The following is a 230,403-nucleotide window of genomic DNA, read 5'->3' as shown; positions in this document are numbered from 1 at the left end:
TAAATAACTAAAAATCAAATAAAAACTGAAATTTTGTAAGAAAATTAAAGAAAAATAATAAAAAATTGACCAAAAACTGAATATTTGTGAGAAAATTTAATATTTTTAATTGAAAAATATTACTTTTCATTTAAAAAAATAAAAATTTAAGATTATTATAGCTTAAAACGTTAAATCAAATATGAAAATCTGAAATTTTGTAAGAAAATTAATGATATTAAACGTAAATAACTAAAAATCAAATGAAAACTGAAATTTTGTAGGAAATTAAAGGTAAATAATAAAAAATTGACTAATAATTGAATATTTGTGAGAAAATTTAAATTTTTAATTTAAAAATATCACACTACATTTAAAATATAACAATAAAAAATAATATAAATAAATATAATATATAATAAAAATTTATAATTTATTTATTAAGAATAAATAACTAAAAATCGAAATTTTATGGAAAAATTTGTTAGTTTTAATTTAAAAATTTGACATTTTATAAAAAAAAATAAAAATTTAAGGATTAAAACGTTAAACATTAAATATGAATATTTGAAATTTTAATAGAATGAATAATTTAAAATCAGATAACTAAAAATGAACTAAAAACTGACATTTTGTGAAAAAAATATATTTTTAATTTAAAAATTTAATACTTTATTTAAAAAATAAAAAGTTTTTATAAGAAAATTAATGATAAATAACTAAAAATTAAATTTTGTAAAAAAAACTAAAAAATAGAAGTTTCTATAGCTTAAAACATTAAAAATAAAATAGGTGAATCTGAAACATTGTAAGAAAATTAATAATATTAAAAATAATTAACTAAAAACTGACATTTTTTACAACATTTAAAATTTTGAATTTGTTGCGTTAAAAATCAAATATGAAAATCTGAAATTTTTGTAAGATGATTAATAATATATATAATAAATAATTAAAATTGGACTAAATACTGACTATTTTAAGAAAATTTGATATTTTTTATTTAAAAATTTAATTGTTTATTTAAAAAAGTGAAAATATTAACGTTGTTATTGTTTAAAACTTAACCACAAGAATGATTTTTGAAGGAATAATAAAAATATCGTATTTTTGTTGTAAAAACAGACTAAAAAACTGAAATTAAAAAGAAACTAACAATTTTATTGTTGAAACACTAAATTAAATAAAAAAATTAATATCTTTGGGGTGAATAAACTGAAAAATGAATTGAAATGAAAATAAATTTTGATATTTTTAAATTAAAATGATTGAAATATAAAAAATTGTCTAATTGGTGGCAATTTTAAAGCGAAAATCATTATAAATCAACAAGTCAGTCATTAAAATTTAATATTTTTTCAGAAATATAGTAACTGAGGATTTCAAAAATGTAACACTTCCAACATTTCATTGTTGAAATGGAATATCTAGAAGTTAATGTAATATTCCTGAAAGAAACTCCTTCAAAAGAGTTTTAAGATATAATTTTTCCAGGTTTTTATATAGATTTTAAAACTGTTTAATGATCAGAAAGGTCAAATTTCATACCTGTTCAAGTTTTGGTTTCGTTTAAACAAGTAAAAATTTATTAATTATACACAAACACTCTTTTCAAACATTATTGTTTGAGGCTCAGGCTGCAGCAGTCAAATGAATGTTTATTTAATTCAGTTTCATGCAAATAAATAAGACAACGATACATATTATACAATAATTAAAAGCTTATACCACAACATAATAAACAAACAATTGTATATTTGAAAGTAATAAAAAACTAAAGTTATTAAATGAGATTTGTGTCACTTACCAATACCGCAATGTAATTTAGTAATAGTCAATAATGGTCCTTTTCGTTGTTGTCGTTTTACGTTAAAAGAATGATTTATAATCTGAATTTACACTTACAATTTCAATACACAATTCACTGTGATTTAATGTTTTAAATTTACAACCTTCAACTTATTGTTAGGACAAATGAACTACCGATTGTTCATTGCAACTATTTCAAAATTAAATTGTCCAATAAAGCTGTCAGATTTTCGACTGTCCCTTTAAATACATAAAATATTCGTAATACAAATCGCAACTGAATCCGTTTATTAAAATGCCCTAACTAACCGACGACCGCAATCACAAAATAACAAATTCGAAACACGAACTGGTTCCGACTCGACGCAAGCGCACTCCACCGCCGTCCACTGTGTGCACATTTCATTGAAAATGGCCGCGCTGAAAACCGAAATCAAACCGGACGAGGAGAACGACGACGAAATTAAGGTCGACGCGAACGGCGACCCGGCCGAGAACGGCGACGCCACCAAGAAAAAGAAAAAAAAGAAGAAGAAAAAGTCCGGTAAACACGCAACGAGCCCGACGTGCGAGGTAAACAAATTCATGTGTGTGTGTTATCCCGCAGGTGAGGAGACGCAGGAGCCCGCACCGGCGGAGAACGGCGACGCCGCCGCCGCCGACGAGAACAAAGATGCCGAGAAGAAGAAAAAGAAGCGGAACAGGAAGAAGGGCGGCAAGCCGGCCCAGACCGATCCGCCGTCCATACCCATCGTCGAGCTGTTCCCCGATCAGGTGTTCCCCGAGGGCGAGATCATGGAGTACCCGGGCAAGGACGACCGCACCGCCAAGGACAGGTTCACTTCAGAGGAGAAGCGTGCCTTGGACAGAATGCACAACGATATCTACAATGAAGTCAGGCTGGCTGCCGAGGCACACAGACAGGTAATACATCACATGTAGGCAGTGTCACACACTCGGGGTGGCTCTCCGATTAAATACCAACAGGCTAAAGTGCCTCAAATTGAGTTTCATAATTCCTACGTCTTCCGACTAACTCAGAGGCTCCACAACAAACTTAGCATAACTACCTTTTGTGTTGGATTTGTTTCCTCAATTAACTAAACCTTTTTCCTTAAGCATTTTAAGTAGTTCGACTTGAGTCTGAACTAAATTCTTACTACAAGTTGTTGTAAAACAACAAAAACTAATGCAGATTAATTAGTGGGGCCTCACAATTATCTATTAATAATCGAATTTCAATGTTAAATCACTTGTCACATTGAAACATTTAAAAATAAACCAAAACAAGGTTATAATTTTATAAATGAGAGGCGCTCTCCAGTGTGGCCAATCGGCAAACCACTTTTCTGCACACCGATCACTTTCGTTACACACGTTCGGCTCCGCTTCGGTCACCGAATCGGGAACAAGGCTGCCGATCCTCAAATTCATACCACCCCTGACGTTTCAGACGAGGAAACACATTCAGAAATGGGTGAAACCCGGCATGACCATGATCGAGATTTGCGAGGAGCTGGAGAACACGGCCCGCAAGTTGATCGCCGAGAACGGCCTGAAAGCGGGTCTGGCCTTTCCCACTGGTTGTTCGAGGAACCACTGCGCCGCCCACTACACCCCCAACGCGGGGGACAAGACTGTTCTGGAGTACGACGACGTGGTTAAAATCGACTTTGGTACTCACATTAATGGAAGAATAATCGACTGCGCTTTCACACTTACTTTTAACGATAAATATGACAAGTTGGTGGAGGCTGTTAGGGATGCCACCAACACGGGGATCAGGGCTGCTGGTTTGTTGTCTCTTGTTTGTATCCGAGTTGTTTTTTACTGAGTTGTGGTTGTAGGCATTGACGTGCAATTATGCGAAATAGGGGCGGCCATACAAGAAGTCATGGAGTCTTACGAAATTGAACTGGATGGCAAGACTTACCCCATTAAGTCCATTAGGAATCTTAACGGACACTCCATCGCCCCCTACAGTACGTACCACTAAAAGTAAAACTTTAAAAACCTAATTGTTATTGTTGTTAGGAATTCACGCAGGTAAAACTGTGCCAATTGTTAAGGGTGGCGAGGCCACAGTTATGGAGGAGAACGAGTTCTACGCCATAGAAACGTTCGGCTCGACTGGAAGAGGTGTCGTCCACGACGACATGGAGTGCTCACACTACATGAAGAACTTCGACGTCCCCTACGTGCCTCTCAGGTACCACTTCGAAATTAAATAAGTCTTTAAGCGGGCACTTTTAACAATTAATTTTTAGACTGCAGTCCTCGAAGACGTTGTTGAACGTCATCAACAAGAATTTCGGTACTTTGGCGTTCTGTAAACGGTGGTTGGACAGGGCGGGTGCGACCAAGTACCAGATGGCCCTGAAGGATCTGTGCGATAAAGGTGTTGTGGATGATTACCCGCCGCTGTGCGACATCAAGGGTTGCTACACTGCCCAGTTCGAACACACGATCATGTTGCGTCCGACTTGCAAGGAGGTCGTCTCCAGGGGCGACGACTATTAAACGATTTTATTTCAGTTAACCAGTTTCAGTTGTTTTACAATAATGGATTAATAAAAAATATATAATTAAATTTACTATTGTTTTAATGTTTTTTAATAAAACTTTCAAAAATGTGTGATTTATTTTACTTCAGAAGTTTTTCAAATTATTTATTTACTTTAATAAATGTTTTACTTAAGAAAATTATATTTATTTTAAATTTTTGACGAATATTTAGTGTTATTTTTAAAAAAATTTCATTAATTTTTGGTGTTTTCAATCTAAAAATTCACGAAAATGTAAAATTATGTAAGAAAATTGAATATTTTAAATTCTTCAATTTTTAGTTAAATATTTCATTTTATTTCAAGGATTAATGGACCTTAATAATTGATATTTTCAATTTAAAAATTCATGAAAAGTGAAATTTTATAAGAAAATTGGATATTTTAAATGTCTTATAAATTTTATTATAAATTATTCGTTTTTTTTTTAAGAAACTTCATTAATATTTCATATTTTCAATCTCAGAAATTGTGAAAATCACAAATTCTATAAAAAAAATTGGGTGTTTAAATGTTTTTTTTTTAATTTTTATACAAATATTAGTCCTAAAAAATGATATTAAAATTTTGAAAATTAATTAATAAAACAGTAAAACTAAATCAAAATTTAAATATTGGTTTAGCTGCACATTTTTACATAAAATCTTTTTATAATTTTGAGATAATTTTAATTTTTTGACAAATATTTAGTCTTATTTTTAATAAATGTTCATTAATTTTTGATATTTTCAATCTAAAAATTCATGAAAATGTGAAATTCTGTAAGGAAATTGGATATTTTAAATGTCTTCACTTTTCTTATAAATATATTTTTTTTATTTTAAGAAATATTTAATATTTTCGATCTCCAAAATTATGGAAATCACAAATTCTATAAGAAAATTTGATTTTTAAATGTTTTATTTTTAAATTTTAGACAAACATTAGTCCTAAAAATGGTATTAATATTTAAAAATTAATTAATAAAACAGAAAATCTAAATCAAAATTTACATATTAGTTTATCTTGATATTTTTACATAAAATTTTTTTATTATTTTAAGATTTAAACTCAATAAATTCAATAATTAAATTAAATTTACTTTACCAAATATTTTACTTATAAAAATTTTAATATTTTTACAAATATTTAGTCTAATTCTAATAATAGATGATTAATTTTTGATATTTTCAATCCAAAAATTCATGAAAATGTAAAATTCTTTTATAAATATTTCGTATTATTGTAAGAAATATTTAATATTTTCAATCTTAAAAATTATGAAAATCACAAATTCTATAAGAAAATTGGATTTTTAAATGTTTTTTTAAATTTTAGACAAATATTGATCCTAAAAAATGGTATTAAAATTTTGAAAATTATTTAATAAAACAGAAAATCTAAATCAAAATTTAAATATTAGTTTATCTAGAGATTTTTACATAAAATCATTTTATTATTTTAAGATTAGACTCAACAAATTCAGCAATTAAATTAAATTTACTTTAATAAATATTTTACTTGAGATAATTTTAATTTTTTGACAAATATTTAGTCTTATTTTTAATAAATGTTCATTACTTTTAAATATTTTCAATTCAAAAATTAATGAAAATGTGAAATTCTGTAAGAAAATTGGATATTTTAAATGTCTTTACTTTTTTTTATAAATATTTCGTTTTAATTTAAGAAATATTTGAAATTTTCAATCCCAAAAATTATAAAAATCACAAATTCTATAAGAAAATTGAAATTTTAAATGTTTTTTCAATTTTTAGACAAATATTAAACCTAAAAAATGTTATTAAAATTTTGAAAATTTAAATAATAATATTAATAAAATCTAATATTTGAAAATTTATAGCTTTAAAAGAATAAATCCACTGTAACTTAAATGTTTAATGTTGACTTTAATATTATTGTTTCTGTTTATTTGATTTATTATTTCAAGTTAATAAATAAAACATGACATCATATCTTATTTATGTCATAAAATTCTTAGAACGTATACTTTGTTTATAGATATAGGGGAAGTCCCTGAGTTAATCTTATTAAATTATCTGATTTAAAATTAAAATTTGTTGCAATTATTATATTATATAGACATATTGACAATTTCAATGTAACCACCACAACAAAATATTTTATACGTGAAATTTAAAGAAATCATCAGTGATTATAATTGATTATTCATTTATTGATGGGCAACAATGTAAATTATTCATATGTTTTTATTTGTCATAACAACATCCTTTAACGTCATAGTCAAAATTTAGCTAGTAACATGTCAAAATCAAACAAAAACGAAATTTATTTAACATAATACAAATCAAAATTTGAATGTTTCCACGTTATCTACAGAAAAATCCCAAATGCAACGCCAATAACCCCGATATGACAACGCGGCAATCTAATTATAAAAATGTACCGGCAGGGTGGGGAAGTTTGACAGTTATGAAAATAACCAAACTTGCTTGTCACTTGAGAATAAGTCAACAGAAAATATGAGTAAAGAGTTTAAATTAAGTGCCACTTTATATGGGCATTCGCTGGACGTCCGTTCGGTGAAGGTGACCCCCAACAACGACATCATAAGCGGCTCGAGGGACAAAACGGCCAAATTCTGGACGCCGAACAGGTAACACATCGAATTGGACGTGGAAAAACCTACCCCCTGGTCGTTGTTTCAGTTTGAACCGTTCGTATAACGAGTCGATGACCTACAGGGAACAGAAAAATTTCGTCGGTGCGGTTCTGTACTTGGAGCCGGTCGCTAATTATCCCGACGGTCTTGTCGTAACCGGCGGCTACGACAACACCATATTAATTTACAAGCCGACGGAACCTTTCGCAACGTACACGCTCAAAGAACACATGGGAACGGGTACAAACCCCTCGAAATAAATAACTAACTGATTGTGCTGAATTTGTTCCGTTGCAGTCAGTTCATTGTCGAAGGGCATCGAGGAGGGCTCGTTCCTGAGCAGCTCGTGGGACACCACAGCCAAACTGTGGAGCCTGTTGAACGTCAGTAAGTCGTGCGTCACGTTTTGCGGACACAACGCCGCAGTGTGGTCGGCCATCCAGCTGTCTGATGGACGGGTCGTTACAGCTTCAGCCGACAAGTTTATCGGCATTTGGACGGCGTCCGGGCAAAAAATCAACTTCCTGGCCGGCCACACGGATTGCGTTAGGGGGCTGCTGGACTTTCCCGAGTTTAATTACTTCTTGAGCGTGTCCAATGATGCCTCGATCAAAGTGTGGAATTACAGCGGTGAAAACACCAACACCTATTACGGACACACCAATTACATATACAGGTGAGTTGGTGCTTTGGCTTAGTTGGGGGAATTACCGTTTTATGTACCAATTGCAGCATAGCCAGACGTAAGGCTGGCTCCCCCGACAGTTTCGTAACGTCAGACGAGGACAGGACGGTGCGTGTGTGGGAGAACGGCGTCAACGTTCAGACGTTCACCTTGCCGGCCATTTCGGTGTGGAGCGTTGACTGTTTGTCGAACGGCGACATTGTGACCGGCTCCAGTGACGGCGTCGTCAGAGTTTTTACGCAGGACGAAAGCCGGATAGCCGAGGACGAAATAATCACCCGCTTCGACGAGGAGGTGAAGGCGTTGTCGTTGCAGAGTACGCAGGAAATCGGCGGCGTTAAGGTCTCCGATCTGCCGGGCAAGGAGGCACTCTACGAGCCCGGCAAGCATGCGGGGCAGCTGAAGATGGTGCGGGAGAACGGCGGTGTTATGGCCTACTCGTGGGTGGAGGACGGGGACAAGAGCCATTGGGAGAAGGTCGGCGACGTGGTCGGGGGAACTGACAAAGACGCCAGTGGAAAAACTGTCTACGAAGGAAAGGTACTTACTTTGGTAACTTTATTGTGTGACATTCATAAAGTAGAAATTTCATTCAATCATTACAAACTGGATGTTTGAATTTGTATCTCAATCTATTGATATCATTGAAAGAATTAAATTTCTTTGCCAGTGTGACCAACACATTTATTTTTAGGTTAGGTTACTTTGCTATGTGTAACTTATAAATGTTTGTAAACAAAGTTTATGTATAAGTTGGTAATACCAATTAAAAATTGGGCAATAAATTGATCAATTTGCATATAACAAATACCAATAAGTTGAAGCTCTCATTGGATAATACATTGGTGTGTGAAAAACATCTGTTTGGGGTACAAAAACTACACATATATTAACTAATACATACATTCTGGTTTGTAGCCATATGATTTCGTGTTTTCTGTGGACGTGGAGGATGGAAAACCGCCCCTGAAACTGCCCTACAACAAGGGCGAGGACGTCTATCAAGTGGCCAACCAATTTTTAACCAAAAACATGTTGCCAGCCTCATACCTTGAACAGGTTTATGAACCCACAAATAAACTAACAACAACAAAGCACTAACGTTTAATTTTAGGTGGTCGACTTCATCCTGAAAAACTCCAAAGACTCGTACGTACCACCACCGAGCAACTACGTTGATCCTTACACTGGGAGCAGCAGGTACACACCCCAAGTTGATGGTAATTCGGGCACGCAGGCGGGGGTCAACGTGGACCCGTTTACAGGTACTCGAAAGGGTGGCCTCAAACACTTTGGCTAACGGTTTGCTTTCAGGTGGGAGCAGTTATTCGACATCTCAAGGTACACCGTCCACCCACTCTAGTTTTCAATCAGGTGGTTCAAATTTAGATCCCTTTACGGGTGGTTCTAGCTACACGACGGTGACGCAGAAGAACGTGCAGATGGTGGAGAGCAAATTTTTCCCCCTGACGGTGTATCGCACCTTCGACATGGGTAATCCGCAGATTGTGTTGAACAAACTGAAGGAGTTTAATGAGGAGGCGAAAGGGCACAGCACGTTCATGGACGAGAGGCAGCTGGAAAGGCTTGTGGATATGTGTGATGGACCCTCAACTGACCCCAATTCGGTGGACATGTTGTTTAAGCTTCTTGAATGGCCCGATGGTGATTACTTAAACCTTTCTATGTAAATCATTAATGTTTCCCTTGTAGATTTTTGGTTCCCGGTGCTTGACGTCGTAAGACTGGCAGTTAGGCATAAAAAGAACAATGAACTGATTGTGTCTGCCAACCGGACATCTTTAATGGACAAGCTCAAATATTGCATAAGTGGTAACTGCCGAGTCACAAATAATATTATTGTAGCACTCAGAGTTTTAAGTAATTTATTGTCCCATGATCACGGTGAGATGCTTGTGTTTCAAAATCACATGGATATTTTAGAAAATGTAACCTCATTAAGTCAACAAAATAAAAACGGACAAGTACTGCTATTTATACATTCTTTGTTGTGACAAAACTCATTTTTTTAACTTCCAGATTGCGCTATCAACTTTATTACTTAACCTGGTAGTGCTGGCAGTCAAGAAGAATGATTATATAGGTTTATCTGTGTTATCCGAAGTAATACCAGACGTATCAACTAAGCTAAACGATCCTGAGTCGCAGTTCAGGATATACGTGGCACTGGGAACATTACTGCAATCGGAGTACGGCTCAAATAAAGAAATAAAAACCAAAGTAAACAATTCGGAGAAGTTCATAGCCAACCTGAAAACCCACTCGGAAACTCCCGGCACGAATGAATTGGAAAGTAAACGGATGAAATGTGCAAAACAAATAAAGGATATTCTGTAACTTTCCTACTTTTTAAAATAATTATGTTCTACGATTAAATTTTCTATCAATTGGACTTAAAATATATTGTTGTTGTAAGATTTCCAAAACGGTTGTATTATTGTCCTGCTGCAAGTAAAACTAGCTATGTATTTTTAAATTATATTTACAGTAAATAACTACAATAAATTTAAACAGTATTATGCACTTGCTTCGGCTTGTGCTTTAACTCTCAGGCGACGTTCCCGTTCATATTCCTTCATCCTGATGACAAAACTGAAACAACCCTTCAGTAACAACAACAGCAACTACAACTAACAAACTTACTCATCGTATTTGCAGTTCAGGTAAGCGTGCTTTTCATGTTCACAGTTCACAGCCCACGGCCAGTTGTCCTTTCGACAGGCTTGGAACTTTATCAATAAATGGGCACAATAGTCCCTAGCTTCCAGTGGTATTTTGGCGGAACGCATCTGCTCTTCGGTGGCGATCATGACTGAAATTCAAACGGTTAATTTGTTGTTATTTTGATTACATAAACTCACCTCTTTCCTTGCGCCCATTTGGGAATCCCAAGTTGGGGTCGAAGGTGGGTTCTTCCAATGGGCTGGGGGTCACCTCGGGGTGGAAGTGCAAGTTGAACCCGGTTTGGGGGATGTTTCCTACGCTATTGCCCATTTTTGTGTTATTATGTAAAACTAACCTTAAAACGGGCTGTCACTTGATTGTGTGAATTCGTGCACAGATAACAGTCAAATGTCAAATTGGCGGTGAAACTTTTGATCATTGTTGACCTTGACAATAAATAACAAAGACTTTTTAAAATAAACGTAAACTAAAATACTGAAGGCTAAACAAATAGTACAAAATTTAAAATTAAATACTTTTAATAAAAGGATTTAATTAAAAATTTGTGATTGACAGTGTTGCCAAGCCGCCAAACCAAAAAAGTTCGTTGATTATTTGTGGTTATGTTGTGCTTTTGAAAGTTGTGCTTGTGATTTTGTCCGAAAAATGACCGATTTCTCCTTAAGTTACCGCGAAGTTATACCGGACCAGAATGTTTTGGACTCGTGGAAGGAAATTACATTAACCACTGGTCGGTACATTGTTAATTAATCGAGTAATTTAGACTTAAAATCGGAAATTTTAGGCGGCACCCAAAGTACACTACAAGATATCAAAGTAGCCGAGAAGGCAAACGGCTATTGTTACGAAGATTCGACCAAAACACACACCAGAAACAGATTTATTTATTGGTACGATAAAGTTCACTATTTATATTACGATTCACTAATAATAGTTTTTCAGGCGAATAAACAACGATGTTTTGGAACTAGTTGAGCACAGTTTGGATATAAATCTAACAGGAAACAGAATTCGTTATAAAATCGTCGACACCCCCATTCTAGACGGCGTTTCCATTCATGAAAGCATTGATAACGTCATAGTTTTAGTCCCAACTGTTTGTAGCGTTCACCGATTAGTATTTCCTCACCCTGACAGATTTTACCGACAAGTAATAATATATAATATAAGTGAATCATTATTATAAGTATTTTTTTAGAATGATGTATCCACCCCATCAATATTTTCCAAGGCGTCAGCCCTTGAAGCCAAAAACCCCAACACATTCTATGTCTTCAACAACCCTCACAGTGCAAGTATGTCCAGATAACTAATTAAATTCCTACCCTACTTCACAGTGTTTCAGAAGACCAATTACCCAACTTGGCTTGTTCGTATCTGTCAGTGGACACAGAGGAAGCCTATTTCGTGCTTGCTTATCCATCAACTGAGATGCTGCTCATTAAACAAACTAAAGAGGGACAATGTACAACTATTGAAATGAAGGGCGAGTCGTTGATGCCCAGATTTTTATCCGGATTGGCGGAGAAATTCAGACAGAGGAACAATGAAGCTGAAAGCATCATTAGTTTATTGATTTTGCAGCTCGAAAACGAGTTGTACACTGTCACCTTGTGCAGGGAGGGTCACTTGAAGTTCTGGTCTTGTTCCAAAGGGCAGTGCCTTGCTGTCATCGACATACTTTCAGAGATGGGTGATGGCAACATAGGTTTAGTGCAAAGAGGTATTAAAATAACATGCTAATAATGTGCTTGTCTTAATTATAACTTGGATGGCTTTTGTAGCTGCCTTAAGAAAAGCTGTGAACAGTTACCACACAGCTGAAAACACCTTGGCAGTGTTCCTAAGCTTCTCCATAGGATGCCAGTTCCACATTCTAAAGCCGGCAATAACTGGCCAACAAATCAGGATAATTAGACTGAACACCCTTCATTCACCAGAGGTACGACCCACAACAAAATAATCATTGACTAATTATCGACTTTTTAGAATGACTTGATTGATTTTGCACTGCAACCCAACCGTCTGTGGTCGGCGTTTAGATGTTCGGACGGTGAGAGTGCTGTTTACTCAGCTGCTTTGTTCTCGAACAGCTATGAGACCTCCAATTGGACACCAGTGGTTTTGGAACCTTTGTTGGATGCGGATTCCGTCACTGTTAACGATGAAATGGACCCCCGACAGATTTATCTGCAGCACATCTTTCATCCGGGACGGTTTCCTCTTCACATCATCAACAAGGCTTTATGTGTGAGTCTTCGAATAATTCCAAACCTAACCTAACCTATATTTTATAAAATTCGTACTTGAATACGTAAATCTTAATTTATTTTCCTAAATTTCAGCCTCTAAATTCGTACCTCCTTAATTTTGTACTTACATTCTATTCATAAACTTGTTTAATCTTAAATTTTTATGATTGTAACCTAACTTAACCCTAAAATTTAGTATCAGATGTAATAATTAAGATATTGAAATGTTTTATTTAGATTTATCGAAGGTCTGCATCTATGGCAGACACAACATTATCCGCCTCAGTATTAAAGCAAAGCATCTGCATGGCAGTGGAGGCTGAAGCCAAGACTGTGATGAACGAGCAGGTGGTGAATGATCAAGAGTACATCGAATGTCTTCAGTGGTGTTGGCAGAAGTTTTACTCGTGCTGCGTCCAGTATCACGTGGCCGGAATGAAGCCGTTGGGTCTGCTTTTACTGCCCGCAGTGTCGGGGGCTGTTTTCCTGAAGAAGTCCTCGTTTTCATTCCTGAGGCCTTTGGAGCCTTTGGAGCACATGACTTTGTGCTCCGACAACATGTACCGGGACCAGTTTGTTGAATACCCCCTTTTGGGAGACGGTACTAATTAATAAAATACATAAATACGTTGGTTTGTTACTGTTTTGTGTTTGTAGATTTGGATGGGGTGGGTGACGTGATGAATTTGTTTGAAGTGATTGTGTACGTAGACAAAGAGATGAGCGAGATCTTCTCCGCCACGTTCGAGCGTGAACTGTCCACGCTGCAGTCCCCGGACGTCGTCATGTCGGACCTGGTGCAGCAAATCCACACGGAAATGGACAGCGAGGTAAACCATTAAATCATAACCCAGACACTTAAGTAACGGTGCTGTTTCAGTTCACCAGTCAGGTGGCCGGAATGCTGGGCCAATGCACCGACCTGTACAAGGCGGTGCACAAAATCCTCGAGCTGCTGCGCTACGAAAACCTGAACCTGGCCGAGTCGCACGTGGAGACCAACCCGTCGGTCGACCACCACTTCAGCTCGCACCTGGGCGTGTCGTTCGTCTCGAGCTGCATACGCCAGCAGGCGGTGACCCGCTTCACCATCTGCCGCAACCTGCTGTTGATCTGTAACGTGCTGCTGGACCGCCGCGAACTGGACTGGAGCGTGCTGGAGGCGCTGCGTTCGGTGTGCATGCCGGAGATCGTCGTGTTCACGCAGGCCAGCTACGTGATGACGTGGCTGAGCGGCCTGCAGGGCCACCATCACTTGCACCACGACGCCAGCCTCCAAAGACTGGCGCCCATCAAGCTCACCTCGGTGGACAGCCTGAGGACCAAGACGCTGCAGTCGGTGTCGCTGTTGGAGATGTTCATTTCGTCGTCGGGCGGGCAGGAGGCCAGGAAAACGTTCGGCAGGATTAAGTACTGCGACGAGGACTTGGCCCACTGGCACCTGTCGTTGTTGCCTTACCTGCACCACCTGAGGCACATAATCTGGCCCGTGGGAGGGAGCACGGTTCTGGCCGAGTGGCTGCTCAGCAGTGGGCAGCACCTGTGGCTGCAGCAGTACGTCAGGTTGCTCAGCAATTGGTGCGAGTGGAACAGCTGCACCCGCAACTTTCTGTTGGCTGCCTCGCTGTTGACCAGCGGCGAAAACTACAAGGCCCTAGACCTGTTCCTGACGGCAGTTAAGGGCATATTCCTGGACAAGTTCCTCGAGGAACGGTTCCTTAAGGACTTCATCAGCGAGGAAAGTCACACCAAGGCGTACTTGAACTATTATCTGAAAGTAATACAACTGTTTGAGCTCCACAAAGCCAAAGACTGCGCCATTAATGTGGCGAATGCGGCCCTCAGTGTTGTCGACAGGGACGACCCTTTAATGGTGAGTTTGTTTTACCGAAAAAATTGGGACTTAATTATAATTTCAGGCCACTTTGTACTCAATCAAATTCAAACATCATCTCTCGTTGAAACACTACGAAATGGCTTTCGACGCCTTGTATTCAAACCCTGATTTGGAGAGAAGAAAGGACAACCTAAGGGACTTGGTTAAATCCTTGTTGGATGAGAAGAAGCTGGATGTTTTGATGAACTTCACCTACGGCAGCATGGAGGAGTACTTCACCAACATACTTCTAACAAGGGCCAGAGCGGCTGATGCAGTCAACAATATTTATTACGACTTCTTGTACTCGTACCAAATTAAACGGGGACCTTTGTGCCATAGATTAGGTAAAACAAGATTTTATACAAATTTATATTTGATTGATTATTGTTGTTCAATTTAGCTGCGTCTGTGATGTACGAACAGGCCTTCAGGTTGAGCCAAATTAACACTCCAGAGGCTTTAGAAAAGCAGGTGAAGTGCTACCTGGCAGCTAAAAACGTCCTCCACTTGTGCGACCAAAAGTACTCCTGGATAGTCCGTCCAACTGACCCGGAGGAGGGCGACGAAGAAATCGTGATCGAACCTAGGGCGGGAACTGGCACTGTGGAAGACCTGCAAGTGGTCACCTTACAGAGACAAGTCGAAGTACTCAACATAGACGCAATTAAAAAGGAATTACTATTTGCCAGTGCCAAACTGAAGCTGTCCAGGTTTAACGACGCCTCTTCAACAAACATTACAAGTAAAAAGAAGTAAATGAGTTTAAGTTGTTGGGTTTAATTTGTCAGTTTTAGCCCCCAATGAGTTGGTGTTGCTTTTAAACAAAGCGGGACTGTTTAAAATCGCCCTAAAGATTTGCACGGTGTTCAATTTGTCTTACGAACCGGTGTTCGAAACCCTGGCCAAGCACTGCGTCTTAATCACGGAGCAGGAGCACCCCAACGCCTGGGAGTGGCTGATGGAAAACGACCTTCAAGGTACTTTAGTGTGTAGTGTTGTATTTAGTGACTAATTAATGGGGTTTACATTGCAGACTTGCCAGTAAACCGAGACTCAATCGCCGACGTTGTCTGGCAATTTCTACGAGACTGCCTGGAGACCTACGAAGAGCCACACATGACTGTGCTCCATTACGTGGTCACAAGGAAAATAATCGACATGAAAATGTTCATTCCCTTCTGGCTAATGGCCTCCTACAAGGTAAGAACTGATTTAACTCAACATAATATAAAAATAATAAGCGTTTTTACAGGAACGAAACGCCGGAGAACTGCTTAAGTTGCTCCACAGAACCGGTAGACTTGAGGAAGCAGCGGAACTGACCAAAGATTACCTATCAGCTGCCATGGGCTACGGAAAGGAGCTGTACGGCTTCCAAACCCCCCTGACGCACACCTCTAAGCCGTTCTGCCTCGCCGTGTACGCCATAAAGAACCTGATCGACGAGTTGGCCATTCAAAACTCGCAAATGAACATGGACCCACCTTTCGAAAAAGTCCGTACACTAATTATTTTTACGTGTTTTTACTTCATGTTTTATAATTTCAGGAATATGATTTGTTGTCGGAACTGTTCAATAAATACCTCCAGACTTCAGAAAGGATATCAAACCAAATGGTAACTTAAAGATATAAGTTATTTAAGGGTTTTAATTGGTTGTTTTAGGAACGTGAGACTTTCAGTAAAAGGGTGCAGGCTCCTTCCAGGATTTCCAGTGAAATATATAAGTTTTAAATTGTTCGAATGAATTGTTTGTATTATTTTTTTTAATAAATTTAAATGTACGTCGTTGTTTTATTTCTATACACACATTTATTAGCTTAAATGACTAATATTTTCTTGGTTATTAATTAAATCACGTATTATTAAATATAAATTTTGTGTTGCAACGTGTATTTTTACTTTTGTCACAAACTCCAGACAATAATTAACATGAAAAGTCAAGGTTTAAATATTGCTGACTTAGTTAAAAGCTTAGGAGGCTCCAGAAAATGGTTTACGGTGTTAATAAACATGAAACAACACACAATTTGTGCCATTTTATGTGTGAGAGAATAATAGTACCATTTAGCAACAATAATTTGTCACTTACATGAATTTTTATGTATGATTATGTCCAGAAACATACGACAAAGTTGTTCAAAATTGCTTAAGATAATTTCTCGAACTAAACTCAGCTTAAAACTAATGAGAAAACTTGAAGTCTTGATTAGAACCATCAAATTTAGATCAATTATGGTCAGTAATTAAAGAGTATATAAAATACTTTGGTTGTATTTAATTGGAGGTGTGTATTTTGTATATCAAATGTGGCTGTATATAAGCCGAGGCATTTTTATTTATAAACAATACCATAATTTTATATTGATAGATAAAACTTCCAAAGTAAATAAATGAGATATTTTGTAACAGTTTACAATCATTAATAGAGATTTGTTTGAATTAAATACCTTAACAATTAGGAAATAAATTTAATTTTGTGTGTTAGGTTAGGAAATTACTTTCTAATAACAATTATTAATTGTAACATATAATTTAAACGATAATTGTTTCAAGTTTCATTTATAATAATGTATACTTTTAAATACTCACTTGATAACAAATAAATTGACGTTAATTGAGCTTATTTTGAACATGTATTTGATCAAATTTATTGATTAACTCAAATTAGATATATTATTTTGTATTTGGTAGATTAGTATCTGCATAGTCATAACGTAGTAACACATTTATACTGTTTTTGTACATAACAAATATTAAAGCAACAGTTGTTTGAATTGTCCTACTTTTCAAAAAGTAGGTAAACAATAACATGTTTATTTAACACGTAAAATTCTTGTTTTATTGTAATATTTTGCAAGACTGGAAGCAAATTAACGTATTTATTTCCACCCATTTTTATTATTGTGTTGGTTCTGACTTGTCAGAGAAAATAAATCTTGAATCTCAAGTCAACATAATCCTCAATTATCAGTTGTGATTTATAATACAAATTGGTATAGTATTATATTATTTATATCTTTACTCTTCGAAACTACGTAAATTAAATATTACGTATTATTTACTTAAGGATTTTGATAAGCATTATTTATCGTTATTACGAAACAATTCGGCCACAAATTGAAATTCAACAATTAATACAATTTCCAAGTTTAAGGCGACATTTTGAACGCGTCAGCGTAACAAGTTAATCGTTTTGTAACGGCCAAACTGTTCGAATTATCAACGATATTTAAATAAACAACGCGATAAATAATATAAAATTTGATAAATTACGGTTACAAATTCCAGAAATTTCGCGCACTGCCGCCAACAACATTTTTTGAATGTTACACCCTAGATTCAAATAATAAAACTAGTTTACCGGCGACTTGTTCTTAACAATTTAGCATAAATATGACGGCTATTTAATAAAATTTGTTGTTGTTTAAATGTTGTTTTAAATAGTTCCGTGCGGATTAAGATAAGCAACAAAAATGGTGGTGGTAACTTAGGTTTTTAGAGTTGGCAGGCGTGGGCGCTTCATTCCTTTTCCGCCAGAGTGTGTGACGCATCGGCTGACATTTTTCCCGTGTTGAATCGTCTTCAAATGAAAAGGAAAGAAACGCCATCGTAAACCGGCGCCTAATTAATCGTGAACAACCAGAAGAGGACGGCTAACAAAAAGTAAATATCCACACTATCGTACAGTCAATCAGTTTACCGTACTATTTGGCTTTTGTATCAGACACGTTTCTTAACCTCGAAGCGGCCGGTGGTCTTGGAGGGAAACATTGCAAAATGGCTTCCAAGCGAAGCCGTCCCCAAAGGTATTTGTGAATATACTATAAAGTTTTTGTGTTTAACAGGTCCGACGTAGTGCACGTTGCCGTTGGCCCCCTAATTGCAAGGTAAGCACGCAAAGACCCGATTAAACCGATAAATGCCAGAGACGTCGTTTGGATCCTCCAGGTGGTGGTGAACAATTGCGGCCGCGAACAAAAGCAAGCGAAAACAAGCAAAACAAAGCAAACAAAAAAAAAAAACAGATTTACAGACGGACCTAGGCTTTGGACAAGTGACGCACCGTCGAGCCGGTGAACACAATGGTAGGATCTAGAGTTTATGTAGGTGGTTTGCCGTATGGTACCAACGAGCGCGACCTGGAACGGTTTTTCCGTGGCTACGGCAGAATGCGCGACGTCCTCATCAAGAACGGCTACGGGTTTGTTGAATTTGATGATTATCGCGATGCTGACGATGCTGTATATGAATTAAATGGTAAAAAACTTTTAGGGGAGCGTGTGACTGTGGAAAGGGCCAGAGGCACGCCAAGGGGTCGAGACCAGTGGTCCACCAGCCGCAATGACCACCGCTCCCACGAACGCTACGGCCCGCCCACACGCACGAACTATCGTTTGATTGTCGAGAACCTGTCCTCGCGGATCAGTTGGCAGGATCTGAAAGATTACATGCGCCAGGCCGGCGAGGTGACGTACGCGGACGCCCATAAGCAGCACCGCAACGAGGGCGTCGTCGAGTTCGCCTCGTACACTGACATGAAAAACGCCATCGAAAAGCTAGACGATACGGAACTGAACGGCCGCCGCATCCGACTAATCGAGGACGAGACGACGAAACGGCGACGCTCCGGCTCGTACAGCAGCAGGAGCCGTTCGCGCAGCAGGTCGGCGCGCCGTTCGCGCTCGCGCAGCCGAAGCCGTTCTCGATCCAGGAGCAAGTCGAAGTCGCGTTCGCGTAGCAAGAGCGCCGGCGACAAGGGCAAACGGTCCAAGTCCAGGTCCAGGTCCAGGTCGGTCAAGAAGGACGACAGGTCGCGCTCCAACTCGAGGAAGAAGTCGAACGAGCGGTCCAGATCTAGGTCGCGTTCCTCCGTCAACAAGCGGTCCAAGTCGAGGGAGGCGTCCAAGGAGAAGTCGCGCTCGCGCTCACGCTCCCTCAGCAAAGGCAACAAGTCCAGGAGTCGATCGCGTTCGGCCGATAACTAATACAATTATTACCATGTTAATTATTTAGTAAGTTACATTTACGATTTATTTTAATGTATGTATATTAGTAACGTTTCCACAACATCAAGATTATTATTCAAGTAGTATTTTCGTAAAAAAAACCAACAAAAAATCCAAATTGTAAAACAAATTTTACACCAGACAGACAACCAAGTATAGTTTTTAAGAATTTACAATGAGTTTATTATCAGCCATTGCTTCAAAAAAGGACGAACTAAAGCCGACAAAGACCGTAGTTACCACAGTAGACGGTCGAAAGTTCGTGCAGACCAAAAACGATTGCACCGAAATCGCGGGCTCGTACGGCTTTGTCGTGGACACCGAGCCCGACAAGACGCCGGCGAAGGTTCTCGACTTCCTCTATGTGGGCTCGCAAGACTGCTGTCAGCTGGACGTGCTGATCGAGCATCGGATACGTTACGTGCTGAGCGTCGGCGTCGATGCGCCGGTTAAGCACCCGGAGCAAGTGCTAAAATATAAATGGGTGCAGTGCCTAGACCTGCCCGAGACCGACATCCGGAGTGTTTTGGGCGTTTGCAACGATTTCATACGGGAGGGAATCGAGAAGCGTTTCAATGTCCTTGTTCACTGCAATGCTGGTGTTAGTCGTTCTACATCTATTGTCATTGGATACTTAATGTTAATGCATAATTATAGTTATATCGAAGCCTACAATGCTGTAAAGGTTGTTAGAAATTGTGTGAAACCAAACATTGGTTTTGAGTTACAATTGAAGGAGTTGTCGAAATTTTAATTTGTTCATTTACTTCTGTTTATATCCCTTTCATGTATTCATTTTTTATAAATCTAACAATAATGTATTAGGTGATATGTTTGTATTCATTTGCATAACATATTAAATTTTATAAATAAACTGGTCTTTTTTTTCTATTGCTGTTGTTTATTTTATTGACTCTGATAAAGCACCTGGTTTTCGAGGATTTCGCACGTAATTCTCTGATAACGGTAGTATTTTCTATTGAAAACAAATTACTTGTTAGAATAAATAAAAATCCACAAATAAATTAATAATTATTTAGTACATATTTTTAATTTATGCAAAAAATCATTAATTTCATTTATAAACGTTCTTAATACATTTAGTCACTTTTCAAAATGTTGAACTAAAGTAAAGTAAACATATAAAATGAAGTTTAAGTATCATTATGTTTGGCTGTTTAGGAAAGATTCAAAATTTTTTCATATATTCTGTCCTTCCTATCTAATTTTTAAGTTTATACGTAAATATGTATAAAAAAATATTCTTGTATTTTAAGTAATAATAGGAAAATATAACTTTCTTGAATGACCTTGTGGTACTACGATTTATACATATATTATAAATTAATATAAATAAAAGAAATATTTGAATTTCACAAATATAAACTATTTTCTTCCTGAAATTGAATATAATTCTTCATAATTTACTTAATTTTTTAGTATATACCTTTTAAGTTAGGTTAGATTAGGTTTTGTTTTATACAACAAAGGTTAGGTTAGATTTCAATTTATACAAGAAATAATTATAATTTCATTTGTAAACACTCATTATCGAAATATTGAATTTAAATAAATTTAAATAATAAAACTTATTAATCATTATGTTTAACTAGTTAGAAAACCCAACAACCCAACAACAATCACAGTATAATTTATTTGAATGACCTTGAGATACTACGAATTATACTTATAAGTTAATAAAAATAAAAAAATTAATTGTATTACAAATAATGAACTGTTTTCTTATTGAAATGAAACATAATTTTTCACAATTTATTTAATTTTTAGTATATTCCTTCTAAGTTAGGTTAGGTTAGGTTAGGTTAGGTTTTATTTTATACAATTTATTTTCGTTTGAGGTTAGGTTAGGTTCGGTTTCATTTTCTTCTTCTTCGTCCCCCGCACTGTGGGCGAAAATGGCCTTTATCCTGATTGGATATTTGACCAACTTATTATTGGATAGGTTTTATTTTATATAACAATTAATTAAAATTTTACTTGTAAACACTAATCTTAAACCGTTTTTCACTTATTTTCGAAATATTGGAGTAAAATAAATTGAGGTAAATAATAAAATTTGAAAATCATTATGTTTGTCCAGCTGAAAAACCTTGAAAAATGTTTATTTTAAAAAATTTTTGTGGTTTAAGGTAAGTAATAACAACAATCACTGTATAACTTATTTGAATGACCTTGAGATACTACAAATTATACTTATTATATTATAAATTAATAAAAATAAAAAATTTATTTGTGTTAAAAAAATAATGACTTAATAAACAATTTTCTTGTTAAAATGAAACATAATTTTTCATAATTTATATAATTTTTTAGCATACTCCTTTTAAATTAGGTTAGGTTAGGTTTCAATTTATACAAGAAATAATTATAATTTCATTTGTTGAAATATTGAATTAAAATATATTTAAGTAAATAATAAAATTTATGAATCATTATGTTTGACTAATTAGAAAAGACTTGAAAAATGTTTGTTATTTTAAAAAATTGTTGTGTTTTAAGGTAAGTAATAATAGGCAACAACAATCACTGTATAACTCATCTGAATGACCTTCAGATATTACGACTCAAAGATATAATGTTATAAATTAATAAAAATAGAAATAAAATATTTGAATTCCAAAAATAATGACTTGATAATGAAAAATATAATATTTCATAATTTAAAATTGTTTAATATATTCCTTTTAACTTAGGTTAGGTTAGGTTTTAATTTATATACAAAATATTTATTATATCATTTTTATGCTATTTTTTTGAAATATTGAATTAAAATAGATATAAATAAATAATAAAATTTGTGAATAACTGTATTACTTAAAAATATTGATTTGAGTGTCATCATATCACATTTTCTGTCTAATATTTAAAAAGATTAATTTTTCACAAGTTATTTGTAAAATGTTTTTTTTTATTTTAAGTTAGGTTAGGTTAGGTTTTAATTTATATACAAAGTATTTAAGTATTTTCACAAGTTATTTGTAAAATGTTATTTTATCAAATTTATTTAAAAATTGATGCTGTCTGTCTCGAAGTCGAAAATATTAGTTAGGTTAGGTTAGGTTTTAATTTATATACATAGTATTTATTATTTCATTTGTAAACTTTGGCCACATATAGATATAAATAAGTAATAAAATTTGTGAATAGCTTTACAATTTTCTGTTTTTTTTTTCTATAATATATTTTTATTTCATTATTTTAATACATTTTTTGTTGCGTACAAATTTTAACAATAAAGAAAATTACCTAAAATCTAAAAGTACTGAATTGGTAAACTATTTTGTTGAAATCCAAAATATTATTTTACACAATTTATTTAATTATTTGGTATGCTTCATTGAGGTTAAGTTAGGTTTTAATTTAGGTACAAAATATTTATGAATAAATTAGATGCTTTTGTTTGAACGAAGTTAAGACTATTTGACTAATATATTTTAATAAATAAAACTTAATTTTCAGTAATTCTATTATTGAACTAGTATGTTTTTATATATTTTTTATATATTTTAATATGACAAACTTAGATGATGACTGATTAAGTAATTTAAAAAAATATTTTACATGCAATAATTAACTTCAACTCTCTAATTTATCTGTTACAATAAACTGAGTGTTGACTATATTTTATGTTCATAACTTTTTCAAGCAATTATTGTGTCTGTCACGAATTTGAATAACAAATTAGAAACTTTAGTAAGTAGAAAACAACAACCAGACCACTGTTTTTGTTTAAATGTTCTAAATATGAAAATTGTTAAGAAGCTGAATCATTTTTTCAATTTATTCATGGGTTTTTGTTTGACATTGAATTTACACTGTCTACAGTTTTAGTAACACGACTGAATTGTTTAATTTTAAATAACATTTTCCATTTATAAGATTACAATTTAAAATTAATATATCAATTACACCATCACATTTGATGCACATGATTTTTATAAGCATTTCATCGAACACATCTCACGCATTCTTTCATATTTCGATTGTCTCTCGTGACTCAACATTCTTGAACGTCCGTCACAGCTGAAATAACGACATATCAAAGATATCAGTAGGCATTGTTAATATATAAAAAAATCCCCACGCTCGTCAACGTTATTTGTAAATAATTACTCGATGAAAATGATGTTAGAAAGTCATTAAAGCTTGCTTGTTATAAATTATGTTAACATTGTATGTTAAGAATGGTTTACTGCTTGATTCCTCATAATGCGAAAACCCAATAAACAATTTACGATGATTACATGTTTGCAGATCTATTAACCAACCAAAAGATAATGACGATTACCTTTGTGCATCTTCAAATGTATTATAAACTTGAGGAATGTTAATGTTAGTTTGTTTATTGGGATCTTGTTGTTTTCAGTTTGGATGGATCAATCGAACCATAATGGAGATAAGACTATCTGAAATGGACAAATAAAATATAATTGAAGTGATTGATCTTTGGTGTTGCGCAATTGATGCACCAACTGAAACGTTCGGAAGCTGATTTCGTGCTTTTAATGTTTTTATTTATTATGGTTAATAAATATAATTAACATTTTGTGCTTTACTTCAAAATGAATTACTTTTATTAAATGTACATACTAAAATTTCAATATTTATTATAAAGAAACTTTTTATTGTTACTATGATTTAAGTTTTAACGAATATATTAATGAATAACTATAAATTAATAAAATTTATTCGATATAATTTTAATATAATTTTTATTTACTTATTTCTTATTTGTTGGTTAATTAAGTATAATATATTGTTGAAGTTATTCAAGAAATTGATATGAAAACACGTTAATGAATAAATTAATGAATAACTTAACATTAATAACAATTTTTAGCAAATTTTATATTAATAATTCTTGAATAAAAATTTTTAAATACATTATCAGTATAACATATTGTTTAGTAAATATCAAAAAATGTTGAAATTATTCATGAATTCAGAGGAAAATATGGCGAATGTATAAATTAATGAACGTTAATGATTTCTAAAATAATAGTTTTTGTATAATTGAAGTTTAAAATATATTTAAGTATATAAAAATTTGCTGAAATTATTCAAGGGAATATTGAAATGAAAAAATGTTGATGAATAAATTAATGAATAAGAATTTTTAGATTTTAGACTTTAATATTACCATTTCTTAGTTTAATTCTGTTTTTTTAATCAAATTTTATTCATTGCCTTATTAATTAATATATTGTTTAGTAAATATCAAAAAATGTTGAAATTATTCAAGAGAGAATTGAAAGAAACATATGTTGAATGTATAAATTAAAGAATAACTCAACGTTAATGACTTCTAAAATAATAGTTTTTGTATAATTAAAGTTTAAACTTTAGGTAAACATATAGATTTGCTGATTCCAGCAATTTTATTCAAGGGAATATTGAAATAAAAATATGTTGATGAATAAATTAATGAATAAGAATTTTTAGCATTTAGACAAAAAATGTTGAAATTATTCAAGAGAGAATTGAGAGAAAAATATGGTGAACGTATAAATTAATGAATAACACAACGTTAATGATTTCTAAAATAATAGTTTTTATATAATTGAAGTTTAAAATATATTTAAGTACATAAAGATTTGATAAAATTATTCAAGGGAATATTGAAATGAAAAAATGTTGATGAATTAATTAATGAATAACTATAAATTAGTAAAATCTTTATTCGTCTTAGGTAAATATTTTTTTAATGTTATTTTATCTACTTATTTCTTATTTCTTAATTAAATAAGTACAATATATAGTTGAAATAAGTGAAGAAATTAATATGAAAACACGTTGATGAATAAATTAATGAATAATAGACTTTAAAATTAGCAGTTCTTGGTTTAATTTTGTTTTATAATCAAATTTTATTAATTATCCTGTTAATTAATATACGTTTAGTAAATATAAACGAGATGTTGAAATTATTCAAGAGATAATTACAGGGAAAATATGTTATTTACGAAAAACTCAATATTCGACACCTAAAATAACAGTTTTTGTATAATTGAAGATTAAAATATATGTAAATATATAAAGATTTGATAAAATTATTCAAGGGAATATTGAAATGAAAAAATGTTGATGAATAAATTAATGAATAACTATAAATTAGTAAAATCTTTTATTCGTCTTAGGTAAATATTTTTTTAATGTTATTGTATCTACTTATTTCTTATTTCTTGGTTAAATAAGTACAATATATAGTTGAAATAAGTGAAGAAATTAATATGAAAACACGTTGATGAATAAATTAATGAATAATAGACTTTAAAATTAGCAGTTTTTGGTTTAATTTTGTTTTATAATCAAATTTTATTAATTATCCTGTTAATTAATATACGTTTAGTAAATATAAACGAAATGTTGAAATTATTCAAGAGATAATTAAAAGGAAAATATGTTATTAACGAATAACTCAATATTCGACACCTAAAATAACAGTTTTTGTATAATTGAAGATTAAAATATATGTAAATATATAAAGATTTGATAAAATTATTCAAGGGAATATTGAAATGAAAAAATGTTGATGAATTAATTAATGAATAACTATAAATTAGTAAAATCTTTATTCGTCTTAGGTAAATATTTTTTTAATGTTATTGTATCTACTTATTTCTTATTTCTTAATTAAATAAGTACAATATATAGTTGAAATAAGTGAAGAAATTAATATGAAAACACGTTGATGAATAAATTAATGAATAATAGACTTTAAAATTAGCAGTTCTTGGTTTAATTTTGTTTTATAATCAAATTTTATTAATTATCCTGTTAATTAATATACGTTTAGTAAATATAAACGAGATGTTGAAATTATTCAAGAGATAATTACAGGGAAAATATGTTATTTACGAAAAACTCAATATTCGACACCTAAAATAACAGTTTTTGTATAATTGAAGATTAAAATATATGTAAATATATAAAGATTTGATAAAATTATTCAAGGGAATATTGAAATGAAAAAATGTTGATGAATAAATTAATGAATAACTATAAATTAGTAAAATCTTTTATTCGTCTTAGGTAAATATTTTTTTAATGTTATTGTATCTACTTATTTCTTATTTCTTAATTAAATAAGTACAATATATAGTTGAAATAAGTGAAGAAATTAATATGAAAACACGTTGATGAATAAATTAATGAATAATAGACTTTAAAATTAGCAGTTCTTGGTTTAATTTTGTTTTATAATCAAATTTTATTAATTATCCTGTTAATTAATATACGTTTAGTAAATATAAACGAGATGTTGAAATTATTCAAGAGATAATTACAGGGAAAATATGTTATTTACGAAAAACTCAATATTCGACACCTAAAATAACAGTTTTTGTATAATTGAAGATTAAAATATATGTAAATATATAAAGATTTGATAAAATTATTCAAGGGAATATTGAAATGAAAAAATGTTGATGAATAAATTAATGAATAACTATAAATTAGTAAAATCTTTTATTCGTCTTAGGTAAATATTTTTTTAATGTTATTGTATCTACTTATTTCTTATTTCTTGGTTAAATAAGTACAATATATAGTTGAAATAAGTGAAGAAATTAATATGAAAACACGTTGATGAATAAATTAATGAATAATAGACTTTAAAATTAGCAGTTTTTGGTTTAATTTTGTTTTATAATCAAATTTTATTAATTATCCTGTTAATTAATATACGTTTAGTAAATATAAACGAGATGTTGAAATTATTCAAGAGATAATTACAGGGAAAATATGTTATTTACGAAAAACTCAATATTCGACACCTAAAATAACAGTTTTTGTATAATTGAAGATTAAAATATATGTAAATATATAAAGATTTGATAAAATTATTCAAGGGAATATTGAAATGAAAAAATGTTGATGAATAAATTAATGAATAACTATAAATTAGTAAAATCTTTATTCGTCTTAGGTAAATATTTTTTTAATGTTATTGTATCTACTTATTTCTTATTTCTTAATTAAATAAGTACAATATATAGTTGAAATAAGTGAAGAAATTAATATGAAAACACGTTGATGAATAAATTAATGAATAATAGACTTTAAAATTAGCAGTTCTTGGTTTAATTTTGTTTTATAATCAAATTTTAGTAATTATCCTGTTAATTAATATACGTTTAGTAAATATAAATGAAATGTTGAAATTATTCAAGAGACAATTAAAAGGAAAATATGTTATTAACGAATAACTCAATATTCGACACCTAAAATAACAGTTTTTGTATAATTGAAGATTAAAATATATGTAAATATATAAAGATTTGATAAAATTATTCAAGGGAATATTGAAATGAAAAAATATTGATGAATAAATTAATGAATAACTATAAATTAGTAAAATCTTTATTCGTCTTAGATAAATGTTTTTGTTATCTACTTATATCTTATTTCTTGGTTAAATAAGTACAATATATAGTTGAAATTAGTAAAGAAATTAATATGAAAACACGTTGATGAATAAATTAATGAATAATACACTTTAATATTAGTAGTTCTTGGTTTAATTTTAGTTTAGTTTAGTTTTTTTTTTTAATCAAATTCTATTCATTGTCTTATTAATAAATATAAAAAAATGTTTAAATTATTTAACAGAGAATTGAAAGTAAAATATGTTGAAAGTATAAATTAATGAATAACTCAACGTTGATGACTTCTTAAATAGTAGTTTTTGTATAATTAAAGTTTAAAATATATGAAAAATATAAAATGAAAAATGTTAATGAATAAATTAATGAATAATTCAATGCTAAACAGTTGATATTTAAGGTTTTATATGTTTTTTGTAATAATCGAAGGATTCGAAAGTATCAGATGATATCAACGATTAACGAAATGTGATTTTTTTATTTTTTTCTTCAGTATGAATAATTCGAGTATGTACCTAGTCAGTTCTCAGTGGGGGCCCGCAAAAGATCCGTCCCATAAATAACGTGAAAGTCCGCACAAAATTAAAGACAAAACGAATTCGCACAAAAACCACGTCCACGACGAACGAAACGGGCACGATAAATCTGTCTGAGCGGCCGTCGTAGATCATAAAGTGCGCCATCCTCGATCCGCAGGGGTCGACGGGGTCCTCGCAGAGGTTCGCGTTAACGGTAACGCCGTGCCGGCGTCCCGGTGCACCGAGCCGCGGCGACGTCGCCGACACTCGGCCCATCGACGACGACGTTCCAGTTGCGGCGCAGCATCTACGGAGCGCGGACCGGAGGAAAATGTGCGCTCGGACCGGCTGACGATATACGACGCTTTTTGGATTCGATTTGGGACGGTTCCGGGTTTTTTTTCGATTTAGTTGTGTTGAGGGTGGTTTAGAGGGACGATGCGGGGGTCGGATTTGTTTTGGTGTTTGGTGGTGAATGTGTGTTTTGTGGCCGGCTTCAACATTGAGACTTTCAATTATGCGATGTTCAGGACTCCGCCGTCCAATTCGGGCTCTATGTTTGGATTTACGGTCGCCCTGCACAAGGAGGACCATCAGCGTCCGTGGTAAATATTTTAATTGTTGCTAAAGTTGCCACATTATGTTACATGATTCGCTTGGGGATATTAAATTTGCATTATTTAAATAAGTAGATAGTCCTTGAACGATTAAATCTTGCAACAATTTTTACCAGCTTCGTTTCATTCTATTTCGAATTTTTATTTTTAGATTTTTTTCGTAAACAAATACAGATTAGTCATTTTCTTAAAACGAAAATCCTTGAATTAAATAAATTAAATGGAATAATGGTGATTTTGGCTTCGATTTATTTTTAAACATGAAAGAATATATTTACAAATACTTTTTATCGTTTGTTGTATTTATTTTTACTAAAACATTTATTATGTAGATCGATAATTTGGTAAGTAAATATATTTACTTAAATATTTGTTAAAATAAGTCAAGTCTGTTTAAGGAATGTTACTAATTCTTAAAATAGACTAAACTTGAATTAATTATAATATTTTAAAATTAACGGGCACTTTTACTTAAAATTTTTACGTTTAGTTTGTTTATTTTCTTTAAGCAGATCAATCAAACATCAAGAAAATATTGAAATATAAAATGTTGAGTCAATAAATTAATGAATAAAATAAAATTAAAATTTAATTATAAAAAAAAAATAAAATTAAATAATGAAATAAATTTTAGTCCAGATAACTTATAAAATAAATAAATTAATTAAAATAAAATATGAAAATAAATAAATAAATAAAAATAATATTAAAAAATAAATAAATAAATAAATAAATAAATAAATAAATAAAATATTAAAAATTAAGAAAAGTAGTTTCATTTTCAGATAAATTATTAAACAGAATATTCAGATTAAAATTAAATGAATAATGAATAAAATAAAATTAAAATTAAATGAATAATATAGAAAAAATATATAAATAAAACAAAATAATAAAATACGAAAAAGCTGAATTAGAGAACATTCAGATATAAAAAAGTTGAATAAATAAATATTCAATAATTTTAACTAATATTAAATATATAATATATACAAAAATAAAATAATGAAATAAAAAATTTGTTTAATTTTCAGATAAGAGAATATTCAGATATAAAAGGTTGAATAAGTAAATGAATGAATAAAAAAAAATAAAATTTAATGAATAATTTGAAAAATAGTAATAATATGAATTAATTAAATTAATGAATAAAATTAAATAAATAAAGTAATAAAATAAAAATAATAAAAAGATAAAACAATAATATTTAAAAAAATAGTTTAATTTTCATATAAATTATTAAAGAGAATATTTAGAATAAATAAATGAATGAATAAAATAAAATTAAAATTATATAGAAAAAATAATAATAAATAAAAGAATACAAAAATATAGTTTAATTTTCAAATATTCAGATATAAAAGGTTGAATAAATAAATGAACGAACAAAAAAATAAATTAAAATTAAATGAATGAAAAATTAAGTGAATAATATATAAATAAATAAAATAATAAAATAAAAAATTATTTTATTTTTTTTCAGATAAATTATTAAAAAGAATATTTAGATATAAGTTGACTAAATAAATAAATGAATAACATAAAAATGAATAATAATATAGAGAAAATTAATAATAATAAATAAAACAAAATAATAAAATAGCTTATTTTTCAGATAAAATATTGAAGAAAATATTCAGATATAACAAGTTGAATAAATAAATAAATAAATAAAACAAAATTAAAATTAAATGTAGAAATAATAGTAATAATAATAATAAAAATAAAAAAAACAGTTTAATTTTTAGATAAATTGTTAAATAAAATAAATAATCGCATATAAAAGTGAATAATTAAATAAATGAATAAAATAAAATTTACTTCAAATAATAAATATATAAAATAAAATAAAAAAATACCTTAATTTTCAAATAAATTATTAAATCACATTTAAAAAGTTGACTTAATAAATTAATGAAAAAAATTAAAATTAAACGAATAACATAAATAAATAAATTAATAAAAGAAAAAAATATTTTTTTTCAGATAAATATATTAAAGAGAATATAATTGAATAAATAAATGAATGAATAAAATAAAATTAACATTAAATGAATAATATAGAAAAAATTAATAATAATGAATAAAATAAATTTTCAGATAAAATATGGAAGAGAATATATATCATATAGAAATAAAAAAATAAGTTAAAGAATAAAAAATTATTAAATAAAATAAATAATCAAATATATATATATATATATATATATATATATATATAATAATTCAAATAAATTGTTCAACAGAATATCAGATATAAAAAGCTGAATAAATAGATAAATGAATAAAATAAAATTAAAATTAAATGAATAGGATAAAAAAATAAATAATTGGTTATAATATGAATAAATAAATAAATTAATGAATGAAATAAAAATATTATAAAATAAAATAATAAAAGAATATAATAAATAAATATATTTTAGTTGATTTTTACGTCAAAATTTTATTTATAATGTTTTTATTTTACGAGTATTTTTTTAATCAGTGTATTTTTGTTATTTTGTTCATTTCCTTTAAACAATTTAACAGTCGTATATTTTTAATAAAAATATTAAAATAAATAAAAACATGAATTAATGAAAAATTTTTGACGAAAAAATAAATTATTTGTACTTTTATCTACTTATTCTTTGTATTTTTGAGTTATTTTAAATAAATTGTTAAGTGCTGAAATTATTGAAGACATTAAAGTTAAATAAAAAATCAATAAATGAATGAATAACTCCATACTATTTTAACTATTTTAACTCAATTCATTTTTCTTATTATGTTTATTTGAAATAATTTATAATATTTAAGTAATATTGCTAAAATTATTCAAGAGAATATTAAAATAAAAAAAAATTTGAATGAATAAATTAATGAATAACTCAATTCCAATATATAATATGAATGAATAATGTTTTTTAATATTTTAAATTTTTTTATTCTAATTAATTTATATTATATTGATTATATCTTTGTTTCTGATCATTTTCTTAAATCATTTATAATTCCTATTTTGTTAAGAAATTATTCAATATTGAATTGAAAAAAAAAACGTTTATTAAATAAATTCTTTTACATTGGTACTTCTTTTTTCTAATGTTTTTAATAAATTTTATTTGTATGACTTTATTAATTATCAAAAATAAATTGAATTATTAAACAGTTAATTAAATAAATACATATAAAATTCATGAAATTATTTGGGAGAAAATTTAAATAAAAAAGTAAGTACTTTTATATTAATAGTTCGTGGAAGAATAAGGTTTTTAATAAAATTTTATGTGATTTTATAAATTGTTTTTTTAAATAAACTGTTCATGAACATGACAACCTTGAATTAATAAAATTTATTGCGTATTTATTAATTTATACAACATATTAAGGTCAGTTTTTTTATAATAAAATATTCTTTTTGACTTGTGTCCTTGAATTATTCGAATAAGTTTATCTTGTGCCCGTTTGTTTTATCACACATTGTCTGTCGGTGCATTTAAGTGTGGTTGTATGTACATTAGTAATTGTCACTTTAACATATTGTTTCTGCAGGCACACTTGCCACAATTTACATGCAGATTGTTCCTTCTCAAGGATAATTTAATTAACACTTAACGTTGCATATTTCTTCTGCTGTCACAATAAATCAAAATCAAACACAATTAGTGTGGCTGTGTCAGTCCAAAAATACAACAATAATTGTGTGACATAAGCACATACTCTATAGTTCGGTACGTGTTTCGTGCCCAGTACTGAAAATATTGTTGTGGTGCAAATTTTTATAATTACGAAAATAACTGCACAATTGCAAGGTGTGTATTATAATCGATATCTGCGTAAATTCCGCTTAGATCTGCAGTTTCCATCGATATATTCTTGACCTACATAGACAATATACTATTTTAGGAACTTCCTTATAATGGCGTCAATAAATCCAATAAAGTCTTGTCTCGAGATACGCTCATTACTTTGCTAATGCCTTCGACATTTCAAGATTATCTAACCTATGGTGTCGACGTAATGAATTTCATATGCCCAATATCTTTTGTTTTTAAGGTGCAATTTCGTTCCTGCCCCGATTTCTATTTCGGTAACAGCCAATAAATAATTTATGTTATTGTCCGAATTTTGTGGGAGTTATTTTTAATTTGACTGACGTAATCGATTCATTTTAATTTCCTTATAAATAGACATAAGTTCATTTTACAATTGGTCCATTCCATTTTGAAACGACCTATTTCATTTAAATTATGATTTTATATTTTCATGTCCTTCCATTGTATTAATCATGTTCCACTTCAATTATATTACTTATATTATGAGGAATAAATTTCTTGTTTATTAAATATAAAAATTTAATAAATTTTATAAATATATAAAATTAGAAAGAAGTTTATTTATTTATATTAAGAATTTACTTTCTATTTATAAATATATCTTACATTTATTAATTATGACGTTTATTATTTAAATTATGAGGTCATTTCATCCTACTTCTATTATGACGAACATATTTTTTGTCCGTTAAATATATAAAAATAAATAAAATTTATTTAAATACGTAAATTAAACATATATTACTTATAAATGCTTAAAAAATTAAAAAATGACGTCGTTTCGTCCTACTTCTATTATGACGAATATATTTCTTGTGTGTTAAATATATAAAATATATATGTATATTTCTATGAAAACATCAAAAATCAGAAAATAATTTATTTTACATAGAATCAAACAATTGACACCTTAATAAATATCTTCGTCATAATATTAATAGAAAAAAAACGTCACAATTAACGTAAGACGTACTATATTTATAAATAAAAAGTACATTTTTAATAAAATGTTACTTACTTTTTCTCTAATTCCACATTGATAACTTAATAAATATCTTCGTCATAATATTAATAGAAAAAAGACGTCACAATTAACGTAAGACGTACTATATTTATAAATAAAAAGTACATTTTTAATAAAATGTTACTTACTTTTTCTCTTATTCCACATTGATAACTTAATAAATATCTTCGTCATAATATTAGAAGGAAGAAAACGTCACAATTAATCTAATGTGTATTTATAAATATAAAAAGTATATTCTTAATAAAAAGTTATTTACTTTTTCTCTAATTCCACACTGACTTAATAAATATCTTCGTCATAATATTAATAGGAAAAAGACGTCACAATTAACGTAAGATGTACTATATTTATAAATAAAAAGTACATTTTTAATAAAATATTACTTACTTTTTCTCTAATTCCACATTGACAACTTAATAAATATCTTCGTCATAATATTAATAGAAAAAAGACGTCACAGTTAACTATATTTTTAAATAAAAAGTACATTCGTAATAAAATGTTACTACTTTTTATATAAGTCCACATTGATAACTTAAGAAATATCTTCGTCATAATATTAGAAGGAAGAAAACGTCACAATTAATCTAATGTGCATTTATAAATATAAAAAGTATATTCTTAATAAAAAGTTATTTACTTTTTCTCTAATTCCACACTGACAACTTAATAAATATCTTCGTCATAATATTAATAGGAAAAAGACGTCACAATTAACGTAAGACGTACTATATTTATAAATAAAAAGTACATTTTTAATAAAATGTTACTTACTTTTTCTCTAATTCCACATTGATAACTTAATAAATATCTTCGTCATAATATTAATAGGAAAAAGACGTCACAATTAACGTAAGACGTACTATATTTATAAATAAAAAGTACATTTTTAATAAAATGTTACTTACTTTTTCTCTTATTCCACATTGATAACTTAATAAATATCTTCGTCATAATATTAATAGGAAAAAGCCGTCACAATTAACGTAAGACGTACTATATTTATAAATAAAAAGTACATTTTTAATAAAATGTTACTTACTTTTTCTCTAATTCCACATTGATAACTTAATAAATATCTTCGTCATAATATTAATAGGAAATATACGTCACAATTAACGTAAGACGTACTATATTTATAAATAAAAAGTACATTTTTAATAAAATGTTACTTACTTTTTCTCTAATTCCACATTGATAACTTAATAAATATCTTCGTCATAATATTAATAGGAAAAATACGTCACAATTAACGTAAGACGTACTATATTTATAAATAAAAAGTACATTTTTAATAAAATGTTACTTACTTTTTCTCTTATTCCATATTGATAACTTAATAAATATCTTCGTCATAATATTAATAGGAAAAAGACGTCACAATTAACGTAAGACGTACTATATTTATAAATAAAAAGTACATTTTTAATAAAATGTTACTTACTTTTTCTCTAATTCCACATTGATAACTTAATAAATATCTTCGTCATAATATTAATAGGAAAAATACGTCACAATTAACGTAAGACGTACTATATTTATAAATAAAAAGTACATTTTTAATAAAATGTTACTTACTTTTTCTCTTATTCCACATTGATAACTTAATAAATATCTTCGTCATAATATTAATAGAAAAAAGACGTCACAATTAACGTAAGACGTACTATATTTATAAATAAAAAGTACATTTTTAATAAAATGTTACTTACTTTTTCTCTTATTCCACATTGATAACTTAATAAATATCTTCGTCATAATATTAATAGGAAAAAGACGTCACAATTAACGTAAGACGTACTATATTTATAAATAAAAAGTACATTTTTAATAAAATGTTATTTACTTTTTCTCTTATTCCACATTGATAACTTAATAAATATCTTCGTCATAATATTAATAGAAAAAAGACGTCACAATTAACGTAAGACGTACTATATTTATAAATAAAAAGTACATTTTTAATAAAATGTTACTTACTTTTTCTCTTATTCCACATTGATAACTTAATAAATATCTTCGTCATAATATTAATAGGAAAAATACGTCACAATTAACGTAAGACGTACTATATTTATAAATAAAAAGTACATTTTTAATAAAATATTACTTACTTTTTCTCTAATTCCACATTGATAACTTAATAAATATCTTCGTCATAATATTAATAGGAAAAATACGTCACAATTAACGTAAGACGTACTATATTTATAAATAAAAAGTACATTTTTAATAAAATGTTACTTACTTTTTCTCTTATTCCACATTGATAATAAATATCTTCGTCATAATATTAGAAGGAAGAAAACGTCACAATTAATCTAATGTGTATTTATAAATATAAAAAGTATATTCTTAATAAAAAGTTATTTACTTTTTCTCTAATTCCACACTGACAACTTAATAAATATCTTCGTCATAATATTAATAGGAAAAATACGTCACAATTAACGTAAGACGTACTATATTTATAAATAAAAAGTACATTTTTAATAAAATGTTACTTACTTTTTCTCTAATTCCACATTGATAACTTAATAAATATCTTCGTCATAATATTAATAGGAAAAATACGTCACAATTAACGTAAGACGTACTATATTTATAAATAAAAAGTACATTTTTAATAAAATGTTACTTACTTTTTCTCTTATTCCACACTGACAACTTAATAAATATCTTCGTCATAATATTAATAGGAAAAAGACGTCACAATTAATGTAAGACGTACTATATTTATAAATAAAAAGTACATTTTTAATAAAATGTTACTTACTTTTTCTCTAATTCCACATTGATAACTTAATAAATATCTTCGTCATAATATTAAAAGGAAAAAGACGTCACAATTAACGTAAGACGTACTATATTTATAAATAAAAAGTACATTTTTAATAAAATGTTACTTACTTTTTCTCTAATTCCACATTGATAACTTAATAAATATCTTCGTCATAATATTAATAGGAAAAAGACGTCACAATTAACGTAAGACGTACTATATTTATAAATAAAAAGTACATTTTTAATAAAATATTACTTACTTTTTCTCTAATTCCACATTGACAACTTAATAAATATCTTCGTCATAATATTAATAGAAAAAAGACGTCACAGTTAACTATATTTTTAAATAAAAAGTACATTCGTAATAAAATGTTACTACTTTTTATATAAGTCCACATTGATAACTTAAGAAATATCTTCGTCATAATATTAGAAGGAAGAAAACGTCACAATTAATCTAATGTGCATTTATAAATATAAAAAGTATATTCTTAATAAAAAGTTATTTACTTTTTCTCTAATTCCACACTGACAACTTAATAAATATCTTCGTCATAATATTAATAGGAAAAAGACGTCACAATTAACGTAAGACGTACTATATTTATAAATAAAAAGTATCTTTTTAATAAAATGTTACTTTTTTTCTAATTCCACATTGATAACCTTTGTCATAATATTAATAGAAAATATTGATAATACATTTTAAAAATACTATTACGTTAAATTAATATTTTCTTTTAAAATTGAATGGCACATTTAAATTCTAGACGATCAAAAACGTCAAGTACGCAAAAATCATTAACATTACATTACCAATGTAATGAACCCAAGAAAATTCATGCAAAGTACCGCCATTATAATATTTTTAATGATCCCATAATTGTATACGATTATAGATATAAAACCGATTGTTATGCATCTTAAACGACGGCCGGTACCACGTTGTAAAACGTTTCCAACGAAGGAAACCCGTCTGGTATACAAATCGTTTTCCATCCATCGGAACAATGCGATTCCCGGTAAAACTGACAGTACCGACGGCACCTTATGACGCACACGTGTCCGCAATATTTAATCGTGGCTACATCCCTCCGAGATGCGGTACGTGAGCACATGGCCGAAAATCTATGCGATCGCCGGACCGAGAAATGTGGTACTCCGCACCGGAGTACCACATGTTCCGTCCGACGCACTTTGACGGTTTACATTTTATGACGTATTTACGGGACAATAAAACAGGCCCGATGCACATGTTGACTTTTTATTTGGACAAGTACTGCACCACTCTGTTTTATGTAAATGCACCGTTTTGTATTCGTCGAGTGTGATTTTATTAAGTGTTGTTGTTTAAAGGGCGGTAACCTTATACTAACAAAGTGACAAGGACTTAGTCTTGTTCCTTTTTTTTTTTCTTCGAATCACAATTAATAGCTTCATTAAGTCGGAAATGGAAAACAATGGCTTAAATAGATTTAAATTAAATAATTGTCCGTAATTGCGATTCTCAGGGTCATAATCATAATTCTTCGTGGTCTTCAAGAATCATTACAATTGGCCTATTCCATTTTAAATCGACCCATCCATTTTATTCGATATGCTTTCATGTTCTTGTTAATTGATTCTTGTTTTAATTCCGAATTACAAACACCTTTTTGTTAATTTTTATATTTAATAGTTGTGTTGTGTTCTAATTTCACTAATCTCATTTATACAAATTTGTTTATTTTTAACTTATCTGTACCCACCATTAATTTTATCATTTTTTTTAAAAGTATCATATTGGTTACAGATAACTTCAACAGTGTTTTTAGAAATCTTATTATATACTTAGTTTCAGAACTGTCAACAACCTCTTTATATAAAAGAAACTAAAAATACTTTTTTAATTAACATTTAGTAATTTTTATTGCCCTCAATATTATTGTTTCCTTTTTATAGACGTCATAATGAAAATAGAACTAAAGGATGTCATAATCGTAATATAAATATTTAAATTGTATAATCAAGAGATTCTTATTAAAAAGTTAATGATTGATAACATTTTGTTGCCAAAATGACACATTTAATTTATATATTTAAATAAAATTTACTTTATTTAATTATGAAGTAATATTTTCGTCATAATATAATTAGGACGAAATGTCGTCACAATTAAAAAAAAAAACAATAAAGAGCGTCATAACTAAAAAAAATATTTTTGTAAATTAGTAATTTTTAACAACTTTTTATTCTCATTATTATTCATTTCAATGGTACAAAAAATAGTTTGATTCTATGTTAAATTGAAGTTTTTATAGAAATATATAGTTAATTTACATATTTAAATAAAATTTATTTATTTTTATATATTTAATAAACAAGAAATATGTTCGTCATAATATAAGCAGAACGAAAGGACGTCATAATTTAAATAGAACAATAAAAAACGTCATAATTAATATAAAATATTTTAATAAATATAAAATATGTTTTTATTAAGTCAATTTTTTATATTTTCTTACTGACAACTTTTTATTGCCATTATTATCAGTTTCAGTGATATAAAAAATTGTTTGTTTCTATGTAAAATAAATTATATTCTGATTTTTTAAGTTTTCATAGAAATATACATTTAATTTACATATTTAAATAAAATTTATTCATTTTTATATATTTTAACACACAAGAAATATGTTCGTCATAATAGAAATAGGAAGAAACGACGTCATAATTTAAATAGAACAATAAAAAACGTCATAATTAATATAAAATATTTTAATAAATATAAAATATGTTTTTATTAAGCCAATTTTTTATATTTCCTTACTGACAACTTTTTATTGTCCTTATTATTAGTTTCAGTGATATAAAAAATTGTTTGTTTCTATGTAAAATATATTATATTCTGATTTTTTAAGTTTTCATAGAAAAATACATTTAATTTACATATTTAAACAAAAATTTATTCATTTTTATATATTTTAACACACAAGAAATATGTTCGTCATAATAGAAGTAGGAAGGAACGACGTCATAATTTAAATAGAACAATAAAAAACGTCATAATTAATAAAATATATTTTAATAAATAAAAAATGTGTTTTTACAAAATCATTTTTTTATATTTCCTTACTGATAACTTTTTATTGTCATTATTATTAGTTTCAGTGATATAAAAAATTGTTTGTTTCTATGTAAAATAAATTATATTCTGATTTTTTAGGTTTTCGTAGAAATATACATTTTAATTTACATATTTAAATAAAATTTATTTATTTTTATATATTTAACACACAAGAAATATGTTCGTCATAATAGAAGTAGGACGAAACGACGTCATAAATTAAATAGAACAATAAAAAACGTCATAATTAATATAAAATATTTTAATAAATATAAAATATGTTTTTATTAAGTCAATTTTTTATATTTTCTTACTGACAACTTTTTATTGTCATTATTATTAATTTCAGTGATACAAAAAATTGTTTGATTCTATGTAAAATAAATTATTTTCTGATTTTTGCTTTCATAGAAATATACATTTAATTTACATATTTATATATTTAACACGCAAGAAATAAGTTTGTCATAATATAAGTAGAATGGAACGACGTCATAATCTAAATAAAACAATAAATAACGTCATAATTAATATATAAAAAATATTGTTTAACAAAATTTCTTCATCATAATAAAAGTAAAGCGAAATATTATAACTTAAATATAATAAAGGACGTCATAATTATGATGAAATGTATATAAAAATAAAAAGAACTGTGTTTGAGACTATCATAGGTTCGTCACAGTAATTATTAAATCAATTCTGTTCTAGTTTTATTAATCTCGTTGATAGAACACATTTTATCCGTTTAAAACAGCTTACATCATTAATTTTATACGTTTTCAACACACAAAACATATTCTTACTACTAAAACCGTCTTAGTAAATTACCCACAACATACTTTCTATTTAAATCTTGAGCACATAATCAATTAAGTCGAAACCGATAACAGTAATTGTTCACTGATTAATCAACACCGAAAGTCAACACCAATCGTCGAATTCTTAACCCATTTCCGAAGATTTGCATTTTAATTACGGAGGAGGCAACGCGTATAAATCATCATCGATTTTATTTGAAGTTAAAAATAAATTTTATGCCATCAATTAATTTAATTTGGGGCAATTAATTCGGTTAATTGATTGGAAACTTTATATCCTAGGCCTGGTTTATTTTAAGACTTGACTAGAGGTTAATTTGTTAAAAATAACCACCTTGAGTGAGTGTCATAACTTATATATTTATATTTATATTTTGTTTTTTAAAAAAGTGAATGACTAAGGGAAGCACCGAAAGTTGGAGCCGGGCCAACCAACCTCAACTTTCTTGGTGGCACCATTGTTGCTGTTCATTGTTGCCCAAGTTAAACAGCAACAGTGCTAAATGCCACCGAGGCATTACGTAACAAGCGAAAAGTTGTTTTTAAGGACGGTGACGTACCAGTCCATTAAATATTTGTTTGCGTTACACATCTGTTTTCGTTTTGTTGCTATCTGTAGGTTATTTTTCGGCACATGTTCCCAATTAACTCGATGCACACGTCCGTCGACGCGAAATGTTTGTTTTCGGGTAAAAATTCCGGCGTTACACCCACCCCGGAATCTAGTTCGAGGTGTCACGACTGCGACGAGTGATACAAGAAGGTGTGCGCCGACAGGAAGCTGTAAAATATCGTCGGGAATTTAATTGAAATATAAATTCCAACCCTCGCCCCCCGTTTATTGGTCCTTAACCAATTTTACACCCCCGTCACACACGTGTTTCCTGTGTGGCGGGTCCTGTGATGCGGTTTTATGTTACTGTCCGACAAATTAATTTCTTTGGGTCACCACATGGTTGATTGGCTGCAAATTAAAATGTTATTGTTTATTTCTTTTGTTTTTATACGCAGAATTGAGGTTTGAACTTTAGAGTTGTTGCTGCAAACAGATTGAAAGGAGTTCAACTGGAACGCTGTGTGATTTTAATTGACATTTGAACTTAAAAATTGAATGGGTGATGACCTACTTTACCTAAGATAATGTCAGAATATATAATTTTACTTAAATTATGAATTGTAAATATATAAAGTTTGTTTGGGAAGTAAATTCTTACTTTATCTATAATATTGTCAAATTATTTGGATATATTTTGATAATTCATTTAAATTTAGATGTTGATTATGTGAGTAAAATAAAGAATGATTTAATGATTACTATAATTACTTCTCTACAATCTATAAGTGTGTAAAATTGATTTCTTAAGTTAAACTTCTATTTTGTCTACAATAATGTCAAATTATTTTGATATATTTTGATGATTCACTTAAATTCTAACAAATTTTACTTGTTGGTCATGAAAGTAAAATAAAAAATATGATTTAACGATTAGTACAATTACATCTCTACAATCTACAAGTGTGTAAAGTTGATTTCTAAAGTTAGACATCTATTTTATCTACAATAATGTCAAATTATTTTGATATATTTTGATAATTCACTTAAATTATAACAAATTTTATATGTTGATCATGAAGTAAAATAAAAATTATGATTTAATGATTAGTACAATTACATCTCTATAATCTACAAGTGTGTAAAGTTGATTTTTAAAGTTAGACATTTATTTCATCTACAATAATGTCAAATTATTTTGATATATTTTGATAATTCACTTAAATTATAACAAATTTTATAGGTTGATTATGAAAATAAAATAAAAAATATGATTTAATGATTAGTACAATTCCATCTCTACAATCTACAAGTGTGTAAAGTTGATTTCTAATGTTAGACATCTATTTTATCTATAATAATGTCAACTTATTTTGATATATTTTGATGATTCACTTAAATTCTAACAAATTTTACTTGTTGGTCATGAAAGGAAAATAAAAAATATGATTTAACGATTAGTACAATTACATCTCTACAATCTACAAGTGTGTAAAGTTGATTTCTAAAGTTAGACATCTATTTTTTCTATAATAATGTTAAATTATTGTGATATATTTTGATGATTCACTTAAATTATAACAAATTTTACTTGCTGATCATGAAAGTAAAATAAAAAATATGATTTAACGATTAGTACAATTACATCTCTACATTCTACAAGTGTGTAAAGTTGATTTCTAAAGTTAGACATCTATTTTATCTACAATAATGTGAAATTATTTTGATATATTTTAATGATTCACTAAAATTATAACAAATTTTACTTGTTGGTAATGAAAGTAAAATAAAAAATATGATTTAACGATTAGTACAATTACATCTCTACAATCTACAAGTGTGTAAAGTTGATTTCTAGAGTTAGACACCTATTTTATCTACAATTATGTCAATTTATTTTGATAATTCACTTAAATTATAACAAATTTTATTTGTTGATTTTGAAAGTAAAATAAAAAATATGATTTAATGATTAGTACAATTACATCTCTACAATCTACAAATGTGTAAAGTTGATTTCTAAAGTTAGACATCTATTTCATCTACAATAATATCAAATTATTTTGGTATATTTTAATGATTCACTTAAGTTATAACAATTTTATTTGTTAATCATGAAAGTAGAATAAAAAATATGATTTAACGATTAGTACAATTACATCTCTACAATCTACAAGTGTGTAAAGTTGATTTCTAAAGTTAGACATCTATTTTATCTACAATAATGTCAAATTATTTTGATATGTTTTAATGATTCACTTAAATTATAACAAATTTTACTTGTTGATCATGAAAGTAAAATAAAAAATATGATTTAACGATTAGTACAATTACATCTCTACAATCTACAAGTGTGTAAAGTTGATTTCTAAAGTTAGACATCTATTTTATCTACAATAATGTCAAATTATTTTGATATATTTTAATGATTCACTTAAATTATAACAAATTTTACTTGTTGGTCATGAAAGTAAAATAAAAAATATGATTTAACGATTAGTACAATTACATTTCTACAATCTACAAGTGTGTAAAGTTGATTTATAAAGTTAGACATCTATTTTATCTACAATAATGTCAAATTATTTTGATATATTTTAATGATTCACTTAAATTATAACAAATTTTACTTGTTGGTCATGAAAGTAAAATAAAAAATATGATTTAACGATTAGTACAATTACATCTCTACAATCTACAAGTGTGTAAAGTTGATTTCTAAAGTTAAACACCTATTTTATCTACAATTATGTCAACTTATTTTGATAATTCACTTAAATTATAACAAATTTTATTTGTTGATTATGAAAGTAAAATAAAAAATATGATTTAATGATTAGTACAATTACATCTGTACAATCTACAAGTGTGTAAAGTTGATTTCTAAAGGTAGACATCTATTTTATCTACAATAATGTCAAATTATTGTGATATATTTTGATGATTCACTTAAATTATAACAAATTTTACTTGTTGATCATGAAAGTAAAATAAAAAATATGATTTAACGATTAGTACAACCACATCTCTACAATCTACAAGTGTGTAAAGTTGATTTCTAAAGTTAGACATCTATTTTATCTACAATAATGTCAAATTATTTTGATAATTTACTTAAATTGTAACAAATTTTTTGTGTTGATTATGTTTGTAAAATAAATAATATTTTTTGAGTAATTTACTTAAATCATAACAATAATGTGAAAGGAGAGAAATTTACTTTATCCACAACAATATTACAAATTTATCATTGAGGTTATATAAATTTTGTTAATATTTCTTAAATTATAACACATTTTGTTTATGATAATGAGATTAAAATAAACAAAATTTGATTAACGATTACATTTATTATATTTACATAACTTAGATATCTACTTTACCAATGTTAATGTCAAACTTGCATGACCTTCACAGTTAGTCGTTCAGGTGTGGTTTCCAAACTAAAAGAGACCATTAGCAATAAGAAAACGCGTTGGCCCGATTGTTGAATGAACCAAAAGTCGGGGAATTAGTTAATATGTACGTAAAGTTGGCGCCTCAAAAGTGATTTGTATTCACGTGGGCAGTTCAGTGACATATCAATATGTCAAGTACTACTAAAACAGCGGGTTTTAGAATTGTCGTTTTCTCCACAACAATTATCCAACTGTGTGATCTAGATAACCGTTTGTGATTTTTACAATCACTGTTTTGATGGCGTGGATATAAATCATTGCGTTGCAGCATCATATTACTTGAACCGAGTGATAAAGGCGGTACCATAGTTGGCGTGGACACATAAATAACAACTAAATCCAGCAGGAAACATTTGAATGCCGAAGCTGGATGGGAACTTGTTCGGATTGAGTGAGCAATGACTGTCCGAAAAAATTCTTATTACATTTATACCTTTGCCTATATATGTAGATACAGAAATGCAAAGCGGCTAATCGAACTGCATTAAGGCCTAATGGCCTGCAAGCCCCCTTACGATGACTTTCAACTTCGGCCAAATGTGTTTTGATATCGGCCTTAATAACTTAATAAAACTCGGCACAGCCGTCGACACAGCCATCGACAAGGACCTTTGTCTCCTTTCGGACCAGTACAAACAACTGATGAGATATTGTTACGGGATACTTGTGCACATTGATTTTTATCAATTATGATGATTTATGGGCAGGCTTTTATGGCGTCCACGGTATGTTATTACAACTGTTACTCGCATACATGGTACTGCGTTTGCAGGTGGTACTTTTTCAATTCATCAAACCAATATGGAGTGACTCTCCAAGTCCGTTTTATGGACTAAAAGGACACCTCCACCACGTCCCACATTGTTGCTAGCCTAGTCATGACGCCTTCTCCTTCATTACAACCCGGGGCACCTTCCTGGAGTGTTTCCCTGTGATCGATGGACTTTAATGAACGTCCTCGTTGACGGGGAACAAGTTAATGATGTCGCATGCGCTATTTTTTATAATTAGATACCTGCACCGATGATCCTGTTTCCTGTGGACTCCCTCACCGTCTAAAAATAATGACGGGCGTGTCTTCGGTGCTAAAATGAGCTAAAGGCTTGGCAACGTGCCACGTGCTGCCTTACACTGATTGCTAACGTGATGTAACCCTTTTTTTTTCACCTACGTTTGGCAGATGTGCTCCGGTCTGAAGTCTGTAATGCGATATATGTTGTAAAATGAACGTCTCACTCAAAACAGTCCATTAATTGAGGAAAACTGATCGAGGACAAGCCCATATTAGTCTTGTTTTTTAATTGATCACGAAGGCGATTCGCCACGGTCCACGTGAAACGAAGAAAACTTATGACACGTCTGACAAATTGCGACGCATAAAACGTTTCCTTAATGGCGGTTTAAATTAATCGCCACGAAACCGTTGTTGCAATTCTGATATTAACAGAATGGCTCTATAATTTATCAGGCCAAATGGAACACTCGCTTGCGCACACTGAGAGCATAAACAAGCGGGGAATTTGTTGCAGTTCCTTCGGACAAGCAGACATTTAAGGAATTTCGTATGCTGTTTAGTGTTATTATCATAACAGATTAAATGGAGTGCATCTTTTTAAATTGCTACGGCTTATGTCGGCAAAGTATCGGAATGTTGTGACATACATGCGATGTTTTTGTCATTTTGTTTGACTCTTGAACTTTTGATAGCCATCGACATTACCTACCTTGTCCACTTTATATGTTAAAAGTAGAATAATAATTATTCTGCACAACATTATAGAGATAGTTATCTACTATACCTACTTTAATGTCAAATTGTTCAAACATACTTTTTTAACTAAATTGTAACAAATTTTGTTTGTAAATTAATCAGTATTATTATGTCACATAAGTAAAGTTACTTACTAGTATCAAATTATTTTGGTTACTTAAATTATAACATATTTTATATGTTGATTCAGTGATTAACTTATATATAATTACATAACCCACTTTTCAAGACATTAAAACTAATTTATAAAGTTAAAGTCTACTTTACTTACACTATCAGATGTAAAGATATGTCTTTAAAGTTACATACTTACTTTACCTTCACCAAAATCAAAATGTCTGAATATATTTTGGTACTTTAACTAAATTGTAGCAAATTTAAGTAAATTTTCAAAATATATATTTTCATGATCAACATATAAAATTTGTTATAATTTAAGTGAATCATTAAAATATGTCAAAATAATTTGACATTATTATAGATAAAATAGATGTCTAACTTTAGAAATCAACTTTACACACTTGTAGATTGTAGAGATGTAATTGTACTAATCGTTAAATCATATTTTTTATTTTACTTTCATGATCAACAAGTAAAATTTGTTATAATTTAAGTGAATCATTAAAATATATCAAAATAATTTGACATTATTGTAGATAAAATAGATGTCTAACTTTAGAAATCAACTTCACACACTTGTAGATTGTAGAGATGTAATTGTACTAATCGTTAAATCATATTTTTTATTTTACTTTCATGATCAACAAGTAAAATTAGTTATAAATTAAGTGAATCATTAAAATATATCAAAATAATTTGACATTATTGTAGATAAAATAGATGTCTAACTTTAGAAATCAACTTTACACACTTGTAAATTGTAGAGATGTAATTGTACTAATCGTTAAATCATATTTTTTATTTTACTTTCATGATCAACAAGTAAAATTAGTTATAAATTAAGTGAATCATTAAAATATATCAAAATAATTTGACATTATTGTAGATAAAATAGATGTCTAACTTTAGAAATCAACTTTACACACTTGTAGATTGTAGAGATGTAATTGTACTAATCGTTAAATCATATTTTTTATTCTACTTTCATGATTAACAAATAAAATTGTTATAACTTAAGTGAATCATTAAAATATACCAAAATAATTTGATATTATTGTAGATGAAATAGATGTCTAACTTTAGAAATCAACTTTACACACTTGTAGATTGTAGAGATGTAATTGTACTAATCGTTAAATCATATTTTTTATTTTACTTTCATGATCAACAAGTAAAATTAGTTATAAATTAAGTGAATCATTAAAATATATCAAAATAATTTGACATTATTGTAGATAAAATAGATGTCTAACTTTAGAAATCAACTTTACACACTTGTAAATTGTAGAGATGTAATTGTACTAATCGTTAAATCATATTTTTTATTTTACTTTCATGTTCAACAAGTAAAATTTGTTATAATTTAAGTGAATCATCAAAATGTATCAAAATAATTTGACATTATTGTAGATAAAATAGATGTCTAATTTTAGAAATCAATTTTACACACTTGTAGATTGTAGAGATGTAATTGTACTAATCGTTAAATCATATTTTTTATTTTAATTTCATGATCAACAAGTAAAATTAGTTATAAATTAAGTGAATCATTAAAATATATCAAAATAATTTGACATTATTGTAGATAAAATAGATGTCTAACTTTAGAAATCAACTTTACACACTTGTAGATTGTAGAGATGTAATTGTACTAATCGTTAAATCATATTTTTTATTTTACTTTCATAATCAACAAGTAAAATTTGTTATAATTTAAGTGACTCATCAAAATGTATCAAAATAATTTGACATTATTGTAGATAAAATAGATGTTTAACTTTAGAAATCAACTTATTTTACTTTCATAATCAACAAATAAAATTTGTTATAATTTAAGTGAATTATTAAAATATATCAAAAGAATTTGACATTATTGTAGATAAAATAGATGTCTAATTTTAAAAATCAACTTAAGTGAGGTTAGATGTGCAATATCAAATTATTTTAAGTTATTTTTACAATTTATATAAAATTATAACAAATTTTCTTTGTAAATTACAAGAAAAAATTAATAAAAGTTAACCATTAATTGCATCACGTTATGTTATACACAGAAATAAATTTGAATAACTTTGTTTAATGATGACGCTCCTGAAATTGGATTAGTACATGAACCATAACTACGTAATTAATAGTCACTAACGCTCAGGAAATTACTCTTGTTGCTACCGAGAATAAATGGGCAAGAGGCGTTCCAATTTTCTTAACTGATCGATTTTACATTCCATTATCAAATTGATGCAACAGAAGCTTTAAATCATAACAAACGATCGCACTTATTCATTCACGATGGAAATATTGCACAACAAAGATAAACGTAATGTTTATTCTATTGTTCTATTCTTATACCACCCACATTTTTTATTTTGTAACTATGAAACGAGTAAATAGGAAGTTTGAGTTGAGAATATTCATTTGGTTGGTCACAGTTGTGGTTTTTAAAGTAATCAATTCTTAAATAATTTGTGACTTCACTTAATGTATTAATAAGTCAGTCAGTCAGTCAGTTAAATTTGTACTGATGATCAGAAATTTTCAGAACTATTTGACTCATCCATCTTAATATTTATGTATCAATTAGTTAAATAATAAACATTTACTTGTTGAGTGACCATGAATAATTTTAAAAATGATTCCCCGTTCCGTGTAAACCCAACGTTGATTCGTAGCCAAGATAAATGACCATAAAAAGGTTTGTCCAGTTCGGCAAATTTATTCAAATGGCTTCTTTATTGCTTTAAGCGAATACGGAAATTTGTCAATGCACGAGATACACGCTAAGGAGATGAACAAGGTCATGCTAAAAACAGGTTTATCACTTTAATTGTGTGTGTGTGTGTTCTAACTTTGAACATCTAAAATTGTCTTAATACTTTTTTATATTAGTTGGCAGCAATTTGTGTCTAATTTCCGACAGGGCTGACAACATATTTATTTTTAGGTTAAGTTATTCTGACATATGTAACCTGTGTATGTTGGTAAACAAATACTATGTATAAGTTGGTACTACCAAAAGTCGAAAAGTTGCCCAATTTCTGTATTACACATACAAATAAGTCGAAGGTCTTAAAAATAACGCAATAAATTGGTGTTTAAAAGTACAATATCTATTTACATAATGAGTAATATATATATATATAAATTAGCTGAGCAAATAATCATTGAAATTTTCAAGAACTGTCTTGACTCATCAATTAGTTAATATTTGTCTCGGACAAAATTCGCCTGTGACACAAGCAAACCAATATGAATACCATTCACACATCCACACGTCCAAATATGGACACGGTGACGTAAAATTCAGTGGGTTGATTCTTTCAATTCACTCGATGCATAGGCGTATGACCTGATTTGTAACATGTAAAAAGTACCATACGGTCGTTCTCCATTTCACTAATTGTAAACAATCTTTCACAACTGAGAAGAAAAGGTCTACTTCGAATATTATAATAATGAAAATAGTCGGTGTGGGTGTTGTCAAGCGATTTTGTTAATGGCCAATGTAGGATATTTGTTGGAATGCGATAAGATTGCCTGTCTTAATTTATACTTCCTTTTAAAATTTGCTCGTACCAGCGACACGATTCTGGAATACTTTGTTGATTTTCTGATAAATGGGGTACTAGCTCTTAAGTAATAGTTAACAAAAACTTAAATATTTATGGTACTGAGGGGATATTTTGGGGAATAAATTAAAGTAAACATTATTTTCTGTCAATATAATATTATAAGTGTAGTAGCAGTAAAATATTTGCAGTACTACTTCAGTACTACTTTAAAATAAAAGTAATGAATGAAATTTTGTTACTATACAGGGTGTCACACGTTGGTGGTCCCTTAGAAGTTGTTAGGGTCCAGTAAAACTAAATATATCTGAAATTATTAACATTAGAAAGAAGAAATGGTTACATTAACAGGTTTTTTAATGTTTTATTTGATTAAGCCAAAGCCTACAGGTTGTCACATTTAAAACTAAACGTTATCAAGGCTCCAAGTTCAGCTAAGGTCTTCTGGATTGTCTCAAGTAATTAGTTTAAATGTTCCAACGTTCCAAAGAGTTGTTCATCAAAATATTTAAATTTTATTGAAGAGTTAAAGTATTTTCGACTTATTTGTGACATTTTACTGTAAAAATGGAGGTGATGAATGAAACGTTGTTACTATACAGGGTGTCACACGTTGTTGGTCCCTTAGAAGTTGTTAGGGGACAGTAAAACTAAATATATCTGAAATTATTAACATTAGAAAGAAGAAATGGTTACATTAACAGGTTTTTTAATGTTTTATTTGATTAAACCTAAGCCTAAAGGTTGTCACATTTAAAACTAAACGTTATCAAGGCCCCAAGTTCAGCTAAGGTCTTCTGGATTGTCTCAAGTAATTAGTTTAAATGTTCCAACGTTCCAAAGAGTTGTTCATCAAAATATTTAAATTTTATTGAAGAGTTAAAGTATTTTCGACTTATTTGTGACATTTTACTGTAAAAATGGAGGTGATGAATGAAACGTTGTTACTATACAGGGTGTCACACGTTGTTGGTCCCTTAGAAGTTGTTAGGAGACAGTAAAACTAAATATATCTGAAATTATTAACATTAGAAAGTAGAAAAGTTTACATAAACAAAAAGTTTTTTAATGTTTTATTTGATTATGACACAGCATTTATGTTGTATATAAAAATATTTAAAATTAGTTAAGAAATTAAAGCAATTTCGACAAATTTGTTGAACTTTAAAGTCTAGTTAAGAGACTATAGAACAATGTAATTTAGTTTCAGCCAGTTAATTTGAAATGAAGTAGCCCCTTACAAACAAGGTACACTTCAAAACTGAACGTTCGATAAGTGCTAGTACCACATTAGGTACTTAACCCTCTCGAGCAACGTTCTCAGTCGTCATTTGATTCGGGCTGATTCAACAAGAGGCGATTAAAAATAACCCAGTCAATTCGTGCCAATTAAAATGTTTCTTGTCGTGCATTTAGCACTCGCCGAGTTTACATTAAATGTTAATGCCATCTTTATGTGTTGCAACTGCACTTTGTGCCGTCGTTATTTTTTTCCATGTGACTCAGCACATGTTATGGTTCCGATGAAAGACCTTTTCGTACGGCGATAAAAACTTTTAATGTCACCGGCTTCTGTTGGTTTGTCTGAAATGTCACTTTATTAATGACCCATTCATCAAAACATCCGACTGCAACTAGGCCTTAAATAAGATGTGGCACACCTTGTTTTGTGATTGCTTTTAAATGGTTTTAATCGGCAAATTTGTTGCTACTTCCTCGCAGACAGGAAACTTTCTTCTTAAGTATTTAATTCGACTCATCCCTGTTTTCTTTCATCGGTGAACGTCTGGTTTAAGTGTAAACATTTCTTAGGAGATCGTTTATTGATGGAAACCAGAAATGATTCGTTATCCACGTAATCAATAAGCCAAATTTAATTGTGGTCAGTGTTTTCCTTCATTATCAGTTTAAGAAATAAAAAATTTGTCAACGGTGACTTATCAGACTAAAAGTTTTAGTGCCTTTAAGACCGAAATCACAGACGGTTGCACTTTGACATGAGCCCCATTAATAATAAAATATGACGGTTACGTGTCTGGAAATTTGGGGCACTCTGAAAGATTATTCTTTCACAAAAGGTTATTGGATTAGTATTTAATGATGCCCATACATTGCCATTACTCATTTTTGTTTGGGTAACAAATATTTTGTTACCAAAATTCTGGTTATCACAATAACTGTTTAGATAAAAGTGTTTATTTATTTTTTCCTGTTTTAATATATCATAAATTCACTTCCTCTACTTTCTGCACACTGTTAACTTAATTAACTTACACAATCGTTAATCAGTTTTAATATTAGTAACATAAACTGCAGCTAAAAATTGACTCAACTGTTTTATTTTTAGTCGGATACAATTAATATGTTTGGAAAGTGGACGTTAAATTTTGCAATAAACTTTTTATTGTTCCATGTATTTCGATATTCGTTCATTTTTATTTTTACTCGCACTTGGTTGTAAAACAATTTCGTTCCAAATATTTTAAATAAAGAATATGAACGTCGTTTTATTAATAATTATTTTTAATTCTGGTTTTACTACTTATTTATAATGAAATTTAGACTAAAAAATAAAGAAATTATGTTTCTATTTTTGTTCAAAACTATTAAATTACCTATATAGTGCGATGAAATAAATATAGAAATCTGTATTAAGCTTTAATTAAGCTATTGTACGATAGGTGGCAATGAGAACAGATGTTAAAGGAATGAAATTTAAATAATAAATATTACAAAATTTCAGTTTTCAGTATGTCAAGTACTAAATATTGATTTTTATAATATCTACTTTAAATAATATATGTTTTACTCAATTATTTGTTATTTAATAACAATTCAAATTTGATTTAGCATTAATATTTTAATGTTTTGACATCTGTAATCTATTAAAAGTATTATGAATTCCAATAACTAACATTGTAGTTTATTGAAATTCACAAAAAGTTAATTTAAAACAATATAGTAAGTGTAGAAACCTGTGTTATCCTGATTTATTTATTATTAAATAGGAGGCAGTGGGAAGATACATTAAAAATATTAAATTCGAGTAACATATATTGCAAAAGTTCATTTTTAGCATTTCTGTTATTAATATCTTATAGTGCATCTTTAATTAACTAATAATTTTTTGAATTAATTTGAATAAATCTGTACTTCTCTTTTATTTATTTAATTGCATATTAAAACTTTTTTGGGTACACCTTTTTTCATAAAAGAATATGTTTATTTCAAGTTACATTTCATGTTACTTTTTATTTCTTACAAATGTATATAGTGGGATGAAATAAATATAGAAATCTGTATTACTTTGATTAAGCTATTGTGTCATAGATGGCAATGAGAACGGATGATAAAGGTATAAAATTTAAATAATAAATATTACAACAACTTAGTATGTCAAGTACTAAATATTGATTTTTATAATATCTATTATAACTATTAAATAATATATGTTTTAATCAAATATTTGTTATTTAATAATAATTCAAATTTGATTTAGCACTAATATTTTAATGTTTTGACATCTGTAATGTATTAAAAGTATTATGAATTCCAATAACTAACATTGTAGTTTATTAAAATTGTCAAAAAGTTAATTTAAAACAATATAGTAAGTGTAGAAACCTGTGTTACCCTGATTGATTTATTATCAGATAGGTGGCAGTGGGAAAGGTACATTAAAAATATAAAATTCGAGTAACATTCATTTTCAGCATTTAATATCTTATAGTGCATCTTTAATTAACCAATAATTTTTTGAATTATTCTAATTTGTATTATGAATTTTTAATTTTTAGTTGTTAAAAACGTTTCTGACTGTTTTTAATTAAATTTTGTAATAAACAAAGATAATTATTGCCTCTTACAAATAACTACTAGTTTTATAAAAAAAATATAAAAAATAGTTAAACAAATAATAAGTGTTACCACACATTTATTTATTATAACTTGTCATAAATCTGTACTTCTCTTTTATTTTTTTAATTGCATATTAAAACTGTTTTGGATATATATTTTCCCATAAAAGAATATGTTTATTTTAATTTGCATTTAATGTTGTTTTTTATTTCTTAAGCAACATTATATAAAAATGTATATAGTGGGATGAAATAAATATAGAAATCTGTATTAATTTGATTAAGCTATTGTATCATAGATGGCATTGAGAACGGATGTTAAAGGTATGAAATTTAAATAATAAATATTACAAAATTTCAGTATGTCAAGTACTAAATATTGATTTTTATAAAATTATATATTATTAAATAATATATGTTTTAATCAATTATTTGTCAAATTTTGTTATTACTATTAAAAGTATTATGAACTCCAATAACTAACATTGTTTTATAATTAGTATAATATGCTGGGATGAAATAAATATAGAAATCTGTACTGGTTTGAATGGACTAATGAAGGATAGATGGCTTTTTTATACATATTATTTTATAAAAAGGTTTTTTTAACGCATGTTCATCTTTTTCAGGATCCTAGTAGGAGCACCGGAATACCAATCGGCATATCAGCCCGACGTCATAAACGGCGGGGCCGTTTTCAAGTGCAGAACCGGAGAAAACGATTCATGTGAAGAAATTCCATTCGATACCGAAGGTACCATTGTCTAGAATCTTTTACCGTAATTATCAGTCGACCGTAAAAAATTGTTAATGAGTTTTTGAGGGGTAGTTTCTAATCTCGCCTTTAACCGGATGTTCACAATCGCCTTTGTTACAGGAAATCGATATTTCGGCCAAAACCAGCTGGACAACAAGACGATGCAGTGGTTCGGTGCCACGTTGAGCACTTCTGGCTCAGTTTCTGGGCCCATTGTGGTGAGTTCAACAATTGAACACAATAATATATTTTCGGTGGATTATTTTCGAACGGCTGTGATTCACGACTAGAAAGATATTAATAAGTTTCGGCGTCGGGAGTCGCTTTACATGTGCCGGTGTAAACACCGATATTTTTAGAACGCGTACGACAAAAATTTTAAATAAATCCTACGTCGGGTGTTATTGTTGTGTGCAGATGTCGCCACCGTTGGCCGAAAATGGACATTCAGCAGCGACATCTCCTTCGGCGGTTCGTTGTTATCGGGAAAAATGACGAGGAACAAATCTCTCATAAGGATTCTTGTGGCGTATTGACATGTTGACGGACGATCGGTTTGCGAACCAGACATACCGCATTGCAGACCTGTCGACATGCCCGTATTAGCGGCGGATGACCGCAGTTTTTTTTTTCTGCGGACTTCTGCTACCACATTGTTGCGTTACTTACCGATTCGAATCTCCAGATCTGCACTTACTTAATACTTATCTGAACGAAGGATATTCTTTGACCAAATCAAATACAATAAATTAGCATTATTCGTCCTACAATCAAATTTAATTTCTCTTTTTATAAACAGTTGATTGTGTACAAATTTGGACAAAAATTAAATTTAAATCCCATAAAAATCAATATAAGGGATGAAATAACTATAGAATCCTGTATTACCCTGACTAGACTATTGTCTGATAGATGGCGCTGCGACCGAAGGTTAAGAATATAAAATATTAAACTTTTATGTTTAATTTACGATGCAATGATGGATCAACAACATTTTAATGCTAATAAATAGTTTGAATGGTTACATTTATTATGCGGAATTAATATCCACCAGCATACCTAAATTCCTGCTACATTTCCAGGCTTGTGCACCGAGGTACGTGTGGTTCACCAGAGATTTCAACAGGATCGACCCGGTGGGTACTTGCTACGTGTCCGATGGTCATTTTCGTCATTCTGATGAGTATTCACCCTGCAGAACAGGTAAGCTATACTTTAATTAATTACAATTGTGTTAATTAGGTGATGTTGAAATTTGTTTGCAGTTCATTGGGGGTACCACAGACAAGGTTCATGTCAGGCTGGGTTCAGTGCCGCCATCAATTCGGTGAGTGATTGCCAAATTTGAATAATCCGTATGGGAAGGTACTAAGTCGGTTATCAAGCCGAATACGGCGTATCGTGTCACCCACACAAACATTTTTGACCTATTATTCATCTATCGTTAGTTGTTCATACTTTTGCTTGTTTTGTCGTTGATTTATGGACATTTTTAGGAAACACGATAAAGTGTTGTTAAGAATGATGTCAAACCATTTTGATATTTTTTGATAATTTACTTAAATTATATATGTTGACTTTGTGAGAAAAATAAAAAATATGATTTAAGTATTAGTACAATTACATCTGTACTGTCTACAAGTGTGTAAAATTGATTTCTAAAGTTAGGAATCTATTTTATCTACAATAATGTCAAATTACTTTGATACATTTTAGTAATTTACTTAAATTATAACAAATTTTATATATTTATTATGTGTTATGATAGTCAGAAGTCTAAAAAGAGTACTCCCAGAAATTAAATTTTAAGTTAAGTTATTAATTGAAAAAATTAAGACTTTTTCTATGTAATTCTTAATTTTTTATTAAAAAAAGGTAAAGTATGTGTTTTACAAAAATGAATCCTTAAAATAAGTTTCAGAACTCTTTATTTACTTCCCAAAACTCTATCAAGGCCACATTCAAATTAATTTATAAGTTATTTATTCAGAGAAATAAAGTTTTCCTAATTTAAGTCTTATTTTTATTAATAACAAGACGAGTGTGTGTTTCATATAAGAATACCCAACATAAGTTATGAAATTATTTGTTTCACAGTCAGAACTCTAAATAGGTAACACGCAGAAATTAAATTTTAAGTTATTAATTGAAAAAATTAAGACTTTTTCTATGTAATTCTTAATTTTTTATTAAAAAAAGGTAAAGTATGTGTTTTACAAAAAAGAATCGTCAAAATAAGTTTCAGAACTCTTTATTTACTACCCAAAACTCTACCAAGGCCACATTCAAATTAATTTATAAGTTATTTATTCAGAGAAATAACGTTTTTCTAATTTAAGTCTTATTTTTATTAATAACAAGACGAGGGTGTGTTTCATATAAGAATACCCAACATAAGTTATGAAATTATTTGTTTCACAGTCAGAACTCTAAATAGGGAACTCACAGAAATTAAATTTTAAGTTATTAATTGAAAAAATTAAGACTTTTTCTATGTAATTCTTAATTTTTTATTAAAAAAAGGTAAAGTATGTGTTTTACAAAAATGAATCCTTAAAATAAGTTTCAGAACTCTTTATTTACTTCCCAAAACTCTATCAAGGCCACATTCAAATTAATTTATAAGTTTTTAATTCAGAGAAATAAAGTTTTTCTAATTTAAGTCTTATTTTTATTAATAACAAGACGAGGGTGTGTTTCATATAAGAATACCCAACATAAGTTATGAAGTTATTTGTTTCACAGTCAGAACTCTAAATAGGGAACTCACAGAAATTAAATTTTAAGTTATTAATTGAAAAAATTAAGACTTTTTCTATGTAATTCTTAATTTTTTATTAAAAAAAGGTAAAGTATGTGTTTTACAAAAATGAATCCTTAAAATAAGTTTCAGAACTCTTTATTTACTTCCCAAAACTCTATCAAGGCCACATTCAAATTAATTTATAAGTTATTTATTCAGAGAAATAAAGTTTTCCTAATTTAAGTCTTATTTTTATTAATAACAAGACGAGTGTGTGTTTCATATAAGAATACCCAACATAAGTTATGAAATTATTTGTTTCACAGTCAGAACTCTAAATAGGTAACACGCAGAAATTAAATTTTAAGTTATTAATTGAAAAAATTAAGACTTTTTCTATGTAATTCTTAATTTTTTATTAAAAAAAGGTAAAGTATGTGTTTTACAAAAAAGAATCGTCAAAATAAGTTTCAGAACTCTTTATTTACTACCCAAAACTCTACCAAGGCCACATTCAAATTAATTTATAAGTTATTTATTCAGAGAAATAACGTTTTTCTAATTTAAGTCTTATTTTTATTAATAACAAGACGAGGGTGTGTTTCATATAAGAATACTCAACATAAGTTATGAAACTATTTGTTTGATAGTCAGAACTCTAAATAGGGAACTCACAGAAATTAAATTTTAAGTTATTAATTGAAAAAATTAAGACTTTTTCTATGTAATTTTTAATTTTTTATTAAAAAAAGGTAAAGTATGTGTTTTACAAAAAAGAATCGTCAAAATAAGTTTCAGAACTCTTTATTTACTTCCCAAAACTCTATCAAGGCCACATTCAAATTAATTTATAAGTTATTTATTCAGAGAAATAAAGTTTTTCTAATTTAAGTCTAATTTATATTAATAACAAGACGAGTGTGTGTTTGATAAAAGAATACTTAACATAAGTTATGGAACTATTTGTTTGATAGTCAGAACTCTAAAAAGGAAACTCACAGAACTTAGTTTTTAAATTGTTAATTGAAAATGGTCTTCTCTTTACTCTTTACCATTCAGAGCTTCAGTTCTTCAAAAGTCTCCACAGCAACTCAGCAAGATTGAATACAAATGCAGGGCGGCATTTTTTCCCTAAAAAAGAAAGGAAACCAATCAATCCGGAGCCAACCAAAATCGAAACAAAAACGATAATTTATCGCTTAAGTCGTTGTGTCGCTTAACATGTAGTCGCCGTCCGAAAGAACCATTTCCAGAAGCACTTGAGCCAAACAAATTTGAAAACAATAAAAACAACACGGCAATTAATTTCAACTGTCCCAGGCTCGAAGCCGTCGCGCACATATCCAGTTGCATACAAAAGAGGAGTCGACTTTTTCTCAACGTACCGAAGAAGAACAATAAAGCCGTACATAAAATTCTACGCCACAGTTTTTATGCATGCGCATAACTGGCCCGAGATAAAAATAAAATTATAATACAATTCCTTTGCACGTTTTGCAAATGGCCAAACGTATGATTATCATGGGGATCTGGACTACCAGATACAGACCAGTATTTGCATTGCAGATGAAAGATTGCAATACGTGCCCCGTTTCAAATATTCCGAAAATAGGCACACGAGACCGGCGTTTTATTATTAGACTCTGCTGCAGATGTCGCACGTGATTTTAGTCGACTTTTTCTAATCCATTCTTTGTTCCTTGAGCTAGTTTACACGAAAACCTGAAAATGCTAACCTCACTTTTTGTGTGCAAGCAAATTTGACTGAAAACGAGGCCAAAAATGGCTTATTGACCGATTAATGATTTGATTGTAATCCAATGTCAAGAGTCGACGTTATTTGGGTCAGAGATTTGTTGCTCAACCCATGTTTGGAATCTCGCCTACAAATTAATACAATATTCACCAATTAAAGACGGTTGTAAAAAGCGTTGCCGTTAACTGGGGTTGAACGTGGCCATTAAAACGATTAATTAAGATGAGTTAATCGATGTGAATGGAATTGTTTCTGATCGTGTTTTTGCTTGCCACAATGGAAATGAGTAATACCTACAGATGCTCATCTATCTCTGTTGTGTGTGCTTCCTGAGTGTCCCCCATAAATTAGCAGGAAACTGAAGTCATAATTTATTTACTATAAAACCACAATGGTGATAATATTCTAAAATCACATTTATTTTTATAATTCCATGGTTTCAAACAGATAACGTAGGTGGTTTATGAATAGAACAATAGAATAAACATTCCGTCTATAGGAATGATTTAAAACTGTTGCATCAATTTGATGATCGATCAGTTAATAAAATTGGAACACATCTTGCCCATTTATTCTCAGTAGCAACAAGAGTAATTTCCTGAGCGTTAGCGTCTATTAATTACGTAGTTATGGTTCATGGATTAATCCAATTTAAGAAGCGACATCATTAAGCAAAGTTATACAAATCTATAGTGAATAAAACGGTGTAATTATACTAATCGTTGAATCAGTCCTTGCTTAATTTACTTTCACAATCAATAAAGAAAATTTGTTATAATTTAAATCACTTTTACTAGAAGATACAATAGACAAAATTTGTGATAATTAAAGTAAATTAACAAAATATGTTAAAATAATTTGACATTATTGTAGATAAAGTAGATAACTTTACAAACTTACAAATGAAGAGATATAATTATATTAATCCTTAAATATATTTTTATTTTCACTGATAGAATCAACAAAGAAAATTTTACCTAATTTTAGGAATTCATCAAAATATTTTATAATTTAAGTAAATTATCAAAATATATCAAATTAATTTGACGTCATTGTAGATAAAATAGATGTCTAACTTTACTTAGAAAAAGTCTTTATTTTTTCAATTTATAACTTAAAATTTTATTTCTACGAGTTCTCTTTTTAGAGTTCTGACTATCAAACAAATAGTTCCACAACATATGTTAGATATTCTTTTATGAAACACACACTCGTCTTGTTATTAATAAAAATAAGACTTAAATTTGTAAAACTTTATTTCTCTGAATAAATAACTTATAAATTAATTTGAATGTGGCCTTGGTAGAATTTTGGGTAGTAAATAAAGAGTTCTGAAACTTATTTTGACGATTCTTTTTTGTAAAACACATACTTTACCTTTTATTAATAAAAAATTAAGAATTACATAGAAAAAGTCTTAATTTTTTCAATTAATAACTTAAAATTTAATTTCTGTGATTTCCCTATTTAGAGTTCTGACTATCAAACAAATAATTCCATAACTTATGTTAGGTATTCTTTTATGAAACACACACTCGTCTTGTTATTAATAAAAATAAGACTTAAATTTGTAAAACTTTATTTCTCTGAATAAATAACTTATAAATTAATTTGAATGTGGCCTTGGTAGAATTTTGGGTAGTAAATAAAGAGTTCTGAAACTTATTTTGACGATTCTTTTTTGTAAAACACATACTTTACCTTTTATTAATAAAAAATTAAGAATTACATAGAAAAAGTCTTAATTTTTTCAATTAATAACTTAAAATTTAATTTCTGTGATTTCCCTATTTAGAGTTCTGACTATCAAACAAATAATTCCATAACTTATGTTAGGTATTCTTTTATGAAACACACACTCGTCTTGTTATTAATAAAAATAAGACTTAAATTTGTAAAACTTTATTTCTCTGAATAAATAACTTATAAATTAATTTGAATGTGGCCTTGGTAGAATTTTGGGTAGTAAATAAAGAGTTCTGAAACTTATTTTGACGATTCTTTTTTGTAAAACACATACTTTACCTTTTATTAATAAAAAATTAAGAATTACATAGAAAAAGTCTTAATTTTTTCAATTAATAACTTAAAATTTAATTTCTGTGATTTCCCTATTTAGAGTTCTGACTATCAAACAAATAATTCCATAACTTATGTTAGGTATTCTTTTATGAAACACACACTCGTCTTGTTATTAATAAAAATAAGACTTAAATTTGTAAAACTTTATTTCTCTGAATAAATAACTTATAAATTAATTTGAATGTGGCCTTGGTAGAATTTTGGGTAGTAAATAAAGAGTTCTGAAACATATTTTGACGATTCTTTTTTGTAAAACACATACTTTACCTTTTATTAATAAAAAATTAAGAATTACATAGAAAAAGTCTTAATTTTTTCAATTAATAACTTAAAATTTAATTTCTGTGAGTTCCCTATTTAGAGTTCTGACTATCAAACAAATAGTTCCACAACATATGTTAGATATTCTTTTATGCAACACACACTCGTCTTGTTATTAATAAAAATAAGACTTAAATTAGAAAAACTTTATTTCTCTGAATAAATAACTTATAAATTAATTTGAATGTGGCCTTGGTAGAGTTTTGGATAGTAAATAAAGAGTTCTGAAACTTATTTTAACGATTTTTTTTTTGTAAAACATACTTTACCTTATTTTTAATAAAAAATTAAGAATTACATAGAAAAAGTCTTATTTTTTTCAATTAATAACTTAAAATTTAATTTCTGTGAGTTCCCTATTTAGAGTTCTGATTATCAAACAAATAGTTCCATAACTTATGTTAGGTATTCTTTTATGAAACACTTACTCGTCTTGGCATTAATAAAAATAAGACTTAAATTAGAAAAACTTTATTTTTCTGAATAAATAACTTATAAATTAATTTGAATGTGGCCTTGGTAGAGTTTTGGATAGTAAATAAAGAGTTCTGAAACTTATTTTAACGATTTTTTTTTTTGTAAAACATACTTTACCTTTTTTTTAATAAAAAATTAAGAATTACATATAAAAAGACTTAATTTTTTCAATTAATAACTTGAAATTTAATTTCTGTGAGTTCCCTATTTAGACTTATAAATTAATTTGAATGTGGCCTTGATAGAGTTTTGGGAAGTAAATAAAGAGTTCTGAAACTTATTTTAAGGATTCATTTTTGTAAAACACATACTTTACCTTTTTTTAATAAAAAATTAAGAATTACATAGAAAAAGTCTTAATTTTTTCAATTAATAACTTAAAATTTAATTTCTGTGAGTTCCCTATTTAGAGTTCTGACTGTGAAACAAATAATTTCATAACTTATGTTGGGTATTCTTATATGAAACACACCCTCGTCTTGTTATTAATAAAAATAAGACTTAAATTAGAAAAACTTTATTTCTCTGAATAAATAACTTATAAATTAATTTGAATGTGGCCTTGGTAGAGTTTTGGGTAGTAAATAAAGAGTTCTGAAACTTATTTTGACGATTCTTTTGTGTAAAACACATACTTTACCTTTTTTTAATAAAAAATTAAGAATTACATAGAAAAAGTCTTAATTTTTTCAATTAATAACTTAAAATTTAATTTCTGTGAGTTCCCTATTTAGAGTTCTGACTGTCAAACACATAGTTCCATAACTTATGTTGGGTATTCTTATATGAAACACACCCTCGTCTTGTTATTAATAAAAATAAGACTTAAATTAGAAAAACTTTATTTCTCTGAATAAATAACTTATAAATTAATTTGAATGTGGCCTTGGTAGAGTTTTGGGTAGTAAATAAAGAGTTCTGAAACTTATTTTGACGATTCTTTTTTGTAAAACACATACTTTACCTTTTATTAATAAAAAATTAAGAATTACATAGAAAAAGTCTTAATTTTTTCAATTAATAACTTAAAATTTAATTTCTGTGAGTTCCCTATTTAGAGTTCTGACTATCAAACAAATAATTCCATAACTTATGTTAGGTATTCTTTTATGAAACACACACTCGTCTTGTTATTAATAAAAATAAGACTTAAATTAGTAAAACTTTATTTCTCTGAATAAATAACTTATAAATTAATTTGAATGTGGCCTTGGTAGAGTTTTGGGTAGTAAATAAAGAGTTCTGAAACATATTTTGACGATTCTTTTTTGTAAAACACATACTTTACCTTTTATTAATAAAAAATTAAGAATTACATAGAAAAAGTCTTAATTTTTTCAATTAATAACTTAAAATTTAATTTCTGTGAGTTCCCTATTTAGAGTTCTGACTATCAAACAAATAATTCCATAACTTATGTTAGGTATTCTTTTATGAAACACACACTCGTCTTGTTATTAATAAAAATAAGACTTAAATTAGTAAAACTTTATTTCTCTGAATAAATAACTTATAAATTAATTCGAATGTGGCCTTGGTAGAGTTTTGGGTAGTAAATAAAGAGTTCTGAAACATATTTTGACGATTCTTTTTTGTAAAACACATACTTTACCTTTTATTAATAAAAAATTAAGAATTACATAGAAAAAGTCTTAATTTTTTCAATTAATAACTTAAAATTTAATTTCTGTGAGTTCCCTATTTAGAGTTCTGACAATCAAACAAATAATTCCATAACTTTTGGTAGGTATTCTTTTATGAAACACTTACTCGTCTTGGCATTAATAAAAATAAGACTTAAATTAGAAAAACTTTATTTTTCTGAATAAATAACTTATAAATTAATTTGAATATGGCCTTGGTAGAGTTTTGGATAGTAAATAAAGAGTTCTGAAACTTATTTTAACGATTTTTTTTTGTAAAACATACTTTACCTTTTTTTTAATAAAAAATTAAGAATTACATAGAAAAAGTCTTATTTTTTTCAATTAATAACTTAAAATTTAATTTCTGTGAGTTCCCTATTTAGAGTTCTGATTATCAAACAAATAGTTCCATAACTTATGTTAGGTATTCTTTTATGAAACACTTACTCGTCTTGGCATTAATAAAAATAAGACTTAAATTAGAAAAACTTTATTTTTCTGAATAAATAACTTATAAATTAATTTGGATGTGGCCTTGGTAGAGTTTTGGATAGTAAATAAAGAGTTCTGAAACTTAATTTAACGATTTTTTTTTTGTAAAACATACTTTACCTTTTTTTTAATAAAAAATTAAGAATTACATATAAAAAGACTTAATTTTTTCAATTAATAACTTGAAATTTAATTTCTGTGAGTTCCCTATTTAGACTTATAAATTAATTTGAATGTGGCCTTGATAGAGTTTTGGGAAGTAAATAAAGAGTTCTGAAACTTATTTTAAGGATTCATTTTTGTAAAACACATACTTTACCTTTTTTTAATAAAAAATTAAGAATTACATAGAAAAAGTCTTAATTTTTTCAATTAATAACTTAAAATTTAATTTCTGTGAGTTCCCTATTTAGAGTTCTGACTGTGAAACAAATAATTTCATAACTTATGTTGGGTATTCTTATATGAAACACACCCTCGTCTTGTTATTAATAAAAATAAGACTTAAATTAGAAAAACTTTATTTCTCTGAATAAATAACTTATAAATTAATTTGAATGTGGCCTTGGTAGAGTTTTGGGTAGTAAATAAAGAGTTCTGAAACTTATTTTGACGATTCTTTTGTGTAAAACACATACTTTACCTTTTTTTAATAAAAAATTAAGAATTACATAGAAAAAGTCTTAATTTTTTCAATTAATAACTTAAAATTTAATTTCTGTGAGTTCTCTATTTAGAGTTCTGACTGTCAAATACATAGTTCCATAACTTATGTTAGGTATTCTTTTATGAAACACTTACTCGTCTTGGCATTAATAAAAATAAGACTTAAATTAGAAAAACTTTATTTTTCTGAATAAATAACTTATAAATTAATTTGAATGTGGCCTTGGTAGAGTTTTGGATAGTAAATAAAGAGTTCTGAAACTTATTTTAACGATTTTTTTTTGTAAAACACATACTTTACCTTTTTTTAATAAAAAATTAAGAATTACATAGAAAAAGTCTTAATTATTTCAATTAATAACTTATGAGTATGAGTAGATTTCCCAGTTGTAGTAATTAATGAAATTATCATCACTGTTTTATAAATATTGTAATTGTTATTGTTAATTTAATCTCGTAAACATGTTAATGAACCCAAATCATTGATTCTTTCAGGTCGGAGATCGCCTCTACATCGGTGCACCAGGCAGCTATTATTGGCAAGGTAATTCAATTTATTCACATTCTACATAAAATTCAAATTGTTTTACAGGCTTTTAGTCACATTTAGAGCGCGTTAAAATTATTAGTAAAACGTAGGTTTGTATACAGTTGAATAATTATGTTTCAGGACAAATGTACTCTGTAGATGCTCATGCAAGATTTAACTATACACCTGGAGTATATCAAGAAACGTTTGGGGCGAAAGGTATTGAAAACGTTGGAAACACAAGCCTAAAAAACAACATCTCACAAAACTAAAAAAATAAATCGGATTTTAAGCACACCCGGTGTAGGAAATACATACTAAATTGTTTTGTTTAAGTCATACCGAATTAATATTATTATAATTAACTAATTTTATTATCATTTTATTAATACGTACTAAATATTCGCGTTTAACAATCAAACAAACATTATGGTGTATTGATTTTACATAACTTTACATAAACAACAGCTTATTTGTAGTATATTATTATTATTAAATGGAAACGATTATTTACTTTATTTACAACTAAACATTTAAAAATCACTATTTCTGAAAGTCTTTTTAATGTGTTGGCAATGCCATCTCATTAATAATAGCTAAAACAGGATAATACAGGTTTCTGTAATAGATTCGTCCCACCATTTTGTTTTAAATGGCTTAAAAGTACAGTTTTCACAACTTTTTATGAACACATAATAGTAACAATATTTAATTGGAAACAACGACAACAATTTTGAAACCTTGTTTAAATTGTTGTTAATTTTATGGGCGACGACAACTTTTATTTTTCAGGTTCATTAAATAATGGCCCCGTTATTTAACTGCTGTGTAGTTGTAGATAAAAATGTTTAGGTACACCACGTAAAAAACGAAGACCGAATACACAAACACAAATCATGGACTCTTCCAAATTTACTTCTGCGCACTGCATTTCCTTTTATTTTTATTTTAAAACTAGACAAATTTGTTTAAATAAGCTTACACGTGTGTCGTTTTCTATTTAACACCTGTAAAAAGCCTAACTGATTTTATTTACGGCTTCCACAAGTCCTAAAGGGTACAAAAACTACCTCCTATTATTATTACGCTTTGCTTCGACTTAATACAACACAAAATCACCACGGACACGTATTAAAAACCGTAAATTTTCAGGCTCGGTGTACCAACAGAGTTTGGAAACGAGACCGGCCGCCTTCTCGACCACCGAAGGCACGGCCGAGTACGACGACTCGTACATGGGCTACTCCACCATCGTGGGCGACTTCCAGTCGACCGGTGAGCAGGGCATCGTCGTCGGCATGCCCCGCGGCACCGGCCTGCAGGGCAAGGTGCTGTTCTTCACGTGGAACCTCACCAACTACAAGAACATCTCGAGCACCAAGATCGGCTCGTACTTCGGGTACTCGTTGGCGGCCGCCGACGTCGACGGCGACAAACGTTTGGACTTGATCGTCGGGGCCCCCATGCACACGGAGCCGAACAACGAGGGCAAGTACGACGTGGGGAGGGTTTACGTTTTCTACAACTCGGGCGGGTTCTTCAACACCACCGACATTCTGGACGGCGCCAACTCCAAGGCACGCTTCGGGCACTCGCTGTCCACCCTGGGGGATCTGAACCGGGATGGATATGATGGTACCACAACTTGTTTTATTGTTATTGTTATTTTGTTACGGGTTTAAACTTGCAGATTTCGTCGTGGGTGCTCCGTACGACGGCAAGAACGGCAGGGGTGCCGTTTACATCTATTACGGTTCGAGTGAGGGTGTACGTCTGAAGTACGGGCAGGTGATCTACGCTGAAGACTTGAACGTCGGTTATCCGGTTACCACGTTTGGTTTTTCGGTCACGGGAGGCTTGGACATGGATGGAAACGAGTACCCGGACATGGGTGTGGGTGCTTACTTATCAGACACAGCCTTCTTCTTCAGAGCTAGGCCAGTTGTTAAGGTGGACGCCTTTGTTAAGTTTAACACCGAAGGCAACCAAATCGATTTAAAACAAAAGAACTGCAACTTGTTGAACGGCCAAAGGGGCACCTGCACATCCATTGACTTCTGTGTCATGTACAGTGGCATCGGAATTCCCAGATACATTAGTAAGCAATTTGTTGCTAGCTTGGTGAACTCGATGGTAACCTTATAATTCTTTACAGACTTAGATTTGCAATACATTTTGGACACGAAGAAAATTGGACGTCCCAGAATGTTCTTCGTGGATCACGACACCTCCACCTTCAACGACACCCTCACCTTACAAATCGATAACCCTCAAATTTGCAGGACGAAGAAAGTCTACGTTATGAGCGACATCCGTGATAAACTCACTCCATTGGAGGCTGAAGTCAAATATCACTTGACGGAGGATCGGGCACGTGCTGAAGCCTACGGACGACGTGATCCAAACTCCTTCCTAACACCCACTCTGGACCTGAACGCTCCTCCCTCCAAAAAGGACTCCATAAGCATTCAGAAGAACTGCGGCTCAGACAACGTGTGCATACCTAATCTGGCCATCCGAGCTGACTCGTAAGTTTTCTTGTAAGCTTTGTACCTTCCAAAGACTCAGCGTTTGTTCCAGAAACGTCCAGGAGTATCTGTTGGGCTCCGACACGAATATCATGTTCGACGTCGTCGTTTCAAACCACGGTGAGGACGCCTTCGAAACAACCCTCCAGATCAAATACCCCGAGGGCGTCTACTACAAGAAGCACGAGACCAGAGAGGGCCAACACGTCCTGTGCAGCCCGCTGCAGAACAACACCATCGAATGCCAAATCGGCAATCCGTTGCAAGCTGGGAAAATTGTATTAAAACCATCATTCCATCCAAGTTACACGTTTAACGGTTCGTTAACGATTTCAGGTGGAGTTGACCGTGCTGTTCCAGCCATATTACAAGGAAGGAATGCCGCAAAGCTACGAATTCGATATGTCCGTCAACAGCACCAATCCGGAGAAGGACACCTACAAGGACAACAACCGACACTTTTCAATCAAAATTTGGATCGACTCTAAATTGGATCTGTTGGGGTGATTATTATTCTTTCTCTCAAACAGTTTTTTAATAGACATTAATATATACATCTATTGGTTAGCTTATATTTTCACGAGTTGACACTGCCATCTCTTCTATAGTAGTTCAATTACCGTAATACAGGGTTCTACCTTGATTAATTTCCTACCATTATTTCGTTTTAAATGTGATTTTTATTGAAATATAAGATGTTTTCAAGGAAATATTCCTAATTGTAGATTACTAATGTCAGTTTTAATACAATTAGATTGTAATTCTGCTCAGGAGCAGAGTTTTTATTGAAATTTTGCAAATTAATAGGGTAAAACATTAGCAAACCTAAACCTAATATATACTAAGTTTATTGTTTAGGTTATATTTTCATGAGTTGTCAGTGCCATCTCTTTTATAGTCATTCAATCATGGTAATACAGTGTTCTACCTTGATTTCCTCCCACTATTTTGTTTTAAATTTGGTTTTTATTAAAATATAAGATGTTTTCAAGCAAATATTTCTATTTGTAGATTACTAATGTCAGTTTTAATACAATTATATTGTAATTTTGCTCAGGTCCTGAGTTTGTATTGAAATTTGACAAATTAATAGGGTAAAACATTAGCAAAACTAAACCTAATATATACAAAGTTTATTGATTAGGTTATATTTTTATGAGTTGTCACTACCATCTCTTCTATAGTAGTACAATCACGGTAATACAGAGTTCTACCTTGATTTCCTCCCACCATTTCATTTTAAATTTGATTTTTCTTGAAATATAAGATGTTTTAAAGGAAATATTCCCATTTGTAGATTACTAATGTCAGTTTTAACACAATTAGATTGTAATTCTGCTCAGGTGCGGAATTTTTATTGAAATTTGACAAATTAATAGGGTAAAACAATAGCAAAACTAAACCTAATATATAAAAAGTTTATTATTTAGGTTATATTTTCATGAGTTGTCACTGCCATCTCTTCTGTAGTAGTTCAATCACGGTCATACAGGGTTCTACCTTGATTTCCTCCTATTATTTCATTTTAAATTTGATTTTTATTGAATTTTAAGATGTTTTCAAGGGAATATTCCTATTTGTGGATTACTAATGTCAGTTTTAATACAATTAGATTGTAATTCTGCTCAGGTGCAGAGTTTTAATTGAAATTTGACAAATTAATTGGGTAAAACTAATGCAAAACTAATTATTAATATTTAACGTTGTAGTGTGTCGTATCCCAAAGAAGTCCAGTACAACTCCTCGAGATACACAGCGGAAGAAATACGAAGGGAAAGCGACATCGGCCCTCAAGTCACGCACGTTTACAACTTGATCAACAAGGGACCCGCCACCATTGATGAATCGGAAATATTCATCCTGTGGCCTTACCAAACGTTGGCGGACAAAGACTTCTTGTACCTCCTCGACCAACCGCACACTTTGGGCAACGTAAAATGCGAACCCACCATCGCCAATTACAAAAACTACGAAGTACGTACAGCAATGTTCGTTTGATTTGTTCTAAGTGACTTGTTTTCAGTTGGAGCGTCACTCGAAAACGATCTGGGACCGACTGAAAATCGACGCGAACGCCGGCGGCCATCTGGCCTCCGAACTGGGCGGCACGATTTCGAAGGCGCACTCGTCCGGCGCCGCCCAAACCGACGTCAAAATCGAACAGGGAAGCGGCATCCGCGGAACCCAAGGTAAATTTAAAAACCCACAACCCGAACCTATTTAACCAGTCAATCGATCACAGGGGGAGCCATTTCCACCAGTAAACTGAACAAGGAAATCGGATCGTCCGGCGACGGATCGATTGTGCACAAGAAGCGCCAGAACGAAACGTACACGTACATCTCGACGAAGCCGACCATCAAGCACACCACCGAGGAGATTACCAGCAGGTGGAACTCCAGTTACATCAACGGCGTCCCTTACATAACCTTCACCAACACCACCATCGTGAGGGACTCCAAGGGCAACGTCATCAACAACTTCACCAGGTCGAACACGGTGAGGGACTACAACTTCCAACGCGGCGGCCAGTACCAGCCCAAAATCATTTACACGTCCACCGGCGGCAACCGCAATCAGGGGGCCACTTCGTACTCGATTTCGGGTGGGGCGCAAGGCGGCCAGTCCTCGGCGTCTCACGGTTACTCGCAGGGAAGCAGGGGACAGAGTCGTGGTGGTACTTATGAGGAACACCGGGAGTCTGGTTACTCAATTGGAGGCAGCCAACATCAGGGACAGAGTCAAGGTGGACGAGCCAACGTTAGATATCAAGGAGGGGCGCAAGGAGGATCGTATGAGGCACGACAGGAAAGTAGTTACTCCGGTGGATCTCGTCAGGGACAAGCGCAAACTGGAGGCGGCGACGTAAGATACCAAGGAGGCAGTCAAGGTGAAACTAGTTATACAATAAGGAATAGAAGTCGAACCCAAGAGGGATCCCGTCAAGGAAGCGGAAGTGGTACTGGAGGAAGGTATGAGTCACACCATCAAACTGGTTACACAGAGAGAGGTGGCTACAACCAAGGACAAGGGCAAACTCAGTCTGGAAGCTTTAACGTCAGATATCAAGGACAAGGAGGTCAACCAAGTGGTGTCCAAGATGGTAACTGACTTAAGTAGTACCAATTTACAAGTATTTTATTAAATTTTCTTAATAGGAGGGACTTACGAGTCACATCATGAAACCAGTTATGTAATAAGACAAAATCAGGACGGAAGAACAGGTGGCTCCAGACAAGGACAAACCCAAGCCGGAGGAGGCAACGTTAGATATCATGAACAAGCTGGAGGAGGAGGCGTTCAAGATGGTAAGTTCTTTACATAAGCAACACTTCAAGCTTTAATCCTTGTTTTTAATAGGTCGCACCTACGACTCACGTCACGAATCTAGTTACTCAATAACCGGAGGCAGCCAAACTGGTGGTCAACGTCAACAACACGGGCAAGTCGAAGAAGGTAAAGCCGCAACAAGTTTATGACTTCCTCCCTTACGCACGCAACTACTTTCCAGATTCGTACGAGGAAGACTACGAAGCGAACTACGGTGGCGCCACCTCAGGACAGTACGGCCAGTACGACTCCCGCCAGGGTGGTTACAGTCACGGGCACGCGTCGTACGGCGGCAAAACGTTGCAGGACAACGTAATCCAGCACGGCGGTCACAGGCTAAACCAGTCGTCCGAGTCCCGAAGCGGTACGACCAGCTTCGGCGACTTCGTCGTGTCCGGCGACAATTTCGCCGAGAAGGCGGCCCTGGGCCACGGCTTCACGTTCAACACCGTCAACCTGGACAACGTGCACGGCCAGGCGGGACAGTCGAAGGGCAACAACGACGGGAACTACCGCGAGACTTGGCACAGGGAGGAGACGATCGAACGCACGGGGGAAATACCGCCGGTTTACTTCAACACGGTGGCCAGAGACAACGTGCCCACCGACAAGCCCGACTTGAACAATTTGCACAGAGGTAGAAGGCAAGTGGTCTACGACGACATCTCCAAGGTGATCCAGTGCAACACCACCAAGTGTATCTACATTAAGTGTACGGTGGGCTCGTTGGTCAAGGATCAAGAAGTGGTCATCGCTTTGAGGTCGAGGATCAACATGAGGGTGCTCAGGGAGGTGAACACTCAAACCTTAAAATTCTCTTCGATGGCCGCAGGCAGAATAAGCAAGCTCCCCTACGTGGGCAGACCCACAGAGCAACTGTTGCACACGCATGAAATTTTCACCGAAGTACCAGCCCAAGAGTCGGAAATTAAGCCCTACGTTATTCCACTGTGGGTGGTGGTTTTGGCAGCTGTAGGAGGAACTTTGGCACTACTCCTGATCATATTCTTACTCTACAAGGTACTTTACTTGCTAATTAACGTTACTTAAGTCGCCTAACCCGTGAATTTTGTTTTACAGTGCGGCTTCTTCAAGAGGAACAGGCCCCCCACTGCCCCAGAAAGACAACCCTTGAACAGAAACGGATATCACCACGGAGACGAAGCACTGTGAATGCGACATTAACACGAGCTTTAATACTGCCATTTACTTACGTAGTGATATTGGAGATATTCCAAAAACAAGGGGAAAACAATGGTCGAACGTTGTGCAATGTAAATACGGACACCCGACTGAAAAAACAACGTTTGATAACACTAACTAATACGACGACTAATGTGCTTAATTATTTTCCTAACATGGACCTGAAATTTGTGTACAGACGATTTCGTTCAAAATTATTTATTTATTACAGATGTTTTATTTAATGTGTTAAATGTGTATATTTAGAATTGTAATGAAACGTAATTCTGAGTATATGTGTTTAAATTATGTAATTTGACGTGGATATAAGCGATTTTTATATATTTTTGTTGTGTGAGTAGGTCTAAGTATTGTTTCATTTTATATAAAAAACAAAGAGCCTAAAATATGTTGTTGAAATTTGTTGTTAAAATTTTAGCTAAATTAATTTTACTAAACGTAATACATATTAATAATTTTTAGGAATTCACAGCTTTAATTATTGGCGTATGTGCAAGAACAGTTCTACATTAATATACGAGTAAGATTTAATATGTCAAAGATAATTAAATGAAAAACTAACATATCAGTTTTATATTGTGGTGCCTAATCATTTTTAGACAATTCGTGAAGTCATTGTAATATTTTTTGTAAATAAATACATAGTATTAAATCAAATAAATTAATCTATTTACAAACTTGTTTTATTATCACTAATAAGTAATAATTTCCCAGAATAATTAACAAAGATCAAGGTCTAATAATTTATTTGTTTAATTAAATAATTTTATATTGTTTTAGACAGCTTCAAAGAATGAAATTGTAAATTAGGAAACAAGATGAGATTATTACAGTTTCCTGTTTCCGCACTATAAAAACTTTTAGATAAAATAAAATACAAATCTATATCTAGTAAATAAATTTATTAATCAAACTTTTAATTTAGTCTTTTATATTTTAGTTAGTCATTAAATAATATGTTAATAACCTCAATATTTTATTATAAGCTTTCTTTTTTACAGAATTTTGACAGGTTGAATTCGTGAAGTCATTGTAATATTTTTTGTAAATAAATACATGGTATTTATAATTCCGCCATTCATATGTTGAACACAAATATTTTTACTTGAATTATCACTCTCAAGATGACGATAATTCTTCTTAATCTGATTATGACTATGAATATGAATTCGTGGAGGAACTTTTAACTATTACAAAGATGATTTAAGAGGAATTATTACAGTATGGTTTAAGTCTGTTTATGTAAATCATGTATATCACTTATGTACTTATGTATCATTCTATTTATATATTTATTTAAATAAATAACAATTTCATATTGTCCAAGTTTTATACAGCTTCAAAGAATGAAACTGTAAATTAGGAAACAAGATGAGAATATTGCAGTTTCCTGTTTCCGCAATATAAAAGCTTCTAGATAAAATAAATTAATACAAATCAACATCTAGTAAATAAATTTATTATTACAAATTATTAAATTAGTCTTATATTTTAGATGTTAGTCATTAAATGTTGATTTAGTACTTTAATAAATAATTATAAGCATTCATTTTTGACGGAATTTTGACAGATTGAATTCGTGCAGTCATTGTAATATTATTTGTTAATAAATATATAGTATTAATAATTGCACCATTCAAATTTTGAACACAAATATTTTTACTTAAATTATCACTTTAAAGATGACCATAATTCTTCTTAATCTGATGATGATTATGATTATAAATTCATGGAGGATCTTCTAACTATTACATAGATGATTTAAGAGGAATAATTACTATATGGTTTAAGTCTGTTTATGTAAATCACTTATGTATCATTTGCGAAGTGGATAATTTGTAGGTATGAAATAAAACTCTTTAATTACATAAAATATTTAATATTTTCCAACAGTTTCCAAGAAATAAGAAAAATTAGACAAAAATTGTACTCTAGACGTAAGTAGACAATAGGTTGTTTCAAAAACTTGTTACTGATAAAATAAATAATATCACTCAATGAGATTTAGATTGGATCTTAAGTAACTATTACAGTGGAATATCAGGTGATCGTTTTTAAATCTTCTGCAATGGTGCGAGGGATTAGGAAATCGTAAATTTTTAACTGCAGCACGAAGCCGGATTGGGATCTTTTCCCGATCTCTTGGTGATATTAATCCTGGTGAACTCTTCAGCAATGGTGGGATGTATGCCCACTGTGCTCATCAACGTGTTCACTGTCAAACCGCATCTGAAACAAACCCCCCGTCAGTATTAAGTACAAAACAATGCACGTCAAAACTCACTTCAAAGCTGCGGCGAATCCTTGAATAACCTCACCGGCCTGGGGCCCGATGAAATGCATGCCCAGCACTTGCTGATCGCCATCCAGCTTGGCCACCACCTTCAAGTAACAATGCGATATGTTCCTCTGGGGGATGAAGAACTCGGTGGGTTTGTAGTAGGCGTGGTAGATTTCTATGGCGTCCTGGCCGTACCGGGCGACCGCCGTCTCCTCGCTCAATCCCACTGCCCCGTATTCCAACGGACTGAATACTGTCGTGGCCACGTTGTCGTAGTCCATCAGCGTCGTGCTGTTGCCGAAGAGGCGACGCGACAACAGGCGTCCGGCGTGGATAGCCACGGGGGTCAGCTCCGGTTTTTTCTGTAACGTCACCACGTTAGTTAATTAAGCTACAATCCGGCACATTACATACGTATAAGACGTCTCCGACGGCGTAGATGTGGGGAACGTTGGTCTGCTCGTTGAGGGCGTCGATCTTCTCGCCGTCGCCGGCCACTTTGACGCCGGCGTTTTCGAGTTTCAGCTCGCGCGTCAACGCCCTGCGTCCGATGGCGAACAAAACCGTGTCGTACGTGTCGGTGAACTCCTCGTTGTTCTCGTTGACCCACGACGCCTTCAGCTTGCCGTCCTCCAGCTTCTCGATTTTCGACGGCTTGCACCTTAAAACGTACGCCCAGTTAGAGAAGTTAAGTTTAGGAATTAGTTTAGGTGCTTACTTGAACAAAAACTTGACGCCCCGATCCTGCATGGCGGACGTGACGATGTCGGCCATCTGCTGGTCGAAGCCTCGCAGCACGATCGAACGCACCATGACGGTGGCGTCGAAGCCGAGGCCCTTCAGGAAACCGGCGCACTCGAGGCCGATGTAGCCGGCGCCCACGATCAGCGTCTTGCCGGGCTCGCGGCCCAAGCTGAATATGTCGTCGCTGGTGATGCCGTACTCGGCGCCGGGGATGTCCGGATAGCGGGGACGGCCGCCGACGGCGATCAGGAAATACTTGGCGGTCAGGCGGCGTTCGCCCTGTTTGGTGGTGGTTTGGACGGTGTGCGCGTCCAGGAATGTTCCGTGGCCGTTCACGTATTCCACTTTTCTGTAATCATAAGATTAAAACTTTAGAATAGGATATTAAAGCAAATTGTGGTATTAAAATATCAAAGAAATAATTAAAAAAAATGTACAATGTACAAATAAAATAATAATAAACAACAAAGTAAATATTTGAATATAAACATAACACATCAAGGAAATAGTTAAAAACTACGAACTCATGTAACTTCTCCTTAACTGAGTTCGCCACATAAATTTAAAAATCAGCTTAATATTAAAGCAGGTATTTAAAAGACAAATTTAACCTCAAAGGAAATAGTTAAAAAGTTTTTAATGTAAATTTTAGAAGTAGGAGGAACTTAACATAAAGGAAATAGTTAAAAACGATGAACGAAGGTAACTTCTCTTTAAACGAATTAGCTATAGTAATACATAACATAAATGAAACTTTTTAGTTTGATATTAAAGTAAATATTTGAAGTAACACAAACTTACTCTCAGGGAAATAGTTAAAAACGATGAAGAGATGCTATTTCCCTAAATTGGGTTAACTACCGAAACTTACAAGATAAATAAAACTTTGTAGTCTATTATTAATGTAAATTTTGTAAGTAGAAGGAACTTAACATCAAGGAAGCAGTTAAAAACGATGAACGAAGGTAATTTCTTTTTAAACGAGTTAGTTCTGGTAATACATAACATAAATAAAACTTTTTAGTTTCATATTAAATTAAATATTTGAAGTTACACAAACTTACTCTCAGGGAAATAGTTAAAAACGATGAAGAGATGCTATTTCCCTTAATTGGGTTAACTACCAAAATTTACAAGATAAATAAAACTTTGTAGTCTATTGTTAATGTAAATTTTAGAAGTAGGAGGAACTTAACATCAAGGAAATAGTTAAAAACGATGAACGAAGGTAACTTCTCTTTAAACGAGTTAGTTACAGTAATACATAACATAAATAAAACTTTTTAATTTGATATTAAAGTAAATATTTGAAGTAACACAAACTTACCCTCAGGGAAATAGTTAAAAACGATGAGGAGATGCTATTTCCCTTTATTGGGTTAGCTACCAAAATTTACAAGATAAATTAAACTTTGTAATCCATTATTAATGTAAATTTTATAAGTAGGAGGAACTTAGCATCAAGGAAATAGTTAAAAACGATGAACGAAGGTATATTATCTTTAAACGATTTAGTTATAGTAATACATAACATAAATAAAACATTTTAATTTGATATGAAAGTAAATATTTGAAGTAAGATAAACCTCAGGTAAATAGTTAAAATCGGTGAAGTGATGCCATTTCCCTTAATTGAGTTAACTACCAAAACACATAAGATAACTAAAATTGTGTAGGACGATATTAAGGTAAATTTTAGAAGTAGGGGAAATTTAACATTAAGAAAATAGTTAAAAACGATGAATGAATATAATTTTCTTTAACCTCTGTTAACTCACTTGTCTCTAAGTTCTACCCTGGTGACCCAATTTACAGATTTGATGTGTGCCTGAACAGCATCTCTAAGTGTTTCCCAGTCGTGCTTGATATTTTCCGGTTGGGGGAACTGCCAACCATAACTTTTTGCATCCTAAAAGACAAAACATTGTATTAACATTAACTAAAATAAAGTGATGATAAAATTCATCAAGGTTAATGTGTGGGAACAAAAACAACTTAAGTTTTATTATTAATTATATGCACTAAAATACATGACAGTGCACAATCAATAAATTATTGATGAATGTGGTACAATAAAGTTAGATATGAAAATTTTTTGCTATTATTAAAGTATGATTTATCAGTGAAATATGAATTTCATCCATAATACACATAGTTTAATTAAACGTATAGAACGTTATAATTATGCTGTGATAAGAGTCAATTTATTGCGCCATCAAATAATTCCCCTATTGTAATAATTAACTTAGATTAGCTAAAGCACGTGCATACTTTAGTATACAATAGGAGTTAAATATATATTTTAATGGATTCAATCAATTTACTAATGGTAAAAAACCTATACATTCCGTGATGCACTTCACTAATAAAACAAAATTAATTGCATTACTTCCTTTAACGGAATAAACCCTTAATAAATTGATGAATTCATCAATATTACTGTTCAGGAAGTTTCCACAAAAAATGTTATAAACAAGAAACAACATTAAAATTAATAAAACCAGTTATTTACGTGTATGGACTCGCCGAGCAGGGCGGCCTGGTGCATCAGCTTCTTGGGTATGCAACCGACGTTGACGCAGGTGCCGCCCAGGCCCCACTTCGTGCCAATTGGACTGGGCGTGACGTAATCCAAGACGGCCACCTTGGCGCCCAGATTGGAGGCCTCCTTGGCGGCGGCCAGGCCGCCCGAGCCGCCTCCTATCACCACCAGATCATATTCGGGTGTTGTGCCTGGAAATAAGTCCATGGTTAGACGTGGTGAGGGCGGGATTTGCGACTGAACTGACTTTGCATGGCGTAATGGTGTTGGAATATTGAGTCGAGGTTGAAAATCATCGTGGCGAAGGGGAGGGATGTGTTTGTAACGAGTGGAGACAATTTCTAATGTCTGATATATATTTTAGTGGTTACGTGATGGGACACCATTAAAAGGATGTCATCAAATATTTTTTTCATCATTGAGAGTGTCTCGAGTTAGTAGTTATCGTAATAAAACAAAAACAATTATGTTGTTTCATAATACTAAAGTGAAAACAGGATTCATCAAACACAAACACATACTTTATAATCTAACATGTGGTATAGATAGTGGTTTAAAAATACGTGACTGTTTATTATCACTTAATAATTTAATGAAGGATAGGAATTTACTATTTAAAATAATTACAAATCAAGGTGACGTATTGTATGATTAAAAAAATTATCGAGTGTAAAAATTGCTATATAACACCCGTAATAAATATAAATAAACGTACGTACCTACTTCATCCATTTCAACATTTAAGTTTGGTACAATAATTAAAGTGGCATATTTTTTATATTGAACAAGTGTTGATATTAAAAATAGGGATGATACAAATTTTATTCAGTTTTCGTTAATGTTCCAACAACTGAAATTTGTGACACAAACTTATATTTTATGATTTAGTAATTTCAGATGACAAGATTTGAACGTCAGCACGACATTTTGTCAATCCGTTTTTCTTTGTCAATTTATTTTATTTAAAAATCTATTTTTTTTTGTATTTTTTATTTGTTAATCTTTTCGATAATATATGAACAAAAGAAATTTTTCAAAATTAATTATTTTTTAAACATTGGCAGAGAATTATGGGCAGAGAAATGACACACAAAATTTAAAATTTTGTAAGATATTTCATGAAAGGATTAATTCCAATTTTGTCCAAATAAATATATTTAAATATATATTATCATTTTTTATAAAAGGAATAATTAATAATTTGTGAAAATTTATGTTGACAGAAACTGATGACCACAGAAAATTAAAATTAAACATTTTGTAAGATTTTTCATGAAAGGATCAGTAAGTCAGTTTTGTCCGGTCAGTATAAAAAATGTATTTAAATATTCTATACGTTTTTTTATTATTTTTTCTTAGCAGACAATGGTGACAGAAGTCACAAATTTAAAATTGAACAGTCTGTAAGATATTTCATGAAAAGATTAATTCCAATTTTGTCCAGTCTGTATATAAAAAAAAAATATTTAAATATTATACACGATTTTTACCATTTTTTATAAAAGAAATAATTAGTGATTAAAATTAAACATTGTGCAAGATTTTTCATAAAAGGATTTAAGTCAGATTTTGCCCAGTCAGTATAAAAAATGTATTTAAATATTCTATACATTTTTTATTATTTTTTCTTAACAGAAGTCACAGAATTTAAAATTAAACATTTTGTAAGATTTTGTTAGATTTTATCTGATGAGAATAAAAAATATAATTAAATATTCTATATGTTTTTGTGTTATTCTTTATTAACAGACCAGAGAAACGCCACAAAATTTAAAATTGGACATTTTGTAAGATATTTCATAAAATGATTTAATCCAAATTCTGTTGGGCTAGTATAAAAAATATATTTTGAAATTCTTTTTGCTATTTTTTATAATAGAAATAATTAGCCATTTTTCATTAATTACTTTAAATTTTTTATTGACAGTGGTGACCAGGGGAATGGCTTAAAATTTTAAAATAAAGTATATTAATATATTTAAATATTCTATATTTTTTGTATTACTTTAAATAGACAATTTGGACTGATTTGGTTGGTAATTTAAATATATTTTAATACTCTTAATAGTAAGAATTTAATCTTAGTCAATCACTTTCAGTTGGAAAGGTAAATAAAACCTGAACTATCTGAGTTGAACAATATCAGTGTATCAAATAGAACTGTCAGAGACCAATTGATATTGAAACAAGACTTTTGATGAAGGGCACATCAAAGCAATGGATTTAAGTTCAATAGATTGAGATCATACAGTAAATAATACCTTTGTAGTCCTTCAACTGAAAATTTTATCAGTTTAATCTCAATAATTCAAGTCCAAAGTCCTTCAAAATTGACTAAAAGATAATCATATAGGGATGGGAGATTGGCCAGGGCAAAGTTCAGGTCTAAAATCCAGTTGAAAATTGCAGTCTCGATTAAAACATCAATAAATTATCAATGTTATGTGGATTGTGGAACACAGGTTAAGTTAGGTTAGGTTAGTTTTTCTTGACGTAATTTCAAACGAACTACTATTTAGGTGCAAAATGAATAATTGTAGAACGAATATAGCGCCCTTAGTTCAAATAAAATGTAAAATACTTTGATTGCATTTAATTTTCAAGATTTGAAAATGAGAATTTGATAAAATGAGAGGCAAATATAACCTCCAACAAAGGTTTGTTGACAAGTTTACATTTTTAGGTTAGAAATTTTAACACTAGTCAATAAACAATAAATAAAATGTTGTAGACGATTAACATTATTGAGAACATTTGTGTGGCAAAACAATAATTATTTGCCACGTAAAATTGTGTAAAAAGATCATCATTAATTATAACAAGAATTCTAATAAGTTAATGACGTCAGAATGATTTGCACTATTATAAACGAAAATAGACCGGCAAAACTAAACTGAAAACGCTAAACTGTGAGATATTTAGAAAAAAAAAAACCGTGGAGAATCGTTGAAAAACCGTATTTGACATACTTTTTAACATTTTGAAGGTTAGGACGTTACATCACAAAAACAAACCAATGCCACACAAGCAAAACGCCTAACTTTCACTTACAATTATCGTGCAAAAGGGACAATCCTCTCGCGTGCGTCTTAAGCGTTTGTACCACGAGAAATTTGGTTCTGTTGAACGAACATGTACCACGAAATATGAGGTTCCTACTAAAACAAAACACCGACGCCATATTACTGAGTGCCGTGCGTCCTTGATTGACGCGAGATTAGATACGGGAGCAAAATTGGTGCCGGGACAGCAGAAGAATGAAGTCGATATTGATAACCGGGTGCAACCGCGGCCTGGGACTGGGACTGGTCAGAGCGTTGACCAAAGACCCGGCCGGTCCCCAGACCATAGTGGCAACGTGTCGTGACTTCGACAGGTCCAAGGTGAGTTTGATTTACACTTACCGGTCGGTGCCATTTTAAGCGCAGCTGGTTCACTTAACGACTAATTTAATACTGTTGAAGTCGGTGGGGTTGTTGAAATGTTCTTTATGCGGTCGCGTCAACTGTTGCGCGAAGGAGCCACGACTAGCGGCAAATTCGATTTGATGCTGAGACACGTTCACGTTCACTTATACTCCCTACCACAGCCGTTATTTATAATCATAGTTTCAGATAATGTACGACTTAAATCTACCAACTCATTGTTGATTATCTGTGTGAACTAGCGCAATTTGTTTCTAGCCTGTCGTCAGTTTGTGTTCCAGAACGTTACGATACGGTCTAGAAAAATTGGAACTTCTCTGGTATTTATTATTGCACATTATTAACAAATCAAATGTTTTGTTAAATTATTTTTCAGAATCAGTGGATTGTAGGAGTACAACGGGGTATTAAAACTTGACTTTAGACCAATCTATATAAGCATTTATTAAATCGACAACCCTCACAAAATCTTATAGGATTTATATTCTAACTAACCATTGAATAATTTCATTGTGTTTATTCATTCCATAGTTGCCATCACTGATATTCAACAGTTCGATAGTTAACATCACTAATATTTACCATACAACTGTCAAATAATTCGATAGTTGGCATCACTAATATTTAAGACACTTCTGTCAAATTTTCCGATAGGTGTCATCACTAAAATTTTGATAATCAAGTATTTAAAATTCTTATGAGAGTTACCTTATTAATAATTTGAATAGTTTGCTTTTGTTTTTGTATTAAAACTTGACTTTAGACCAATCTACATAAGCATTTATTAAATTCAACAACCCTCACAAAATCTTATAGGATTTATATTCTAACTAACCATTGAATAATTTCATTGTGTTTATTCATTCCATAGTTGCCATCACTGATATTCAACAGTTCGATAGTTAACATCACTAATATTTAAGACACTTCTGTCAAATTTTTCGATAAGTGTCATCACTAAAATTTTGATAATCAAGTATTTAAAATTCCTATGAGAGTTACCTTATTAATAATTTGAATAGTTTGCTTTTGTTTTTGTATTAAAACTTGACTTTAGACCAATCTACATAAGCATTTATTAAATTCAACAACCCTCACAAAATCTTATAGGATTTATATTCTAACTAACCATTGAATAATTTCATTGTGTTTATTCATTCCATAGTTGCCATCACTGATATTCAACAGTTCGATAGTTAACATCACTAATATTTAAGACACTTCTGTCAAATTTTTCGATAAGTGTCATCACTAAAATTTTGATAATCAAGTATTTAAAATTCCTATGAGAGTTACCTTATTAATAATTTGAATAGCTTGCTTTTGTTTTTGTATTAAAACTTGACTTTAGACCAATCTACATAAGCATTTATTAAATTCAACAACCCTCACAAAATCTTATAGGATTTATATTCTAACTAACCATTGAATAACTTCACTAATATTTACCATCCAACTGTCAAATAATTCGATAGTTGGCATCACTAATATTTAAGACACTTCTGTCAAATTTTTCGATAGGTGTCATCACTAAAATTTTGATAATCAAGTATTTAAAATTCTTATGAGAGTTACCTTATTAATAATTTGAATAGTTTGCTTTTGTTTTTGTATTAAAACTTGACTTTAGACCAATCTACATAAGCATTTATTAAATTCAACAACCCTCACAAAATCTTATAGGATTTATATTCTAACTAACCATTGAATAATTTCATTGTGTTTATTCATTCCATAGTTGCCATCACTGATATTCAACAGTTCGATAGTTAACATCACTAATATTTAAGACACTTCTGTCAAATTTTTCGATAAGTGTCATCACTAAAATTTTGATAATCAAGTATTTAAAATTCTTATGAGAGTTACCTTATTAATAATTTGAATAGTTTGCTTTTGTTTTTGTATTAAAACTTGACTTTAGACCAATCTACATAAGCATTTATCAAATTCAACAACCCTCACAAAATCTTATAGGATTTATATTCTAACTAATCATTGAATAACTTCACTAATATTTACCATGCAACTGTCAAATAATTCGATAGTTGGCATCACTAATATTTAAGACACTTCTGTCAAATTTTTCGATAGGTGTCATCACTAAAATTTTGATAATCAAGTATTTAAAATTCTTATGAGAGTTACCTTATAAATAATTCGAATAGTTTGCTACTGTCGAATAATTTGACAGTTATTACTCGATAGTTAGCGTCACTAATATTTAACAGGCAACAGTCAAGAAAACCATAGTTGTCATCACTAATTTAACATACACCTGCTAAATAATTCGATGCTTTCAATCACCAGTGTTTAATAAGACTTTTAATATGAAAGTCTTTAAAATTCTTATAATAATTACACGTCGAATAATTTAATAATTTTTATTTGATAGTGGCAATTATTGGTATTCATTGTGTAACGATCAAATAATTCGATAGTTGTCGTCACTAATATTCAATAAAAGTTTTAATTATCAAGTCTTATAAAATTCTTATGAGAGTTACCTTACAAATAATTCGAATAGTTTGCTATTGTCGAATAATTCGATAGTTTATACTCGATAGTTACCGTCACTAATATTTAACAGGCAACAGTCAAATAAATCCACAGTTGTCATCACTAATATTTAACATACATTTACCAAATTATTCGATGCTTTCAATCACCAATTCGATAGTTGTTGTCACTAATATTTAATAAAAGTTTTAATTATCAAGAATAGTCTGCTTCGATAGTTTTTATTCGACAGTTACCCTCCTCCTAATATTTAATAAAAATTTTCATATACATATTTTAAAAAATCTTATGGAATAATTAATAGTTTTATTTAATAGTGTCTCTCATTTATATTTTATATACAACTATGAAAAATACGATTGATTTTATCTGATACTTGAATATTTAATATCAAATTTTGGGATATTTTGGATTTCATTAAGAAATTTCAAAAACAATGTACATATAAAATTAAAAAAAAATACGTGTGGAAAATCTTATTGAATAAAATAGTAAACATTCAACCCAATTGACGAAGTCTTGATTAGAAATAACCTTAATACATTTACATACATTTATTTATCGATTGACTGATTATTCTCTTAACGTGTTCACGGACATTAATATTAGAAGGTTGCATGATTCATTACGACCAATCAATAAACATTCTAATTCTTTCACACCTAAATAAAATAATAATCTCTTACCATCGGGAAGTACAAGAATGGGATTTAACGTTTGCTTCTCTGGTTTCTTGTGTGCGTTTTGTTTGTTCTTGGTACCACAGCACAGAAAATCCATGTTAAACTAATTCAGAGGATGACTCACTTATAACAATTGCACAACCTGTTGCGTGACTTTCTAACTTAAGGTATTTGTATAGAAAAATTTTATTAAATGTTGGTTGTCAAATGGAATCTTCGTAATATATCGGTTGATTTTAAGTTTGCATATTTTATCAACGGGCACGTAAATTTTGATAAGTAGATTGTGGAAACAAATAATAATCTCAAGGTCTGGCAACGATTTTGAAAGGTGTTGTAACCTCTAAACTTTGTCAATTGTTTCAGGAATTGTTGGAGCTGTGCAAAAATAATCAAAATCTGCACGTCTTGCAACTTGGTAAATATTCACTACAATCGATTTTTTAACTATAAAAATTTACCCCATCGACCCCATTTAGATGTAAGGAATGCGGACACGTTCGAGAAGTTCGCCGACGACGTTAAGAACGTCGTCCAAGACGGCGGACTCAATGTTTTATTCAACAACGCCGGTTATTCACCGAAGTCGACCCGAATCAATTTCGTCAAGGCTGAACATCTGATGGAGTCCTTCGCCGTGAACACCGTCGGCCCTATAATGCTGACCAAGGTGATAACTCTTAAAAAATTAAAGTAATTTGCCCCTTAAACACTGTTCCAGGCCTTGCTACCCTTACTGAAACAAGCATCGACTGCGAATTGTGATAAACCCGTCGGTAGTGGAAGAGCTGCCGTCATCAACATGTCTTCCGTGTTGGGTTCCATAGCTCTCAACACCGATGGTGGGTTATACCCATACAGGTGTTCGAAGGTGCGCCGGTTTGGCTTTGAGAATTAACTGATAGTTATAGTTGGTTGATTGTTGTAGGCTGCTGTTAATATGGCGACGAAATCCCTAAGCTCAGATCTTAAAAACGACGGCATATTGGTCACGTCTTTACATCCGGGTTGGGTGCAAACCGACATGGGTGGCTCCAACGCCCCCATGACCATTGACGCCAGCGTCACACAAATCGTCCAACTGATCAAAAACCTGAACGAAAAGCACAACGGCTCATTCTATCAGTTCGACGGCAAACAATTAGAATGGTGAAAATAAAGGAACTCAGAAACTTTTAGTTGTTTTATTTAACCCTATCCCACAAACAAGTTCAGTTGTTGCCGTACAACCTGGACATCCTTTCGATGTTCTCCGGACAACCGAACCAAACCTCCCCGATGGGTAAAGGCGAGTTCTCCGCCAGACGTATGTCTCTGGAGTTGAACCTCCAGAACTGTTCGCCGCGGAAGAAGTATGTCTCACCGCGCCACGAAACGGCCGCGTCCAACTGGGAAGGGACGCCGTTCCACCGTTCCATGCCCAAAGGATACCCCTCGTCCATGGTCTTGGTTTCCTCGTCGTAGCGCCAGAACCGGTCCTCTTTGAAGAAATAAGTCTTGTCTGCAAATCAACCACGGTATAAATTGTAAATTTAGTCATTAAATCTTACGGTTTCTGTCCCAGTTGAAGACTGCGTCGATTTTATCCAAGTAGTCGGGCAGGCCGTAGTCACTAATGGGGTGTGGCTTGTCCCCGATGAAGTTCGTACCATCGTACACCCAATACATGTTGTCTATTTATTTAATCGTGATTATTATTAAGGAAGAATTAAATGGTTGTAGTTGCTTACCGGTGAACAAAATGATCATCCCATCAGGCCGCTGATAAGCCGCATCGATCCTCTCAACCGACTTGGGCAGGGTGGGGAACATGGTCCTCAAACTGACCGGGTAGCCGTCCTCCACTCGTCGCATCCCCCTCATTCGCCACACGTACTGAAACGCACAGTTGAACCACTAATTTACAATCGTCGTACAACTTACGTCGCCCTTGAAAATGAACGCTTCGTCCCTCAGAGAGGCCACGGTGTCCAGGTACCCTTCGCAAATGTCCGGAAGCGGTTTCGGCTTGGGGGCGGTTATGGTGGGGTCGTGTTTTAAGTGGTCGTCGATGTCTTCACAGTCACCGTGATAGGTTGGGTAAACTGGGCGATTTGGAGGCGGCTGTTCTGGTCTTGTTGGTCTGTCAGAGGGCTTCTCTGGTCTCGTTGGTGTGTACGTTGGATGGTTTGGTCTGTTAGAAGGCTCTTCTGGCCTTGTTGGTGTGTACGTTGGATGATTTGTATGCCTTGGTCTGTCGGAGGGCTCCTCTGGTCTTGTTGGTGTGTAGGTTGGATGGTTTGGTCTGTTAGAAGGCTTTTCTGGTCTTGTTGGAGTGTACGTTGGTCTGTCAGAGGGCTTCTCTGGTCTCGTTGGTGTGTACGTTGGATGACTTGGATGCGTTGGCCTCTCAGAGGGTTCCTTTGGTCTCGTTGGTCTATAAGGTGGCTCTTCTGGTCTTTTTGGTCTGTACGTTGGATAATTTGGACGTGTTGGAGGTTCAGTAGGTCTTGTCCTCTCGGTTGTAACACGAGTAGTCGTGACCTCACTCCTTCCGGTTGTACGATCTTGATTTGCAAACGGATCCGTGTCATCAATCGGTTTCTTTACTAAAACGAATTTGTCTCACTCCCGACCACTTTATATTATCTCTGTGACTTACTGTAGTGTTCGTACATGGCTAAGACGTCATCGTAGCCCAAGAAGGTAGTCTGATCCTTGTCGAAACCTTGATAATATGGATACATAATTGATCCAGTATCAGGGGAATGCATCAAACCTAAGGAGTGACCCAATTCGTGCAGAGCAACCGTGAAAAAGTCAGTACCTCGTTCATTTCCTAGTCCATTGTTGACATCAGACCATTTTTCGTCGTCGTCGAAATGTATGTCTCCTCCGGTTCCTTCGTTGGGAAAGAAGGCGTGTGCCAAAATTAACCCTTCGCCATCAAACGCGAAGCTACAAGACAAGCTTAACTAATCGTCCACACTTTGATTAAAACAATCTTACGGGTCTCCATGTTGTCCACGTGCAAAGAGGACGTTAATGTCCGCATCTGGTGTGGGACTTCTTGTGAATTTCAGATGGCCGTATTGGCCCCAAATGTCCAGCGCCTTCTGGATGTTGCTCACCACCGAGTGTTCGCTCAAACGCGGCGACCAATTGGAGATGCTGCAATTAATTTGCTTGAAATGGATGCAGGTGTAGAAGTTATTAATAATTACAAATACGATATATGTCTTTTCTCCCATCTGGTCGGGGCCAGGACGAAACGCTTTTGTCTACCCTTGGAGTCCCGCAGAATGTCCGGGTTTCCGCATCTTTTCGCCGTCAACAGCTACAAAATTAACAGTTATTAAATGATGTTATTAGTGTTAATTTAATAAAACCTTCAGGGTTTCGTTGTCGAATCTTCCAGTTTGTGGTAGGTTGCCGAATTTCTGCATCTCCTTTATGGCTTCACTGATCCCGTCTTCGGTGTAAAGAGCTTCTGATTCGTCTTCATCCCCGCTTACTAAATATCCGAATTTTTTCATAAACTTCAACTAGAAATAAAGAAATATTTAATGGCAGTTTTGTTAAAGATTCATTGACATGTTCTAAGTTTAAAATATTTAAAATAATCTTTTAATCGTTATATAATAAATATAACAGAACATTTAATAGAATAGAAGATTTTAAAACTAATTACAGTGTTTAATTAATACAAAAACATTTTATGGTTGGATAGAATGTTTGGAAAAGATTTTGACGTATCAAAGACATTTTATAAGAACATTTTATTCATTAGAATATTTAAAATAATGTTTTAGTCGTTATATAATAAATATAACAGAACATTTAATAGAATACTCGATTTTAAAACTCATTTTAGTGCAATAAATTCTTTTGAAAATATAAAATAATAAAGTTCAATTAATATAAAAATATTTTATGGTTAATTAAATGTTTGGAAAAGATTTTGAAGTATCCAAGACATTTTATAAGAACATTTTATTCATTAAAATACTTAAAATAATGTTTTAGTCGTTAAATAAAAAATATAACAGAACATTTAATAGAATATTTGATTTTAAAACTAATTTCAGTGTAATAAATTATATTAAAAATGTAAAATAATGAAGTTCAATTAATACAAAAACATGTTATTGTTGGCTAGAATGTTTGGAAAAGATTTTGACGTATCAAAGACATTTTATAAGAACATTTCATTCATTAAAATACTTAAAATAATGTTTTAGTCGTTAAATAATAAATATAACAGAACATTTAATAGAATATTGGATTTTAAAACTAATTTCAGTGCAATAAATTATATTAAAAATGTAAAATAATGAAGTTCAATTAATGCAAAAACATGTTATTGTTGGCTAGAATGTTTGGAAAAGATTTTGACGTATCAAAGACGTTTTATAAGAACATTTCATTCATTAAAATATTTAAAATAATGTTTTAGTCGTTAAATAAAAAATATAACAGAACATTTAATAGAATATTTGATTTTAAAACTAATTTCAGTGTAATAAATTATATTAAAAATGTAAAATAATGAAGTTCAATTAATGCAAAAACATGTTAATGATGGCTAGAATGTTTGGAAAAGATTTTGACGTATCAAAGACATTTTATAAGAACATTTCATTCATTAAAATACTTAAAATAATGTTTTAGTCGTTAAATAATAAATATAACAGAACATTTAATAGAATATTTGATTTTAAAACTAATTTCAGTGCAATAAATTATATTAAAAATGTAAAATAATGAAGTCCAATTAATGTAAAAACATGTTATTGTTGGCTAGAATGTTTGGAAAAGATTTTGACGTATCAAAGACATTTTATAAGAACATTTCATTCATTAAAATATTTAAAATAATGTTTTAGTCGTTAAATAAAAAATATAACAGAACATTTAATAGAACATTTGATTTTAAAACTAATTTCAGTGCAATAAATTATATTAAAAATGTAAAATAATGAAGTCCTTTTAATGCAAAAACATGTTATTGTTGGCTAGAATGTTTGGAAAAGATTTTGACGTATTAAAGACAGTTTATAAGAACATTTTATTCATTAAAATATTTAAGATAATGTTTTAGTTGTTAAAAAAACAATTTTTGATGTGTCAAAGACATTTTATAAGAACATTTTATTCATTAAAATATTTAAAATAATATTTTAGTCGTTAAATAATAAATATAACAGAACATTTAATAGAATAATTAGTTTTAAAACTCATTTTAGTGCAATAAATTATTTTGACAATGTAAAATAGTAAAGTTTAATTAATAAAAAAACATTTTATGGTTGGCTAGAATGTTTGGAAAAGATTTTGAAGTATCAAAGACATTTTATAAGAACATTTTATTCATTAAAATAAAGTATTAGTCATTAAATAATAAATATAATAGAACATTTAATAGAATATTTGATTTCAAAGCTAATTTTAGTGCAATAAATTATTTTGAAAATGTAAAGTAATCAAATTCAATCAATACAAAGACATTTTATTGTTGGGAAAAGATTGTGAAGTAAGAAAGACAATTTATAAGAACATTTTATTCATTAAGAAATTTAAAATAATATTTTTAAACTGATTTTAGGGGAATAAATTGTTTAAAAACAGTTTTTTATCAATTGAATAGTTTTGTAATTATGGAAATAATAAATGTAATTCCAATAGGATTTCGTGGGTCAATTAAAATTTCGAAATAAAATGTTTCTGTATTGTTTTGTCTGTAATATATCCCAGACATTCGTTATTTCTGTGGTTTCACGATGAATAAACAAACGATGAAGCATAAGGAAGTATATTTATAAACTGGCGTTGGAGGCAGACCTAATTAATAAACAAACTACGTACACTTTCGAAGGAAGGAACCTCGGGAAATGTCTCCTTTTTCTTCAGCGCCGCACCGGACACAAGAACGATCACCAGGGCGGAAACAACCACCGGGGCCAAAATCAACTTGTCCAACACATTCATCATTCACCATCTACTTGAACCGACAACACTTGACACACTTGCAATCATTAAAATCGAAAATGAATATTTATACATTCATCCGTATTGTTTCAAAATTTTTGCCGATTAAACTTTGTCAGTGGTACTGTTAGTTCGGCACCGTACTGCGGTTTTTACGCAACGGGGAAAATCTGATTGTTTCTGAGTATAATTTGCACCGACTGAAAGATCGTGTTGGCGATGAATCATTCGGCGATTGAACTGATGCGGTGCGTAAAAGTCGTTCCCCGTATTCGGGTTGGAGCTGAAAAATTCGGTAAACAACTGCGGCCACCACATCCTTTAATTCGTTTTTAGGTCGGAAGGAAACGAGATATAACTAACGGTGTGCAACAATTACTTTCATTATTCGATGTCGGGGAGTTCCAGACGTTTGTTGTCTGGTAATTGGTCTTCATTTCATGATAAGCATAATTCAGACGTCAATACGATTTGTTGGCTTGTCCAGATCTTGACAATGGCATCAATTCAAGAAAGATTTTGATCATCACCATTTGGTGATACATTTATGCATCACCAAGAGGCCAATCATCAACTTAATGGAAGACTTAAAGCAACAAAATTGACAGAATATGCTGCAAATGATCAAGACATTCCATTTTGCTTTCGTTAACTCAAGATACTTAACGTCAAGGTCATCCTAAAACCTATTCCAATGGAGAAATTAAGTAATGTCATTAAAGTAAAATCATTCATCCATTAGAAAGAAGCTTTGTTCAATGATTTTCATTGTAAACTTCTTCAAATTAAGTGAAGATAACAAAATTGAAGTTGGAAACATATAAAAGTCAACTCAATAAAGATTTTGATCAATCATTAAGTCCATGAAAAACTAATGGCTACAAAATTGACAGAAGATACTGTTACTGAGGATTTTGATTTCATTGTAAATGAATACAGTGAAGATGAAGAACGTCAAGGTCGTCCTAAAACCTATGCCAATGAAGAAATTAAGTAGTGTCATTAAACTAAAATGATTCAACCATCAGAAAGAAGCTTTAAGCAATGACTTTGATAGAAAAGTTCTACAAATGGTTGAATTAACTGAAGATAACTAAATTGAAGCCGGAAAACATATAAAAGTCAACTCAATAGAGATTTTGATAACTTTATCATCAAGAAGCCAAGTCCATCAAGTCCATGAAAAACTTATGTCTACAAAATTGACAGAAGATTCTGTTGGTGATGAAGTTACTCTATTTTGATTTCACTGTAAATGAATGCACTGAAGATGAAGGACGTCAAGGTCGTCCTAAAACCTATGCCAATGAAGAAACTAAAATGATTCAACCATCAGAAAGAAGCTTTAAGCAATGACTTCGATAGAAAATTTCTTCAAATGGTTGAATTAAGTGAGGATAACAAAACTAAAGTTGGAAAACATATAAATATCAGCTCAAGAAAGATTTTGAAGACTGTATCACCAAGAGACTGACAATCAAGGTCATGAAAAACTTATATATTGTAATAATTCACTAGAGACACTAAGAAAATTCAAAATGTTGGATTAGATATTCTACCTCACCCATTCCATAGACTTTTCTTATATAAGTACTGATTACAAATGTCATTTTCATGGAGAAATAATTTGTGAATAATTTCTATAAAATAAATTATTTAAAAATTATTTTATTTATTATTTTTATTATTTAAATTATATGATACAATGTATTAACTCTAGAAGTATTAATTGCAAATGTCATTTTAATAGAGAAATTATTTGTGGAAGAATTCTGTGAAATAATTATGTAAAAATCTTTTATTACAGTAGTTTATTATTTAAATTACCTAATATAATATTAGATCTTTAATAATTATAAATACAAGTGTTATTCATTAATGATTTCTGTGAATTAAGGTTTTTATCATTGAAATTATCTGATATAACCTTACAAAACTCTAAAAATATTAATTGTAAAACTCATTTTAATAGAGAAATTATTTATCAGTTATTTTTGTTAAATAAATTATTTAAAAATAAATAATTTATGACAGTATTTTATCATTTAAACAGTTATCATTTTAATAGAAAAATGATTTGTGAAAGTATTTTCTGGAACAAATTATTTAAAAATATTTTATTGTATTATTATATTATTTAAATTTGTAGGTACAATGTAACAATTCTAAAAAGGGTGTTAAAATTTGCTAATATATATTATCAATTCAATTTACTAAATTGTTTCCATTTGTTACAGTGGGTTCCCCTCTTTTTGTCGTCCTAATGTATAATTTGAGGTTATGTTCCAAAATAGACTGTTTTATTTCATTAAAATTATCACAAACTCCCAAACAATAATAATTGCAGTTACCATTTCAAAGAAAAATTTGGTAAATGTGTTAAAATTGTTCAGTTAATCCAAAAACTCTTTATCTTTAAAATTAAAATAAGTTTATTTAGGTTGGCAATAAAGTAAAAAATTAGCACTTCTAAGGCTTATTTGTAATTTTAATTTTTTACTAACTTTTCCTCAGAATTGTGACTAGTTCTTTCAATATTTATAGCCATCATTAATTAACGTTAAAAAAAAACCATTTAATGGCTTCTGAATCACGATCCCACAAAACCAATAACCCCAAAACGGATAATGGGGAAATCCACTACGATCAACAAAACGTTAATTTTTTAATCAATTTCCTGTTTTGCTTAGTCTATTTATGAATATATCGACGTTGTCGTTTAGCCAAGGATGGAATATAAAATTATTCAAATCTGGGCACAGATTAAAAATTGAATTGAATAATGCATAAGTCAATAGAAACAATATTATCATTCATTTTTTATTTGGAGCTAATTGTAGATAGTTTAAAGTACAATATTACTTATAAATGATTGTATAATATTTGACGTTTTAAAGTAGTGTCTACAGATAAGATTACAGCACATCTGTTTAGTTTGTACAAATTGACACTTGTATTATCAATAAAATGTTACCAGGCACAGAATTGGGTGTAATTTTATTGTCGTTATTTATTTTAATAACGTTTAACTTAATTAATAAAACACCAAAACCAATTCTGAATGTGTACCAAAGATCAAACGGGGTGTTTTGGTTTAAAACACTATTCATGTTCATTATATTAAAATTAAGAGCCGTAAGTAACACTTTTAATTAAACGATGACGATGATGATTAACTTGAGCATTTTAGTGGAAGTCAAAGGACAACAAAATCCATCAAAAGCTGGATAAACCTCAACCTTTGTCCTACCATGAAAAGGTACAACTAAATAAATGTACTCTTATATTATTAAAACAATTTTCGACAGGCTATTGATGCGGTTTACTTCAACGGAGCAAATGCAAACGGAGATCACTTCGTGGTTGGTACTGCCAGAAGACAAAACCAAATCATCGACGGCTTCATATATTTAAAAATCAAAGTTTCCGGCCTGGGTGTCTTAGAAACACCTAAACTCCCCGACACCACGTTACACCAAGAGGAAGCTAAAGAGGAGTACGAAGCTGAAGGCATCAGATTAACTCCTCTGGAACCGTTACGCAAATGGAGCCTCAGCTACGACGGTACGATGAAAAATGGAACCAGAAACTTCGACGTTAAACTAAAAGCAACCTGGTCGTCGGATTTGCCCGTCTTCAACTTCGACTGTCACATGGATCCGTGGTCGATGGCCAAATCGATGGCGTACGAGAAGTGGAGCAGAGAGTACTTCAAAAACTTACAAGGCAACCACCAGACCCACTACGAGCAACACGGCCAACTGACTGGAACGGTCCAAATCGACGGTCAGGAGTACGAAATTAACATGGACACGGTCAGGGATCACAGCTTCGGCACGAAAAGGGAGTGGAGGAACTTCCACAGATACGGGCTGCATTTCTTTTCGGCGGAGAACGGCGATCGGTTCAGTGTCGGGATGATTTGTTTGCCCGTTTCGTTTTCGAGGTGATTTACAATCGTATCCGATGTTGAGCCGCAGAAACAATGACTGTTTTAGGTTGACCATGGGTTACGTGTACAAAAAGGAAGAGGACAAAATTTATCCGGTCACCGACTGCGACTTGCAGTTGTACCAACACGGCGAAGATGACGAGCCGCCTGTGGATTATGCCTTTTCGTTTCATGCAGGTAACAAGTTGATCTCATAATTATTACTTAAACAAACCCCCAAGAAGAATTAAATGTTGATCAAGTTCCAGAAGTGCTTCTAAAAGTCTTTAAGAAGTACCACATCTATTTTAATTTTATAGTCAATTTTTTAATCAAATACAACAACTTCAGAAAAATGATTAAGAAGTTTCTTATTTTTATAGATGTTTGTTTAAGAAGTTTCAGGACTATGTTAAATTTTGAAAAATTTTGAAAATTGGTGAAGGCGCATCTAAAATATTTTTAATTCTTCAAAAAGATTCATATGTCTTTATTTTATACAGAAAAGTTTTAAGTAATTTCAAATCTATTTAAATTTTAAACAAAAAACGTTTAAGAACTTTCCAATCTGTTTTAATTTTATATAAACTGTTTAAGTAATTTTATTTCTAAAAAATTATGATATTATTTTATAAAAAGATATTTCGTAAATGTTTAAACTTTTAAAATATAAAAACTCTATTTTAGTTGGAGAAGTTTCATAATTTCTTTTATTTTATACAGAAATGTTTAAGGAGTTCCAATTTATAAAAAATTTCATCAATTATTTCTAAATGCGTTTTATACAGAAATATTTAAGAGGTTCCAAAAGTGTTTTAATTTTATAGAAGACTGTTCAAGTCTATTTTAATTTAATACAAAGCTGTTTAAGGAGTTTAAAATCTGTTTTAATTTTACACAAAAATGTTTAAGAAGTTTCTAATCTACTTTAATATTATACAAAACTGTTTAGAGACTTCCAAATTTGTTTAATTTTATACAAACTGTTTAAGGAGTTTTATGAAAGTCTTCATTATATTACATTTTAAAAGATTTTAAATATATCGTCATAATTAATAAGTTTACTAAAATTCAATTTATAAATAAAATTATTTATAAATAAATATAAAAATAAATAAATAAAATAAATAAGAACATTAACATCCGTTTTAAAGAAAACTGTTTAGGAGTTTCAATTCTTTTTTAAGTTTATATAAAACTGTTTAAGGAGTTTTAAATTTATGTTCATTTTATTCAGAAATGTTTTAAATCTGTGTTAATTTTATATGAACATGTGAAGAAGTTTTAAATTCGTTTTAATCTTATATAAAACTGTTTAAAGGTTTTCAAATCTGTTTAATTTTATACAAGAATGTTTAAGAAATTTTAAATCTGTTCTAATTATATACAAAAACTATTTAAGGAGTTTTAAATCTGTGTTAATTTTATATAAAACTATTTAAAGGTTTTCAAATCTGTTTAATTTTATACAAGAATGTTTAAGAAATTTTAAATCTGTTTTAATTATATACAAAAACTATTTAAGGAGTTTTAAATCAGTGTTAATTTTATGTGAACATGTGGAAAAATTTTAAATTTGTGTTAATCTTATATAAAACTGTTTAAAGGTTTTCAAATCTGTTTAATTTTATACAAGAATGTTTAAGAAATTTTAAATCTGTTTTAATTATATACAAAAACTATTTAAGGAGTTTTAAATCAGTGTTAATTTTATGTGAACATGTGGAAAAATTTTAAATTTGTGTTAATCTTATATAAAACTGTTTAAAGGTTTTCAAATCTGTTTAATTTTATACAAGAATCTTTAAGGAATTTCAAATCTGTTTTAATTTTATACAAAAACAGTTTAAGAAGTTTTAAATCTGTGTTAATTTTATGTGAACATGTGAAGAAGTTTTAAATTTGTGTTAATCTTATATAAAACTATTTAAAGGTTTTCAAATCTGTTTAATTTTATACAAGAATGTTTAAATAATTTCAAATCTGTTTTAATTTTATACAAAAACTATTTAAGGAGTTTTAAATTTGTGTTAATTTTATATGAATATGTGAAGAAGTTTTAAATTCGTTTTAGTCTTATATAAAACTGTTTAAAGGTTTTCAAATCCGTTTAATTTTATACAAGAATGTTTAAGGAAATTGAAATCTGTTTTAATTTTATATAAAAACTGTTTAAGGAGTTTTAAATCTATGTTAATTTATGTGAACATGTGAAGAAGTTTTAAATTCGTTTTAATCTTATATAAAACTGTTTAAAAGTTTTCAAATCTGTTTAATTTTATACAAGAATGTTTAAGAAGTTTCAAATCTGTTTTAATTTTATACAAAAACTATTTAAGGAGTTTTAAATCTGTGTTAATTTTATGTGAACATGTGGAGAAGTTTTAAATTTGTGTTAATCTTATATAAAACTGTTTAAAGGTTTTCAAATCTGTTTAATTTTATACAAGAATCTTTAAGGAATTTCAAATCTGTTTTAATTTTATACAAAAACAGTTTAAGAAGTTTTAAATTTGTGTTAATTTTATGTGAACATGTGAAGAAGTTTTAAATTTGTTTTAATCTTATATAAAACTGTTTAAAGGTTTTCAAAACTGTTTAATATTATACAAACTGTTTTGTAAATGTCTTAATTGTATAATATAAGAGTTTTAAATGAATTTCAACTTACAGAAACATTTAAGAAGTTTCAAATCTGTTTTAATTTTATACAAAAACTGTTTAAGGAGTTTTAAATCTGTGTGAATTTTATGTAGACATGTTTAAGAAGTTTAATTTTACATAAACATTTATAAGTCTGTTTTAATTTAATAAAAATTTTATCAATTAATTATCAAGTATTAATATATTTCAGGTGGTACGAGATACACACTACAAGTCAACGTTGTAGATTCCCCATACTTTTTCATAAGCAAAGATTGGGAAAGTAAAGTGGTTGAAAGACTGTGCACGTTTAAAGTGAACGGAATTAAAGGATGGGGAGCTGCTGAATGGCAATACAGAAATATTGAAGGAAGACAAGTCAAATTGTAATTTATATCACTATAAATAAATTATTTAATAAACTATTATGCCTTTCTTTCTGAGCTATGTCACTGAGTACAAGAAATAGGTACAATTTAATACTAGTTACGTAAAATCTTTATTCGTTTACATAAGAATATATGCGTATGACAAAACAGCAAAAATATATTCATTATATAATTTACAATTGCACTATAATAATATTTATTAATTAGTTCAATTTTAATGTGACGAGATTCACAGGCATTCGTCCTTCTGGGGATCGTCTTCCGGATCGTCCTGTTCGGCCAGCAAGGGACTGCCATCCGTTATTGTACCAACGGTGTTTGTGGCCTTGTGAACTGGGAATATCGGAACGTAATTGGCACAGGGGGTGTTCGGAGCCGAACGCGACAGCCATCTCCTCGAAGACACTGAAAATTGTCTTGTAGATTAAATAAATTAATGAAATTAATTAATGCGGTACCGTTTGGTGGGTTCCTGGTTTTGTTAGTCGTCGTCCCACTCAGCGGCATGTAAAGCGTCTTCGCCCTAACCTTGTGGAAGTAGTTCTTGCTAGGCCTCACCTCCTGACCCGGCAACACGAGCGTCTTCTGCTGCGGCAAGCTCTGTATCTTGTTCAGCAGCTCCTTCATCTCCGCCGTGGGGCTGGTGGCCCGAGGCGGCGACTCCGGCGTGTCCAAGTTGGCCAGACTGCTCACGTCGGAGCCGGTCATGCTGGTGGTGACGCTGTAGTGCAACTCCTGCAGCAACGGGTTGGAGTGTATCGGGGTTTTCAAGTAGACCACGTTGCTCGGCAGGCAGACCGACAGGTTGAGGAGGTCGGAGAAGTTGTCCTCCTGACTTTCCGAGTCCGAGCTGCGCTCCTTCAGCAGCTTCTTCCTGTTCTTGTGCGCCGGCGAGCCATCACAGTTCGTTTGATTTTTGCTGCACACTAATCTATCCGTTCTGTTGCATGATTCCTCGTTTGGCACAACGGCTTTGTTGCTATTCGATGAGTTCTCGTCCCGCACTGATGCGACAATCTGCGTTGAAGGCAATTGGTGATTAGGCATGGGGTTTTCGGTTTCAGCAATCGATTGGGCACTGTTCGCTGACGTGGCGCCGCTATCTACCGACACCTCTTGCAGCTGCGAAGCTGAATGCGCCAGCGCTCTAGAGTCTGGCTGCTTTGCGCACTGCTTGTCACTCGCTAATTCGTCTAGACTACCTGTACTCGAATACGGAGGCGGAACTATTGTGTTTGCCTGCAACAAAATGCGTCACTGCTGTTGTTACCGTTGTTCTTAGCTTCGGGTACTTACTTCAATTGCTACGTTGCATATAAAACTGGAGTTTATTGAATCGTTAGTGCTCGTAGCAGATAAGGAACCTAAAAAACCAACACCATGACCATCTAACTAACACCGAAAAAGCAGCCAGACTCACGTTCACCAACAGGTCGTACTATCAGCTTCCGGAAGTACTGAACCATGAGGTAACCGGTGGAACTGTTGCTTTTCACAGCCGGCTCCGACTCGTAGCTGACCACGATGGGATAACGGTCCGGCTTGGAGGCCACCTCCGAGTAGGGGGGCGGCGCCTGATAGAAGCTGTTGCAACGGCTGTACTGCGGCGGCGCGTAGCACGACCCGTTCGAGTCCGGCTCGGAGGCCCGCTCGTCCCTGCTCGTGTCCCGGCAGCACAGGCCGCCCTGGCCGTGCTTGCGCCACAGTGAGCAGGCGCACAGGATGCCCGTCACGGTGACGGTGACCGCCAGCCAGAAGTACCAGTGGAACAGGGGGTTGAACGTGTTTGATTGTATGGAGGTGGGCCGGAACAGGCCGGGACTTGCGAGGTAGCAGCATTCTTGTCCGCAACACTCACGTGGCGGCGGACAAATGTATGGGCCCCCATCGCAACTGTTCTTTATCGTTATTTGCTGTAACGTTAATGCGTGAGCATCGAAACCGGAGTGAATCATGGGATAAGGAGATAATGTCAGGAAAACAATACTTACGGACGTCATAAATTAATGCAGGAGTTTGTTGTGTAGTTGGGAAGACTTGTCTGCATTTCACTGTCTCATTCTCCTTATCTGCAACAATGTTATGTAGCAATAAATATAAATATTTTCTTTGTTGTGTGTATTTTTACTACTATTCATTTAAAAATGTTTAATACATTTCAAAACTGGGGAATTATAAATGTAATATAGTTTAATAACTTTAGAAATTAACCAAATTTATATTTAAAATTGTTTAGGAAGTTCCACTGCTGAAATATTTGTATGTAGAACAATTAAATAAATTTTGTAACTGTTTAAATTCTATAAAATATTGTTTTGTACGTTTCAAAACTGTTTAATTGGTTATAATATACTTTGAGAACTTTTAAAACTATCCAAATTATATAATAAAATTATTTCAGAAGTTCCATTCCTGAAAATATTTGAATACAGAACAATTAAGAAAGTTTGTAACTGTTTAAATTGAATAAAGTATTGTTTAATACGTTTCAAAACTGTTTAATTGAATATAATATGGTTAGAGAACTTCTAAAACTGTCCAAATTGTATATAAATTTATTTCAGAAGTTCCACCACTGAAAATATTTGGATACAGAACAATTAAAAAAGTTTATAACTATTTAAATTGTATAGAAAATTGTTTAAGGCGTTTCAAAACTGAGGAATTTAAATATAATATAGTTTGAGAACTTCTAAATCTGTCTAAAATGTACATAAAATTATTTCAGAAGTTCCATCACTGAAAGTATTTGAATACAGAACAATTAACAAAGTTTGTAACTATTTAAATTGTATAGAAAATTGTTTAAGATGTTTCAAAACTGTGGAACTTGAATATAATATAGTTTAAAAACTTTGGAAATTAACCAATTTTTATTTAAAGTTGTTTAAGAAGTTCCTCTACTGAAAGTAGTTGTATACAGAACAATTAAAGAAGTTTTGTAACTATTTAAATTGTATAAAATATTCTTTAAAACGTTACAAAACTGTTTAATTGAATATAACATAGTTTGAAAACTTCTAAAACTATAAAATCATTTCAGAAGTTCCATCACTGAAAATATTTGAATACAGAACAATTAAGAAAGTTTGTAACTATTTAAATTGTATAGAAAATTGTTTAAGATGTTTCAAAACTGTGGAACTTGAATATAATATAGTTTAAAAACTTTGGAAATTAACCAATTTTTATTTAAAGTTGTTTAAGAAGTTCCTCTACTGAAAGTAGTTGTATACAGAATAATTAAAGAAGTTTTGTAACTGTTTAAATTGTATAAAATATTCTTTAAAACGTTTCAAAACTGTTTAATTGACTATAATATAATTTGGGAACTTCTAAAACTGTCCAAATTGTATATAAAATTATTTCAGAAGTTCCATCACTGAAAATATTTGAATACAGAACAATTAAGAAAGTTTGTAACTATATAAATTGCATAAAACATTGTTTAAGACGTTTAAGTTAGTTTAAAAACTTTGGAAATTGACTAATTTGTGTATAAATTTATTTAAGAAGTTCCACTACTGAAAATATACAGAACAAATAAAGAAGTTTTGTAACTGTTTAACTTGCAAATTGTATAACTTGGGGTTATACAATTATGTTTATCATTATTTTATGCATATAAAATTTAAATAAAAAAGGAATCTATCAAGAACACTCATCCTATTAGTCTGTACACGACAGTGATTTGTTTACTAAGGTTAAATTGAGCATTAATTACCCTTATTTTGAAGCTCACAATAGTGACCTAATTTCCGTGCCAAGAAAAATACACGCGCTCACAATTTGAGCCGCCAATTTCACTCAAAAACAACCCGAAACGCTCCGAACAAAAGGGTTGTTTTTTCAAAAAAATGTTTGTGACGAGGGTCGTCTCTCTGGACGGCCGGTAGTGGGGGAGAAATTTAAGTCGACAAAAAAAAGCACCCGAAGCGTAATCGATCAGAACGAGAGCAAACAAAGCAAACTGGCACAAAGACAAGAAAATACTCCGTTACATAACCACTGTCTCAATTAAATTAATTCACGAAAAATAAATATAATAATTTTCAGTAAATTAACAATATTAATTTAATTAGTTATTCGGAGAAATTAATAATTTATTTAGTTACAGTAAGGGTGCAATAATTTTTAAAGAAGTCGTCAATTCGTGCCCTTTTGATGGACCAGCAGCGTTTCGAAAATATGCTGCAGCACTCAGTCACCCCCCAAAAAAAAAACACCAAAGCTGAAATTAAATTTCTAAAATTTGTGGAAATAGATGCACTCACCCCCGGCGTGATTGTAGAATAATTCAAAATCGCACGCACTTCCCCTATTGATCACCGTGCCACAGATTCGGTTCAGATTGTTGTGTGTCGGGGTGGAGGCGCCATTTTACTGGGGGGTCGCGTTTTGATCACGGCGACGCATTGCAGTGGCGTCGATCCGCCTGAAACTAGGACGCTCGACCGCCGATCGGAGGCTGCACGCAGATTTCTTCTCGACGTTCAAGGACGGGGGTTGTTTACGCGGGGGTTGCACGGTTTGGACGTGTGTCAAGTTTAAAGGACATTATTGAAACAATGATGTGTCAAAGAACTATAATTATATTTATTTTTTGTTTCATTACATTAGAACATATCAATATACCTTCATTAGATCAATCGTAATACGAGTTAGACATCTGGTTCATCATTCAAAACATTTTGGATATATTAAACAAATTAATTTACCAAAATTCAGCTCCCCTTCGCAGCCTTTGATGGACCTTTAGAGTCAAGCAGTGTTGATATGGAATCTGGCATCTCAGGATAATGATGATGAGCAATCTGGCTCATCATGGACGTCCAACTCCTAAATAAAACTAACTCTCATCAACTTATTCCATATTTTAACTGTGTAAACTTTATAGCAAGTCAATGAAATCTAGCAACTGGATTTAATTGTTTTATTTTACATATAGTATATAAATAATGACCATTGTTAAGGTATTTCCAACATGAGTTCAATATTCTCTTTTGTGATGTATTATTACAATCTTTTGTGGTCTTTCAGAGCAAAGTAGAGTCAATATGGAATGTGGTAAATCAGTATGAAATTGACCACTTCCTTAGATCAATAGTAATACGAGTTGATGAGCATCTGACTCATCATGAAGGTCCAACTCATACATAAAATTGATACTCATCAGTATATTCATGTTTTGATTGAGTCATTTACTCTTTTTTCTTCACTTTTATTTTTTTAGTATGCTCAAGCGTTTTAAATTTGATTAATTACTTCATCTTGTGTCTAAATATTTGAGTGGTGTTTTGGAGGTATTGAAAGCTATAAAGGTAAGAGTTCAGTTGGAGTTAAAGCAACAGGTCGAAGGAGCATAAATATAATATTGTATATAGATGAAGTCTTATTACTAAATTATGTGTTTTGTTAATCCTGAGTTTTTATCCTGAGTGAAAATTATGAATCGAGGATTGAGGAGCCTGGAACTAGGCAACACAGTTTACACCAACTGTGACAATTGATAACAAAATCAGTTTTTGTTTATAACAAGTAGTAACACCCACGATTACACGTAGTTAGAGTATGAGTAATTTAAACAGTTTCAAAATTTGTACAGTTAATTTAAAAAACATAAATAAGCCATTGTTATGAAGTTCTAACCTTTAATTTTAAGTTTACCTACTACAGTTGTTTGTATTGCCGTTTAGGCCGTTTTAAAATGTACAGGTACCTCAAAAAAGTGTATTTAGCGGCGGACGTGTACGCAATATGTTTGCAGCACGCCCTGACGACCGAAAAACAAGAAATAATGGGCCTACTAATCGGAGAAGTAAGTACTGAACGGGCACCGCCGGTTTATTTTAATTAAACAAACAATTAGGTGAACGAGGAGGAGCGAATCTCCCACATAGAGGCGTGCGTGATTCTGCACAGGAGCGACAAACAGCCGGACAGGGTGGAAATATCGCCTGAACAACTGTGCACAGCCTCCGAACATGCTGACTATCTGGCTAGAAAGCTGAAGAAACCGATGAGGGTGCTGGGATGGTACCACTCCCATCCGCACATCACCGTGTGTCCCAGCCACGTTGGTAAATTTACTTACTTAATATTTTGTCTGGTTATTTATAATTTGGTCGTTTTAAAGATATAGGCACTCAAGATACGTATCAGCTGATGGACCCTTTGTTTGTTGGCCTTATATTCTCTGTGTATCACAGCGACTCAGGCTCAAAAACAAATCAAATACAACTAATTTGCTTCCAATCTGGTAAGAACTTAAAACAAGAACTTGAACACAAGGAAATCGAACTGGTGATCAATAAGGCTCCACTTCATGATTACAACATGGCAGGTATGTAGTAGCCCTGAAATTTACCCCAGTGGTTACTCTATGCGCTTAATTCTTTTAGGTATAACTAATCTGTCGAAAATTCTAATACAAGAAGAGGTCGACTCTTATGTAGAAGATGATAATCAGGATGAGCTGGCGGCTTTGCATAACGATGCTTTTAAGACGCTGGCGTTGGTTCACATTGTGTCCAAAGTGGCCAGACCTTTGTGTGATGATTTGGAAGAGAGACTGAAGGCTACTAAGATAAGGATTGATGAGCTACTGAAATTGAAGCAGCAACTCGAAGAAACATAAACATTATAATATTGTAGACTGATCCTAATGTAAATAATGTATGTGTTAAGAGTAATATTTCTGTTTGTCACTTGTTTAAATATATTTTTATTGTATAAATTGGTTTTATTTAATTTTGTCCAAAGACCTTTATGTGGCTATTTAGATGAGATAATTAAAGAATGAATGAACTAATGAAGCTGAAGCAACTGCTTAAAGAAACATTTTGTAGACTGATTCTGATGTACATAATGAAGGAATTAAGAGTATTTTTCTATTTGTCATTTGCTTAAATAAGTTATCCTCATATAAACTGTTTTTATGTAAAATTTAAATATTTTATTTTGTCCAAAGTGGCTAGACCTTTGTGTGATGATTTGGAGAAGAGCCTGAAGACTATGAAGATAAAAACTGATGAGTAATTGAAGTTGACGCAGTACTTCAAAGAAACATATATATGATTAAATTATTGTTGACTGATTCTGTTGTAAATAATGTTATGAGTAATTTTCTATGTGTTATTTGCTTAAATAAATTAAGTTGGTTTTATGTAAGATTTAATTATTTTATTTTGTCCAAAGTGGCCAAACCTTTGTGTGATGATTTTGGGGAGAGCTTGAAAACTATGAAGATAAAAACTGATGAGCTATTGAAATTGAAGCAGCAGCTCAAAGACACATATATATTATTAAATTATTTTAGACTGATTCTGTTGAATATTTTTTTGTTTGTCACTTGTTTAAATATATTATTATCATATAAATTGGTTTCATTTAAGATTTAATTATTTCATTTTGTCTGAAGTGGCTGATTTAATGAAGAGATTGAAGGCTACAAAGTTAAGATTTGATGAGCTAGCGAAGATGAAACAGTACCTTCCTAAACTAAGAGTAATTTTGCTGGTTATCACTTGTTTAAATATATTTTTATTATATAAAAGGGTTTAATTTTTGTCCAAAGTAGCAAGACTATAAAGTTAAGAATGAATAAGCTAGTGAAATTCATGCAGCAGTACCACGAAGCATAACTCTTTGAATTTCTTTTATATCAGGTAGTTTGAATAACATAGTTGGTACCAGAAAAGGATTCTGATTTGTCATTCCAGTATTTCTGACTTTCGATTTTAGATTTGTGACAGTACTCAAGAACTCGAACAAGGATTCTTAATGGCAATTATTCACTTTAAACTCTATAATAAATATATTAGACTGAAGAATCGCCGGGGTACCACCTATAGCGTTTCGCCCGGGTACCACCGTCGCACATAGACAACCAGGCGTGCTTCCTCCGCACCAACTCGGGTACCGCGGAGGGCGAGACGGGCGCATTATGTTCGCACAGGTAAAACTAGACATTTGTCACACCCATTCATTAAACAAACGCGACTCCAGCCTTAGTCGGTTTCGGTTTGACGGTCCGTGCGCATGCCCAATTAACGCGAAGTACTACCTGTACCTGGTGTTCCGGTAAAAATGTTAACGTTACACCAGCAAGACCAGAGTCAATGACCAACGGGACATGCTGGCTTTTTACAGTTTCACGCGGTGAAACCATCTGGACAGATGGTGGGTTCGGTACCCGAATCCTGCTGGACCTAATCTCGAGTTTATCATGCTAGAACACTGATAAGATTAGATTGCGACCACTACGATTTGTGTCTGTGATAATACAAGATAAAGGTGATGAGTGCGGTCGACGAGAAACTGAACAAGAAAATGCATGAGCTGTTCATGCAAGTGCTCAAGAACAGGGACCTGTCTCGGGCTGGTGATCTGTTCTCTTTGCCCGATTCGGTCATTGTCAACGATTTGACCACTGTGGTATGTATATTTTACACATTTACATTAATTAAACTGCTGTCTCTTTGATTCTTCCCAAAATTACTCCTCACTTCTTCCTTTGTATGAATCAGATGTACTTATTAAATGGCATGTGGTTTATTTGTGTGGATTTCTCATGATAAATGATTGAGCAAATATTGCTAACTAGAATGAAATGTACTCATTGTGTTTGTAAATAAAAATGCGTTTTGCACAAATCTATTTTTAGACTTTGTAAGCTTTATATAGACAACTACATTGTTTACTATGCAGGAGTTAATCCTGCTGAAGGATTTTATAATTTAGGACACCCTGACATTTTTTCAACTTATTAACTAATTTAAATACTAGTTTAGTAATGTTTCCCTTAATTTCAATACATTATTCCTGCATTAGCTAATACAGTGTTCAACTTTCTCCTCCATAATATAAACAGGGTGAGGTTAATTGATATTTCCATTTAAGTTTTGAAGGCTTATTCAAATTCTTCGACGAACACACACTTCCTTCTAAAATTCGAAAACGTTGTGATCTGCAGAATTAATTAGCAAACGAAGGAATCCAATAAAGAGTGGCTAGTTAGTTGACATTCTTGAGTTTGTGTAGTACTTATTGCGTTGCATCTCAGACCGCACAAAATACCGTTTTGTTAGAGAATGTGCTTAAATAGATTTGATATGCAAATCGAACGTTTAATTTGTGTCTTACAAATTATTCAAATGAGCTTTTATAACGATGATTCAGTTACGTAATAGTTTCATCGTTCATAAATATTCACAAGTGCGGAAATTATTTAAATTTTAATGGAAAAAGTTATTTTTGGGCCCCCCCAAATAGTTTTGTAACCGGATTTCGTTAATTGCTGCAGCAGAAATTCATTTATTTTATATTTATACTGATATTGTAATGCAGCTGAAGGAGATAACATCAATAGCATCACTGCCCGGATACTCGAGCTGCGACAACGACCAGAGCGTGGTGGAAATATGCATCACAAGAGTGATATCCTGCATCCGAGATACGGGAACGGTGGAGCAGCATTGCGACGCGTTGGTCACGTTGTTGGAGTCGTGTCTGCATCACAATTTGCAAGTGTCCGCCCGGGATGAGGATCCGCCCCACGCCAAAATTTCCAGCGACATTATCTCTTGCATTTTTCTGGTGAGTGTCGATTCGTTTTTTTGGTAATGTGATGGGTTAATTTTAGATAAAATTCCTTTGTCCAAAATGTGTTTGTAAAATAGATAAGTTATCTATCTACGAAGCAGATTACATCTCGGTTGTAAAACTAATTAAACCTAAATTACCTAAACGTTAGAAAATATTTTTACAAATTATTCAACAATTAATTTTTTAATTTTTTTTACAATTTTTGTTCAAAGTATATTATTATTTAGTGCGTTTGATTATTGAAGATTTATAAGTGACAATTTGTAGCAAAAACTACTTTTCTTCCAAATTTTTTGTGGAAAATTTTGCTATTGATTTATATATAAAATAAAACATTATTCAATTATTTATAACAATTTTATTTATAAGAAAATGTAACAAAATTGTTTGTTCTTCTTTTATACATTTTTGCTATAATATTTTTCTTTTAATTTATCCCTAAAATTGTCCTTTCTTCTTTTCTGATTCTTTGCTAAAAATTGTTCTATCAAATAGAAGATTTTTTATCATATTTTTAGAAGCCCTATAAATAAAAATTAGGAACAAAAAGTTTTTCTAAATTTTTGCTATTAATTTGTTTTCCTCTAAACTAGAAGATTTTATATATATATATATATATATATATATATATATATATATATATATATATATATATATAATAAATAATAAAATTGTCCTTTCTTCATCACTAAATTTTTGCTAATGATATTTTCCTATTTTATCTTTCAAAATAGAAGAATTATCAACATATTTATAAACAAAAATTAAAAACCTAAAATTTCTTTCTTCTTTTCAAAATTTTTATTACAAAATATTTTTCCAATTTATTTCCAAAATAAAGATTCAAGATTGGTCTTTTATTTTATCTCTAAAATAGTATCAACATATTTATAAGCAAAAATTAGGTACAAAAAAGTTCTTTCTTCTCTTTTAAATTTTTGTTATACATTTTTTTCTAATTTATCTCTAAAATAGAATATTTTTGAACATATTGATTGAAGCCTTATAAATAAAAATAAGTAAAAAATTGTCCTTTCTTCTTTATTTAGTATTTATCTATAAAATAGAAGTATTATGAACATATTTGTGAGATCTTTATAAACAAAAATTAGGATCAAAAAAGTTCTTTCTTCTATTCTAAATTTTTGTTAGACATTTTTTTTTCTAATTTATCTCTAAAATAGAAGATTTTTGAACATATTCTTTGAAGATTAAAAATATCTAAAAAATGTCTTTTCTAAATTTTTACTAAAGATTTGTCTCTAAAATAGAAGAATTATCCACATATTTAAGGAAGCTTTATATACAAAAATTAGGACCAAAATAGTCCTTTTTGCTATTAAATATTTGTTCCAATTTATTTTTAAAATAGAAGATTTTTCAACACATTAAATGAAGGTATATAAACAGAAATAAGTAATAAAATTGTCCTTTCTTCATTTCTAAATTTTTGCTAAACATTGTTCTTTTAATTTTTCTCCAAAATAGAAGATTTTTCGATATAGTTGTGTAAATTTTATAAACAAAATTTAGGAACAAAAAGTTCTTGCATCTTTTCAAATTTTTGTTATAAAATTCCTTTCTAATTTATCTCAAAACTAAAAGATTTTTGAACATATTGATTAAAGCTTTATAAATAAAAAAATAAGTAAAAAAATTGTCCTTTCTTCTTTTATAAGTTTTTTCTAAATATTTATTTCTAAAATAGAAGAATTATCAACATATTTATGAAAGAAAAATTAGGAACAAAAAAGATTTTTCTTCTTTTCAAAGTTTTTGCTATAAAATTTGTCTCCCAATTTATTTTTTAAATTAGAGGGCTTCTAAATTTTTTTCGATTATTCCTTTATTTGATCTCCAAAACAGAAGAAATTTTAAAATATTTATGAAAGTTTTATAAATAAAAAATAAGGACAAGAAAGTCTTTTTTTTTCTATAAAATATTTTTTCTAATTTATCTCTAAAATAGGACTTTTTTTAACATCTCAAAAATAGAAGATTTTTGAACATATTGATTGAAGCTTTATAAATAAAAATAGATAAAAATTGTCATTTCTTCTTTTCTAAATTTTTGCTAGAGATTTATCTCTAAAATAGAAGAATTATCAACATATTTATGGGAGAACTAATAAATTTGTCTTTTATTTTTTAAACTTTTGTTGAATATTGTTCTTCTAATTTACCTCTAAAATTTGTGATTAGAGATTTTTTTTTGTAATATATCTCAAAAATAGAAGACTTCATCATATTTATTGAAGCTTCATAAACAGAAAACAAAATAGTTCTTCTTTCCTAAATTTTTGATAAAGGTTTTTAATTTATCTTTTGACAAAAAACTTGCAACTGATTTATTAAAAATTTGACAATATGAAGATGTCATTTCTTGCCTAAATGTTGAAGTTTCCCCTGTTAATAATATCATAAAATACATTTACAAACTTACCAAGACACGATAACTTATTTTTAAGCAAAATTATATAGCCTTTATTTTTAGAATTATGGCAAGAAGTCGGTTATGGAACGTGCCCTGCCGGTGGCGGTAAAATTCCTGCACAAAGGAAACAAGGAGTTATCCCGGAATATGGCCTCTTATTTATCACTCGCAGCAATGGAACACGCCACCCTTTTAACACCCCACGTACAGCCCATCATGGATTCGATCATTTCCGGTAAAAGATTTACGTTTATCATAATATGCTTTTTTCAATGTCGTTTGGAAGTGTTGAACCAGCCATTACGTAATTTACGATGATTGATAATGTCCGCCGTGATTTATTGTGGCACAAAAAAATGTGATAAATTAATCCAGCTTGTGTAAATGTTAAATTATAATTTAACCTTTTTAGGCAACTATCCTTTATGCCGGGTCCTACCGAACATTTACGAGGTGTCACCGGATCCGTTTCCTGGCCACGTGATGGCTCTGGTATCTCTGTTACCTCAGTGCGACAACCAGGAGAAACTAGCCCTGCTGAACCTCTTCTCCCTCATCGCCAAGGACAATCCATCAGTAAGTGACCCACCCCCCCCCAACACGTAACCGTGTATTAAACAACCGTTTCAGTTGCTGGAGGCCAGCGTGCCGCAGCTGTGCGAGTACCTCAGCAACTCGGTGACCGCGTCGCCGACCCTGCAAATCTTCCTGCACATGGCCGAGAAAAAGCCGGCCCTCCTGGCCGACCACGTGGGCGCCATGAAGGAGGCGGCCGAGAAGCATCCCCACACCGTGTGCCTGGCCGCCCAGGTGATCGGGGCCATCGGGAAGTTGAGTAAGGCAAGTTGGATGATGTGGGGAAGGTTGTGGGGTTGGCGGTAATTGGGAGTTTTTGCAGGACAGGGCGCAAGATGCGTTGAACTTCGTCCTGGAGTACTTGCCTAAGGCTGATAAGGGGTCGCAGAGCACCTTGCTGAGGGAGGCCACCTTGTTGTGCAGCTCCTATCCCGTCCTCTTCACCGATAAGGTTTTGGTTGGGGTTAGGCAGAGGAATCACGCCAGGTATATAAACACAGTGGTCCAATTTTAAGGTAATCAAAGGGGTTTCAGCACAAATCAAATCAACACGACTCAACAGCAGCAAATTGTGTCTGGAGGTGTGACCATAGTGAAAGTTGGAGGGCTACACCAAAACCAACAGCAGGGCTACACCAGAAGGGCTAAACTGGGCGACTCCAGGAGCACGGGGAGGCTGCACACTCCCTCCAACACCAACACACACCGCAGCATGACCAGACTGAACATCACCAGTATGTTGTTGTAAATCATTAGTGGCACTTCTTAACGTTATTGTTTTAAGGTGGGTCCATTGGAGGGTTGCACAAAAGCATGACTAGATTGAGCTCTTCCCAGCAGATCAACACGTTGACTAACCACACTTCTAGCAACGTCATTGTGACCAACACCAACAAGTGGACACCAAGCAATCACGTTTCTAGTGGAGGAGTTACAGTCACCACCATATCACCTCCAAAAATACAACGTCCTTTAAGCCAAGGTCCTTTGACACTCGGCAACTCACATACCCAGGTCAGTCAATATTTAATACATATAAAGTAGTTTGTGAGCAAACTAAAACAGTTTACACAACAAACTTTGCCTGAGACTAAAGCCAACTTTCCCCATTTCAAGTTAGTTTGTCTTGTCGAAGTAGGAAATTAAAAAATAATAATCGTTTCAGTCGCCAGTTTGTCCGTTGCTGCTGACGCCTCTGCACTTAAGGACCAGCAACTCAGTGACGGTTAGCTCCGGTTACACAGGTCCTGTGTCGAGTGGGCAAGTGTCAGTTTTGACAACGGGCCACAGTCACATGAATAATACTCAAACGATTCCTGTGGGGTCGAGCTTACGCAACCAGACGCCTCCACTGACTGACAGTTTAAGTGCCACCAACGCCGGGAGTGGTAAGCTTCAAGTTTTGGCTTAGTGATTCAATTATACATGATTGTTGTCTCAGGTAACGTCAACATAAGTGGCCCAACGACGGTGATAGCAAGACGGGCCAACAACACGACCGTAACACTCATCAACACCAACCAAAACTCCACGGAGAACCAAAGGATGAGCGTGTTTGAGCCGTACCCGATGCGTGACACCATCCAGCACTTCTGCGAGAAACACCTGGACAAAATAAAGTCGTACATGGACATGGTGTCGTTGAGGATGCCGTCCCCTGCTAAGTGTACCATCGAGGAGAAACGTCAGAAGAAGTCGGCCAAGCTGCATTTCGCCTGCCAGAGCAGGGGCCAGCACTGTTTGTATTCGAAGACTTATTTCACGATGAGGACCAGGAACCCCAAGATTTGGATACACCTCATGTTTATATCGTTGCAGGTAAAATTCACAATTAATTTCCACCCTCAACGCTGATTGATTCCGTATATTAATGACTTCGGAATTCCGGAGGGCAATGGTGCCAATTTCGAACTATTCTGTGCCACGATCGGTTTAACTTAATTGGAATTCCTTGAGAGCGGTTTGTGTTTTCTTGGGTGAAGTTTTAATGCTGAATTAGATTCGTCTGTAAAGTCTCGTAAATTATTCGGAAATTGCGGATTAATTCATACCACCCTATTGTTAAAATTTAGAAATATTATGATCTTAATTAATTTAAGTTTGTGTTAATAAAGTAATTTGTTTTTTGAAAGTAACGTATATTGTAAATTATTATAAAATAAAAAAAATTTCAAATTAAAATAATTTAGTAAATTTAAAATTAAAGTAAAGTAAACAAAAACAATAAGAGTGGTTAGTTAAGCAGTTCAAAACAGCCAAAGAAATTAAATAAATAAAAATATTAATATTAATTAACTATAAAAATTTAAACAAATTAAATAATAGAATAAATTAAAAAGGTAATAAAATTAAGATTCAGATCAAGAGTATTAAATAAATATTAGTTATTTCAAGTTTTATAAAGTATAATTAATATTTTTACTTATTTTTTTTTTTTTTTAATTTTATTGGTAGTTTATAATTTATAATGTTAATTTATAAAATTTAATACATTTAAAAGTTTCATTTTAATTAAAATGGAATAATATGAATAATAAATATAAATTTATAATTAATCAATTAGAAACATTAAAAAATTCAGGGAATTAAATAATTTAGAAAATAAAATTACGAATCAATAAATTAATAAAATAAGTAAATTTTTTTCTCAATTTAATTGAATAATTTTAATTTTTAAGTTGAATTATTAAATTATATTATTGTAATTTGATAAATTATTTTATAATTTTATCAAATTCTATAAAATATAATTAATATTTTTCCTTTTTTCAAATTTAATTGGTAGTTTTTAATTTTTAAGGCTAATTTATAAAATTTAAAAGTTTTATTTTAATTAAAAACAAATAAAACTTTATAATTAATCAATTAGTAGAAACATTAAACATTAATTAAATTTTATTATTAAATATTAATATTTTTTATATATATTTCTAAATTTTATAAATTATGATTAATAAACTTAATTTAAGTGGTTTTTAATTTTTGAGGTTAATTTTTAAAATTTAATAAAAAGTTGTGTAAAATTTAATATGATTTTAAATAATTGCAAAAAGATTGAATTTTAATTAGTAAGTTTAATTATTTTAAAATTTAATTGATTAACTTTAATTTTTAGATTAATTTTTTTGAGTTGTTTTTTAAATTTTACAAATTATAATTATTAATCTTATTATTTTTTAATCTTTTTTATTTTATTTAATTGGTGGTTTTTAATTTTTTTTTTTTTAAATTTTATTATTTAAATTATTTTCTTTTTTTATAATTAGTTTACATTTAGTTGATTTATTTATATTATTTATATATATTTATTTAATTTTATTTAAAATTTAATTTTTGAGGATATTGTTAAAATTTTTATTAATTATAATTAAAAATTTTATAGTTTTTTACTTATTGGTCGCTTTTATTTTTTTTTTTTAATTTTATTGTTAATAATATTAAAAATCTAAAAGTCATGAAAAAAACATGGGTGGTCTTAAAAGTTACAATTTAATTGAATAATTTTAATTTTTAAGTTTTATTTAAAAAAATTTATTATTTTAAATATACATTTTAAAATTTTATAAATTATAATTACTTTATTTTTTTTATTTTAATTGGTTTTAATAAAATAATTATTTATTTTAATTAAAAGTTGAGAATAATATTCATAATAATGATTTTAAATAACTACAAAAAATTGATTGATTTTTATATATATTTATGTTTTTTTAATTTATAATATAATTTTTTTGTTTTTAACTTTATGAGTATATTTTTAAAATATTTCAAATTATAATTATTAATTTTATTTAATTTGTGGATTATATATTTTTTTTAATTATATTATTTTAAAATATTATTTTTTACAATTAGTTTGTAAATTTTAAATTTTTAAATATATTTTTTCAAATATAAAATATAATAATAATAGTTTTATTTTATTTTCACTTAATTGGTGATTTTTAATTTTAAAAATTAATAAATTTAAAAGTTTTATTTTTTTTATTAAATTATTATTAAAAAATTATTAAATTTAATTAATAAATTTTGTAAATTTTAATCTTAATTTATTAAATTTAAGTTTTTAAAATTGTTAATTTAAATTTTTTACTTTTAATACTTTTTTTGATAATAATTTTACTATTTTTTCTTTAAATCTAATGTGTTTGTTTTTAATTTTTAACGTTTAATAAAATTTATTTTTATAATTATTAAGATTTATTTTAAGTATAAGTTCATATTAAATAAATTATAAATTTATTATTTAATAAATTATATATATTTTTTAATTTAATTGGTTAATTTTAGTCTTTAATCTTATTTATCAAATTTTATTATTTTAATTTAGAAATATAAATTTTAGTTTACATATAATATTTTTTATGGTAGTTTTGTCAATTTTAAAATTTAATTTAATTTGATATTTGAATTTATTTAATTTTCTATGCTTGTTTTTATTTTTTTTAAGCTTAATTTTTTAAATTTAATTATTATTAAATGGTAATTTTATTTGTTTTATACTTAATTTGTTAATTTTTTTTTCAATAAATTAAAATATTCAGAAAATTCATTAATTAAAAGAAATAAAATATTCCAAAAGAATAAATGAATTAAACAACTTAAAATAAGTAAAGAGTTTAATAAATTTATAGGGCGACAATAAAAAACATAAACATTCAATTAAAACTAAACAGTCAATGGCAAAAACTATAAAATAAATAATATAAAATGATTAACGATCGATGGATTCAGGCGAGACATTCCCACGCGCTAAGTTCCCGGGACGCCCAAGTGGCCAGCCTGAAGCATTGTTGGGACATCCTGAAGTGCGAGAACAAAACGTTCCTGACGGTGGTGACGAGCGCCTTTCCCTGTGCAAAGGACCAGGAGATCCTCATAAACGAGCTCCGCTCATCGGGATACTTTGACGTCTTCCAATTGTGTCCGAGGAATCCGGACGATCCGGTCGAGGGTGGTTTGGCGCTGAAATGGGGATGTTTTCTTTGCGCACATCCCGAACGGGCGGTCGGTTTTCTCAGAGGTAATTTATATTTGTGCAAATAAAGGTTTGGTAAATGTTGTTTTATTGATCTGGGTGTTACAGGTGATGCACAGCCGGTTATAGAGGGACAATTAAAGGAGAAAAAGGGGAAGTGGCGGCTTTTCAGGAGGTGGCGGACAAGATATTTTACATTGTCAGGGGCACATTTGTCGTGTAGAGGCTCGGTAAGAATCATTTTTAACTTGTTATCAATTTAAAATAGATAAAATATTTAAAATAATTTGAATTCAATGAAAATAGATATTATAGAATATTTAAAAACTTATAATAACATAAAAAACTTAAATAGTTAAGAATTTCGTAAATAAAAAACAGTAAGAACATTTTATTTAGTGTTGTAAATGAAAATTTTTAGAATATTATAAATCTAAAAATAATGAAAAAATACAAATGTTTATAAAACTTGTATTTCTAGAACTGAAAACTTTCTAAAATGTTTATTCTATAATAACAAATAATGTTTTGAGAAAATTGGAGAAATTTGAGGAATATATAACATTATAAAAGTATTAAAATTTGTAGTTTCATGATATTTCCTAAATGTATACTTTCTAGAAAGTTCAAAAATTTCAATATTTGTAATTTTATGATATTTCTTAAACGTGTAAATATTTTAAAGGAAAAGGTAACTGAAATTTCTGAAATCAAAAAATATGCATTTTTTAGAAATAGTAATTTTATAAAACATTTAAAAATTCTTCATGTATTAAAAAGTTTATTGAAAAAAAATTTACAAAATTGAATAATATGAAAAAAGAATAATAATTTTTAATTTTCAAATGTTGTGAATGGAAATTCTTAAATTTAATTTCTAAATTTTAAAAATTAATAAAAAAATATACTTTAAATCTTTAGAAAAATTATAAAAATGCAATAATAATTTGTTATAATAAAAATAATATTTAATAATTAAATATTACTAAAAATTATTAGATTAAGAAAGTATTTAAGTTTTAATATTAAAATAAATCTTCAGTATTTTTTTAAAATTAAATTAAAATTTTATTTTTAAATCTACAGTTAAGAAAAAAAAGTAATTTTTAATTTTTAAATGTTTATTAAAAATGGTAATTTTATGAAATTTATCAGATATTATAATAAAATTTTTAAAATTAACAAAAAACATTCTAGAATTTGTATATTTGGAAGTTTTTAATATTTTGTAATTAATAAAAATAATTAGAAAAGTTATATTTACTGTTAATTCAAATTTTTTTTAGAATACAAAAATGAAAAATATACTTTATTAAAAATAAATCTTCGTAAATTTGTTAAAATTAAATTAATTTTGATAATTAATTTTTTAAATTTTATAAAATATTTATTAATAAATTTAAAAAATCGAGAATAATTTTTAAATTTTAAATATCAGAAAAAAATATTATTTTCTAGAAATAATAATTTTTTAAAATGTGTTATAAAAATATTGTCTAAAATCTATAAAATAATTTCTTATGATTCAAAATTTCAAAAATTTTATTCATACAAACTACAAAATGGTAATTTTAGAAAATATTTAAAAATATCATGATTTTTAAAAATGTTTAAATATTTAAATTTTGAAATTATCCGAAAATTATTTGTAAATATCTGAAAATATCTCAAAATATCTGTAAATATCTCAAAATGTCTGAAAATATTTCAAAATATCTGGAAATATTTCAAAGTATCTGAAAATATCTCGAAATTTCAGAAAATAATATTTGAAAGTATCTGAAAATATCTGAAAATATCTGAAAATATCTAAAAATATCTGAAAATTTTTGTAAATATCTGAAAATATATCAAAATATCTCAAAATAACTGAACAGTATTTCAAAATATCTGAAAATATCTCAAAATATCAGAAAATAATATCTTAAAATATCTGAAAATATCTAAAAATATCTGAAAATATCTGACAATATCTTAAAAATATCTGAAAACATCCAAAAAAAAATCTTAAAATATCTGAAAATATCTAAAAATATCTGTAAATATCTGAAAATATCAAAAATTATCTGAAAATCTAAAAATATCTGAAAATATGAAAAATTATCTGAAAATATCTGAAAATCAGAAAATATTTAAAAGTCTGGAAATATATTAAAATCTGAAAATATTTGAAAATCTGAAAATATCCCAAAATGTGAAAATATCTGAAAATATGAATTAGATAGATATTTAGATTAGATATTTTCATTTCCGGATATAACCTAAAAATATCTGTAAATAACCGGAAATCTGAAAATATCTGAAAATCTGAAAATTTGAAAATATGTGAAAAATATCTAAATATAACTGAAAATATTTGAAAATGTGTTACCTGAAAATATCTGAAAATATTTGAAAATGTCTGAAAATATCTGAAAATATCTGGAAATATGTGAAATTATCTGAAAATCTAAAAATATCTGAAAATATCTGAAAAAATATTTAATTTAAAATGTAAAAACTTAATAAACATAAACAATATAAAATATATTAATAATCGAAATAAAAACTTGGTTAGAAATTATAATTTTAGAAATTGTTTAAAATTTGTTCAGCTTTAAAAAATATTAAGGGAATTTATTAAATAATAATTAATAATTATTTAATAATTTTAAATTTAAGAAATTAATAAGCATTTTGTATCTTAGTCTTAAATTAAAAAAAATCTCAATATTTGAAAATATCTTCTTAAGACTAATTTGATATTGTTTAAAAATATTCATAAATTGTGAATATTTTAAGGAATTTAAATGAGTTTTTTTACATATTTCGCCTTTAAATTGTCAGTTTCATATTTAGGTCAAAAAATGACAAAGCACAACAAAATAAATATTTTATATAGAAACAATCATTCACAATACTTTAAAAATATAAAATCGGATCATTCCTGATTGTAATAGATGAATTATGACACTTTTCACGAAACAAACAGTCCCCATATTTCTTTATATATATATATATATAAAAATGAGAAGGTTTCCCGATTTTCCAGAGCGGCGGCGAATCAATCGACGTGAACCAGATCCGTTCGGTGAAGGTGTCGAGGGGCGCGAGGAACATACCGAAGGCGTTCGAAATATTCACCGGCAACCAGACGTTGATCCTGAAGCCGAAGGACGGCAAGAATGCGGAGGAGTGGGTCCAGTGTTTGAACATCGTGGTGGCCCACTCCCATGCCAAGGAGCTGCCGGGCAAAAGCAATTCGTTACCCGCACGGGGTATCAGTTCTAGTCGAACAGTCATTTGAAAGACCGACGGGGGGGCGACGTTCGTTTTTTAATTTATTCGTCACTGGAATCGTGCGGACTTGATGTTGAGGATGAAGTACAAAAAACAACATGTAGAACGTGTCAGGAGGAAGTTTTACACTTGATGAGATGAAGTCAAATTTCATTTTTGTTAAGTTGCTTTAAATCACATATATTTTTGTATATTTTTTATTGTTAATTTGTTTATATTTTATACTCAGTTGTATAGTAAAATAAATATTTTATTCATTTTTAATTGGAAACTTATTTTATTTACCCCACAAAGAATGTACAAATTAAGTTATATGGTTATATAAATAGTTTTAATAAGAAAAATATCTCAGAATAACTGAAAATATCTAAAAAATATCTGATAACATACAAAAAATATTTGAAAATATCTGTAAATATGTGAAAATCTAAAAAGATCTGAAAATATGAAAAATTATCTGAAAATATCTGAAAATCAGAAAATATCTAAATGTCTGGAAATATTTGAAAATATCTGTTTTTTAAGTTGCTTTAAATCACATATATTTTTGTATATTTTTTATTGTTAATTTGTTTATATTTTATACTCAGTTGTATAGTTTTATAAATATTTTATTCATTTTTAATTGGAAGCTTATTTTATTTACCCCACAAAGAATGTACAAATTAAATTATATGAGTTAATTTTAAATTAATTAACCTTTGAAATCAAGAATAAATAGTTTTAATAAGAAAAAATATCTCCAAATAACTGAAAATATCTGAAAATATCTAAAAAATATCTGATAACATCTAAAAAATATTTGAAAATATCTGAAAATATCTAAAAATATCAGAAATTATCTGAAAATCTAAAAAGATCTGAAAAAATGAAAAATTATCTGAAAATATCTGAAAATCAGAAAATATCTAAAAGTCTGTAATTATCTGAAAATATCTGAAAATTTGAAAATGTGTCAAAAATATCTAAATATATCTGAAAATATCTGTTAAGTTGCTTTTTAAATCACATACACACAAAGAATGTACTAATTAAGTTATATAAGTTAATTAAATTAATTAACTATTGAAATCAAGAATAAATAGTTTTAATAATCAGAATCAGAAATTATCTGAAAATCTAAAAAGATCTGAAAATATGAATAATTATCTGAAAATATCTGAAAATCAGAAAATATCTAAAAGTCTGTAATTATCTGAAAATATCTGAAAATTTGAAAATGTGTCAAAAATATCTAAATATATCTGAAAATATCTGTTAAGTTGCTTTTTAAATCACATACACACAAAGAATGTACTAATTAAGTTATATAAGTTAATTAAATTAATTAACTATTGAAATCAAGAATAAATAGTTTTAATAATCAGAATCAGAAATTATCTGAAAATCTAAAAAGATCTGAAAATATGAAAAATTATTTGAAAATATCTGAAAATCAGAAAATATCTAAAAGTCTGTAATTATCTGAAAATATCTGAAAATTTGAAAATGTGTGAAAAATATCTAAATATGTCTGAAAATATCTGTTAAGTTGCTTTTTAAATCACATACACACAAAGAATGTACTAATTAAGTTATATAAGTTAATTAAATTAATTAACTATTGAAATCAAGAACAAATAGTTTTAATAATCAGAATCAGAAATTATCTGAAAATCTAAAAAGATCTGAAAATATGAAAAATTATCTGAAAATATCTGAAAATCAGAAAATATCTAAAAGTCTGTAATTATCTGAAAATATCTAAAAATTTGAAAATGTGTGAAAAATATCTAAATATGTCTGAAAATATCTGTTAAGTTGCTTTTTAAATCACATACACACAAAGAATGTACTAATTAAGTTATATAAGTTAATTAAATTAATTATCTATTGAAATCAAGAACAAATAGTTTTAATAATCAGAATCAGAAATTATCTGAAAATCTAAAAAGATCTGAAAATATGAAAAATTATCTGAAAATATCTGAAAATCAGAAAATATCTAAAAGTCTGTAATTATCTGAAAATATCTAAAAATTTGAAAATGTGTGAAAAATATCTAAATATGTCTGAAAATATCTGTTAAGTTGCTTTTTAAATCACATATACACAAAGAATGTACTAATTAAGTTATATAAGTTAATTAAATTAATTAACTAATGAAATCAAGAATAAATAGTTTTAATAATCAGAATCAGAAATTATCTGAAAATCTAAAAAGATCTGAAAATATGAAAAATTATCTGAAAATATCTGAAAATCAGAAAATATCTAAAAGTCTGTAATTATCTGAAAATATCTAAAAATTTGAAAATGTGTGAAAAATATCTAAATATGTCTGAAAATATCTGTTAAGTTGCTTTTTAAATCACATACACACAAAGAATGTACTAATTAAGTTATATAAGTTAATTAAATTAATTAACTATTGAAATCAAGAATAAATAGTTTTAATAATCAGAATCAGAAATTATCTGAAAATCTAAAAAGATCTGAAAATATGAAAAATTATCTGAAAATATCTGAAAATCAGAAAATATCTAAAAGTCTGTAATTATCTGAAAATATCTGAAAATTTGAGAATGTGTGAAAAATATCTAAATATGTCTGAAAATATCTGTTAAGTTGCTTTTTAAATCACATATACACAAAGAATGTACTAATTAAGTTATATAAGTTAATTAAATTAATTAACTATTGAAATCAAGAACAAATAGTTTTAATAATCAGAATCAGAAATTATCTGAAAATCTAAAAAGATCTGAAAATATGAAAAATTATCTGAAAATATCTGAAAATCAGAAAATATCTAAAAGTCTGTAATTATCTGAAAATATCTGAAAATTTGAAAATGTGTGAAAAATATCTAAATATGTCTGAAAATATCTGTTAAGTTGCTTTTTAAATCACATACACACAAAGAATGTACTAATTAAGTTATATAAGTTAATTAAATTAATTAACTATTGAAATCAAGAACAAATAGTTTTAATAATCAGAATCAGAAATTATCTGAAAATATAAAAAGATCTGAAAATATGAAAAATTATCTGAAAATATCTGAAAATCAGAAAATATCTAAAAGTCTGTAATTATCTGAAAATATCTGAAAATTTGAAAATGTGTGAAAAATATCTAAATATGTCTGAAAATATCTGTTAAGTTGCTTTTTAAATCACATACACACAAAGAATGTACTAATTAAGTTATATAAGTTAATTAAATTAATTATCTATTGAAATCAAGAACAAATAGTTTTAATAATCAGAATCAGAAATTATCTGAAAATCTAAAAAGATCTGAAAATATGAAAAATTATCTGAAAATATCTGAAAATCAGAAAATATCTAAAAGTCTGTAATTATCTGAAAATATCTAAAAATTTGAAAATGTGTGAAAAATATCTAAATATGTCTGAAAATATCTGTTAAGTTGCTTTTTAAATCACATATACACAAAGAATGTACTAATTAAGTTATATAAGTTAATTAAATTAATTAACTAATGAAATCAAGAATAAATAGTTTTAATAATCAGAATCAGAAATTATCTGAAAATCTAAAAAGATCTGAAAATATGAAAAATTATCTGAAAATATCTGAAAATCAGAAAATATCTAAAAGTCTGTAATTATCTGAAAATATCTAAAAATTTGAAAATGTGTGAAAAATATCTAAATATGTCTGAAAATATCTGTTAAGTTGCTTTTTAAATCACATACACACAAAGAATGTACTAATTAAGTTATATAAGTTAATTAAATTAATTAACTATTGAAATCAAGAATAAATAGTTTTAATAATCAGAATCAGAAATTATCTGAAAATCTAAAAAGATCTGAAAATATGAATAATTATCTGAAAATATCTGAAAATTTGAAAATGTGTGAAAAATATCTAAATATGTCTGAAAATATCTGTTAAGTTGCTTTTTAAATCACATATACACAAAGAATGTACTAATTAAGTTATATAAGTTAATTAAATTAATTAACTAATGAAATCAAGAATAAATAGTTTTAATAATCAGAATCAGAAATTATCTGAAAATCTAAAAAGATCTGAAAATATGAATAATTATCTGAAAATATCTGAAAATTTGAAAATGTGTGAAAAATATCTAAATATGTCTGAAAATATCTGTTAAGTTGCTTTTTAAATCACATATACACAAAGAATGTACTAATTAAGTTATATAAGTTAATTAAATTAATTAACTATTGAAATCAAGAATAAATAGTTTTAATAAATGAATTTAAATAAAAAAAAAATTCATCCTAAAAATTTAAATGTAGCCTAAAAAATTACCTAAATTAAAAATATTTCTAATCTAATCTAAATAATAACAAAAATTAAAATTTAAATTAAAAATTTAATTAAATTTAATGACTAAAAATATATATATATATATATATATATATATATATATATATATATATATATATATATATATAATTTACATATTTTCATAATTTTTGATATTATATATTAAAAAAGTTAATAATATTATTATTAAAATAAAAATATTTAATAATTATAAATTAATAATAAATCTTAAATTTTTTACAATTAATAATATTTAAATATTATAAAAGAAATTAACATAATTAAAAAAATTGTGTATTTAACAAAATTTAGTCATTTGACAAAATTAAAATATTGTATAAAAAATAAATTTATATGAGGAATTATCATGAGAATTTTCAAGAAGCTAAAAATTGAGAAATAAAAGGGACAAAATTAGTAAATTGAAAGAAAATTAAAGGAAATAATTATAAGGAAACATGGAAAATTAGGATCATTAAGAAATTTGATAGAAAAATATACGTAAAGAATATCTAAAAGAAATTAGAAAAATTACAAAAATTACAAAATATAAAAGAAAAATAAGAAATTTTCTAAGATTAGTAATGATTACTAATTAATTGTTAATATATAAAAAAATTGAAAGAGAGAAAAAATAAATATAATTAAATAAAAATTATTTATACAGCAAAAAATTAATAAAATTAAAAAAGGTGATTAGTTTACAAAATATGAAATTAATATAAAAAAATTAAAAATGGGTAAGAATATTTTTTAAATTGACTAATATTAATTATTAATAGAAAAAAGTAGAAAATTAAAGACATGAAAGGATAAAAAAATTAATTGTTGAAAATTAATAGAATTGAACAATTAGTAAAATCAATCATCAAAATATTAAGATTGTTAATGTAATAACATAATTTAAAAAATAAAAATTCAAAGTTGAAGACACTATTAAAATTAAGGAGATAAAAGAAATCTAAATGTTAATAAATAATGTGAGAAAATTAAATAAATAAGAGAAATCGAAGAAATAAAGGTAAATAAAATTAATAAAACTAAAGACTAAAGTAAATTAATAGAATTTAAAAAATATAATTAATTAATTGAAAAAAAGGTAATTAAAAAGAAAAATTATGGAATTTGAGTCAATGTGGATAATTAAAGATCTGCATTAAAAATTAAAAAATAAAATTAATTAATTGAAAAAATTAATGAATTAAGAAAAATGAAAAAAAAAAACGTGTTAAAAATTATTGGAATAAGGAAATTTCAAATGATTAATATGAAAAAATTAAATAAATAAGAGAAATCGAAGAAATAAAGGTAAATAAAATTAATAAAACTAAAGACTAAAGAAAATTAATAGAATTTAAAAAATGTAATTAATTAATTGAAAAAAAAAGGTAATTATAGAAAGAGAAATTATGGAATTTGAGTCAATATGGATAATTAAAGATCTACATTAAAAATTAGAAAATAAAATAAATCAAGTGAAAAATTAAGATAATTAAAAAGAAATAAGAAAATTTAGTGATTTAAAATAAAGAAATGAAAACAAAATGTTTTCAATTAATTCATAATATATTAAAAACTATGGGAAAACTAATTAAAATTATTACTAAAACTAATCAAATTAAGAAATTTGGAAGAATAATAATAAAAATGATCTATGCTACGAAAATTATACTAATTAAGATAATTAAAAGAATTGAAATAAAAAATTAGGAAAATTAAGATAGTTACTAATATATTTTAAAATATGAGAATTGAGAAAATTCAAATGTGGAAATTCAGAAGAAATCACAAAGTTAAAAGAGAATTAAGGAAATGAAGAAAAATTAGAAAGTTAATTAATTAAGATTTAATGAATTAATGAAGAGAATTAAAAAAAAAATGTTAAAAAATCATAAATTTTTTATAAAATAAAATTTGTTTATATAGAAAATATGGAAAATTAAAACACTAAGAGTAAGTGTTAAATGTTTAAAATTATTATGAAATCGAGAAAGTTTCTTAAACTTGAAGAACATTAAGGAAACTAAAAAAGTTTAGTTAGTTATGATATGGTTGAGAAATGTAGAAATAATTGAATATTTGAAAGTCTAAATTAAATTAGAAATAAAAATTAAATAGTTTAAAAAATTAAAATAATTATTGATAGGTAAGATAATTTAGATAACTAAAAAAAGGTATTAAAACAAAAAAATTATCAATTAATAATAACATATTAAAAAATATTGGAGTTAAGATAATTTAATACTGAAGAATTGAACAAAAATTGACAGACCAGAAATCTGAAATTTATTAGAGAACTAAAAAAATTAAGAAAGTTAATTTATTAAGAAAGTGATTTAATTAAGGAAGCAACGAAAACAACGAGGACTAAAATAATTAATTAAATAAGAAACAAACAGTAAATCATCGAATCAACCAAAATTAATTAAGAGAATTAAAAGAACTGACACAAATAATTAAAAACATAAAATGAATTTAAAACATCACAGTTACAGAGAGTGAAACAAAATTTAAGATTTGAATAATAATAAAAAATGAATAATTTATGAAAATTAATAGAATCAACCATTTAATGGAAGAACAAGTTTCACTTTGGGCAAAGGAAATAAAAGATATTAAAAAGTTAAACAATGGAAACAGACATTCAATTTAAAACTTAAAAGTATGAGAGGCACATAATTAAGACAATTAATTGAGTAACTATTATAGATTAGATTAGAATAGAGAATTAACTTCTATATATAGAATTAACATGTTGTATCGAGAGTATATTGTATTTAGAAAGTAATTTGACCGCCCACAATAAAACAAAATCGTGATCTCCTCTCATGGTGATTACACAACGCCACATAAAAATACAGAAATACATATTGCCATAAGCTGATTATCCGATGTAATATATTTCAGAAATCCCCGGAGATGTCAGACCGACTTACCCGACTCCGGTAATTGGCTCATGATTGATCGATTCGCACTCCACCAGCTCCGAAACGTGTTACAGATTACACTCAACATATGACACATTACATTAACTTTGTGGTTAAATTAATAATTTTTACGCCGCCCCCGTCAGCCCGCCTCACTTACCTCTCTTGTTTGCCGAAGATAACCGTTAATGGAGTGCAGCACAAACAATTCATTAACCGTTCCTCCGGACCCACACCATCGAACATCGGCAATTAAAAAAGCGAGATCAAAGACTGATCGGGCCGGACACATAATTAGAGTGAGGATGCGCCGCGACGTCCCACCGAGACGCCTCCGTATAATAGGCAGCGACGTCCGGACCGTCGGACAGTTTAAGCGCGTCGCTCTTCCAGTCCGGAAAGTTTGCCGGGTGAAGCGGCGTCCGGTCCGGTGAGCGTCGGTGTGCGTCGAACGTTTCTTTAGTTTCCATTGCGGCTTTAGATTCCGGACTTTGATGTGGCGACTTTAATTAATCAAGTTTGGTTTGTTGGGGTTGTTGTGTTTAATTAAATTTGGTGAGTTATCTTATTGATATTTTTGTTTTAAATTAGTTTTTTATTCAATGGAATTAAATTAATTTGTGTATTTTTGTGATTGTGACAAATATTCATTAAATATTTAATATAAAATCTAAATATTTAAGATTTTTATCAATCAATATTCTAATAACTAATCAATAAATCAAATATTAGACAAAGTTATTTAACATAAAGTAAAAATTTAATGAATACTATATTTTAGTAAGTTTTCAGAAATAAAAAAATTCGACATTTAAGTTTTACAAAAAGTCAAATATTGAAAACTTTAAATTTTAAAAAATTCCAGATTGATTCTAATGTACAAGTTCAAAAATATAAAATTTCTTGAATTCAAAATTAACGAGTTTAACACATCTTAAGGTATTTTTTAAAAGTTTTGAAGAAGTTCAAGAGTCAGCTTTTTAAAAATTCGAAGAACTCAATTTTAATAATTAAGTGTTAGAAAATTGAGTATACAAGAATTTAATAGTTTTAAAATTTAAGAAAATTAAGAGTTTATTAGATTTTAAATAATATAGTTAAACAGAATTTAGTTATTTAAGAGGTTTATACGTATAAAATTTCAAAAATTAAAGAGTTAAGGAGTTCTAGAATAAATTTACTAACTGTAAGTTAAAGAATTAAGATAACTTAAAATCAAGAACTTCAATCTAGAAAGTTCAACAGAGAGATTCAACCATCAAGATCTTAAAAATATAGAAAATAATAAGGAGTTTAACAATTCAAGAGTTTAAATTTTAATTACAATTTAAGAATTAAAAATTCCAAAACTTGGTTCAAGAGGTTCAAATATGTAAAAATTAAAGAATTAAAGAGTTAAGGAGTTCTAAGAATTCTAGAATGAAGTTTAATAACTGCAAATTAAAGAAATAGATAAATTTTAAAAAATAATTTGAAATTTGGGAGGTTCAAGAGGTTGATTCAATAATTTAATAAATTCATAATATTCATAATAATAAAAACTTAACGAATTTAATTGTTAAGGAGTTTAACAATTCAACATTTTAAATTTTAATTACAATTTAAGAATTAAAAATTCCAAAACTTGGTTCAAGAGGTTCAAATATGTAAAAATTAAAGAATTAAAGAGTTAAGGAGTTCTAAGAATTCTAGAATGAAGTTTAATAACTGTAAATTTAAGAAATAGATAATTTTACAAAAGTAATATGAAATTTGGGAGGTTCAAAAGGTTGATTCAACAATTTAATAAATTCATACTATTTATAATAATAAAAACTTAACGAATTTAAGAGTTAAGGAGTTTAACAATTCAAGAGTTTAAATTTTAATTACAATTTAAGAATTAAAAATTCCAAAACTTGGTTCAAGAGGTTCAAATATATAAAAATTAAAAAATTAAAGAGTTAAGGAGTTCTAAGAATTCTAGAATGAAGTTTAATAACTGTAAATTTAAGAAATAGATAATTTTACAAAAGTAATATGAAATTTGGGAGGTTCAAAAGGTTGATTCAACAATTTAATAAATTCATAATATTCATAATAATAAAAACTTAACGAATTTAAGAGTTAAGGAGTTTAACAATTCAAGATTTTAAATTTTAATTACAATTTAAGAATTAAAAATTCCAAAACTTGGTTCAAGAGGTTCAAATATGTATAAATTAAAGAATTAAAGAGTTAAGGAGTTCTAAGAATTCTAGAATGTAGTTTAATAACTGTAAATTAAGAAATAGATAATTTTAGAAAAATAATATGAAATTTGGGAGATTTAAGAGGTTGATTCAACAATTTAATAAATGCATAATATCCATAATATTAAAAACTTAACGAATTTAGGAGTTAAGGAGTTCAACAATTCAAGAGTTTAAATAATAAATGCAATTTAAGAATTAGGAAAATTTATGATAATAATTTATAATTTAGGAGGTTCAAGATGGTGATTCAATGTTTTAAAAAATTAATATTAACGAATAACTTAACGAATTTAAGAATTCAAAAGTTTGAATGATAATTACTATTTATGAAATAAACAGAGTTGTTCAAAAGATTTAAATATGTAAAAATTTAAAAATTAAGGAGTTAATGATGTCTAGAATTCTAGAATGAAGTTAATAAATATAAATTTAAGTAGTAAGAATAAATAGGGTGCTTCAACCATTAAAAAATGAAAGACTAATAATATTAAAAACTTAATTAATTTAAAAGTTAAAAAGTTCACCAATTCATTAGTTCAATTTCAGTGATTAATAATAATAAAATGAGAGTTTAAAAATTAAAAAAACTACATAATAATTCCAAATTTAATAAATAAGAGAAATTAAGATGTTACACATTTAAGAACTCAGCAAGTTCTTAATTTAATAATAATAATAATAATTGAGTAAAATTAATTACTGGGAGTTTTAAAACTCTTTCAGTACTTTTAAAAGTTGTATGTATACACATCATTTTTTTCTTGTTTTTAAAAAAATATGAGGTTAAAGAATTAAGGGTCCATCAGAGTTAAAAAGCTTTGGAATTTCCCCCAATATATTTAGTTGGAATCATACCATTTGCGTATATTACTATTTATTAGAAATGGCAAAACACTAAATTAATTAATTAATTGCGGTTTGTTCAGACCTTGTCGATTCCATTAGCCCGTTTAAAATTTAATTAACTTATTTGTTTGCCATTCAAAGTGCAGCAAAATGTTGAAGTATTTCGAGAACTGTTTTGCTACATTGAGTCGTAAGTAATTTATTATTCACAAAAGGTTGATGTTACTTTTATTTAACATTTTTCCGTACGACAACTCGAACATCTTGTGAGCATGCAAAATGTTATTGCATCTTGAATTTCAATTTTCATCTTACTCACATATTTTAATATTTTAGTGGACGTTTTTAAAATATCATATTCGGCACGGTGGATGTTTTATTCATGTTTTATTTTAAGGGGGTGAGCTTATAATCAAATCTATCGTGGAATTCTATTATCTATTCTATCAATTATCCAGTTTATAATGACGTTACTGTACATAAAAGGGACTGATTACGTCATTTTTAATTAAAAATCAAAGCCTGAGGTGGAAATATTTTATGGTCAGTACGATTAATTTGTTGGGTATTGATTTTAGTCTTTTCGTTTTTGGTTTATGTAACAATAAATAAATTTTGTTGCTCATCTTATCAGATCAGAAATTCCTGCGGACTGATTGATTATCACTTTGTTTCGCAGATTATGTACATTTATGGTTAATGTAATTATTTTTATATCTCGTGTATTTTATTGCCTGTTTGTGGTAGATAAATATTAATGGAGTGGAGGGTAAACAATTCATTAGGTGCACATAAAAAACCCTCCACGTCGAACTTGAACAATAAACTCGAGACCAGACCGGTACATACACGTATTTGTTTTCGTTCTCTCCTGTACACCCCACATTAAATAACGACTTCGTTAATTGACAGCAACAATTTAATTAATTTATTATACTATAATAGTTAATTTTTAGTAAATGGGAGATGGGCAAGAATGTGTTGCGGTCCGCAACGCACTTAATGCCCTCCGTTATCCTTCGGGACGCGTAATTAGGGACTATTAGCGGGAGTGCGCCGCGACGTCGACGTAAAACCGTTTAGTCGTGGCTCTTCGTTAACCATTTTTCTGGTTATTTCTTAAATATAAGCTTTGGGAGGCTTCAACGAATTGTTTTTCAAATTCATTAAAATTGTGTTAGTGGCAAAAGGTTACAAATAACAAAAAGATTATTTATGATTTGTCAAAAATGTTGATACTATGTAAATGTAAATATTCAGCAGGGGAATCCCACAAATCATCACAAATTCATATAATACACAAATATGTCCATTTACACCATATTTTATATGATTATAATTATTAAATTTGGTGTATATTTATAAAAAAAAGTTGTAGATTGATCATATCATTATTTATTTTTAGTTTTCTTAGTTCAGGAACAAATTATTCAGCAGGAGAATCTCACAAATCATCACAAATTCATATAATACAGAAATATGTCCATTTAAACCGCATTTTACATGATTATAATAATTAAATTTTGTGTATCTTTATAAAAAATAGTTGTAGGTTGATTATATCATTAATTTTTTTTAGTTTTCATGATACAGGAATAAATTATTCAGCAGAGAAATCCCACAAATCATCACAAATTCATATAATACAGAAATATGTCCATTTAAACCACATTTTGTCATTATATCATTAATTTTTATTAGTTTTTGTAGTTCAGGAACAAATTACTCAGCAGGGGAATCATCAGAATCAAATCAGAAATACGTTCATTTAAACAACATTTTATTTGATTATAATAATTAAATTGTGTGTATATTTATAACAAATAGTTGTAGGTTGATTATATCATTATTTTTTTTTTTGTTTTCGTAGTGCAGGATCAAATTATTTATCAGGGGAATTCCACAAATCATCACAGATTCATATAATACAGAAATATTTTCATTTAAACTACATTTTATTTGATTATAATAATTAATTTTGTGTATATTTATAAAAAATAGTTGTAGCTTGATTATATCATTAATTAATTTAGGTTTCCATAGTGCAGGAACTAATTATTCAGCAGGGGAATCCCACAAATCGTCACAAATTCCTATAATACAGATATATGTTCATTTAAACTACATTTTATTTGATTAAAATAATTAAATTTTGTGTATATTTATAACAAATAGTTGTAGGTTGATTATATTATTAATTTTTTTTAGTTTTCATAGTGCAGGAACAAATTATTCAGCAGGAGAGTCTCACAAATCATCACAAATTCATATAATACAGAAATATGTTCATTTAAACCACATTTTATATGATTATAATAATTTAAATTTTGTGTATATTTATAACAAATAGTTGTACATTGATTATACCATTAATTTTTTTTTTTTTTTTGGTTTTCGTAGTGCAGGAACAAATTATTCAGCAGAGAAATCCCACAAATCATCACAAATTCATATAATACAGAAAAATATCCATTTAAACCACATTTTATATAATTATAATAATTAAATTTTGTGTATATTTATAACAAATAGTTGTAGGTTGATTATATCATTATTTTTTTTTAGTTTTTGTGGTGCAGGAACAAATTATTCAGCAGGGGAATCCCACATATCATCACAAATTCATATAATACAGAACTATGTTCATTTAAACCACATTTTAATTGATTATAATAATTAATTTTTGTGTATATTTATAAAAAATATTTGTAGATTGATTATAACATTAATTTGTTTATTTTTCATAGTGCAGAAACAAATTATTCAGCAGGGAAATCCCACAAATCATTCCAAATTCATTTAATACAGAAACTACATTTTGTTTGGTAATTATTATTAAAAATAAATCTAAAACCTATTTATTATTATTTTAGTGATATACTTATAAATGAAATTATTTCATTTCGATTAATTATAATCATAAAACAATATGATAACATGCATTACAACAAATATATTGTGATTAATAGATTAAAATTCCATTCATTCTAATTTACTGTGTTATCACATGTGTTAATTCGACAGATATTTTTATTAAACTAATGTATACAATTTATATCGATTTTTTACTACTGAATAAACACATTTCGAATCATCAATCATAATAAAAAAACATAGATAAAAATTTATGCGCATCAATTTGCCAATTATTCTCTATAAATAACTGGAATATAGTTTCTGGCACAATGTTTTTCAATTACATCATTTATTTAATTGCTCATTTTCCACCTAAGCTGTTGAAAAAGTACGGAGGTCGATTATTCTTAATGATTTTCCCGGACAAATTACGTTTAAATTATACCATTATTAGGGGCAAAAAAAGGTAATGCATTGCTTTTACTGCCTATGATGGAACAAATCGATTCGCCCCCCCCCTGAGGGAAAATTGATGGTTAATCGTTTCGTATTTCACAACTTTACTGATAATTTACGGAAAAGCTTTTCATTTGACTCGACCGTTTACATTGGCTTTACAAACAGTTTTGGGGAGATTCGTAATATTCAAATTGGTATTAACATTCAGTAAAGGTCCTTTTATATTGCTGACAGAAATTAATTCCGGATTGTGATCAAACGACGAATATAATAACCGGAAGTTATTAAAATTATAAAGGCAGTTGTATGATAAAGGGAAGAATGTAACTGGGGGAGTTGGTCAATTTAAGATGAAAACACTCTTAATCAATTTTTCCCGATTATTAATCTTCAATTATAAATATGAATAGATTTTATGATTAAAAATTACTGAATATGGGTCAAATTTTATTGACTTGTCTAAAGAATTGGTCAGTTTCCTTTATATCGAAGTAACGTCGAGTCTCTGGAGGGATGGCTGGGATAGGGTGGGATCTTCTTATGATATTTCACACGTATTCAATCGGGGGAAAGTTCAAATATGTTGCTCGTTATGACAACAAATTTACATAGAAATGTTGGAAACACTCCAAAGTAATCATGGTAATGTGAGATCAGATATTATCCAATCACATACAAAAATTATACGGAGATGTGATGGAACCATTTGCCCACGAAAATTTATCATTAAATATTTACTGCCATTTTAATATTTCTTATTTTAAATATTATTATAAATTTATTATAAAATAGATTTAAGTTTATTTAAATATAAAAAAAGTAAATAAATCTATGTCAAAATATTAAATCTTTAAATCAAAACAGATATTATTAATTTTTAAAATAAAAAAATTCAAAAAATTTTATAAGAAAATAAAATTTAAACATTTTAAAATTTTTATAAAATTTAAAAAATGTTTACTAAAACTTTAACATTTCTTCTTCTTAATATTTTTGTGTTATTATAATTATTATATGAATTATTTTTTATGTGTATATGAAAAAATTAAATGTAAAAATATAATCTGAAATATAAAACTTAAAATATATTTAAATTTCTTCTTCTTAATATTTTTTGTATTATTACAATTATTATTAATAATCAATACTGAAATAATTTATTTAAAAATAGATAACATAAACTTTATAAATATTTAAAAGATTTGTTTTTATTTTTATTTTCTTAAAATCAAAATTATATTTCATTTATTTTTCAATAACATTTTTAATTTTTTAGAAATATAATGTGTATTAAAAAAATTAAATGTAAAAGTTAAAAATTTTTTAAAAATTTAATATGAAAATTAAATATAAAACCACGAATTTGTTTAGTTGACAAAATATTATTATAAAATATTTCTTTTTCTTAATATTTGTGTCATTATATGATCAGAAATAGGTTTAAAAAACTTAAAATATATTTAAATTTCTTCTTCTTAATATTTTTTGTATTATTACAATTATTATTATTTATGAATATTGAAATAATTTATTAAAAAATAGAAAACATAAACTTAAAGTAAATATTTAAATATTTATTTTTTTTATTTTCTTAAATCAAATGTATATTTTATTTTATTTTTAATTTTTTAGAAATAAAATAATTTTTTATATATTTTTAATGTGTATATTAAAAAATTAAACGTTAAAATTAAAAATTTTTTACAAATTTAATATAAAACCACGAATTTGTTTAGTTGACAAAATATTATCCTAAAATATTTCTTTTTCTTAAAATCAAAATTATATTTTATTTATTTTTTAATAACATTTTTAATTTTTTAGGAATAAAATATTTTTTTATATATTTTTAATGTGTATATTAAAAAAATAAAGGAAAAAATTAAAAATTTTCTAAAAATTTAATATGAAAATTAAATATAAAACCACGAATTTATTAAGTTGACAAAATATTATTCTAAAATATTTCTTTTTCTTAATATTTTTGTGTTATTGTAATTATTTATAATTTAATAAATTTAATTAATCTATTAAAAATTAGATATGACCTAAAATATGTTTAAAAAATTAAAATATATTTACATTTATTCTTCTTAATATTTTTTGTGTTATTAAAGTTATTATTATTTATCAATATTGAAATAATTTATAAAAAATAGTTAACATAAAACTAATGAAAATATTTAAATATTTAAAAGATTAGTTTTTATTTTATTTTCTCAAAATTAAAATTATATTTTATTTATTTTTTAATAACATTTTTAATTTTTTAGAAATAAAATAATTTTTTATATATTTTTAATGTGAATATTAAAAAATTATAAGTAAAAATTAAAAATTTTCAAAAAAATTTAATGTGAAAATTAAATATAAATCAACGAATTTGTTAAGTTGACAAAATATTATTCTAAAATATTTCTTTTTATTAATATTTTTGTGTTATTATAATTATTTATATTTTAATAAATTTAATTAATTTAGTAAAAATTAGGTATGATCTGAAATATGTTTAAAAAAATTAAAATATATTTAAATTTCTTTTTCTTAATATTTTTTGTACTATTACAATTATTATTATTTATTAATATTGAAATAATTTATTAAAAAATAAACATAAACTTAATGTAAATATTTATAAGGTGTTTTTTTATTTAACATCAAAATATATTTTAATTATTTTTTAATAACATTTTGTAATTTTTTAGAAATAAAATAAATTTTTATATATTTTTAATGTGTATGTTAAAATTAAATATTTAATATGAAAATTAAATGTAAAATATTATAGTTATTATAATTATTTATAATTTAATAAATTTAATTAATTTATTAAAAATTAGATGTGGTCTGAAATATATTTAAATTTCTTCTTATTATTACAATTATAATTATTTATTAATATTGAAATAATTTATTAAAAAATAGATAACCTAAACTTAATATAAATATTTAAGATTTATTTTTTTTTTATTTTCTTAAAAGCAAAATTATATTTTATATATTTTTTAATAAACAAATTATCCAAATATTTATTATTAATTATAAAAATTAAAAGTTTTTGTAAAATTCAATTAGAAAATTATACTTAAAACTTTGAATTTGTTTAGTTTATTTATTTGTTAGTTATTAAATTTTTTAAATCTCCCAAATTTTTGGCACATTGTTATATAAAAATAATAAAATTCCTTTAATTTAGTTTGTGTTACAAGATGTTCAAGAAGTTGAGACCAATCCTGATTTCAATTGAATTGAAAACTTATGGAACGACGATTAAAACGTCAAAAATCATCTAATATACAATAGAAATGAAAAACCTAATAAGTTAGGTTAGGTTACGTTATGTTAGGTTAGGTTGATTTTAAATAGGTTTAAACTAGATTAAATAGGAAATAGCTAGAAAATGAATAATTATAAAAAGAATACAGTGTAATTATTGTAAATAAAGTATAAAATAATTGATTATATTTAATTAACAATAAATAGTAATTTTATCAATTAAAATATAAGGCAACTACTATAGTTTTAGGTTAAATGCATCAATGACGTGCAAAGCCTGCATGTAGCTGCACGTCCTGTCACCATCACACAACTAACCATCACAATTCTTTCACAGAAGATGCTGGACCCAACAGACATCCGTTCGAACGGCTGATCACCACAGTACATCAGCCAAAAACCCCCGAAATGGCATCAGTCACCGTCAACTGCACAACGCCCGCCTACGACGACAGAACCATGGACGATTCGATACTGAACCAGAGCAACGCGGTCGATCCGAAGCTGATGGACCGGTATCTCATGAACAGGGCGATAGACGAGCCGGCTTATTCGACGTTGATTGTGATGTACAGCGTGCTCATCGTTCTGGGGGCCCTTGGCAACACCCTTGTCGTAAGTTCACAGACGATGGTGTTTTGTGTCGTTGGGGAGGATCAAAAGGAGTGAGCAATTTGGGGGGGACTCAAAGGAAATTATGCTGCAACAATTTATAATAAAAACTGTTATTAAAAATGTGTTGAAACTAATTGAAAAAATGATGGAGGCGCCAACATGCTAATCTACCTAAAACTATCCATCAATACTGTAACAAGACATCGACAAACAATCCATTTTGTTCGTAGTTCAGACCATTACATCATAAACCAACATGTATGTGTCTAATTTCAAAGTTACGACCCACGTTGTACGAGAAACATGGCTCCAGGCGTACCAGTCATAACGTGCAGGAGGTACATTAAAACACGAAACGCTTTCATGACTTCCACCCGAAACAATAACTGTTTTTGTTTATTTTGTTGTTGTTATTGTTAGCTAAAATTAATATTGGAATTGCATGCACGTGGAACGGTAACTGAGTTAATTGTGGAAGTTTGGCGTTCACAAATTGAGTTACTCCTTCGAAAAACTTCCAGGCTAGTTTTCTGGGTTTCATGACCGCACCGACCACAACGGCACCAGTGGGAGTTGCAGTTTGGTTGCGACCCTTGCCAGACAGACGTTCGCGTGCTTACCCTCAAATTTAGGGTTTGTCTTTTGAGTATTTATTGAAACGGATCGGTTCTTTAGGTGATCGGTAATAAATAAACAGCTTTCAAGCGTTCTGGTAAACTAATAAACCTTCGAAAGCTTGAAAGGATCAATATTTAATGAAATGTGCTCTAAATTGGAACGTCGGGGAACGTGAGAGGTTGAACGTTAAGTTAAAGTTATTTAGCGACATAAATTAGACATGAGTGATCTATTCAAATGCTCTTTGAGACTGTCTATGTTTAGGACGAAAATTAAATTTATTTTTAATTGGAATAACAATTAAAGGAGTTTATTTTATTAACGTTCATTTATTAAATTACTTTAAGAATTCCTACATAACTTTGTAACAATTAGCAAAAGTTCTAAATGTAAGATAAAGTAATTAATTACTTCAAGTAAGTTTTCAAGTTTTCAAGTTTTCAAGTTATAAGCTTTAAAATTTTCAAGTTTAAAAGCTTTTAATGTCACAAGTTTGCAAGTTTATAAGTTGAGAAGTTTAGAATATTACAGGTTTAACAGTTTAAAAGTTTATAAGTTTACAAGTTTACAAGTTTTCAAGTTTTCAAGTTTTCAAGTTTTCAAGTTTTCAAGTTTTCAAGTTTTCAAGTTTTCAAGTTTTCAAGTTTTCAAGTTTTCAAGTTTTCAAGTTTTCAAGTTTTCAAGTTTTCAAGTTTTCAAGTTTTCAAGTTTTCAAGTTTTCAAGTTTTCAAGTTTTCAAGTTTTCAAGTTTTCAAGTTTTCAAGTTTTCAAGTTTTCAAGTTTTCAAGTTTTCAAGTTATAAGCTTTAAAATTTTCAAGTTTAGAAGCTTTTAATGTCACAAGTTTGCAAGTTTATAAGTTTAGAATTTTACATTTTTAACAGTTTAAAAGTTTACAAGTTTTCAAGTTTTCAAGTTTTCAAGTTTTCAAGTTTTCAAGTTTTCAAGTTTTCAAGTTTTCAAGTTTTCAAGTTTTCAAGTTTTCAAGTTTTCAAGTTTTCAAGTTTTCAAGTTTTCAAGTTTTCAAGTTTTCAAGTTTTCAAGTTTTCAAGTTTTCAAGTTTTCAAGTTTTCAAGTTTTCAAGTTTTCAAGTTTTCAAGTTTTCAAGTTTACAAGTTTACAAGTTTACAAGTTTTCAAGTTTTCAAGTTTTCAAGTTTACAAGTTTACAAGTTTACAAGTTTACAAGTTTACAAGTTTACAAGTTTACAAGTTCACAAGTTTTCAAGTTTTCAAGTTTTCAAGTTTTCAAGTTTTCAAGTTTTCAAGTTTTCAAGTTTTCAAGTTTTCAAGTTTTCAAGTTTTCAAGTTTTCAAGTTTTCAAGTTTTCAAGTTTTCAAGTTTACAAGTTTACAAGTTTACAAGTTTTCAAGTTTTCAAGTTTTCAAGTTTTCAAGTTTTCAAGTTTTCAAGTTTTCAAGTTTTCAAGTTTTCAAGTTTTCAAGTTTTCAAGTTTTCAAGTTTTCAAGTTTTCAAGTTTTCAAGTTTTCAAGTTTTCAAGTTTTCAAGTTTTCAAGTTTACAAGTTTACAAGTTTACAAGTTTACAAGTTTACAAGTTTACAAGTTTTCCAGTTTTCAAGTTTTCAAGTTTTCAAGTTTTCAAGTTTTCAAGTTTTCAAGTTTTCAAGTTTTCAAGTTTTCAAGTTTTCAAGTTTTCAAGTTTTCAAGTTTTCAAGTTTTCAAGTTTTCAAGTTTTCAAGTTTTCAAGTTTTCAAGTTTTCAAGTTTTCAAGTTTTCAAGTTTTCAAGTTTTCAAGTTTTCAAGTTTTCAAGTTTTCAAGTTTTCAAGTTTTCAAGTTTTCAAGTTTTCAAGTTTTCAAGATTTCAAGTTTTCAAGTTTTCAAATTTTCAAGTTTTCAAGTTTACAAGTTTACAAGTTTACAAGTTTAGAAATTTACAAGTTTACAAGTTTACAAGTTTACAAGTTTATAAGTTTATAAGTTTACAGGCTTACAGGTTTACAGGTTTACAGGTTTACAGGTTTACAGGTTTACAGGTTTACAGGTTTACAGGTTTACAGGTTTACAGGTTTACAGGTTTACAGGTTTACAGGTTTACAGGTTTACAGGTTTACAGGTTTACAGGTTTACAGGTTTACAGGTTTACAGGTTTACAAGTTTACAAGTTTACAAGTTTACAAGTTTACAAGTTTACAAGTTTACAAGTTTACAAGTTTACAAGTTTACAAGTTTACAAGTTTACAAGTTTACAAGTTTACAAGTTTTCAAGTTTTCAAGTTTTCAAGTTTTCAAGTTTTCAAGTTTTCAAGTTTTCAAGTTTTCAAGTTTTCAAGTTATAAGCTTTAAAATTTTCAAGTTTAGAAGCTTTTAATGTCACAAGTTTGCAAGTTTATAAGTTTAGAATTTTACATTTTTAACAGTTTAAAAGTTTACAAGTTTTCAAGTTTTCAAGTTTTCAAGTTTTCAAGTTTTCAAGTTTTCAAGTTTTCAAGTTTTCAAGTTTTCAAGTTTTCAAGTTTTCAAGTTTTCAAGTTTTCAAGTTTTCAAGTTTTCAAGTTTTCAAGTTTTCAAGTTTTCAAGTTTTCAAGTTTTCAAGTTTTCAAGTTTTCAAGTTTTCAAGTTTTCAAGTTTTCAAGTTTTCAAGTTTTCAAGTTTTCAAGTTTTCAAGTTTACAAGTTTACAAGTTTACAAGTTTTCAAGTTTTCAAGTTTTCAAGTTTACAAGTTTACAAGTTTACAAGTTTACAAGTTTACAAGTTTACAAGTTTACAAGTTCACAAGTTTTCAAGTTTTCAAGTTTTCAAGTTTTCAAGTTTTCAAGTTTTCAAGTTTTCAAGTTTTCAAGTTTTCAAGTTTTCAAGTTTTCAAGTTTTCAAGTTTTCAAGTTTTCAAGTTTTCAAGTTTACAAGTTTACAAGTTTACAAGTTTTCAAGTTTTCAAGTTTTCAAGTTTTCAAGTTTTCAAGTTTTCAAGTTTTCAAGTTTTCAAGTTTTCAAGTTTTCAAGTTTTCAAGTTTTCAAGTTTTCAAGTTTTCAAGTTTTCAAGTTTTCAAGTTTTCAAGTTTTCAAGTTTTCAAGTTTACAAGTTTACAAGTTTACAAGTTTACAAGTTTACAAGTTTACAAGTTTTCCAGTTTTCAAGTTTTCAAGTTTTCAAGTTTTCAAGTTTTCAAGTTTTCAAGTTTTCAAGTTTTCAAGTTTTCAAGTTTTCAAGTTTTCAAGTTTTCAAGTTTTCAAGTTTTCAAGTTTTCAAGTTTTCAAGTTTTCAAGTTTTCAAGTTTTCAAGTTTTCAAGTTTTCAAGTTTTCAAGTTTTCAAGTTTTCAAGTTTTCAAGTTTTCAAGTTTTCAAGTTTTCAAGTTTTCAAGTTTTCAAGTTTTCAAGTTTTCAAGATTTCAAGTTTTCAAGTTTTCAAATTTTCAAGTTTTCAAGTTTACAAGTTTACAAGTTTACAAGTTTAGAAATTTACAAGTTTACAAGTTTACAAGTTTACAAGTTTATAAGTTTATAAGTTTACAGGCTTACAGGTTTACAGGTTTACAGGTTTACAGGTTTACAGGTTTACAGGTTTACAGGTTTACAGGTTTACAGGTTTACAGGTTTACAGGTTTACAGGTTTACAGGTTTACAGGTTTACAGGTTTACAGGTTTACAGGTTTACAGGTTTACAGGTTTACAGGTTTACAGGTTTACAAGTTTACAAGTTTACAAGTTTACAAGTTTACAAGTTTACAAGTTTACAAGTTTACAAGTTTACAAGTTTACAAGTTTACAAGTTTACAAGTTTACAAGTTTACAAGATAGATTTAAGAATAAATAGAGATTCCTGAAAAATCGAAATTTCTAATTTAATAATTAAAATAATAAAAAAATAAATTATTTTTTATTTAATAATTTTTGTTTCTTTATATAATTAGAATTAGAATTTATTTATGCGATTTTTCTAATAAATGTCTGACAATTAAAAATACTAAAAATTTTTCTTTTTGTTGTATTTACTGAAGGAAAATATAATCCGCACAAAAGAAACATTCGTACTAATTAATAAACCGTAATCGTGAACGAATAATTTACACACCTATTCGTATCACTTTAACTAATTAAAAAAAAGAAAATTCACAATTAATTAGCAATTAAAAACCGTTCCCATAACTATTGAAATTTCCCAGCCACCCCCGGGGGAAAAGTCAACATTCTATATTTAGCTTTAGGGGGTGGTGTTTGGCCGAACTTGAATTGAATTTAATCGGAATTTGGCTGAACGAATGATTTATGGGATCAATTTAAATGGCTGTCGGTTTAATTGAATATTTATGTTTGATTCAGATAATATCTGTGGTGAGGAAGCCGGTGATGCGAACGCCGAGGAACATGTTCATCGTCAACTTGGCGGTTGCTGATCTGTTACTGTGCACGGTGACGATGCCTTTGACTCTGATGGAGATACTGACGAAGTACTTTCCTCTTGGCGATAACATCTTCGTCTGTAAAATGATAGGGATGCTGCAAGCCACCAGCACCTACGTTTCGACCATATCCATCACTGCCATCGCTTTGGACAGGTACCAGGTGAGCTAAACAGCACAGAATTCAACAGATTTCTTCTATATCTTTAACAGTTTTTGAGATACAGACTAATTGAGTAAGTAAAGACATATTTTGAAGTCATAATTGAAATTTCTGAGCTGAATATAAAATCTAAAGGAAGGAACAATAGCTACAAATATATCCTAACCCAGACTCAGCATCCTGAAGCCTTCATTTCATATTTCAGCACTTTTTCAGTGCTGTCTGAAGATGCCCCAGAAATGTCTTGAAGACAATGGCACAATCTTTGAGGCAGATTTAACAATTATTCATTATTTGTCCTAATCAGCAGGAACTGAACAATCTCATGGGAGACCTCAACCTCTTTAAGGGGTGTGCCTTTGAGAGGTTGAGGTCTTATTAAAACTATTTTTTTTTACCTTCAGGTCATAGTTTATCCGACGAAAGAGAGTCTGCAGCTGTTCGGTGCACTTTTGATCCTGCTGATAATATGGAGTGTGGCAGTGGTGTTGGCACTTCCTTTGTTCGTAGTGAGGCACATAAGCACGCACAACGTGAAAATCGACAGTAACAATTTAAGTTTGACCTTTTGTTACGAAAATTGGCCGATGGAACATGGCAGAGCGTATTATTCGGTGTTCTCGTTGATTTTTCAGTACACGTTGCCAATCATCATTGTTTCGGTGAGTTATTAATTATTAACATTCAAACATCTTTATTAATAATCACTGATTCATTATTATTGTCTTTAAATCTTTCATATTTAAGACACATAATTTTGTAAATAATTAAAATGAGACTATAAATGTTCAAAATTAATGTTCAAGGTAAATAAATTTATTTTCCCCCTGGAGAACGTTATTTTAAATAAAACCACTTTAATTCAATTTATTTGTCTTGCAAAGACTACATTGTGTGGCCGTAATAGTCTGGAAATTAATGAAGTTGACCCAAACAATAAATCATGTTTCACACTAGCAAAATGGAACTCCTCGCAAATGTAATTTAAAATACAATATTGCAAGAAATCAATATTTGATTTTCTGAGGCCGCACCTACAAAACACACTAACACAAAAAAGTTTTATTTTAGATTGGGTTTATCAACAATTTTAGTATAAAAATATTGTTATAATTGGAAATTTCAAAATTTATTTAAATCGAATCAAAATATTAAAATTAAACCTTTAAAAACATGACGATTTTATAAAATAAATTTGTTTAAAATGTTCATATACTTAAGTAATATTATTTACTAAATGTAAACTAGGTTGCCTAACTCATATTTACACTACTGAGACTGCTGACAATGATTTGAAAATGATTAAATATTTAAAAGAAGTCTAAAAGTAATGTATAAAAGTATATATGAAGTATAAAACTATAAAAGACATATAAGAGTATAAAAGTTTACAAGATTTCAAGGTTACCAGCTTTCAAAGTTACAAGTTCTCAAAGTTAAAAGCTCTAAAACTTTGAAGGTTACAAGTTTTCAAGGTTACAATGTTACAAGTACACAATTTTATAAGTTTTCAAGTTTCCCAGTTTCTAAATTTCAAAGTTTCTATGTTTCCATGTTTTGAAGATTTTAGATTTTCAAGTTTCCAAGTTTTCAAGTTTTCAAGTTTTCAAGTTTTCAAGTTTTCAAGCTTTCAAGTTTTCAAGTTTTCAAGTTTTCAAGTTTTCAAGTTTTCAAGTTTTCAAGTTTTCAAGTTTTCAAGTTTTCAAGTTTTCAAGTTTTCAAGTTTACAAGTTTACAACTTTACAACTTTACAAATTTACAAGTTTAAAAGCTTAAAAGTTTACAAGTTTACAAGTTTACAAGTTTACAAGTTTACAAGTTTACAAGTTTACAAGTTTACAAGTTTACAAGTTTACAAGTTTACAAGTTTACAAGTTTACAAGTTTACAAGTTTACAAGTTTACAAGTTTACAAGTTTACAAGTTTACAAGTTTACAAGTTTACAAGTTTACAAGTTTACAAGTTTACAAGTTTACAAGTTTACAAGTTTACAAGTGTACAAGTTTACAAGTATACAAGTTTACAAGTTTACAAGTTTACAAGTTTACAAGTTTACAAGTTTACAAGTTTACAAGTTTACAAGTTTACAAGTTTACAAGTTTACAAGTTTACAAGTTTACAAGTTTACAAGTTTACAAGTTTATAAGTATACAAGTTTACAAGTATACAAGTTTACAAGTTTACAAGTTTACAAGTTTACAAGTTTACAAGTATACAAGTTTTCAGGTTTTCAAGTTTTCAGGTTTTCAAGATTCCAAGGTTTCAAGTTTTCAAGTATTTCACAAGTTACAGTTTTTAATATTACAAACTTATAAGTTTTCAAACGCACAAGCTTTAAATTTTTTTTAGTTTAAAAGCTTTTAAAGTTACAAACTTTCAAGGTTACAAGTTTACAAGTTTATTTTTCTATTGTTTTACTAATTTAAAAGTCTCAAGTGTTCAAGATTATAAGCTAACAAGTTTAGAAGTTTACAAGTTTTAAAAATTTTAAGTTTTCTACTTTATTAATTTGCTAATTTACAAGTTGATTAGTTGACAAGGTGACAAGTTTACAAGTATAAAGTTTACAAATTCACAAGTTTACAAGTATACAATCTTACAGGTTCCCAAGTTTACGTGTTTTCAAATTTAGAGGTTTTCAAGTTTACAATCTTAGAAGTCTACAAGTTTACATGTTTTCAAGCTTACAAGTTTACAAATTCATAGTTTACAAAACTACAGTCATACAGGTTCACAAGTTTACAAATTTTAAAATTTTAAAGTTTATTAGTTTACTTGTTTACAAGTTTCAAGTTTTCCAGTTTACAGTCATACAAATTTACAAGTTTACAAGTTGACAAACTGACAAGTTTAAAAGTTTGCAAGTTGTTTAATTGTTTTAAAATGTTTTAAAAAGTTTTGAAAAGTCCAAAACTCCTAGTTACAATTTGATATAATTTGAAAAATTAGGAAATCACTGTTTCCAGGTGGCGTACATCCGAATCTCGTACAAGCTGCGCTACAGATTCGCGTCCGGCTTCGTGACCGCCAACGACAACTCGCAGCAGAAGCGCAGAGAGCTGCGCGGGCGCAAGCTGCAGCGCACCAACCTGCTGCTCGGCTCGATCGCCGTCATATTCTGCGTCAGCTGGATACCGCTCAACATGTACAACGTCATCGCCGACTTCTCATCCAACAACGACTTCTCCAGCCAGTCCATGATGGTCTATTACGCCGTCTGCCACATGATGGGCATGTCGTCGGCCTGCTCCAACCCCATCCTGTACGGGTGTCTGAACGAGAACTTCTGGAAGGAGTTCAAGGACATTTTGTGCGTCAAAGGCAAGCCGGAGTTCGGCACGGAGTCGCAGACGTTGGCGCTGACCAAACAGGCCAACGTGTCGAGGCGGAACAAGCCGGACTTGGTGACGGTGACGACCGATTATCAGCCGTGCCAAACCGCCACCACCGAACTGTCTATGTTTACTAAATGTTAAATTATTAATTTGAAAGAACAGGGTAATTAGTGTGATAAGCCTTTAATAATATCATGTATATGTTTATGTATATAAATTATATGTTTGCACTGTATTTGTATCCACATATGTTTATATAATAATATATAAATAATCTCTGAGCAATAACATCGGAGAGTCCACGATGTTAATGCTTCAGATTGAAATTATTTATTTATAAAATAGTGTACTGAGACTTTTATACATATTTTTTATGGCCTATATGTTTATAAGATGTATAAGTGTTTTTTATAAGATGTATATATGTGTTAGTAAATAATTTTTTATATAATCGTTATTTATTTATTATCCCCTCATATCCTAAACAAGGAGTAAACAGGGTAAGTATAAAAATATTTTACTTGAATTTGATTTACTAGAAAATACAATTAAGAACCATAATTTATATAATTATTTGAATTTTATTTTTCAATTTTTTAATTGGAAACTAAATTTTTAGATTTAAATTTTTAAATTAAATTAAAAAAGTATATTATTGAGAACATTACAATAAAATTTTAAAAATCAATAAGTTTACAAATTTACAATCTTACAGCTTCACAAGTTTACATGTTTTCAAGTTCTCAAGTTTTTAAGATTTCAAGTGTTCAATTTTCTGAGTTTCCAAGTTTACGAGTTTACCAGTTTACCAGTTTACAAGTTTACAAGTTTACAAGTTTACAAGTTTACAAGTTTACAAGTTTACAAGTTTAAAGTTTAAAGTTTAAAGTTTAAAGTTTACAAGTTTACAAGTTTACAAGTTTACAAGTTTACAAGTTTACAAGTTTACAAGTTTACAAGTTAACAAGTGTACAAGTTGACAAGTTTACAAGTTTACGAGTTTACAAGTTTACGAGTTTACAAGTTTACGAGTTTACGAGTTTACGAGTTTACCAGTTTACCAGTTTAAAAGTTTACAAGTTTACAAGTTTACAAGTTTACAAGTTTACAAGTTTACAAGTTTACAAGTTTACAAGATTACAAGCTTACAAGTTTACAAGTTTACGAGTTTACGAGTTTACGAGTTTACAAGTTTACAAGTTTACAAGTTTACAAGTTTACAAGTTTACAAGTTTACAAGTTTAAAGTTTAAAGTTTAAAGTTTACAAGTTTACAAGTTTACAAGTTTACAAGTTTACAAGTTTACAAGTTTACAAGTTTACAAGTTTACAAGTTTACAAGTTTACAAGTTTACAAGTTTACAAGTTTACAAGTTTACAAGTTAACAAGTGTACAAGTTGACAAGTTTACAAGTTTACGAGTTTACAAGTTTACGAGTTTACAAGTTTACGAGTTTACGAGTTTACGAGTTTACAAGTTTACAAGTTTACAAATTTACAAGTTTACAAGTTTACAAGTTGACAAGTTTAGAAGTTGACAAGTTTAGAAGTTTACGAGTTTACAAGTTTACGAGTTTACGAGTTTACGAGTTTACGAGTTTACAAGTTTACAAGTTTACAAATTTACAAGTTTACAAATTTACAAGTTTAGAAGTTTACAAGTTTACAAGTTTACAAGTTTACAAGTTTACAAGTTTACAAGTTTAAAGTTTAAAGTTTACAAGTTTACAAGTTTACAAGTTTACAAGTTTACAAGTTTACAAGTTTACAAGTTTACAAGTTTACAAGTTAACAAGTGTACAAGTTGACAAGTTTACAAGTTTACGAGTTTACAAGTTTACGAGTTTACAAGTTTACGAGTTTACGAGTTTACGAGTTTACAAGTTTACAAGTTTACAAATTTACAAGTTTACAAGTTTACAAGTTTACAAGTTTACAAGTTTACAAGTTTACAAGTTTACAAGTTTACAAGTTTACAAGTTTACAAGTTTACAAGTTTACAAGTTTACAAGTTTACAAGTTTACAAGTTTACAAGTTTACAAGTTTACAAGTTTACAAGTTTACAAGTTTACAAGTCTACAAGTTTACAAGTTTACAAGTCTACAAGTTTACAAGTTCACGAGTTTACAAGTTTACAAGTTTACAAGTTTACAAGTTTACAAGTTTACAAGTTTACAAGTTTACAAGTTTACAAGTTTACAAGTTTACAAGTTTACAAGTTTACAAGTTTACAAGTTTACAAGTTTACAAGTTTACAAGTTTACAAGTTTACAAGTTTACAAGTTTACAAGTTTACAAGTTTACAAGTTTACAAGTTTACAAGTTTACAAGTTTACAAGTTTACAAGTTACAAAGTAATTATTAATTCTTCAAAATTTTGATTTTAATTTGAATAAAAAGAAATAAAAAAAATTAAATAACTTAGTTAAAAATAAAAATTATTTTTATTTATATAGATATATCAAAATTTTTATTTAATTTGAGTTATTTATTGTTTTTGTAAGGGTCAGGTCAATTTTGTAACAAGGTTACCACATAAATTTAAAGGTCAAAGTTATTACATCTGTATCAGCTACATAATACTCCAAATTCCAGAGAAAATAAGACATTTCATTTTATTTATATAAAGTCTAAAAATATATTGAAATAGAATTAAATGAGAAAATTGTTTTACATCATGATTTCATGTTAAAATTAAAAGCCACTTAATTATAAGTCTTTTATAAAAAAAAAAATAAATAAAAAAAGTATCTGATGTAAAGGTAAGTAGGCAATTTTCCACCCTTAAACATAATTTTCACTTAATTACATATTCAGCTGTAGTTGAAATTTCAGCGTCAGAAATTTTCCTAATATAATCAAAATACATTATTCAAGAATATTTTGCCTGCGTCTGTTAAGATGTTTAATTTTAACTGACATTGAAATTAGTCGTATTAAACTTAACGAAGGCATGTTACGTTTATTAAAACCTTTCATCGTCGTTTTAATGAGTTCGCTCATTCGAATGCGGACGCGGGATTTTGTTGTTACTTGTTTCTGTGTTTATTAAAGTGTAATATTTATTTTTTCGTCCACCGCAAAACTCAAAACGCAAACTGCATATTGTTTCGTTGTGCTCTTGACAGATTTATGTTGCTTCGTCATAAATTCCATAATGAATGTTCACTCGTTTCAGCGAGTCTGAGTTCACCAATAATTTAAAGTGGCGAATTTTAAGTGTGTTCTTGTTCCGTTATTCGAACTACAAATTCGAAATATCAACAATTTTATTGACCTGTTCTCTCTTACGTTAATTCGGATGGTCCTCGACTTTCTCCACTCGACATGCGACAAAGGTAATGATGGCTCATCAAGAAATTCGGTTCTACGAATTAAGAATAAACATTTTTCCTTTAAAGTAAAGGAGAAATTATTTGTACTGGAAAATGTAATTTGAATTTTTATCGTCTAAAGTAACGTAATAATTTACTTTAAATTTTTTGCCATCTGTCCTTAAGTAAATTCATGTCTCGAGAAAAAGGGATTAACCTCAGTTTTGACTTTTCAGAATTCAGAAGAAAAATGTTTCCTCAATTGACTATAGAAGTTCATCAAAATCATACTTTGGTAAAGGTTCTTTTAGGTTTACCAATGGAAATTTAAAATACTGTAACTTACCCTAAAATAGATTTAATTAAAACAAAATTGCCTCAGTTCTTTGTATGATTTGACTCCAGAAAGAATTTTGGGTTGTTGAAACTGAGGACAATATGTATCTCTCGATTTTGATTTCCTCTTCAGAATTATATGGCATATTATGTCAAAAAAAGGAAAATGACAAAAATAAATAACATACATATGTTTGTACTATATGATGGACGAGATTGAGCTTCCTTTTAACCATTTGTCTAACTTTTTGATGGTTAATTCATTGGACTCTTCAGAATTCAATCATTTATTATATCAACAATTGTTCAGTGATGAAGACACAAAGAGAAATATGTGGATCATATGGTGAATGATGAGGAACTTCCTATTTAACATTTTGAAGATATTTTTCAGACTCTAACTTCACGTGTGGTCTTTTGTCGTTAAGAAGAAGGAAAATGTTTCCTCAATTGACTATAGAAGCTCATCAAAATCATACTTTGGTAAAGGTTCTTTTAGGTTTACCAATGGAAATTTAAAATACTGTAACTTACCCTAAAATAGATTTAATTAAAACAAAATTGCCTCAGTTCTTTGTATGATTTGGCTCCAGAAAGAATTTTGGGTTGTTGAAACTGAGGACAATATGTATCTCTCGATTTTGATTTCCTCTTCAGAATTATATGGCATATTATGTCAAAAAAAGGAAAATGACAAAAATAAATAACATACATATGTTTGTACTATATGATGGACGAGATGGAGCTTCCTTTTAACCATTTGTCTAACTTTTTGATGGTTAATTCATTGGACTCTTCAGAATTCAATCATTTATTATATCAACAATTGTTCAGTGATGAAGATACAAAGAGAAATATGTGGATCATATGGTGAATGATGAGGAACTTCCTATTTAACATTTTGAAGATATTTTTCAGACTCTAACGTCACGTGTGGTCTTCTGTCGTTAAGAAGAAGAAAAATGTTTCCTCAATTGACTATAGAAGCTCATCAAAATCATACTTTGGTAAAGGTTCTTTTAGGTTTACCAATGGAAATTTAAAATACTGTAACTTACCCTAAAATAGATTTAATTAAAACAAAATTGCCTCAGTTCTTTGTATGATTTGACTCCAGAAAGAATTTTGGGTTGTTGAAACTGAGGACAATATGTATCTCTCGATTTTGATTTCCTCTTCAGAATTATATGGCATATTATGTCAAAAAAAGGAAAATGACAAAAATAAATAACATACATATGTTTGTACTATATGATGGACGAGATGGAGCTTCCTTTTAACCATTTGTATAACTTTTTGATGGTTAATTCATTGGACTCTTCAGAATTCAATCATTTATTATATTAACAATTGTTCAGTGATGAAGACACAAAGAGAAATATGTGGATCATATGGTGAATGATGAGGAACTTCCTATTTAACATTTTGAAGATATTTTTCAGACTCTAACTTCACGTGTGGTCTTTTGTCGTTAAGAAGAAGAAAAATGTTTCCTCAATTGACTATAGAAGCTCATCAAAATCATACTTTGGTAAAGGTTCTTTTAGGTTTACCAATGGAAATTTAAAATACTGTAACTTATGCTAAAATAGATTTAATTAAAACAAAATTGCCTCAGTTCTTTGTATGATTTGGCTCCAGAAAGAATTTTGGGTTGTTGAAACTGAGGACAATATGTATCTCTCGATTTTGATTTCCTCTTCAGAATTATATGGCATATTATGTCAAAAAAAGGAAAATGACAAAAATAAATAACATACATATGTTTGTACTATATGATGGACGAGATGGAGCTTCCTTTTAACCATTTGTCTAACTTTTTGATGGTTAATTCATTGGACTCTTCAGAATTCAATCATTTATTATATCAACAATTGTTCAGTGATGAAGATACAAAGAGAAATATGTGGATCATATGGTGAATGATGAGGAACTTCCTATTTAACATTTTGAAGATATTTTTCAGACTCTAACGTCACGTGTGGTCTTCTGTCGTTAAGAAGAAGAAAAATGTTTCCTCAATTGACTATAGAAGCTCATCAAAATCATACTTTGGTAAAGGTTCTTTTAGGTTTACCAATGGAAATTTAAAATACTGTAACTTACCCTAAAATAGATTTAATTAAAACAAAATTGCCTCAGTTCTTTGTATGATTTGACTCCAGAAAGAATTTTGGGTTGTTGAAACTGAGGACAATATGTATCTCTCGATTTTGATTTCCTCTTCAGAATTATATGGCATATTATGTCAAAAAAAGGAAAATGACAAAAATAAATAACATACATATGTTTGTACTATATGATGGACGAGATGGAGCTTCCTTTTAACCATTTGTCCAACTTTTTGATGGTTAATTCATTGGACATTAAATATATTGGTTAAATACAACTTTCAGGATGACTTTGATGTTTTCCACTTTGAATACATTCATCATTTGACCAACTGAAGTCTCATGAATACAATGTAATATAAAATAAACGATGAATCAAAAGGGTAAGTTATTTATTTCAGTATATAGCTTCATAAAAGCTTATTTGAAGTGATTTAAGGTTTCGAACGTGTAACAAAAAATCAATGGAGTTATTGAATTCCATTTCGCACCTCGTCTATTTTATCTCACGGCCTTTGATTCCTCGCAACGTAAATTGAATAACGCCCCGAACAATTCCACGTTTTCGAATGTAATCGAAACATCAATTGGACATAAATCGTCAAAAATTCCACAACGATCATTGTCCGCAGTGACAAAAGGCGTTCGTGCGAAAAAACTACCTTGCAGGTTTAATAAATTTAAGTGTCGAAACGATTTCGCTGCGCCCCAGTTCGACATTCGTCCGGGGTTGTTGTCGGCTCCGAACTCCCTTTTTGGAACTGAGCCATATTCGGTTATTTGGATGTGTCTGCGTTCCATGCTAATACCCTCGATGGGGCTTATGCAAATGAAGTGGCGATGTAAAAACAACACATTGAATTCTTTTTTTGTTTCTTATGCTCTTATAGCGTTTTTATGATGGTTATGTTGGAGAAGGGTTGTCTAAATTTACTGAGGTAAATGGCAAAGGAAAGTTATTCATGATACACTTCTTTTAAAGTGGTAAGAGAAAGCAAATTGCATCGGAATGGGAATTTTAGATGAGTTGTGTACAATTCTGGTTTATGGAGATTGCTCAATTCGTTTGTGGGTGTCTAAGGGTTGGTGACGTAATTTAAATTTTCAAAAAGGTGAATTAAAATAATTCAAAGAACAATTATAGTTTTTAACACTTAAAAAGGTTAAAATTTTAATTTTAAAAAGCAATAATTTGACAAGACATTTAAATTTTTATTTGAGTTTATAATTTTATATCTTTATTTATTAAACATTTTTAATTTTTTTGGAATTAAGAAATTATAAACAAATCACAAAAATCATTAAATTAATTCAATATTAAATTTTTCATTTTAATAAATAATTTTTGTAATTTTTATACATTTATTAATTTTTATAATTTAATTTTGAAATTATTTTTTTTAATATATTATTATATATTAATTTTTATGAATAACTTTTTCAAGTTATAAAATTTTTATAAACCAAAATTTTACTTTACCAGTTTAAACCTTTTGATATGATACGTAATCTTAAATCCTTTATCATTGAAATATTTTAATTTTTAGAATTTATAAATGAATAATTTTTATTTTAGACTCTTTTATGAATAACTTTTTCAAGTTTTAAAATTTTTATGAATCAAATTTTTATTTTAAATGTTTAAACTTTTTGCCAACATAATTTTAAATCCTTTATTACTGAAATATTTTAATTTTTAGAATTTATAAATGAATAATTTGTATTTTAGGCACTTTTATGAATAACTTTTTCAAGTTTTAAAATTTTTATGAACCAAAATTTTACTTTAAAAGTTTAAACTTTTTGATAACATTATTTTAAATTCTTTATCACTGAAATATTTTAATTTTTAATATTAATAAATGAATAATTATTATTTAGAACTTTTTTATAAATAACTTTTTCAAGTTTTAAAATTTTTATGAACCAAAATTTTACTTTAAAAGTTTAAACTTTTTGATAACATTATTTTAAATCCTTTATCACTGAAATATTTTAATTTTTAATATTAATAAATGAATAATTATTATTTAGAACTTTTTTATAAATAACTTTTTCAAGTTTTAAAATTTTTATGAACCAAATTTTTACTTTAAAAGTTTAAACTTTTTGATAACATTATTTTAAAACCTTTATCACTGAAATATTTTAATTTTAAATATTTATAAATGAATAATTTGTATTTTAGACATGTTTATGAATAACTTTTTTAAGTTTAAAAATTTTTATAAACCAAATTTTTACTTTACAAGTTTAAACATTTTGATACGTAATTTTAAATCCTTTATCACTGAAATATTTTAATTTTTAGAATTTATAAATGAATAATTTGTATTTTAGATATTTTTATGAATAACTTTTTCAAGTTTTAAAATTTTTATGAACCAAATTTTTACTTTAAAAGTTTAAACTTTTTGATAACAATTTTAAAAGCTTTATCACTGAAATATTTTAATTTTAAGAATTTATAAATGAATAATTTGTATTTTAGACATTTTTATGAATAACTTTTTCAAGTTTTAAAATTTTTATGAATCAAATTTTTACTTTAAATGTTTAAACTTTTTGATAACATAATTTTAAATCTTTTATTACTGAAATATTTTAAATTTTAGAATTTATAAATGAATAATTTGTATTTTAGGCACTTTTATGAATAACTTTTTCAAGTTTTAAAATTTTTATGAACCAAAATTTTACTTTAAAAGTTTAAACTTTTTGATATCATTATTTTAAATCCTTTATCACTGAAATATTTTAATTTTTAAAATTAATAAATTAATAATTATTATTTAGAACTTTTTTATGAATAACTTTTTCAAGTTTTAAAATTTTTATGAACCAAATTTTTACTTTAAAAGTTTAAACTTTTTGATAACATTATTTTAAATCCTTTATCACTAAAATATTTTAATATTTCGAATTTATAAATAAATAATTTGTATTTTAGACATTTTTATGAATAACTTTTTCAAGTTTTAAAATTATTATGAACCAAATTTTTACTTTAAAAGTTTAAACTTTTTGATAACATAATTTTAAAACCTTTATCACTGAAATATTATAATTTTAAGAATTTATAAATCAATAATTTGTATTTTAGACATTTTTATGAATAACTTTTTCAAGTTTTAAAATTTTTATGAATCAAATTTTTATTTTAAATGTTTAAAATTTTTGCTAACACAATTTTAAATCCTTTATTACTGAAATATTTTAATTTTTAGAATTTATAAATGAATAATTTGTATTTTAGGCACTTTTATGAATAACTTTTTCAAGTTTTAAAATTTTTATGAACCAAAATTTTACTTTAAAAGTTTAAACTTTTTGATAACATTATTTTAAATTCTTTATCACTGAAATATTTTAATTTTTAATATTAATAAATGAATAATTATTATTTAGAACTTTTTTATGAATAACTTTTTTAAGTTTTAAAATTTTTATGAACCAAAATTTTACTTTAAAAGTTTAAACTTTTTGATAACATTATTTTAAATCCTTTATCACTGAAATATTTTAATTTTTAATATTAATAAATGAATAATTATTATTTAGAACTTTTTTATGAATAACTTTTTCAAGTTTTAAAATTTTTATGAACCAAATTTTTACTTTAAAAGTTTAAACTTTTTGATAACATTATTTTAAAACCTTTATCACTGAAATATTTTAATTTTAAATATTTATAAATGAATAATTTGTATTTTAGACATGTTTATGAATAACTTCTTTAAGTTTAAAAATTTTTATAAACCAAATTTTTACTTTACAAGTTTAAACTTTTTGATACGTAATTTTAAATCCTTTATCACTGAAATATTTTAATTTTTAGAATTTATAAATGAATAATTTGTATTTTAGATATTTTTATGAATAACTTTTTCAAGTTTTAAAATTTTTATGAACCAAATTTTTACTTAAAAGTTTAAACTTTTTGATAACAATTTTAAAAGCTTTATCACTGAAATATTTTAATTTTAAGAATTTATAAATGAATAATTTGTATTTTAGACATTTTTATGAATAACTTTTTCAAGTTTTAAAATTTTTATGAATCAAATTTTTACTTTAAATGTTTAAACTTTTTGATAACATAATTTTAAATCTTTTATTACTGAAATATTTTAAATTTTAGAATTTATAAATGAATAATTTGCATTTTAGGCACTTTTATGAATAACTTTTTCAAGTTTTAAAATTTTTATGAACCAAAATTTTACTTTAAAAGTTTAAACTTTTTGATATCATTATTTTAAATCCTTTATCACTGAAATATTTTAATTTTTAAAATTAATAAATTAATAATTATTATTTAGAACTTTTTTATGAATAACTTTTTCAAGTTTTAAAATTTTTATGAACCAAATTTTTACTTTAAAAGTTTAAACTTTTTGATAACATTATTTTAAATCCTTTATCACTAAAATATTTTAATATTTCGAATTTATAAATAAATAATTTGTATTTTAGACATTTTTATGAATAACTTTTTCAAGTTTTAAAATTATTATGAACCAAATTTTTACTTTAAAAGTTTAAACTTTTTGATAACATAATTTTAAAACCTTTATCACTGAAATATTATAATTTTAAGAATTTATAAATCAATAATTTGTATTTTAGACATTTTTATGAATAACTTTTTCAAGTTTTAAAATTTTTATGAATCAAATTTTTATTTTAAATGTTTAAAATTTTTGCTAACACAATTTTAAATCCTTTATTACTGAAATATTTTAATTTTTAGAATTTATAAATGAATAATTTGTATTTTAGGCACTTTTATGAATAACTTTTTCAAGTTTTAAAATTTTTATGAACCAAAATTTTACTTTAAAAGTTTAAACTTTTTGATAACATTATTTTAAATTCTTTATCACTGAAATATTTTAATTTTTAATATTAATAAATGAATAATTATTATTTAGAACTTTTTTATGAATAACTTTTTTAAGTTTTAAAATTTTTATGAACCAAAATTTTACTTTAAAAGTTTAAACTTTTTGATAACATTATTTTAAATCCTTTATCACTGAAATATTTTAATTTTTAATATTAATAAATGAATAATTATTATTTAGAACTTTTTTATGAATAACTTTTTCAAGTTTTAAAATTTTTATGAACCAAATTTTTACTTTAAAAGTTTAAACTTTTTGATAACATTATTTTAAAACCTTTATCACTGAAATATTTTAATTTTAAATATTTATAAATGAATAATTTGTATTTTAGACATGTTTATGAATAACTTCTTTAAGTTTAAAAATTTTTATAAACCAAATTTTTACTTTACAAGTTTAAACTTTTTGATACGTAATTTTAAATCCTTTATCACTGAAATATTTTAATTTTTAGAATTTATAAATGAATAATTTGTATTTTAGATATTTTTATGAATAACTTTTTCAAGTTTTAAAATTTTTATGAACTAAATTTTTACTTAAAAGTTTAAACTTTTTGATAACAATTTTAAAAGCTTTATCACTGAAATATTTTAATTTTAAGAATTTATAAATGAATAATTTGTATTTTAGACATTTTTATGAATAACTTTTTCAAGTTTTAAAATTTTTATGAATCAAATTTTTACTTTAAATGTTTAAACTTTTTGATAACATAATTTTAAATCTTTTATTACTGAAATATTTTAAATTTTAGAATTTATAAATGAATAATTTGTATTTTAGGCACTTTTATGAATAACTTTTTCAAGTTTTAAAATTTTTATGAACCAAAATTTTACTTTAAAAGTTTAAACTTTTTGATATCATTATTTTAAATCCTTTATCACTGAAATATTTTAATTTTTAAAATTAATAAATTAATAATTATTATTTAGAACTTTTTTATGAATAACTTTTTCAAGTTTTAAAATTTTTATGAACCAAATTTTTACTTTAAAAGTTTAAACTTTTTGATAACATTATTTTAAATCCTTTATCACTAAAATATTTTAATATTTCGAATTTATAAATAAATAATTTGTATTTTAGACATTTTTATGAATAACTTTTTCAAGTTTTAAAATTATTATGAACCAAATTTTTACTTTAAAAGTTTAAACTTTTTGATAACATAATTTTAAAACCTTTATCACTGAAATATTATAATTTTAAGAATTTATAAATCAATAATTTGTATTTTAGACATTTTTATGAATAACTTTTTCAAGTTTTAAAATTTTTATGAATCAAATTTTTATTTTAAATGTTTAAACTTTTTGCTAACATAATTTTAAATCCTTTATTACTGAAATATTTAAATTTTTTGAATTTATAAATGAATAATTTGTATTTTAGGCACTTTTATGAATAACTTTTTCAAGTTTTAAAATTTTTATGAACCTAAATTTTACTTTACAAGTTTAAACTTTTTAATAACCTAATTTCTTTATAACTGAAAAAAATTGTATTTTAGACATTTTTATGAATAACTATTTCAAGTTTTATGAACCAAAATTTTATTTTAAAAGCTTTTGATAATATAATTTTAAATCTGTAGTTACTAAATTTAATTTTAAAATATATGGAAGTTTAAAATTTTTGAGAATATAATATTAAATTATAAATTAATTATTCAATGATTTGGATGGATAAAAAATAATATTAAAAATGATTTTTTAATATATTCATTTTTCGATGTTAGTAAAATTATTTTTTTATTTAATATATTTACTACGAAATTAGAAAAAAAAAACGTTAAACTTATCTTTCTCATCATCTTTATGACATAATCTGTTTGGCTTAAAAATAAGAAACAGGAAGATGATTAAAATAAATATCTTTCTCATCATCTTCATGATACGCCGACTTCCTCAAAGTCGTGAGAAATTAGGTAAAGATGTTAAACATATCAGTACGCCAAAGAAATTTCCCGACAAGCCAAATTTTTAAGTAAAACGCTTTCACTACATTAATAATTTTTAAACAATAAATAACCAAAACGCCACAAATTCCTGAACAATTAACACCTCTATCAAGCAGCTTCCTCATCACATCTCAACAGGAACCAATTGGTCATCTCTCGCCGGACCAATCGCCGAAAACCCATCCTGGCCAGTGGGCAGTACGGCCATCATGGTCGGGTGACCCAATGACCTCGATAGCCGGAGTCAACAATCCATGGGCCCGTACACGTCCAACCGTGGGCACGTACCAACAGAACCCGCCGCATCGTACCGCTGGCAGTGGTTCGAAAAGACCGGTCGACGAAGACACGCGTGACTTGCCAACTGTCAATATCGTTCGGGTTCTCTTGTCGCAGTTTGATGGTGATTTGTTTTATCTCTTTGTTGGTTTTTTAACACTCAGTGGTTTTGAGGATGCTGAATTGGATACGTTTCATTTGTTAAGGTTAGTACAAATGGAGAAACGGCACTGACATGTGTTTTAAGAGGAGGAAAAGAGGGAACCAAGTAAATTGTTGGTAAAGTATTAACTTCAGACCAATTTTGGACCTTTAGATTATAATAAATAAACTCCTAACACCGTCCTCCACTTCTTCTGTTTAAGATTATAAAGTTTAAATTATTGCTACTCCATAGTTTGATCAATTTATATTGTATATTTTGTTTATAATTAACGCAGTCGAACAACAAAATAAAAAAAAAAAAAACAGAAAATAATTGGAGGCTTTCAGAAATGATTACAAAATAATCCGGCGTTACATAAATACCAAAGTTGGAGGCTGGAGAGAAACAAATATCGTTTGATCCTCTCCCGTTGGTTATCAATTTTAATATTATATCGGAGCCATGAAATTTATGATGATGTATACAATGTACCAGATATTAATAGAACTCTGTCGGGATTTTCGTGAAAACGAGAAGATAAATCTTGTGTTAAATTTAAGCAGAAAGTTCAGCCCCTGCTTTTTTGTGGTCAAGGTTATTTATTATTTTGATGTTAATTATTTTGAAACTAAACATTAATATATTCATACCTTGTTTAATTGTAATCAATTTTGAAATATTAATATTCCACAAATAATTTTATGAAAAATATAAATAAATAAATGAAGAAAAATATTTAAATATTAATAAATAATAATTAATTGGACCAATTAAAAATTTATTGTTAAATATTTAATAGTTTAAAATATATTATATTTCAATAATTGACAAGAAAAACCAATTAAAAACTTTAAAAGCTGAATTTGTGATAAAAGTTATAAAAAATGATATTTTATTGTATCATTAAATTAATCAATTTACTTATTAATTAATTATAATTAGTTATTCCAAAATTATTTAGAATAAAATTTAAATATTTAAATATTAAAATGTTATAAAAATTTTAAATCAATTAAAATTGGTAAGAAAATCTAATTAAAAATTTTAAAAAGTTTAAACAAATTATTTTGACTGAAAAAAGAATCATATATTTTCTTAATTTTATATTATCAGAATTAGAATGTTATAAAATTTTTAAATTTATAATAATTGGAAAGAAAAACTAATTAAAAACACCAAAAACTAAAATTCAAATGACAAAAATTTAAACAATTAATTATTTTCTTGGAAAAATATCATATTTTATAGCTTTATTAAATTAATTAATTTAATTTTAATTTATTATAATCACACATTTCAAAATTCTTACAAAAATACTAAAATTATTTAAATATTTTTTTTTTTTTATTTTTAGGAATTCATATTTTAAATGATAAAATATTATTAAAAATCTAAATTTGTAAGAGTTTAAAAAGAAAAACTAATTAAAAATTTTTAAATACTAAATTTTAGAAGTTTAATCTATTTTGTATAAAAATCTAAAAAAAAATTAATTAATTTAATTGTTAATTCATTATAATCACAAATTACAACATTTTACAATGTTTAATAGTCAAAGCAACAATATTAAAGTCATTTAAATATTTCAAATTTTCATATTTTAAATATTAAAATGTTATAAAAAAATTTAAATTTATAATAATTGGTAAGAAAAACTAATTAAAAATATTTGTGAACTAAATTTTAGAAGTTTAAACAAAACAATTTTGTCTCAGAACCTAAAAATATATCATATTTTTTCATAATTTCAAATTTTAAAAATTAAAATGTTAAAAAAAATCTAAATTTATAATAATTGGTAAGAAAAACTAATTAAAATTTTCAAAAATTAAAATTCAAATGACAAAAATTTCATCAATCAATTTTGTTTGAAAAAAAAAAAAGAAATAATAATATTATATATAGTTTATATGTAGTTATATAGTTTTATAAAATTAAATATTAAAATGTTATAAAAAATGTAAATTTATAAGAATTGGTAAGAAAAACCCATCTCTAGAAACTAAAGTTTAAAAGTTTAAACATTTTTTTGTTTTAAAACCTAAAAAGTTTCATATTTTTTCTTAATTACATATTTTGAAAATTAAATATACAAATAAATTTACAATAATTGGCAAGAAAAACTAATTAAAAATTTTTGTAAACTAAATTTTAGAAATTTAAATAATTTATTTAATCTCAAAACCTAAAAATATTCCATATTCAGATTTTAAAAACTAAATTGTTATAAAAAATCTAAATTTACAATAATTGACAAAAAAACTGATTAAAATTTTCAAAAATTAAAATGACAAAAATTTAGTCAATCAATTTTGTTTAAAAAAAAAATAATATTTTATGGTTTTATTAAATTAATAATTCATTATAATCACATATCATAATCACCCCTTTCAAATTAATAATCTAAGTAAAAATACAGAAATATTAAAATGTTTAAAATTTAAATTTTTATTTTAAATAATTTAAAAATAAATAGATATCGTATTGAAATAAAAAAAGTTAAAAGAATAAAAATTCAAAATAATAGAAATTGAAAGTTGAAAGCTTCAAAAGTTTGAAGAGAGATTATAACAGTTTATTTAAAATTTAACATATTTTTAGGATTTTAAAAAGTGTATTTGTTCATGAAATCAAATATTGAAGAGTTTAAACAGTTATTCAAGAAAGACTTCGTTCAAAAATCGAAGAAAGAGACCTCAAAAGTCAAAAATCTTAAAAGTTAAAATTTCAGGAAAACAACTTTGTACTTGATATTCTTATCTTGAAGTTTTTGTAGTTAAAAATTTAATAATTCAATATTTAATGAGTTTTTGAGATCAAATTTTATAAGTAATAATTATTAATGCCAAAAATCCATTAAATTTATGTTGATTAATAAATAACTTTTAATGATTTATTCGTATTAAAATTAATAAATTAAGAAACCTATAAAAATTAAAATGTCAATAATAATAAAATTGAAATAAATGAAACAAAAAAAAAAATGATTTATGGTCGACAAATTTTTTTTGATATCTACATTAAAAACGAATTATTATTTTTTTTTTAATGAAACTTAATTAAGTGGCTCAAAGTTCCCAAAAACAAAAAAAAAAAAGACTTTCTAAATTAGTAATAAATATTTCATCTCACCATGGTAATAACACGGTAAAAATTCCATTAAACTTAATGCGACGCTACATAAAGGATGCGAAAGCCATCAATTTTGCATATTTCACTTTGGCCTCCACTTAACAAGAACTAATGTCTTCAAACGTACATCTTAACAACCCTTAAATATTTAAACGCATTACCTCCCCCCCTTTCGTCTTTGTGTTGCCTTGTTTTTTTTCTTTATTATTGTTTTATCCATTGAACGTGTACAATTCAGTTTCCTGTTACACAATTCGATGCAATTGCGAACAATTGCCTTAATGCCCCATTGTAAATTAATTAATATTTATGGCGAGAAATGGCCCGGCATCTCTTTCCAACCATTGGAAAGTGTATTTTACACAAACGTGAATCGGGGTCAGGTATTTTTTATACATAAATAATCTTATTCCGGTTATGTTGTTCGGGTTTGGCCACTTATCTTGAGGAGAGTTTTTGAATACCACGTGTTATTTTTTCATTTTAATATAATACATTCTTTAATATTTGGTGAGCGTGTCGTGAAAAATTTAATTTTGAACAGTTTTATGGAGATGTGTGACGCAAACTTATTTCCATTTTTTTGTAGCTTTTATAACCATCTGTTTATCCCATCATTTATTGTACCATTATTCGGTTCATTTATTTATGGAATTTACATTTTATTTATTACAAGAATTTACAATTCTTCACCACTGTGAGGTTATGTATGACTTTTAGATTAGGTTAGATTAGACTTAAGTTAAATAAACTCAATTTCTATATTAAACAGGATAACAAATCGAAGGACACAAAATTAAACAGAAAAATATACAATCTATGAATTACATATATCAATTATTGGCTGATTCTGCTTTCATTCTCATTTATAGGTTAGATTATTTTATTCTATATGACCTTTACAGGTTTGTAAGTAAATTTTGTTAATAAAAAAAATACTAAAAAGTTGAGTAAAAATAAAACATAGTTTATCACTCAGTAATGTTCTATTAAAAGTTTTGTATAACATGTACCATTAAAAGTAAAAGACAACAAATTGACAAATTTGTGTATAATACGTACCATTAAAATACGTACATACGTAAATTAAAAATCTCAATATTGACAATATAGTGTACTATTTACTGTCTAAATTGTCGGCATCAATTTATGTATTTCTCGTACCAATTTTACTCCATTGTGAGTAACGTGGTTAATTTTAAGGTTAGGTTATTTCAGAATATACAGCCTGTATATGTTTATAATCAAAATTTATGTATAATTTGATAGCATCAAAGGTTACTATAAAGTTACTACAAATCATCAATTCACTGATCACTTAAAAGTTAGACAACGAATTGGCAAATTTGTGTATGACACGTACCAATAAATTAAAGATCTCAATATTGACAATACAGTGTAGTATTTACTGTCTAAATTGTTGGCAACAATTTATGTATTACTCGTACCAATTTTACTCCATTGCGAGTAACATGTTTAATTTTAAGGTTAGGTTATTTCAGAATATACAGCCTGTATATGTTTGTAATCAAAATTTGCGTATAAGTTGATAGCATCAAAGGTTACTAAAAAGTTACTACAAATCATTAATTCACTGATCACTTAAAAGTTAGACAACGAATTGTCAAATTTGTGTATGACACGTATCAATAAATTAAAGATCTCAATATTGACAATATAGTGTATTATTTACTGTCTAAATTGTTGGCATCAATTTATGTATTACTCGTACAAATTTTACTCCATTGTGGGTAACGTGTTTAATTTTAAGGTTAGGTTATTTCAGAATATACAGCCTGTATATGTTTGTAATCAAAATTTATGTATAAGTTGATAGCATCAAAGGTTACTATAAAGTTACTACAAATCATCAATTCACTGATCACTTAAAAGTTAGACAACGAATTGGCAAATTTGTGTATGACACGTACCAATAAATTAAAGATCTCAATATTGACAATACAGTGTAGTATTTACTGTCTAAATTGTCGGCATCAATTTATGTATTTCTCGTACCAATTTTACTCCATTGTGAGACACGTGTTTAATTTTGAGGTTAGGTTATTTCAGAAAATACAGCCTGTATATGTTTATAATCAAAATTTATGTATAAGTTGATAGCATCAAAGGTTACTATAAAGTTACTACAAATCATCAATTCACTGATCACTTAAAAGTTAGACAACGAATTGTCAAATTTGTGTATGACACGTACCAATAAATTAAAGATCTCAATATTGACAATATAGTGTATTATTTACTGTCTAAATTGTTGGCAACAATTTATGTATTACTCGTACCAATTTTACTCCATTGCGAGTAACATGTTTAATTTTAAGGTTAGGTTATTTCAGAATATACAGCCTGTATATGTTTGTAATCAAAATTTGCGTATAAGTTGATAGCATCAAAGGTTACTAAAAAGTTACTACAAATCATTAATTCACTGATCACTTAAAAGTTAGACAACGAATTGTCAAATTTGTGTATGACACGTATCAATAAATTAAAGATCTCAATATTGACAATATAGTGTATTATTTACTGTCTAAATTGTTGGCATCAATTTATGTATTACTCGTACAAATTTTACTCCATTGTGGGTAACGTGTTTAATTTTAAGGTTAGGTTATTTCAGAATATACAGCCTGTATATGTTTGTAATCAAAATTTATGTATAAGTTGATAGCATCAAAGGTTACTATAAAGTTACTACAAATCATCAATTCACTGATCACTTAAAAGTTAGACAACGAATTGGCAAATTTGTGTATGACACGTACCAATAAATTAAAGATCTCAATATTGACAATACAGTGTAGTATTTACTGTCTAAATTGTCGGCATCAATTTATGTATTTCTCGTACCAATTTTACTCCATTGTGAGACACGTGTTTAATTTTGAGGTTAGGTTATTTCAGAAAATACAGCCTGTATATGTTTATAATCAAAATTTATGTATAAGTTGATAGCATCAAAGGTTACTAAAAAGTTACTACAAATCATCAATTCACTGATCACTTAAAAGTTAGACAACGAATTGGCAAATTTGTGTATGACACGTACCAATAAATTAAAGATCTCAATATTGACAATACAGTGTAGTATTTACTGTCTAAATTGTCGGCATCAATTTATGTATTTCTCGTACCAATTTTACTCCATTGTGAGACACGTGTTTAATTTTGAGGTTAGGTTATTTCAGAAAATACAGCCTGTATATGTTTATAATCAAAATTTATGTATAAGTTGATAGCATCAAAGGTTACTAAAAAGTTACTACAAATCATCAATTCACTGATCACTTAAAAGTTAGACAACGAATTGTCAAATTTGTGTATGACACGTACCAATAAATTAAAGATCTCAATATTGACAATATAGTGTATTATTTACTGTCTAAATTGTTGGCAACAATTTATGTATTACTCGTACCAATTTTACTCCATTGCGAGTAACATGTTTAATTTTAAGGTTAGGTTATTTCAGAATATACAGCCTGTATATGTTTGTAATCAAAATTTGCGTATAAGTTGATAGCATCAAAGGTTACTAAAAAGTTACTACAAATCATTAATTCACTGATCACTTAAAAGTTAGACAACGAATTGTCAAATTTGTGTATGACACGTATCAATAAATTAAAGATCTCAATATTGACAATATAGTGTATTATTTACTGTCTAAATTGTTGGCATCAATTTATGTATTACTCGTACAAATTTTACTCCATTGTGGGTAACGTGTTTAATTTTAAGGTTAGGTTATTTCAGAATATACAGCCTGTATATGTTTGTAATCAAAATTTATGTATAAGTTGATAGCATCAAAGGTTACTATAAAGTTACTACAAATCATCAATTCACTGATCACTTAAAAGTTAGACAACGAATTGGCAAATTTGTGTATGACACGTACCAATAAATTAAAGATCTCAATATTGACAATACAGTGTAGTATTTACTGTCTAAATTGTCGGCATCAATTTATGTATTTCTCGTACCAATTTTACTCCATTGTGAGACACGTGTTTAATTTTGAGGTTAGGTTATTTCAGAAAATACAGCCTGTATATGTTTATAATCAAAATTTATGTATAAGTTGATAGCATCAAAGGTTACTAAAAAGTTACTACAAATCATCAATTCACTGATCACTTAAAAGTTAGACAACGAATTGTCAAATTTGTGTATGACACGTACCAATAAATTAAAGATCTCAATATTGACAATATAGTGTATTATTTACTGTCTAAATTGTTGGCATCAATTTATGTATTACTCGTACCAATTTTACTCCATTGCGAGTAACATGTTTAATTTTAAGGTTAGGTTATTTCAGAATATACAGCCTGTATATGTTTGTAATCAAAATTTGCGTATAAGTTGATAGCATCAAAGGTTACTAAAAAGTTACTACAAATCATTAATTCACTGATCACTTAAAAGTTAGACAACGAATTGTCAAATTTGTGTATGACACGTATCAATAAATTAAAGATCTCAATATTGACAATATAGTGTATTATTTACTGTCTAAATTGTTGGCATCAATTTATGTATTACTCGTACAAATTTTATTCCATTGTGGGTAACGTGTTTAATTTTAAGGTTAGGTTATTTCAGAATATACAGCCTGTATATGTTTGTAATCAAAATTTATGTATAAGTTGATAGCATCAAAGGTTACTAAAAAGTTACTACAAATCATCAATTCACTGATCACTTAAAAGTTAGACAACGAATTGGCAAATTTGTGTATGACACGTACCAATAAATTAAAAATCTCAATATTGACAATATAGTGTACTATTTACTGTCTAAATTGTTGGCATCAATTTATATATTACTCGTACCAATTTTTCTCCATTGTGAGTAACGTGTTTAATTTTAAGGTTAGGTTATTTCAGAGTATACAGCCTGTATATGTTTGTAATCAAAATTTGTGTATAAGTTGATAGCATCAAAGGTTACTAAAAAGTTACTACAAATCATCAATTCACTGATCACTTAAAAGTTAGACAACGAATTGGCAAATTTGTGTATGACACGTACCAATAAATTAAAGATCTCAATATTGACAATACAGTGTAGTATTTACTGTCTAAATTGTCGGCATCAATTTATGTATTTCTCGTACCAATTTTACTCCATTGTGAGACACGTGTTTAATTTTGAGGTTAGGTTATTTCAGAAAATACAGCCTGTATATGTTTATAATCAAAATTTATGTATAAGTTGATAGCATCAAAGGTTACTAAAAAGTTACTACAAATCATCAATTCACTGATCACTTAAAAGTTAGACAACGAATTGTCAAATTTGTGTATGACACGTACCAATAAATTAAAGATCTCAATATTGACAATATAGTGTAGTATTTACTGTCTAAATTGTTGGCATCAATTTATGTATTACTCGTACCAATTTTACTCCATTGTGAGTAACGTGTTTAATTTTAAGGTTAGGTTATTTCAGAATACACAGCCTGTATATGTTTGTAATCAAAATTTATGTATAAGTTGATAGCATCAAAGGTTACTAAAAAGTTACTACAAATCATCAATTCACTGATCACTTAAAAGTTAGACAACGAATTGTCAAATTTGTGTATGACACGTACCAATCAATTAAAGATCTCAATATTGACAATACAGTGTACTATTTACTGTCTAAATTGTTGGCATCAATTTATATATTACTCGTACCAATTTTTCTCCATTGTGAGTAACGTGTTTAATTTTAAGGTTAGGTTATTTCAGAGTATACAGCCTGTATATGTTTGTAATCAAAATTTGTGTATAAGTTGATAGCATCAAAGGTTACTAAAAAGTTACTACAAATCATCAATTCACTGATCACTTAAAAGTTAGACAACGAATTGTCAAATTTGTGTATGACACGTACCAATAAATTAAAGATCTCAATATTGACAATATAGTGTATTATTTACTGTCTAAATTGTTGGCAACAATTTATGTATTACTCGTACCAATTTTACTCCATTGTGAGTAACGTGGTTAATTTTAAGGTTAGGTTATTTCAGAATATACAGCCTGTATATGTTTGTAATCAAAATTTGTGTATAAGTTGATAGCATCAAAGGTTACTAAAAAGTTACTACAAATCATCAATTCACTGATCACTTAAAAGTTAGACAACGAATTGTCAAATTTGTGTATGACACGTACCAATAAATTAAAGATCTCAATATTGACAATATAGTGTATTATTTACTGTCTAAATTGTCGGCATTAATTTATGTATTTCTCGTACCAATTTTACTCCATTGTGAGACACGTGTTTAATTTTGAGGTTAGGTTATTTCAGAATATACAGCCTGTATATGTTTGTAATCAAAATTTATGTATAAGTTGATAGCATCAAAGGTTTCTATAAAGTTACTACAAATCATTAATTCACTGATCACTTAAAAGTTAGACAACGAATTGTCAAATTTGTGTATGACACGTATCAATAAATTAAAGATCTCAATATTGACAATATAGTGTATTATTTACTGTCTAAACTGTTGGCATCAATTTATGTATTACTCGTACCAATTTTACTCCATTGTGAGTAACGTGTTTAATTTTAAGGTTAGGTTATTTCAGAATATACATCCTGTATATGTTTATAATCAAAATTTGTTTATAAGTTGACAGCATCAAAAGTTACTAAAAAGTTATTATAAAATTGGGTAAAAATAGAAAATAGTTTGATCATCCAACAATTTATTGATTGTTATTAAAAGTTGGACAACAAATTGGTAAATTCTTATATAACAGGTATCAATCAAATGATACTCTTAATATTAACAAAATGGCGCACTATTTACTGTCCAATTTATTGACATCAATTTATATATTAATTTTATCAATTTTACTCCAGTACAGGTAACATATTTATTTTTAAGGTTATTTTATCTTCTTTATAAGTTGGCAGTATTAAAAGTTACTACAAAATTGAAGTTTTAAAAATTGGATAACAACCATTAGATAATTGTTAATAATAAACGTAAAGTAATTCTCAATAAAGTTATAAAACACAATCTTGGCTAAAAATTTTAATCAAAACTCATTTTCACATTGTAATAAAATAAAGTTTCTAACACTAAAAAACTTTAAAGTTCAACACATAATTGGTTATTAATAAAGTTCACATAAAACTTTTGTAATTTTATATTATACAATCCATTTTAAAATCCTGCACTCCATTCAATGGACGCACCATAAATACTTAATTAAAATAGTTTCTCTTCTGGTCCAAAAAGCTGAACATTCTTAACTTTTTAAAAGGAGTCTGAACGTATTTAAATAATTGTTTGAAACATGTCCATCACTTCCGTTGTTTAGTCACGCAATTCCGTCATTTACAATCGTTCACACTGTCTTAAAACCGTGGCCATACGTCACGCCATACCGCCGTCCATTGTCGATGTTTAATTGGTTTAAATGTTCGGCTGATACGATACATTGACATTTATTGTTGCCGAAATTGGATTACCAGTTGCGGCCAGTTTGTGCGTGGAACGCATCTAAACATCGGACACGGCGGCTCCATTACTGATGTACTTTACATGCCAGTTTGGTTGTTGGCTGTATGTTTGCATTAACTGAATTAATGATCGGTTCTTCCCCGACACCATCGCCATACAAAGAAAACCATGAAGTATGAAGTTGTCGTTGACATTCACGTTGATAATAAATTGTATTTATTTCAAGCTATAAAACGGGTTGCTGTTGCATAATTTATGAGGTGCAATATTCTAAAATTCACTTAGGGATGCATTCGGATGTTTATTTCAGTCAGAGTGGGAATAACAAATTATTCATGGTTTTATAACAACAATTCAGCCTTTTTTACGTCAAGTACTCTTTATTTTAAATATTTAAATTTAACTTTTATACATATTAGATACAAATTGTTAATAGACCTTAATGTAAAAATTTGTTAATATTTAAATTTTGATATTTCTTGTTTAGTTATTAAAATATTTGATATTTTCTAAATATTTATTTATCTATTATTTTACAAATAAATTAATTAAATTTGCTATTAAATTTATGGTATTACATATTTTAAATAATTTTATTTTTAAAACAATTAAATAATAACAAATATTGAAAAATTATTATAGCTAAATTTTAACAATTTTTTATTAACATTTAACTATTAATTATATTATTTATTTAATACATAATAACAATTAAAACAAAAAGGCAAAAAAAATTATAACAGAAAATATAAATAATAAATAACTGAAAATGTAATGTTTATTTTAAAAAAATTTTAGAATTTTTTATTTTAATAAACATCATAATATTTAATAAGAATGAACAAAATCTAAATAATAATAATAGTAACAATTTAAACTAAAATTTAAATTATGAAATTATTGAAAAAAAGAGTAAAATTTAATTTAATTTAGTTGTTGTTATTATTTATTTAATACATAATAACAATTCAAACAAAGGCAAAAAATTATATTAGTAAATATAATTAATAAATAAGTGAAAATGTAATGTTTATTTTAAAAAATTAGAAAAAAAAATAATAAAATAAAAACGTTGAAACAGATATTCAAAAAACTAAAAATAATTGTTGTATTATTATTAATTTAAATTATAAAATTATTAAAAAAAAGAAAATAAATATATTTAATTTTTTTAATAAATAAATAAAAACTGTGTTAATAAATTTTTACGAAATTCTTTATATTTTTAGTACCTCAATTCATACAATATTTAGAATTTTTTATTTTAATAAATATCATAATATTTAATAAGAATGAACAAAATCTAAATAGTAATAATAGTAACAATTTAAACTAAAATTAAAAACAAAAACTAAACTGAACTAACTGAATATTTATTTATTATTTTATAAATTCTAAAATTGATTAATTGTTTATGAAAATAAATTATAAAATTATTGAAAAAAAGAATAAAATTTAATTTAATTTAATTTAATTTAGTTGAAATAAATAAATAAAATTTTGTTTTGTTTGTAAGAAAATATAAATTTATCCATCAAAAATTAGAAAATTTTTACAAAATTCTACAAATTATTATTATCTTATAGTTTATTGAATTTTTAGAATTGTTGCTTTTATTAATTATTATTAAATTAATTAATTTATTAATAATTATATAATAAATTTATGTTAATATTATGAATAAGGTCTTGACACATTTCTATATTTTTTTAAAATTGGATTTTCAAAATTTTTAAAGCTATATTTTATCTAAATTTGTTTATTGGAAATATTTTATATATACAATTTTAATTTCTTCGTTAAATTATCAATAATTTAAAATTAAATAAAATTACTTAAAATATCAGAATTTAAATATCTTAAAATTGGAAATTTAAATAATAAAAATATATAAAAGGTTTAAATATTTCTCTATTTATTTTTTTTTAAATATAGTTTTCTGATAATTATTTATTTAAACTTAGATTTTTTCTTTATTATTTTAATTTAAAAAATCCAAAAAATGTAAAATTATTTAAAAAACCACAGTTTTTGCTTTTATTATTATTATAATAACAATTAAAACAAAACAAAAATAAATATAATAAAACTAAAATTTAAAAAAATCTAAAAAGGTATATATAATTATATATAAAATGTATAAAAATAACAATTAATACAAAATAAGAAAAAATTAAAACAAAAATTCACAAATAAATAAATAAATTTAAAAAACTAAATAATTGTTTATTAATTTATACTGTCTGAAATGTTTAGAATTTTTCCTTTTGTTAATTAATATATTATTTAGTTTTAAAAATTAGTAAAAATATATGGATGTATTTAATAAATTTTATTAACAAATTTGAGAATAAAAAGTAAGAAAAAAATAGAACTTTTTTTCATTTGACATACAAATAATTGTGTCATTTATAAATTAATATTTGTATATTTTATTTAATTTTAAAATAAATAATAAATAATATACTGATAATTGTGTCATTTATAAATTAATATTTGTTTATTATTTTATATTAAAATAAATCTAAATTTTTATTTAGATTATTTTTATTTTTTACATTCAGTATTCTGATTAATTTAAAATTAGATTTTTTAACGTTTCCTTTTTATTATTTTAATTGAAAAAATCCAAAAAATGAAAAATTGTTTATAATATCAAATTTTAAAATTAAGCAAATAATAAAATTGAAAAGATAAAATAAACCTAAAAATTTTTTTTACAATTTTATAATTTCTTTATTTTTAAGAATTTATGATTTTATTATTTCCAATTTAACATTAAAAAATTTATTTAATTTTTTGTTACATTTTATAGACTTTTAAATGCTCATAAAATTGTTGGTATTTTATAATTTTCATCAATTATTATTTGCTGCTGAAATTTAACATTTATAAATATTTTATGTATTTTATAATATATATAAATTAATTTATATTTTATAAATATTTTTATTCATTTTTGGATATTTTGTAAATCTTATTCTTAATATAATATATAAAAGTAATTTTTTAAATGATTATAAAATAAAAATATTTTAATACAAAAAAAAAAATTTTTGTTATTTTATGACTACATAATAATTAATTATAATTTATCATATGTATAGTGTTTTTAATATATTTTTTAATGCGTTTATATTATTTATAATTATTGTTGGAATAATAAGTAGTAAATCTAAAAAATGAATGGATAATGGTATTTTTTTGTTTAATTATGATTTATTATACGTATAGTTTTTGTAATATATTTTTTAATGTGTTGATATTATTTATATTTATTGTTTGAATAATTTAGTAAGTCTAAAAAATGAAAAAAAAAATATTTATTATAAAGAATATATAATGTTCCATGAGTCGTAAAACTGTTAATACACGCCTGAGTAAAACTTCCACACACACACACACACACACAATTATAATTAGCATAATTTTTATGCATAACAAACATAATTTGTAAAACGCGAATAATGGAACCATAACAGAACAATAGATAATGTCACCGTATGTATAATCGCAGACGTCGATTACAGAACGAAACAGACCAAATACACATATCAAATTTAAATCTTCGATTGTAAAAATATGCATTGGAAACGGTAAATTGTTTGTTTAAAATCGAAATGACATCGGACATGTTGCCCGCCCGCCATAACGCCATACAGACATAATGACAGGTTGCAAGTTCACTGTAACGCTACAAAGGTCCGTTATCTGATACTACCTACATTTTATATTGAACTGCTATTAAGGCTACTGACGAATTGTTTTTCTGTTCTTTATTCATTTTATTAACTATGCTAGTATGGGAATTATCGGTTGGTGTTTTATGCTCAATTGGTTCCTTAAATGGTTGTTTATGGTTCAATATTCAATAACTGCAACTAACTGGATGATTATATACATTAAGTTTATGTAAAATAGGACAACAAGTTAAAAACTACTTACAAAATTGAATTTACAACAACTAAACATTGTGTAGTACAAAATGTAAGGTTATGTCTGTTATTTTGGCATGGAATTGCAAATTAATTAATTAATTAAAACTGGCACAAGTTGCGCAAAAGTTTATAAACCTTAAGACTTTAAAAAATGATACTTCAATATTTTTAATCATTTACCCCATCAATGGTGTCCACGAGTTCCATTTTCTATGTCACTGATTGTACTTACTTTTAATTGTATTTAATACATTTAAAATGAATATTCAATAATATGAATCCTCAGTTACGATTTCATAATTATGTAAAATAGTTCAGAAACAGTTATTCCAACTAACAACAGTTAAGTTGATGGAAATTATTAAATTTGCATTCAATTAACAGCAATAAGATTTGGTGAGGAATATTTTAAAAACATAAATTCTTTAGTTGTGTTTCTCGAGAGATTTACGAATAAATTATTAAGAAATAAACAAATAAAGACAAAAATTATTTACATCACAGAAAGGACAGTTTTAAAGATTGTTGAACGAGGTATATAATGTGAGGTTATGTGTAAATCTTCTCAAAATATTTAAGAATAAACTGTTCTCTAGAAACAAACAAATCAAGAAAATAATCATTTATATCACAGAAAAAAACAGTTTTTAAGAATGTTGAAAGTGGTATAAAATTCGTGGTTATGCTTACTATTATTGAAAGAGGTACAAAATTTAAGGTTATGTCTGCTACTCTGACGAGAAACTAAAGAACTAAAAGTAAAACTTCAAGTTAAAGCTTCTCAAAAGATTTACGAATAAATTGGCAAGTTAATTGAATATATCAGAATTTAAACTTTCCCAATAAATCTCAACAGCCTCAATTAAGTTTGCACATTGGATTAAACGCACATTTATCCTCAAGAAACAAATAAATCAATAAAACATTTGTAACACAGAAAGAACAGGTTTTATGATTGTTGAAGGTGGTATAAAATGTAAGGTTATGTCTATTATTCTGGCGAGGAACTAATAAATTAAAAGTAAACTTTCAAGTTAAAACTTCTCAAAAGCTTTACGAATAAACTATTAAGTTAATTGAATATGTAAGAGTTTAAACTCGTCCAGTAAATCTCAACAGTCTCATTTAAATATGCACATTGTGTTAAAAACATATTTATTCTCTAGAAACAAGCAAATCAAGAAAATAATCATTTATATCACAGAAAGTTTTTAAGAATGTTGAAAAAGGTATAAAATTTGAGGTTATGCTTGCTATTATTGAAAGAGGTACAAAATTTAAGGTTATGTTTGCTACTCTGACGAGAAACTAAAGAACTAAAAGTAAAACTTCAAGTTAAAGCTTCTCAAAAGATTTACGAATAAACTGGCAAGTTAATTGAATATATCAGAATTTAAACTTTCCCAATAAATCTCAACAGCCTCAATTAAGTTTGCACATTGGATTAAACGCACATTTATCCTCAAGAAACAAATAAATCAATAAAATATTTGTAACACAGAAAGAACAGGTTGTATGATTGTTGAAGGTGGTATAAAATGTAAGGTTATGTCTATTATTCTGGTGAGGAACTAATAAATTAAAAGTAAACTTTCAAGTTAAAACTTCTCAAAAGCTTTACGAATAAACTATTAAGTTAATTGAATATGTAAGAGTTTAAACTCGTCCAGTAAATCTCAACAGTCTCATTTAAATATGCACATTGTGTTAAAAACACATTTATTCTCTATAAACAAGCAAATCAAGAAAATAATCATTTATATCACAGAAAGTTTTTAAGAATGTTGAAAAAGGTATAAAATTTGAGGTTATGCTTACTATTATTGAAAGAGGTACAAAATTTAAGGTTATGTCTGCTACTCTGACGAGAAACTAAAGAACTAAAAGTAAAACTTCAAGTTAAAGCTTCTCAAAAGATTTACGAATAAATTGGCAAGATAATTGAATATATCAGAATTTAAACTTTCCCAATAAATCTCAACAGCCTCAATTAAGTTTGCATATTGGATTAAACGTACATTTATCCTCAAGAAACAAATAAATCAAGAAAACATTTGTAACACAGAAAGAACAGGTTTTATGATTGTTGAAGGTGGTATAAAATGTAAGGTTATGTCTATTATTCTGGCGAGGAACTAATAAATTAAAAGTAAACTTTCAAGTTAAAACTTCTCAAAAGCTTTACGAATAAACTATTAAGTTAATTGAATATGTAAGAGTTTAAACTCGTCCAGTAAATCTCAACAGTCTCATTTAAATATGCACATTGTGTTAAAAACATATTTATTCTCTAGAAACAAGCAAATCAAGAAAATAATCATTTATATCACAGAAAGTTTTTAAGAATGTTGAAAAAGGTATAAAATTTGAGGTTATGCTTGCTATTATTGAAAGAGGTACAAAATTTAAGGTTATGTTTGCTACTCTGACGAGAAACTAAAGAACTAAAAGTAAAACTTCAAGTTAAAGCTTCTCAAAAGATTTACGAATAAACTGGCAAGTTAATTGAATATATCAGAATTTAAACTTTCCCAATAAATCTCAACAGCCTCAATTAAGTTTGCACATTGGATTAAACGCACATTTATCCTCAAGAAACAAATAAATCAATAAAACATTTGTAACACAGAAAGAACAGGTTTTATGATTGTTGAAGGTGGTATAAAATGTAAGGTTATGTCTATTATTCTGGCGAGGAACTAATAAATTAAAAGTAAACTTTCAAGTTAAAACTTCTCAAAAGCTTTACGAATAAACTATTAAGTTAATTGAATATGTAAGAGTTTAAACTCGTCCAGTAAATCTCAACAGTCTCATTTAAATATGCACATTGTGTTAAAAACACATTTATTCTCTAGAAACAAGCAAATCAAGAAAATAATCATTTATATCACAGAAAGTTTTTAAGAATGTTGAAAAAGGTATAAAATTTGAGGTTATGTTTACTATTGTTAAGTTCAAGTGTCAAGTTAAAACTTTTCAAAAGATTCACAAGTTAATTGAATATGCAAGAGTTTAAACTCATCCAATAAATATCAACAGTTTTTAAGATTGTTGAAAGAGGTAAAAAAATTGAGGTTATGTTTGCCATTCTGGCGAGAAACAAAAGAATTAAAAACAAATCATCAAGTTAAGATTTAAAAAGTACTCCAAAATAAGCTCAATAATATGCTTAGATTATTATACTAATTGATTTAGCTTTTATTATTTAATTATAATTAACAGTTAAAAATGGCGAAACTTTAAATTAACTGAACACATTGTGCGACAGATATTTAGGCGGCACAAGTGTCGGCATAATTAAATTCCAAATGGAAACGATACAGATTTGAGAAGACGTCCGTTTATTTTAATTTAGCCTTTGCCAGTCCGAATTAAATAAGGAAACAATAACCAAAGAAATTTGAACCTATTAACGAATTTTTAAAGAGGATTAATCTCGAGCTAAAATGGGAGATTTATTTAGGTGCACATTTTTTAATTTACCTTAAAAGGCAAATTGTCTCGTCAGTGGTTTTATCTTAATAATAAAAATTAATTAATGGGACCATGAGTAAATTTATATTCAGTGACACAGATTTAGTGGTCAACTTTCATTGTTTTTTGCTGAACAATTTGGGGTAGTATATAGACAAAATATTAAATATATTGCTCATTATCCTTTTTTAAACTAATAATTGGTCTTAGAGCCCCATTGACTTTCGTTGGCATTGATTTAATGTGGTTTCTTATTCTATGCCAATTTTTCTTGATGCTGAAGATACTCCAAAGTCTCCAAGATTGGACATTATCCTGTTGGAAAACTGGATATTCAGGTCTGTTAAGTTAAAACCCTTATAATACCCTTGATGTATCCATGATGGTCAAATTACTTCTAATAAAAACTAAAGGAGACTGACCAACTTCAACTCATCTATGTGGATTTTAGCTTCTTCTTCCTCTTTGGCACTTTCTAACACTTACCTGAACTTCATTGGTGGTCAAACAAAATTGGTACTCAACTGTGAAGGTAATATCTTCTATTCCATATCCCAAATCTGTTGTTTTAGACATCACCTCAGTTTTTGTTGAGGATGTAAGAGTAACAAGACTTCTTTCTCCTGAAAATCAGAGGTAATGTAATTGTTGACAAACTGAAATTAATTAAAGTATCCTTTAAACATAACCTTCTCGTGTATTATATATTTATAATATTTTTAACCTTTCTTGTAATTTAGTTATGATTATGTTTTATAAGATTGTAGAAAATGCCATTTCAATATTTCAGCATAATATGAAAAGTATCAATTTCAGCTAATTGTAAAACGATTTAATTTTAGATAAAATAAACTTGCTGGAAGTTATTTTAAATCTTCAGGAATCTCCACAAATAATACGACTTTAGCCACTTAATCCGTCGATAAAATATTTGTCTATTGGATCGTTTCCAAATCCACTTTATGATATTAAAGAATCATTGGGTTTGTTACTTTTTGTTTGCAATAAAATGCCGCTTGTTTCCAGTCAGCGATTTACTTTGATTACTTGTATCATTCCACAAGAACAAAGTAGTCGTAAAGTAAAGTAAACCTTTCACATTCACATTAACACTATTTATTGATCCATATTTCTGAACCAATGAAAGTTTAACTGGGGAAAATCCTCTTTAAATATATTTCCGACTATTTACTTTATTTAATCCCTTAGATGTACTGATGAAATAATACTTGATAGTCTTGAGGTGCATCCAAAGAAAGCCACTTTTAAATCGAGTTGAATCCTTTTAAAAATTCATTATAAAGTTGGAAATTTTCCGAATTGTTTTCTGATTTTATTCAGGCTGTAAAAAAGCTAATTGAAAATAAACGGGCGTCTTTCAGATGTGTATCGTTTTCCGTTTGGAATTTAATTATAATACAGATATTGTACTAATTAAATTCGTTACATACAATATTCTTTTACGAAAGACAAAGAATAAATTAATTTTTAAATATGTGAAGAGGAACTCAATTTTGTTTATGTAAAGAATTTGCATTTTATTTATATACAAAATTTTATTAAATTATATTATATTAAGTTTCTAAATAACTATTTAGAAATTTAGATTTAGATTTCAAAAGATAAAATAAAACTTTTATGAATTAAAAATATTAATATTATCTGAAAATTAAAAAATATAATACAGATTTGTAAAATTTTTCAGTGTTTTTAACAATCTAACATAGAAGAAGTCTAAAAAAGATTTTAATTTTTAAAATAATATTTTTTTTTGACATATTTAAAGAAACAAAGGTGAAATAAGATTTAAAATTCAACAATCAAATATTTTTTTATATTTTATAATACCTCAAAATATTAAAATTTAACAAAATATCAAATAATATAAACAGACTAAATTTTTAAAATTTAACTATTACTTTAAACATAAATTAAGTAATAATTTTTTAACAAAATTAATTTTACTAAATTATTATAGTATTCTTTTTATATCTTTTTTATACAATATTTTATAATATAAAAATATTAAATAAAATTAAAGCGATTTTACTATTTTTAGAATATTGAAAAATAAAAAAACAAAAGTTAAAAAAAATTGTAAGGTTAAATAAAGTTTTAATAATTAATAAATTCTATATTTTTAAAATTCAATTATTACGTTAAACAAATTAAATAATGATTTTTAAAAAATGAAACTTTTCATTTATTTTTTTTAATTATACCAATTAAAAAAAAAATATGTATTTTATACATTTTTTATTTTTTATAACTTGTTATGATGTAACAACAAAAATATAAATAAATAATTTTTGTAAGGCTAAATAATTTTTAACTAAATGAAACTTTTCTTTTTTAAATTTAATAATTTCTTAGAAAAAATAATACAATATTCTTATACTTTTTATTGTTTATATTTATTTATAATAGATATTTTTTTAATTCAACATAAACCACATATTTTTATTTAAAATTTTTAAAAATAATTATATATTTTTCAATTTTTTTTCGTTATTGTTTATAATTTTTATAGTTTTTTATTATATTTTGTAATTGTTTATAATTTATATTGTTGATTGTAATTGTATTTTATAATCTTTTTATATATTTTCATATATTTTCATATATTTTTATAAATTTTTATATATTTTTATATAATTTTATATATTTTTATATATATTTATATATTTTTACATATTTTTATATATTTTTATATATCTTTATATTTATTCATAATCTTTGATAATTTTTTATAATTTTTCATAACTTTTTATAATTTTTTAGAATATTTTTATATATTTTCGTATATTTTTGTATATTTTTGTATATTTTTATATATTTTTATATATTTTTATATATTTTTATATATTTTTTTATATATTTTTATATATTTTTATTTATCTTTATAATTATTCATAATCTTTGATAATTTTTTATAATTTTTCATTACTTTTTATAATTTTTTAAAATATTTTATAAATATATTTTTAAAATTTCTAATATACACAAAAAATTATTGTTTAATTTTTAACAAAATTAAATATTCATCATTAAAAATTTTATTTTTTTTATTCAAAAAGTATTGAAATGTAAATAAATTTATAGAAAATGTAATTTAATTCTTAGATTTTAAAATTAAATTGTGGGGTTAAAAAAAATAACAACATATAATTTTTTAAAATAACTTTTTACAATTTTTTATAATATTTTATAGTTTTTTATGATTTTTTATAATTTTTTATAGTTTTTTTATGATTTTTTATAAATTTTTATAATTTTTTATAATTTATTATAATTTAGTATGATTTTTTATGTATTTTTTTAATTTTTTATAATTTTTTATGATAAAAGCTTCTAATATATATATATATATATATATATATATATATATATATATATATATATATATATATAAATTAAACAATAATTTTTGACAAAAATAATTTTTTTTATTTAAAATTTTTATTAAAAATTTTTTAGTATTCAAGAGAATTTTTTTTTTTTTTGATATTCTATATAATTTTTAAATACAAATACAAATATAAATAAATTTATAGGAAATGTAATATAGTTCTAATTTTAAAATTAAATTGTGGGATTATAAAAAAATTAAATAATACTGAAACTTTTATTACATAATATTTTTATGTATGGAAGAATTATAAAAGTATACAATAAGTGTACGTTATTCAAAAATTAATTAACTGATAAATTGTAAATGAAATAAAATTGTTGGTATAACAATTTATTGTACTTGTGTGTATTTTAAATATAAATTCTTCTATTCTACGTTTTAAAAGAATTTAAAAGTTGTAGTTCTTTTAATAAGATTTATTGGTACTCATCGGTTTGGAGGAGTTTAAATTATTTTCAATTAATTTAATCGTAAAACTTTTGAGAAATTTAACTAAAGGATTTACGGTTCTTTGTATTCATTCATTATTTATTCCAAATTTAAACGTCCATATTAAATTATTTTAACCATTTAATTACTACTAATTAAATCACAATTTATGTTCAGTTAATTGTGTTTATCAATTCCTTCCATCCTCGTTAGATAAAACCATAAAAGACAACGTCACAAAGGCATTAAAATTATGCAATAATTAACAGGTGTCCGTAGATACAAAGAGAAATTATGGGAATTTTTCGCAGGCCATCCCATCGATGTCATTTTCCATTTTAGATCAACGCTTGTGTAATCGGTGCTCCTGTTAGTGACTTTCGGATTTTCAAACACAAGAAAATACGCGACAAACCTCAAGACCTAAACGTAGAGAACGAATGTGTTCCAATTCAAAACCCGTAACGAATTCGTGTTAGTAGGAAATCCGATGGAGAAATCTGAAAAATGCGATCGGCCTCATGTTTGTCGCATTCAAATTAAGAAAAAATCATCTCCGGCCGTTCATATATTGAAAAGTAAGAGGGCAAATAAAACTGCGAGAGACGGTACGATTAATTACGTGTACGGAAAGTTTGTTCCACATTTCAATTGGACGAATTCAAATTGGGCATACCTCGAGCAATAACTGTTTTATACAGCAATTATAAAAAGAAAGTTGGAGATGTTCATGTGTGATGTTGTAAAAAAGCAGCTGACTTGAACATCAATGGTACTTACATGTACGGATTGTTTTTTTATTTGGCTTCTGACCTTCGGAATTCCCCAATAAAAAGCTATAAAAAATATTAAATTATCCGTTGACGTTAAATCCAGAATTAAATATCAGTTTGTCAACCCCGAGAGATCCGTAGACAAACAAAACACGACAACAAAGAGTCGAATCTTGTCGAGATATGATCTCGCGTAATAAACGAAACGATGTCTGTGTGATGGATGCGGTTCGTCGTCGGCTTTCTCGTTCCCCCAACGCGTCCCAAACTCCCGTAAGTTATTAGATCACTTAAAACGGATGTGATTAGACGATCGCGGATACTCGGATGTAAATTGGACCGGATTATGGCGGATTTGATGGGAGTTATTGACGGTGGAAATCAGATGAGCTTTCAACTTTTTTGCATTTCCTAAAAGATACTTTAATACGTGGTATAATTTAACAAACTGCTGAACTTTACAGTATTTTTCATGCTAAAATTATTCTCCATTGATTGATTGATTTTATATTTTTACAAACACTGTCATCTCTGAGACAATAGTCTAAATATGGTAATACAGGTTTCTACATTGATTTCTTCTCATTATTTTCACATAAACTTGAATTTTTATTATTAAATTACAAAGGAACTGGTATGATATATTTTTTATCATTTTTACTATTTTTAAGAACTTAACCATCTCAAATCAATGTAATATTCAGATATAAACTGGTCTGGATTATGACGAATTTTATGGGAGTTGTTGACGTTTAAATTGAGGGTAAAAAATGATAGATTATTATAAATGGATTATAAACTTTGTACTATTATTGCTTGATTTTATATTTCTACAAAGTGTTTGCACTGCCATCTCTAAAATAATACTCTAAATACGGTAATATAGATTTCTACACTAAATTCTTCTCATTATTTTGACATAAACTTGAATTTTTATTATTAAAGTAGAAAGGAAGTGGTTTGATATATTTTTTATCATTTTTACTATTTTTAAGAACTCAAACATATCAAATCAATGTAATATTAAGACATAAACTGGTCTGGATTATGACGAATTTTATGGAAGTTGTTGACGTTGAAATTGAGGGTAACTTTGAACTTTCTGTAAATAATAAAACACGTTTATACATCAATACATAATATAATTTGACAAAATGGTAAATCTCACAGTATTTATCAACAAATACTTCCTCAAGTAATCAAAATTATTCAGAGGTATTCTTATAACATGTGATATATTAAAAAAAAAAAATAATATGATAGATTATTACAGAAGCATTATAAACTTTGTACTATTATTGTTTGATTTTATATTTCTACAAAGCGTTTGCACTGCCATCTCTAAGACAATAGTCTAAATATGGTAATACAGGTTTCTACATTGAATTCTTCTCATTATTTTGACATAAACTTGAATTTTTATTATTAAAGTAGAAAGGAAGTGGTTTGATATATTTTTTATCATTTTTACTATTTTTAAGAACTCAAACATATCAAATCAATGTAATATTAAGACATAAACTGGTCTGGATTATGACGAATTTTATGGAAGTTGTTGACGTTGAAATTGAGGGTAACTTTGAACTTTCTGTAAATAATAAAACACGTTTATACATCAATACATAATATAATTTGACAAAATGGTAAATCTCACAGTATTTATCAACAAATACTTCCTCAAGTAATCAAAATTATTCAGAGGTATTCTTATAACATGTGATATATTAAAAAAAAAATAATATGATAGATTATTACAGAAGCATTATAAACTTTGTACTATTATTGTTTGATTTTATATTTCTACAAAGCGTTTGCACTGCCATCTCTAAGACAATAGTCTAAATATGGTAATACAGGTTTCTACATTGAATTCTTCTCATTATTTTGACATAAACTTGAATTTTTATTATTAAAGTAGAAAGGAAGTGGTTTGATATATTTTTTATCATTTTTACTATTTTTAAGAACTCAAACATATCAAATCAATGTAATATTAAGACATAAACTGGTCTGGATTATGACGAATTTTATGGAAGTTGTTGACGTTGAAATTGAGGGTAACTTTGAACTTTCTGTAAATAATAAAACACGTTTATACATCAATACATAATATAATTTGACAAAATGGTAAATCTCACAGTATTTATCAACAAATACTTCCTCAAGTAATCAAAATTATTCAGAGGTATTCTTATAACATGTGATATATTAAAAAAAAAATAATATGATAGATTATTACAGAAGCATTATAAACTTTGTACTATTATTGTTTGATTTTATATTTCTACAAAGCGTTTGCACTGCCATCTCTAAGACAATAGTCTAAATATGGTAATACAGGTTTCTACATTGAATTCTTCTCATTATTTTGACATAAACTTGAATTTTTATTATTAAAGTAGAAAGGAAGTGGTTTGATATATTTTTTATCATTTTTACTATTTTTAAGAACTCAAACATATCAAATCAATGTAATATTAAGACATAAACTGGTCTGGATTATGACGAATTTTATGGAAGTTGTTGACGTTGAAATTGAGGGTAACTTTGAACTTTCTGTAAATAATAAAACACGTTTATACATCAATACATAATATAATTTGACAAAATGGTAAATCTCACAGTATTTATCAACAAATACTTCCTCAAGTAATCAAAATTATTCAGAGGTATTCTTATAACATGTGATATATTAAAAAAAAAAAATAATATGATAGATTATTACAGAAGCATTATAAACTTTGTACTATTATTGCTTGATTTTATATTTCTACAAAGCGTTTGCACTGCCATCTTTAAGACAATAGTCTAAATATGGTAATACAGGTTTCTACATTGAATTCTTCTCATTATTTTGACATAAACTTGAATTTTTATTATTAAAGTAGAAAGGAATTGGTATGAAATATTTTTTACTACTTTTACTATTTTTAAGAACTTAAACATCTTAAATCAATGTAATATTCAGTTATAAAGTGGTCTGGATTATGACGAATTTTATAGGAGTTGTTGACGTTGAAATTAAGGGTAACTTTAAACTTTCTGTAAATAATAAAATACGTTTATACACTAATACATAGTATAATTTAACAAAATGGTAAATCTCACAGTATTTATCAACAAATACTTTCTCAAGTAATAAAAATTATTTGTTGGCACTGCCATCTCTAAAACAATAATCTAAATTTGGTAATACAGGTTTCTGCATTGAATTCTTCTCATTATTTCGACTTAAACTTGAATTTTTATTATTAAAGTGGAAAGGAACTGGTATGATGTATTCTTTTATCATTTTTACTATTTTTAAGAATTCAAACATTTCAAATCAATGTAAGATTCAGATGTAAACTGGTCTGGATTATGATGAATTTTATGGGAGTCAATACATAAATAACATCATTTGACAAAATGGTAAATTTCACACTATTTATTAACCAAAATTTTCTCAAGTAATAGAAATTGTTCAAATCTATTCTTATAATATGTGATAAATTAAAAAGAAAAATATGATAGATTATTAAACTTCATACTATTATTGCTTGATTTTATATTTTTATGAAGTGTTCGCACTGCCCTCTCTGAGAGAATAGTTTAAATATGGTAATACAGGTTTCTACATTGAATTCTTCTCATTCAGTTGATTTAATCTTGGATTTTAATGAAGAGGAATGCATTTTTTACATTTTAAAAAACTTTACATCTTTAAAGTCTCATAATATTTATCAGGGTTTTCTTAAGTAATAAAAATAATTCTCTCGACATGTGGTATATTAAACAGATTTTTACAAACAGAAATTAATAATAAATAACCTCCAAAACAATATTAAATATGATAATCCCCCTTAACTGGATTTAAATTTGACTTTTTATAGTTTAAAATGAACAGAATAATATTTTTTTTTACATTTTACCATTTTTAAGCTTACAAATGTCAGAACGGTAAAGTAGTTGGATGTAAATTGGCCAGGATTATGATGGATTTGATGGAAGCCATTGTCGGTGAAAATAAAATGGGCTTTAAACTTTTTGCAGTTGCTGAAATATATGTGTACTTCAAAACGTGATATAATTTAACAAAATGCTGAATCTCACTATATTTGTCAGGGGAAGCGTTCTGATGTTATAAAATTTATTGAATCCATCAAATTAAAAAATATAAAAGATCAAGATAAATCGTCAATTTTTAATTTATTGTTATTGAAAACAGATAACTGGAAAATCAGCATTAATCAAAAGTGTGTAATTTACTTTATTTTATAATTGATCCCATAATTGTGTATTTATTTATATTTGCGCTCCGATTATCAAATTTAATTATTAACTATACTTCACATGTAGTACAATAAACAATTACTTTAATCAAATAATATTTTTCTCTTTTATTGAGGATACAATTATACTTAGTTTAGTTTACAAAATACCTTTTATTATCCAATTGTTAAGATTTAATTTTACTGTTATTTATCCTTAAATAAATAAACAAATAACACATTTTTGATTGTGAGAATCTCACTTTTGTGTCACCTAATGGGTTAGTGTGTCTTACTAGTTTATATTCAGCATTTGTTTAGATAACAATTTTTATTTGTCCAACGAGTAAAAGTAGAACTTGTTTCCTGTGTGTCTAGAATATTTAACATTCTAAATCGTTTTCACACAAGATCATTTGAATGTGCAAGTAAATTAATTATGCACAACTAAAAGCAAATATACACACTCATTAATTTTATGTCTTAATTGCAATAAACATTAAATTTATTTCGGTTATTTACTCGAATTTCTAAGCTAATTAAGGTTTAGAAATTTTAAAATATATCTACAGTTTTTATTAATTATTTAATTAAGTGTAAAATTAGTTCCCTTTCATATTTTTATAACCTTGTTTTTGTAATTTTGAACACTTTAAATTATTTAAAATAATTAACAAATCATACAAAATACTAAATATATTCAAATTTTGAAAAAATTCGTGCTGCCATCTCGGGGACAATAGCTTAAACATGGTAATACAGGTTTCTGTATTAAATTCTTCTCTCTATTTTGATTCAAATCATTCTTTTTTATGTTTTTATAAGTATTTTCATTTATTATTTAAAATTTTGGTTCCCTAGTTAATTAGTAAACTAATTAGTTATGATTTTATTGAGAAAAAAAAAATAATGTGTGGCGATTTGTTTCAGGTTAAAACGGCATGCTTTACGCAAGATGACAAACCGGAAGAAATCTGTGATATTCAACCTCCTAATACTGATCGCAGCGTCGTCGGCGTCGGAATGCGACAACGCCCGATCGACGGGTGTTCTGGACGAACAATTGAAAAAATATGTGGACGGAGTGTTGAGTGTAGATAACTACGACATAGTGCCGGGAGTGTATATAGAGAGGAGCAGGAATTTGACTGTCGAAAACGGTAGTTTAGGGGACGTGGGTTGCGGGAGGGGTGCGTTCGATATACAGAACTACGTGTACAGGAAATTGGACCAATATTCCCAGACGCATGTTCTGGCCGTCAATATTCCTGCCACCGCCAGATTTTTTAAAGGTACACACTGTCACTTCCATATTCCAGATATTCTAATAAACAAAAATTATGTATTTAAGCTGGTTTAAAGTGGTTAAAATGGAATAATTCACTGGAAGGAGTTTCTTCCAATGAAATAATAAAAAATATTAGATAAATAAAATAGAGAAAAGTTTGAATTTTACATTTCTAACAAGCGGTCACACTGCCATCTATACGGGAGTAGTCCAAACGTGATAATACAGGTTTCTGTACCGATTTCGTCTTACTATTTTTTAGTTGTGCAATCAAAATTAATTGGATAAAAGTTATATTTTTACATAACCACATTTTTACTAATATTTATGATATTATTACTATTATTATTATTACTTTAGTACTTACATTTATGACTTGTTGAAGTCAATTTTCATGATTAAACTTTTTATATGCACTCGATTGAATTGTTTCGAATCGATCATTAGTGGTAATTTTGTTTTTTACTTTAATGGCTGTGCACGTGGAGAACTTTCTTAATATCCCACTATCTTTAGTCGAAGTTTAATTGCTCACTAGTTTATGTGATGAAGTTTTCTAATTGGCAACTTTCATGAAGACTAATTTATTAATTGCTGCTATTAATATCAATATTAAAAAGAAAATTAATAATATAAATAGTATAATTATGTATAGTCAGTTCATTGCAAATTACAGCTTATGTTTGAATAGTTTTAAACCTTCATCTTTTGTGTTTAATTACGGGAATGGAGAAAATGATATGGCATTATTCTTGACATTAATTACACGCCTCAGACATTATTTTATCACTCGGAAAATCTGCACTTTACCCATTCGTTTAAGGATAAAAATTTGTTTGACTAAAATCATCTGTAACATTTACAAAATTGCTTCGGGGATTTTCATTTAAAGGCAAACAAAACAAAAAGTCAGCCGAACTGCCATTAGTGTAAAGCGAATGTCGGCATAAAGTTTTCTAATAAGGTTTTCCACGTCACTCCGACTGAAAAAAATGCTGAAATTGAAATGATAAACAGGAAGGAGGCCGCGATAAATAACGTGAAAGTTTCCTGCGTCGATTTAAACGAAACTTGAGATAAAAAAATGGAGGGTATTTCACGAATTTGTAATAAATTTCAGTCGAGACGGGAAAGAGTTCGTTCCTGGCCGGCTTCGGGATGGGTTTCCTGGCGTTCGCCCTCAAAAAGCTGCTGCTGCCCGTCTTCATCGGGGCCCAGCTGATCAAGTCCGTCCTCATCGCCATGTTCCTGCCCTCCATCCTGGGCAGCCTGGGCAAACTGGTCGGCAAGGGGCTGTCGACGTTCTCCGGCGTCTCCGGCGCCTCGACCGGAATCAACAACAATAACCACGTGGAGGATTTCGAGTTTAAGGACACGGGAGCCTACAACAACGAGGACAATGTGGAGTTCCATGACGACGGTCTGGTTAATGCTGAGTCTTCCACTGTTGCTGCGAACAGCAGGTAAATTTCTGTAATTTGTATTTATTTCCAAATATATTAGAAATACTTTAAAATTAAAAATAAAGTTATATGGTAAAAATTACAATAGATATTTTGACATTCATTAATTTTTTGTATTTTTTATTTATTATGAAAAAATATTAAAGTAATTTCAAACTTAAATTAACATTATAGCCCTTGGAAATTATAAAAATAATAAAATAATAAAAAATTGATAAAACATAACATAAAAAAAATATTTTTAGAAAATAAATTAGAGAATATTAATTTTAACTTTTATTATACTTTAATAGTATTACTTTTGATTTAATTTAAGTATAATTATAAAATTATAATTAAATTTATATTACAACCCTTCTACCCTTAAATACATGGTTAAAAATGTGCAAAAAAAAAAATAAAATTTGTAAAGTAAAAATTCTTTATTTTGTATTTTTTCTATGACACAAAAAGAAAAAATCAAATAATAATAATTAAATTAATTTTATTTAGAATTTCTACCCATAAAAATAAATAATTGGAACAAATATTATAAAAAAAAATAATTTAATGTTATTAGAATTGTCATTTTTAAATTTTTTACTCGTTTTAAAAAGAATTTCATTAAAAGTTATTAAAAAGTGACCTTAATAATATTAATTTTCATTTAATGTAATTAATATCATAATAACAATTGGCTTTATGCTGTTCCTTTTTTATTTTGGAGATAAATAATATATTTTTTTCCAAAATAAGATAATTACGTCGATATTAAGTTTTACTTGAATTAGTATTACACCCTTCAACCCTTAAATATTCGATTAAAATGTCAAAAAGAAATAATATTTCTAAAGTAAAAATTGTTTATTTTGTATTTTTTCTATGACACAAAGGGGAAAATCAAATAATAATAATTATATTAATTTTAATTCGAATTTCCACCCCTAAAAATAAATAATAGGAACAAATATTATAAAAAAAATAATTTAATGTTATTAGAATTGTCATTTTTAAATTTTTTACACGTTTTAAAAAGAATTTTATTTAAAGTTATTAAAAAGTGACCTTAATAATATTAATTTTCATTTAATTTAATTAATATCATAATAACAATTGGCTTTATGCTGTTCCTTTTTTATTTTGGAGATAAATAATATATTTTTTTCCAAAATAAGATAATTACGTCGATATTAAGTTTTACTTGAATTAGTATTACAACCCTACAACCCTTAAATATTCGATTAACATGTCAAAAAGAAATAATATTTCTAAAGTAAAAATTGTTTATTTTGTATTTTTTCTATGACACAAAGGGGAAAATCAAATAATAATAATAATTATATTAATTTTAATTCGAATTTCCACCCCTAAAAATAAATAATAGGAACAAATATTATAAAAAAAATAATTTAATGTTACTAGAATTGTCATTTTTAAATTTTTTACTCGTTTTAATAAGAATTTCATTAAAAGTTATTAAAAAGTGACCTTAATAATATTAATTTTCATTTAATTTAATTAATATCATAATCACAATTGGCTTTATGCTGTTCCTTTTTTATTTTGGAGATAAATAATATATTTTTTTCCAAAATAAGATAATTACGTCGATATTAAGTTTTACTTAAATTAGTATTACAACCCTACAACCCTTAAATATTCGATTAAAATGTCAAAAAGAAATAATATTTCTAAAGTAAAAATTGTTTATTTTGTATTTTTTCTATGACACAAAGGGGAAAATCAAATAATAATAATTATATTAATTTTAATTCGAATTTCCACCCCTAAAAATAAATAATAGGAACAAATATTATAAAAAAATAATTTAATGTTATTAGAAGTGTCATTTTTAAATTTTTTACTCGTTTTAAAAAGAATTTCATTAAAAGTTATTAAAAAGTGACCTTAATAATATTAATTTTTATTTAATTTAATTAATATCATAATCACAATTGGCTTAATGCTGTTACTTTTTTATTTTGGAGATAAATAATATATTTTTTTCCAAAATAAGATAATTACGTCGATATTAAGTTTTACTTAAATTAGTATTACAACCCTACAACCCTTAAATATTCGATTAAAATGTCAAAAAGAAATAATATTTCTAAAGTAAAAATTGTTTATTTTGTATTTTTTCTATGACACAAAGGGGAAAATCAAATAATAATAATTATATTAATTTTAATTAGAATTTCCACCCCTAAAAATAAATGATTGGAACAAATATTATAAAAAAAATAGTTTAATGTTATTAGAATTGTCATTTTTAAATTTTTTACTCGTTTTAAAAAGAATTTCATTAAAAGTTATTAAAAAGTGACCTTAATAATATTAATTTTCATTTAATTTAATTAATATCATAATAACAGTTGGCTTTATGCTGTTCCTTTTTTATTTTGGACATAAATAATATATTTTTTTCCAAAATAAGATAATTACGTCGATATTAAGTTTTACTTAAATTAGTATTACAACCCTACAACCCTTAAATATTCGATTAAAATGTCAAAAAGAAATAATATTTCTAAAGTAAAAATTGTTTATTTTGTATTTTTTCTATGACACAAAGGGGAAAATCAAATAATAATAATTATATTAATTTTAATTCGAATTTCCACCCCTAAAAATAAATAATTGGAACAAATATTATAAAAAAAGTAATTTAATGTTATTAGAATTGTCATTTTTAAATATTTTACTCGTTTTAAAAATTAATTTTATTAAAAATTTTTAAAAAGTGATCTTAATAATATTAATTTTGATTTAATTTAATTAATATCATACAATAATATTTGGCATTATGCTGTTCCTTTTTTTATTTAGGAGACAAATAATATATTTTTTCCAAAATAAGATAATTACGACAATAGTAAGTTTTACTTAAATTAGTGTTACAACCCTACTACCCTTAAATATATGGTTAAAATGTCAAAAAAATGAAATTTCTAAAGTAAAAATTGTTTATTTTGTACTTTTTCTATGACACAATAGAAAAAATCAAATAATAATAATTATATTAATTTCAATTAGAATTTCTGCCCCCAAAAATAAAAATCAAAGGTATCAAATCATAAAGTGAAAATTCTTACTTTTTGTTTTTTAATTATTATTATTAAGTAGGAAGTAAAATATAATAATTGTAATTATTTTAACTTTAATTTAAATTAGCATTTCTATTCTGGAAATAAAATCTATATTTTTAAAATTGTTATCTTTTATTCTTTGTCAAAGCAAATCCACACAAATACCATAATAGATGATGACTTTAAAATGCTTTTGGGGGACGTGAAAAAATGATATGCGACAGGGCCAAAGAAAAATGAAAACATAATTTATAGCTTGAAGGCAACACATCATTCAATTGTCTGACATATTTAATTTTCCTCTTTTATCATCCCCCATATTTATTCACAAAACCAAACCGAACACAATTTTATTCCGTTATTGTTTGGAGAAACAATTTACACTTGATTCTATTTCTGACTTGTACTGAAATAAATATTGGAGTTGATTAACATAAAAGTGAAACTCGCACTTACTAATCGAAAAAGACGACACGACATTGACCCAGAATTATTATTAAGTGTAATACTTTTATAAATTTATTGAAAGGCGCACAAGTAACTGTAAAAAATACCTATTTATAAATAAATAAATAAGGATCATCATAGTTTTGTAATTGGAAAGTTCCTGCTTTCGAGTTTATTAGCTTATTTAACAATAAGTCATCAATAACATGTGTTTTAGGTTTGGCATGGGAGGAAGTAGGGTGTCGTACGTGTCCCCCCACAACAGCGTCAACGAGAACTACTACATCAGGAAGCCGTCGTCGAAGAAGACCGACTACAAGGTCTTCCACAAGATACCGTCCTCCTCCTTGCTACTGACAAGCTACGACCCGTTCTACAGTCCGCTGTTGTCGCGTCTCGACGCCGTCTTCCAACAGCTGGGCCTGGCCAACGACAAGTCGCTTCCGGAAACGGAGAGGTGCAGGGAACGGTTGATTTGCATGATGTACGCCAATCCTGCCAAGTATGCGCCGTACAGTAATTTGGTCTCTGCACAGTTAAGTCGGTATGTATCAAATAACAGTCGGTTGATTGATGGTTGTTATTTCACCGCACCCATTTGCGAATACCTCAATAATTTATTTTGAGTACTTACGTGGTTCCTGAGAGGAGAAATGGTCTGAAACTATTAATAAGATTCACATCGGTGATTAATCCGTGTAAATTATTACGAGGGAATCGTTCAAGCATAATAAATTCCGAAAAGGTTCATATTTAGTTCATGATTTAAGTACGCTTAAATAGTTGAGAGAAACTTCCAACGACGTTAAGAATCTTAAATCAACTTGAGTCGAACAATTTATGATTTATAAATTCAGTCCTTAAGATTTGAATATTTAGTTTGTAAGCAACTGTTTCCATGCTTTGTTTAAACGAAAAATGTTTTAAAATTAACCAATTTACATTTTTAATTATGTTAGGGGAAGTTGTAAAAAATTAAAATTTATAAATTATCTTACATACAACTTAATAATTATGGATTTTGTTAATTAAAAATTTTGTAAATTATTTATAAAGTCTTCTTCAGGGTCGGGAGTCTTTTGTATATTAATTAATATTTCCTCAAATTAGAATCCAGTTTTAATACTTTTATATAAAACAGGATTCATTTCAGTGATTTTAGGGGATTGTTACTTATTATTTCTTTTGTGTTAAATTATTTTATGTATTTTAATTTAAAACTATATATTTTAATGTGGTATATGAGAGTTTGTTCATTTTTATTAATATATCCCAAGGTAAGGAGTTATAATCTAGACTTAATCACATTTGTACAAAAGAAGCATACTTATGAAGTTGTATTGGGGTAAATAATAACTATTATTTCTTTCGTTTTAAGTTTTTATATCTATTTTCTCTGTGGCTTAAAAGTTTGTATATTATTTTATAACATTTCTCAACGTAGGGAGTAATATTCAAGTTTTAATTACTTTTGAACAACAAGAGCTTTATCAGTCTTATTTTTAAGTTGTGCTGTGGGAATTATTGGTTATTATTTCTTTCGTTTTGAATATTTTATAAATATTAATGTGGGATTTAAGAGTTTGTTTATTTTTATTAATATATCCCAAGGTAAGGAGTTATAATCTAGACTTAATCACATTTGTACAAAAGAAGCATACTTATGAAGTTGTATTGGGGGAAATAATAACTATTATTTCTTTCGTCTTAAGTTTTTATATCTATTTTCTCTGTGGCTTAAAAGTTTGTATATTATTTTATAACATTTCTCAACGTAGGGAGTAATATTCAAGTTTTAATTACTTTTGAACAACAAGAGCTTTATCAGTCTTATTTTTAAGTTGTGCTGTGGGAATTATTGGTTATTATTTCTTTCGTTTTGAATATTTTATAAATATTAATGTGGGATTTAAGAGTTTGTTTATTTTTATTAATATATCCCAAGGTAAGGAGTTATAATCTAGACTTAATCACATTTGTACAAAAGAAGCATACTTATGAAGTTGTATTGGGGTAAATAATAACTATTATTTCTTTCGTCTTAAGTTTTTATATCTATTTTCTCTGTGGTTTAAAAGTTTGTATATTATTTTATAACATTTCTCAACGTAGGGAGTAATATTCAAGTTTTAATTACTTTTGAACAACAAGAGCTTTATCAGTCTTATTTTTAAGTTGTGCTGTGGGAATTATTGGTTATTATTTATTTCGTTTTGAATATTTTATAAATATTAATGTGGGATTTAAGAGTTTGTTTATTTTTATTAATATATCCCAAGGTAAGGAGTTATAATCTAGACTTAATCACATTTGTACAAAAGAAGCATACTTATGAAGTTGTATTGGGGGAAATAATAACTATTATTTCTTTCGTCTTAAGTTTTTATATCTATTTTTTCTGTGGCTTAAAAGTTTGTATATTATTTTATAACATTTCTCAACGTAGGGAGTAATATTCAAGTTTTAATTACTTTTGAACAACAAGAGCTTTATCAGTCTTATTTTTAAGTTGTGCTGTGGGAATTATTGGTTATTATTTCTTTCGTTTTGAATATTTTATAAATATTAATGTGGGATTTAAGAGTTTGTTTATTTTTATTAATATATCCCAAGGTAAGGAGTTATAATCTAGACTTAATCACATTTGTACAAAAGAAGCATACTTATGAAGTTGTATTGGGAGAAATAATAACTATTATTTCTTTCGTCTTAAGTTTTTATATCTATTTTCTCTGTGGCTTAAAAGTTTGTATATTATTTTATAACATTTCTCAACGTAGGGAGTAATATTCAAGTTTTAATTACTTTTGAACAACAAGAGCTTTATCAGTCTTATTTTTAAGTTGTGCTGTGGGAATTATTGGTTATTATTTATTTCGTTTTGAATATTTTATAAATATTAATGTGGGATTTAAGAGTTTGTTTATTTTTATTAATATATCCCAAGGTAAGGAGTTATAATCTAGACTTAATCACATTTGTACAAAAGAAGCATACTTATGAAGTTGTATTGGGGGAAATAATAACTATTATTTCTTTCGTCTTAAGTTTTTATATCTATTTTCTCTGTGGCTTAAAAGTTTGTATATTATTTTATAACATTTCTCAACGTAGGGAGTAATATTCAAGTTTTAATTACTTTTGAACAACAAGAGCTTTATCAGTCTTATTTTTAAGTTGTGCTGTGGGAATTATTGGTTATTATTTCTTTCGTTTTGAATATTTTATAAATATTAATGTGGGATTTAAGAGTTTGTTTATTTTTATTAATATATCCCAAGGTAAGGAGTTATAATCTAGACTTAATCACATTTGTACAAAAGAAGCATACTTATGAAGTTGTATTGGGGGAAATAATAACTATTATTTCTTTCGTCTTAAGTTTTTATATCTATTTTCTCTGTGGCTTAAAAGTTTGTATATTATTTTATAACATTTCTCAACGTAGGGAGTAATATTCAAGTTTTAATTACTTTTGAACAACAAGAGCTTTATCAGTCTTATTTTTAAGTTGTGCTGTGGGAATTATTGGTTATTATTTCTTTCGTTTTGAATATTTTATAAATATTAATGTGGGATTTAAGAGTTTGTTTATTTTTATTAATATATCCCAAGGTAAGGAGTTATAATCTAGACTTAATCACATTTGTACAAAAGAAGCATACTTATGAAGTTGTATTGGGGGAAATAATAACTATTATTTCTTTCGTCTTAAGTTTTTATATCTATTTTCTCTGTGGCTTAAAAGTTTGTATATTATTTTATAACATTTCTCAACGTAGGGAGTAATATTCAAGTTTTAATTACTTTTGAACAACAAGAGCTTTATCAGTCTTATTTTTAAGTTGTGCTGTGGGAATTATTGGTTATTATTTCTTTCGTTTTGAATATTTTATAAATATTAATGTGGGATTTAAGAGTTTGTTTATTTTTATTAATATATCCCAAGGTAAGGAGTTATAATCTAGACTTAATCACATTTGTACAAAAGAAGCATACTTATGAAGTTGTATTGGGGGAAATAATAACTATTATTTCTTTCGTCTTAAGTTTTTATATCTATTTTCTCTGTGGCTTAAAAGTTTGTATATTATTTTATAACATTTCTCAACGTAGGGAGTAATATTCAAGTTTTAATTACTTTTGAACAACAAGAGCTTTATCAGTCTTATTTTTAAGTTGTGCTGTGGGAATTATTGGTTATTATTTCTTTCGTTTAGAATATTTTATAAATATTAATGTGGGATTTAAGAGTTTGTTTATTTTTATTAATATATCCCAAGGTAAGGAGTTATAATCTAGACTTAATCACATTTGTACAAAAGAAGCATACTTATGAAGTTGTATTGGGGTAAATAATAACTATTATTTCTTTCGTCTTAAGTTTTTATATCTATTTTCTCTGTGGCTTAAAAGTTTGTATATTATTTTATAACATTTCTCAACGTAGGGAGTAATATTCAAGTTTTAATTACTTTTGAACAACAAGAGCTTTATCAGTCTTATTTTTAAGTTGTGCTGTGGGAATTATTGGTTATTATTTCTTTCGTTTTGAATATTTTATAAATATTAATGTGGGATTTAAGAGTTTGTTTATTTTTATTAATATATCCCAAGGTAAGGAGTTATAATCTAGTCTTAGTCACATTTGTACAAAAGAAGCATACTTATGAAGTTGTATTGGGGGAAATAATAACTCTTATTTCTTTCGTTTTAAGTTTTTATATCTATTTTCTCTGTGGCTTAAAAGTTTGTATATTATTTTATAACATTTCTCAACGTAGGGAGTAATATTCAAGTTTTAATTACTTTTGAACAACAAGAGCTTTATCAGTCTTATTTTTAAGTTGTGCTGTGGGAATTATTGGTTATTATTTCTTTCGTTTTGAATATTTTATAAATATTAATGTGGGATTTAAGAGTTTGTTTATTTTTATTAATATATCCCAAGGTAAGGAGTTATAATCTAGACTTAATCACATTTGTACAAAAGAAGCATACTTATGAAGTTGTATTGGGGGAAATAATAACTATTATTTCTTTCGTCTTAAGTTTTTATATCTATTTTCTCTGTGGCTTAAAAGTTTGTATATTATTTTATAACATTTCTCAACGTATGGAGTAATATTCAAGTTTTAATTACTTTTGAACAACAAGAGCTTTATCAGTCTTATTTTTAAGTTGTGCTGTGGGAATTATTAGTTATTATTTCTTTCGTTTTGAATATTTTATATATTTTGATGTGGGATTTAAGAGTTTGTTTATTTTTATTAATATATCCCAAGGTAAGGAGTTATAATCTAGACTTAATCACATTTGTACAAAAGAAGCATACTTATGAAGTTGTATTGGGGGAAATAATAACTATTATTTCTTTCGTCTTAAGTTTTTATATCTATTTTCTCTGTGGTTTAAAAGTTTGTATATTATTTTATAACATTTCTCAACGTAGGGAGTAATATTCAAGTTTTAATTACTTTCGAACAAGAGCTTTATCAGTCTTATTTTTAAGTTGTGCTGTGGGATTTATTAGTTATTATTTCTTTCGTTTTGAATATTTTATATATTTTGATGTGGGATTTAAGAGTGTGTTTTTTTATTAATATATCCCAAGGTAAAGAGTTATAATCTAGTCTTAATCATATTTGTACAAAAGGAGACTTTCCAGCATACTTATGAAGTTGTTCTGGGGGAAATATTAACTATTATTTCTTTCGTCTTAAATTTTTGTGGTTTAAAAGTTTGTATATTATTTTATAACATTTCTCAACATAGGGAGTAATATTCAACTTTTAATTACTTTTGAACAACAAGAGCCTTATCAGTCTTATTTTTAAGTTGTGCTGTGGGATTTATTAGTTATTATTTCTTTCGTTTTGAATATTTTATATATTTTGATGTGGGATTTAAGAGTGTGTTTATTTTTATTAATATATCCCAAGGTAAAGAGTTATAATCTAGTCTTAATCACATTTGTACAAAAGGAGACTATCCAGCATACTTATGAAGTTATATTGGGGGAAATAATAACTCTTATTTCTTTCGTCTTAAATTTTTATATCTATTTTCTCTGTGGATTAAAAGTTTGTACATTATTTTATAACATTTCTCAACATAGGGAGTAATATTCAAGTTTTAATTACTTTTGAACAACAAAAGCTTTATCAGTCTTATTTTTAAGTTGTGCTGTGGGAATTATTAGTAATTATTTCTTTCGTTTTGAATATTTTATATATTTTGATGTGGGATTTAAGAGTGTGTTTATTTTTATTAAAAAAAGCTGTACTGGGGGAAATATTAACTATTATTTCTTTTGTTTTAAATTTTTATATCTACTTTTTATGTGGTTTAAGAGTTTGTATATATATATATATATATATATATATATATATATATATATATATATATATATATACTTTATAACATTTCTCAAGGTAGTAATATTTGGGGACACATTAAATATAATATTAAAGTTTTCTTATTACAATAATTTGTCAGAAGTAATAATTTTATTCTTATTCAGTCAACCTTATTAATAAGAGAAAAAACCATTTTGAAAGAGAAACAAATACTAAATATATAGGAAACTACGTAAAGCTAACTTATATGAGTAAAACTTTCTTTTGTGGTATGTGTGTGTCTGTGGTATTATATACATTTTTCTCTTATATAAAATAAATTCATAAATCTGTTCTCTTTGTTCTTCCTTTTCGTCGTCATATCTGTCATATTAATAAACCATATTCACAAGGGGAAATAACATAAAATATTCATTTTAGTAACAAAGGAAACAAAAATTCTTAAGTACATTTTATTTAATAAAATAAATAAATGTACAAAAATATACTGTTTAATTATGTATTTTGATTATATTTTATATTTTTTATCGACTTTAAAATTATGTTCCATGATGGTAATCTTTTGTTTGCTTACAAATTAAGTATCAGATGGAAAATTAAATTCTTATTAGAATGTATATAAATAATAAAATAAGCAGAATGGGGCCCTTCATGAGGACGAATAATAAATATCCAAAATCAACTTCAGATTGTTATAAGAAAATTCTAAGACACAAATTGCAGATAAAATACTGATTATCCTATTAATTCAATTAAATAATTAAAGGTTTCCATCGTCTGCAGATTTATTGCTTCTTAGGTTAAAGTGAAAGGGGAGCTATCATTGAATTGAACCGAGACGAATAAAAAATTTCGTTCAGTTTCGGTTCAGATATCTTGTTCACGAATTTAAGTCAAATACGTTTTGTTCAAAATACGCCAAGCTGAATTTCAATCACGGTCCCATCTCAGGTAAAGCAAATCACTCAAAGGATCAGAGGGTTTACATAAAAAATATTTTATTCTGACCACAATTAATTAGTCGAGGGTTAGTTATGTCCACCCATTGATACGATTTAATTCATTTAATGTGATTTCCAGCGAGCTGAACGAGCTGCGAAAGCCGTCGTCGGACAACCCGGACATCCTGCGGTTCTTCAAGTACATGAAGGCGGCGAAGGACGGACAGGACGGCGAGGAGTGTCTGGCCCACGGCGGCTGTCCCAATTTGAGCGCGAACGCACCTAGTCCAGCGATGCTGACCACCTTCAACGACATCAACAAGCTCGTCCAGGCGAGGAAGCTGCAATGAACTACCGATCGTTTCGGGGGTGATTGGCTGTGATATGCCATAAATGATAAATTAACTTTCTGTTGATACAGTTGCATCGTCAAGAAAAAGTGGATGATTAAATAAGTTTAGGGCAATTGTATGTTTGTTCTAGTCTCAATTCATACAGAACTGGCTAAGAAGTGTTAATTTACTCAAATTGTCTCAATTTTAAAGAAAACATGTTAAACAGTTTTATAACTGTCATAATTTTACAAATAACTTCATAACCATATTAATTTTATTGAAAATTCTTAACTGTTTTAATTTTATAAGAATATTCATAACTATTAATAAACTTTTAATAAGTCTCTCAATTTTCTTAAAAAGCTTCGAAATTATCTTAATTTTATAAAGAACTTCTTAGAAATTTTAGTACTATCTCAATTTTATAGAGAAATTCGCAAATGTCTTAATTTTTCACAAACTTGCTTAAAAAGTTTTATAAAGAACTTCTTTAAAAGTTTTGTAACTGTTAAGTTTTAAAAAGTTGCTTAAAAAGTTCCATAACTGTCGTAATTTAATAAATAGATGTCTTAATAAGTTTTATAACTATCTTAAGCATGATAAGTTTCAATAACTTTCTTAGTTTTATGGAGAATTTCTTTAAAAGTTGTCCCAATTTTATGGAGAACATTTTAAAAAGTTTCGTAATTGTCTTAATTGTGAAAAACTTTGCTATTAAAAGATACATAACTATATAAAACATGATAAATTTTAAAACTATTTCAATTTTATAGAGAACGTCTTAAAAAAAATTCATAACTGTCTCAATTTTATAGAGAACGAATCAATTTTTTAAAAACTTGCTTAAAAAGTTTCATAACTGTTTTAGTTTTATAAAATTGTCTTAATAAGTTTCATAAATGTTTGAACTTTTGATAACTTTCTCAATTTTATAGAGAATTTTTTAAAAATTTTCATAACTGTTTTAATTTTATAGAGAACTTCTTAAAAACTTTCATAACTCTCTCAATTTTATAGAAAACTTCACAATAAGTTTCGTAATCGAATCATTTTTTTAAAAACTTGCTTAAAATGCTTCTTAACTGTTTTAATTTTATAAAATTGTCTCAATAAGTTTCACAAAATGTTTGAACTTTTAATAACTTTCTCAATTTTATAGAGAATTTCTTAAAAAGTGTCGTAACTTCTTAATTTTATAAAGAATTTTTTAAAAAGTTTCATGGCTGACTTAATTTTATAGAGAACTTCTTAAAAACTTTCATAACTCTCTCAATTTTATAGAAAACTTCACAATAAGTTTCGTAATCGAATCATTTTTTTAAAAACTTGCTTAAAATGCTTCTTAACTGTTTTAATTTTATAAAATTGTCTCAATAAGTTTCACAAAATGTTTGAACTTTTAATAACTTTCTCAATTTTATAGAGAATTTCTTAAAAAGTTTCGTAACTTCTTAATTTTATTAAGAATTTCTACAAAACTTTCATAACTGTCCCAATTTTATAGAGAACTTCTTAAAAAGCTTCAGAACTGGCATAATTTTATAATAACATTTTTAGTAAGTTACATGATAAATTTTATTAAATTTCTTATTGAGAATTTCTTAAAAAGCTTTGTAACTATTTTAATTATATAAAGAACTTCTTCGAAAGTTTTAAACAGTCTCAATTTTATAGAGTAACTGACTTAATTTTACATAAATTTGCTTAAAAAGTTTTATAACTGTCTTCATTTTATAAAAAAGTCTCTTAATAAGTTTTATAATTGTCTTAAATATGATAACTTTTAATAACTTTCTCAATTTCTTAAAAAGTTTCATAATTGTCTTAATTTTATAAAGAATGTTTTTAAGAATGTCGTAACAAGTTTCATAAATCTTTGAACTTTTAATAATTTTCTCAATTTTATAGAGAATTTCTTAAAAAGTTTCATAACTGTCTCAATCTTATAGAGAATTTCTTAAAAACATTCATAATTGTCTCAATTTTATAGAGAACTTCTTAAAAAATTTCATAACTTTTTAATTTATTAAAAACATGCTTAAAAAGTTTCATAACTCTCTTAATAATTAAAAGTTTGATTAAAAAGTTTCATAACTATCTTAATTTTATAAAGAATTTTTTAAAAAAGTTACATAACTGTCTCAATTTTATAAAGAACTTCTTATAAAATTTCATAACTGTCTCAGTTTTATAGAGAATTTCTTAAAAAGTTTTTTTTAATTTTTAAAAAATTACTCACAAAGGTTCATAGAAAATGTCTTTAAAAGTTTCATAATTGTCTCAATTTTGTAGATGTAATAATTTTTAAAAACCTATTAAAAAGTTTTATAATCCTACATATATATAATTTTAATAACTAACTTTCTTAATTTTATAGATATTTTCTTTAATGTCTTTAAAAAATAATTTTTGCTTAAAAAGTTTGATAACTGTCTTAACATTCTAAAAATTGACTTAATAACTTTTAACAACTATCATATCACTGTCCCAATTTTGTAGAAAGTTTCTTAACTGTCTTAAATATATCTTTCTTAACTTTTTAAAAAGTTTTGTAATTGTGTCAATTATATAGAAAACTTCTGAAAAAAAAATAGAATTACTGTTTTAAATGAGTAAATAAGAATTTAACAAGTTTCCTATCTGATTTAAATTTATACAGAGATGACCAAAGTGATAAAAAGTGTCTTAGCTTAGAAAGCTTAATTTTATACAAATTTTTACAGACCTGTTTATACGTAGAATGGGAAGGTTTGTCTCCATTTCCAACAATAAAATCTAAATATCTAAAAATTTGCCCCAATAAAACTTATTAAATCACACCCCACCGCAAAAACAATCGGCCAAACATTAATTTATTTGAAAGCTGTGTGCGGATGCAATTTGTATCAATTTAATAAACTTACTCTGCTGTTTAATTGCTACTCAATTTAATCATTGATAAAATATACAGTTTCAACGGAAAGTTTGTTTTGCGTGTTCGTAAAGCGTACGTAATTTCCTGCAGCGTTTGAAATTGAATATTTTATTGAACAGCACGTCAAATTTAATCAATTTTTACTTTGTAAATACGTAGATTGATGTATTTTATAATTTAATTGTGTGATTGGTTTTATTTGCTGTCATTTACTAAAAATGCTCAATTATTTATTTATTTATTTATTTATTTTATTTATTGTGTAGTTATTATTAAGTTATTTATTTATAGGAAATGCAGTCAGTAGGTAGAGTAATTTATTTAATAAACTATTTATTTATTGAGCTGTTGTCTTTGATTAATTTCCTGTTCATATTCCAATCTTTTTACTTAAATTACACCTTAAGATAAATTTACACATTTTCCTGCTAAATAGTAAAACTTTATTAGAAACTCCATCTCAAGGAAACAAATTGATATTAAATGTACTTTTCTAAATATATCACAGGAAGACAACTTAATAGACAAAAGTGTCTCATTGAAAATAAACGTCAAGTTAATTTATTTTTAGGATTATAAAGGGAAATATTTATTATTTAACACCAACCTTAGAGAATAAAATAAGAATGTGTGAGGACCCAATTCTTGGAAGTTCTAAAAATAAACCCGTACATCATTTGTCTCAAAAACTTTGAGGGCACCCCATTTATTATAATTTAAAAGTTTGTCATCTTAAGGAAAATTTAAAGGCCAATAAAATGTTGTGTGACAACGATTTTAACATTAACTGTTAAAGTTACTAATTCCTTCCGTTCCCAAAACTTTTACGTCCCTAAAAACCGGGTTTAAAAAACGGGATGACGTAGAGTTTTGCACCAACAATTTCGGGCGTTACATAATCAATGTTTATGTTACGTAAAAATCGCATCAAGGGATTTTCCAATCCGAAGCCGGATCTACTTTCTCCCAACCATGAATGGCTTTCTTAAGCAAGTATAAAAATCCTGTGCAGAATTATTAGTCATGTGTATTACAATATCACCAACTAAATTTGTTTGTTGGTTATATAATTAATTGTATCGTTTAGAAATCAGGGTTTTTTTGCCGTTTTGTGCATAAATTAACAGTTTCTATCTTAAGTTTTGAAAAAACTCCTCAATTAGTTAAAATCGTGGCCATTAAAATGATTTATAATAATTGTAAGATGTTGGGAATTAATGCACACAAACATGGTCATGTGTTTAAAGAAAGTGTTGCTTAACTCATTTATTTTTACACTCACACGTACAAGTTATATAATATTTTGTTTACTAACTTGGCAAAACCCAAACTAATTGTTATTCATTCACGATACTGTAACTAACGGCTTTAAAATATAATATTATTTCGGAATAAAAGGTAATTTTGCTTTATTTGTTCATGTTTTATTTTCAAACATAAAAGATTTTCTGTTCAAATATTCAATATCAGCGAATGCTGAACAAATAAAAAAGCAATAAATACAAATATAGTCAATCCATATTTGGCAATTTTGTCGGATGACTCTGAAAAATATATTTAAAATGGTGCTGATTTCTAAAATTCCTTTTGAGTATCAACATTTCTTACTATTTTTAAATATACTTTGGATCATAAGTTCTGAGTATCAATTAAAACATAAAACAAACAAATAAAATAAGGAATAATAGAACTAAAATTTGAGTTAATTATTTAATTGTTTTCAAATTTATAGAATTTATAAAATTTATAGAATTTATAGAATTTATAGAATTTATAGAATTTATAGAATTTATAGAATTTATAGAATTTATAGAATTTATAGAATTTATAGAATTTATAGAATTTATAGAATTTATAGAATTTATAGAATTTATAGAATTTATAGAATTTATAGAATTTATAGAATTTATAGAATTTATAGAATTTATAGAATTTATAGAATTTATAGAATTTATAGAATTTATAGAATTTATAGAATTTATAGAATTTATAGAATTTATAGAATTTATAGAATTTATAGAATTTATAGAATTTATAGAATTTATAGAATTTATAGAATTTATAGAATTTATAGAATTTATAGAATTTATAGAATTTATAGAATTTATAGAATTTATAGAATTTATAGAATTTATAGAATTTATAGAATTTATAGAATTTATAGAATTTATAGAATTTATAGAATTTATAGAATTTATAGAATTTATAGAATTTATAGAATTTATAGAATTTATAGAATTTATAGAATTTATAGAATTTATAGAATTTATAGAATTTATAGAATTTATAGAATTTATAGAATTTATAGAATTTATAGAATTTATAGAATTTATAGAATTTATAGAATTTATAGAATTTATAGAATTTATAGAATTTATAGAATTTATAGAATTTATAGAATTTATAGAATTTATAGAATTTATAGAATTTATAGAATTTATAGAATTTATAGAATTTATAGAATTTATAGAATTTATAGAATTTATAGAATTTATAGAATTTATAGAATTTATAGAATTTATAGAATTTATAGAATTTATAGAATTTATAGAATTTATAGAATTTATAGAATTTATAGAATTTATAGAATTTATAGAATTTATAGAATTTATAGAATTTATAGAATTTATAGAATTTATAGAATTTATAGAATTTATAGAATTTATAGAATTTATAGAATTTATAGAATTTATAGAATTTATAGAATTTATAGAATTTATAGAATTTATAGAATTTATAGAATTTATAGAATTTATAGAATTTATAGAATTTATAGAATTTATAGAATTTATAGAATTTATAGAATTTATAGAATTTATAGAATTTATAGAATTTATAGAATTTATAGAATTTATAGAATTTATAGAATTTATAGAATTTATAGAATTTATAGAATTTATAGAATTTATAGAATTTATAGAATTTATAGAATTTATAGAATTTATAGAATTTATAGAATTTATAGAATTTATAGAATTTATAGAATTTATAGAATTTATAGAATTTATAGAATTTATAGAATTTATAGAATTTATAGAATTTATAGAATTTATAGAATTTATAGAATTTATAGAATTTATAGAATTTATAGAATTTATAGAATTTATAGAATTTATAGAATTTATAGAATTTATAGAATTTATAGAATTTATAGAATTTATAGAATTTATAGAATTTATAGAATTTATAGAATTTATAGAATTTATAGAATTTATAGAATTTATAGAATTTATAGAATTTATAGAATTTATAGAATTTATAGAATTTATAGAATTTATAGAATTTATAGAATTTATAGAATTTATAGAATTTATAGAATTTATAGAATTTATAGAATTTATAGGATTTATAGAATTTATAGAATTTATAGAATTTATTTATTAAATTTATAGCTTTTTATAGAGTTTATAGAATATTTTATATAATTTATAAAAGTATTATGGAATTTATATAAATTTTTGCAGAATATATAAATTTTCTTATAAAATTTATAATATAATTTGATGGAATTGTAAAGAATTAAGAACATTTTACAATAATTTATAGAATCTTTTATAGAATTTATAAAACTTTTCATAGAATTTATAGAACTTCTCATAAAATTTAAAGAATGTTTTATAGAATTTATAAAAATTTTGTACAAATTACAGAATATCAATTGAATTTATAAAACTTTTATAGAATTTCAAAACCTTTTATAGTGTTTATAGAACTTTTCATATAATTTATAGAATCATAAAATTTAAAGAAGTTTTTATAGAATTTATATAACTTTTTGTACAAATTACAGAATATCAATAGAATTTAAAAAACTTTTTAAGGTGTTTATAGAACTTTTAACAGAATTTTTTATAAAATTTATAAAACTTTTATAGAATTTATAGAACTTTTTATAAAATTTATAAACTTGATGGAATTGTATAGAATTAAGAACCTTTTATGGAATTTTTAGAATCTTTTCTAGAATTTATAGATATTTTATACATTTATAGAAAATTTTATATAATTTTAGAACTTTTTATACACATTATAAAACGTCAATAGAATTTATAGAACTTTTTGAAGAATTCATAAAACACAGAACATTATACGAATAAAATTTATAGAATTCCTTACAAGTCATGACACTTTTATAGATTTCATAGTTTTCATAGATTTTATAAATTTTATAGTTTTCATAAATTTCATAGATTTCATAGGTTTCATACATTTCATAGATCTCATAGACTTCATAGATTTCATAGATTTCATAGATATTATAGATTTCATAGATTTCATAGTTTTCATAGTTTTTATAAATTTCATAGATTTCATAGATTTCATAGAGTTCATAGATTTCATAGATTTCATAGATTTCATAGATTTCATAGATTTCATAGATTTCATAGATTTCATAGATTTCATAGATTTCATAGATTTCATAGATTTCATAGATTTCATAGATTTCATAGATTTCATTAATTTCATAGATTTCATAGATTTCATAGATTTCATAGATTTCATAGATTTCATAGATTTCATAGATTTCATAGATTTCATAGATTTCATAGATTTCATAGATTTCATAGATTTCATAGATTTCATAAATTTCATAGTTTTCATAGTTTTCATAGTTTTCATAGTTTTCATAAATTTCATAAATTTCATAGATTTCATAGATTTCATAGATTTCATAGATCTCATAGATTTCATAGATCTCATAGATTTCATAGATTTCATAGATTTCATAGATTTCATAAATTTCATAGACTTCATAGATTTCATAGATTTCATAGATTTCATAGATTTCATAGATTTCATAGATTTCATAGATTTCATAGATTTTATAGATTTTATAGATTTTATAGATTTCATAGATTTCATAGATTTCATAGATTTCATAGATTTCATAGATTTCATAGATTTCATAGATTTCATAGATTTCATAGATTTCATAGATTTCATCGATTTAAAAAAATATTGTAGATACCATAGATTTTTAAATTTAACGCATTCAGAAATGTTGGTTTTAAGTTAACTTGAACTCGAGACAAAGGCATCCGGATCGGTCGTCAAGTTCAGCGACGTTGAACCGAGATCAAAGTCACTTTCTCCGGTCAGTGCGCTCCGGTGAGGTAACACCAGTTACCCAAGAACGGAATACCCACAATTGCACACGCACCCTCGCCGGTATTATAAAACCAACGTGCCAATCACACGACCATCCACACACACCACCGTCCTCGCACCGTCAACAATTTGAATTCAATTTCGTACGTGCGTCCAGTGTAAGTGAAGTGACTAACGGTTTACAGTTATAGTGACCTACCTGCAAGTACAGCGAGGAACGATCGAACGATTTTAGTGGCACGATGTTGAGTTTGGCGAAGTGGAGTTTGTTGGTTTTGGGCGTTGCACTCTTGACGCTTCAGTCCATCGGACAGAATGTTTTTCCTCAGGGTGGACAAGATCCGAGACAAGGTGAGAGCTACATCTGGCACTCTTCTAGTCGTGCATTATTTCATTCATCACGTCACACATTTTTCTCTGACATAATTATCCAATTAACACCGAACAGTTAATTTAAACTTTAAGACATTTTTGACACTAATTTCTTTTTTCGTCTTAACATTCAATCCTTGTAGATATTTAGTGGGTCAGGAACTTGTTCTCAAAGCTAATAAAATTGGAATCGTTGATGAATAATTAATATGTTTTAATTTATTCAGGGAGGGACCTTTTAGACTGGATCGGATTGGGCACAGGTCCAGAAACTGATCCCTATTTAGCCAAGACGAATGCTGCGTGTCTCAATGGGGATCTGGCCGAGTGCTTCAAGTCGAGAGCTTTGGGATCATTGGATGAGTTCTTTAATAAAGTAAGTAACGTGATTTATTGGCTCTTTAACTCTTCGGTTTTATTCTTCATAAAAAGTGAAAACACTTTGATGCCAATAAAAAAGATATCCATTAATATTCCATGTAATAACATCTAAGAAAAAATTAATTTATATTCAATAATTACATAATTAAATCTTTCATTTCATTTTTATTTTTATATTTAATGTAAATTTTTTAGTTTTTCTTGATTTTGTCATATAATTAATAACAATTTGATAGATGCTTCAATATCTTTTGTCAACTAAAGTTGAAATTTTAACAAGTTTTTAAAAATGCAGTGAAAAATATTAATAATAGAAGAAGATATTGAAAACTTAACCTAACTTTTCATAGATTTAATGAATTGTTAGGTTATGTAGCACTAATTATTTAATGTTTAACCGAAAAACATATTATTTCAGCCTGTATATCAATTAAATGAAAACGCAAAGATCCTGATGATGCCCCAAAATCAGCTGCGACAACTTGCTCAAGAACCATACGAATATTCTGAAAGTCCAAGGGCTGACGAAGATGAATGGGATCAACTCGTCAAATTCGCCATGAGAAAAGTAATAATATTAACTAGATTGTTAATTAAATTTAATTATTAATGATTGTGTTGCAGGTGGAAAAGTTTTTGAAGTCAACAGCAATTGAACTAGACTTCAGCAACGAGGTCACTGAAAATGGCAGATACTCCCCAAGGTTCGTCGACGAAATTGCTGATGAAATTGACATAATCGAAGACAAAAAGGATTCACTCTTTAGTAAGTTTAAAGGGTACCAAACTGGAGTATAGATTGTAATAATTGTTGTTTTTCAGAACGCAAACAACTGAAAAAGCTCTTCATCCCAATGCTCATCATCCTGAAGCTGTTCAAGATCAAGTTGCTGCTGTTCCTGCCCTTGATCCTCGGCTTGGCCTCCTTCAAGAAGCTCCTCGGCCTCTTCGCCATCGTCCTTCCAGGTCTGATCGGGTTCTTCAAGCTCTGCAAGCCCAACCTACAGTCCCCCTTCACCGGTAACTACTACAACCAAGGCCCTCAGTACTCCCCAGCCGGTATAGCTTACCAGCCCCACTTCAGGGAGCCGCAGCCCAACTTCGTGGAGCATGAGGTGTACCACCACAGACCTACTGGTGGTGGTGGCGTCCACTTCAGGGACGAGCACCACGCTCAGGACTTGGCCTACAACGGATGGAACCAGTACAGGAGCAACGGCAAAGATATAGATGCCGAAGCTGAAACCACTTCGAAGAAGAGCATACTCCCAGACAATTAAGATGAACTCGTTGTTACATGTATATATTTATTGTGTTTTGTTTGTACATATTTATTTTTGTATTATATTTATTTAATTCCTTCATATTTATAACTTTGTATATATAAATAATGATGAAATAAAAGTTTTTTTTTTGATATAAATAAGGTTTAAATCATTAACTTTAATGTTTCACATATAAATATAATTTAATGATTTGTTAATTAATTAGTTAGACGTACAAAATGTGTCCAATTTTATACTAAGCTAATGACCATCAAATCCCATTTGATTGTAGGACACCAAATTTAATCATCTAGCGGACTTTGAATTGGAAAAAGTCCTGATGAGATTTCCAACAAAAGCTCTGGTTGTGCCTTTATTTCCTCCAGTGATGATTTACTGAATTTTTATGTTGGGTATTGTGGTATTTATGTGAACGACTTTCATGAATGCGGTTGTAATACTCTTTTCGGTTGAATTATTCGGTATTTAAGGAGTAATATCCGGAATTATGTACTTTGTGAAGGGTACATTTATGCTGGAAATGTGCACAGATGTTTTGTGGGAGTTTATTATTCTATTTGCTTTATAATTTATGGTTAATTAGATGTGCAGTTTGAATTATTAATGAAATGAACCCACGTTAAATGTACACTGGGTTGCCTAGAACATGTAGTTGCCTCCTGTCACTCTCTATCAATGAGTTTTATTTATATGAGTTACATGAAGAATTCTAAAGGTCTTGATAAAGATCGTAGACAACAATTTTACTGAAATATTTCTAGAATTCTATATTATTATTATTATTATATGTTAATATAAAAATGTACTTTATTTCCTTTCATCTTTCCTTCCCTCATAAAACCTTTCCCATATTTGCCTAACAACATCAAATGGTCAAAGTTTAATATCATTTATTTTATTGCATTTTGTGTACTTTTCCAGCAATTATTAACTAATTAAGCAAGTAAAATTGTTATGGACAGTTTATTGCTTTTACTGTACTTTCATTTTTTAACTTACCATCTATTGTTTTATGTACATTTTAATAGTTTAACACCAATTGACATTTACTGCCAATTATCATGGTTCTAATTCAAAATATTCTCCATTAAATTATTATTATATATTTTTTTATTCTATTAAAACTATTGTAGTAAATAAAATATACTGAAAGTTATTATAAATACACAAAATGTGTAACATGTTTAAGGTTGTTGAACAATAAGTTTTTACACACGTGTAACCAAACATTTTAAAGACAATGTTCGTCGAAACAAGTTCTACACAAACACATGTTTAATATTTTTATATCTCATTGGAATATTTTTGTTTTTTCTAGTTTAAAACAGTCTTAATTATGAGTTATAATATATTCCCAAAATTGTAGCTAACTTGAATAATGAGTGAGATCCCAAAATAAATATTAAATATTCTATTCTTGTTGGTTAGAGTATTGAGAAAGTGTTAAATTTGCTTCTAAGTCACCGATGTTCCTGTTTCCATGAATTCTGTTGAAGAATGGATGAGTATTTCTTCTTCAGGATAAAGTATAGGTCTTATTGATGAATTTAGACGAGACTATGTGACTGTGTTTGTCATTTTCTGATTAATTTTTGGATGCAGAAGCTAAAATAGCCATTAGATTTCGTTTATCATACGTACTTTTTAATAGAAAAGTACTTATTATTCAAATATTGTTCAATTCTTGCTGGTTAGAACATGAGGAATTGTTAATTTGCTTCTAAGTCACTGTCACTGACGTTTTTGTACAATCTTCTGGCTTTGCAGGAAGTTTACTGAAGAATGGATTAGTATTTCTTCTTCAGAATAAGATATAGATCTTATTGAAGAATCTAAATGGGGATAGGTTCAACTGTGTTCATTGTTTCTCCTCAAACCTTACAATTTTCAAGACAAAAGTGGCTGTCAGTTGCTTAGTTTTTGAGTGCAGAACCCAAAGTAGCCATTACATTTCATCTATCAGATGTAAGTTTTGAGAAAAAAGTGCTTTTCATTCATATTTATTACTAATCATTCAAATATTGTGCTTCTAAGTTACTGACGTTGATGTTTTTGTACAATTTTCCTTCTTCCCAGGAAGTCTACTGAAGAATGAATGAGTATTTCTTCTTCAGAATAAGGTATAGGTATTATTGCTGACTCTAGATGGGGATCTTCAATTGTGTCTCTTGTCTCTATTCACAGCTGAGAATTTACAAGGCAATACTGTCAGTTGCTGACTCAGAACTTGATTAATGGAACGAATCCTTGGAAGCACTCAAAGGCATCAGAATGTTGCCATTAACATTAAAAGATTAAAGGAAGAAGGTGAAAAGTTTGCCAAACATAACTAATGAGAAAACTGCCTCATTGAACATCTAAGTAGCCAAATTACAATCGAAGATCAGATAATCTTCAGTACAATAATTGTCTTTTGTTCTAGTTTTAAGTTGATTTCTCAAAATTAATTTCCAATTTAATCCTTATGGAAAGTATAAACGTTGGGCAATTTTTATCGTCAGCTTTCTAACCACCATCGTAACCCCATCAAAAACCCAAGCCCCATGCGGATCTTCTTCAGTTAGTCAAAACGTGTCCGTTCCAAAACTCCACGTACCGTGACCGGAAGAAACAGAAACTCAAACCACCAAACAGCACATACGCCACTGACCGTCGTCGTGTCTTGTAGGAAAGCAATGGCGTATGTGGGTCAGTAGAGACACACTGCACCCCAGAGTGCACGGTCAAGGCTGCCATCGCCATGGCCCTGATTAACCTTGCCGTTCCACTTAATCTCTCTTGATTCGACGCCAAACGGGTCACGTGCCCTAAAGACGTAGCCGATGAATGAAAGCACGAGTCGCCGGTACTGTGGGAAGCTGCCAGAAGTGGTACCACTTCACGAACAGTGCCACGGTAAATTTGTTTAGTACTTGTTGGTTTATTTCCATTATTATGGCATATTATGAAAGTTGGTTTATTTCCATTATTATGGCATATTATGAAAGTGACGAATGAATGGTTGTTAATTTCATGGTTTTTCAACGTTTTAAGACCACGTTAGTAAATCTAGATCGTCTGCAAGTCCATTTCGTTGTTTTATAATTTAAATCAACCATGTAGTACTTACACTTTTTATACTTTCTTGGCGTTTATTTTATTACTCATCTGATTGATAATGTAACATGTTATTATAGTTGGAAAGGAAAATAAAACATTAATTGCTGTTGTTGCATCAGTTTTAATTTCTTTAAATAATACTTTTGGATGAGTACTTACTTGGAACTCCTCCTTGAATGAATGATACTTCACCACAGCAGAAGAAGGAAAGTTAGAAACCTTTTCTCCAATGAATATTCATTTGTGCACACAAACATATGCCAATAAATTTATAAATCGTTAATGGTACGTTTGGATGAGTACTTACTTGGAACTCCTCCTTGAATGAATGAATTGATCCTTCACCACAGCGTAAGAAGGAAAGTTAGAAACTTTTTCTCCAATGAATATTCATTTGTGCACACAAACATATGCCAATAAATTTATAAATCGTTAATGGTACCTTTGGATGGGTACTTATTTGAAACTCCTCCTTGAATGAATGAATTGATGCTTTGCCACAGCATAAGAAGGAAAGTTAGAAACCTTTTCTCCAATGAATATTCATTTGAGCACAAAAACATTTGCCAATAAATTTATAAATTATGGTACCACCATTGATATAACGACCACAAACCAGTTCGGACACCTGAATTTGCCTACGCCAATGAAAGAATTGTTAGAATTCCGCCGCGGGAATAGGTGAAAACAGAAACAGTAATTGTGCTTCGGAAAGTACTCATCAATCTCGTAAGTGGATTAAACCATTCTTCTCAGCCGAAAATCCAACGAAAGTACTCTCGTTGCGGGGCACGGAAGAATTGTTTTAAAAATTCGGTTAAAAGTAAAACTAAATCGATTTCTCCGATGGTTCCGACGCAAAATCGTTCTGGTGGTTCTTCGATGCGACGTTGTGTAACACTCGGTACTCCCACGTAACCACGACAGAGTACATTTTTTCCTCGGGCTAAACTTCACTAGTAGTAATAGTAAAATCCATGTCACCTACTTTTGTAAAAATTTTCTTCCGTTATCTTGAACATTTCCATCGCATTCCACAACAGCACAAACCAGAGATCAACATTAGTGTTATTATTCCATTTCATGGCCTTGATTAGAGGCGAACATTAGTGTTATTATTCCATTTCATGGCCTTGATTAGAGGCGAGAAAAACGTGGAAATTTACTCGTCACAACGGCACAGGTGTTTGCTCCACATCTCTGTGTATTATGTAAAGGAAATTTTGAAGGAATGCCAGAGAAGATAAATTATAATCATTAAAAACAATAAAATTAAAATTAAAAAAAGTTGAGGCAACATAAGATAATTAATAATAAAATAATAATCTTTTTGAGAATTTCAAAATTTTATAAATAAGGTTAAATAGAATGGGGACAATTAATATTAAATATTTAGAATTAAGTTAACATTGACAATAATAATAATAATAAAGAAATATAAGGGGTAAATAAAATTAAATAATTTAATATTTAATTCAATTTTAAATTTGTGAAGGTTCAATATTTAAATTGAGAAAATTAATAAAAATAGAAAAATTTAAAGAATAAAATATTTATTTATATTATAAAATATGTCAAATAGAAAATAAAGATGAAATAAAATAATTAATAAAAAAATGATGATAATTAGTAGAATTTTTTAATAAACCTTAGAAGAAAGAAAAAAGAAAATTGGGAAATATAAAAATTAGAAAAATTAGTACAATAAAAGAATAAAACAATTAATAAACTAAATTAAATTAAAGGGATAGGTTATAATAATAATAAATAGATAAAATGTAAGAAAATTAAAAAAAAATTAATATTAATATTAAATATTCAGGACTTACTTAAAAGTGAATAAAATTTAAAACAAAAATATCTAAATTAAAATTGAAAGAAGAAAAAAGTAAAAATAAAATAATTAATGATAATGACAATAATAGTTAGAAATGGGAAAATAAAACTAAAATAATAAATAAATCTTGAATCTTTAATGAATGAATGAATAACCTAACTTAACCTAACCTAATATAACTTAACTTAACTTAACCTAACCTAACCTAACCTAATCTAATCTAACCTAACCTAATCTAACCTAACCTAACCTAACCTAACCTAATCTAACTTAATCTAACCTAACCTAAGAATATAAAAAATAAAAAAATAAAGAAATAAAAAGAAGAGAATAAACGAAATTAAATAATTACAGAAATATTTAGAAATCATAGAAGGAAATTAAGCTAATTTGTTGAATATTTCTGAGAAATTTAGAAATTAATTGAAAATTAATAAAAATATGACAATTAAAAGAATGAAACATTGGATAAAATTTAAAATTATAATTTTAACGATGACAATTAATATTAAATATTCAGGACTTACTTAAAAGTGAATAAAATTTAAAACAAAAATATCTAAATTAAAACTGAAAGAAGAAAAAAGTAAAAATAAAATAATTAATGATAATGACAATAATAGTTAGAAATCAGAAAATAAAGATAAAATAATAAGTAAATCTTGAATATTTAATGAAAATGAATGAATGAATAATCTAACGTAACCTAACCTAACCTAACTTAAGTTAACTTAACCTAACCTAACCTAAGAAAATAAAAAATAAAGAAATAAAAAGAAGTAAGAGAATAACCGAAATTAAATAATTACAGAAATATTTAGAAATCAGAGAAGAAAATTAAGATAATTAAATTTAAAATTAAAATTATGTTATATTAAATGAAGACAATTAATATTAAATATTCAGAATATCATAAAAAGTGATTTTTAAATAATAAATATTTAAACTGTAATTTAAAATATAGAAAATAAAAATAAAATCAAATAATTAACAAAATAATGAATAATTAAGAAAATTGATTAAATAAAGATTAAGATAAGAACTATAATAGTTCAAAATTGACAAAAAAAATTGAAAGGAAATTGGAAATATTAATAAAAATATGAAAATTAAAAGAATAAAATATTTAATAAATTTTAAACTTTAATAAACCATAAATCAAATAAAACTCAATGAGGGTAATTAATATTAATGATTTAGAATTTACTGAAAAATGATTAATATTAGTTTAAACATATTATACATAAATATTTTATTAAACAATAAATATAAGAAAAAAAAAACTGAAAACTGAAATTAAAAAAGGAAGAAAGAGATAAAATAAAATAGTTTACAGGAGAATGGAGAATTAAGAGAATGAACTAAATTAAAAAGAAATTTAAGGTAAATAAGAAAAATAATTTTGATGAATTTAGAAAAAAATTAAAAAGAAATTGGGAAAATTAATAAAAAAATATGAAAATTAAAAAAAAAAAAAAAATAGGAATAATAAAAGAATAAAATATTTAGCAAACTTTATCATAATAAAATTAAATAGAATCGAATCTAGAATCTGGAATATGGAATGTGGAATATGCAATGTGGAATATGGAATGTGGAATATGGAATGTGGAATATGGAATGTGGAATATGGAATATGGAATGTGGAATATGGAATATGGAGTATGGAATGTAGAATATGGAATATGGAATGTGGAATGTGGAATATTGAATGTGGAATATGGAATGTGGAATATGGAATGTGGAATATGCAAAGTGGAATATGGAATATGGAATGTGGAATATGGAATGTGGAATATGGAATGTGGAATATGAAATGTGGAATATGGAATGTGGAATATGGAATGTGGAATATGGAACGTGGAATATGGAATGTAGAATGTGGAATATGGAATATGAAGTGTGGAATATAGAATATGGAATATGGAATATGGAATATGGAATATGGAATATGGAATATGGAATATGGAATATGGAATATGGGATATGGAATATGGAATATGGAATATGGAATATGGAATATGGAATATGGAATATGGAATATGGAATATGGAATATGGAATATGGAATATGGAATATGGAATATGGAATATAGAATATAGAATGTGGAATATGGAAACATTAAATAATTTAAATCAATTAAAAATAATATTATAATTAGATAAATTGTAATTTTGCATTTGACTTATAAAAACAAGCGATTAATTAGTTAAACATATAAAAAGCATGATTCAATATGGAAAGCTAAAAGCATCGATGAATGAATTGATCAGTTCCCAACATCCAACATTAAAATCCAAACCGTCCGAAAAGTGAATACGTCAATTCGAGCCCGAATACATAAATAAATTAGCATACCACACCGAACAGTCGAAGACGCCTTAGATCAACTGTAAACATAAGAAAAAAATCATAGTGTGTGGCTTTTTTTGAAATGGATAACCCAGATTTCGGATGCGAACTGTGAGAAACAACCTAAATTTCCGGAGATATCAGCGACACGCGTACGTTGCGCCCGTTGTTCGGTCGTTAATAAAACAATTACCCGCACCGAATTATAATTATCTCGGTTAGGCCGAATTAAAGGCGATTTTCTTCGTTCGCCGCTTCGCCATTAATTCCGACCGTAATTAACGCTTCCGCCTTTTTTGGTCTATTTAGCTGCGGAGTTGTCTCCTGTGCATTCGGTTTTTTGAACAATGATTAACCATTTTTTTGTTATTAAAGTTAATTATTATTTCGCACGGTTTCATAGTCTACTTTAACAAAATGAAACATTGTTAAAGACGCCGATATTATCTGAACAATGAGTCTTATACATATGTATGTGGATCATACCAGAACAATTTTGTTGTTATAAGAGGCTGAAACCGACGAATAATTGTTCTAATGAAATATTTATTGGGAATGAACTTAATTGGTGTTTTTTTTTGAAGTGGCAACTTTCGTCCAGCTTAACACATGGCAAATATAATTAGCTTTGTTAATGTTTTATCGGTTAATCTGACCGAATTTTATAAATCATCTGTTGTACTTTCTTTATTATGTTCATTTTAATTGATCTAGAATTATTGTCAATGGAAAAAACGTTTTGCATACCCAACAAATTTAACATAATGCATAATATTTTGTGTCAAAAGGGCAAAAAATTGATATTTTTATTATTCATACACAAAGGAGCAATTTGTAATAAGCTGTTTTGAACAAGTGAATCGTCCTCAATATCTTCGATGTGAAATCGTACACGGAAATTTTCTGTTCCTCTTATCCACATTAACAATCAATTTGAAATAAACAGCGGAATGTGTTACATCTTAAGACGCTTCAATTTGTTGTTACTTAATTACAAAGTAAATAATAAATTCGTCGGCCATCAAAACATTGGATATTAACGTGAAAACAAGAAATTGTGTCATATATTTCCATAGATCTTTGTTAAAAACCACAACAGTTGTACTGATTTTTTATTTATTCATTCATATTTCTCGTTTCTATTGTAACAATGTGTCAATTTAAGAAAGCAACGAATTCCTTTCGACATCTTGACTATTGGGGATTTATGATTTTATAAATTATTCATTATGATAGAAACTCAAACTCGTAAGAAAATATTTTTAGGTTAATAAACCGAATTGAAGGAGCATATGGCCTTTTAAAAATTAATATTTCAATTTATTTTGTAGATAATTTTTGAAGATTGAAAACTGGAAGTTTTAAATATTCAAGTTTTAAATTGTTTTCAAGTTTCAAGTTTCAAGTTTCAAGTTTCAAGTTTCAAGTTTCAAGTTTCAAGTAACAAAGATTCAAGATTCAAGTTTCAAGTTTCAAGTTTCAAGTTTCAAGTTTCAAGTTTCAAGTTTCAAGTTTCAAGTTTCAAGTTTCAAGTTTCAAGTTTCAAGTTTCAAGTTTCAAGTTTCAAGTTTCAAGTTTCAAGTTTCAAGTTTCAAGTTTCAAGTTTCAAGTTTCAAGTTTCAAGTTTCAAGTTTCAAGTTTCAAGTTTCAAGATTCAAGTTTCAAGTTTCAAGTTTCAAGTTTCAAGTTTCAAGTTTCAAGTTTCAAGTTTCAAGTTTCAAGTTTCAAGTTTCAAGTTTCAAGTTTCAAGTTTCAAGTTTCAAGTTTCAAGTTTCAAGTTTCAAGTTTCAAGATTCAAGTTTCAAGTTTCAAGTTTCAAGTTTCAAGTTTCAAGTTTCAAGTTTCAAGTTTCAAGTTTCATGTTTCAAGTAACAAAAATTCAAGATTCAAGATTCAAGATTCAAGTTTCAAGTAACGATTCAAGATTCAAGATTCAATATTCAAGATTCCAGTTTCAAGTAACAAAAATTCAAGATTCAAGATTCAAGATTCAAGATTCAAGATTCAAGATTCAAGATTCAAGATTCAAGATTCAAGATTCAAGATTCAAGATTCAAGATTCAAGATTCAAGATTCAAGATTCAAGATTCAAGATTCAAGATTCAAGATTCAAGATTCAAGATTCAAGATTCAAGATTCAAGATTCAAGATTCAAGATTCAAGATTCAAGATTCAAGATTCAAGATTCAAGATTCAAGATTCAAGATTCAAGATTCAAGATTCAAGATTCAAGATTCAAGATTCAAGATTCAAGATTCAAGATTCAAGATTCAAGATTCAAGATTCAAGATTCAAGATTCAAGATTCAAGATTCAAGATTCAAGATTCAAGATTCAAGATTCAAGATTCAAGATTCAAGATTCAAGATTCAAGATTCAAGATTCAAGATTCAAGATTCAAGATTCAAGATTCAAGATTCAAGATTCAAGATTCAAGATTCAAGATTCAAGATTCAAAATTCAAGATTCAAGATTCAAGATTCAAGATTCAAGATTCTACTTCCTAGTTTCATATGTTGTAGATTCTACATTGTAGATTATAGAGTCCTAGATTCTGGGTTATTAATTACAAATTTCGACTCCTGTGTTCTTAATTCAGGACTCACTTTTAAGGAATTACATTTCTGTATTTATAATTCAAAATTCAAGTTTTAAGATTCTACAATGTAGATTATAGAGCCTGTATTCTAGATTCTGGATTATAAATTCTAGATTGTTAATTACAAATTGTAGATTGTAAATTTCGACTTCTGTGTTCTTGATTCAGGACTCACCTTTCAGGAATTACGTCTCTGGACTTAAGATTCAAAATTCAAGTTTCAAGCTTCAAGATTTGGCATTCAACATTCAGACTTCTGCTTCCTAGTTTCATACGTTGTAGATTCTACAATGTAGATTATAGAGCCTATATCCCAGATTTTGGATTACAAATTCTAGATTGTTAATTACAAATTGTAGATTGTAAATTTCGACTTCTGTGTTCTTGATTCAGGACTCACCTTTCAGGAATTACGTCTCTGGATTTAAGATTCAAAATTCAAGTTTCAAGCTTCAAGATTTGGCATTCAACATTCAGGCTTCTGCTTCCTAGTTTCATACGTTGTAGATTCTACAATATAGATTATAGAGCCTATATCCCAGATTTTGGATTATAAATTCTAGATTGTTAATTACAAATTGTAGATTGTAAATTTCGACTTCTGTGTTCTTGATTCAGGACTCACCTTTCAGGAATTACGTCTCTGGATTTAAGATTCAAAATTCAAGTTTCAAGCTTCAAGATTTGGCATTCAACATTCAGGCTTCTGCTTCCTAGTTTCATACGTTGTATAATCTACAATGTAGATTATAGAGCCTATATCCCAGATTTTGGATTACAAATTCTAGATTGTTAATTACAAATTGTAGATTGTAAATTTCGACTTCTGTGTTCTTGATTCAGGACTCACCTTTCAGGAATTACGTCTTTGGATTTAAGATTCAAAATTCAAGTTTCAAGCTTCAAGATTTGGCATTCAACATTCAGACTTCTGCTTCCTAGTTTCATACGTTGTAGATTCTACAATGTAGATTATAGAGCCTATATCCCAGATTTTGGATTACAAATTCTAGATTGTTAATTACAAATTGTAGATTGTGAATTTCGACTTCTGTGTTCTTGATTCAGGACTCACCTTTCAGGAATTACGTCTCTGGATTTAAGATTCAAAATTCAAGTTTCAAGCTTCAAGATTTGGCATTCAACATTCAGGCTTCTGCTTCCTAGTTTCATACGTTGTAGATTCTACAATGTAGATTATAGAGCCTATATCCCAGATTTTGGATTATAAATTCTAGATTGTTAATTACAAATTGTAGATTGTGAATTTCGACTTCTGTGTTCTTGATTCAGGACTCACCTTTCAGGAATTACGTCTCTGGATTTAAGATTCAAAATTCAAGTTTCAAGCTTCAAGATTTGGCATTCAACATTCAGGCTTCTGCTTCCTAGTTTCATACGTTGTATAATCTACAATGTAGATTATAGAGCCTATATCCCAGATTTTGGATTATAAATTCTAAATTGTTAATTACAAATTGTAGATTGTGAATTTCGACTTCTGTGTTCTTGATTCAGGACTCACCTTTCAGGAATTACGTCTTTGGATTTAAGATTCAAAATTCAAGTTTCAACTTTCAAGATTTGGCATTCAACATTCAGACTTCTGCTTCCTAGTTTCATACGTTGTAGATTCTACAATGTAGATTATAGAGCCTATATCCCAGATTTTGGATTATAAATTCTAGATTGTTAATTACAAATTGTAGATTGTAAATTTCGACTTCTGTGTTCTTGATTCAGGACTCACCTTTCAGGAATTACGTCTCTGGATTTAAGATTCAAAATTCAAGTTTCAAGCTTCAAGATTTGGCATTCAACATTCAGGCTTCTGCTTCCTAGTTTCATACGTTGTATAATCTACAATGTAGATTATAGAGCCTATATCCCAGATTTTGGATTATAAATTCTAGATTGTTAATTACAAATTGTAGATTGTAAATTTCGACTTCTGTGTTCTTGATTCAGGACTCACCTTTCAGGAATTACGTCTTTGGATTTAAGATTCAAAATTCAAGTTTCAACTTTCAAGATTTGGCATTCAACATTCAGACTTCTGCTTCCTAGTTTCATACGTTGTAGATTCTACAATGTAGATTATAGAGCCTATATCCCAGATTTTGGATTATAAATTCTAAATTGTTAATTACAAATTGTAGATTGTGAATTTCGACTTCTGTGTTCTTGATTCAGGACTCACCTTTCAGGAATTACGTCTCTGGATTTAAGATTCAAAATTCAAGTTTCAAGCTTCAAGATTTGGCATTCAACATTCAGACTTCTGCTTCCTAGTTTCATACGTTGTAGATTCTACAATGTAGATTATAGAGCCTATATCCCAGATTTTGGATTATAAATTCTAAATTGTTAATTACAAATTGTAGATTGTGAATTTCGACTTCTGTGTTCTTGATTCAGGACTCACCTTTCAGGAATTACGTCTCTGGATTTAAGATTCAAAATTCAAGTTTCAAGCTTCAAGATTTGGCATTCAACATTCAGGCTTCTGCTTCCTAGTTTCATACGTTGTATAATCTACAATGTAGATTATAGAGCCTATATCCCAGATTTTGGATTATAAATTCTAGATTGTTAATTACAAATTGTAGATTGTAAATTTCGACTTCTGTGTTCTTGATTCAGGATTCACCTTTCAGGAATTACGTCTCTGGATTTAAGATTCAAAATTCAAGTTTCAAGCTTCAAGATTTGGCATTCAACATTCAGACTTCTGCTTCCTAGTTTCATACGTTGTAGATTCTACAATGTAGATTATAGAGCCTATATCCCAGATTTTGGATTATAAATTCTAAATTGTTAATTACAAATTGTTGATTGTGAATTTCGACTTCTGTGTTCTTGATTCAGGACTCACCTTTCAGGAATTACGTCTCTGGATTTAAGATTCAAAATTCAAGTTTCAAGCTTCAAGATTTGGCATTCAACATTCAGACTTCTGCTTCCTAGTTTCATACGTTGTAGATTCTACAATGTAGATTATAGAGCCTATATCCCAGATTTTGGATTACAAATTCTAGATTGTTAATTACAAATTGTAGATTGTAAATTTCGACTTCTGTGTTCTTGATTCAGGACTCACCTTTCAGGAATTACGTCTCTGGATTTAAGATTCAAAATTCAAGTTTCAAGCTTCAAGATTTGGCATTCAACATTCAGACTTCTGCTTCCTAGTTTCATACGTTGTAGATTCTACAATGTAGATTATAGAGCCTATATCCCAGATTTTGGATTATAAATTCTAAATTGTTAATTACAAATTGTTGATTGTGAATTTCGACTTCTGTGTTCTTGATTCAGGACTCACCTTTCAGGAATTACGTCTCTGGATTTAAGATTCAAAATTCAAGTTTCAAGCTTCAAGATTTGGCATTCAACATTCAGACTTCTGCTTCCTAGTTTCATACGTTGTAGATTCTACAATGTAGATTATAGAGCCTATATCCCAGATTTTGGATTACAAATTCTAGATTGTTAATTACAAATTGTAGATTGTAAATTTCGACTTCTGTGTTCTTGATTCAGGACTCACCTTTCAGGAATTACGTCTCTGGATTTAAGATTCAAAATTCAAGTTTCAAGTTTCAAGATTTGGCATTCAACATTCAGACTTCTGCTTCCTAGTTTCATACGTTGTATAATCTACAATGTAGATTATAGAGCCTATATCCCAGATTTTGGATTATAAATTCTAGATTGTTAATTACAAATTGTAGATTGTGAATTTCGACTTCTGTGTTCTTGATTCAGGACTCACCTTTCAGGAATTACGTCTCTGGATTTAAGATTCAAAATTCAAGTTTCAAGATTCAAGATTTTCCATTCAACATTGAGGCCTCTACTCTATCGTAGAGACTTTTTAATAATTATAATTTTTTAAAATTACAAATTCCAAGTAGTCTTTAGAAATGTCCAACTTACTTAATACGAATAATAACGAAACCATCGAGATTGAGAAGAAATCGTGAGAGACGGATGATCACATAATGACACCTGTAATTTTTTTATTCGCATGTAAATTTTATAAGCACACAGAAAGCCACACAAACAACAATTCTTTAATAGTCCACCATCTCCGTTGTTTTTGTGCCATATCCTGTTGTCGATTTTCTAACAGAAAAACGATTTTACTCTCACCACTCGTACGCACCACAACAGATACATACATCCGTGAAATCTCGCCAAGCTATATTTTATTCAATTAAGTTTTCATAATCTAATTGCGGCTAGCAAATAGATATAGATACATTAGTAATTGCCATAAACTTTCCTACAAAAGAAATGTCTCCGACAACATTCCATAAAGAGTTAATCTCGATTTCTGTTTCGAACGTTACACGCTCGTATTAGAGATGATGACCCTGTTTAAAGAAAAGTTACATGAAGTGTGTTAAAGTTCATTTTACATTAAACAGAGTTCAATTCCAACACTACTACACTAAGTTATTTAGTTAGTTAGTTGATTTATTATTGTAAAACAAAAAAGTTACAACGGCAGACCTACATTATTTATTTAATTTATTGATTAAAATGAAAGAACTTTTAATTATGGAAATGTGACAAAGGAAATTTATCTTTCATTGATGTTTTATTTAATTAAACCGGTTTGAAATGCTCGACTTGTTCATTATTTACTCCCAAGTGGGGAGTAATGCAACAAGGTGTTTCTAAAATGGGCAGGTAGGACGTCTAATAATGAAGAAAATTTATAATTATGCAAATTGAGCAAAGGAAATTAATCTTGCATTGATTTTTATTTAATTAAACTGTTGTTTATCTCATTAATTATTTACTTTCAAATGGGGAGTAATGTAATAATGTGTTTCTAAAATAGGTGGATAAAATTTGTGGGCAGGTAGGACGTCTAATAATGAAGAAAATTAGTAATTATGGAAATTTAGCAAGGGAAATTCATCTTTAACTGATATTTTATTTAATTAAACTATTTTAAATTGTTCATCTCATTGATTATTTACTCCCAAATGAGGAGTAATGTAATAATGTGTTTCTAAAATAGGTGGACAAAATTTGTGGACATGTAGGACGTCCAAAAATGAAGAAAATATGTAAGCAAAAGAAATTTATCTTTCATTGATATTTTATTTCATTAAACTGTTTTAAATTGTTCATCTCATTGATTATTTACTCCCAAATGGGGAGTAATAAAATAATGTGTTTTAAAATAGGTGGACAAAATTTGTGGACATGTAGGACGTCCAAAAATGAAAAAAAATTGTAAGCAAAATAAATTTATCTTTCATTGATATTTTATTTCATTAAACTGTTTTAAATTGTTCATCTCATTGATTATTTACTCCCAAATGGAGAGTAATGTAATAATATATTTCTAAAATAGGTGGACAAAATTTGTGGACATATAGGACGTCCAATAATGAAGAAAATTTGTAAGCAAAGGAAATTTATCTTTCATTGATATTTTATTTCATTAAACTGTCTTAAATTGTTCATCTCATTGATTATTTACTCCCAAATGGGGAGTAATATAATAATGTGTTTCTAAAATAAGTGGACAAAATTTGTGGACATATGGGACGTCCAATAATGAAGAAAATTTGTAAGCAAAAGAAATTTATCTTTCATTGATATTTTAATTCATTAAACTGTTTTAAATTGTTCATTTCAATGATTATTTACTCCCAAATGGAGAGTAATGTAATAATGTGTTTCTAAAATGGGTCGACAAAATTTGTGGACATGTAGGACGTCCAATAATGAAGAAAATTTGTAAGCAAAGGTAATTTATCTTTCATTGATATTTTATTTCATTAAACTGTTTTAAATTATTCATCTCATTGATTATTTACTCCCAAATGGGGAGTAATGTAATAATATATTTCTAAAATAGGTGGACAAAATTTGTGGACATGTAGGACGTCCAAAAATGAAGAAAATTTGTAACCAAAGGAAATTTATCTTTCATTGATATTTTATTTCATTAAACTGTTTTAAATTGTTCATCTCATTGATTATTTACTCCCAAATGGGGAGTAATAAAATAATGTGTTTCTAAAATAGGTGGACAAAATTTGTGGACATGTAGGACGTCCAATAATGAAGAAAATTTGTAAACAAAGGTAATTTATCTTTCATTGATATTTTATTTCATTAAACTGTCTTAAATTGTTCATCTCATTGATTATTTACTCTCAAATGGGGAGTAATATAATAATGTGTTTCTAAAATGGGTGGACAAAATTTGTGGACATGTAGGACGTCCAATAATGAAGAAAATTTGTAACCAAAGGAAATTTATCTTTCATTGATATTTTATTTCATTAAACTGTTTTAAATTGTTCATGTCATTGATTATTTACTCCCAAATGGGGAGTAATATAATAATGTGTTTCTAAAATAAGTGGACAAAATTTGTGGACATGTGGGACGTCCAATAATGAAGAAAATTTGTAAGCAAAGGAAATTTATCTTTTATTGATATTTTATTTCATTAAACTGTTTTAAATTGTTCATCTCATTGATTATTTACTCCCAAATGGGGAGTAATAAAATAATGTGTTTCTAAAATAGGTGGACAAAATTTGTGGACATGTGGGACGTCCAATAAGGAAGAAAATTTGTAAGCAAAGGAAATTTATCTTTCATTGATATTTTATTTCATTAAACTGTTTTAAATTGTTCATCTCATTGATTATTTACTCCCAAATGGAGAGTAATGTAATAATGTGTTTCTATAGTAGGTGGCCAAAAATTGGGGGAAAGTAGAACATGTCCAATAATGACGGAAATCTAAATAAAAAGTTTTTTTCTTAAGTTTCTCCTGAAGAAAATTCAGTCTCTCAAATTTTTATAATCTTGGGTACAAAATTGTTACAATTTAGTAACTTATGGTGATATCTAAAAACTTAAAATCCCTTAATATTGTTGTAGACTAGTGTTGTTAAATAAAGCTGGTAATTTTTATTAGCCATTAAGTTAATACAAACGTACGTTAAATAACACTGGTTGTTCCAACGAAAGTTTTGACCGTGGTCATGAATCATGTATGTACTCGTACAAATATTTACCAGTGCCGCACATTCACATGTACATCGGTTGCTTTGACAATTTGTTAAGTAAATCAGTAAACGCCACTCAAATATTTGTTTTGTGAACTGACGTTCAACGTGTATTAATTTTTTAAAACCGTCCATAGCCAAATCAATCGAACCGTCGAAACGTTTCCGGTTTCAGAACTGAAATGATAAATAATTAGTGCGTTATTGTTCAACGCTCCGATTCCGTTTTACTTTAAATTTTAATCGTCCATCAAAACCGACTAGGCTTAATTTTTCGAAAACCTGTTTCGTAAATGGTCACTTCTAACCTCGATAGGACGAAATTTAATAAAATCCGGCCCCGGGCCACGAATATCTGCATACAATTAACACGGATGATTGGGACGAGATGTACGTCGTTTTGGACCAAAATTTTTGGCTCCACAACATTTCCCCATGATTAAGGTGATTTTTCTATTAACAGTAATGTCACAGAAATATAACCTGATTAATTGGGCATGTGTATAAACTAAAGGGCGATGTGTTGGACCGGCTAAAGAATTCAGTAAATGTTTTGACCGAGTTTTGTTTGGAATGCCATTAACACGATTCAAAACGAAAGTGAAAAAAATAAAAATCGATGACACGTTTGTAAAATTAGGAATGCGATAACTGTCTAGATTTTCGAGGTGTGTCACAAGTCTAGTTACCATTTGAAACAATTGGGATACCTATCTTAAAATTAATTAATAATTTTAATTACTTTTTGTGTGTTTGTTGGATATTAATTAATGTGCGTGTAATCACTAGAAATTATTATTTATATTGATAATTACAATAAGAAAATAACAATTAACCAATGGAATTAATTAACATAACAATCTTGGGTCAAGTTTAAGTTTCAAGGTCACCTTATATTCTTTGGTATTTTATAAAAAAAAAATAAATTAACTAAACTTTAAAAGAGTTCAAATTTTTATAAATTTTTATATTTAGTTTTGGAATTTTAATTATATTAAATTTTTAAATTTAAATATTAATTCTTTTTAATGTAATCACTGAAATTTTATAATATTTTCAATTAATATTCATTATTTTTTATTAAAAAGTGTAAAATCTTTTTTAAACTGCCTTATAATAAAGTTTCCTTGTTTAGTTTCATAAAATATTTTTAAATATATGTTTTATGATAAATTTTAACTTAAATTTTCTATAACAGCACGAAAATTCAAAATATCTTTTTCTATAGTATTTAAAAAAAGTTTTTAAGTTTAAATTTTATTAATTATTTTAAAATTATTTTATTTGATATTAATAATGAATTGAACTCACAAAATTATTATAAATTATTTTGCCTAAAAGTTTATTATTATGTTTAATGTAAATTTCATCAATTATTTATTAATGTTGTTTTATTATAAAATAAAAATGTAATTTAGTTAAATTTTTTTCAATGAACTTTTATTTGTTACCAGTTTTATATTTAAATTAATTTATATATTTGTGAATGTTTTAACAGGATTCATTAAAAAATTTTATATATTAATAATTTAAACTTTTCTTTATTTTAATTAAATTACTGAATATACTATATATTTTATATTATAATAAAATTTATAGTTTTACTAAAAATGTTTCATTAAAAACTTTCAAGTTTAAATTTAAATATGAATAATTTAAACAAATTGTCTATAAAAAATTTGTAATACACAGTCTAAAATTATAAATACATATTATATATTAAATTAATTAATTAATTAACAACAGTACAACATTAACGTTTTTAAATAATCTATCAAACCATTAAACGGAAATTTTGCTTTAATTTAATTAATTTAAACAACCTTAAATACTTTATAATATAGTTTATAAAATTAAATTTATTTACACGTACTTTAGTAATTAAATTTATGAAATTATATTTTTAATTCTTTTCACAAACAAAGGAAAATTTTATTTTAATTAATTCATTAGTTCTTAATACAATTAAACTGTTCAAGAAAAAAAAAGTGACTTAATTAACTGTACAATTAAATATTTTAAGGTGACTTACATTTACTATATTTGAGACAAATAAAATTAAAAACACAATGTACTACAATAGAATATCCATACTTTTTGTAAAATTATCAGTAATATATTAATAATTAATTTTGCTACTAAATATTTATTGCTTAATTAACTTTTATTCATATTTTTCAACATAAATTTGATTATTAAGTTGAACAGTCTCTTTAATTTTTTGAAGATATTTTAATTAAATTGTTTAATTTAACAAAAAAGGGACTTAATTGGCTGTACAATTAAATATTTTAAGCTAATTTTCCTTCAGTATATTTGAGACAATTTTTATAAGATCAAAAATACAAAGTACCACAACAAAATGGTGACTGTTAATGTCAATTGTCAATAATATATTAATAAGTAACTTAAGTCAATATTGTATTTACAGGAAAAATGAATAATTTAAATATTTACTGATTATTTAACTTTTGCTCTTATTTTTAAAATTAATTTTTTATTATTGTGTTGAACATTCTCTTTATTTTTTTGAAGATATTTTAATTAAATTGTTTAATTCAACCATATTAGAAAAAATAGACCTAATTAGTTGTTGTTTTCTTTCAGTATATTTGAGACAATTTTTATAAGATCAAAAATACAAAGTACCACAACAAAATGGCGACTGTTAATGTCAATTGTCAATAATATATTAATAAGTAACTTAAGTCAATATTGTATTTACAGGAAAAATGAATAATTTAAATATTTACTGATTATTTAACTTTTGCTCTTATTTTTAAAATTAATTTTTTATTATTGTGTTGAACATTCTCTTTATTTTTTTGAAGATATTTTAATTAAATTGTTTAATTCAACCATATTAGAAAAAATAGACCTAATTAGTTGTTGTTTTCTTTCAGTATATTTGAGACAATTTTTATAAGATCAAAAATACAAAGTACCACAACAAAATGGCGACTGTTAATGTCAATTGTCAATAATATATTAATAAGTAACTTAAGTCAATTTTGTATTTACAGATAGAAGAAAAATTTAAATATTTACTGTTTATTTAACTTTTGCTCATATTTTTCAACATAAATTTGATTATTGAGTAAAACATTCTCTTTAATTTTTTGAAGATATTTTAATTAAATTGTTTAATTCAACTATACTACAAAAAAGAGACCTAATTAGTTGTACAACAGTTTAAGCTAATTTTGCTTCAGTATATTTGAGATAATTTATTTAAAATCAAAGAAACAAAATAGTACAACAAAATGGCGACTGATATATTTTAATACAATGTCATTTAATTTTCTAAAAATAACAAAACCTTTTCGGAATTTATTAAAATAAACATAAAAGTCTTACCATTTGTAACAACACAGTTATTAAAAAATTTATGAAGCACCAAAAATGTTAATATGCTTGAGCAGTACCATCGTACCTAAAAATACCACGGTCAAAAATGCCCGTGAAACACGGAATCGAAGTGGAAGCGAAAAAAATCATTAAAAATTTCACTGTCAATCGACCGGCAGCATCTAGCTAGATCACAGCCGCCCAACTGAAGAAAGCACTCCGCCACCATCGTACGGTACCACCAAAAACCACTGCACGTCTGGTCGACGCGACACACTTGCACTGACCAGTGCGTCCCTATAAAATCGAGGGAGGACGCACCAAGACCATCATTCGATTCGCAAAACTCAGCGACGTTCAATTTTCGTTTTGGATCCGGCCGAAATTCAGTTGACAAGTGAAAATGGACTTTAAAGTGATCTGTGTTGTGGTTGCCATCGCTTTCGTGGCCCTCGCGTCGGCCGGACCGGTCGTCGACGACGCCAAAGCCCACCTGGAGAACTCGGTAAGCATCCTCTAAAAGACAAACTTAAACAAAACAACGACGAAATGATGGCGAAAACGTTGTTGGGATTTTCAGGTATTAACGAACGAATACTCGAACATAGAGGAGTCACTGTTAAAAAAATTGAACACCAAATGCTCGAACCGTGACATAAGTTCGTGCATGATGCTCAAACTGGTCACGTACTTTAACAGAATGCTCAAGAAGTCGACGATCGAAATTGGCGACGTCGAAATTAAGCAAACCTCAACGGTTCCAGTCAATCTGAGCACGGCCAGAAGTCTGGAACAGATGAGCGAAGAGGCCCAATTAAGTCAAGTGATCGCTGATAAAATCTACAGTTTCGTTAGCACTAGATCGCTGAAATGGAAGGTAAGGTCCAAGAGGAGGTTTAGTGCATTAACTCCTTACTAGATTGCTTCTAGCTGATTAGTTCAAGTAGATGACAGGTTGAGGAATTGTTTTTGATACACTTGGCTTATTGGGTCTTTTTAGACTAAAGTAGTAGTTTTTGCTTTAACAACATTAAATTATTAAAGCTTTAAAGCTTCAGGGCTTAGCTTTCCCAATTTCTTTCCTAAGTTTTTTGAGTACTTCTGTTCAGTATGTCATATTAAACCATTCAAATTTTTTTAAAAATGTCTTTGAGCACCTTTTAATATGGCATGAAATATTGGTCATGACAGTATTAATGAGACTAAAGCCCTTTAAATGCTGAAGTTTTTAGTCAAACCTTCTTCAACTTTGAGTTTTTAATATTATTAATATTATACTGAGTGAACCATTGTCTTAAACCTTTCAAGATAACTTAAAACATCTTTAAACATTTTTCAGTAAGGTATGAAATATTGGTTGGTCATAAGAGTGTTATGAGACTAAAGCTTTTGTATCCCTTTAAATGCTGAAATTTTTGGTCAAACCTTCTTCAACTTTGAGATTTTAATATTATTAATATTATACTGAGTGAACCATTGTCTTCAAGATTATTTAAAACATCTTTGAACATATTTCAATATGGTATGAAATATTGGTCATAACAGTGTTAATGAAGTTTTTGGTCAAATCTTCTTCAACTTTTAGATTTTAATATTATTAATATTATACTGAATGAACCATTGTCTTAAACCCTTCAAGATTATTTAAAACATCTTTGAACATCTTTCAGAATGCCATGAAATATTGATCATAACAGTGTTAATGAGACTAAAGCTTTTGTAACCCT

At 27.8% G+C, this 230,403-nt stretch overlaps 18 protein-coding genes across 29 annotated transcripts in view; 14 read left to right on the top strand and 4 right to left on the bottom strand.

Moving 5' to 3' along the window:
• The first annotated feature begins 2,013 nt into the window (after positions 1-2,013).
• On the top strand, positions 2,014-4,378 carry LOC109606998 (methionine aminopeptidase 2). Of its 2 annotated transcripts, XM_020023520.2 has the most exons (6): positions 2,020-2,332; positions 2,396-2,712; positions 3,242-3,581; positions 3,636-3,770; positions 3,823-3,997; positions 4,056-4,378. In XM_020023520.2, exons 1-6 carry the CDS (start codon positions 2,200-2,202, stop codon positions 4,306-4,308), a joined length of 1,353 nt encoding a protein of 450 aa, XP_019879079.1. In that variant the 5' UTR covers positions 2,020-2,199; the 3' UTR covers positions 4,309-4,378. The 2 variants fall into 2 exon arrangements, with proteins under 2 accessions (XP_019879078.1, XP_019879079.1); XM_020023519.2 differs by having other exon boundaries at positions 2,014-2,712.
• A 2,231-nt stretch (positions 4,379-6,609) lies between these two features.
• On the top strand, positions 6,610-10,107 carry LOC109606997 (phospholipase A-2-activating protein). Its single transcript, XM_020023518.2, has 9 exons — positions 6,610-6,969; positions 7,022-7,215; positions 7,273-7,651; positions 7,708-8,200; positions 8,579-8,719; positions 8,775-8,925; positions 8,975-9,325; positions 9,374-9,645; positions 9,701-10,107. Exons 1-9 carry the CDS (start codon positions 6,836-6,838, stop codon positions 10,016-10,018), a joined length of 2,433 nt encoding a protein of 810 aa, XP_019879077.2. The 5' UTR covers positions 6,610-6,835; the 3' UTR covers positions 10,019-10,107.
• Positions 10,108-10,145: 38 nt separating this feature from the next.
• Positions 10,146-10,756, bottom strand: LOC109602024 (NADH dehydrogenase [ubiquinone] 1 beta subcomplex subunit 7). The gene is made up of 3 exons (XM_049968127.1): positions 10,543-10,756; positions 10,325-10,493; positions 10,146-10,273 (listed from the first exon to the last, which is right to left on the bottom strand). The coding sequence occupies exons 1-3, from the start codon at positions 10,673-10,675 to the stop codon at positions 10,198-10,200; spliced, it is 378 nt and encodes a 125-aa protein (XP_049824084.1). The 5' UTR covers positions 10,676-10,756; the 3' UTR covers positions 10,146-10,197.
• A 94-nt stretch (positions 10,757-10,850) lies between these two features.
• LOC109602022 (nuclear pore complex protein Nup160 homolog) lies at positions 10,851-16,281 on the top strand. 2 transcript variants are annotated; one of them, XM_020018333.2, is made up of 17 exons: positions 10,851-11,096; positions 11,151-11,256; positions 11,309-11,516; positions 11,565-11,661; positions 11,715-12,089; positions 12,151-12,308; positions 12,356-12,616; positions 12,856-13,219; positions 13,276-13,448; positions 13,499-14,491; positions 14,538-14,841; positions 14,898-15,239; positions 15,292-15,474; positions 15,531-15,697; positions 15,750-15,992; positions 16,046-16,114; positions 16,163-16,281. In XM_020018333.2, the coding sequence occupies exons 1-17, from the start codon at positions 11,012-11,014 to the stop codon at positions 16,229-16,231; spliced, it is 4,197 nt and encodes a 1,398-aa protein (XP_019873892.2). In that variant the 5' UTR covers positions 10,851-11,011; the 3' UTR covers positions 16,232-16,281. The 2 variants fall into 2 exon arrangements, with proteins under 2 accessions (XP_019873892.2, XP_019873891.2); XM_020018332.2 differs by having other exon boundaries at positions 11,712-12,089.
• Positions 16,282-18,009: 1,728 nt separating this feature from the next.
• LOC109602028 (serine-arginine protein 55-like) lies at positions 18,010-19,583 on the top strand. 3 transcript variants are annotated; one of them, XM_020018347.2, is made up of 3 exons: positions 18,010-18,163; positions 18,346-18,701; positions 18,773-19,583. In XM_020018347.2, the coding sequence occupies exons 2-3, from the start codon at positions 18,620-18,622 to the stop codon at positions 19,483-19,485; spliced, it is 795 nt and encodes a 264-aa protein (XP_019873906.1). In that variant the 5' UTR covers positions 18,010-18,163; positions 18,346-18,619; the 3' UTR covers positions 19,486-19,583. The 3 variants fall into 3 exon arrangements, with proteins under 3 accessions (XP_019873906.1, XP_019873904.1, XP_019873907.1); XM_020018345.2 differs by having other exon boundaries at positions 18,346-19,583; XM_020018348.2 differs by lacking the exons at positions 18,010-18,163; positions 18,346-18,701 and adding an exon at positions 18,173-18,306.
• Positions 19,584-19,681: 98 nt separating this feature from the next.
• On the top strand, positions 19,682-20,397 carry LOC109602029 (dual specificity protein phosphatase 19-like). Its single transcript, XM_020018349.2, has one exon. The coding sequence runs from the start codon at positions 19,682-19,684 to the stop codon at positions 20,258-20,260; it is 579 nt and encodes a 192-aa protein (XP_019873908.1). The 3' UTR covers positions 20,261-20,397.
• Positions 20,398-28,647: 8,250 nt separating this feature from the next.
• On the top strand, positions 28,648-73,140 carry LOC109602027 (integrin alpha-PS2). 2 transcript variants are annotated; one of them, XM_020018342.2, is made up of 19 exons: positions 28,648-29,034; positions 54,563-54,687; positions 54,811-54,908; positions 55,773-55,893; positions 55,956-56,017; positions 65,369-65,417; positions 65,544-65,621; positions 66,555-67,037; positions 67,093-67,500; positions 67,558-67,930; positions 67,983-68,208; positions 68,267-68,433; positions 69,640-69,904; positions 69,954-70,119; positions 70,173-71,033; positions 71,089-71,238; positions 71,291-71,386; positions 71,442-72,280; positions 72,341-73,140. In XM_020018342.2, exons 1-19 carry the CDS (start codon positions 28,868-28,870, stop codon positions 72,431-72,433), a joined length of 4,827 nt encoding a protein of 1,608 aa, XP_019873901.1. In that variant the 5' UTR covers positions 28,648-28,867; the 3' UTR covers positions 72,434-73,140. The 2 variants fall into 2 exon arrangements, with proteins under 2 accessions (XP_019873901.1, XP_019873902.1); XM_020018343.2 differs by lacking the exon at positions 65,544-65,621.
• A 1,181-nt stretch (positions 73,141-74,321) lies between these two features.
• Positions 74,322-84,909, bottom strand: LOC109602025 (thioredoxin reductase 1, mitochondrial). 4 transcript variants are annotated; one of them, XM_020018338.2, is made up of 7 exons: positions 84,662-84,909; positions 78,001-78,221; positions 77,267-77,397; positions 75,463-75,837; positions 75,159-75,405; positions 74,748-75,106; positions 74,322-74,692 (listed from the first exon to the last, which is right to left on the bottom strand). In XM_020018338.2, the coding sequence occupies exons 1-7, from the start codon at positions 84,753-84,755 to the stop codon at positions 74,563-74,565; spliced, it is 1,557 nt and encodes a 518-aa protein (XP_019873897.1). In that variant the 5' UTR covers positions 84,756-84,909; the 3' UTR covers positions 74,322-74,562. The 4 variants fall into 4 exon arrangements, with proteins under 4 accessions (XP_019873897.1, XP_019873898.1, XP_019873896.1 ...); XM_020018339.2 differs by lacking the exon at positions 84,662-84,909 and adding an exon at positions 81,435-81,591; XM_020018337.2 differs by lacking the exon at positions 84,662-84,909 and adding an exon at positions 81,082-81,216.
• Positions 81,280-85,833, top strand: LOC109602026 (C-factor). The gene is made up of 5 exons (XM_020018341.2): positions 81,280-81,413; positions 85,025-85,076; positions 85,138-85,328; positions 85,380-85,529; positions 85,587-85,833. Exons 1-5 carry the CDS (start codon positions 81,288-81,290, stop codon positions 85,809-85,811), a joined length of 744 nt encoding a protein of 247 aa, XP_019873900.1. The 5' UTR covers positions 81,280-81,287; the 3' UTR covers positions 85,812-85,833.
• An 8-nt stretch (positions 85,834-85,841) lies between these two features.
• Positions 85,842-91,048, bottom strand: LOC109602016 (stromelysin-3). Its single transcript, XM_049967378.1, has 9 exons — positions 90,503-91,048; positions 88,027-88,182; positions 87,862-87,974; positions 87,647-87,808; positions 87,300-87,595; positions 86,582-87,246; positions 86,389-86,533; positions 86,209-86,331; positions 85,842-86,159 (listed from the first exon to the last, which is right to left on the bottom strand). Exons 1-9 carry the CDS (start codon positions 90,626-90,628, stop codon positions 85,870-85,872), a joined length of 2,076 nt encoding a protein of 691 aa, XP_049823335.1. The 5' UTR covers positions 90,629-91,048; the 3' UTR covers positions 85,842-85,869.
• A 2,523-nt stretch (positions 91,049-93,571) lies between these two features.
• Positions 93,572-97,624, top strand: LOC109602017 (uncharacterized). Its single transcript, XM_049967499.1, has 5 exons — positions 93,572-93,760; positions 93,816-93,884; positions 93,934-94,571; positions 94,624-94,754; positions 97,411-97,624. Exons 1-5 carry the CDS (start codon positions 93,593-93,595, stop codon positions 97,587-97,589), a joined length of 1,185 nt encoding a protein of 394 aa, XP_049823456.1. The 5' UTR covers positions 93,572-93,592; the 3' UTR covers positions 97,590-97,624.
• Positions 97,625-97,658: 34 nt separating this feature from the next.
• Positions 97,659-102,003, bottom strand: LOC109602020 (uncharacterized). Its single transcript, XM_020018330.2, has 6 exons — positions 101,863-102,003; positions 99,580-99,657; positions 99,009-99,501; positions 98,885-98,952; positions 98,047-98,827; positions 97,659-97,993 (listed from the first exon to the last, which is right to left on the bottom strand). The coding sequence occupies exons 2-6, from the start codon at positions 99,586-99,588 to the stop codon at positions 97,818-97,820; spliced, it is 1,527 nt and encodes a 508-aa protein (XP_019873889.1). The 5' UTR covers positions 99,589-99,657; positions 101,863-102,003; the 3' UTR covers positions 97,659-97,817.
• Positions 102,004-103,121: 1,118 nt separating this feature from the next.
• On the top strand, positions 103,122-104,324 carry LOC109602021 (lys-63-specific deubiquitinase BRCC36). The gene is made up of 4 exons (XM_020018331.2): positions 103,122-103,406; positions 103,458-103,668; positions 103,725-103,931; positions 103,990-104,324. Exons 1-4 carry the CDS (start codon positions 103,296-103,298, stop codon positions 104,223-104,225), a joined length of 765 nt encoding a protein of 254 aa, XP_019873890.1. The 5' UTR covers positions 103,122-103,295; the 3' UTR covers positions 104,226-104,324.
• A 1,298-nt stretch (positions 104,325-105,622) lies between these two features.
• LOC109602018 (protein melted) lies at positions 105,623-118,725 on the top strand. 2 transcript variants are annotated; one of them, XM_020018326.2, is made up of 13 exons: positions 105,623-106,024; positions 106,937-107,185; positions 109,689-109,863; positions 110,041-110,204; positions 110,259-110,468; positions 110,527-110,690; positions 110,739-110,938; positions 110,989-111,218; positions 111,370-111,592; positions 111,646-112,022; positions 114,939-115,227; positions 115,291-115,412; positions 118,214-118,725. In XM_020018326.2, the coding sequence occupies exons 1-13, from the start codon at positions 105,887-105,889 to the stop codon at positions 118,466-118,468; spliced, it is 2,796 nt and encodes a 931-aa protein (XP_019873885.2). In that variant the 5' UTR covers positions 105,623-105,886; the 3' UTR covers positions 118,469-118,725. The 2 variants fall into 2 exon arrangements, with proteins under 2 accessions (XP_019873885.2, XP_019873887.2); XM_020018328.2 differs by lacking the exons at positions 105,623-106,024; positions 106,937-107,185 and adding an exon at positions 109,915-109,986 and having other exon boundaries at positions 109,737-109,863.
• A 7,356-nt stretch (positions 118,726-126,081) lies between these two features.
• LOC109605765 (neuropeptide F receptor) lies at positions 126,082-144,908 on the top strand. Of its 3 annotated transcripts, none has more exons than XM_020022354.2 (5): positions 126,082-126,250; positions 135,704-135,981; positions 140,880-141,122; positions 141,527-141,784; positions 144,089-144,908. In XM_020022354.2, the coding sequence occupies exons 2-5, from the start codon at positions 135,775-135,777 to the stop codon at positions 144,596-144,598; spliced, it is 1,218 nt and encodes a 405-aa protein (XP_019877913.1). In that variant the 5' UTR covers positions 126,082-126,250; positions 135,704-135,774; the 3' UTR covers positions 144,599-144,908. The 3 variants fall into 3 exon arrangements, with proteins under 3 accessions (XP_019877913.1, XP_049823426.1, XP_049823427.1); XM_049967469.1 differs by having other exon boundaries at positions 135,617-135,981; XM_049967470.1 differs by lacking the exon at positions 126,082-126,250 and adding an exon at positions 128,949-128,965.
• Positions 144,909-157,441: 12,533 nt separating this feature from the next.
• Positions 157,442-198,529, top strand: LOC109606352 (uncharacterized). The gene is made up of 5 exons (XM_049967574.1): positions 157,442-157,579; positions 185,358-185,719; positions 186,836-187,178; positions 190,911-191,237; positions 198,133-198,529. The coding sequence occupies exons 2-5, from the start codon at positions 185,383-185,385 to the stop codon at positions 198,341-198,343; spliced, it is 1,218 nt and encodes a 405-aa protein (XP_049823531.1). The 5' UTR covers positions 157,442-157,579; positions 185,358-185,382; the 3' UTR covers positions 198,344-198,529.
• Positions 198,530-206,472: 7,943 nt separating this feature from the next.
• Positions 206,473-208,520, top strand: LOC109606111 (uncharacterized). The gene is made up of 5 exons (XM_020022686.2): positions 206,473-206,702; positions 206,951-207,099; positions 207,523-207,672; positions 207,729-207,870; positions 207,927-208,520. Exons 1-5 carry the CDS (start codon positions 206,594-206,596, stop codon positions 208,382-208,384), a joined length of 1,008 nt encoding a protein of 335 aa, XP_019878245.1. The 5' UTR covers positions 206,473-206,593; the 3' UTR covers positions 208,385-208,520.
• Positions 208,521-229,002: 20,482 nt separating this feature from the next.
• LOC109606847 (uncharacterized) overlaps positions 229,003-230,403 on the top strand; it is a 6,476-nt gene continuing 5,075 nt past the window's right edge. The window contains exons 1-2 of the mRNA XM_020023379.2: positions 229,003-229,181; positions 229,257-229,553. Of these exons, the coding sequence (XP_019878938.1) occupies positions 229,080-229,181; positions 229,257-229,553 (399 nt within the window). The 5' untranslated portion in view covers positions 229,003-229,079. The remainder of the gene's footprint in view (positions 229,182-229,256; positions 229,554-230,403) is intronic.

This window comes from Aethina tumida, chromosome 5, assembly GCF_024364675.1.
Source record: "Aethina tumida isolate Nest 87 chromosome 5, icAetTumi1.1, whole genome shotgun sequence".
Classification (NCBI taxonomy): Eukaryota; Metazoa; Arthropoda; class Insecta; order Coleoptera; family Nitidulidae; genus Aethina; species Aethina tumida.
This window is presented reverse-complemented; position numbering and strand designations above follow the sequence as displayed.

Coding starts and splice junctions, on each gene's coding strand:
- LOC109606998 (XM_020023519.2), top strand. CDS start 2,200: ATGGCCGCGCTGAAAACCGAAATCAAACCGGACGAGGAGAACGACGAC. Junction 2,713..3,241: donor CTGCCGAGGCACACAGACAG/GTAATACATCAC, acceptor CTGACGTTTCAG/ACGAGGAAACACATTCAGAA. Junction 3,998..4,055: donor GTCCCCTACGTGCCTCTCAG/GTACCACTTCGA, acceptor ATTAATTTTTAG/ACTGCAGTCCTCGAAGACGT.
- LOC109606997 (XM_020023518.2), top strand. CDS start 6,836: ATGAGTAAAGAGTTTAAATTAAGTGCCACTTTATATGGGCATTCGCTG. Junction 8,926..8,974: donor CAACGTGGACCCGTTTACAG/GTACTCGAAAGG, acceptor GTTTGCTTTCAG/GTGGGAGCAGTTATTCGACA. Junction 9,326..9,373: donor GCTTCTTGAATGGCCCGATG/GTGATTACTTAA, acceptor TTTCCCTTGTAG/ATTTTTGGTTCCCGGTGCTT.
- LOC109602024 (XM_049968127.1), bottom strand. CDS start 10,675: ATGGGCAATAGCGTAGGAAACATCCCCCAAACCGGGTTCAACTTGCAC. Junction 10,494..10,542: donor AAATGGGCGCAAGGAAAGAG/GTGAGTTTATGT, acceptor TTTGAATTTCAG/TCATGATCGCCACCGAAGAG. Junction 10,274..10,324: donor CTGAACTGCAAATACGATGA/GTAAGTTTGTTA, acceptor GGGTTGTTTCAG/TTTTGTCATCAGGATGAAGG.
- LOC109602022 (XM_020018332.2), top strand. CDS start 11,012: ATGACCGATTTCTCCTTAAGTTACCGCGAAGTTATACCGGACCAGAAT. Junction 11,517..11,564: donor CTGACAGATTTTACCGACAA/GTAATAATATAT, acceptor GTATTTTTTTAG/AATGATGTATCCACCCCATC. Junction 12,090..12,150: donor CATAGGTTTAGTGCAAAGAG/GTATTAAAATAA, acceptor TGGCTTTTGTAG/CTGCCTTAAGAAAAGCTGTG.
- LOC109602028 (XM_020018345.2), top strand. CDS start 18,583: ATGGTAGGATCTAGAGTTTATGTAGGTGGTTTGCCGTATGGTACCAAC.
- LOC109602029 (XM_020018349.2), top strand. CDS start 19,682: ATGAGTTTATTATCAGCCATTGCTTCAAAAAAGGACGAACTAAAGCCG.
- LOC109602027 (XM_020018342.2), top strand. CDS start 28,868: ATGCGGGGGTCGGATTTGTTTTGGTGTTTGGTGGTGAATGTGTGTTTT. Junction 65,622..66,554: donor AGAAACGTTTGGGGCGAAAG/GTATTGAAAACG, acceptor GTAAATTTTCAG/GCTCGGTGTACCAACAGAGT. Junction 70,120..70,172: donor CGGCATCCGCGGAACCCAAG/GTAAATTTAAAA, acceptor AATCGATCACAG/GGGGAGCCATTTCCACCAGT.
- LOC109602025 (XM_020018337.2), bottom strand. CDS start 81,211: ATGGCGTCGGTGTTTTGTTTTAGTAGGAACCTCATATTTCGTGGTACA. Junction 75,406..75,462: donor GGCGTCAAGTTTTTGTTCAA/GTAAGCACCTAA, acceptor GTACGTTTTAAG/GTGCAAGCCGTCGAAAATCG. Junction 74,693..74,747: donor GGATTCGCCGCAGCTTTGAA/GTGAGTTTTGAC, acceptor GGTTTGTTTCAG/ATGCGGTTTGACAGTGAACA.
- LOC109602026 (XM_020018341.2), top strand. CDS start 81,288: ATGAAGTCGATATTGATAACCGGGTGCAACCGCGGCCTGGGACTGGGA. Junction 81,414..85,024: donor GTGACTTCGACAGGTCCAAG/GTGAGTTTGATT, acceptor CAATTGTTTCAG/GAATTGTTGGAGCTGTGCAA. Junction 85,329..85,379: donor GCCCTATAATGCTGACCAAG/GTGATAACTCTT, acceptor ACACTGTTCCAG/GCCTTGCTACCCTTACTGAA.
- LOC109602016 (XM_049967378.1), bottom strand. CDS start 90,628: ATGATGAATGTGTTGGACAAGTTGATTTTGGCCCCGGTGGTTGTTTCC. Junction 86,534..86,581: donor CGTTCATTTTCAAGGGCGAC/GTAAGTTGTACG, acceptor TGTGCGTTTCAG/TACGTGTGGCGAATGAGGGG. Junction 86,332..86,388: donor GATGATCATTTTGTTCACCG/GTAAGCAACTAC, acceptor TTAAATAAATAG/ACAACATGTATTGGGTGTAC.
- LOC109602017 (XM_049967499.1), top strand. CDS start 93,593: ATGTTACCAGGCACAGAATTGGGTGTAATTTTATTGTCGTTATTTATT. Junction 93,761..93,815: donor TTATATTAAAATTAAGAGCC/GTAAGTAACACT, acceptor TGAGCATTTTAG/TGGAAGTCAAAGGACAACAA. Junction 93,885..93,933: donor CTTTGTCCTACCATGAAAAG/GTACAACTAAAT, acceptor AATTTTCGACAG/GCTATTGATGCGGTTTACTT.
- LOC109602020 (XM_020018330.2), bottom strand. Junction 98,953..99,008: donor AGTACGACCTGTTGGTGAAC/GTGAGTCTGGCT, acceptor TTGGTTTTTTAG/GTTCCTTATCTGCTACGAGC. Junction 97,994..98,046: donor AACCAGGAACCCACCAAACG/GTACCGCATTAA, acceptor GACAATTTTCAG/TGTCTTCGAGGAGATGGCTG.
- LOC109602021 (XM_020018331.2), top strand. CDS start 103,296: ATGTACAGGTACCTCAAAAAAGTGTATTTAGCGGCGGACGTGTACGCA. Junction 103,407..103,457: donor TGGGCCTACTAATCGGAGAA/GTAAGTACTGAA, acceptor ACAAACAATTAG/GTGAACGAGGAGGAGCGAAT. Junction 103,932..103,989: donor TCATGATTACAACATGGCAG/GTATGTAGTAGC, acceptor TAATTCTTTTAG/GTATAACTAATCTGTCGAAA.
- LOC109602018 (XM_020018326.2), top strand. CDS start 105,887: ATGAGTGCGGTCGACGAGAAACTGAACAAGAAAATGCATGAGCTGTTC. Junction 110,939..110,988: donor GACCAGACTGAACATCACCA/GTATGTTGTTGT, acceptor TATTGTTTTAAG/GTGGGTCCATTGGAGGGTTG. Junction 112,023..114,938: donor TCATGTTTATATCGTTGCAG/GTAAAATTCACA, acceptor CGATGGATTCAG/GCGAGACATTCCCACGCGCT.
- LOC109605765 (XM_020022354.2), top strand. CDS start 135,775: ATGGCATCAGTCACCGTCAACTGCACAACGCCCGCCTACGACGACAGA. Junction 135,982..140,879: donor CCCTTGGCAACACCCTTGTC/GTAAGTTCACAG, acceptor TGTTTGATTCAG/ATAATATCTGTGGTGAGGAA. Junction 141,785..144,088: donor TGCCAATCATCATTGTTTCG/GTGAGTTATTAA, acceptor CACTGTTTCCAG/GTGGCGTACATCCGAATCTC.
- LOC109606352 (XM_049967574.1), top strand. CDS start 185,383: ATGACAAACCGGAAGAAATCTGTGATATTCAACCTCCTAATACTGATC. Junction 187,179..190,910: donor ACTGTTGCTGCGAACAGCAG/GTAAATTTCTGT, acceptor CATGTGTTTTAG/GTTTGGCATGGGAGGAAGTA. Junction 191,238..198,132: donor GTCTCTGCACAGTTAAGTCG/GTATGTATCAAA, acceptor TGTGATTTCCAG/CGAGCTGAACGAGCTGCGAA.
- LOC109606111 (XM_020022686.2), top strand. CDS start 206,594: ATGTTGAGTTTGGCGAAGTGGAGTTTGTTGGTTTTGGGCGTTGCACTC. Junction 206,703..206,950: donor TGGACAAGATCCGAGACAAG/GTGAGAGCTACA, acceptor TAATTTATTCAG/GGAGGGACCTTTTAGACTGG. Junction 207,100..207,522: donor TGGATGAGTTCTTTAATAAA/GTAAGTAACGTG, acceptor ATATTATTTCAG/CCTGTATATCAATTAAATGA.